The sequence below is a fragment of the Schistocerca serialis genome, chromosome 2 (assembly GCF_023864345.2).
Source record: "Schistocerca serialis cubense isolate TAMUIC-IGC-003099 chromosome 2, iqSchSeri2.2, whole genome shotgun sequence".
Lineage (NCBI taxonomy): Eukaryota > Metazoa > Arthropoda > Insecta > Orthoptera > Acrididae > Schistocerca > Schistocerca serialis.
In genome coordinates this window covers 551,620,154-551,846,876 of record NC_064639.1, presented here as the reverse complement: position 1 = coordinate 551,846,876, position 226,723 = coordinate 551,620,154, and the positions used below count along the sequence as shown (strand labels likewise).

At 40.4% G+C, this 226,723-nt stretch overlaps 2 protein-coding genes across 5 annotated transcripts; one reads left to right on the top strand and one right to left on the bottom strand.

The window, feature by feature from the left end:
• Positions 1–3,172: 3,172 nt before the first annotated feature.
• On the bottom strand, positions 3,173–149,146 carry LOC126457551 (AP-4 complex accessory subunit Tepsin-like). 4 transcript variants are annotated; one of them, XM_050093961.1, is made up of 9 exons: positions 148,833–149,146; positions 148,673–148,745; positions 123,447–123,538; positions 102,192–102,353; positions 97,102–97,270; positions 96,829–97,020; positions 76,487–76,607; positions 51,615–51,728; positions 9,182–9,807 (listed from the first exon to the last, which is right to left on the bottom strand). In XM_050093961.1, the coding sequence occupies exons 1-9, from the start codon at positions 148,872–148,874 to the stop codon at positions 9,774–9,776; spliced, it is 999 nt and encodes a 332-aa protein (XP_049949918.1). In that variant the 5' UTR covers positions 148,875–149,146; the 3' UTR covers positions 9,182–9,773. The 4 variants fall into 4 exon arrangements, with proteins under 4 accessions (XP_049949915.1, XP_049949918.1, XP_049949916.1 ...); XM_050093959.1 differs by lacking the exon at positions 9,182–9,807 and adding an exon at positions 39,954–40,324 and having other exon boundaries at positions 148,833–149,144; XM_050093960.1 differs by lacking the exons at positions 9,182–9,807; positions 123,447–123,538 and adding an exon at positions 39,954–40,324 and having other exon boundaries at positions 148,833–149,145.
• Positions 149,147–149,216: 70 nt separating this feature from the next.
• On the top strand, positions 149,217–176,510 carry LOC126457552 (ras-related protein Rab-40C). Its single transcript, XM_050093962.1, has 4 exons — positions 149,217–149,573; positions 149,663–149,856; positions 172,176–172,398; positions 174,711–176,510. The coding sequence occupies exons 1-4, from the start codon at positions 149,423–149,425 to the stop codon at positions 175,043–175,045; spliced, it is 903 nt and encodes a 300-aa protein (XP_049949919.1). The 5' UTR covers positions 149,217–149,422; the 3' UTR covers positions 175,046–176,510.
• The last annotated feature ends 50,213 nt before the right edge of the window (positions 176,511–226,723 follow it).

Genomic DNA, 226,723 nt, shown 5'->3' with positions numbered 1-226,723 from the left:
TTAATCACTTTGAACAAACAGTGTAAATAGATTATCTCATCTTTCGTTTTTTTAACCAATAGATCTGCATTTACAAATGTTTAAAAATTATCATAGGTAAATAAAAATAATTAAAATCACGTGCACGATGACTCCAAATGAAAAGAGAATGATAGCGAAGAAAAAATTTAGAGCAAATAAAAAAAGTTTACATAATGGTGCAGCAGATGACTAAAAATTTAAAAAAATGCTTTATACCAATTATTTGAATAAAAATGATAATGAAAGTCATTTCAATAAAAATTTAATATTAAAAAATTGAAAGCATCTGATGAGGTTCAAACCCACAACTTTCTATGTGCCATGAATGTATCTTAGTCACTCTGCTAAGCTACTATAGATCACATAATAATTATTATTTGCAAATGAGGGCCCACTCTGATGAATTGCTTCAGGTTTTGAGACCTGCAACTGTAACCTACACCATCTTATAGATTGTTTTACCTGTGGACCTCTCCTTGTGAGTATTAAAATTTTTTGCTGATTTGGTAACACCAAAATGAGCAGCCACCGTTGTAGTAGGTGTTGTGGCGCAACAAGCCTGCCACGCCACACTGGGAAGGGAGCCGAAAGAAAGGCACGCGTACACATACACCGACTGGCGTCAAGTCTGGAACAGGATAACTATTGAATGGTAGCAAGAAAAGTACGTAGCTGCTTTATACTTAACTTTTATTCTTTGATGAATACAGCGTTCTTCTTGAGACATTTATACGATAACTCTCAAACTAGGTAAGGCTAATGGCGCCTTGCTAGGTCGTAGCCATGGACTTAGCAGAAGGCTATTCTAACTGTCTCTCGGCAAAGGAGAGGAAGGCTTCGTCCGTATTGTCGCTAGCAATGTCGTCGTACAACTGGGGCGAGTGCAATATCGTATCTTGAGACCTGCCTTGTGGTGGCGCTAGGTCTGCGATCACACAGTGGCGACACGCGGGTCCGACATGTACTAAATGGACCGCGGCCGATTTAAGCTACCACCTAGCAAGTGTGGTGTCTGGCGGTGACACCACATTCCTCCCCCGCAAATCGGCGAACGGTTGTGTGATAAGGCTTCCGCCCGCTGTGGGGAGGACCCCATGTTGACGTATTCGATGAGGTGGGGAGCCTAACAACAGGCGAGGCTGTGCCACCCGCACCCGGCCATTCGGTCCGAGGGGATCTAGGAAACGCCTGAAAACCTAGTCCAGGGTGCACGTCAACATGCGGTGTATGCGCCCGTAATGAGACAGGAGGGGCCGAAGGGTCGACCTCCATTGCGTCGGGGTACCCGACGCGCGATGACGTCCTTTGGTCCGGAGCGGGCAAGAGTTCCATGGCGGAGGACGGCGGGTCACGGGAAGCGATCGGCGGCGCGTGACCCAGGGAGGCGCTTGGTGGCTGCAGCGAAGCGTCCACTGAGGGCGGCGCCGGCTGGAGAACAGGCGGCGGCGGCGCGTCGCCATGGGGCAAAATGGAAGGCATCGTCGGTAACACCTGGGGATGAGGCGAGCCAGTAGATGGGTCCCCAGGGCACTGACCGGACGGCACCGTCGCTGAAAGCAGACGGGGAGCAGCAGAACCCGTGCGACGACAGAGGCGCAGCTGATTGAGATGCCGACGCACCTCACCAGAGGCCCCCAAAACCAAATACATCGCGCGGCCGAGGCAGCGAAGAATGCACCCTGCGAGCCAACGCCGTGAACCTCGATAGTTGCGATAAAATACAATATCGCCTGTTACAAAAGCAGAAGTCTGCCGCTGCACAGGAACCTGATGCGGCGGATGCAGCAAAGACATCAAGGTTCGATGAGGACGACCATGGAGCAACTCAGCCGGCGAGCGACCATCTCGGGGCTGAGAGCGATACGAAGACAAAAAGAGCAACAACGCGTCCTCCCGAGAATGCAACTCTTTCAATTTCAACATCTGTGACTTGAAAGTCCGGACCAATCGTTCAGCGGCACCGTTTGACTGAGGCGAAAACGGCGCGGATGTCAGATGTTGAATACCATTGGCCTGGCAGAATGACTGAAATTCTGCGGACATGAATTGTGGGCCATTGTCGGAAACAATAGTCTGCGGAAGACCTTCAATGCAAAAGATAGCAGACAACGCTTGGATGGTGGCGGAGGACGTCGTGGAAGACATCCGGACAACAAAAGGAAAATTACTGAAGGCATCGACCAGAACCAACCACCGAGCATTCCAGAATGGACCAGCAAAATCAATGTGCAAGCGTTGCCAAGGGGAAGTGGCTTTTGGCCATGCCAAGACTTTCCGCGGCGATGCGGATTGTTGTTCGGCACACGTCATGCAAGAAGAACACATATTCGTAATCGCAGAATCGATTCCGAACCAAGTACAGTGCTGACGAGCAAGTTGTTTCGTTCGCACTATACCCCAATGTCCTTGGTGAAGAAGCCGTAAAACAGAGGACTGTAACGAACGTGGGACCACGACTCTGGACTGATCATTATCAGAACGCAACAACAAAACACCACGTCGAACAAAAAGTCTCTCCTTGTGAGCAAAAAATCGGCGAACCAACGGATCCGCAATCCGAGACTTTGACAAAGGCCATTGCGTAGCAACAAAACGCAAAACAGCAGCAAGGACAGGGTCAGCAGCTGTGGCTGTAGCTACACGACAAAAATCAATCGGAAACGATTCGACCACGTTATCGGTTTCCGAATCAATGAACATGCAAGCAAGTTCGGAAGAATCGAATGCTCTATCCTCAGCAACAGGCAAACGGGACAACGCATCGGCTTTTCCGTGCTTAGCAGTGGACCGATACAAGATATCGTAGCGGTACTGCGAGAGGAAAATAGACCAGCGAATGAACTTCTGCGCTGTACGTGGAGGTACAGGCTTGTTCGGATGAAAAAGCGATGTCAAAGGTTTGTGGTCTGTGATGATGGTAAAGTGACGACCATACAAGAAATCATGGAACTTAGTAACACCAAACACGAGAGCCAAAGCTTCTTTCTCTATCTGGGAATAATTTCTTTGCGCAGACGAGAGCAATTTTGACGCAAAGGCAATAGGGCGATCATGCGAGCCAACTTTGTGCGCAAGCACAGCACCGATCCCGAAATCCGATGCATCTACCATCAACAAAAGGGGTTTCCGGGGATCGAAAGGCGTGAGGCAAGTATTAGAAAGCAACGCCGATTTCAACTGGCGAAAGGCGCGTTCGCATTCCGTTGTCCAGAGAAACGGAACCTCTGTACGGCGTAAGCGAGGAAGCGGAGCTGAAATGGAAGAGGCATTGCGCACATTCACTTACACCTTGTGATTCTATATCCTTTAACGGTCGTGCGACCGCATCACGCAATGCGTGGGGAACATTGCGCGCTCGGAAAAATTTCGGTTGCGCGTGGACTTTCAGTTCCAATTGTGCTTCATAGTTCTTAGCGCAACCAAGGCCCGGTGCAAAAATGTCTGCAAATTCTTCACATAACCGAGCAACACTGTCTGAAGGCACAGTCTGATTCACTGATAGGACCTGATTTACAATAGACATGTTAAACAACTGAAATAAATCTAAGCCAAACAAGTTCACTGCAGTAGAAGAACGAAGAACGTAAAATGACACAAGTTTTGTTTGTCCTTTATATGTTGCAAGAAGAGTGCACTGTCCTAACACAGGGATCGGCTGTCCTGAATAACTTTTTAGCGTAACATTTGCGGCACGCAACGGAGGTTTGCCCAGTTGTTTGTACGTGTCGTGATTGAGCAATGAAACTGCAGCTCCGGTATCGAGCTGGAACGGTATGACCTTGCCATTAAAGTCCAAATCTACTAAAAGTTTATTGTCCTGCTGACGACAAGAGCGACTGTTTTGTGCAATTTGAACATACACTGGTACAGCATCACTTGCTAATTGACGTGATTTCCGGCGACGTCGACGCACACTTTTTGTGGGACGAACACAGTCACTGTTAGAGAAAGTGTCACTGGACGAAGTGGAATTAACGACATGAATGTCCATGGGCGAAGGTCCACGAGCCTGAGTGTCCTTGGTTCGATTCCGGCGCGAAGCAAAGGGCCTGGAATGATTGTGATTGTCTGATCTGAGCTTTTTCTGGCAAACACTTTGAACATGTCCTTTCTTATTACAGAAAAAGCAAATAGCTTGGCGTGATGGGCAATGTTCACGCGAATGTCTAGTAGCACACCGCGGGCATGATTTCACTGCATTTGTGTGCTGGCGCGGCACACCTGCTTTAGAGCGTGGCGGCAGCTGCGTTGGTGTGCGCGAGGGCAGTTGACCGGGCCGCGTAGCGCGAGCGCGCCCGGCGGGCCGGTTAATGTTACACACAGCTGGCGAAGTTTCAAAAGATTCCTGAGCACAGTCAAGTGTGTCTTGTCCATCCAATATGTCTATCACTTGTTGAAGGGAGGGATTAACTAGTTTCAAAATTTGTTCCCGTATGCGAACATCAGAAACGTTCTGTGCAATCGCATCACTTACCATTGTATCTGAATAAGAAAGGCCACAGTCACATTCAAAGGCACAGTCCCTAGTAAGTCCTTGCAATGTTGCTACCCACTCCCTATTAGTTTGACCGGCCGTACATTTAGTACGAAAAAACGTATACCGTTTTGCAACCACATTAACTGTTTCTTTGAAATAGGCATCTAAAGCAGACAAAATCTCATCGTAGGACAGAGTTGCTACGTCGCGTCGGGGAAACAATTTCACTATCACACGGTAGGTGGACACACCGACACAAGAAAGCAAAAATGGCTGCCGCTCATTACCTTGAATTCTGTAGGCGGCTAGGTGAAAGCCAAACTGTCGGGACCATTCTGGCCACGACTCTTGCGCTGGGTCGTAGTGCCTAAAAGGCGGTGCAACTGCGAGTTGTGGCTGCGGTAGCGGTGAAGCGGCGGCTGCCGCATCGTGTTGCAGTGCACGTTGACCCTGGACAAGCTGTCCAAGGGCATCCAATAACGCCTGCGTCTGCTGATTCTGCAAGCGATAAAATTCGGACAGTACATCTGGAGAGTGTGGCGAAGCCATGACACAAATAAATCAGAGCAAAGCAAGTAGAAAGAACACTTTTCTCGTCGCCAATCTGTTGTGGCGCAACAAGCCTGCCACGCCACACTGGGAAGGGAGCCGAAAGAAAGGCACGCGTACACACACACCGACTGGTGTCAAGTCTGGAACAGGATAACTATTGAATGGTAGCAAGAAAAGTACGTAGCTGCTTTATACTTAACTTTTATTCTTTGATGAATACAGCGTTCTTCTTGAGACATTTATACGATAACTCTCAAACTAGGTAAGGCTAATGGCGCCTTGCTAGGTCGTAGCCATGGACTTAGCAGAAGGCTATTCTAACTGTCTCTTGGCAAAGGAGAGGAAGGCTTCGTCCGTATTGTCGCTAGCAATGTCGTCGTACAACTGGGGCGAGTGCAATATCGTATCTCGAGACCTGCCTTGTGGTGGCGCTAGGTCTGCGATCACACAGTGGCGACACGCGGGTCCGACATGTACTAAATGGACCGCGGCCGATTTAAGCTACCACCTAGCAAGTGTGGTGTCTGGCGGTGACACCACAGTAGGGACTATAAAATGGCAGCACATGAAGAGATTCAAGAACTTCCCAATGCATTTTTAGTAAAGGATAACTCATGAGGCTAAGGAATGTAACCACACTTCTGACACGATTCCTTTGCACTCTGAAGAATGAGAACAACAACAGGATATTGTGGAGTGGGCCAATAGGCTGAGTGACAACTGAATCAGTCATTGCAGAATGGAGATAAGGCGAGGAAAGGAATTCAGCTTTTGAGACACTAAAAGAAAATGTGTTTATTCTTCCAATAATTAAGTAATATTTGTAGCCCCATTTCTCAGGCTAAGTTTAGTGCTCAAGAAGCTTAAGTGTGCAACAAACCATGTTTCCAGAACATAATTTTATCAAACCTTGACTTACTCAATTTGTGCAAGGAAGTGACAGATAATGTCTTAAGAATGTTTCGAAATATGTGTTTTTAGCAAGTATAATTGAAAATGAAAATGGCTAATTTAAAAAAAAAAAATAGAAAGTATACAAGTGGCATAACCTAAATTTCACACTACTTTTCAGTTTATTTTCTCCTGTAAAAAGAACATTATGGTACTGCATACGAAATAGAATCTATTTTATTGTTCTCCAATTAGTAATAATAATAAAAATAATAATAATTGGAACCAAACAATGAAAAGTCCAGGATGGAATGTAACAATATTAGAGGAGGAAAGATGCCACTCACCATCTAGTGGAGATGCTGAGTCGTAGATTCTCACAATTATAATATTCGGCCTTGCCCAAAAAAAAAAAAAAAAAAAAAAAAAAACCACACCACACACACACACACACACGTGTGTGTGTATGTGTGTCTATTGTTGACCTGCTATATGGTGAGTGGAAACTATCCTTCTCTAATATAATATAGGAACATTAGATGCAGTAGATTCTATGTTACTGTTCTTCAATTAATAATAATAATAATTGGAACATTAGATGAAGTATTTATGTAAATCAATAAACAGTTAAGAGTAGTACAAGATGAAATAGTTTAATGTTAAAGAACAAGTCAGACTTCGACTAACCATTTTTACATCTTAATAGTTATTTCAGTCTTATTTGCAAATATTTCAAAGCGAATCCACAGTTAGTTGGAATATTGGATATGTGCAGTGTTATCTTCTTGAACATAATGGTCAGTACATTTCTTACCACAAGACAGCCAATTCAATATTCTTCAGAGGAGGAACTGTGTTCTGTTGAAATGTACTGTTTCACTCTGTGATTGTCTTGGAGGTTTTTTTCTATTAATGGGAATTTTCTCAGCTAAAGCTTTAGGTGAGGGCAACGCTACCTATACAGTGCAGGTTTTCACAAAGAAAATATAGGCCAAGTAATTTCATTGCCTTTGTAAACATTAGCACTTACAAATACATGTGTACCATTTGAGTAAACAAATTCACCAAATTGTGCTGGAGAAAACATTATTTTCTCTTTATATTTTGATCCCAATTGTGACTATTGAGCAGTAGGTTCTCTTGTAAACTTCTGGCAACCAGTCTTTAAACTTATGAACATAATTAGAAGTGACTGCTTTTACATCTGATTTATTGTTTACATTTGGGTGGATGACAAAGGCTTTATACTGTTCTGGCATGTACACCCTGTCTGATCTTATCTCATGGCATTGAAGCCAAGGTTGATGGAAGAAATGAATGACCTGGTTGTGAGAAATAACAAGCAATCTTCGAAACCATCCCATGTCAAATGACTCTACGAATTTTTATTTTTACCCCCAAAGTAGTTGTAAAAAATATGCAGTTCTTTCACTGTTTAGAGGATACTACCTATTCTGAACATAATGAAGCAGAACTTAACATACCTCATTTGGAAATTTTGCGGCCAGTGCCTTATAGATGTGAACAGAAATGTGCCTTATTGTCTTTGAAATTATGATTACAAAATATGGTCCACCCATAGTTGCCTATAATAAAATTTTTCTTGCACTAGTATATTCAGCAAAGGAAGAATCTGTATGAAATTAAAATATATTCAAAGTATATCACCTCGTTCTTCACAGTTTTCCTGCAGATCTTTCATTTTTTTAATAAAATTAATTATGGCAACATTTATAAATCATAAGTTTTCCAACAGCTGCTTTCCTGGAAGATTTACACAAATTTCAACTTTTTTTAATTTTAACCCCCAGCTCACACATTCACTTATGGTCAGCCAAAGTGCACAGGAAAATGTTCACAGTATTAATTTAGATAAAACCCATAGTTCTCACCACTACCAGTATTAGAGTATTTTGCATTACAGTTTTTTTCTCCCCTATAGAGAAAAGCATCTAACACTTTACTGTTTTGATGCAATAGTGTGTATCTTTAGCTGAGAAAAACTGAATATGTTCCTGCATTTTCCTCTTGTATGGTATCCATTCTTCATTCAACCACCCTTCTGTCTTTGAAGAGTTCTGCCTGTTAGAGCAAATTACCCAGTTGCTCAATTTGCTTCCTCCTTGTACTGTATAGACTAGCAAATACTTTCTCAATCTCTGGCCTTGGTTGTCTTGATTTTATTTGTCAAAGATCTGTTAGTTTTCGAAAGTGAATATCCTGTTAATTTTAATTAGTGAACAAGTTCTTTGTTGTAACTGCATACATGGAATCTTCATCATTTAGTCTTTCAAAACATTATTTTGTATCTGAAAAGATTAAAACTTAGGTGTTAATATTATATTGAGCCTTTTAGTGTAACGAAAAGATGGCCATACCCATTCGTGAACTGTGTCCAAGTTTAGGGTGCAATCCTTTCTTAAGGCAGTTTGCTTGTACTTATCCACATGGTTCTTTCCTGTTCTATGGCTGACTGTCCGCTCCTGGTAGCTGAATGGTCAGTGCGACGGAATGTCATGCCTAACGGCCCAGGTTCGATTCACAGTTGAGTCAGAGAATTTCTCCGCTCAGGGACTGGGTGTTGTGTTGTTCTTATCATCATCATTTCATCCCCATTGACACACAAGTAAGTGGTGTCAACATGAAAGACTTGCACCAGGCAAACGGACTACCCGACGGGAGGCCCTAGCCACACTTGCACCAGGTGAACGGTCTACGTGCCGGAAAGCCCTAGCCACAAGGCATTTCCATTTCCATATGGCTGACTACAGTCTCTCTAGCCCATCTGACTTGTTGCATACTGTAATAAATGTAGCCATGTTGGAATTTCTCCTCCCAACCGAAATCTACAATACCACTTTTTTTTTGGTCATGTTTGAACTCCTTTTTATTTATAAAGTATTTAATTCATGATTCTGGACAGCTATAAAGTTTTGTATTACTTGGACGAAGCTTTATGACATACATATTTTTCATTTATATCAATAGTTACTTATGCTACAGTATTATACCATGAAAATTAGTTGGACAATAAATAATAGTAAATGCATGTAAATCAAGATATTATCACTTACTCATATTGTGCAAAGTTATTTTGATGTTGTTCAAGAAGCTTGTTGCTATTTGTATTTTCATCAGTTTAACAATTGATATCAGATCAAATTTATGAGGGTAATCCAAAAAGTAAGGTCTCCTATTTTTTTTATAAGTACATAGACCTGTTTATTTCTACAATGGTTTACATCAGTTTACAGCTTGAACATTTAGCTATTTTTCGAATCACCATTTCTGTTGGTGCATTTCTGTAGACACTGTCTGTGGCAGTTTTTGTATGCCCATGTCATACCAACTTGCCGCCATGCTGTTCAGAAAGTTATGAACTTCTTCTTTCACCTCGTCATCAGAGCTGAATCACTTTCTGGCCAAATTTCTTTTAACCTAGGGAACAGGTGATACTCACTGGGTGCCAAGTCAGGACTATAGGGTGGGTGGGTGATTATGTTCCACTGAAACTGTTGCAAGAGCAACGGTTTGCCGAGCGATGTGTGGACGAGCATTGTCATGGAGAATGTGTACGCCCTTGCTCAATGTTCCTCTTCTCCGGTTCTGAATTGCCCGTTTAAGTTTTTTCAGAGTCTCACAGTACATGTCAGCCTTAATTTTAGTCCCAGCGATTCAGCTCCGACTACGAGGTGAAAGAAGAGGTTTATAACTTTCTGAACAGCATGGCAGTGAGCTGGTATGACATATAAAAAATCATATTCTTCAAGCAAGTAGTTATTCTTCAAGCACGTCATTTATGAATCCCAGGAACTATTGAAATACCTTTATGCTATGGAATGAAGACCACCGGACACTGAAGCCATCTGCAAGTTAAATACATAATTAAAAATATGTGTGAAACCTTTATTAATAAACATTGCTACCAAAGTGATTATCCCTCATGTAATGCCATCAACTTTTAATAATTTCAAAATAAGTAATATAGGAAGGATCTTTACTTTACCTTTCTATTCTTGATTACTTTTTGTGATAAATCACTTTTATTGCACTTACGTTTACCACTAATCAAACACACTTATTTCTGTGATTGCTTGCTACATCCAGCTTATTTATCATTATGTGTATGCCATCAGTTACTTCAGTGCAGAAATGAGACAAGTCTCTGACTGATCCAAATCCTAAAAATGAGCAAGGTGCCTGTGGTAGTCTGCACTTGATTTAAAAGTTAAGAGACTTGTCCTGTTCTTGCACAGAAACTTGTACAATGTCAAAGAAACTTACAGTGCTTTTAATGCTCCCCTGCCCCCAATTTTACTTTTGCTGTGATTAACTGAATTGGAGCTATGGCCTTCTACAAAAATTTTAGATTTTAGTGCCAGTTTATCTTGTTTCTATCTGTTCAAAATGCAAATAAGAAACAACATACTGAATGTGTGTGTGTGTGTGTGTGTGTGTGTGTGTGTGTGTGTGTGTCACTGCTTCTTTCCATTCATGTACAAAGCATGGGAAGAATGATTGTGCAGATGCCTCTGTGCACACTGTAATTAATACCGTATTTACTCAAATCGAAGCCGCACCTGAAAAATGAGACTCGAAATAAAGGAAAAAAAATTTTCCGAATCTAAGCCGCACCTGAAATTTGAGACTCGAAATTAAAGGGGAGAGAAAAGTTTTAGGCCGCACCTCCAAATCGAAACAAATATGTAATATGAGACACAATTTAGGTCGAATGAAAGACGATACAGCTACAGTAGTTTGATTCGAGTCGTAAGCTTAGCAGTTACGCTTTACCAGGTAGCCATTGCTATGCGTCAGACGCTCCGTTCGTATTTATACGGGTACCCTTCCTTTTTCAAGTGCTTCGTCTGGTTTGAATCGATTGCTTATTTTTCTTTGATCTGATAAGTGCCGTTTTCTTTGTTATAGGCGTTTACGTCACTCTAAGCTAAAATGAATTACTGTACTGTGTCATGCCTTGTTTGTCACATTCTGATAGAGCGTGTTTACGGCCTGTCGCCGCTCGCGGCATGGCTTGCTTTTGTGCGTGCTACCGCCGCTTACAATAAAAAAAAAATAAAAAAAAAAGGAGGAGAGGAATCGTCTCAGTGAAACAATGGCAAGAGACTGCTATTTGTTGTTACTTACACTGCTGCTTTCTTTGATAATGATCAACAAGAACCAAATAATAGACTGCGTATGATAGAACATGTTCTGAACGAGAGTTAGGCGAAAATTTTTCTCCGTTTGAAAATCTTTGCGGCCGCTTCTTTAGTACATCAAATTCTGCACAGAAATTAGTCATCTTAGATTTAAAAATCTAGTCAGTTGCCGTGCTTCATTTCTGACTGTATCACTATTAGGCATAAGAATAATACGTATATAAACATGACACGATACGTATATTCTTCCGCGTTTGCTGTTGTCTCACTCTAGTTTCGTAGTTTATTAGGCAGACAGAGTTTAAATGAGATAGCAGCAAACACATGGCAAAATGTTTATATTCGTATTATTCTTATGGTGAAGAGAATACTGCATGTGATTGCATTTCATCAGGTTCCTATTAGCAACCATCTCTTCTCACAGGTAGAAAAAAAATTCAGAACGTAGAGTTGGCCATATTGACAAACATCCCCAACAGTCTTGCCAGTCGGATTTTCGTAGTACATAGAAATTCTGCTACATTCGAAGATGAACAATACGGAATTTGTATTTACTTCGTTGGATAATGTATGAAAATGCAGTGGTCGAAACTCGGGGCGGAGAAAAAAAAAAGCTCGTCTTCCACCCTTTTTTTTAATTTATTTACTGACGCAGAGGTTTTCGCGCCAGTATTTATCTTTGCAAAGCATGCCTGTGTAGCGGTACATATATTCGACGGCAGAAGTTACTTGTGGCGGCACCTACCAACATTTTTCAGAACTTCCGTTTGCTTTGCACTCGATTCTAAGCCGCAGGCAGTTTTTTGGATCACAAAAACCGGAAAAAAGTGCGGCTTAGATTCGAGTAAATACGCTAAATAAAATAAAAATCTTGGGCTTGCGATCCCCGTGGAAGTGGTACATAGTGGTTTATTAACCATGTAGGAAAAGATAAATTGCTACTTACTGTAAGTCAAATACACATCAAGTCGCGCGCGCGCGCGCGCGCACACACACACAAATGTCAACTCCAGCATTTGGTGGTCGTGTGTGCGTGAGGTGTGCCTCCGTGTGTGTGTGTGTGTGTGTGTGTGTGTGTGTGTGTGTGTGTCTGGTGAGTAGCTCAATCTATCTTTTCCTACATTGTTGATATTCCTACCTGGTGTTTTCATTGTTTGATTATAGTGGTTTGTATGATCACGTAAGATCAATCAACTTAAAATATTCTAGATATTTTGACAAAGCAGTTGACTAGGCTCTGGTTCATTGATAGAATGGGAAAATGCAATCACTCTGTAGAGGATTTCCATCACAAAACACTCATGGGACTCATACCATGTAGGAAAAAGGGGATATTGGCTGTATACAAAGAAGGGCAGTGCAAATGCTCACAGAGATGTTGAAAATACTAAACTGGTTTTCATCCTATATAAGTAAAAGAATGTAGTGTGCTACATTAAGAAGTTTAGTGAGTGTACACAATGAAACAGCATCTTCAGAATCAGGAATAACCATTCAGTTGTACCACACGGATCAATATTTCATCTGATTCTCGTTATACATAAATTATCTGTCAATCATATACCCAAGAAGCAGTAGAAGTTCTCTTTCCTTATTATGCAAGAATTGTAATCAAATCTAATGGAGAAAACAATAATTTTTAGAAAATTAATATCTGTTTATCTGCAGACTTTCAATAATCTTAAATAAAACACAATACTTGGAATTCTGCACTGCACAAGGCATGACCACACCATTAAAAAAATTAGGGTACATCAATAAATGAAACAGAATATGCTAAATTCTTAGACACTTTTATTAATAATAACATGATGTCAAACATTACAGATCTTAAGCCACTGAGCTCCATGACTTCTTTGGCACAGGTATCAGATTGTGGAGATGAAAATGTCAAAAATGTTGTGGACCGTCTATGGTCGAACCCGGGACTCCAGTTGACAGAGCTGAAACCAGGCCCCACCGCGCCGTTTGTCGTCAGGAGGCCGAGCACGTTCAATAGCGTCAAGGGGCAGTGCAGTGTGATACAGCGGCGTTCAGAAGTATTCCTTTATTAAGCTAGTTTACAGAAGCGTAGTCAGCGCACCGCCCACGAGTCTGGCTGCCTCAGCACTCCTGGACTGCCGACACCGCTGCTGCGGTCATCAAGGCTGCCTGGGGGTGCTCGCTCAGTTACCGCCTGCTGAGGCATAGCAACTGGCGCTGCTCTACTGCCTGTGGTTCCGGAAACTGTTACGGTCCCTGGTCCCTGTCGCGCTCCGCCCCGTTTGGCCAGCTCTGTCCAACCATGGGACATAAATTATCTGTCAATCATATAACCACTGCTGCTCCCAGGGCAGGACCGGACTCAAACCTGTGCCCTCCTGGACGCCATGCCGCAACTTGCCCCTATTGGTGCTCACTGGATGGCAACACCCGCCACCGTCCCTAACGCTGTTTCAGCACTGCTGCATCTCCTGCAGCATACGCCTCACTTGAACCCCAGTACGCTAGATGGGAAGCGAACATGGCCTGTCCTGGACCGGCTACAGACCACTGTTACTGCCCTCCTTCAGGCAGACTGTGGAATCTCAAAGTACCTGGCTGCTGTTCCATCCCACCCTGGTGTTGTGTCCACGGAGGCAGAATACAGCCCAAAAAAGTACAGAGAAACAAAGTACAGGTTTACATGGAATATTTACAAAATTGTCAGACTGGCCCCTACAAGCGTAGACCAGCACAGGTCCGACCCGACTCAGGAACACACCCTCTCAAGCTAAAAGTGCCTGACTATTTATACAGGTTTATTACAAATGATTGAAGCGGTTTCACAGCTCTACAATAACTTTATTATTTGAGATATTTTTACAATGCTTTGCACACACATACAAAAACTCAAAGTTTTTTTAGGCATTCACAAATGTTCGATATGTGCCCCTTTAGTGATTCGGCAGATGTTCAAGCCGATAATCAAGTTCCTCCCACACTCGGCGCAGCATGTCCCCATCAATGAGTTCGAAAGCATCGTTGATGCGAGCTCGCAGTTCTGGCATGTTTCTTGGTAGAGGAGGTTTAAACACTGAATCTTTCACATAACCCCACAGAAAGAAATCGCATGGGGTTAAGTCGGGAGAGCGTGGAGGCCATGACATGAATTGCTGATCTGGATCTCCACCACGACCGATCCATCGGTTTTCCAATCTCCTGTTTAAGAAATGCCGAACATCATGATGGAAGTGCGGTGGAGCACCATCCTGTTGAAAGATGAAGTCGGCGCTGTCGGTCTCCAGTTGTGGCATGAGCCAATTTTCCAGCATGTCCAGATACACGTGTCCTGTAACATTTTTTTCGCAGAAGAAAAAGGGGCCGTAAACTTTAAACTGTGAGATTGCACAAAACACGTTAACTTTTGGTGAATTGCGAATTTGCTGCATGAATGCGTGAGGATTCTCTACTGCCCAGATTCGCACATTGTGTCTGTTCACTTCACCATTAAGAAAAAATGTTGCTTCATCACTGAAAACAAGTTTCGCATTGAACGCATCCTCTTCCATGAGCTGTTGCAACCGCCGCGCCGAAAATTCAAAGCGTTTGACTTTGTCATCAGGTGTCAGGGCTTGTAGCAATTGTAAACGGTAAGGCTTCTGCTTTAGCCTTTTCCGTAAGATTTTCCAAACCGTCGGCTGTGGTACGTTTAGCTCCCTGCTTGCTTTATTCGTCGACTTCCGCGGGCTACGCGTGAAACTTGCCCGCACGCATTCAACCCTTTCTTCGCTCGCTGCAGGTCGACCCGTTGATTTCCCCTTACAGAGGCATCCAGAAGCTTTAAACTGCGCATACCATCGCTGAATGGAGTTAGCAGTTGGTGGATCATTGTTGAACTTTGTCCTGAAGTGTCGTTGCACTGTTAAGACTGACTGATGTGAGTGCATTTCAAGCACGACATACGCTTTCTCAGCTCCTGTCGCCATTTTGTCTCACTGCGCTCTCGAGCGCTCTGGCGGCAGAAACCTGAAGTGCGGCTTCAGCCGAACAAAACTTTATGAGTTTTTCTACGTATCTGTAGTGTGTCGTGACCATATGTCAATGAAAGGAGCTACAGTGAATTTATGAAATCGCTTCAATCATTTGGAATAGCCCTGTACTGTTTTTCCCCTCACTTCTGACGCAGTGTCAGAGAGAGACAGAAACTATGGCAGGTTCCTTTGAAAGGGCATGGCCGAATTTCTTCCCTGTCTTTCCCTAATCCGATGAGACCGATGACCTCACTGTTTGGTCTCTTCCCACTAGCAATCCAATCCAATCCTTAGTAACACTCAACTTTTTAATTTATATTTGTTATTCTGTAATCTTTCTCGGGGGTTGGCAATACTTTATTATTGAGGAAGATTGTGCTATAAATATGTGCATTGTTGTTGCATTGTGAAAGAGGGAAGATTAACATTCACTGATTATTCAGCGTGTTTGAAAATGTTTACCCGTGGGAAGGAAATGGTTCATTCACTGCAGAAACAGGCTGGCATTAACACAAGTAAGTGGATTTCTAAACCAGTATAGTAGCTTTCATTTTATAAGACTAAATAAACTGTAGTCATATAGGCCTCTTCATAAAAGTTGTGTCAAATTGCACTTCTTGTAAAACTACAGAGACAATAATTAAGGATACTGAATATTAAACACAATTAATTTCTACAAAACATTTTATTGTTTATTTTTAGATGAATGCAGTGATAACAATTTAATATTGTCTTCACAGCTATCCAAACAAGATAAAGTACAGGGTGTATTGGAGGGAGCCCCTGACAAACCATCAATGAACAAACTAGCATCTTCACTGTCCGATAGTTTGGATTATGATGATGACAGTGATCAAGACAAGACATATGTACCAATTCAGAAAGTGAAAGCAGCCTCGATGATGAAATAATAATGAGAAGAAAAAGTCACGTTACTAAAAAACTAAAAGTCTCTCTTGATTCAGATCAGCAGGAAGAATACATTGCGTAAAATGTTCCTGCAGACCTTATGGTGGAGAAATCTCTTTCAATAGATGGAATTGAGCAGCCTTCTACAAGCAGTGGCAATGGTGAAGGCACGGCTATTCAACATTGTTGGGCTAGAGCACTGCGCAAGGAACGAAATGTTCTTTTGCATACTGGACAGTTGTACATTAATGTTAGTGGGAAGGAAGTATGTGCTAGAAAGATGAAAGCTCTTACACAGTGCAAAAAGAAATGTTTTCTGATTCTGGATAATCATATTCACAAAACTATTTTTTCGCAGTACTGGGGTCTCGGTACACATGATGAAAGAGTTGTGTTTATAACAAAGCATGTCACTACTAAACATGTGGCAACCAGGAGACCCAGAAAGGAAACATGTTCTAGAAACAGGAGTGAAACCCATGAATACTGTTTTGAAATCAACGATCAAAGGAAACCTGTATGCAAACAGTTTCCTCAGCACACTAGACAAGGATGAGAAATTTGTTAGACACGCCATTAAAAATAAGACTAAGTACTACTGGAACACCCCCCCCCCCCCCCCCCCTCCAGTGACAGGTGTGGAAAACATACAATGAAACATAAGAAGAGTGAGAAAGAATTGAATGACGTAAGAGCTCATTTATTGTCTTTCCCCCTGTATGAAAGTCATTACACCAGGAGGAGCAATGACAAGAGGTATCTCCCTTCTCATCTGAATTTGCAAATTATGTACCAGTTATACACAGAGAACAAATCAAAACCTGTATCCAGATTTATCTAAGAAACGGAATTTCATACCTTGAAACTCTCCTTCAAAAAACCCGGAATAGATACATGCCACAAATGTGATGTCTTACGTATGAAAATACAAGTTGCAAAAGAAACTGGTAATACAGCAGATTTACTAAAGTACTCAGCCAAACAAAACCTACATCAAGAGGCAGCTGACTTTGCTTACTTATCAAAAGCAAAAGACAAAGATATGTGTAAGCAAGATGATTCTAAAAAATGTTTCAGCTTTGATCTGCAGCAATGCCTTCCTACACCACGACTTGGTTCTTCCGTAGCTTTCTGCAAACGTCAGCTGGGGACACGTAATTTGACAGTACACGTAGTAGTGCAGGACAATCCACCAACTATATGTGGCGTGAAGCTTTAGCTGGTAGGGGAGCAAACAAAATAGCTTTGTACTTATACATGCATTTGTCTAATATGCCCATAAATATTGCAGAAATAATCTTTTATTCTGACACATGTGGGGGTCAAAATAAAAAAAAATCCCATATTGCAGCAATGTTCATTGATGCTTTGAAAGACTTCCCTCACATCAGGGTCATCAATCATAAATTCCTAGTTGCTGGACACAAGCACATGGAATGTGACATCGACCATTCCATGACAGAGAAACGGAGGAAAAAATGCAAGGCACCAGTTTACTATCCTCATGATTAGTACCAGTTGGGGAGGAGCACTGGCAAAAAACAATTCAACGTTGTTAAATTAAACAAGGATCAGTTTTATGACTTCGCTGGACTGCTCAAAACTAGTTTTATTTCTAGAAGGAAAAACAGATGGAGAACATTACTCATGGCATGTTGGTCAATGGCTGCAGTATACTAACAATGAAGGAATGGTCAACTACAAGAATTCCTTGGGTGACGAATCTTTCAAGATGTTGAGTTTCAGAAGAAGGGGCAGGCCATCAATGGACCAAGTAGAAAGGACATACAAATCACTCGTGCCTATATCCAACGAAAAGGAGGAGGATTTACTTCACCTGCCACCTCTTATACCACCAGTGTTTCATGACTTTTATAGAGTCTTCCTACAGATCCTGATGCAATTGCACAATATCCAGATCTAAATGAAATTGAGTTGGAGTAGCATTCTTGTTGTATCGCATTTGATTTATTTATAACATCAGGCTGATTTCTGGAATAACTGAATCTACAATATTTTTCTTGTTCATAACATCCATAACATGTTATAGAAATTTTTACACAGTATGTACTTTCTTGTTTAATATTTAGTGCTACTCATATAATGTTGTCCGAATGTGATAATTATTTGCAAATAAAGTTGTTTCATCTCACACTCATTAAGGTCATAAAATTATTATGCAAATGGGCTGGAGCACATATCTACATTTACGGGATGAAAAGGGGGGAAAAATAAACTTAAGAGCCCAAGAAAATTTGGGCCATAAAATGGGGAATATTTACTATGTAATAATGTGTTATAGTCTAAATACATACATACACTCCTGGAAATGGAAAAAAGAACACATTGACACCGGTGTGTCAGACCCACCATACTTGCTCCGGACACTGCGAGAGGGCTGTACAAGCAATGATCACACGCACGGCACAGCGGACACACCTGGAACCGCGGTGTTGGCCGTCGAATGACGCTAGCTGCGCAGCATTTGTGCACCGCCGCCGTCAGTGTCAGCCAGTTTGCCGTGGCATACGGAGCTCCATCGCAGTCTTTAACACTGGTAGCATGCCGCGACAGCGTGGACGTGAACCATATGTGCAGTTGACGGACTTTGAGCGAGGGCGTATAGTGGGCTTGCGGGAGGCCAGGTGGACGTACCGCCGAATTGCTCAACACGTGGGGCGTGAGGTCTCCACAGTACATCGATGTTGTCGCCAGTGGTCGGCGGAAGGTGCACGTGCCCGTTGACCTGGGACCGGACCGCAGCGACGCACGGATGCATGCCAAGACCTTGGGATCCTACGCAGTGCCGTAGGGGACCGCACCGCCACTTCCCAGCAAATTAGGGACACTGTTGCTCCTGGGGCATCGGCGAGGACCATTCGCAACCGTCTCCATGAAGCTGGGCTACGGTCCCGCACACCGTTAGGCCGTCTTCCGCTCACGCCCCAACATCGTGCAGCCCGCCTCCAGTGGTGTCATGACAGGCGTGAATGGAGGGACAAATGGAGACGTGTCGTCTTCAGCGATGAGAGTCGCTTCTGCCTTGGTGCCAATGATGGTCGTATGCGTGTTTGGCGCCGTGCAGGTGAGCGCCACAATCAGGACTGCATACGACCAAGGCACACAGGTCCAACACCCGGCATCATGGTGTGGGGAGCGATCTCCTACACTGGCCGTACACCACTGGTGATCATCGAGGGGACACTGAATAGTGCACGGTACATCCAAACCGTCATCGAACCCATCGTTCTACCATTCCTAGACCGGCAAGGGAACTTGCTGTTCCAACAGGACAATGCACGTCCGCATGTATCCTGTGCCACCCAACGTACTCTAGAAGGTGTAAGTCAACTACCCTGGCCAGCAAGATCTCCGGATCTGTCCCCCATTGAGCATGTTTGGGACTGGATGAAGCGTCGTCTCACGCGGTCTGCAAGTCCAGCACGAACGCTGGTCCAACTGAGGCGCCAGGTGGAAATGGCATGGCAAGCCGTTCCACAGGACTACATCCAGCATCTCTACGATCGTCTCCATGGGAGAATAGCAGCCTGCATTGCTGCGAAAGGTGGATATACACTGTACTAGTGCCAACATTGTGCATGCTCTGTTGCCTGTGTCTATGTGCCTGTGGTTCTGTCAGTGTGATCATGTGATGTATCTGACCCCAGGAATGTGTCAATAAAGTTTCCCCTTCCTGGGACAATGAATTCACGGTGTTCTTATTTCAATTTCCAGGAGTGTATTTGGATTTAAAAGAGGATTGTGAACTTTATTGTGGCTCTCCTAAAAAAGTCATAGTTTTGACTTGAGCACCTTTGACCCTGCGCCAAAGATATGTAGAGTAGATTCTAGAACATCTTAGAGATAGTTCTTTAAACAGTTTGGCATACTGACAACAGCCCGACTGTATACTTTCTTCCTTATGAAGTTTGTTGTCAACAGTCAATCATAGTCTGAAAATGACAGTAATATTCATAAATATAATACTTGAGAGAGAAATAGGTTGCACTATCCATCACTCAGTCTTAGTTTTGCAAAGAAGAGAGGATGACGTTTTCAGCCACAAAAATCAACCACCTACCTACTGATGTACAGACTTTAATAGATAGTACAATTAAATAAATGCAAACTGAAATCATACCTGCTTCACAGCTCCTCCTACTCTATGGAAGAATTTCTGAATATGTAATAGTTGATGTGATGTGAAATTAAATAATACTCATATAAAATCAGGGAACGAAATAAATTAACAAAAATGACATATGAAGCACTGAGGAAAAAATGGGACATAGAAAACTGTGGATGACAGACATCATAATAGACTTAGTCCAGGAAAGGAATACCATAAATACTGGAAAACACATGGTAGATCAAGAAAAATTACACAATAATGCAGATAGGTTCAGGAACATTGGTTTAATGATATGTGCAGGGGATGAAATGAGTAATAAAGTCTACAGGAAGATTGAGATATTACAATTCAAGACAATGAGAAGTTTTGTGGTTTTATAAAGGAAAAAGACATCATCATGGAAGAAGGAGAAGTAGTGTTAGCAGATGAGTTCTTTTAATTATAAAAATAGAAATGAGAGCATAGAAAGCTCTAGTTCCAGATGACCTGCCAGCTCAGCTCTGACAGAATTATGGTCAAAAATGAAACAAAGTTGTAAACTATTACGGTTATCGGTCTCTTCCAGATGGCTTTGCAGGAAGTAAAGCAATATTCATTCATAAGCAAAGACTGCTCTATTTACAGAACACCAAGCCCAATTTCATATGCAGCAAAAATAAATTCAACATAAAACATAGCACAAAATGCAGAATAGAACTTGAAGAGGATCACTTTGGTTTTAGACAAAAATCAGGAACAAGAGAAGCCTTCTAACCACTCAAGAGCTGCTAAAGAAAACATTGGAATTAGTGATACTGAGATGACCTTTACTGGTATAGAATGAGCATCTGACAGAATTAGCAGGAAGACACACTTGAAGATCCTGAAAGATACACTGAAAAGATAGAACATTATCAGATATACACAAAAACCAGTGGGAGAGCAATGTAAAGTCAAAATCAGAAAAAGAGTAAAAGGACATTCAGTATCATGTTATTGTTTTAATCTTTTCATCACAAAGCTATGAGACTATACGAAGAAAAAACCACATGGAGTTAAAGTGAACTGTAATTCAAATTCACTGTATAGATTTGCAGATGATTTTACTGTAATAGATGATAGTGAAAAATATTTGCAGAATATACTTCCTAAATTTTCAGCAACCACGAAAAAGTTTGAACTTAAAACTAATAGTAAAACTCTGATAATTATGATAGTAAGCAAATAAAAATGACACCTGGCACCTAAACTAACAGAAATAAACTGGGATACTTGATAAATTTTATTATCTAGGCACTTAAATTACAAAAGACAATATACACAGTATGTAAACAAGAAAAAAAAAACACAACTACTAAATGTGCTTTCAAAGAAAGAAGACAACTACTGGTAAACAAGTTGTTAAGTACTGAAGAAAAAATCCAATTTGTTAGGGCATTCATCTGGGTTGTGCTCCTGAAAGACCATGAAAACTGGGCACTCGTTGACAGGAAACACTTAGAAGCGATGAGAATGTAACTTTGGAGAAGACTAATGAAGACTAGCTGGACAGGAAACAAACTGAATTAGATGTTTCGAAAGATATCATTGAGAAAAGAAATCTTGCAGCATATATCCTACAGAAAAAAAATAAGGCTGTGTGAACATTTATTTAGACAATAAGGTTTAAGGTTTTAACACACACACACGCACACACACGCACGCGCACACACACACACACACACACACACACACACACACACATTGGAAGGTAAAAATTTAGAAAAGAAAACCAAGAGGTGGCCAAGAAAGAAAATAGTGGAAGATCTATTAAAAGAAACAAGCTGTTGAATTTATCAAAAAATTATAAGGTCAGCACAAAATGCAGAAGAGTGACAAATCATAGCTGATTATCATGATGTTTCACCATAAGTATGGTATACATTACATTGCCATGAGCTCTGGTGTATGCAGTGTGCTGTTGTGGTTAGAGTCTCTGGCTGGCTTGCTGCAGGCTGCTGGTTCAAACCCAACCATCAGTAATTTGTTATTTTGTATTTTTTCAATTCTGGGAGGTTCTGTAAATATCTGTTGTTTGTAATGTTTGTATCTATGGAATATTGATGGTTGTATAAATGCTAACATTCTGGAACACTTGACGTTTCTTTTTATAAACAACTGCACACACTGTTCAGATCAGTTCTGTTCTGGCTGTAAGCTGATGTCAGTAATAAATATGATTTCAGTTCCAAGTGTTGTAACACACTGACAATTCTTCCTCCAGATTTGGACTTCATTGTGCTTTCGACATGGCATTGTTTGGTGGAGACATCAGGTACTTCGAAACATCTGGATCATCATGCTCCTATTAGGCAATGTAAAAATGGTCACCTACATGGACAATAGCCAGAATACAAGCAGTACATCAATAATAAGGTCCATATATGCAGGAAACAGATGGATTCCAAAAGAGCAGCAAGTCAGTTGCACAGCACGCATCCATCAGTATTTTCTGGAGTTGTTGTTTGGGACCCAGCAAAATGGCTGAAAGGATTCAACTGAGTTGACAGATACAACACGTGGGATGACATGATGTGTTTAGCAAATGTATACTTTCACTTGGATGGCACAGCCCATCAATGGTTTGAGAACAATGCAGAGCAGCTCAGTAGCTGGGACAAATAAACTTGAGCTGAAGAAAACATTTGATGACAATCAACAGCTGGTTTGTGTAGCAGAACAACAATTGAAAAACAGGGCTTGAGGCCATGGCAAAATGACACAGGCATAAGTACAGAGCGTTTTGGCCCTTTCCATTGTGGACACTCTGGATGTTGTACACTATTGTACAGAAATAAGACGAGTGTTCAACAACTATTATGCCACAAGGCATCAACTACCTTAACAGTCCTATTCACAGCAGTCAACTGCAGGCATCATAGTTGACTGTAGGCAGAAATTCATTGCCTTACTCAACATCCCATAGTCATTCCCTGTTGCCATAAACAAATACCATTCCACTTGCCAGCTGCCAAATCAAGGAAAACTAAGTGAGGCAACCATCATGGACAACAGTTGCCAAGATGACAGAAAATCTAGTCAGGGCATACAAAAGTGGTTGTGCTGAAGATCACAAATGGGAAATAATTCCAGCCAACAGGAACATGTATTGCAAGAATAATTATCAATAACAGAACACAGCGTTTCAAATTTGACATTTTAACAGAATGTAATCATGACAACATTCTCAGATGGGACTTCTTGCAGGCATCAAAGAAATCATAGTGTGTGGACAGGCTGACAAAGCTATTCCAATAAGCACACAATGAAGATTGCTCTGGGTGGTTTTTTGCCTTTGAAGGCATTGTTACCATCATTATCTGAGATGAATTCCAGTCACCAGTCAAGATGCACAGTTAAACTGTGAAGTATCTGTCAATTGCAAAAAGCTACTCAGGCTTACAAAAGAAATCTACATGCCAGCGATGGTCGTAAGAATTGTGGGTGGTTAAGGAGAACTTTGGATCATTAATTGTCATGAGGAGCCATAACTCATCCCTGCTGAACCATAACAGGAAGGGCATCTTAGTGTCACTGAAGAATTGTGCTCCTGTACCACTGCAGACTATGCATCAGAGGCAGCTAATATGTCAAACTGCCAATAGGATCTGGTCTGACCTAGGAATGATGTCAGCAAATAATAGCCATTTTGCGTCAGTTTTTAGTTGTTTTCAAAACCTGAGTAGATAAAATACAGACCAACAGCCCATGATAAAACACTGTATCAACATTAAGGATCATCCACCAATTAGCCAATGCTCTTTTAGAGTTTTGCTGGCTGAAGAATGAATAATCCACAAGGAGGTGGAGAAAATGCTGCAAGATGTCATCACTGAACCTTCAGAAAGTCCTTGGTCCTCTCCGGTAGTCCGTGTGAAGCAGCAGCACAGCATATGGGGTTTCTGTGTCGCCTGCTAATGACTCAACAAAACCACGAAGAAAGATATCTATCCATTGCCACACATTGTAACACCCTGAATAGAGCAAAGCATTTCTCAGCTGTGGACATTCAGACATGCTTCTAGTGAACCAAGGCTGACGAGGCTGTTTGGGAAACGATTGTCTTCATAACTCCCGATTGCGTCAGAATTCAAAGTTATCATGTTTGGACTATGTAATGCTCCAGCTAACTTTGAACATATAATGGACAATCTGCTTAGGCATCTTAAGTGGATGATGTGTCTTTGCTATCTGGATGATATTATCATCTTTTCAAAAACATTTGAAGAACTCAACCACCTGACAACTGTGATGAAGTGTGTGTTCCGACTGCATGTCTCTACTTGAATCTGAAAAAAGTGCCTCTTCAGTGCCCAAGAAAGAAAAATCTTGGGGCACCTGATGAATGGTAATGGAGTCTGTCCCGATCCAGAGAAAATGAGAACAGTCACAGATTTTCTGACTCCTCGGCACCTTCATGAAGTGAGATGTTTTCCCAGAATGTGCTCGTACTACCAGGATCTTCTGTACCACAGCACATCCCTTGTAAGAAGTACTGCAAGGAGACACCAAATTTTCTGGGAATGATGTGCAAGAAAGATCTTTTCTTGTCCTTAAGGGGGTGCTGACATCATCTCCATTTCTAGCACTGATGATGAGAATGCCAAGACAGAGCTTCACACTGATGCTAGGGATTTTGGAATAGGGGAAGTTCTAGCACAGATTCAGAAAGGTATAAAGAGGGTGATAACTTACAGTTCCAGAGTACTCACCAAGTCCGAGATGAACTCTACAAGCGAGTTCTGCCCATATTTTTTTGGCATACCATTCATCTCTGTGATGGACCACCATTCTCTATGTTGGCTGTCTAGTCTGAAGGATCACTCGGGTCAAGTGGCAAGATGGTCATTGAGGCTTCAGCAGTACATCACAGTGGTACAGAAAAGTGGATGCAAACATAAGGACACCAACTGCCTTTTAATGAATCCTTTGGTGGAACATGCCAATGTGGATTACTGCATTAAATGACATTGCTGCTGAACAGAAGAAAGGTATTGCCATCCTGAAGTATTCCCATGACGCTCCAGCATCTGCTCATATGAGATTCTTGAAGACTCTAGACTGAATCTGATGCAGGTATCACTGGCTATATCTTTACCAATCCGCTAAACACTACATAGGGCACTGTACGGAATGCCAATGACAGAAGCATGTACTGCAATTACTTTTGAGGCATGTGACACCAATTCCACCTGGAGCAGCACCATTCTATCAAAATGGAATTGGGGTAGTTCCTGAAGTCGACAAATGGGAATTGATGGATATGAGACACTGGTAGATGTCGAACACAGAAACTAGGATGCAATACTGCCCTTTGTCAAAATGTTCAAATGTGTGTGAATTCCTAAGTGACCAAACTGCTGAGGTCATCGGTCCCTAGACTTACTCACTACTTGAACTAACTTATACTAAGAACAACACACACACACCCAACCCAAGGGAGGACTTGAACCTCCGGTGGGAGGGGCTGTGCAATCCGTGGCATGGTGCCTCAAACTGCATGGCCACTCTGCGTGGTGCCCTTTGTGACATTCACGAACAACACAGAGAACAAGACACTGGCCTCACACAGTTCTTTCTGCTGCACTGCCCCTATTTTATCCAGACAATACTCATGAGAACTATGTGAAACATCACATTACCAAGACTGAAGAAGCACAACAGCTGGCTCTTGTACAGACCTGGACTACAGTCCAAGCACTGACCAGTGAGACACAGTCCAGGAGAACTAGCTTGGATTTTTAAACCTGTGCGGAAAGTAGGACCATCAGCAAAGTTGTCAAAGAGCCTACTCTGGGCCATATCGTATATCTTTCATCGCTTATGACATGTCTCATACAAAGTTGAGAATTATGATCCTTCATCCAAAAGACAAAAATGCAGAGATGTTGTCCATGTCCTCCAGATGAATCCCTAGTACACACCAGAGGCACAAATCAATGATGGGAGATTCAAGGAAACTGAAGACCCATTCAACAACTATGAAGCTTCGACAAGAGGGAGGCTACTTACAATACTTATCACAATGAAGAGGATGTGACAACACCACCAGAATACAAGGATCCACCAGCTCTGCCATACAGAAGACCACTGATGAAACAGCAGGTTGCCGTTGCTCAAGAGAGTGACCAACGCTGCAAGCTATGGTGCATACAGTGTGGTGTAGTGGTTAGCATAGCTGGTTGGCATCTTGCAGGTTTCCAGTTCAGACCTGGCCAGCAGCAATTATTTATTTGTTTATTCATGCAAGGGCCATATCAGAGTGATATAGGATTTGTCCAGGTAATACAATGCCATAAATGGGCCAAAATATAACATGCTTTTAGAGGATAGGACAGGTAGCCTATGGGGATAGGACAGATGGTTATATTTGTTAAACATGTTGATGTCCTTGAAATACGTTATTTTTGTATTTCTAGACGACTCTACAATTGTGTAAATACTGGCAGTCTGGAAAAATTTGATGTTTCTAGAAATATATACACTCTCTATCCAGGAGATTAGCCCTGTTCTGGCTGTAACTTAGTTGGTAATAGCCATGCTTTCAGTGCTAAGTGCTGTACTTCATTAACACCCATGTCTTCAGATTTAGACTTGATTGTGGTTTCAATGTGACTGTATTTACTTTCTTTGTAGTGGACTTTTGTAATTACTTCCTTGTTTACCTACCTCTGCTCTGTCTTCACAAAGTGTAAAATGTATTTGAGCACCTAAATATTTCTGGATTGGAGCTTGTTTAGGAAATAGTTCACTGTGTTAAGAATAAAGCGTGCCACTGATTTTAGATGATGATGTGTGTATTTTATACATGAAGTACACAAAATAATTCAAAATAAAACATTGCATAAAATAACTTTATGCAGTTGTCAACTTCAGACTAATAACAATTATTCTGATGCTAAGGTTCCTTTAACAGTTCTTGTTCAAATCCTCATGTTAAAGTAAAATGAATGTATCACAAAATTTAGAAACAATATTCTGGTGCAAAGGCAATTTGATGTTGAAGATTGAATTGCTGCAACAGTATCAACATATAAAGGAGTCTGAAAATTCAAAGCAGTGACTTTTATTTAGAAAATACACATAGCAAACAGGCAGATATCTTACATTATTCCACCATAGACAGATGTCTTGTTTCTTCTGTGTCAGTACTCTTTGGAAGTATTTATTAGTTGATTCAATCAGTTTTTATGTATCGCTGCTGACATTTTGTCCCATGCTTGTGGGCGTGGCTTCATCATACTGCTTTTCTTTGCAATATGACTGCTTTTAGTGCAGGATTCTAAGTTGTACCACAAATTTTCTACATAATTACAGTAAATCAGGAGACCGGGGGTGTCTTCAACTGTTTAGGATTTGTAGCTGTATGCTTAGTAACACCGCATGTTGGAAGATAGATTGTTTTCATCTACATCTATATGTCACAGTCTACAATACTGTGTGAGGCAAAAGGTATTCTATATACCACCGCTTTCAGTCCAAACCTAGTTTTTTTCACACTCACACATGTTTGCCTTCATCATATCAGTATGTCACATTGCACATTATTATTTAAATGAGATGCTAGTTTCTGATTCCAGGCCAACATACTATGTGCATAAAACAAGCACTAACTCACTTCCATATTTCATGGTTGGAATTATTAAACATGTTTGGGCTGCATGTCTGTATATGATAGGTGTAGAGGTAGAAATGTAAGGGAAATCACTTAACTAAATAATGTATGTGATGTAGAAAAAATGATGATATTTTCATTAAAAGCTGAAACACTTATGTTCTTATATCACTTATTTTATTGGTCTGCTTCTCTGTTGATCTTTGTGTTTATTTCACTCAAAATTTATGATTTTGAGGACAAAGTTTTAGACAAAGACAAATCCTGGGCTGATTTAATCGAAGAGCAAATATAATTTAAAAAAATATTTATCTCATTTAGTGTTCTGAATGCATCTATATCTTGTACCATCTGATCTGTGACTAATTTCCTGAAGATTTCTTTCGGTTTTAAGCATCCAATTGTTCTTAACTGTCAATGAGATTGTAAGATGTCATCTTTCATTCTAAGAATATGACCAGTAACTGTTTTTCCTTGAAAGTGTCAGATCTTTTCAGTGTGCTGATACGATTCCTGAGATTTCCTTTTCATCCACGTTCCATCTCTGCAGAATGGGCCAAACATTTGTCTTATGATTTTTCTTTTTGGCTTTTGTTTATCATGAACTAGTTATCTCCCTCTAATTATTAAGGTTTATCATGTGTATAGCACTTGCAGTTTGATTCTGCTTTCTCAGAAAATTATTTTGAAGCATTAGTACAAGATCCCACTCGAAGATAAATAATCCTGGACAAATATGGAGTGTCATGACGGTTACAGCAACCACAAGGCAGTTGCTGCTAGGCTAAATACCGTTAACATTCACAACCATCAAAAAGAAATGCAAAGTAACATCTATTTAAAAAAGCTGATAAAAATGCTCTTAATGCCTTTTTAAGAGACAGTCTCCCCTCCTTCCATTCTGTTCATGTAAGTGTAGAAAAGATGTGGAACGTTTTCAAAGAGATAGTATCGACGGCAATTGAGAGATATATACCACATTAATTAGTAAGTGTTGGTACTGATCCCCCACGGTACACAAAATGGGTCAGATTGCTATTGCAGAAGCAACGAAAAAAGCATGCCAACTTTGAAAGAACACAACATCCCCAAGATTGGCAAAGTTTTGCAGAAGTTTGAAAGATAACACATACTTCAATGTGAGATGCTTATTATAATTTCCACAATCAAACTCTGTCTTGGAATCTGGCAGAAAACCCAAAGAGAGTCTGGTCATATGTAAAGCACACCAGTGGCAAGATGCAATCAATACCTTCACTGCACAATAACAATGCTGAAGTCATTGATGACAGTGCCACAAAAGCAGAGTTATTAAACATGGTTTCCCAGAACTCCTTCACCAAAGAAGATGAAGCAAATATTCCTGAATTCCAATCAAGAACAACTGCCAAGATGAGAAACATAGAAGTGGATATCCTCGGTGTAGCAAAGCAGCTTAAATCACTTAATAAAGGCACAGCCTCCGGTGCAGACTGTATACCAGTCAGGTTCCTTTCAGAGTATGCTAATACAATAGCTCCATACTTAGTAATTATATACAACCGCTCGCTCGCTCAGAAAGATCCGCATCTAAAGACTGGAAAATTGCTGAAGTCACACGAATACCAAAAAAGGGAAGTAGAAGTAATCTGCCGAATTACAGGCCCATATCACTAACATCGATTTGCAGTAGGGTTTTGGAACATATTATGAATTACCTTGAAGAAGAAAACTTATTGACACATTGTCTGCATGGATTCACAAAATATCGTTCTTTTGAAACACAACTTGCTCTTTATACTCATGAATTAATGAGTGCTATCGACAGGAGATATCAAATTAATTCCATATTTTTAGATTTCCAGAAGGCTTTTGACACCGTTCCTCACAAGTGTCTTCCAACCAAATGCGTGCCTATGGAATATCGCCTCAGTTGTGCAACTGGATTCATGATTTCCTACCAGAAAGGTCACAGTTTGTAATAAGAGATGGAAAGTCATCAAGTAAAACAGAAGTAATATCGGGTGTTCCTCAAGGAAGTGGTATACGTAGGCCCTCTATTGTTCATGATCTATATTAATGACATAGGAGACAATCTGAGTAGCCCTCTTAGATTGTTAGTAGATGATGCTGTCATTAACCATCTTGTAAAGTCATCAGATGACCAAAATGAATTGCAAAATGATTTAGATACGATATCTGTATGGTGCGAAAAGTGGCAATTGACCCTGAGTAAAGCTTAGTGTGAAGTTATTCACATGAGTACTGACAGATATCCGCTAAATTTCGATTACATGATAACTCACACAAAACTGAAAGCTGTAAATTCAACTAAATACTTATGGATTACAATTACAAATAACCTAAACTGGAATGACCACATAGATAGTGTTGTGGGTAGAGCAAACCAAAGACTGTGATTCATTGGCAGAACACTTAAAAGGTGCAACAAGTCTACTAAAGAGACTGCTTACACCACGCTTGTCCGCCATATTCTGGAGTATTGCTGTGCGGTGTGGGATCTGCATCAGATGGGACTGACATATGACATTGAAAAAGTTCAAAGGAGGGCAGCTCATTATGTACTATCGTTAAACAGGCGAGATAGTGCCACAGACATGATATGTGAATTGGAGTGGCAATCATTAAAACAAAAGCGTTTTTTGTTGTGACGCTATCTTCTCATGAAATTTCAATCACAAGTTTTCTCCTCCACTTGCGAAAACATTCTGTTGGCACCCAACTACATAGGGAGAAATGAGCTTCATGATAAAACAAGAGAAATTAGGGCTCACACAGAAAAATTTAAGTGCCTGTTTTTCCTGTGCGCCATTCGAGAGTGGAACGGTAGAGAGACAGCTTGAAGGTGGTTCATTGAACCCTCTGTCAGGCACTTTATTGTGAATAGAAGAGTAATCACGTAGATGTAGATGTAGTATCTTAATTTTGCATTACAGGATAACATTTCGACTTTTTGTAATTCAGAGATTCTCATTTTGTTTGCTTCATGATTTAATCCTGAAAGTTAGATGATTTCACCTAGGTATCTGAGTTTAGGTGCCTGAAATATTTTGTCAAATTGAGCTACTATAGGATGTCCATCTACGTTCCGAGGTGTTTCTTCCATGGACTGAGTTTTTATGTATGAGATCTGCAGTCCAGTTTTAGCTGCTATTTCATGACATTCTTTTAGAAAGTATATCATTTCTTTTGCATTGTTGGAGAGAATTGTTAGGTTGTCTGTGGAAGCCAAACACCACAAATGAATTCTGTTTTTACTCAAGCTGCTAATAGTTATTCCTTTAACTTATATACCCAGGTCCTGATTTCTTTTTTCCAATACAAGATTGAATTATGGAATAGTTCAGACATTTAGCCTAGATTCTATCTTCTGATGTGGTGTTATTCATTGTTTTTAAATCTGCTCTGAATTTTCTGGCATGTCCACACAATAACATGACCTCGAATATATGACACACAGATGAAATAGTTGTATAAAAAAGCATAATATAGTATGTGAGGAAAAAACAACGAAAACATAGAGTTTGTAGGCAAGTACTCTGATTTGTTTAACTGTTTACGATAGCAACATGTAAATTTTACAAAAACTTTCATTCTGTTTGTGAACAGTAAAAAAATATTGCAAGAACTGTTACTTGAATCCATGTGCATGGAAGTGAATTGTTATCTGAACACAGGGATTTACTACCACTCTGCCAACATCACACCTAACAAAGACTTTACGTAAAATAAAGAAAAGGCAACCACTCACCTACAGCTGACTGATGTGTGGCACATAGAAATACACAAAAGAAGAAAGTATTTTATTCATAGCTACTATTTTTCAGCAACTGTAGTATATATTTCAGAATAAAATTTGATTGTCAGTTACACAGATATTTTCATTTCGCTTTGCCAGTGATTATATCAAGCACATAGAATATGTAGAGTTTGGAGATATCGCGGCATTAGGCTTCTGTGAAGAAGCTATTATCTGATAAACCAATACTAAGCTTCTGAAAAATCACAACTTAATCTGCTGAAACTGGTAAAGTGAAATAAAAGTATCTGTGCAGCTGATGACTGAATTTTATTCTGAAAAACATTATTCACACTAGCTTTCAAGCTTTTGCTCTTTCTGTAATAGAAATACACACATTCAGAAAATAGATATCCCACCAAATGAACAAACCCATGGCCGTGACAAGACAGACTGGTTATTATCAATAATAGTGGTTGCCTTGGCAGACGGATGGGAAGGGAGTATGGAAGAGTGCATGAGGCGGGGGAAGGGGGGTGGGGGCAGGGGGATATTCTGTAGTGTGAGGCTGATTTTTCAACAGATGACTCACTGGCTGCATGAATTCAGAGGGAAGACCATATAAGAGAGAGAGAGAGAGAGAGAGAGAGAGAGAGAATGCCTGCATGAGGGGTGGGAGGGGGGAGGGAGGAGGAGAAGGCAGTACATGATCTGGATGGAGAAGGAATAGTGTGAACAGAAGAGAGCGGAGAAAAGGTAACACAAGGCAGTGGAAAACAGGTTAGTGGAGATGTAGGCCAGAGGGAATGCCAACAGCACAGGGTGTGCTGGAGGAAAGGGTCCCATATGTGTAGGCTAGAGAAACTAGTATTAGAAGGAAGTAGCCAAACGGCTTGGGTGATGAAACAGCTGCTGAAGTCATCTGTGATGTGCTAGAAAACATGTTCGTGCAACTGGATGGTGAAATCTATGATTTGCCACAGTTTAGCGACAGTCATTCATGTGAGGAAACAGTTGATTACTTGTAATGACCGTATAAAGTACTGCACAATAATTACATTATATTGAGTATTAATAACCACTCCAGCTGTATTCATTACTGTACCACTACCAGACTCGTGGCGGTAAAAGCCATATCACCAAGTGACATAAGATTAAAACATTAGAACGGAAAAGCTTGGAATCTTTTTTCCTAACATTTGTTGTCGACCAAAACAAAATACTGTTAAAAGACGGTATGTCCTGGATTAAAAATGCCAGATTCCTATATAGTGGATAGGTCCAAAACAAATCATATCATAGTGATCGTTTCTCCGATCTATATGAACCTTATACAGGAGATGCGGTTCCATATAGATAGGAGGAACGATCACTATGATACGAGGGTTGACTGAAAAGTAATGCCTCCACCAACAGTTGGCAGCATTGGTATGCGGCAGGTACTGGCTTGTTCCGTAGCCTCTTTTCTACAGCTCCCGCTGGTGGAAAGCTTTACCATTGAACAGTTGTGTTGTTACAGTGTAAAGTACGGAACCCTGCGCAGACGGTAGGTCAATACGATTCAAGCACTGTGCAGTCATTGAATTCTTGACAGCAGAAGGTGTCACCTTAAAGGAGATTCATCAGAGAATGAAAGCAGTTTATGGTGATTGTTTTGATGTGAGTACTGTGAGTCATTGGGCGAGTAAGTTTAAAGATGTTGAGGCGGGAACATCTAACCTGTGTGACAAACAAAGAGTTGGATGTCCTGTGACAACAACCACCGAGTTTCACACGCAAAATGTTGACAGACTGATTCAGGTCGATCGTTGTATCACTCATATAGAAACTGCAAGCACAATTGGCATTTCACAAGAACATGTGGTTCACATTATTGCTTTGCTTGGCTATCGGAAGATCTGTGCATGATGGGTACCCTGGATGCTGACTCCTGAAATGAAAGCGCACAGACGTACGGCATCCTCCAAACTGTCCATATTTAGCACCGTCTGACTTCCATCTGTTCCTGGTAATGAAAAACCATCTGCAGGGACATCATTATGCTTCTGATGAAGACATTGAGAGAACTGTGAGACTGGTTGCAAAAATAGTGTGTTGACTTCTTCCGTGACGGTTTCAGAAAACTTGTTAATTGTTGGCAGAAATGTATCCAAAAGTGGATATGTATGTGGAAAAGTGGATATTGGTAATTAAAGATCACATTCTAAGGATTATTTCCGCGTTTGAAATATTAAAATATTCCCATCCAAACCCAATGAACGAAGGTGGAGGCATTACTTTTCATTCAACCCTCATACAATTTGTTTTGGACCCATCCACTATATTGGAATCTGGCAGTTTTTAATCAGTGTTTTGTTTTGACAGACAACTAATGTTGAAAAAGATTCCAAGCTTTTCCACTCTAATTTTTTAATACTACGAAACCAGTAGTAGTACAGTAATAAAGGACCAAATACAGCTCAAGTGATTATTAATACCCAAGATGAATATTCATAGCTCTCGTTGCCCCATCTATGATGTTGTCTGCAATTACATCACAGCCGGTATATAACATGGCTGCTTTCACATGGGTCCTGTCTTTATAGTGTAGGAAATACCTGCGACTGGACTTCAGTAAGAGGTGGTTAACTGATTTGGTCAATTTTGCACATTGGTTGACCCTAAGAGAGTGACCCATTGAGAGCAGGATTGGAATACGGATGGACAAAGATATTCTATAGATTGGATTGGTGCTAGATCATTATTTTGGGAAATTTGGGGAGGCTTTTCGATAGGATATCCCTCATCTCAAGGCATGACAAGAGGTAGTGGAAGCCCTGATAAGCATGTAGTTGAGCTTTTCAAGCCAGGCTGATACTAGCTGCCGGTCAGTGGCTGGTTAGCAGGTTTACTGGTGTCAGAGGAGAAGATGGCATGGAAGATCTATTTACGGATGTTATTGGTGTATTTCAACAAATCTTGTTTTACACTGCAGATGTGGCATCCATGGGTAGCGAGGCTGTAAGGAAGAGACTTTCTGACATGGAACTTGTGACAGTTGTCAAAGTGAAGGTACTATTGGTGGTTGACATGCTTGATATGAACAGACTTATTTATGAAGAGGTGGAGATCCACATCTAGGAAGGTGGCATGTTAAGTTGAGAAGGACAAGGTGAAACAGATTTGGGAGCAAGTACTGAAGTTTTGCCATGAGTCCAGAGCATGAAAATGTCATCAGTGAATGTCAATCAGACATGGTGTTTCAGGTGGTGACTGGGTAGGAAGCATGCCTCCAGATGGCCCATAAATAAATTGGTGCCATGCAAGTACCCCTGGCATTACACTGTCACTTCCTTCGCACATTTCCACAGTTCTTGTGCGATTACCACCAGACTCCTTGTTGGTCCCTGTGGATGCGACGTCCTTATACACCAACATCTCGCGTGCCCAAAGCCTTGCTGCTGTGGAAGACTATCTCATGATACCAAACCCAACATTACTTTCCTAATCCTTCTAGTCAACCACATTCTGACCCTAAATTATTTTGCTTTCGAAAGCCAAAACTATAAACAAGTCCATAGTACTGCCATGAGTACTCGCCTGGCACCATCCAATGCCAACTTATTTATGGCCCTTGTCTCATTCAGATACAATGATTACATTTTCACGATCTGGACTGATGGCAGGGACAGCCTTTGCCCTTTCCTCCATGACCTCAAAACGTACTCCCAAATAGCCTTCATCTGATTCTTCTCAACTCCACAAGCTACCTTTCTAGATGTCGATACTCACCTCTCAGATGGCTTGATAAATACGCCAGTTCATATAAAATGCACCAACCAACAACACTACCTCTATTTTGACTGCTGTCGCCATTTCCATGTCAGAAGGTCTCCTCCTTATAGCCTCGTCACCTGTAGATGCCACATCTGCAGCAAAAAGCAGTTGTCTAAATATGCCGATAATCTTACCAGAGCCTTTATTGACATGACAGTATCCTGTCCAGCTCATCCATTAACAGATCTTCCATGCCATCTCCTCCAGTTAGTATTACCCTGGCCTTGGAAAACTCAACCACATCCTTCACTAGGGCTTCAACTATTTATTATTGTGTCCGGATGTGAGGGATATCCTACCCATGTCACCCAAAGTTGTGATCCGTGGTCCATCCAACTTACAGAATACCCTTGTCCATCCTGATAGCAATCTGCTCTCAGTCCTGCACCTTATGGGGAAATTCCTTGTGGTCTGCCCAGGTGGCAAGACTGGTCTCATATATTCATCCACTGCCCCCTATCACAGTCCAGGCACAGGTATTTTTTACCTCCATGTGTGAAAACAGAGCATTCCATGTCAGTATAAGTAACCAACTGTCTACACACATGAATGGCCACTGCCAAACTGTGGAAAATTACAGACTTGAGCATCCAATTGGCGAATATGCTGTGCACCACAACACAAATGACTTCAACAGCTACTTTAAAAAGTGAGCCATATTTATAATTCCTTCCAGCACTAGTTTCGGTGAACTACATAGATGAAAACTGTCTCTACATTGTATTCTGCACTCTTGCAATTCTCTTGGCCTAAATTTCTGCTAACCTGTTTCACATTGCTTCACCTTACCTTTCCCCTTCTCTGTTCTGTAGACACCACACCTTTCCCTTTCCTGTCTAGAGTGTATACTACCTTCTCTCACCACTCCCCCCCCCCCCTCCTCCTCCCCTTACAATGTGGTCTGCCTCCCTCCTTATCTCCACCTTCCTTTCCCTTTGTGCCCTCTGCCTCTCTCTGCCTGTCACTTGCTCTTGCCTCTGAACTGCTTTCGTCTTATTGTTTAGCTGCTGAGTCATCTGTCAAAAGACCTGTCTCACACTACAAACTATCCCGATACCCCCTCCTCAACTCCATCTACCTAAGCAACTACAATTATCAATAATCAACAGTCAGCCTCACCATGGCCATGGATTTGTTCATTTGGGTGTATATGTGGTTATGTTTGTGAGTGTGTGTATTTCTGTGAGAGAAAGAGCAAGAGCTCGAAAACTAGTGTAAATAATGTTTTCTGTTGTGTGTTCTATGCACCACACATCAGTCATCTGGAGGTGAATGGCCGCTTTTCCTTCAGTTTATGTACTACTTCATCCAGGAATTTCTGTTGTTATTCAAGACTTTCCTCTTTAAGTATATCTGCAGTGGATCAAAATCACAAAGTCTTCAATTTATCAGAAAATATTAGTTTGCAATCCTAATACATACCAATAAAATTTCTTTATATTCAAAGTGGTTAATGATTCCATCTGGTACAAAATGGATCCTCAATTATAATTTTTGACCTAGATTTCTAATGGGAAATTAGTGACTTTAAACTCAACAAAATTTATTCACAAAACAGGAATTAGGGGATCACAGGGTCTAGCATCTCCATTGTAAGATTACCATCACCAAAATGCAATTGTGGCAAGAAAATTGTAGTTAATGACCAGGTAAACATTATCAATCAGCTATATCTGAAAATAGCTGCAGACATACATAAATTAGGGGAGTGACAAGAAAACGCACACAGACACAGACTCTCTGTTCGCAGTTCGACTATCCTTGCCAGACTGAGGTGCTTTGGATTATATTTTATTTTCACACAACTGAAAAGGCTTTTGAAAATATGAAGCAAAATGCTCTCTTGGAAATTAAAAGATGACATGCTACTCAAAATAAAATAGGAAGACATGTACGATGTTAAAAAGAAGTTGCAAATATCAGCTACAAAAGGCAGTTACCTCTTTTAGGATAGGTGGTACAATGTGTGTACCACTATTCGTCCTTGCTTTAATGCATGGTGGTACAAAAATTGTACCACTTAATTGTAAAGTCTTGACTCGTCCAGCATGAAGGTATGTTTTCTGAACCACCCACTGTATGTAATTTGGTAGTTCCCACTATGACAGAGAGAGGTCAGAAGTAGCATTGCTCCATGTAGTTTGTCTGTGGCAATTGTTGTTTCCTGCAGCATGCGCGGTGTTGCTGGTTTTTGCCCAGTACAATCGAGTGTGTAATTGTTTCCACCTTTATGCGATACAGTGTTGATTCAGCTGTTTATTACAGGTACGATAATGGTTGTTATACATTCAGAATCACTGTAGAAGTCACAGTTCTTATATATTCTATAGAAGATGAGTATTTTGTGAATACTTCAGAATCCAAAATATGTACCGCCATGCATCAATGTTCCTCCACTAGGTGAGTTATTGCTTTGAATATCGAGTAGTGTTAGACATTTCATGCATTGTTTGTGCAATCAAGTTGCATAGGAGTGTAAATGAAGTTCATACAAATAATTTGAGGCATTATCTTCCATTTCAGTTTATAATGAATCATTTTATGGAAGTACTGAAAGATACTCCATGCTGAAATACCTTCAGGTCAGAGTTCGTCGGACGAAGGTGCAGATTTTAGGGGTGACGACCCATATTACTGTGTACCACATTCAGGAATTCTTATTTCTGAAACAAGCTCTTCAGATGAAAGTTATTCACTTGAGAAAATACACAATCAAACAAGGGGCTTGTTCTGGTGGAACTGTATCCAGTTCAACTGCTGATCCACAGCAAGTACAGCACAGAATGCACGTGACGAAAGTGTAACTTCCACAGACGTAACATCATGTAAACAGCCTCCCCAGTGCGGGAAAACAGAAAAACCCTGACAACCTCTACCTTTTCCTCAGAAACTGGTCCTGCTGTGCACGTGAGAGACTTGGAGGATTCCACTCCCTATAATTTGTTCAAATTGTTCATATCTTATGATGTAATTCAGAGGATGCAGACTAATTTTATGCTGAACAGGAGAATCAGAAAAATGGTAAACCTTACTAACACACAACATGTGGGGAGATGGAAACTTTTCTTGGCTTGAACATTCTCATGGGCATAAAATGACAGGCAAGTTACAGGGATTACTGGAGTTGTTGATACCTACATTAGTTCAGTGATGCCTGTTAATCATTTGCATCTAACTGACAACAGCTACATGCCAAAGCAGGGCAAGGAGGGTTATAACAAGCTGAACAACTTACAACTATTTTTGCCCATGGTGGGTGACGATTTCAGAAGTGTCTATCATCCAAGTGAATATGTAGGTGTAGATGAGTCGATCATCAAATTCAAAGGCAGGTCATCTTATCTATTTTTTTTTTAAAAAAAAAAAACACCAATCAAATGAGGCTACAATGTGTGGATGTTAGCAGATAAGTCTGGTTATGCACAAAAATTTGACATTTATACAGGTAAAATAGGCAACACAATGGAAAAATGCCTTGGAGAGAGGGTAGTAAAAGAGCTGCTGACAGGTCTCGAAGGAAAAAATCACAGAGTTTTCTTTGACAGTTATTTAACCAGTGTACAACTGATGGAGGATCTCGAAAGGAAACAAATACATGCATGTGGGACTGTCAATATATCACAAAAGAATCTGCCTAAGCTGAATCAAGACAAAGAATTGAAATGTGGTGAATACAACTGGGGTGTGTATTGTAAAATGGGAGGATACAAGAACAATGTATTTGCTGTCAAGCTTTGATGACCCAAGAACAATGAAGAAGTACTGCGGAAAGAAAAGGATGGGACTGTGACAAAGCTGCCTTTCCCTCTACTGGTAATTGATTACAATGAAAATATGAACTGTGTGGATAAATTTTATCAAAGGAAATCAACATATGAAATTGATAGGAAGAGTATGAAATGATGGCCTTGTATCTTCTGATACTTTACTGATGGAAGTGTGTTGAATGCCTTTGTGCTTCACAAGGAACTGAAGTTTGAAACAATGACGATTTAGAACTTTCAGTGGGAAGTGTCTAGAAGTCTTGTGAGCAGCACCCTGGTTGCTTCAAGGAAGAGAGGCAGGCACCTGAGCAATCCAGTAGAGATTAGCAAAAAGAAACCTCAAGTGCCCAAAACTGTGAGAACAGAAAGTTCAGCACACCAGCCACAAAGAACTACATGACAAAGATGTGAAAATTGCAGCACTAAGGAAAAGCAGGTAAGAACTGAATTGATGTTTGTGTGTGCCAGGTATCTCTCTACTTAGGAAAAAACAAGTCTGGCTTCGATGACTACCAAGCTGCTTGAAGTGTTACAAGTGGCAAGTTCCTCTATTTCTGCAAAAACAGATCCTGCATCCAATACTGCAATGTTACTTCAATAGTGGTGGTACACATAATGTACCACCATTGTTTTCGAAAGACTCTTTTGAAATACATCATAATGTCTACTAATGTTTTTATTCTAATGTAATTATATAACTTTTAACCAAATTTTTATAAATTTGTTCAACAAATAAAAATCTTGTGCAAAAGGGTCAAAATTTGTCTCATACCCCTGTGCATGAAAGCGTTAAACAAAGTGAGTGAATTTATTACTAGAGAAATGAAAAGGATGCACTGCAGAATTTGTATCACATTTTCCACCACTATGCTATTTATTTCACTGACATTTCAGGTACAAAAAAATAGAACTGTCCATGCAGAATCACAAAAATATGTTCCCTTCAAACAATTTTATAGTTATATTGACTGTAACTTTTCAATAATTAGCTTTAATTTTTTTGCTTTATTTTTAATTACTGACTCAGTCTTTGGTTCTGTCTTCAATATATCACTAAGTTTCGGTGAAATCAGCTGTGTGAAGTACGATATTGGCACTATATCTGTTCTCAAAAACCATTCGACAATCAGAAGAGCAGGCAATATTTGCTTTTCACTGTAGTTATGGACAGATAATGAAGTTTCCAGGACATCTCTTGCTGCTCTTATTACGTCCACACAGTTCAATGCACAGCATCTGGAAAGAGCAGAAGTCATTTTTGTTTTCATTCAACAGTTCCACTATTTGGTAAGTTGTCTCCTTTATTCCTAAATTATTTACAGAGCATTTAAAGTTGCAGACTATTGGAATCTGGGTTGAATGTACCGGATACACAGTCACAAGACAGAGTGGGATTTCAAAATGGCTGTTAAGTAGAGCTTATGGATTACTGATATGAACAAGTGATGTTTGCCACTAATGTAACAAATCAGTCTGGACTTTTCACGTGCCATCAAAAAATACCCAACTCCTCTTTCCAGCTTTTTGGTGAAACAGAAAATACTGGAATGTCAGCAGCCCAAAAGGTGAAAAGAGTAATCTCACAGTCTGATGTCAAGCAGCCACTGAGAGTTGATGTATTTCTGATAAATCATCAGTTTTCCATCCAGCACTAACTTGCTTCATAACGTATCAAACTATGCATTAGTCCACATACATATCCTTCCCACCTCCACCTCATTTTCATTACAGTCATAATTACGTTTTCTACAACAGTCTGTTCTCTTACTCATTTTTGGTTTTCCTGTCTCTCCTAGTAATCTCCACATGCATCTCTCCATTGCTTGCTGAAAAACCCTTAGTTTTTGAATGGATTTCAGTTAAAAGCCTGTGCCTCACTGCCACAAGTCAGAAATGATAATATACATTGATTGTAAGCTTTTCTTTTCAGACTCACTAAAAGCTTAATTTGAAAAACCCTATTCAGTTTATTACAAGCATACCAGACTATCTTTCTGTACGTTCTTTTGCATATTTCTTTCGCTGTCCATCTGGTCATTGTCTTCAACTACCCTAAGTACAAAACTCATGAATTAGTTCTATGAATTCGCTATTTACATGTATAATTTACTTGTCAATGTGTTCATTGTACATTACTTTAATCTTATTATAGTTCTTTCCAGGCCTTTTTCTTTTCAAACTTGCCATTTTAATGTCTTCTATAACATGTTGGACAGTATAATGTCATAAGCAAAATGAAGGCGGTTATTTAACACATATTCCTTCTTTCGTATCTCTGTATAGAGATCCTCCATGACTGAGAATAGATGTGGTGGTATTCACCCTCCTTATCTGGCTCCTATTTAAATTCTGAATTTCTCTCAGCCCTGGGGAAGTCTAATGGAAACACTGACATATATATATTCTCCAGTATGCTACCATCTATTGAATCAATTCCCTGTTTCTCAAGGGCTGTTAGTGTATTTCATTAAAGCCACATGTATTTTCTCCAAAGCTTGAAGAATCTTCATAAACATTAAATTCAGTCTTCATTCTAAAATCCATCATTATTACAACTACTAAAAAAGAAAGAAAAAAGGGGGGAGGAGGAGGCTACTCTTCTCCTTTACATCTGGCATGAATGCACCTGCTGTGACAAGTAATCAATAAGCAGTGACACAGCACAATTCTGGACTCCTAGTCTTCATTTCATTCTAACACGAATCACCAAATGAATTTCCATACACGATATCTCCTTGGACTTCAAAAAGCAAAACAGAAATCTTCTTTCATGTTAGTGTACCAGATTCTTGAACAATTTAGCCCCAGTCACCACCATAATTTGATTTTCTTACAGCGAGGCCAAACTAAAAGATTGCCAACACAAAATTTCAACACTATAGGAGACTGGTATTTTGTCACACACTCCTTCCAGCTACTTCACCAATTGCTTATCTTTTTCTCTGTCACATCTTACTTTAGTTTGGTCCAGGACATGAAGAACTAATCTCAGTTGATTGACTTCTTAAAGTAATCACATTTCTCATATTTCAATGCTATGGCATAAGAATATGAAGTTAATTGGGTGATGCAATTAAAATCTTCAGACAGCAAAAGTTAACCATCAGAATAATGACTAATGCAAGATGAATAGACAGCTACACACACAGTTTCAGGTGTGCATGTTGTTCATTTTAGAAGAAGGCCTCCCGACCGAAAGCTTATGTGTTCGGTAGTCTTTCGGTTGTGCCTGTCTGCGACTCAATGTCTCCACTATACAGTGAGTAGCAATCAATTCGTTTCACAAAACTGTCATTACTCCATCCTGGATTTCCCATTGTTTTATTAATAAGTCCTATATTGCAACACTCATCCATTGGTACATAATGGCTAAAGGCGAAGGACGTCGGCAGCTATCAGAAACATGTGGATCTTTTCCTTTAATGCAACCACCTCTGATCTAAGTACCATTTATACAGCTTATGAAAAGGAAAGTTGCTACTCACTATACAGCAGAGATGCTGAGTTGCAGATAGGCATAACAAAAAGACTGTCACAACATAAGCTTTCACCAACAAGACCTTTGTCAAAAATAGACAACACACACACACACACACACACACACACACACACACACACACACACAACTCTCACAAATGTGACTGTAGCCTCTGACAGCTGAAGCTACACTGCGAGCAACAGCAGCAGTGCATGATGGGAGTGGCAACTGTGCAAGGGTAAGAAGGAGGCTGGCATGGGGAGGGGGAGGGATAGCGGGGTGGGGTGGGGTCAGTACCGAGGAGTGTGCAAGGATGGGGTGGAGAGACGGTAGGGCAGCTAGGCGCAGTCAGGAGGTTACACAGAAGGCAGGGGAGAGGTTGGGGGTGGGGGGGGGGGTTAGAGAAGTAAAAAGACATGGTGTGTAGGTGGAATGAGAGCTGTGTAGTGCTGGAATGGGAACAGGGAAGGGGCTGGATGGGTGAGAAAATGACTAATGACAGTTGAGGCCAGGAGGGGTTATGGGAACATAGTAGGATGCGTTGCAGGGAGAATTCCCACCTGCACAATTCAGGAAAGCTGGTGTTGGTGGGAAGGATCCATATTGCACAGCCTGTGAAGCAGTCATTGAAATGAAAGATGATGTGTTGGGCAGTGTGCTCAGCAACAGGGTGGTCCACTTGTTTCTTGGCCACAGTTTGTCAGTGGCCATTCATGTGGACAGGCAGCTTATTGGTTGTTGAGTCCACATAAGATGCAACACAGTAGTTGTCCTGCCTTTGATGGGATGGGTGATGTTTGTGACCGGACTGGAGTAGGTGGGAGGATCTTGCATCTTGGTCTGTTACAGGGATATGAGCCATGAGGTAAGGGATTGAGAGCAGGGGTTGTGTAGGGATCGACGAGTATATTGTGTAGGTTTGGTAGACAGCAGAATACCACTGTGGGAGGGGTGTGAAGGATAGTGGGCAGGATATTTCTCATTGCAGGGCATGACGAGAGGTAGTTGAAACCCTGGCGGAGAGTGTGATTCAGTTGCTTCAGTCCTGGGTGGTGCTGAGCTGTGAGGGTAATGCTCCTCTGTGGCCAGACGGTGAGACTTTGGGAGGTTGTGGGAGGCTGGAAAGATAAGGCATGGGAGATTTGTTTTTGTACAATGTTGGGAGAATAATTAAGGTCAGTGAGACCCTTGGTATATTTGGGGAGGTACTGCTTGTCACTGCAGATGCGACGACCACAGGTAGCTAGGATGTATGGAAGGGACTTCTTAGTATGGAATGTGTGGCATCTGTCGAAATGAAGGTATTGCATGTGGTTACTAGGTTTGATATGGACAGAGGTGCTGACATAGCCATTTTAAGGTAGAGGTCAACATCTAGGAAATTGGTTTGTTGGGCTGAGTTGGTCCAGGTAAAGTAAATGGAGAAGAAGCTGTTGAAGTTCTGGAGGAATGAGGACAGGATGTCCTCACCCTCGATCCAGATCGCAAAGATGTTATCAATGAATCTGAACCAGGAGAGTGGTTTAGGATACCGATGGCCCATGAATAGGTTGGCGTAGGATGGTGCCATGCGAGTGCCCATAGCCATGCCCCAGATTTGTTTGTAGGTAATGCCTCCAAAGGAGAAGTAATTGTGGGTGAGGCTATAGTTGGTCATGGCGACTAGGAAGGAGATTATTGGTTTGGAATCCATCGGGTGCTGGGAAAGATAGTGTTCAACAGTGGTAATGCCATGGGCATTAGGGATGTTAGTGTACAGGGAGGTGACATCTACAGTGACGAGCATGGCACCATATGGTAAAGCGTCATGAACTGTGGATGATCGGTGGGAGGAAATGGTTGGTATCTTTTATATAGGAGGATAGGTTCCAGGTAATAGGCTGAAGGTGTTGGTCTATGAGAGCAGAGATTCTCTTAGTGGGAACACAGTAACCAGCCACAATGGGGCGTCCTGGGTGGTCGGGTTTATGGACTTTAGGAAGCATGTAAAAGGTAGGAGTGCACGGAGTGTTAAGGGTGACAGAGAGATGGGCTCAGGGGAGAGGTTCTGGGATAGGCCTAAGGCTATGAGGAGAATCTGGAGATCCTGCTGGATTTCTGGAATGGGATCACTGAGACAAAGATTGTAGGTGGAAGTATCTGACAGCTGGTGGAGTCCTTCTACCAGGTAATTCTTGAGGCTCAAAACAACAGTAGTAGAGCCTTTTTCGTAGATAGGATCATAAGGTTGGGGTCAGTTTCTAGATGATGAACTGTGGTTCTTTTTGCGGATGTAAGGTTAGTTCGCATGTTGAGGGATTTGGGGAGTGATGGTGAGGCAAGATTCCAGGTTAAGAAATTCTGGAAAGTTAACAGGGAGTGATTTGGGGGCAATGGGAGTGGATCACAGTTGGGTGGAGAAGTAAACTGAGTCAGGTAGGGTTCAACATTGGTCTTTGGTTGAGTCTGACTGGTAGAGTTGGTGTTGAAGAGAGTTTCCACTGTGGTGACCAGGAGAAGGACAGAAGGTCTTTAACAACTCCAACATGATTAAATTTGAGAGTAGGGCAGAAGGTGAGGCCTTTGGAAAGGACCGATATTTCTGTGGGGCTAAGGCTTCTGGAGGAAAGGATCACGACTGTGTTTCGGGTCTGTTTAGGTTCTGGATTCTGTGTGGTGGTGGGAGGGAGTGTTGGAGGGTGGGGTAAACGTGGTATGTCTGCGAGACAGGGTTTGTTAGATATGAGGGGACATAGGGGAGATTTGGAGGTTGTTGTAAAGGTGGTGAACAATGGTACGCCAAAGTGGGAGTAGGAAGTGAGCAGGGTGGAGAGTTTTTTGAGGTGGCATTGCATATGTTGCTCTAGTTCCTGGAAGGCAAGATTTTCAAAGTGTGTTATGGGTTCCGGGAATTTAGGATTGCACAGCAAGAGAATTTTACGGATGGAGAGAAGGTATTTTAAGGAGGTTTGGGCTTGGTTTATATGGTTTTGCAGGACTATGTTAGTGAGGGCTAAGGATTGGTGGAATCTGAAATGTGGTATTCTCGGCACACTCTTAACACTGTGGATTGTGGAATATTGAGTAGTTCCAACTATTCCACATTCAAAGTCTGTTAATTCCCTACATGCAGCCATAATCACTTCAGAAACCTTTTCATGTGACCACCTGAGAAGAAACGACAGCTCTGCCAATGGACTACACTTTTATACCTTTCTTATGTGATACTACTGCCATCTGTATATGTGTGTATTGTGTCTCATGATTTTTACCACCCTCATGAATATTAACCACATCGTAGTGGAGGCAGGCATAGACAAAGGTGACAATAGATGCTTGCTTTTTGCAAACAGGAGATTGTTCCATGCAGAACAGGGGAAAAGTTGTTGGAAAGGTGACTATCAAACATCTAAAGAGAAAGCTCATTCAGGTTCTAGTATTACATCAGATGCAGCAGTACAAGGCAAGGCAGAAATCTTAGTACAAAATGAAAGCAAGCCAAAATACAGGGAAAAATTAGAGAAGTGAGGACCAGAAGAAATGCTGAATAATTTTTTAAAGTATGCTTCAATAATTTAACTATCAATATCTAGTCTTTTGAGAATTTAGGATATTTAAGTCTGATAATTTTCTGTTTTTTGGATCAAAGAACTGCACTTTCATTATCACAGTAAAGATTTCCTGAGATGCAGCCAACCTGTGCTCTCTCTCTTTGGAAACCAGGCCACATGCCAGGATAAAGGGTGTGTGATGGAGTACGTAACATAGCAGGTGGGACTATCCTACTTGTTGTGATATACCACTCCTGACATCAATGTAATTTTTTTCCTTTACTTGATAGTTTTGTTAACAGCACACACACAATTCACACAAAATAGCTAATTTCTTATTCACGCTTGATTTCACTGAACTTTATTATTCACTGTACAGTTTCTCAATTACTGATGATAATATTAGTCAGTTCACTTGGAAATATTCTTCCTAAAGAAATATCCAGGATTTCGATTCACACAAAATAAGTGGATGTGAAATTTTCAGCGAGCAAGTAGCTTTTTGTTTCTAAATCGAAACAGTTCATTTGAAATCTGTCATCCTACTCCTCTCCACAAACATTTTACTTTTTGCAAAAGCTTCCTATCTGAAATGTGCCAGAAAGCTCCAATCTTAAATACTGATTATTTCCAAAATTCAGTACCACAGTATTGTGGCCCACATTCTTCTGATTCCATAATTGCCAACTTTAATTAGAATATCTTATTAGTTTGTTGATTGGTTAATTTGGAAAATTTAATGTTCTAGAAACTTTTTGGTACACTCTGGGAACTGTTGAGTAAATAGAAATCATTTTCATAAAATGATGCCTATAAATTTGCCTTTTCACTAGTTATATAGCTCACAGTTAAAACAGATTTGCTGTTCTTCCTATTGTAATTGTGTGCTCCTCAATTTTATGTTAATATTTAAAATGCGACAACAAATTTTCTTTTTTAATCTCAAACATGTCTACATAAGATGTGAGTTAATGCCCAATATCTATACTATCAACACCACTGTGTTGTTATCATTTATTTGGAACTTACCATTCCTTTTTTGATAAAAGCCAAGAAGACTACTGTGCCAGTAAACTGTGCAGTTACTGTATGAGACTACATATGTAAAACATTCTGTACTGGGTCATCAATCTATATATTACAGGACTGAATAGTAACAATTATTGTGCTAATCTGCCAGAAGATAAATGTTTAACATAGTGTCCATTACAGTAACTGACAACCTGGTATGTACACTTAAAGACTATTAATTGTGACAAATCCGATCATCAGACCAAGAATATTGATTATAAGTAAAAGTGAAAAAATTTAAAATTCATTACTACATTGTGGCATATTTCATGTCACATAATTCTGTAAGATACATTCACAACAGCAAGATCATCAACACCATATGCCAGTGCAGCTACCGAAGGCTCGATATCAGGTGAACGAGGTTACTAGTAGTAACACTACCTTAAAAACTTTGTTCAGTTGACCTAGTTGGTAGTACCGGTACTTTATAACGACCTCTTGGCAGATTTACCGTGTTGACTGCAACAGAGAGGCAAATGGGCCTAGGAAATCACCAATGCAACTCAACAGAGGAAGCAGCAGCGGCACACTCTTTTGGGGCTCATATGCAGGTAAGTTTCAAGCTGAACAAAAGGAACAATTCCTCCAGTAATTACATTTGGTGGAAATCAAAGAGATTGGAATGACAATTGTGATACTACCTGCATGCATGAACAGGATACATTTAATGGCTGCATTACTGTGAACTGGTCTGTAAGTAAATCTGGAAAATTAGAAAATATACAGGTGGAAGTGGAATGGGTGTAAATAGATATTTTAGGAATCACTGATATGTGATGGACAGAAGAGAATGATTTTTGGAGTGGAGATCATAGGTTTTTCATACTGGACCAGAAAATGGTAGAGCAGGAATGGGGAATATGCAACTGAGTAAACATAAAGATGACATTTTGAGTTGCAGACAGGCACAACAAAAAGACTATAAACATTAAGTTTCTGGTCAAAGCCTTTGTCAGAAAAGAGAAAAACACACACACACACACACACACACACACACACACACACACACACACACACACTCTTTCACAGAAGCAAGCCCACTTTATGCACCACTGCTATCTTTCGCTGGACTGAGCGGCCACAGATACAGCAGTCATGTGTGTGTGAGTGAGTGTGTGTGTGTGTGTGTGTGTGTGTGTGTGTGTGTGTGTGTGTGTGTAACAGCAATCTATCCTTTCCATAACTTTTGGTATTCCAACCATTCCAACCTGGACTGTCTACTGCTCGATAGAGCAAATGAGTATCTGTGGGGAACTGAAAAAACATTGACTGTGAAACTAAATGGATATCCAGTAGATATTGCCCTTTCTTGTAAAGAGATTTTACTTTCTTGTTCAATAGTGTAAATGGTTATCTGTGAGGGAACTGAAACAACAATGACTGAAATTGAATGGACAACCAGCAGATATTGCAATTATACACATCGACCACAAATGCAGATGATACACAGCTGAATAAGTGTATGATAATATAAATGAACTTGGGAAATGTATCGACGGGGATGATGGAAATTCAATTTCTAATGTTTAGAGGTGACTAGTGGGTGTTGACTGCAGGCTCATCTCAACATTTAAACCTGAAAAAATTGTATCCATATTTTTAGTTTGCTCCTTCTCAATGATCAGTGTTAAGTGATAATGGTGAACAATCTGCACTGTTCATAAATTTGTTAAATGGCTTACAATGTTGGGCCCACACACATATTTTCTGCTATTCATGCATTTTCATCAAAGAAATGTCCTGAAAGTAAACTTACTGTAAACTATAAACACAAAATAGAGAAACTATTTCCATAAAACAAAAGTACTTCCAGTAAATCCAGCAACAAATGTGCAGGAGTTGTAAACAGTGATACAACACACAAATATTACTGACTCCTTCATAAAAAGTCATGCAAGACTGTGTATACGAACACTGTCTTCTTTACACGAAACCTCTTTAGTAACCTAATGGCTGCTGTTGACCTCTTTTAGCTCCTCTCTCACACATCTTGTAGTTAACATTCTATTTATTTTCTTTCTTTCATTAATCAGTTTACAGTTCGTGCCCCTTAGTCTTATTTCTTCTCTCCTCTGAGTTCCTGTACAAGCCATTAGCAGCCTATCTCCTTCCTTATAGATCGCTATCTGAACCATAACCATCTCCTCTTTTTTATGATACATTGTTTTCCTACCCCTCCACATTAGCTTCCTCTCTCTAATAACCACTGTATACAAAGCAGGAGGAGTTATTTAGACACTAAAGATAATAATGCCAAAATGCTGTATCAATCTTACCTTCATCACTGAGTAACAATTTATCATTCTCACAATAAGGTACTAACAGACTGGGAAGATATGGGAGAAAAGTTTTTCGATCCACTGTCATGTGACTGCCCTGCATGACAGGTGTGTTGTGCAGGTAGTCTTGGCATGCATTGCTGGGGCTACATTTGCAGGTGGGCATGACTAAGCAAAGAGAGGGGAGGAGGAGAAGATGGATAGTGAGAGAAGATTGACTGTGAGAGGGTGGATGGGGGGAAGGAGGAGGAGGAGGTGAGGAGATGGACAGAGAGAGACGAGGATGAGACAGACATAGAGACAGGGTGGATGAGATGGGCAGGAATAGGGGAATGGAGATGAGAGATGGAGAGAGAGAGAGAGAGAGAGAGAGAGAGAGAGAGAGAGAGAGAGAGAGAGAGATAGGGGGAGGAGGTGAAATGGATGGACAGAGGTTGGAGGATGAGGATGAGGATGAGGTGGAGGTGGAGGTGGAGAGAGGGACGGAGAACTGGGCAGGCAAAGAGGGTGGCAGAAGGAGATGGATAGAGAGAGAAGAGGGGGTGGAGGAGGTGAGCAGATAGAGGAGGAGGGGGGGGGGGGGAGGAGGAGGTGGACAGATAGACAGCCTACTAATGAATACAGTGTAAGGGAAGTCCTCACAGTTGGGAACACTTCAGACAGCTTTTAACTGTGAAGCACTCTCAACTATAAAATCAAAATTACAGCCACCATCATCACTGTACCAATACAACATCACTGTAACAATACAAATGTCATTCACACCTAAAGCTGTGCACATTGCACACATTTTTGTACTGCCAGGCACAGGTGACAATGTACACAAACCACTGACATGCAAAAATTTGCATCACACTGGGGTGAAGAAAAAAAGGCATTCACAGAGAAAAAAGGGCACGGGGGGGAGGGGGGGGGGAAGGGGAGGGAGAGGAGGCCAGGCCAGACAGAGAGAGGGAGGAGGATATGGACAGATATGAGAGGAAGAGGAGATAGACTGTGAGAGGGGAGATGGGCAGAGAAAGGGGGGTACAGGAGGGCAGAGAGTAGGGAGGACACAAGGACAAAGGAAGTGGGGGGAGGAGATGGTGAACTGAGAGAGGGTGGAGGAGAAACTGCATGTAATATATGTGAGATATGCATGTTTGGGCAAAGATGCAGGGAAAAGGCTAGTATTTTGAATACATACTAACCCATTTATAGCAGTCTTGAATATCAAATTAGATGTGTATAAGCATAAAACATGTTCCTGTATTGTTTGCATGTGAGAGATGCTGGCAGATGTATCAGGAGTCCCATTTCATCCCATATAAACATCTCCCACATGAGGACACCTCCACTACCTGCCTGATAATGCTCTCTTGGCTACATACTCATAGCTATCACCGGCCTGCATCTACATGTACTGCAACCAATTGTGGTGTTCCTGCACGCACACTAATCTCCATGTCCTGACACTGGCAGTGAGCACATGTGTGGGGATAGTGAGTTCTGTACCCCATTTTGAGGTGATGTGGATGGTAAGATTCTTCAACCTTCACCAGATGTTCCTGTTGTCCAGCACCAATTGTTGCACAGTAGCCCTTCTATCGATTGGTTTCACTCTGAAGTTAATTTAAAATATTCACAGTGAAAACATTATCAATTGTTTTGCACCATTTAACACAGTGGCTAGAGGCCCCATAGGCTATTATATTCACATTATGCAATGCTGAGCTGGAAACAACCACTCAGAATGTCATAGACAGCACTGATGTTCCAACACTTCAGTGGGTCATGCAGAATTGTACTATTTGTCTGCACCACATCATCGCCAATGATGGCAAGCATAACGTAAATCCAAATACCTCTAGCAACACTTACATGTTGAATAAAGTGTGTGCATGCTGTATTTTGTAACTAATTAATGTTTTTTTTTCATATAGTTCAATAATTGTCACCCTGTACATGATTTTGTATTTATTTTATGTTTCAATCAATCATTCATAACAGTGGATGACTGACAATAAATACATGCAAAACAGTCAAAAAAATGATTTAAATTTTTGTCCATATTATTGCTGCTGTTATTGTAAAACTTAAACGCATGGTGATTACACTAATACTGCTGTTATTGTAAAACTTAAACACATGGTGATTAGTCTAATAGATAAAGAAAAATGACTTACCTCTTGCATAAGTCATTGAGTTTGTGCACTGAATATAATGATCCTAATTCGTTACAATATTCTGTTACAAGCTGCTTTTCTACAGTAAATTCATTATTTTCTTGTGACTCTATCCTGTAAATAAGTAATAATTCTGTAAAAAAAAGTATTTCCATTCTAAAAAAATATTACTTCAGTGAAAAATTAATATAAATGGATAAAAGGGTGAAAGTGGAAAGATAACATTGTAACAGTTTGCAAGAGTCTTTTGAAATGGATGCTAGGAATTACTGGATGAGATGTTGTGAGGGGGCAAAACTGGAATGGAAGTTCTGCACAAAACAAATAAGAAACGCAAGTATGAGACTTGCTGTACTGGCAGTATTTGTATGTGTGGCCAGGGATGCTATTTTTTAAGCATGCATTGATTTCGTCTGCTGGTGTTGACTTGGGGATAACTGTGTTAATCAAAAATCTCCTGACAACATGAGTAGAGCTCCTCCCATCACTTCAGAGTTTCTTCGTAAGTCTTGTAATGTTCTATCAATGGCTTTGAGCAATATTTTATGTGCCATTGTGCATTCATCCCAGAAGATAATTTTAGCCTTGTTTAGAAGTTCACCCCATACAGATTCCCTAGAGCTTTTACATATTGCAAATTGTTCTTTAGCTATTTCAATGGTAATTGTCAGGTGCAGCGGGCAGTTCGTCGTCCTTCTATAAGTGTGGTTGCAATGCCGGATAATGTCAGTATTGTTTAACATGTATTTCTGCCAGCAATAGATTTATTAGAAACATTTTCCCGGTGTCACCTAGTGCATCCAAGTACATAATTCCACTAGTGTTGTTGTTGATCCGGTCCATCATAATGTCATAAATTTCCTTTTGATTGTCACTGAGGAGTGGTTTGTTGTGAGAAATGTATTGAAGCAGTTCGTTGATGATGGAGTTATTTTCCTTAGTAATTTCGAAGATTAGCACACTGACAGCATCATTTCATGGTGCTTGCATCCCAAGTTGTACTAAGGTCTGGTTGTTTATTGCTAAACATTTGTCTTCTGGGTGACTGAGTGTTTCACTGAAGATGTCGTTATTGATTTCAATAGTCAGGTCAGGATAAGCTTCTCATATTTGATACAGTATGTTGTCACTCATACACTCTTTGAAGGAGTCCCATAGCTGTGTTGGATTCGATGGGTTACATGTTGTCAGAATTACAGCGAATAAGTCTCTCATTTTTCAGCTGAGTCTGTGAGTGAGGCTTCTTGTAGTTTTAGTTCTCAGTGATTGTCATTTTCCTATACTCCTAAGCATCAGCATGCTTCTCTGTATGTCTGGCTTATGTAACAGTCAACAGTCTTGGGATCTGTGAAACTTGTTGGTGCCCATATTTCATGTGGCAACATCCGGTGATAGAAACATTCAGCATTGTTCATCTACAGTGTATAGTAAGCCTAGTGCACCAGTTTTTATGATTCCTGGGTATACTTCTACTGGAATTCCTTGCTTTCATAATTGAAAGATTTTTCTTCTTGTGTTCCATGTATAACAAGTAGGGACGCTGACATATGGTAATGTTTTGTGAACGGATCCACTTGGCACAGTTGGTAAAAAGCTGTTAATGTTGCATTCTTAGGTGGTTTGCTTGCAATTTCTCTGGCAGTGTCTTTTGCGGCATAAACTCTCTGTCCACTCTCTAAATGTACTGCTAGACAGTACGCAGCTGGTTTGTATTTCTATATGAGAAAACGAAAATGCTGATGTATCTTTCCATTTGTTACATGAGGAGCTTGTCATTTCTGTTTTGTTATTCACTGTCTTTGACTATTTGAAATACTGCCATGTCACTGCCTTTGTTCACATACTTACAGACATATTTGATGGATTTCACCAAATTGCAGTATTCTGTGTTTACATGTGCTTGGAATATTTTGGCAAGTAGTGTGTTACATGGTACTACCCATTGATTATCTATTTCCAGTTTCTCACAGCCTCATATTCATAATTTTGCTATGAAGCCACCATTTTTGGGTGATCATCTTCTGTATTTGGGATAGCTGTCAACTCCGGTTTGTGTGTCGTCCAAGTGTGGTTTTGGTTACTTTTTTGTACATTTTCCTTCACTTAAACATGGCAAATTGGGGTTTAATGGCTTTCTTGGTCGGTGACTTATGTTTATCACTACTATTTTGTCCAATTCCGGAGCTTCTTGTGGATTGGGAAATTCAACCTGGATGATTTTGTCGATATCCATGGGATGAATTCTGTCATGAAGCCATATGAAATTGTGTGAGTGAGGCACTCCTTGTTTTTGCCATTCAATTGTGTACATCCAGCACCTAATGGTTCCAAAGATGTGGTGTTTTGTGACGACTACAAAAAATCTCATTTGTTTTTGTCAGAAAACTCAGGCTATTATATACTGTTGATGCATGGCCGCTTGTCTGTATCTTAGCTGTTCTTTGATTTATGGCCATGATGAGTTGCATGTGAATGTTATGGAGAGGTCAGGTCATCCATATTTTCTTATGTAGGTCATGGCATCTTGAGTGTATTCATGCATGTGTTCAGACTTCCTATGTATGATGAGGGTAAGATTGTCATTGTTCCAGTAGCATAAATTTTTCTGTCATTTCTGATTCAGTCTTATGTAAAGCACCTGTTCCACTTATATTTTTGTATACATGTCCAACAGGAAGTGTTGGAACGAATGGTGAGTGTTAAGAATGTGATTATATGTTTCATTGTCTCTGATCATTAAGAGTTAAGCAAGAACTCCTTGGAAGTGATTTTTTTATCTTTGTTTCTATGCCAATTTCAGGTTGGATTTGTTTCACATTAAAATGATATCCATCTTCTTCATGTAGAAATATTAATGGGTATTGAAGGGCACCTGTTCTTCATTGTACAATTATGTCATGGCTTTGTTTTCATAGTCCACAATTATGATGGCAACTTCATCTATCTGAGGTGCATTAAATCGACATTCATCTTCTCTAGGCGATCTTTTGTTGGCTCGAATTATAACTTTATAGTCGTCAGAAATCATTTGGTCTAGTGCTGTTTTGAATCAGTTGATTGTATGATATTTGTGTATGATCCTCTGTACATCTAGAAACTACTACTCATCTCAATTCACTGATATATGTGCATTGTTGATCAATTTCTGTTTCTTTGTTTCCGATGAAATATGCCTGCAGAAATTTATGGTCTTCATTGAGTAGTGGTAGTAAAGATGCCATATTGTGATAGATATGTCACTGTTTGGAAAAAAAAAAAAAAAACATAATCAATTTCATGTCTATTAGCGTTTATAACAGTGACACTTAAAGAAGTCATTTGGAAGCAGGTGTTGTATGCTTTTAAATTTTGTAAAAAGTGTTTTGATTCATGGGTTTTCCTGTTCATGTAATGTAACAACTCCTGCGGAGGTGCTTCCAGTGGTGGTAATTAAAGAACAGAATCCTGATGTTTCTCTACAGAATTTTTTCCTGTTGCAAAATTGGCAGATATTATCCATTTTTCAATTACGACGTGTTTGTGTTTATTACACTCTTTCATTGGATCATAATAGAGTGCTTCAGTTGTTAGGTTCTCATGTTTACTTGTCCTCTTCAGTGCTTCTAGTAGGGCGATATTTTCATGGCTAGCTTGAGTTCACAGTCTTTTATTATAAGATTGCGTCGCAATTCTTGACTCTTCAATCCATTCATTTCATTGCTCTTTGGTTTATCTGCTTCTCACAGTGCTCATTCTTATTTGTTGGGAACTTAAATGTGCTTCGTGCTCTTCGCCTGTTTAGTTTTTTCGCTGTTCTTTTTGTTTTCGCCATTTTGCTTCAGAACTGGCAAGATCTCCTTCTCTTTTATGCTTGGGCACTGTCTAAAATGTAAATCAAATCAACTTTTTACTAACAAATACACTTTGCACACTTTATTTTCGATCCATATTCAGTAACTATATCAATTTGACTACTCACACTTCACTGTTCATTTTTATTCACTCACTGCACTAGTTTTTCGGTTACTCCTTTCGTCACTGATAAGAAACTGTGGTTTGAACCCATGGTGGGTCTTGCTTTATATACCCCAATACCAAATACCAATGGGTAGCTCCACCAGTGGTGAATTCCAGAACGTACCAAAAAGGCTTTGAATGATCCACAATATTCCAGAACATTCCACAACCTTTGAGATTGTTCTGCAATGTTCCACAACGATCTGGAATGTTCCCGAACATTCTGGATCTTCTCAAATGTTCCCTACTATTCCCGAATGTTCCAGAACATTCTGGAATATTGTGGAATACTTGCAAATGTTCTTGAATATTCTCAAATGTTCTGGAATGTTCTAGAAATTTCTAGAGGGCGAAACTTGCCTGCTCTTATGTCTTCAACAGCACGCCATTCAGGTAAAAATAGGAACCTTCTTCATGGATAGGGGATAGAGGGCTACCACACCATGTAGCTCCACTGATCATACCAGGACTCGTTTCTGAGTTTTAGTGGCATGCAAACTGTACACTTACTGTTATAATATAAAAATTATATATATTGATTACATGTTCCACAAATCATATTCACATTAAATGTTATGTAGATGATGTTGACTGAACAAAAATGTAGCAAATATATTTATTTTTAAATACAGCACATTCTGACTATTTACAAGCTTCTTTCTGGATATATGACTACTTAATTTCTAGTCACGAATTTCCATACAAGGAGTTGTTAATATCTTAAATCTACATTTGGTACACTTCTGCCATCTGGCAGACACTTTATTTCTATGGTTAGTCTGTTAATGTGATTTATAGCTGCATTTCACCCATTTCTGTGCCAAAGTTAGAATCGTTTAATAGTATGGTTCAAATGGCTCTGAGCACTATGGGACTCAACTGCTGAGGTCATTAGTCCCCTAGAACTTAGAACTAGTTAAACCTAACTAACCTAAGGACATCACAAACATCCATGCCCGAGGTAGGATTCGAACCTGCGACCGTAGCGGTCTTGCGGTTCCAGACTGCAGCGCCTTTAACCGCACGGCCACTTCGGCCGGCCCGTTTAATAGTAAACACAATTATTTTTCCTTTTGGTGTTGTACTTGAGAATGTCTCTTTTACTGTCAAACTCAAGTGGATTGCTGAAAAATGTACTGAGAGGCTGCAGTTATCATTTCCAGCTTCTTAAAGAGACAGCTGCAAGGCTTACATGTGTGAACCCCAAAAATTCCGATTACTGTCTTTTATGCAAAGAAAATTTTTTTGTCAAAATGATGAGTTACCCCAAAATATTATCCATATAACATCGGTGAATGAAAATATGCAAAATGTGTTAATTAACTGACTTCTGTATCTAAAAGTATCTATATATTGCATTTCAAATGTGATTGTATTCAGCACACTTGAAGTATGAATTACAAAATGTCTTCAGTCACAAATTTTTATGTTTTGTTAAATACACAATGCTTTTCAGAACTTGTGGTTCCATCATCAGGTGTAACTTGTCTTAATATATGATTTATTATTGCTCTTGAATGAGGTGAAATGCTTATTTCTGTCATGAAAAGGTTTGTTGTTAGGTTACGAATTTCGTAAGTCAAATGCGGAAAACACGTGTGAAATAGTGGAAATAATGAACAGTGTAAACTTGCCACATAATCCAAGAAAAGTGTTTTTAACACCGTTATACATTCTTTTCATTCATATCACTTCACTCAAAAGACATATTGCATACACATGTTAGTAAATACATCACATATGTTGCTGTACATGGTGTTATCAAAACCGAATTTATTTTTAGTGCCAGAGATCTAATTATTAAACAAATGACATATGCAGGGAATAACTTTAGAATAGGTCTTTAAAATTACTGAAGTAACTATGGCTTGTGAAATCTGGTTGTTCATTTAACACAGATTGTGGTTTTTTTATTTTATGGAGGTGTATCTCCAGTTGTTCTAACAGATTTAGGGTGTTACCATTGGCTTCATTATGTAGTACTATCAAATTGTTTTCTTGACTGTTGATGATATGTTTTGTTTCCAACATATGTTGTGCAATAACTGATTTTTTTGAAGTAGGTGAGCCTGAAAGCATTTATATGCTGTTGAAAGCGGGTTTTGAAGTTTCTGCGTGTTTTCCCTACGGAGTACACAGAACAACTGCAGCAACGTACACTCTACTGTTGTTGAATTTTTGTGTATTTGATTTTATGTTATGGACAGCTAAGTTTTGTAACTTATTAGTAGTTAAGAATGCAAATATTACATTTGTTTTTTTGAAAAGGTTAGCGATTTTTGTGAAATGGGCTCCAGGTATGAGATACTGGCAGTGTAGCCATTTGCTGTCTTACTTTTGTGTATTTGTCATTGCAGAACAAAATCAGAAAAATGGTTAACAGATGCAGTTTCCACTTCACAGAAAAACAAGCAAAAACATGCATTTTAATGAATCCCACAGCCTCAAGACTGAGAACTCAACCTAAGACCCATAAACCTCATATTCCATTGAGGCCTACTGTTAATTCTAAAAATACACTTGCCTCCAAAGTCTCTCAATTACTGAATGAAATTTTGAAGAAACACTATTGTGTGTTGCACTTGCGATCTCATTATTGCGTTCTTGGCCGCAGCGAGAATAAGATACATGTGACGTGTAATTCTGTTCAACACTTTATTTAGACGAGAAGTTTATTTTAAGATCACATAACAGCAGGAAAAACATTATCAACATTTCCAGTGCAATGAATATTACCAGTTTTTTTTTTTTTTTTTTTTTTTTAGCTAAGTGAGGAAAACAGTAACAGGAATACTAAACAGTAACAGCAGTACTAAAAAAGTCAAAGTGAATTATTAAACTCATGGAGCATGGAGAAAGCGTCTCACAACGCTCCTGGTGGTCAGTGCGAGAACTATGTTGACATGCGCCAGCCCATCAGCCGATTAACTGACATCTGTTTTGGCTGACGCCCAATGTCGCTACACCAGCCCCCTCAGGAAAGCAGAGCACTGTCCTTGGATTAAGCCAGAAGTGTGCTGGGAAGTGTACCCGTTGTCTGGAACATGTTTGCCATTCAATTGGAGCTGGTGATGTTGCTGGTGGAGGTCACTGAGTGGCATGTGGAGGTTACGCCTCATTGTGTTGCAGAGGTGAATGTGGAGAGTCTGGTAGGACGAACGCTGGTTTCACTCTATCAATAGAAACAGTATTCATCTTGCCGTTGACTATGATATCAAATGTTTTGTCACTTCTAATGATGACACAAAGCGGACCGGTATAGGGCAGTGTGAGTGGTGGTTTGACGTCCTCTACTCGCAACATTACGTGTGTACAGGATCATAACTCTCAGGGCACGAAAGTTTGCGATGTATCATTATCATGGTGCAATGCTTGTCACAGTCAGATCTGCATCAGCCTTTCTCTGAGGTGGGTGACAAATACTGGTGCATTAACATCATCCAATGAAATTGTTTGTGGGTCCACGAACTCACCAGGAGGCCGGAGGACTTTTGCAGGTGAGGCGTCTAGATCCGTTGTATACATGTTACGTAGGCTGAGCAAAACCAATGGTAAGGCAGAGGTCCATTGTGATTCATGACACACTAAGGCAGCTTTAAGTGATCGGTGCCAGCATTTAATCACACCGTTACTGGCAGTTGTTGTGTGATGTAATGCACTGCAAAATTTACTTAGTTAGTCAAATAGGTCAGATTCAAACTGCTGTCCTCTGTTCGCGGTTATATGAAGCAGACAACCAAAATGGGCGCTCCAGTGTGACACAAATGCAGTGGCTAGTGTCTCAGTAAAAATGTTATCTACCAGAATGGCCTCTGGCCAGCTCGTGAATTGGTCTATTACTGTCAGTAGGTAGCATTGCCCTTCTGAAGGGGGCAGCGGACCTACTACATCAATATGAATATGGCAAAAACGTGCTGTCGTGTCTGGAAATTTGCCGACTGGCACAGAAATCTTGGTGCACTGGCCCTGCAGCGAGCCCATGCGCAACAGTGGTTTTTTTATTCCAGGCCACACAAAACAGCCAACTATTAGTTTAATTGTTGCCTTCACACTGGGGTGACATAAATGTAGACTTTCAAAGGCTTGCTTGTATAGCGCCGTAGGACAAGTTTTCCCAGTAGAAACCTCACAATATAGCTTTGTGTTTGTAGCTGGAACACTGGCTGAAGTTGAAGGCCAGATGTGGCATCTTGCAAACAATCTCGAAGTTCCAGGTCAGACTCCCGTGCTTGGGCGAGCTGTGTGAAATCTATAGTCTTCATGATACTTCTCAGCCGTGATAGACAGTCTGCAATGACATTGTCAATTCCCAATAAATGCCATACATCAGTAGTGAATTGTGCGATGAACTCCAGTTGATTATATTGTCTCGGAGAACATTTGTCATTATTTTGCCGAAAGGCATAGGTGAGGGATCTATGGTCTGTAAAAATGACAAAAACTCTAGCCTCCAATTGTTCACAGAACTGTTTAATGGACTCATTAATTGCCGACAATTCACAGTTGTATGCGCTCCACTGTTGCTGTGCAGGAGACAGCTTTCATGAAAAGAATGCGAGAGGCTGCCAGGCTCCATCTATATACTGTTGCAAGGCAGAACTGATTGTCATCTGGCTAGTGTCTACTAGAAACGGGAGAGGCGCTTCCAAAGCCAGATGCGCAAGAAGGGCTGCATCTGCTATATTTTTCATGGCCGCTTCAAACACGTTTTTCACCCACTCTATCCACAATACTGGCGTTTTGTCTTTAAACTTAGGAGCCGCTAAAGCTGTGGTAAGAGGCTCTTGGTGTTCTGTAACATGCGTAGGTGATCTCAGTAGAAATTAAGGACTCTCGAGAATCGTTGCAGTTCTTTAGCAGTTTCTGGCTGTGGAATATTCAATATAGCCTCTACTTTCTCCGGTGGTCTAAAAACGTAACCTCTGTCTGCCCAAAAACACACACTGAGGTGTTCAACACTACTCCGTATTTGTCAAGGCATTTAAATACCTCAATCAGGTGCTGTTTGTGTTCTTCTGGGGTCACTGAAAAGATGAGTATATCATCAATATATGCAAAACAACACTGAAAGCCTTGCAAAATGGAATCTATGAGTCTTTGCCACATTTGGGCAGCATTTTTCAATCTGAAAGGCATAAACAGACAAAACGGCATTATAATGACCATTTTCGGAATATTTCTTTCAGCGACAGGAATCTGCATATATGCCTTTGCACAATCTAATACGCTCGGCTCAGTAATCACCACAAGGACGCCATGCATTGTACTTTTTTGGCACTAAATGGAGGGGTGACGACAAAGGCCCACTAGATGGATGAATGAGGCCTTCCTTCAACATTGTATTAAATTCCTCCTTGGCAACAGCCTTTAGGTCATGAGCAAGACACTTTGATCTACACGAAATTGGAGGGCCTGCGGTAGTATTGATATAATGTACAGTGTGGTGACATACCTTTTGTGGGGCCCCAGGAGGCCTTATGTTAGCCGGGAATAGGTCCAGAAGTACGGTATACTCATCACTCTTCAACTGGATCGATTTCGTGTCATATATGCCATGCTACATCGGAATCCATGGAATCCATCGTTAGATAGTCCCTTGACATTGTCTATTATGCGGGCATTGGCGACGTCCGGCAGCAGTCAATAATGCATTAAGAAATCGGCTCTGCTTGTAGGCTCGGTTATGCCTGCCACGGTGAAATTACACTTCAAGGTACAATGTAATCCCATGTCCACCTCAATGTGCTGCATTCCATACGTCGTGATAGTTGAATTATTAGATATGGGAAGGCAAAACGAGGTGGCTGGCTGATACTTGTGTAACAGGGTCCATGGCAAAATACTTAAGTCAGAACCCTTGTCCACCAAATACTTGTGCCCTGTCTTGCGATCTGTCATAAAGAGACGCAAGGATGGTGACCGACAGTCTGGAGCAATTACTTCTGCCTGTCACTTACAAATGAGAAAGGTACATGGCAAAGTGCACTTGTGTGCCTGATCTCCGAATTTCCTGTGGCACCAACACATGTCTATCTGGGTTGAACCTTCGGCTATGGCAGAGTTCGCTGAGGAACGTCATCTAGATCTTCTGTAGAATCATCCTCTAGTGTACCCGTCAGACAGTAGTTCACCCATCTGCTCACTCAGCGTGTCAACCTTGCTCACGAGACTGTGGTAATCCGCCCGCTTTACCACCGAGGTACTATTACACACCATTGTAATTTCAGGGTAGTAGGTTGGTACGATTGAAACCTGGTAGTTAAGGAAGGCAGGATTCGGTTACGATTGTGGATGGGGCCATAATCAATTACTATTTGTTACCTTTTACAGTTCCACGCATTTATTTTTAAAACAGTAATTCCAGACTTGACAATAAATAAAAAATACCACACGTTATTAAAATAACTGTGCAAATAATTGTGTTTTCAGTGCATTACAATTTAGCGAATTACCGTAAAATAAAGATATAAATAATGTTTTAAAAAAACAAGGCATTGTGATCATGGCTGAAGGCCTTACACGACAAGAATGGCAATAAATTAAGAATGTTTGAGAACTCGCTGCAATTTACAACTTACAGGTATTGAAATATTAAAAGGTAAGTTGTCACAAATACAGCAGAAAGTGTCAGAGGCCAGGAATGGCAGTAAATAAGGTTTTAAGGCTCAGTGCTAAAATACAAACACCAAATTATTATTATTTTTTAAGCAAATGACCACAATCACGGCTGAAGACCCTACACGCCAGGAACGGCAATATATAAAAAAATTTTTAAAAACCTGCTGTAAAACAGCCAATACAATAGCAAAGATTAATTTAAAAAGACAAGCAACTGTTCACCACATGCCAGGAACGGCAATAATATTAAAAAATTTAAAAATCTGTTGTAAACCAGGCAATGAAATAGCAAGGTTAATTAAAAAAAACCAAGCAACTGACCACCACAGGGAGAATAAGATAGTAAAACACAAGAACCAAGGGGCCACAGACAGTTCTCCAGGAATCGACCTCTGAGAGGATTCGGCAACAAACTTTTTCGCGAGGGATGAGATAGGCAGCCAAGAGTTGCACTCACTTCACAAGATGGAAACTCAGACCAGTGGCAGTCTACGAATGACTAATGATAATCTTACTGAGGCTACCTGATGTCCGAGAAACCAAATGAAATGATAGAACAATATGCCAAAAGCACTCCACTTGCTGCACTTCGCCTCGGCGATAGTACGATCAGCAACACGAACCCAAGTCACTGGAGAATTGCGAGACATCACAATAGTGAAGGTTTCTGTTCTTGGTTTGAAATGCACTCATCTTAAAGCTTGCTGGATCGAGTTTACCACGAGGTCATGCACCCATGTGACCACAATCATTCCATACAGCAGCCCATGAGTGCCGCCAGCGGACCTGAGTCCCCAACCAAACTGCCACACTCACATCACACAACACAGACAAACAACCACGTCGCCCCAAAGATAGGGCAACAGTTACTACATATCGATAGCCGCTGCTGCTGCCACTAGCGGACAGGCAATGCTTGTGAAACGAGTGCCACCAGTCAACAAGAGAAGAAGACAAAATAACCGCAACTATGCCAACTCAACAATACGGTCTGGCCTCCAATAGAGGGCGGAAACCTACCAACAGCACCAACATGAGCCGCAGCATGGCTCAACGATGATGCCTTGAATTCAATCCACCAGGTCTGCAACAGCATCTAGCAACATGTCCATTTGCGATGCTATAATGGCCTTCACTTGTGCTGGCAGACGGCTGCTCCACAATGTGCATAGTAATGTATCAGGTACCGTGCATGTGTCAACCTTGCTTCTTAAATGATGGAGGTACTGATATGGTTTTCTGTCACCAACATCCTCTGGTGTGATGAGAACCTGCAGCACCCATTCTCCCTGCAAAGCACACACTCTTCCTATTAATCCAGTCTTTAATTTCTTGTATAATTCTGTGTCTGGAAGTGAAGTTGTAATATGTTGAACCTCAGCTGTGTAGCTGTGGTCCAGCTGACTGACCACCAGTGCAAACTTAGTGGAGTCGGCAGTCACACTGGCACAGAGGAAACTCGCTTCCACCTGTGCAAACCATAATGCTGGGTTGTGAGGCCAAAACGGCCATAGCCACATGACCAGTCTTGAAATGGTTGATGGGCCCATCCTCGCACCAATTTCTGATTCTTGAAGTTTGCCACTAGCCATTTGTGCTGCTGATTTATTCTCTATCTAGCTGTGATCACGTCATCGGCCTTGCTGTGCTGGTACTGTGAATGGCTGAAAGCATGGGGAAACTACAGCTGTAATTTTTCCCGAGGGCATGCAGCTTTACTGTATGGTTAAATGATGATGGTGTCCTCTTGAGTAAAATATTCCAGAGGTAAAATAGTCCCCCATTTGGATCTCCAGACGGGGACTAGTCAGGACGACTTCGTTATCGGGAGAAACAAAACTGGTGTTCTATGCATTGGAGTGTGGAATGTCCCTTAGTCAGGTGAGTAGGTTAGAAAATTAAAAAGGGAAATGGATTGGTTTAATTTAGATATGGTGGGAATTAGTGAAGTTCGGTGGCAGGAGGAACAAGACTTCTGGTCAGGTGTATACAGGGTTATAAATACAGAATCAAATAGGGGTAATGCAGGAGCAGGTTTAATAATGAAAAAAAAGAGAGTGCAGGTAAGTTACTATGCATAGTGAACGCATTATTGTAGCCAAGACAGCCACAAAGCCCATACCTACCACAGTAATACAAGTTTATAGGCCAAATAGCTCCTCAGACAATGAAGAGATTGAAGAAATGTATGATGCTATGAAAGAAATTATTTGGATAGTGAAGACAGATGAAATTAAATAGTCATGGGGGACTGGAATTATATAGTAGGGAAAGGAAGAGAAGCAAAAGTAGTAGGTGAATATGGAATGGGAGGTAAGCAATGAAAGGGGAAGTCATCTGATAGAATTTTGCACTGAGCATAACTTAATCACAGCTAACACTTGGTTTAAGAATCAGGGAAGAAGGTTGTATACACGGAAGAGGCCTGGAGACACTGGAAGGTTTCAGATAGATTATATAATGGTAAGAAAGAGATTTAGGAATCAAATTTTAAATTGTAAGACATTTCCAGGGGCAGATGTGGACCCTGTCCACAATATGTTGGTTGTGAACTGTAGATTAAAACTGAAGAAACTACAAAAAGGTGGGAATTTAAGGAGATGGGATCTGGATAAACTAACAGAACCAGAGGTTGTAGAGAGTTTCAGAGAGAGCATTAGGGGATAATTGACAAGACTGGGGGAAAGAAATGCAGTAGAAGAAGAATGGGTACCTTTGAGAGATGAAATAATGAAGGCATCTGAGGATCAAGTAGGTAAAAAGATGAGGGCTGGTAGAAATCCTTGGGTAACAGAAGAGATATTGAATTTAATTGAAGAAAGGAGAGGCAGTAAATGAAGCGGACAAAAAGAATACAAATGTCTCAAAAATGAGATTGACAGGAAGTGCAAAATGGCTAAGCAAGGATGGCTAGAGGACAAATGTAAGCATGTAGAGGCATATTTCACTAAGGGTAAGATAGATGCTGCGTACAGCAAAATTAAAGAGACCTTTGGAGAAAAGAGAACCACCTGTATGAATATCAAGAGCTCAGATGGAAAACCAGTTCTAAGCAAAGAAGGAAAAACAGAAAGGTGGAAGGAGTATATAGAGGATCTACAAGGACAATGTTCTTGAGAGCAATATTATGGAAATGGTAGAGGATGTAGATAAAGATGAAATGGGAGATATGATACTGCAGGATGAATTTGACAGAGCACTGAAAGACCTAAGTTGAAACAAGGCCCGAGAGTAGACAAATTCCTGTAGAACTACTGATACCCTTGGGAGAGCCAAACATGACAAAACTCTACCATCTGGTGAGCAAGATGTATGAGACAGGTGAAATACCCTCAGACTTAAAGAAGAATATAATAATTCCAATCCCAAAGATAGCAGGTATTGACAGGTGTGAAAATCACCGACCTGTCAGTTTAATAAGCCACAGCTGCAAAATACTAACACAAATCCTTTACAGACAAATGGAAAAACTGATGGAAGCAGACCTCGGGGAAGATCAGTTTGGATTCTGTAGAAATGGTGGAACACATGAGGCTCTATTGACCCTACAACTTATCTTCAAAGATAGCTTGTTGTTGTTGTTGTGGTCTTCAGTCCTGAGACTGGTTTGATGCAACTCTCCATGCTACTCTATCCTGTGCAAGCTTTTTCATCTCCCAGTACCTACTGCAACCTACATCCTTCTGAATCTGCTTAGTGTATTCATCTCTTGGTCTCCCTCTACGATTTTTACCCTCCATGCTGCCCTCCAATACTAAACTGGTGATCCCTTGATGCCTCAGAACATGTCCTACCAACCGATCCCTTCTTCTGGTCAAGTTGTGCCACAAACTTCTCCTCTCCCCAATCCTATTCAATATTTCCTCATTAGTTATGTGATCTACCCATCTGATCTTCAGCATTCTTCTGTAGCACCACATTTCGAAAGCTTCTATTCTCTTCTTGTCCAAACTATTTATCGTCCATGTTTCACTTCCATACATGGCTACACTCCATACGAATACTTTCAGAAATGACTTCCTGACACTTAAATCAATACTGGATGTTAACAAATTTCTCTTCTTCAGAAACGCTTTCCTTGCCATTGCCAGCCTACATTTTATATCCTCTCTACTTCGACCATCATCAGTTATTTTGCTCCCCAAATAGCAAAACTCCTTTACTATTTTAAGTGCCTCATTTCCTAATCTAATTCCCGCAGCATCACCCAATTTAATACGACTACATTCTGTTATCCTTGTTTTGCTTTTGTTGATGTTCATCTTAAATCCTCCTTTCAAGACACTGTCCATTCCATTCAACTGCTCTTCCAAGTCCTTTGCTGTCTCTAACAGGATTACAATGTCATCGGCGAACCTCAAAGTTTTTATTTCTTCTCCATGAATTTTAATACCTACTCCGAATTTTTCTTTTGTTTCCTTTACTGCTTGCTCAATATACAGATTGAACAACATGGGGGAGAGGCTACAACCCTGTCTTACTCCCTTCCCAACCACTGCTTCCCTTTCATGTCCCTCGACTCTTATAACTGCCATCTGGTTTCTGTACAAATTGTAAATAGCCTTTCGCTCCCTGTATTTTACCCCTGCCACCTTTAGAATTTGAAAGAGAGGATTCCAGTCAACATTGTCAAAAGCTTTCTCTAAGTCTACAAATGCTAGAAACGTAGGCTTGCCTTTCCTTAATCTTTCTTCTAAGATAAGTCGTAAGGTCAGTATTGCCTCACGTGTTCCAGTGTTTCTACGGAATCCAAACTGATCTTCCCCGAGGTTGGCTTCTACCAGTTTTTTCATTCGTCTGTAAAGAATTCGTGTTAGTATTTTGCAGCTGTGACTTATTAAACTGATAGTTCAGTAATTTTCACATCTGTCAACACCTGCTTTCTTTGGGATTGGAATTATTATATTCTTCTTGAAGTCTGTGGGTATTTCGTCTGTTTCATACATCTTGCTCACCAGATGGTAGAGTTTTGTCATGACTGGCTCTCCCAAGGCCGTCAGTAGTTCCAACGGAATGTTGTCTACTCCGGGGGCCTTGTTTCGACTCAGGTCTTTCAGTGCTCTGTCAAAGTCTTCACGCAGTATCATATCTCCCATTTCATCTTCATCTACATCCTCTTCCATTTCCATAATATTGTCCTCAAGTACATCGCCCTTGTATAGACCCTCTATATACTCCTTCCACCTTTCTGCTTTCCCTTCTTTGCTTAGAACTGGGTTTCCATCTGAGCTCTTGATATTCATACAAGTGGTTCTCTTATCTCCAAAGGTCTCTTTAATTTTCCTGTAGGCAGTATCTATCTTACCCCTAGTGAGATAGGCCTCTACATCCTTACATTTGTCCTCTAGCCATCCCTGCTTAGCCATTTTGCACTTCCTGTCGATCTCATTTTTGAGACGTTTGTATTCCTTTTTGCCTGCTTCATTTACTGCATTTTTATATTTTCTCCTTTCATCAAATAAATTCAATATTTCTTTTGTTACCCAAGGATTTCTACTAGCCCTCGTCTTTTTACCTACTTGATCCTCTGCTGCCTTCGCTACTTCATCCCTCAGAGCTACCCATTCTTCTTCTACTGTATTTCTTTCCCCCATTCCTGTCAATTGTTCCCTTATGCTCTGCCTGACACTCTGTACAACCTCTGGTTCTTTCAGTTTATCCAGGTCCCATCTTCTTAAATTCCCACCTTTTTGCAGTTTCTTCAGTTTTAATCTACAGGTCATAACCAATAGATTGTGGTCAGAGTCCAAATCTGTCCCTGGAAATGTCTTACAATTTAAAACCTGGTTCCTAAATCTCTGTCTTACCATTATATAATCTATCTGATACCTTTTAGTATCTCCAGGGTTCTTCCACGTATACAACCTTCTTTCATGATTCTTAAACCAAGTGTTAGTTATGATTATGTTGTGCTCTGTGCAAAATTCTACCAGGCGGCTTCCTCTTTCATTTCTTAGCCCCAATCCATATTCACCTACTATGTTTCCTTCTCTCCCTTTTCCTACACTCGAATTCCAGTCACCCATGACTATTAAATTTTCGTCTCCCTTCACAATCTGAATAATTTCTTTTATTTCATCATACATTTCTTCAATTTCTTCGTCATCTGCAGAGCCAGTTGGCATATAAACTTGTACTACTGTAGTAGGTGTGGGCTTCGTATCTATCTTGGCCACAATAATGCGTTCACTATGCTGTTTGTAGTAGCTTACCCGCATTCCTATTTTCCTATTCATTATTAAACCTACTCCTGCATTACCCCTATTTGATTTTGTGTTTATAACCCTGTAGTCACCTGACCAGAAGTCTTGTTCCTCCTGCCACCGAACTTCACTAATTCCCACTATATCTAACTTCAACCTATCCATTTCCCTTTTTAAATTTTCCAACCTACCTGCCCGATTAAGGGATCTGACATTCCACGCTCCGATCCGTAGAACGCCAGTTTTCTTTCTCCTGATAACGGCATCCTCTTGAGTAGTCCCCGCCCGGAGATCCGAATGGGGGACTATTTTACCTCCGGAATATTTTACCCAAGAGGACGCCATCATCATTTAATCATACAGTAAAGCTGCATGCCCTTGGGAAAAATTACGGCTGTAGTTTCCCCTTGCTTTCAGCCGTTCGCAGTACCAGCACAGCAAGGCCGTTTTGGTTATTGTTACAAAGCCAGATCAGACAATCATCCAGACTGTTGCCCTTGCAACTACTGAAAAGGCTGCTGCCCCTCTTCAGGAGCCACACGTTTGTCTGGCCTCTCAACAGATACCCCTCCGTTGTAGTTGCACCTACGGTATGGCTATCTGTATCGCGGAGGCACGCAAGCCTCCCCACCAACGGCAAGGTCCAAGATAGCTTAAGGAAAGGAAAACCTACATTTCTAGCATTTGTAGACATAGAGAAAGCTTTTGACATTGTTGAGTGGAATACTCTCTTTCAAATTCTGAAGGTGGCCGGTGTCAAATACAGGGAGCTAAAGGCTATTTCCAATTTGTACAGAAACCAGATGGCAGTTATAATAAGAGTCGAGGGGCATGAAAGGGAAGCAGTGGTTGGGAAGGGAGTAAGACAGGGTTGTAGCCTATCCACGATGTTATTCAACCTGTCTATTGAGCAAGCAGTAAAAGAAACAAAAGAAAAATTTGGAGCAGGAATTAAAACCCATGGTCAAGAAATGAAAACTTTGAGGTGTGCCGATGACATTGTAATTCTGTCAGAGACAGCAAAGGACCTGAAACAGCAGTTGGACGGAATTGACAGTGTCCTCAAAGGAGGATATAAGATGAACATCAAACAAAGCAAAATGAGGATAGTAGAATGTGGTCGAATTAAATCAGATGATGCAGAGGGAATTACTCATAGATTAGAAAATGAGACATTTAATGTAGTAAATGATTTTTACTATTTGGGGAGCAAAATAACTGATGATGGTCGAAGTAGAGACGATATAAAATACAGACTGGCAATGGCAAGTTAAGCGTTTCAGAAAAAGAGAAATTTGTTAACCCTGGGTATAGATTTACATGTCAGGAAGTCTTTTCTGAAAGTATCTGTATACAGTGTAGCCATGTATGGAAGTGAAACATGGATGATATATAGTTTAGACAAGAAGAGAATAGAAGCTTTCAAAATGTGGTGCTACAGAAGAATGCTGAAGATTAGATGGGTTGATCACATAACTAATGTGGGGGTACTGAATAGAATTGTGGAGAAGAGAAGAGGAATTTGTCGCAGAACTTGACTAGAAGCAGGGATCGGTTAGTAGGACACATTCTGAGGCAGCAAGGGATCACCAGTTTAGTACTTGAGGGAAGCGTGGAGGGTAAAAATTGTAGAGAGAGACCAAGGGATGAATACACCAAGCAGATTCAGAAGGATGTATGTTGCAGTAGTTACTCAGAGATGAAGAAGCCTCCACAGGATAGAGTAGCATAGAGAGTTGCATCAAACCAGTCTCTGGACTGAGGACCACAACAAAACATAGCAACATCTGAAATTAAAGGTATAGAAGTTGCTTCAGGTATCAGATTTGCCTCTTTTGATGTAACTAACCTATTTACAAATGTACTGACTGAATAAACAATAGATATAATCTTTGAAAACTTAGTAAAACATAAGAAAATGTCAGATTCAGAAATATCAGGAGTCAAGGACATGTTGCAGCTAATATTCTCACACAATTACTTTACATTTAATGGGAAAGTTTACCAACAGAAGGATGTCTTGCCATAGGCAGTAGCATAACAAGTTTGCTGGCAGAGATATCTCTCAATCATCTGGACAGTAAGTTCTGTAAAGAAAACAATAGACTCAAAAGTGAAATAATATATAAGGGGCATTCAAATGAAACCTGGTCACTTTTGTAAAGTAACGGTAATGATTTTATTACCTCAAAAATTTAGTTACAGACAGTACACATACTCAAAAATACGCCAAAACTGTTGGCAAATTTATCCCATTGTGACACTAGTCGGTCGATTCCATCCTTGAAGAAGCTAGTTGGCTGCTGTTGGATCTAGGCCTGGACGCAGTCACACACTCGTCCACTGTGAATTGCTGTCTGCGAATAGCTTGTTTTAGAGATCCAAGCACATGAAAGTCACACGGTGAAAGGTCGGGACTGTACAGCGGATGTTCCAGCATTTCCACCAAAACTGCTGCAATGTTGTTTTCACCACATTTGCCTTGTGTACGCGGGCATTATCATGCAGGAGGATTACGCCATTGGACAACATGCCTCAGTGTTTCGACTTGTTGGCTCGTCTAAAGTTCTGTAAATTGGCTTGATAGCGCCGCTAGGCATTGATGGAAGTTCCCCGTTCTAGGAACTTGACAAGCAGTGCACCCTTGTGGTAAAAAAAGAAGGTTATCATGAACGTGCCAGAAATGGTGTGGATGGCCTTTGGTTTCTTTGGAGATGGTGAAGTCACACGTTGCCATTGCTTGCCCTGACACTTGCTTTCTGTTTCAAAATGGTGACACCATGTTTCATCACGTGTGACAAAACGCGACAGAAAGCCATATTCCTCCTCATGATAATGTTGCAGATGACTCAAAGACAGTGCCATTCAAGTATTGCACTGTTCGGTGGTCAGTTGGTGGGGAACCCATTCCACACAGATTTTTCTGTGCCCACACTAATACCCAGTAAACAATGGATCTTGTCCACAGTGATTCTGCTGTTGTCCAAGACTAAAGCATTCACTTCTGCAACCATTTCCGGTGTGATGACACAATGAGCCTGTCCAGTCTGAGCATTGTCTTCCAGTGACTCACACCCCTCAAGGAATTGTTTGCCCCATTCCACAACACTTGAATGACTCAGACTGTACTCACCATACACAGCCTTCATCTATTGATACATTTCACGGCCTCTAACTCCCTCTGCCGCCAAAAATTGAATCACTCCTCATTGTTCCTGCTTAGTCGCCTGCACGTTCAGTAGTGGATGATAACTTGTGTGATCACCTTCTCTTCGGCATGAAACCACACTGGTGCTATGCAACATCAAACAGTGCTCTTTAGCAATAGATGGTGCCACCATACCCGCAGTTATGTGGTGCCATCTTACGTACAAGGCAAAGGTAGACAAACTAACCATGTTTCATTTGAACTAACCTCATATTACTGGAGATATGCTGCTATTTGATGGAACAAAAGAGGAGATTCAAGAACTAATTGCAGTATTCAATTCTTTACATAAACACATAAAATTCACAACATAACATGAGGACAGCAAAAGCATAAATTTCTTGGATCTAAAAATCACTTATCACCAACAAAAACATAAGTTCAGCATACACAGAATCACACATACACAGACATAACAATGGACAACTCACCATGCCATCCCACCACACAGACACGTTGCATTTAGGTCCATGCTACACAGAGTACACTCTCTTGATTTAGAAGAAAACAGCCTCAGGAATGAGCTAGATACAATATAAAGCATTGCCATAAACAATGGTTACACAGCCAAAATAATTGACAATTTAGACAGACAAATACACAAACGTAAGACAACAAATGGCCACACTGTGAAAGAAGCGAAACATTTGCCAGTACCCCATACCTGGGGACCTTATCACAAAAAAATTGCAAACCTTTTCAAAAAAACAAATGTAATATTTGCATTCTCAACTACTAATAAGCCAGGAAACTCACTTGTCCATACCATAAAATCAAATACACAAAAATTCAACAACAGTGGAGTGTACAAAGCAATATGCTCCAGTTGTTCTGCCTACTACATGGGGAAAACGCAGAAACTTCAAAACCCGCTTTCAAGAACATATAAATGCTGTCAGGCTCAACCACTTCGAAAAATCAATTATTGTACAACATATGTTGGAAACAAAACATATCATCAACAGTCTAGAAAACAATTTGGTAGTACTACATTCTGAAGCCAATGGTAAGACCGTAAATCTGTTGGAACAACTGGAGATAAACCTCCATAAAATCAAAAAACCACAATCTATGTTAAGTGTACAACCAGATTTCGCAAGCCATAGTTACTTCAGTAATTTTAAATACCTATTCTAAAGCTATTCCCTGCATATGTAAACTGTTTACTAATTACATCTCTGTCACTAAAAATAAATTCACTTTTGATCACACTATGTACAACAACATCTGTGATGCGTTTACTAACATGTGTATGCAAATATGTCTTTTGAGTGAAGTGATATGAATGAAAAGAATGTATAATGGTGTTAAAAACGCTTTTCTTGGATTATGAGGCAAGTTTACACTGTTCATTTTTTCCACTATTTCACAAATATTTTCCGCATTCGATTTATGAGATTCATAACCTAACATCAAACGTTTTCAGGACAGGAATATGCATTTCACTTCATTCAAGGGCAAAAATAAATAATGTATTAAGACAAGTTATACCTGATGATGGAACCAAAGGGTCTGAAATGCATTGTGTACTTAATAAAACACAAAAACTTGTGACTGAAGGCTTTTTTAAATTCATGCTTCCAAACCTAAATGTTTTAGTGGTCTATTACATGGCTTTTCTGGTTTCAGTTTTCATAAAAATATACACTGAGGAAATTAGAACTTTACACCATGTTTATTATTTCTTTGTGGTACACGGAACTGTGTTACACAAATGGCTGAGGTAGATGTATGAAGTAGCCACAGCAAGCCCACTGCAACTGTCAGGGACATTCTTTTGCCAACTCTACAGTAGATTAATAGGAGGTAGGATATTTTCAACAGTACAAAACTGAATAAGCTGAGTTTTTTCAAAGTTTAAAGCTATCACATTTGTGCAAAACCAGTTAGTAACTTTCACATAAAACATAATTTACTATTTTCTCCATTGATGTTTCTTTGTCCAGCTTCACAGTAATCCTTATATCATCTGCAAGTAAGACTAATTCAACCTCCTGATTCAAATAAAATGGTAGCTCATTAACATAAAGGAAGAACAGAAGTGGGCCAATGATCAAAGCCTCTGTGACTCCCATTGTATCCCCCCCCCCCCCCCCCCCTCTTTATTTTTATATGGTGTCCCTCTTTGTATTACTCAAACAGCACAGGGCAGCTTTCTGCATTCTTTTTCTGAAATATTAACTAAACCGGGCATGTTCTCAATTACATATTGCATAAAAACTTCAATAAAGAATATTACAAGTGACACAATGAAATGCCTTCAGAAAGTCAAAGATCACAACTGGTGACATTTCATTTAAGGATTTTATTATGTGCTCAGTCAATATACACACTAAAGTGCCAAGGAAACTGGTATAGGCATGCATATTCAAATACAGAGATATGTAAACAGGCAGAATACGGTGCTGCAGTTGGCAATGCCTATATAAGACAACAAGCGTCTGGCGCAGTTGTCAGATCGGCTAGTGCTGCTACAATGGCAAGGTTATCAGATTTAAGTGAGTTTGAACATGGTGTTATAGTTGGCGCATGAGCGATAGAACACAGCATCTCCAAGGTAGCGAAGAAGTGGGGATTTTCCCTAAACACCATTTCATGAGTGTATTGCTAATATTAGGAATCCAGCAAAACATCAAATTTCTGACATCACTGCAGCTGGAAGAAGATCCTGCAAGAACGGGACCAACAACGACTGAAGAGAATCATTCAGCGTGACAGAAGTGCAACCCTTCCACAAGTTGCTGCAGATTTCAATGCTGGGCCATTGACAAGTGTCACTGTCTGAACCATTCAATGAAACATCATCAATATGGGCTTTCAGAGTCGAAGGTCCACTCATGTACCCTTGATAAATGCATGACACAAAGCTCTACGCCTCACCTGGGCCCATCAACACTGTAAATGGACTGTTGATAACTGGAAACATGTTGCCTGGTCCGACGAGTCTCATTTCAAATTGTATCGAGCAGATGGATGTGTACAGGTATGGAGACAACCTCATGAATCCATGGACCCTGCTTGTCGGCAGGGGACTGTTCAAGCTGGTGGAGGCTCTGTAATGGTGTGGGACATGTGCAGTTGGGAGTGATATGAGACCCCTGATACGTCTAGATAAGACTCTGACAGGTGACACACACATAAGCATCCTTTCTGATCACCAGCAACCAATACTGTCCATTGTGCATTCTGCAGACTTGGGCAATTCCAGCAGGACAATGTGCCAACCCACACATCTCAAATTGCTGGAGAGTGGCTCCAGGAATGCTCTTCTGAGTTTAAACACTTACACTGGCCACAAAACTCCCCAAACACGAATATTATTGAGCATATCTGTGATGCCTTGCAAAGTGCTGTTCAGAAGAGATCTCCACCACCTTGTATTTTTAGAGATTTATGGCCAGCCCTGCATGATTCATGGTGTCAGTTCTCTCCAGCACTACTTCAGACATTAGTCGAGTCCATTCCAGGTAATGTTGCGGCACTTCTGTGTGCTCGCAGGGACCCTACATGAGATTAGGCAGGTGTACCCGCTTCTTTGGCTCTTCAGTGTAAATAGTTGTATGAGTAGTGTGGCCATTTTGAAATCTAAACTGTGATTAGCTGAGTATCCCTTTTAGCACAAAAGTAGGTGACAACCCAGGAGCAAAGTTTTTTTCTTTTTTAAAAAATTCACATTTCAATGTACAAACCAGTTGCAGACTGTGATGTTTACATAGTGTTATTAATCTACAATTCTCCATACAGTCCTCCCGCTCACTCCAAAATGACATTTTCTTTTTGTTGTGAAAAAATTTGAGTCAATGTTTCTTACAGCATGAAACGCTGCATTTTGACGCTCTCTGATATGTGTTCTGCTTTACTTGCAATGATTGTGAGCTGTTTTCACTGAGTCATTATTGCAAAACTGTGTCCTCAATCATTAAAAAAACTGCCGTGAGAGGCAGGGATGATCCTGACATTTCTTTTCATAAACCCACTCAACTTGTTGGTAATTCTGGTGCTATTCTCAGACTACCGTAAGTATAATGTGCCTTCATTAGAATACATCATTACTGTACAAATAACAAAAACCCATTAACGAAAAACATAAAAAACTTTTACAGTGTTCTGCTGAAAGACTTCTGTTGGACATGACTAGACTTCTGTTGGACATGACTAACGGCACATCAGTTTCCATTTGCTTCAGTTTAACTGGTGTGGCACAATGCAAGGAAGAGTTTCTGAAGACATCATCGAATCTGACAAAAATCCAGAAGACATTTTCAAACAAAACATATTCAGTTTTCAATGGTACTAACTGTGTACTATGGTCTTATCTGAAATTTTATCGTTCTACCATTTTAAATTTAACACAGCATCAAGGCTGTAAAGGTCAACATTCAGTTCACCCTCACAGGTTTGCCTAAAATAGATTTTACTGCTGAAAAATTGATTGCAATGCTTTCAAGAAAAAGCTGGTATGGTATGTCTAAAGCAAGCACATTATATACAGTTTCATTTCATGTGTTAGGATGCAGAAACATTTGATCCAAGTAAGTAAGCCAGATGCTGTAAATTTTTTATGACATTAGTAATGACTTTCTGTTTTTATGATGTTCAGTTATGGTAGCATATTTAATGTGGCCACAGTCTACTCATTAAAACATAACAGGTTTTATTATAATGAACTGCAACATTACAATGTACTGGAAAATGAAATGCAACTGGTGGAAAGATATTTTAAAACTATAGTGGTTCACTAAATCTGGCACTGAAGGAATGTAAAATGTAGAAGACACTGTAATGTTACAGTTTCTGCAGATGGAATCAAAATGTGATGTACAAATACCAACTAAACAGCAACATACCTTTCCAAGGAGTCACTTGATAAATTACTGTCACTGTTTACAGACTGCAACTGTGGATGTGGCAATGACTTCTCATCTTCATCTGATTCCCAGCCACCTCCAGCACGTCCAGGTACATGTGCTTGCAAATGACAGAGATACATAAGGCTATACAGTAACATGTATTCAAAGTTGTAGATGAAACTAAAACAACTAACTCATTAAGCAAGGCAAAGTAAAACTGGATTTAAAATGTATGCAGAAACGGATTACTAAAGATATCAATCTGAATGTAAAATTATGAAACCAATCCTATACATCAAGTCACAAGCATGTCAATATTATACTGGGCAGACTACAAAGCTTACAAAGCTCCTGAAATGAAAGGAAAAAGAACACAGTACCAGTATTTGCTAATTATAGCAGTGTTACTGATAGGTACAAAAAGAAATATTTACACGGAAACGTACAAACTAAGGTGTGTAGCTTCACCCTGGTTAGCAGATCAGAAACATATTTACTGGGAATAAAATTAATATTATTAAAATCAGTCACAGATATTACAGCTGGAAGAACTACATAAACTGTTCAGTGCTGTAGTGGTACGGTTCAAATAAAGCTGACATCCACTTAAGCAGTTATCAGTTGCAGAATGAATAGCTATCATCAGAATGGGAATGCTGACACACACTTTCAGTGGGCTGTATGAGAAGGCTAAAATATTTAAAACTTGCTTCTGGAATTCTTTCCCTGAATGAAATCATATTAATATTCTCCTTTTGATCGCTGCATGTATTCTGAAATGACAGACACATAGATAAGTGACTGTGGGTTTGAAAATTCACCAAAAATACTCTTCAGATGTAAGGTCACTAGGACAAGATGAGATAACGATTCGATTGTTTATAGATTACCTGAAATTTATCACCTTCTAGCAGCAATATATTGTAGATTATTGAAGGAACAAAGTATTTCAATAAATTTGAAAAATGTACAGCTCAATCTATTATCAAGAAATGTCAGTGTGCCATTCTCAACAGGGAGAAACTTGCTTCATGTGTATCCCTCAGATTGCTACTGCTCATTGTTATTGATGTTGTGGTCTTCAGTCCAAAGATTGGTTTGATGCTGCTCTCCATGCTACTTTATCCTGTGCAAGCGTCTTAGTCTCCGAATAACTACTGCAATCTACATCCCTTGGGCTCCCTCTACGATTTTTACCTCCCACACTTCCCTTCAGTAGTAAATTGATGATCCCTTGATGTCTCAGAATATGTCCTATTAAACGATCCTTTCTTCTAGTCAGGTTGTGCAACACATTTCTTTTTTCCCCAATTTTGTTCAGTACTTCCTCATTAGCTACACAATCTACCCATCTAATATTCAGCATTCTTCTGTAGCACCACATTACAAAAGCTTCTATTCTCTTCTTATCTACACTACTTTGGGATTACCTACCAGTCATTATATACATCATGAGCAGTAGCATCCCCTCCCCCCCTCCTCCCATGAACCAGAAATCTTGCCATTGGTGGAGAGACTTCTGTGCCTCAGCGATTCAGATGGCCATACTGTATGTGCAACCATAATGGAGTGGTGTCTGTTGAGAGGCCTGGCAAATGTGTTGTTACTGAAGGGGGGCAGCAGCCTTTACAGTAGATGCAGGGCAACAGTCTGGGTGACTGAGTGATCTGGCCTTGTAACATCAACCTAAAAACAGCCTTGCTGTTCTGGTACTAAGAATGGGGAAGCTACCACTGTAATTTTTCCCAGTGGCGTGCAGCTCTACTGTACGGTTAAATGTTGGTGGCATCCTCTTGGATACAGTATTCTGGAGGTAAAATAGTCCCCCTTTCAGATCTCTGGGTGGCGACTACTCAGGAAGATGTTATCAGCAGAAAGAAAACTGACATTCCTTGGATCAGAGTGTGTAATGTCAGATCCCTTAATTGAGCAGGTAGGTTAGAAAATTTGAAAAGAGAAATGAATATGTTAAAGTTAGATACAGTGGGAATTAGGAACAGCACTTCTAGTAAGGTGAATAAAGAGTTATAAATACAAGTCAAACAGGGGTAATGCAGAAGCAGGTTTGATAAACAATAAGAAAATTGGAACACAGGTAAGCTACTATGAGCAGCATAGTGAGCACATTATTGTAGCCAAGATAGACATGAAGCCCATGTCCATCACAGTAGTAAAAGTTTATATGCTAACTAGCTCAACAGATGATGAAAAGACTGAAGAAATTTATGATAAGATGAAAGAAGTTATTCAGATAGTTAAGAGAAATGAAAATTTAATAGTCATGAGAGATTTGAATTCAACAGTATGACAATGAAGAGAAGGAAATATAGTGGGTGATTATGTACTGGAAGAAAGGAATGAAAGAGGCAGCCACCTGGTAGACTCATGCACAGAGCATCCTGAAGGAAAGTTGTATATGTGGAAGAGATCTGGAGACACCAGAAGGTTTCAAATTCATTGTATAACGTTAAGATGGAGATTTTGGGACCAGATTTTACATTGTAAGACATTTGCAGGGACAGATGAGGACTCTGACCACAGTTAATTGATTATAAACTGCAGAAGAAAAGTGAAGAAACGGCAAAATGGTAGGAAATTAAGATGTGACCTGAATAAACTGAAAGAACAAGAGGTTGTGGTGAGTTTCTGTGGTAGCATTAGGGAACAATTGACAAGAACAGAGGAAAGGAATACAGTAGAAGAATAATGGGTAGCTTTAAGAGATGAATTAGTGAAGGCAGCAGAGAATCAAATAGGTAAAAAAAAAAACGAGGCCTAATAGAAATCCTCAGGTAGCCCAAGAGATATTGAATTGAATTGATGAATGGAGAAAATATAAAAAAAGCAGTAAATGAAGCAGGTGAAAGGGGATACGAATGTCTACAGAACAACATTGACAGGAAGTGCAAAATGGCTATGCTGGAATGACTAGAGGACAAATGTAAGTATTTAAAAGACAATATCACTAGGGGAAAAACAGATGCCACCTACATGAAAACTGAAGCAGCCTCTGGAGAAAAGAGAACCACCTGTATGAATATCAAAAACTCAGGTGGAAAACCAGTCCTAAGCAAAGAAGGTAAAGCTGAAAGGTGGAAGGAGTAAACTGCAAGGGTTCATTTATATTTTAAGTTACCTTGTTGTGATCTTCAGCTCATAGTAGTCTGTGAACCCACCCAACTTGTTAAATACTCTTATCTGTAGAATAGCTTAATTTTTACTGAAAACCAGGATTTGGCAACTTCTATCTTTTAAGACTTTTATTGTGCCTTTAAATAGAGCACTTATAGATGGTAAGTATCTTGTTACAGGAGACCTTCTGGGCAATAAATAACAAGCAGTTTTTCAACACATGCATATATACATTATTGATATAAACTTCTGGTGATTGGTAATCCTTGATAGCATGGCTGATGCAGAAGACTCTTTGCTGGCTTTGACAACTTTACCCATCAAGACTCCAAGCACATTTTCAACTCTCTTGGAACACCACGGTGACCATGAGGAATACCTCATGCAAATAATAAGATACACAAAACAGGAATTGTCCCCTAATAATTCTTCTTACATAAACTTTATATTTTGAATGATAATTCTGGATAACAAAAAATGCACATACTTCTATCAACAAAGCTTCTTCCTTTATTTTCAAAATTAGTATGAGATTTCACTTCTACTCAACGCATTTATTTACTTCCAAACTTCAGCTGAAAAATATCTGGAAAATCTCATATCCTCAGAATATAGGGATCGATGCAAGAGGTTGTACTTGTGGGCAATATTATAGAAATGGAAGAGGATGTAGATGAAGATGAGATGGGACATATGATGCTGCGAGAAGAATTTGACAGAACACTGAAAGGTCAAAGTCAAAACAAGGCCCTGTAAGTAGATGAGATTCTGTTGCAACTACTGATAGTCTCGGGAGAACTGGCCATGACAGAACTCTTGCATCTGGTGAGCAAGTTGTATGAAACAAGTGTAATACCTTCAGCCTTCAAGAAGAATATAATAATTCCAATTCCAAAAAAAGCATTTGCTGATAGGTGTGAATATTTCCGGACTATCAGTTTAACAAATTGTGGTTGCAAAATACTAACACAAATTCTTTACAGAAGACTGGAAAAACTTGTAGAAGCCAATCTCTGGGAAGATCAGTTTGGATTCTGGAGAAATGTAGAACGTGCGAGGCAACACTGACCCTACAACTTCTCTTAGAAGACAGTTCAAGAAAAGGCAAACCTACATTTATAGCAGACTTAAAATTATAACTAATACATCAAACGAAACATCAGCTAAAACAATTTTTCTTACCAGTGCTCAATATGAGCACCGTTCATCACACAACACACATCAAGTCAACAGGCCAGTTGTTCCCAGTGGTTGGGTAAATGTCATTTAACCAATCGCGTACTGAGTGATGCCAGTGAGGTGTGCATCATATTGCTGCAAAATGAAGTTCTGTGGTTCAGCTTCTTCCAATTATGGAAAGAAGCATCATTCTAGTGCATTGAGATAAGCAAAACTAGTTACAGCTGCTTCAACAAAAAAGAAAGGCCCATAAACTTTCCACTGGGATATGGCATAAAAAACATTCAATTTAGGGGAGTCTCATTGCAACTGAATCATTGTGGGATTGGAAGGGGGGGGGGGGTTGCTGACTACCATAAAGAAAGGATATTGTGGAGTCTCACAGCCTGGGGGGACGGTTTCAGAATGAATTTTCACTCTGCAGCGTAGTGTGCGCTCATTTCAAGTTTCAAGTCCTAGTCTGACACATAGTTTCAATTTGGCAGGAATTTTAAATCAGTGCACACTAAGCTGCAGAATAAAAATTTATTCTGGATACTCTATATTGTTCGACTGAAACAAGAGATGTGTATCCATTGTCATTTCAGCCTCACGACTGTGGACTGAAAAGAATGTTGTGAAGCCTGTAGTGTCCTGCTTTTCCGTGTTGTATGTGAATGTCACGACAGGCAGTATTGTATCCCAATCTCCCTGCTCATAATGTGGGTGGTAGGCAACTGTTATCCTGCTGCAATGCGAAATAACCTCCGATACTAGTCTCTAATGGAAAACTTTTTCATGATCACAGGGCATTACTTGGGGTGCTCTATTCATTAAAATGTTGTCTTTTAAAAGAAACCTTCCAATTCCCACAGCTATGGCAGTTAGCACAGCTTTGGTGACAACAATGTGGGCAGACAGAAGACTACTATCCATCGATTCCCATTTGATGATTCCAGGAATCTGCCCAAGAGGTCAATTCCAATTCAGTGGACTGGTATGCTGCAGGTAGAATTTTGGTATCATATGCCCCAAGGGTGATTGTGCACACAATTCCGTCACTCGCTTTCCTTGCAGTGGCTGACATAGTGTCTAACGGATTGATAGAGACCTAGCCTGAGAAACTTGTATTAAGGTTCAGTCTAGAGTCTTAACAAATCCCAGGTGACCAGATGTTGGAATATCATGCAAATACTTCAGGACAGCTGGCCATAGATGAGCTGGGATGATGAGCAACCATTATATCATAGTCCCTCTCAGAAAATGTTCTGTTTTTATAACTGCAATTTTCCTTTGGTTGGTTCGACATCCTTCAAGACTTCTACAGTTTTCATCAGTGCTGGATCTTCTGTCTGTTCAGCAGCAAAGCCGTTTAACAAAGCAATGACCGAGATTTCATCCACTGGTGTGTTCTCGCAAAAATTCCTTGGAAGACAGTCAGCATCCTCGTGTATGCACCTGCTTTTCTATACCACTGTGATGTGGTACTCCTGAAGTCTTAGTGCCCATCTCAATAGTTGATCTGACGGATCCTACAGGCTAGTTAGCCAGAATAAAGAACAGTAGCCCATCACAACAGTGAACGGTTCACCAAAAAAATATAGCCACACTTTTTTGAAGCCTCAAATAAAGCATTCTTTCCAGATTGGACAATAGTTCATCTCAGACTCTGGAAGTATAAGCTATCACCTTTTCAGCACTTTCCTAAATTTGCACTAGAACTGGATCTACCGCATAACTTCTACTGTCAGTCTGAAGTTCCATCAGTGCATTCTCATCATACAATGTTAGGACTAGAGATGATTTTAGCACATCACTCACAACAAGGATAGTTCTTCCTTGCACCTCATTCCAGGAAAATTTGGCCTGTGCCTTGATGCATAAGTCCTTCATGAATTGCTAGCAGTACAAGCACATTCCACCAAAACTTCTCAAAACACAAATTTGCCAAGGAGTTGAAAATCTGTGACTTATCTTATTTTCTCTGGGTTGGGATGGAATCCATCGCTATTAGCTATGTGCCCCAAGATTTTCATCTCTTGGGCACTGAAGAGGCACTTTTTCGTTTTTTGATGGAGGCTTGCAGCCTGATGATACTTTATCCAGTTGTCAGACAATTTGGATGTTCTTCAAATACCAAAAGTGAAACTGGCAATTTGACAGTAACTTCCTACACTTACCCATAGATGTAGCAGAACATGATTCTTCATCAGTGGAATTGAGTGCATCTATCCTGAACATAACTAATGAGGAAGTATTGAATAGGATTGGGGAGAAGAGAAGTTTGTGGCACAACTTGACCAGAAGAAGGGATCGGTTGGTAGGACATGTTCTGAGGAATCAAGGGATCACCAATTTAGTATTGGAGGGCAGCGTGGAGGGTAAAAATCGTAGAGGGAGACCAAGAGATGAATACACTAAGCAGATTCAGAAGGATGTAGGTTGCAGTAGGTACTGGGAGATGAAAAAGCTTGCACAGGATAGAGTAGCATGGACAGCTGCATCAAACCAGTCTCAGGACTGAAGACCACAACAACAACAACAATCCTGAATTGGTAAGGCTGTTACTATGCACATAGCTTTTATGGCTGCTTGTGACTGTAGTAACCAAATAACATCTACATCTACATCTACATCTACATCCATACTCCGCAAGCCACCTGACAGTGTGTGGCGGAGGATACCTTGAGTACCTCTATCGGTTCTCCCTTCTATTCCAGTCTCGTATACTTCGTGGAAAGGATTGTCGGTATGCCTCTGTGTGGGCTCTAATCTCTCTGATTTTATCCTCATGGCCTCTTCATGAAATATACATAGGAGGGAGCAATATACTGCTTGACTCCTTGGTGACGGTATGTTCTCGAAACTTCAACAAAAGCCCGTACCAAGCTACTGAGCATCTCTCCTGCAGAGTCTTCCACTGGAGTTTATCTATCATCTCCGTAACACTTTCACGAGTACTAAATGATCCTGTAACGAAGTGCACTGCTCTCTGTTGGATCTTTTCTATCTCTTCTATCAAACCTATCTGGTACGGATCCCACACTGCTGAGCAGTATTCAAGCAGTGGGCGAACAAGCGTACTGTAACCTACTTCCTTTGTTTTCGGATTGCATTTCCTTAGGATTCTTCCAATGAATCTCTAATATACAAAGCTGATCCACATAGAACAAATATGGCTTTGCCCATAAATCTCTGAGCAATAATAAAAATACACCTCTTGTGACTCCACACAAAACAAGATAAAATAATCATACAGAAGGTGTGACAATAGTGATATACACAACAACTGATGTCAGTGGTACAAACTAAAAGAACATAGTGAGAGTGAGTCAGCACTGCTCCGCACGTATACAAGTGCGAGTCACGGGTAGACAATGTGATGGAGACCGTGCTGTGTACATGCTTCCTACAGGTGGCTATAGTGGCTGAGCCAGTGCCGATACAGTTGGCAGTTGATTTAAGTACATATACGTGGCACATTACATTCAGAGCACTCATATTCACATGCACTAGTAGCAGGATACAGCACACTTCTCCCTCATGAAAGGAGGGCACCCTGGTGATTGAGGAGATGCTGGTTGCCTGATGAGAGAAACATTCATCAGGTCCAGAGTGGCACCAGCCGGTGCCAATGGCGAGGGCGGGACAATGTACTGGGCAGACACCAGTGCATAGGGCCAGAATGCATGGAGACACACGCATGCTCGATGACAGTGGTACGTTGCTATGCACAACGACAGCAACAGGGAGGAGGGTGCCATTGCTATCCCTGCATCCCCATCTCGGGCAGGTCCTGTGGAAAGGAGATGGTGCTGGACCCACCGGCGATGATGGTTGAGGCGATGATGGTAAAGGGGCTGGTAGAGGTGGCTTGACTGGAACAGCAGGCTGTGGCAACAGAACGGAGACCAGAGACAGACCAGCATCTGGCACCTTGAAGCTGTAACCCCAGGGCGCCACACGTGGAGGCAGCCAATGGGATGGATGCGCCTCCACAGCAGGCGACGACGGGGTCAAGGCAGGACGGTTGGGCTGTGGCGACAGGAGCCATGAACCGGTAACTTCCAGCAGAGGGGGGTCACCTGATCAAAGTGGCATACAACCAGCCCGTCAGCTGTATGGACGTCACAAAGACAGCGTCACCAACAGTGGACAACATTGGCTGATATCCACATGGGCCGGCAACCTAACCCTTGCGTCTATACCAGTGATCCTGGCGTGAAGTGGCTGGACGAACCCAACCATGGCAGGTGCATCGGAGGCTGTTGCATAAGGTGGACAACCATGTGTGGCTGTTGGCCATGGAGCTTAGCCAAACTCTGCTCCCCCATAGGCATGAAGCAACAGGTGCTCAGAAAACAGAGAAGGGCGTCGTCCAGTAAAGAATCCACAATAAACTTTTTCATTTGGGATTTGAATGTACACACTAGCTGTTCCAACTTACCATTTGACTGAGGGTGGAATGGGGAGCCATAACATGACCAATGCTGTGGTGGGAATAAGACAATTTAAATATGTGAGAAATGAACTGGGGTCCATTATCGCAAACTAAGGTACAAGGCAACCCCTCAAAAATCCCTCAAAAGCTCATGAATGGTGAACTTAGGTAATGTCAATGCACGCTAGAGAATGTAAGAAAACTGGGAAAATGCATCCACAATCAAGAGGCAATAGGAATTCAAGAATGGACCCACAAAGTCTACATGAAAGTGTTCCCTTGGGTGGTGTGGAGGGAGTCAGGGGGACAGAGACACTGTGGGAGCTGCCAGTTGTCAGGCACACTGCTCACAAGCTGTGACAAAACAGATAATTTTGTCATCAATTCCTGGCCAAAAATTGTGCCTCCTAGCTAACAGTTTAGTGCATGAAACTCCCCAATGGCCTTGGTGGAGAAGGCATAGAATCTTGCGCATAATGCAGCAGGAGTGACTACTCTGGAAGAGGTCTTCCGAGGACAACAATGAAACCCCATCAAAAACGGAGAAGTGATATTGTAACAAAAAATAGTTGCACAGGGAGTCTGAAGCCTGACCTGGCAGTTTACTGGCCAGCCCTGTTGAACGAACCATAGCATCTGGCAGAGAATCGGATCAGTCTCAATGGCAGCTCCCTTGTGCGAGCTCATATTTGGGAAACCCTCAACTATGGTTTCTGCTTCAGTTTCAAGATGGAAGCAAAGCAATTCTTGCCAATCAAAGTCTGGATCAAGACCCACAGGAAGGTGGGACAAGGTGTTCACTTTGGCATGTTTAGACATGGGTCAAAACCAGATTTCATAATAATAACAAGACAAGAACAGAGTGCAGCATTGTAAGTGATGTCCTGCCTTGTCAAGCAAGGAAGTGTGAGGATTAAACAAGGAAACAAAGGCTTTATAGTCAGTAATAAGGTGAAACTTGGAGCCATACAAAACATGAATATTGTAAAGAGCATAGACTATGGCAAGAGCCTTTTTTTCCATCTGGAGTAATGTTGCTGAGCTGGAGTAACAGATTTAGAGGCAAAAGCAACAGGTAATTCAGAGTCATCGGCATATCAGGGCGCTAGGACCATGCCGAGGCCATACTGTGTGGTTTCAGTTGCCAAAACTATGTGCTGGTCCCGAGAGAAGGTAGCTAAACAAGGGGCCGAGAGTAGTTTGGATTTCAACATTTGAAAAGTGTGTTTGCAATTTGGGCTCCAGCAAACAAGGGATGCAATGGATGGGCCAACGTAGCCACCCCCAGCAGGAATTTAATGGTAGTAGGCTGTCTTCCTTAGGAAGGCCTGAAGCTCGTTCGTGGATGAGGAATGAGACATAATTTTAACAGTGGAGATGTAGTCCGTCAGAGGGGAACCCCCACCCCATGAGATCTCGAACCCCAAATAAACAATAGAAGGTTGAAAAAACTGAGATTTTGTGAGGTTACACCAGAAGCCTGTAGACTGTAAGACATAAAACAAAGTGTGGAAATTTTTCAAGTGCCTGACTATGGAGGAGCTCATGACAACAATATCATACAGATAATTAATGCAACCCAGATCAGACCTAGTCAATTGCTCTAAAAATCATTGGAAAATAGCAGGGGCACTAGCCACACTAAAAGAAAGGAGAGCAACAGGAGTATTCAAAACAAGAATTCACTGCGACACTTCATCTACAGGAATCTGCAGATATGCTTCAACAAATCAATTTTAGAAAAATACTGGTCACCCGATATTTTCGCCAACAGTTCCTCCTGGTGGCAGAGAGGATACGTATCCATGATCAACTGCGTGTTGACAGTAGTTGGGTTGGGTTGTTTGAGGGAAGAGACCAAACAGTGAGGTCATCGGTCTCATCGGATTAGGAAAGGATGGGGAAGGAAGTCAGCCGTGCCCTTTCAAAGGAACCATCCCAGCATTTGACTGAAGTGATTTAGGGAAACCACGGAAAACCTAAATCAGGATGGCCGGACGCGGGATTGAACTGTCGTCGTTGACAGTAGTACTGAAAGTGCCAAAGAGGTGAAGTTTCCTCGATGCCTCCCAAACTAAAACCACTGGAGATGACCATTCACTAGCCATAACAGTTTGCACCACCCCTAGACATTGAAGTATGTCTAATTCTGCTGTCACTTGATGTTTCAGTGTGACAGGAACAGGGCACGCATGACAAAAACGAGGCTGAGCCATGAATTTCAAAGGAAAAATTAGTAACACACCATATATCTGGACAAAAGGTGAACTGTGTCAGTGACAGAAAACCCAAATGCGTGAAATGCACCCATCCAAAACAAGTTCGCAACACTGGCATCAGCAACCATCAAAAATGTAACGTAACGAACCACTGACTTGTACAAGGAAGATGCCATATATTGTCCCAACAGTGCAAGGTTCTGCTTGTTACAAAGGCCAGCTTCTGGGTGACCAGCGTCAACAGTGACAAGCCTAAACTCACATGGGTTTGAGAATTCAATAATGTCACTGCAGCACCTATGTCGAACTGTAGCCAGAGCACTTGGTGCAAAAAACATAACTCGATAAACAACTAGGGAAAAGTCATAAGCATCGGAATTAACACAGTTTACATCCATGTCCATATCATCAGCAACCTTCAGTAAATGGCACACAAAGATGATGTGGACTTTCTTCTGAGAATCAATATGTGTAGCCCGCCAATTGTTCATGCTGGACAAAGCAAAAAGGACAAGACAGAAATAGAGAACAGTGATGCTGGTGCTGTAGCAGTCACGGAACTTGAGCCAGCCTTGGTCTGCTAGGCGCTGTGTCCGCATGTTTACCACTGCCAATGCCACTTCCTCATGCAAGCTATCTGTTGTCCTAGTGGGCACATCTTGTGACACGACTGCCACATCACCCCATGCTTCAAACCGAGCGAGGTGGCGCAGTGGTTAGACACTGGACTCGCATTCGGAAGGACGACGGTTCAATCCCGCGTCCGGCCATCCTGATTTAGGTTTTCCGTGATTTCCCTAAATCACTCCAGGCAAATGCCGGGATGGTTCCTCTGAAAGGGCACGGCCGACTTCCTTCCCCATCCTTCCCTAATCCGATGAGACCGATGACCAAGCTGTCTGGTCTTCCCCAAACCAACCAACCAACCAACCATGCTTCAAAAGACTGTGCCACTCGCAAAACTTCTGCTGTAGGGCACAGAGTACAGCCTTCTGGTGCAGTTCCTCATCTGGAGTTACACAGATAATTGTGTCACGCACGCAAGGTCTGCATAGAAGTCATTATGAGCATTAGTAATGAATGACACTTATGGCTAAGGCCGTGAAGTTCGACTGCCCCGGCTCTGCATGATTGGTTTGGTCATACATTCAACTCACGCTGCTACGACATGCATTCGTTTGCGATGGTAGCTGGACAATAAACAGCACATGGGATCAAAAGTAAGAGCAGCCAGATCTTGTAAAGAGGCAAGCTAACACAGTTCTTGATACACCTAAGGTGGAATAAAAAAAGAGGAAGAAGGCTTCACACAAATTCTAGTCTGTTACACTGAAAGCCAAAAAATGTTGTCTGGGTCTTTTTTGTAAGATTCCCAATCCTCATCTGAATCATCATGCAGAGGAAAAGTCGGTAGACAGACTAGTGGAACAATGCTCTGTCTGTTAGTTGAGGCCGACAAAGTGGTCACTGCCAAAGTTCAGTCAGGCCCAGTAGCATTATATCCATAATGACTAAATCTGATGAAACCGCACTTAAAGACTGGATGTGCAGAAACCGTTTCAAACTCATTGCTGATCTTGTAGTAATCAAGTAATACATGAAATTGAGCCAAGTAAAACAAATATGGTTTTACTCTAAACCTCTGACTAATGGATGAAATAAATCTCTCATGACTCCACTTGTACCAAGACAAAAGAATCATACAGAAGGTGCGACATAAGCCACGCACAGAACAGCTGATGAGAGCAGTACAAAATAAAAGGACATAGCAAGGATGAGTCAGTGCTGCTCTGCGTCTATACAGGAGTGAGTCTTTGGTAGACAGTGCAGCAGAAACCATGCCATGTGCAAGCCTCCTACAGGCAGCGTCCAGAGGCTGGCCCCCGCTGATACAGTTGGTGGTTGATTTACGTACGCAGGCACAGTGACACTACACTCAGCGCACACACACACACACACACACACACACACACACACACACACACACACACACACACACACATTCACCAGTAGCAGGATGAAGCAGTGACAATAAGTGATCCAAAATTCTCCGTGACCACTTGCAATGCTTATGATCGTTACTGGTATGCAGTTCCTTCGTGAATCTGAGTGGCTTTTTGCAATTGACAAAAGCTTCACAGTTTAACTGAGCACCCAGATTGACAAGTGGAACTCATCTTGTTGATAACAGTGGGATAACATCATATTCAATAGCAAACAACCACCCAGACAAGGGCACAGCCAGGATTTTGTCAAAAGAGGGAGTGTTTCCAATTAAATGGACCTTAAAAAGGCTCATGTTTCTCATTTATTCTGAAAACACATTTATTTATTTTTAATTTTATGTACATAATCTGTGTTCAGGAGGTCTTCCTACTGCCAAGCAAAGATTCACTATTGCAGAACAGAAGATTCTTAATGTTGCGTGAATAACTTGTAATGTTACATGGATTCAAATCTCTTTTGACAATAGCTATCTTTCCCCTACCACAATCTTGTATTTAAATTTAAAACTTATCTGAAACCAAGTTAGAATTCCTTCAGCACATCAAAGCATCCGAAGTTCCTCAATTCAATTAAAAATTTTATTAAAGTATCTCTCATCTGATTAGAATTCTTCAATTTTCTACCCGACCAAGAACACTTTTAAAAATTATTGTTTAATAGTCAACTTGAAACTATAGCTACCAAATTTATGCATAAAACAAAAAGGAATATACAAGTACTAGGAGCTGCACTTTTGGCATCTTAACAAGATTCATGCATTAATTTCAAATTGACCTCTAAAGTATAAAACCTCATAAATGAGTTTGTATTTTCTATGATAATATGGTTATACCAGCTTTGATGATGATAACACATCTATGATGTAAAACATCCTTTTTTGTTTATATGAAATTTATTTTCTTTTAGGTATGAATGAAATATAGAATGTGCTGTCATCATCCCCCCCCCCCCCCCCTCCCGCTCTCCACTGACCCCTCCCTATTGATCCTATCGGAACTGGTTTTCATAACTGAGTACTGCTCAGGTGACCAGATTGGGCAATATCTTGCCATTTGGACTACTAACAACAGAATTTTGATCAATTTTTTTTAAAGACATGAAAGCATCACTTTTCAGGTGATATTTTTGTTGATCAACACGATTTTTGGCTGATACGCGCAAATCCAAGTGTATTTTTATGCACTGATTTTACTTTAATATATTTATAATGATGTGCTGTCTTTTGAAATACTGCAATCCCTAAAGTTCTACCAGTCTCCAAAATAACACATCCAGTGCTAACATTACAAGTTATAAATAGGTAATTAGGCTATTATAGCACTGCGTACACATATTTAACTTACCATAATACTAGAGGACAAATCCAAATCAGTTTTCCTCTTCTTTCTTGTTACTGACTTATCCATAATTAGAAACTATCATAACAGTACACAACACAACACAAAATCAATAAATGGCAGCACTTACATTAAATTCAACTGCAAACAAGAACTGAAAAGATTAGCAAAACAACTGACCTCAATTAAGGCCAACATTGTACGGTAGTTGGTCTTGGCTACAGTAGAGACGGGCAAAAGCCAACAGTATTATAGATATAGTTTAAATTTAGATACAGTGTTATAGATATAGTTTCAATTTATCGATGGTCTTTTTGACTATCAACAGTGCATATTCCTTTTTTGTTGCATGTGTGAAAATCAAAATATCTTTCGATTTCACTACACGGAAGGAAGGAAGATTGTGTTTAATGTCCTGTTGACATCAAGATCATTAGAGACAGAGCACAAGCTCAGATTGTGTCAAGGATGTGGAAGGAAATTGGCCATGCCCTTTCAAAGGAACCATTTGCTTGGAGTGATTACAGAAATGATGGAAAACCTAAATCTGGATGGCCAGATGTGGGTTTGAACAGATCCTCTCAAATGTGGGTCCAGTATGCTAACGACTGTGCCACCTCAATCAGTTTCACTACATGGGAACTTGGTCATGTGTAATTTCATTTAGGTGATAGGAATGGGGTCCGGACCCCCCCCACCGGCTATGTCCCTTCGCCAGAGCAATCTTTGTTATGTACATTGGAATGGCTTCTTCAATCTGGAGCTCTGATCTTTTATAGTCTATGATGCCTGCAAGAAGTCCCATCCAAGAATAACATTATGACTACATTCTATTAAAATGACAAAATCGAAGGGCTGTGTTCTGCCTCTGGCAGTTCAATAGTAGCTTCCGTTTTCCCTGTCGGGTGAGCGCAGTATTTTCCATATGTAATCCTTAGCACAATAGCTTTTGTATTACAAACAATAGTCTTTTTTAGCTGGAGATGATAAACATTCAACACTACAGAAAAAGAAGCCTCCAAGTCAACCAACACCTGGACTGGTTGGTTGTCAATGAAATTTCCTGACATCTTGGTCACTGTCACCTATGGAGGATATTTGTCTGTGGCGACATCACTTCCGTAGATGGTTTCCCTGGTCAGTTTTTCTGTATTCAGTGGCTATGTGAGTGACTGGTATCTCTGTACAGTGATGGGGAATGGTTATGGCATGCTGGAGGACAAGCTTGTCGAGCGTAGGGGGCTTCATCCCACAAGTTGACTGTAACTGCTTTCAGTTGACTGGAATGAGTAACACTACTGTGACGTTTTTTGCCACAAAAGTCAATGAATGCTGCAGTAGCATACAAGTTGTCCAGGGTGTCTAAGAGTGGAAACATACCAATGTGTTGTCATCAGTCTTACAAATATCTGTTCTTCTGTGGGATGTAATACTCGGCGGAGTGGTTGATTGTACCTACATTGTTCACATGCAGCACCGTCATTACATCAATACACCTCTTCTTCAACATTCTCTATTACCTCCTGACAGATGGGTATTGACATTCGTGGCTACTGTCTCTTGTGTAACGTGGGTGGTTCAACATTTCTGTCTGTTATACACTGCTGTATCTTCTTTCTTATTACCTCATATATGTGACAAATGAGGTCTTGGTGGTCTTCCACAACGGTCATGGGGACAATATTTGGAAGTCAGTCATACCTCTTTCATCCGACTTTTTTGTTGCTTTTGTCAATACATTGGAACTACTTGATGAATTCCTCTGTTATTGTGGCATCCTTTACCACAAGAGCTTTTTACATGTCTTCTATGAGTTCTTTCATCAAATGTGAGATTTTTCAGCTTCTGTCCCATTCAAATTCACAGTGTGGCATAGGGCCAAAACTTTCTGTATATAAAACTGTCTCATTTCCCCATGATGCTGTGCTCTGTTCTTCAACAGTTCATCTGCTAAAAGGACCTGCTGCTGATTGTCATCAAATGTTTTCTTCAGTTTTGTTCAGAATTTGTCCAAGTTATTGAGTTTCCAATCCTTTTTCTCGAACCACCGCTGAGCTGTGCTGATCTAGTGAAAGTACACATTTGTCAAGCACATCAAGTCATCTCACCCATTGTATTTGGTGACTGGGTAGGATGCCTTCTGCCATTTTGTCAGGTCCTGATACGCATCTCCAAAAACATTGACAGGTGCCTGATTTGCAGCTGACATATTGCTGCTTTGTAATCCATTGGTCTCTTGAATATATGTACCTTAGAAACAATACAGTGGTTGTATTTTGGTTCTTGTCTGTGTAACCAATGGTTTTTATGTTGCCTAATTGGAGCCACGATGACGTAGACATTTTGAAGCACCCAGCATCTCCACAAAACAATGTCCTGTTGTAATCACAATCAAGTCCAAATCCAAATGCAAAGGTCGTCAATGAAGTACAACACTTGTCACTGAAAACAAGTTTATTACAGATGTCAATGTTCAGACAGAACAGAACTACCTCCTGGCCAGATAATGTTGCTATTTATACAAACATCAAATATTTAAGAATATCCAATAAATACAAACATACAAAATTTCTGGAACCTTTTAGAAATTATAAATACTAAATAAATATTTGCTGGTAATCAGACTTGAACTGGCAATTTGTAGCACACCAGCCAGAGACACTAAACCATGTACTGCATGCAGCATAGCTCACAGCACTATTATTTTCTCCTGCATGTGTTTCACATAATTAGTGTGATTGTTAAATCAGATATATTCAAGCTTATACATACTTACTGCATGCTGTCACTGTTCATGATTGCGTCAGGAGTGAAGGAGGGCAGAGAACAGATTGTAGCAGTGTACAACACATCCACCACCCTTTATATGATGACTGGTGAAATAAAAATGTAAATACATATATGACTCAAGCAGCACTTGCTAAAATCATAAAGTACTTTGGAGACTAAGACAGTCAGAAAGAAAATTTTCTATTAAGAAGTTTGTCAGTTGTCGGTAAACAAAGATATTGTTGATGACTGGTACAAGCTAAACATAGATATTTAAACAAACGTGAGAAACTGACATGTTTTGATACAGGAAAGCATATCTACACAATAGCTGAAACAGATACATAGGTGGCAGTCAAATCAAAAGTGAAAATAAAATTACTGCCATAATGATTGCACTAGACTACAATTAAAAACCTCTTGAGAGTTGTTTTACATTTGAAAGGTGATTCTTATGATTAATGGAAAATCTCATATAAAGATGTGAAACAAATACTAACAAAGAGATAGAGGGGCTTGCCAGTACTTACCTCAGCCCAGTACAGCAGATCTTTGGCTTCCCTCTGACAACCATGCCTCCATCCTTGCTACCCTCCCTGTTTTCCATTCCCTATTGCTTCATAACCTGGGTTGAGAGTAACTGAATCCACTTTCCCTTCTTCCCTTTTTTCCCCTCTCTCCTCCCTGATGAAGGAACAAAGTTCCGAAAGCTAGGAACGTAAATTTTCTGTTCTGTTTTTTGTATCTATCGGCTGTACTGAGCTGAGGTAAGTACTGGCCAGCCCCTCTATCTCTTTGTTAGTAAAGGTGATTCTTAATATGTCAACATCACTGAATTCATAAATGACTTTCATTTTCCTCCATTACATCAGGATTTTAGACAAACCAAGAAAGAAATATTCACATATTTTCTTCAAAAAGCATTATGATTTGTGTAAGACTTTCAAATGAACTTCAAGAGGTTTTTATTAACAAATTTCACATTCCCATTCACTTCACAAATATCACATGGATGAAGTCTTGTTCAATTGGTATCAAATGTTTCTCTTAGATTCTTCCTTGTACTTTTCCACAGCATCCAGCAGTAAGGTGCTATCACTGAAGTATTCCATCATCCTTGGTATCTCCTCTCCACTTCCGGAATATTCTGGTGGAAATTCTGTCCATGTTCCTCACTAACTGCCCCAGGCTGTCAGACAATACGCCCAAATGTGAAAACAGAAAGTTTCATTTGAAACTCATGTTGCAGTCCAATGTTTTCAACTTCTGTAGCATCTTGTTCACAATTTAGACATAATCTGGATGTTTATTGTTTCATAGAAAATTGTCCATAACTTTTTTAAATGCATTTCAAGCACTTTACTCTTTAAAAGTCATAGCAGCTTCAAATTTTCTTTCTCTAAAGAGCTCGGATTTGAGGACCCACAAAGTTTCCTTCTGTAATTTCGGATTTTCAGACAGAGCAGGAACTTTGTCACTCAGATGTTTAAAACTATCACCATCTGGATCAAGAGTTTTCGCATACTGTTTCATTACACCACGTTTTATTTGAAGAGGTGGCACAAGAATTTTCTTAGGATCCATTAGGCTACCCCATATTATGTTCTTATTACCTGGTGTTAAACTTTCTCTTTTGGGACATTATCTTTGTTTCCAATTTTAGTCTCCTGTCTAGCTACCCCACTCACAAAAATAACATGAATTTTTGTGAATCCCTGTTGTTGCCCAAATATCATACAGATTACTTTAAAATACCCACATTATGACCAATGATGTTCAACATATTTTTCTCCAAAACATACTTCAAACTTCAGGCGGTAGAGCACTTGCCTGCGAAAAGCAAAGATCCCGAGTTTGAGTCTCAGTCCAGCACACAGTTTTAATCTGACAGCAAGTTTCATACCAGCACACACTCAGCTACAGAGTGAAAATCACATTCTGGAAACATCCCCCAGCCGTGGCTAAGCCATGTCTCCACAATATCCTTACTTGCAGGAGTGCTAGTTCTGCAATGTTCGCAGAAGAGCTTCTGTGAAGTTTGGAAGGTAGGAGATGAGGTATTGGTAGAATTGAAGCTGTGAGGATGGGTTGTGAGTCATGCTTGGGTAGCTCAGTCAGTAGAGCACTTGCCCACAAAAGGCAAAGGTCCTGAGTTTGAGTCTCACTCCGGCACACAGTTTTAATCTGCCAGGATATTTCATATCAGCACACACTCCGCTGCAGAGTGAAAAACTTATTCTAGAAAAGACATCAGTTTGCTTGACGATATTGCATCTGTACTGCTACAACTTCGCAAATGGGTAATCTCTTGCAAAACAAAGACTGGGATTTAATGTTCCAACAATGAGAAGGTCATTAAAGCCAGAATACATGGTCAAAATTGAAAATGATATAGGTATAAATAGTCTGTGTCCTTATCAGGGGATGCATAACTGCATTTGCATTAAGTGATTTAAAAAAATAAATAAAAAATAAAAAACCTAACTCGGCATGATTATCCTGAATGCGAGTCTAGTGCCTTTGAAGAATCACGTTTTCTGCTACATGGGTTGGCTGGACATTAGGATAGTACAAACATAAGGCAACAGGGAACACTATTATTATCTGGGGAATGGTTTCATGGCATTCTCTGGGACCTTTAGTCCATATGGAATGTATTTTTGACCTGCTTACTATGAACATAGTAGTCACATTATTTTCATATTATGGTAGCCTCCTTCGGTGATGACAGGATCTTTTAGTATTATAATTCACCTTTTATGTGGCTGGAAATGTATGATACATGGCAGAAGAGCAAGACTAAAACTTCAAAGTCCCTAATATCGAGATCACCTGGATCTTAACTCAACTGAACATCTGTTGATCTATCTCAACACTCAACACTCATTGAATAACTATAGAAAGCACTGCAAGCATCTTGCGATCAGATATCAGTTGATCCAGATGTTTAAACTGGAAATAACATTTATTTTGAATACTAACAGACATTCACAATAATGTGATTTGGTGAAGTATGTCATTCTGTGTGCATCCCCTTTCTGGTTCAAAGAAGAAAGAAAGCTCAAAAGCCCAGTAGTAATCAATATTATTTCTGCACTTATCTGTTGCTCATAATTTACCTCTAAGGTGAGTGACAGTTCATTCTTTCAGTCATTATTTCCACTGTACATTTATTGGGGAAACAAGAAACATTAAAAAGTGAGAAATAAGTCTACTCAGACAGCCGATTACAAACTAGCTGTGTGATGAAATAATAAGTTCAGTCTCAATACTAACATTTGACTTTGAACTTCTGAACATCAGTGTTGTGTGGTGCATCTTGACTTTGTGAGCTGGACAAGGAATCAATTTTTACTGGTGTGTATTCTCCAGAACTGCTGGTCAATGCCTGTTTTATCATTTCATTTGAGTCATCAGTTGGATGTATTAGTTTTATTAAAATGTCCATAGCTTTGTCCTTCACTGTCTCTGAAACAATATATCAGAATAGATAAGCAAAATTATCGGGTGCAATACACAGCATAAGTAGTATGTGATGCTTTCATTCACCTTCTTTTTCCTTGGCAGTGTACCCAAAACCTTCATATTTTCCCTTGGAGATAACAGAAGAACCAAGTCCTGTCAACTGTTTCTTCTTTGTCGAATCGGAAGTTGAAGTCATATGTTTCTCCTCATCCTCATTTATACGGTCAGCGTCAAATAAAATCTCTAGAAGCTCCTAAAGATGAAAAGTTCAGTAACTATGTTTAAATTATAATATAACAATAATCATGTTGAGGATAGAAGAAGACAATCTTGTTACAAGTTGTCAAAACGTGAAAAAAAAAATGAAGAATATCTGGCAAATATGAAAAAGTACAGAGGGATCCTCAAAATCAAATTTAAATCTCTACTGTCAAAAAAATTACTAATTAAGGTGGAATAAATGCTTGATGCCAAACTGGCAAATTGTAAATCTGGTCCCCTCTCCAGCTGTGCCCCCGCATCCTAGCAATGGCTCTATATCTCAACCATGGGCAAGGGGAAAAAATCCAGAAAACTGTTTCATTATCATTAACATTTCATAAAAATTATACACAATAGACTTTATAAACTCTTAGTACAGAACAACATACTCAGCAGCAAACACTCACTTTCAAAAAGAACTATCAACTGAACATGTTATACTTACCTTGACATGATGTACTACACTCACAAAATCAGAAATTATGACCACTGGGAATATTTTTCAACATAATTAAGGCATTTGATTGCATGAATCACAACTTCCTCATGCAAAGATTAAGAAATTATGGCAATGGAAGGTCTTTGGTAGAACATAGATACTGGAAGGAGTAAAGGTAACAACTCGCCATACAACCGAGTAGCTGAGTTGTTGATAGGCACATGAACAAAATTTAAAACACTGCTGTGCTTTTGGGTGACATCCTTCTGGAGAGTTAACTACAGATGGTTCATATATTTACGCAGCTACACTGTCCCAGCCAAGTGAGTGAAGAGTTGTACCAGGTATCAGGTGAAATGGGTGAGGGGAGAAACAGCTGCAGGGGTAGGGAAGGCAGGCTGACAGTTGGAAAGAAAAGCAGCGTGCATGGGTACAGGAATGTAAAACCAGTTTGGTAACTCCGATACAGGCATGGGAGATGTGTGTGGTGCAAAATGACATGGAGAATTGGACAAGCAGGCAAGGGGTGGGATAAAACAAAGGAAGAGAGACAGGATGATGTAGAATGAGTGAGAAGAGGGAGGGCAAGGCATGGGGACAGAGTGAAGGTGGGTGTGGGACAGGGCCAAGAGGAGATTGAGGCCAGGAGGATTGCAGGATCGAAAGGTATTCTGTAAGCACAATTCCCATTTATGTAGTTCAGAGAAGCTAATAATGTGAATGGGGGATCCAGGTGGCAGAGATTGTGAAGCAGCCTCTGAGATAAGCATGTTGTGCTCAGCGAAGCGTTCTGTCACTGGGTGATCAACTTTACTCTTGGCAACAATTTGGCAGTGGCCATTCGTTCGGGTGGACAGTTGATTGGTGGTCACACATACATATAAAGCTGTGTAATAGCTGCAGTGGAGATAGTATAAAATATGACTGCTGTCACAGTTGGCAATGCCTCTGATGAGATAGGATACGCTTTTGCTGGGACTGGAATAGAAAGTGTTGGATGAGTGCACAGTGCCTAGCTTGGGAATATACACTATGTGGTCAAAAGTACCCCGACACCCTCAAAACATATGTTTTTCATATTAGGTGAATTGTGCTGACACCTGCTGCCAGGTACTCCATATCAGCGACCTCAGTAGTCATTAGACATCGTGAGAGAGCAGAATGGAGCACTCCACGGAACTCACAGACTTCGAACGTGGTCAGGTGATTGGGTGTCACTTGTGTCCTACATCTGTACGTGAGATTTCCACACTCTTAAACGTCCCTAGGTTCACTGTTTCCAATATGATAGTGAAGTGGAAACTTGAGGGGACTTGTACCGCACAAAAGCGTACAGATCGACCTCATCTGTTGACTGACAGAGACCACCAAAAGTTGAACAGGTTGTAATGTGTAATAGGAAGACATCTATCCAGACCATTACACAGAAATACCAAATTGCATCAAGATCCACTGCAAGTACTATGACACTTAGGCGGAGGTGAAAAAACTTGGAATTCATGGTCGAGTGGTTGCTCATAAGCCACACATCATGCTGGTAAATGCCAAACGATGCCTCGCTTGGTGTAAGGAGCATAAACATTGGATGACTGAACAGTGGACAAACGTGGTGTGCAGTGATGAATCACGGTACACAATGTGGTGATCCGATGGCAGGGTGTGGGTATGGCGAATGCCCAGTGAATGTCATCTGCCAGTGCGTGTTGTGCCAACAGTAAAATTCGGAGGCGGTGGTGTTATGGTGTGGTCATGTTTTTCATGGAGGGGGCTTGGACCCCTTGTTGTTTTGCTTGGCACTATCACAGCACATGCCTACACTGATGTTTTAAGCCGTTCTTGCTTCCCACTGTTGAAGAGCAATTCAGGGATGGCGACTGCACCTTTCAAATGATCAAGCACTTGTTCATAATGCACAGCCTGTAGCAGAGTGGTTACACAGCAATAACATCCCTGTAATGGACTGGCCTGCACAGAATCCTGACCTCCCTATATAACACCTTCGGGATTCTTTTAGAACGCTGAATTCATGCCAGACCTCACCGGCTGACATCGATACCTCTCCTCAGTGCAGCACTCCATGAGGAATGGGCTACCACTACCCAAGAAACCTTCCAGCACCTAACTGAACGTTTGCCTGCAAGAGTGGAAGCTGTCACCAAGGCTAAGGGTGGGCCAACACAATACTGAATTCCAGCATTATCGATGGAAGGCACCACAAACTTGTAAGCCATTTTCAGCCAGGTGTCCAGATACTTTTGATCACATAGTGCATGTAGTATAAGGATGGTCTAGGATATTTCCTATATTAGATGGGTGGTGGAATGCCACTTTGTAAGAGATTACAAGGATTGTGGGTAGGTTGTTCCTTATTTCTGGGCATGATGATAAGTAATCAAAGCCCTGACAAAGATTTGGTTAAGCTGTTCCACTCAGGTGTGACACGGACATAATGAGAGTGGTGCTCCTTTACATTTTGTTCATAGGCATGGCCAGAGGATTAGAGGCATGTGTGTTCATGGCACAGAAGATCTGTTTGGGGTTTATTATTATTATTATTATTATTATTAGTAGTAGTAGTAGTAGTAGTAGTAGTAGTAGTAGCAGTAGAAAAAACTCAGAGATCCTTGGTAGAAAAACAGCATCAGACAATCAGATACATCGATTATTTCAACAGAGTAAATAGAAAACCCAGAGATGAGAAGCTCAAAATATTAGCTGACAACTGCCAGAGTATTTACAGTAATGTCGCAGAGCTCATGTCTTCCACAGAAATCAGTTGCCCCCCCACATCATACTCGTGACAGAGAGTGGGCTGAAACCCGAAGCAGAGAACAGAAAAATTATCAAAAACATGTGGATCGTATATTGGATAGGTGGATTAGATTCTCCACAAGGAGGAATGTCTACAGTGATGAACAAAGTTTTAAATCTAACAAGTTTCAAAATTAATCCAACTGCAAAGTAATATTGAAAACAATAAGCAGAACTGGAGGAAGTAGATTAATTATTGGATATGTATAACAGCCACCAGATTCAAACACCTCAATTGTACTGTCATTAAAAGATATTATTTACTTAGCTTACAGCTCTAGGAATACAATAAAAAAATCAAGATGAAGAGACATAAATACAAATCATACATTAAACTAACAGCTGTTAAAAGCTAATATCCTATCTTTTAATCCAGTGTAGCCATGAGCATGTTGTTTGGATCACCTGGGTAGGCTCTCAATTTATACTACTCAACAATGTGTACAGTATGGTCTGGTTTGGTGCTCCATAATCATAGGCTCGGCTGGAATGCTCACCCCATTTGTGCAGGTTTTATGGACAAACTTCATTATGTATTGGGACAGAATTTATATCCTTCTGCTTGTGCCATATGAGTTCAAAGCCCTCAGACCCACATAGAGTGTCAATAAGATATTGTACTTTACATGGAACATTTGCAGTCCAGGTTTCAAGTTATTTCTGTCAATGATGATGCTGCTATCAGCAAGCTCTTGGGCCAGTTACAGTCTGGAATGAAGTCGATTTGTTGTCAAGCCATTAATATCTTCATAGATGAAGTTGGAGATTATTAATTATTTGTGAATATCCTTTCAACAGAGCTTTTTGTCTTAACAGAGGAGGCAGTAGTAAGGATCAAACTGAGCCAAAGGCTGAGTAGTATTGTGCATTATAATCTATGCTATGAGGACAACTGGCAGGCCGCTTGAATTTGCATGTGCAATGGCCTGATAGGCTAACTTCAATGCTAATTAATTCAGAAATGGCACAACATATTGAATTATTTTCTTAACAATTATTTCTCAGTACAACCATTCCGCAACTACCTTACAAGCTATTCAGACTGTTTCTGACCACCCTCTATACGTAAAAAATGGATTTCAAAAATGTACTTGCAATATTATCAACTCGTCAAGAATTTTTGTTTTTGATGGAGTTAATGAGATTCTTAATTTATTTGGCAAAACATGATGTAATTGCGATTTGACTGTAAATGAAGTGCTGGCATTGCTTCCTGCATTTATTCTACTGCTTTATCCCTTGAACTGCCCACACCCATCATCTGGTTATTAAATATCTTGATTTTCTGTCTGCTGTCATTTATTATTTGCCTTTGTCTTTTAATAACAAAGTATTCACATTTCTTAACTTATTTCCCACTCCATCTTTCAACTATTGCCCATACAATGTCTTTGTTCTTGGACCTGATACTCTGAGATTCATTTCGCAATCCAGACCTTTTCTGATGTCTTATTGTTTCCATAATTGATTGCTTTCTTGGAAAAGTAGCTGTAAGGCTAATGGGAATGCATCTATAAATAAACTAAATATGAAATTCACATCTATCACTTCTGTTGGAAAATTATAAGAACACCAAGAAGTGCATATTTCTAATGATATACTAGTTTTCTGACGTCTGCCATTACATTATAACTAAAACAGTAATTCAACAAAGTTTCCAAACCTGTGCATTTTTCTGCACTGCTTCATAAGGTGAAGTTCCTAATAGTGGGTGGGGTGGTCCACTATATGACGTAGCCTCCTTGATAGAAGTGTCGTGATTCCTTAGATATTTCCGGAAAGTAACATGTCCATTTCTGACTAAATGAGACATTATTTTAAGAACCTGAAATGATAAATACAAATACAACATATGACACTGTCCCCCCCCCCCCCCCTCCTCCTCCAGTGAAAGTAGGCTTCAATCATAATGATACTCAAATACTGCACAAAGTACATAAGTGCACAAGTTAGTCTAAAACGCTTTTACTTAAATTACTAAATTAAAATGAATTATAATTTAAAATTATATGCAAATTACAACAAAGAACAACAGTAAGAATGATTGTCTATGTGTCACCATACACGCTCAGGCACATCTCCACACAGTGAAAGAAAAATACTAGTAGTCTCAACATAAATTATCGTTTCTTGAAATGGAAATTAGCTACATAGTTTAGCATAGTTATCTGTATGTTTCATGGAGCACAATTACAGCATCTTTTGGTGACATGGAATGAGTCAGTCTTTTTTAAATCATAATTCACTTCTTCAGTGAAAATTATGGCATCATGTTGATCTGTTACAGGATTGTCTTAAGCTACCTCCTCGTCTTTATTCATTCAGTGATCTATACTTAACTATGTTCAGTCCCTCCCTCCCTTCCTCCCTCTCTTAACCCCCTCTGCCCTCCCCTTAAAAAACACACATCCAGAATTTTCTATGGACTAGAAGGAGACTTCAATTTCGTTACAAAACTGCAACATTATGAAACCGGTATGTAGTAAACATCAAAGTTGCATTGCATGCTCGCATATGCAAATGGTTAGTATTTCAGTGCAACTGGGCAAAGTAGGCAGGCAGAAGACCATCTACATTCTGTAACTCACAAAAGATTACGCATCTGTCAACAGCCTGAATAACTACCTTCTGGAGCGCAGATCGCTGCAAGACACCCAGGAAGAGAGTCAATGAGGTTCTGGAGGGTACAAATAGGAATATGGAGTCATGCAGACTCCAGTGACATGACCAGCTGCGCCAGTTTCCTCAGTTGATGAGACCAGCTGTGCCAGTTTCCTCAGTTGATGATCCACGGTGCAAACAGCTCAATCAAGGTGACCCCGAAGACTTTCGACAAGGTTTAACCCGGGGAGTTTGGTGTCCAGGGGAGTACAGTAAACTAATCCTGGTGCTCTTAGAACCATTCGTGACACTCTGAACTGTGTGATGCACTGTATTATTCTGCTGGTATATGCCATCATGCCGAGGAAAGAACAAACTGCATATAGGGGTAGACATGGTCCCAAGAATAAGTACATCCTTATGTTGATCCAGTGTGATTTAGAATGATGAGATCATCCAGAAAATGTTACAAAAACATTCCCCACACTACTCTCTCCTCTGGCCTGGATCCTTACAATGATTGTTGCAGAGTGTTTGCTTCCTGACAGCCATATGTCCAATGGAGTATCCAACATCATGCATGTGCAAAGAACATCTATCATCATTCAATGGACATCTAATTGCCATACTGCTGTGCAAATCCCAGCCTTTATTGTCGATGACAAGCAGTCATGGAGAAGTTTATTACTGAAATTTCGAAAGAGAAATTTCCGGCAAGAGTCGGACAACACATTACTTCATGTGATATACATCTCATGAAATGGTGATCATGTTGGAGAAATTAGAGATAATAAAGAGGCTTACCGACAATCATTCTTCCCACGCACCATTCACAAGTGGAACAAGGAAGGTGGGATCAGTTACCAGTACCAGAAAAACCCTCCCTCGCACACCATTAGCTGGCTTGCAGAGTATGATGTAGATGTCAGCATGAGTTCATGAACTAGGCTCCTGCTGTGGGGGCCCACATGCAGCAATGTTCGCTGAACAGTCATTGAGGACACACTGTTGGTAGCCCCTTGCTTCACCTGGGAGGTCAGTTGCTTAACAGCTGCACGTTTATTCACACACACACACACACACACACACACACACACACACACACAGCTGTTGTTCGCCTTGTCATCTATGACTTGCGATGTACCACCGTTGCCTTGGTGCCAGTTTGGGCTAGTGCCATTTAGCCATGCAAGGGAATACTTTAAACAGAGTGACACACAGAAAGTTTACAAATGTAGCTGTTTTGGAAAAGCTTCCACACTTGGCCCAAAAGACAATAATCATGCCCTTTTAGATGTCAGATAAGCTGCTCCATTTTTGAATTACCCCAAGGACTGCATTGTTTTCCGAGTCCTCCTCTCTGACGTGTTTTATATACCCTGCACTGCTAGCACTGCCTTCTGTGAGTGGTTACTGCATCCTCAACATATACAGCTCAAATGATAGCTGGACATGCCAAACCTGCTAACATTTTAAGCGTTAAACTCACAGAGACTCATATTAAGCAATTTTAAACAAACAAACATGACCAGCTAGCACAGAACTAGAAAGTAATGGCTTATGCCATTGTAGTGTGGGGTAGAGCGGTGTTGCACAATTTCAGCAAGACAAGAACAAAACCATTAACTTAACATAACATGAGGTTTTATTTAATCACTACTTTTCCCAACTAATGATCATTATTTTGTTTAAGAAATCTCCATCTGGGAACATGTAGCAATGTTGTCTGTCAAGCTGTGTAAATGGCACTAAGTTCATGGACAAAAATGATCATATAAAAGCAGAAAACAAGCTAAATGCAGGATAAGTAATCACAACTATACAAGAGTAATGATTTTTAGCAAATCTTCAGTGCTGCTGCATAATAATCTTATTACTAGTTGCAGATCGTCTATCGAATTTACCGTTACTGTTATTTGAGGTGGCAACACTTTTCTTTAAGCAAAATGAACAGTTTTGTCACACAATACCAAACACACACAACACTAATGTATTGTTATATATTGTATGTTGTATTGTTGTATATAAAAGTTGTTACAAAATAACTAAGCTTCATACATCAGCAGAGCAATTTTTATCACTTAAGATACTGTTTGCATAGACATAAGTTCACTATATTTAAAGATTATTCACAATCTAAGCAGAATTTATTATGTCTGAGTGGATTCTGGGCCACCAATACACAATTATTATCACAATAACGACCATCAAGATTTAAGTCTGTACAAAAATTCAATTTAAAACTGCCGCTGCAACATTCCACTAATATGGCAGCTAACGTAAGACAGTCACTTATCGATTCTCCTTCAGGTGCTGTTTTATTACTAACAAACATTGTATATTAAATCTTTTTTGTACCTTTACTATATGCATTAACATTTAAAAGTATTTCTCTTTGTTAATCACTTATTATTTATCATTTACCAATAAACCGTGCTGTAGATCAATAGCGGTAATGGCTGCGCTCCATTGTAGCTGATCAGAAAACTTAACATTTATATAGGATGAGAATCATAGTGAAATAAAAGTCCAAACAAAGTGGATTAATTTCAATGGCACTTAACAACATAATACAGTTTGTTACAGACCTCTGTGTTACGATACATCAATCAGGTCCAATCAGTAAGACAGTTCAAAAAAAGAGCAGGATTATTCTAGAAGAACCATAGATAACAAAAAGATTGAGATTTTCATTATCTTTTTCCAGGAGTATTGTTGAGATATCATTTCTTACAGAATATTAAATTATGTTGTTGTGACTGGCCGATCTTTCAAAGTGCCGCCGCGCAGTTACGCGTGTCCTCTACATGTGGCGCCACCTAAGCGACCAGTCAGCCAGCGGCCGCTACACTTGGACTCAGTTATGATTTGACTGTTAAAGTGTACACACATCTTACTCTGTTTACTTGATCTGTGACTTTCATGTATTGCGTCTTCCTTGAAATATATTTGTTCAACTTGAAGTTATTACAATTGGCGACGAGGTAGTGATTTTTCTTTTCCATCGCTGACCCACATCTTTCCATGGCTACTTTAGAGTAACTATTGCAAGGTATCATAGAACAGCAAACGCTTCTCACAAATGCGATTTGTGATTTTGTCACGGCATCAAATGCGGGGCCTCTCTCGTCGTTGTCTCAACCTACTTTTCCTCCTTACGACGAGACGGCAGAAGACTGGTCTGATTAGGAAAAATGTCTTCGACAGCACTTCTTGGCATTTCATGTCACGGACGAACAAACATGTAAGTCTCTGTTCCTTTCATGGATTTCACCTCAAATGTATCGGTTGTTGTTGCAATTGGCTCCTTTGAAAGATTCTGTATCTTTGTCCTTTGCTGAAATGTGCTCATTTCTGTCCATCTACTTTCAAAAGCAAATGCATGTGGTAGCCTCTCGTGTTGCCTTTTATCGTTGTCAAAAACAATCGAATCAATCCTATCGCGCTTGGGATGCTGAACTTCACGGCCTCAGTAGAAAGTGTCAATTTGTTACTGAAGTTCACAAAGAATCCTACGTCGATTCCATGGTACGGGATGCTATTATCCGATCGGCGCCCGACAAAGAAGTTAGGCAACGTGCCCTTCAGTTGGCAAATAAGACTCTAGATGAAGTCCTATCCATCGCTCAGTCTTTTGAAATTTCTCGCGCCGCTGGAGCGCAAATAGAGGCATGGGGCGATGTCGGGGAAATACAATCTCTGTGCGATGTTGATGAAGTGTGTGGCGTGTCCCTGCCGGCCGACGTGGCTGCAGTATGGTCCCAAGCACAGCCTCAGCCTAACCGTAAACAAACCTCTAAGAAACTGCAGCAAAACCCACGGCAACTTCCTTCATGTCCGCGGTGTTTTACGAAGCATTCAGAAGAAGATTGTCCACAACGTTGGGCCGTGTGTCACAAACGCAAAAAAAAGGGTCATGTGTTATCCGTTTGCAAATCTGACCGCATACATGATGTTCATGAACATGATGCTGATTCTGTGTTGTCTGTCAATTGTACTTCTTCCCTTTCAAGGAAGTTATTCCGCACTGTCCAAATACTTGGTCGAGATGTTCGCATGCAGGTGGATACCGGTTCTGCTGCCACTATCATCAATTCTCAGACGTATCTTCAGTTGGCTTCTCCAATCCTGTCACCTGTCACTACCCAGTTATGGACTTACAATAAACAGAAGATTTCTCTCTCGGGACAATTTGATGCTGAGGTATCTAACAAATCTGTTGTTTGCACTGTTCCCATATTTGTGGTCGACCATAGTAACGTGGAGAATCTTTTTGGTTTCGATGCCTTTCGCGTTTTTGGGTCCTCCCTATGGAGGACTCTGTCAATAACGCCTCTGATGCTATTCCTTATGCTCAACTGGATTCCTTGTCGATGACATTTTCGTCCCTTTTTTCTCCTGGGTTAGGCCGCGCAAATGACTTTGAAGCTCATATCACGCTCAAACCCACTGCTCGGCCTAAGTTTTTTCGGGCTCGGCTCACTCCTGTGGCCCTTCGTGACCAGGTCAAACGGGAGCTGGATCATCTCACTGCTTCAGGGGTCTTGCTCCTTGTCACTTCCAGTGATTGATCCTCCCCTGCCGTTGTCGTTGCTAAGCCAAATGGTGATATTCGTCTCTGTGGCGATTTCAAAGCCACTGTAAATGCTCAATGCCTTATCCACACTTACCCTATGCCTCGACCTGAAGAACTGTTCACTAAACTTGCTGGAGGCCAGTATTTTTCTAAACTTGACCTGTCAGAAGCTTATCATCAACTTCCTCTCGACGCTGCTTCCAGGCAGTTTCTGGTCCTTAACACGCCTTTCAGCCTCTATGAATACCAACGATTGCCATTCGGGGTTGCCAGCACCCCTGCTCTCTTTCGGCGATTCTTGGAACAATTATTGCTCACTGTCCCTGGGTGTATAAATTACCAGGACGACATTGTTGTCACTGGATCCACCACTGACGAACATCTTCAAACTCTCCGCACACTTTTTCATGTCTTACAGACTGCTGGTCTTAAGTGTAATCTTCAGAAATCAAAATTTTTTCAGGCATCTATCACATACTTGGGGTTTCAACTCACTCGGGATGGTATTCGTCCGCTTCAGCAAACTGTCGCTGCGATCGATGCCCTTCCTCGCCCTACATCTGTTAAGTAACTGCAGGCCTTCTTGGGGAAAATAGCATACTATCACAAGTTTTTACCGTCTGCTGCTTCGGTGGTTCAGCCGTTGCATTGCCTGTTACATAAACACGTGCCTTTTCACTGGTCCGCATCATGCGATGCGGCTTTCCAGAAATTGAAGACTATGCTGAAACAGGCCCCGTGTCTGGCTACTTATCGACCTGGCCAACATCTTGTTCTTGCCACGGACGCCTCTCAATAAGGGGTCGGTTCAGTCCTTGCACACCGTTTTTCTGACGGTTCTGAATAACCCATTGCTTATGCCTCCAAAACGCTCACGGATGCCCAACAAAAGTATTCTCAAATTGAAAAAGAAGTTTTGGCCATTATTTATGCTCTTCATAAGTTTGGTGTTTTTCTCTATGGATCCAAATTTCATCTTGTTACAGATCACAAACCACTTGTTTCCTTGTTTCACCCATCAACATCACTTCCCGACAAGGCTGCACACTGCCTCCAGCGTTGGGCTCTTTACTTGTCTCGTTTCAATTATGAGTTTCATTTCCAGCCGACGGCTCAACATGCGAATGCTGATGCACTGTCTCGCCTTCCCATGGGTCCTGATCTGGCATTCGATGGGTACGAACTTTTGTGTTTCCACCTGGATGTTGCCGAGCAGCGGGTTGTGGACGGGTTCCCCATCACCGGGGACCAGCTGGCGGCTGCTACGGGTTCTGACCCTATCCTCTCCCAGATTTTACGCAGTATTCAGAAGGGTTGGCCAGATCGTCCATCTGCTAAGACTTCTGATCTGTTGCGGAACTATTACGCTTTGCGTTACCACCTCACGGCTAGGGATGGTGTTATCCTCCTTTCCACCAACAATGCTTCGCCACGTGTTGTGGTACCTGCGTCTTTGCGTGCTTAGGTCTTGCGCGTCCTTCACCAAGGGCACTGGGGTGTCTCTCACACAAAATCTCTGGTGCGCTGTCATGTGTACTGGCCCGGCATCGGCTCTGAAATCGCACACATGGTCGCTGCCTGCGGCCCTTGTGCGTCACAGGCCGCTGCCCCGAAGTCGTCTTTGTCACCGTGGCCTTCGCCTGAGAAGCCCTGGGAGCGTATTCATGCTGACTTTGCGGGACCTTTTTTGGGTACTTATTGGCTTCTCATTATTGACGTCTACTCTAACTTTCCTTTCATTGTCTGTTGCATGTCGCCTACCACCGCGGCAACCACCAATGCTGTAGCTCGCATTTTCTTTTTGGAAGGCCTTCCCTCTACCCATGTTACTGATAATGGTCCGCAATTTGCCTCTTCCGATTTTGCGGATTTTTGTGCCCGTCATGGTGTCATAGCCCCTCCGTTCCATCCACAGTCAAGCGGTGAGGCTGAACGACTGGTCCGCACATTTAAGGCTCAGATGAGGAAACTCCTGACTTCTTCTGCTGCTGATGATGCGCTTCTCCAATTTCTGGCTTCTTACCGTTTCACCCCCATGGGTGACCACAGCCTGGCTGAGCTCTTACATAGCCAACACCCCGCACGCTACTTCATCTTCTGCGGCCTTCCACCTCACGGCCGCGGGTGCCCTCGCTTGGCCAGTTCACATCCGACGACCTTGTATGGGTACAGGGATATGGCAGGCGGCCAAAATGGAGTCCTGGCCGCATCTTATGACACCGTGGCCGACGCCTGTATGAAATCCAGATGGACACGGGTGTTGCAGTGCGTCATTCGGACCACCTTTGGCCTCGTGTGCCGGCAACGTCTGTTCCAGATGCCGCTACACCACCTTTGGCTCTACCTGACACTCGGGATACTGGAATCTCTCATTACTCACAACGCAGTCCTCTCACCATCATATCGGTGCCAGCACAAGAACTGACGCCACCAGGAGACATGCCCAATCAGGAACCAGATGACCATCATCTGTCGGAGCAACTCTACTTGCCTCCTTCTCCTACGGACGTGGACACATCGCCCATGTCTCCTGTTATAACAACTGGACTTCCCGCAACGGGCAGATTGGTGCACGGGGCCCCAGCAGATTCGACCCCCACGTCTCCTGTCATCTCGACCCGTTATCATCGGGGACACTTCCGTTCGTATGGGAAGCCTCCTCCTCAAGACTTTACAGCCAGTCAAACAACACCTATGGATGTTAGCAATCTACAGGCCACCTCCATCAAGACCTGTGCAAAAAATTCAAAAGGAGGAAAAGTATTGTGACTTGCCGATCTTTCAAAGTGCCGCCGCACAGTTACACGCATCCTATACATGCGGCGCTGTCTGCCAGCCATGCAGCAGCCACCTAAGCGACCAGCCAGCCAGCGGCTGCTAGACTTGGACTCAGTTATGATTTGACTGTTAAAGTGTACACACGTCTTACTCTGTTTACTTGATCTCTCACTTTCACTTTCATGTATTGCGTCTTCCTTGAAATATATTTGTTCAACTTGAAGTTATTACATATGTCATTGACAAAAATTATTTATTATTTTACTATCGATGAAGTCCTTTTTATCAATACACAAGAATGTTCATTTGCATTCCACACACAACGCTGTCACAAATATGATCCTGAATAAAATATAGGGGTGGATACTACACCATGTTTCTGTGTTAGTCTACCGACCTTTCCATATACTCGGCTGGCAAAAGGTAAATAAACAATTCTTGGTTTCTCTTTCTCAGTCCCAGTCTGTACCTTTTTCTTACGTGTTCTGGATTTTTATTGCCCAATTTGGCAATCTGAGTATCTATTCCTTCAAACACTATTTGTAGGTGGTTTAATTCTTTGGGAATGCTCTCTTTGTCTGAAAGCGTTCTCTATGGACCAGAGTCTTTAGCACAGAATTTCTTTGTGGCACTGCTGGTTGGTGGCTTGAGGTGTGGTGACAAAGGACAAATGCCCAAATGCCAGAGAAAACGAGAGAGAGAGAGAGAGAGAGAGAGAGAGAGAGAGAGAGAGAGAGAGAGAGAGAGAGGAACACTTCCAGTTTTTTCGTTCCATGTTGCCACACAGCAAATGTGCCATCCATATACAGACAAAAACACACTGGATTGAACACTGGGGATTCTAATTCCTTTTTTTCAACATTCCATTTATAGATTTACCACAGTATCTCTGCTGTACACCTTGAAGTACACTAATCAAAAATCATTGAAAAAACCTGAGAGGTAACAATTTTCATATAGATTTTGACTTTTTGTCTAGAGTCCTGAGAGGAGTTAAGTACTCTGGTTGAAAGATATTCAATAAGCTCCCATCCAGCACAAAGCAAGATACTGAGTATCAGAACCAGTTCAAAAGAAAAGTAAAATTACACCTCACTAACCACTCTTTCTACAAATTCTCTGAATACCTAAATTCAAGGAAAGTTCTTTAGTTCAATGAAAGTTCTTTAGTTACATGGCAAGTGGCAGTGTTTGATGTAAAGCTGCATGACAAGAAGTAAAGTACTGCAAACAGAACTCAATATTTTCTTTGGGAGATACTGATGCGATCAAGCACATTACCTACTACAGTAGCCATTAGTATAAATAAGGCAACAGCAATTATTTTCACGGTGACACTGGAAAAAAGTGCATGCGACTCCTGTATATAAGAAGGGCAAAAGAACAGACCCACAAAATTACAGAGCGATATCCGTAACTTTGGTATGGTGCAGAATCCTTGAACACATTCTCAGTTCAAATATAATACATTTCTTGAGACTGAGAATCTATGTCCATGAATCAGCATGGTTTTAGAATGCATCGCTTAAGTGAAACTCAGCTCGCCCTTTTCTCACATGATATACTGTGAACTATGGATGAAGGGCAACAGGCAAATTTCATATTTCTAGATTTCTGGAAACCATTTGATACAGTCCCCCACTGCAGGCTGTTATAGAAGGTACGAACGTATGTAATAGGTTTGGAGATAACTAAGTGGGTCAAAGACTTGTTAAGTTACAGAACCCAGTTTGTCGTCCTCGACAGCGAATGTTCATCAGAGACGAGGGTATTATCAGGAAAACCCCAAGGAAGTAAACTATGTGATCAAAAGTATCCAGATATCTGGCTGAAAATGACTTACAAGTTCTTGGCGCCCTCCATCAGTAATGCTGGAATTCAATATGGTGTTGGCCCACCCTTGATGCCAGCTTCCACTTTCGAAAGCATACAATCAGGTGCTGGAAGGTTTCTTGGGAAATGGCAGCCCATTCTTCATGGAGTGCTGCACTGAGGAGAGGTATCAATGTTGATTGCTGAAGCCTGGCACGAAGTCAGCATTCCAAAAAATCCCTAAGGTGTTCTATAGGATTCAGGTCAGGACTCTGCGCAGGCTACCCCATTATAGGGATGTTACTGTCGTGCAACCACTCTGCTACAGGCCATGCATCATGAACAGGTGCTTGATCGTGTTGAAAGATGCAATCGCCATTCCAGAATTGCTCTTCAACAGTGGAAAGCAAGAAGATGCTTAAAACATCAATGTAGGCCTGTGCTGTGATAATGCCACGCAAAACAAGGGGTGCAAGCCCCCTCCATGAAAAATATGGTCACACCATAACACCACCGCCTCTGAACTTTACTGTTGGCACTACACACGCCGGCAGATAACATTCACCAGGCATTCGCCATACTCACCCCACCATCAGATTGCCACATTGTGTACCGTGATTCGTCACTTCATACAACATTTTTCCACTGTTCAATTGTCCAATGTTTATGCTCCTTAGACCAAACGAGGCGTCGTTCGGCATTTGCCAGTGTGATGTGTGGCTTACGAGCAACCGCTCGATGACGAATTCCAAGTTTTCTCACCTCCGTCTAACTGTCATAGTACTTCCAGTGGATCCTGATGCAGTTTGGAATTCCTGTGTAATGGTGTGAATAGATGTCTGCCTATTACACAGTATGACCGTGTTCAAGTGTCGGTGGTCTCTGTCAGTGAACAGACTAGGTCGGCATATACTTTTTTTTGCTGTACGTGTCCCTTCAAGTTTCTACTTCACTATCACAGCAGACATAGTGATGTTTAGGAGTGTGGAAATCTTGCGTACAGACATATGACACAAGTGACACCCAATCGCCTGACCACGTTCAAAGTCCGTGAGATCCGTGAAGCGCCCCATTCTGCTCTCTCACAATGTCTAATGCACCTAAAAACGTATGTTTTTGGGGGTGTCCGGATACTTTTGATCACATAGTGTATGATAGGACCACTATTATTCTCTATATGCGTAAATGATTTGATGGTCACAGCGGGAAACAATCTGTGGTTGTTTGCTGATGAAGCTGTGGTGAACCGTAAAGCGTCAAATTTGAGTGACTGTAGGATGATACAAGATGACTTTGACAAAATTTCTAGTTGGTGCGATGAATGGCAGCTAGCTCTAAATGTAGGAAAATGTAAGTTAACGTGGATAAGTAGGAAAACACCTCATAATGTTCGGATAAAGTTATATTAGAAAGCATTATCAGTGTCGTGCTTGACACAGTCACGTCATTTAAGCATTGGGTGTAACATAGCAAAGCAATACGAAATGGAACAGCATGGGAGAACTGTGATAGGGAAGGCGAATGGTCGTCTCTGGGTTATTGGGAGAATTTTAGGAAAGTGCAGTTCATCTGTAAAGGAGACTGCATATAGGACACTGGTGCGAACTGTTCTGGAGTACTGCTTGAGTATTAGGGAGACACGACATCAAAGCAATTCAGAGGTGGTCTGTTGGATTTGTTACTGGTTAGTTGAAACAGCATGTAAGTGTTATGGACGTGCCTCAGGACCTCAAATGGGAATCACTGGAGGGAAGGCGACATTATTTTTGAGGGACACTAGTGAGAAAAGCTGACTACAGAATGATTCTACTGCCTCCAAAATACAATGCCTGCAAGGACTATGAAGATAAGTTATGAGAAATTAGGGATACGTGAAATTAGGGCTTATGTGCAGGCGTTTTCCCTCACTCTATTTGCAAGTGGAATAGGAAAGAAACTGACTAGCAGTGGTACGAGGTACCCTCTGCCACGCACTGTATGATGGATTGCTGAGTATCTATGTAGATGTGATGTAGATGTAATAGCTTTCTTTATAATTTACTTGACTAAACTTATGTGGCAGATGCTTGAATAGCATTAAGCAGTAATAGTTTATTGTTAATACACTACACAGTTCTAAATCACTGAATATTTTTCTTTTTAGTGGGTTCCGTGGAGCATCATCAATCAATGAATGAGAAAAATGTGTTTATGTCAAATGAATCTACCAATCCTGGATGTCAGTTTCACAACGTGGCGTGTGACATCGCATGTGTACAATGAGAGAGAGAGATGACGACACTGACAATACTTCTTTTGTATCCGTTTTATTTTTTAGAGTGTAGGTTGCAACAGACTGATCTGTAGTGTAGCCCGAGGTCTACGTTAGTTTGAAAGGTGAAAGCTTGGTTGTGAGTTGGCAAAGTGATATTGAACATTTTGAGTAATCCAAATTTTCCATAGTGAGGATCACAATTATGATCCACAGAACACACAAATAACTAAATCAAACAGTTACAATCACTATCTGTCTCTCACACTCCCTGTCATCAACATCATGAAGCCCACAGCAGCTGACCTTAACTGTGGAGGCCTCTGAATAGAAATTACATCCTTGACATGTTGATACACAAAAAGTATGTTGCCTTGTAGATGGAATGCCTCTTGTATTGAGCAGCCTCACAGCACGACTTGTCCATTCTGCATTTGACAACCAGTACAAAGACGGACAACAATCCAACCACATGAATCCTGAATTAAATTAATCACGGCAATATGAGCATATTTTCTTAGTTATTTCTTGCTGAAGATGATTGACAGGAACAACATAAGCATATGACACAGCTAAGTAAACTGCATTAGATTTCACTTACACTCTCTCTCTCTCTCTCTCTCACACACACACACACACACACACAAACAAACACAAACTCTTCTTCGTTTATGAATCATTGCCCAAGTATATATATGGTTAGGAAAATGGGAAGGCAGCATGTTCTGTGCAACACTTACCAGCAACAGTTTTTTTTATCCAATTGCCAACTGAATCAATACCCACTTTTTTGCTGTCACCAGTCTTCCAATTCATTTCACATCACATCTGTCTCAGTTGATAGTGTGCTATTGTTTTCAGCTCCACCTCCTGTCCTCAATAAACTGTTTTACATAATCATGTGTTTGTCCACTCCTGTAATTTCTCTCCTTTGCTGCTTTCCAGACAGTACCAAGTTAACAATTCCTGGATGTCTTACCATATGTCCCACTAACCTGAACCCTTTTTAAGTCAAGAGTCTTCCAGAGACTTCTTTCATTTCAATTGTTTCTAGTACTTCTTCATTTTGAACTTTATCTGTTCAGCAGGAGCCAATGAGAAGTTGCAGCCTTGAGTTCAGCATATACAATGAATACAGCATATCATGACTGAAGAAACAATACCACAGAACTGACTGTATGTCAATTTGCTGTCTAAATGCAAAACTGTGCACAGCCACAGCACACTGTTGTTGTTTATTATGTATCTCTTGTGCTAGAAAGTAGTTCTAAAGTCCAGACTTCAGTTAATGGCAATGGACAGCATTTCATAAAAAATAAATTGTTGTGCACTTGAAATAACACAAGAACACGGATTTTTCTTTTTGAGTATTATTAACATCTGCTGCCACTGCAGTTGTTGAACCTCTGCAGTTCTCCTGGGCACTTTGTTATCGACTTCCAGTGTTGCAATCTTTCCACAGACAACATCAGTGTCCTTGAACAGCTTTATGCTACTTTCAATGCTACAGTTAAGCATGAGTAAATTAAATCTTTCTTTCTACATTTTTTAACTTACGTGATATTTTTTCACTTTTACTTTCATTGTAAAGATCTGAAAATTCACCAACCCTGCTGTAACAGTACATGCTTTAAGTCAAGTTTGCCAACTGGCCAAAATCCGGAAAGTGTGTTATATGCAGCTGTTTCTTCAACGATGATGTACTGTAATGGAGTAAGAGATTTCATTCTCAGTAACTACTGAGAAGCTGTGATGTGTATAACTTCTCTATATATTGCACCCCTCAGGGATACTAGGCTCAAAGCACCATTTGAGAGCCTCTGCACGATCTTGAAGGAAAGGAAAGGAGCCCATGACGTACTGAAGCTTTGATTTGGTTCATAAGAAACATTCAGGTGGTGTAATTGGTAATGAGCTAACTGCAAAAACAGGGAACTGGGTTGGAGTACCAGTCCAGTGAACAGTTTTGACTTGTCACATACTATTACAACAGTTCTGTTACATTATTAAATTATAGTGCCATTCTCCGCTGCAGAGTGGCAAATTCATTCTTGAAACAACCTACAGGCTGCATCCAGGTCGTTCTGTCATACCTACTTTCCCAAATGTGCTAGGGATGCAAAGTATGCAGGAGAGCCACTGTTCTGACACAGACTGAATCTCTGAGTCAGGCCATCACACATGAGCAAAAATTCTGTTGCTAACAGTTTAAGGGCCTACATTCAAGTCCCAGCCTAGTACATGTTTTATTCCGTCAGGTTAGATAAATTTTGATGCACGTTGACAATCGTTCTATAATTTTATGCATGTCCCGCATTGTAATGCTATAGCTGTTAATACTTTATGGAGTATGTAGAACAACACACCACAGCTGCTGTTAAGAAACACTTTTATTTCCTCTACCATTTATGTTAAATGAACATCTCAGCTCACTTCTTAACAGTGGCTGATGTGGTGTTCCAAACCCCTTATGCAAGTTGTTAAGTGTGATGTATATGTACAGGCAAACAAATAATTACAATTTCAGAAAAATTGGATGATTTATTAAAGAGAAACAGCTTCACAAATCGAGCAAGTCAATACTGCACTGGTTCAAATGGCTCTGAGCACTATGCGACTTAACGCACTGGTTCACGTCTGGCCCTTATGCAAGCAGTTATTCAGTTCGGAATTGATTGACAGAGTTTCCTACTGAGGGATATCGTCCCAAATTCTGTCCAACTGGCATGTTAGAACTTTGAAATCCCAAGATGGTTGGGGGACCCTGCCCATAATGCTCCACAAATTCACAATTGGTCAGATATCCAATGACCTTGCTGGCCACAGTAAGGTTTGACAAGCATTCATGCTGTGTGCAGGCAGTCATAATCTTGCTGAAATTTAAGCATAGGATAGCTTGTCATGAAGGGCAACAGAATGGGGCATAGAATATTGTTGACATATTGCTGTGCTGTAAGGCTGCCATGGATGTCAGTCAAAGGGGAACCACTGTTAAAAGAAATGGCACCCAAAACCATCACTCCTGGCTGTCGGGCCATATAGCAGGTGACAGTCAGCTTGGTATCCCATCACTGTCCAAGTAGTCCCTAGACACATCTTCGGCCTGAATTTCATTGATTGGAGTTAAATGTCTTTAGTGATGAGTTCCACTTTGAACTGAGCCCCAACGAACAGTGTGAAGATGTGTCTGGTGACGTCCCAGACAACGGGGGTACCACCCTGACTATCACCCGCCAACACAAGTGATCATCTGGGGCGCTATTTCTTTTCATAGCAGGACCCCTTTGGCTGTCATCTGCAGTACTTTTACAGCACAGCAGTAAATTGATGCTATTATAAATCCTGTTTTGTTGCCCTTCTCGCACGGCAAGATTTTCTACTACTTGTCTTTGCGATTGTCGAACCCTACCTTGGCCAACATGGTCGTTGGATCTCTCCCCACTTGAGAATGTTTGGAGCACTATGGCTAGGGTCCTCAAACCAGCTCGGGGTTTCAATGATCTAACAAATCAATTGGACAGAATTTGGCGCAGTATTTCTCAAAAGAACATCCAGCAACTCTATAATCAGTGCTTGCGTAAAGGCCAACGTGTGACTGACTTCTTCATCTTGTGAAGCTCTTTCTCTTGAATAACTCATCCAATTTTTTTCTGAAATTGTAATCATTTGTTTGTCTGTACATGCACATCACATCTACCAATTTCCAACGCATTTGGATAGTTCGATCACAATGCATCAATGTTTTGAGTGTACATGAATGGAACAGGAAAGAGTGGTGATTTAGGGGGGCTGAGTAGGGCTGCGTGATATAGGAACACACATCACACCACTGGAAAAATGCTCCTGTTGGAGCACAAAAAGGCAAATATGTTCCTCTTCAAAAGATGCTGACAGAAAAGTTGGGAAGCTGCACCTCAATCCTCATTCCCCCTTCTTCACCAAGAATTTTGGCAAATGAATGTATTCAAATTCTTTTATCACAGAACATTCTAAATCCTCTTACCCAGTCTCTTTCTGTACTAAAGACTTCATACTCATAATTTCCCTCTCACTGTCACTGTCTATATACATTTCTCTCCCGCCGCCTCCTTTTTCTCCCATTGATTCACAGAATATCCCAATGCCACTGTCTCCCATCTCACTTCTTTTGTCTTTCTTTTCCACTGCCAGTGCCTCCACCACAGGTATCTGGGCAGCTCAAAAATTTTGGTTGGTTAAACTTATTTTTTCCCTATACCCATGTGCTTAAAATTTCATCCCAAAATGTGACCTCACCGAGGTCTGGGAGAGTCTAAACCCTCCAAGTCTATGGACGGTCTCCACTCATCTGTATTTTCCATTTCCAGTAACTCCTCTCTCTCTCTTTTGCTCCCACTGCTTGTATTTCCGTCCACCTCTCTTTCTCTTTGACTGCCACTTTCTCCTTCCCATCATCACTCTCCTCTCCCTTTCCTTCCCACTAGCACTGTCTCCTTTCTCTTCCACTATTGCTGTGTCTCTGCTGCTCCCTTTCAGCACAAAAAAGTGTGAATATGTTCACATGCAAAAATTTTTGGTGAGGAAGGCAGAATGAGAATTTAGGCAGCTAGTTCCCCACCTTTTTGTCGGAATCTTTCGAAGAGGGACATATTCACCTTTTTTGTGCTCTGACACGAGCATTTTTCCTCTGGTTCCCTTTCTTTTCCCTGCTACAGCTGGGTGTGCTACTCTTATAAAATGATATCTATAGATCAGTAAATTGTTGGCAGTTTACTTCAAAATGGTTCAAATGGCTCTGAGCACTATGGGACTTAACAACTGAGGTCATCAGTCTGCTAGAACTTAGAACTACTTAAACCTAACTAACCTAAGGACATCACACACATCCATGCCCGAGGCAGGATTCGAACCTGGGACCGTAGCAGTCGCGGGGTTCCTTCCAGACTGAAGCGCCTAGAACCGCACGGCCACCGCAGCCGGCGGCAGTTTACTTATATAATTCAGCACATTTACACATTTTGACACATATAAACAACAAATAAGTATGCATAATATAAGGTTAACACAAAATCATCTCCCATCCAACTCAAGTTCACTTTACACTATTTTACATAAAAATGTGCAACTTTTTAGGCTACACCTACAGTACACCAAAAAATGCAGTGGTTTGTTTTGCAGGTACAAAGAATTTCGTTCAAGAAAATAATTTTTTGTAAGGTGTTTATGCCACTAGGTGGCACCATCAGGTAGTTTCTAGGTCAAGGCAGCTTAATAGGCTTGAAGTGCCCATTACACAGGCAGCACGTCAAAGTTTTATTGGTGAAAAAAAATGGTGATAAAAAAACATAGTTTGGTGACCTCAGAACTCTTGGGATGACTCCAGAACCCTTGCCATGTGTCCATTATGTCAATTAAAACTATATTTACACCTCAGACCAGGTACTATTTACAAAAGTAGTGTAACTTTGAACGTCTGGATCTCAGTAATGGATAACGATTCCTATAAAAGTTTCAAGGTTCCCTGAGAATGTCATCTTAAGAACATGTGATAAAAATTTCTACAATTTACCATGAACTTAAATTATACAAGTGACCGTCCCCACAACTGGTACTTTTGGTGCCCAAAAATCAAGGTTTCGTGGGATTTTCTCAGAACGGCCCATGAGTGCTTTTAAGAGCTACCTAAGATCCACCCCAGACTACACCGTATGCAAAAGAACCAACCATCTGCTCAATTTGCCTGGACTGAAGGAATGTGTAATATTTAAATTCTGACTCTGTACTGCAGGATAGCTAAAGTATACCCGTTCTTCCATTAGGTATACAAATGGTCGGTAGGCCAAGGGCTATCCAAAAAGTTTGACCCCTTATCTCCATGATCAATAGAACATGAGATATTACCCCCTGAAAAAATTGCAGTTTTGCACATTCTGGTACAGCGCACCTGTTGTTCATGGACCGATAGCACTTTGCAAAATAAAAGTAATTGTATTGCTGTGCCATCCCAACTATATATGCTACAATACTTCTGTCAGAAATTAATTTCCCACAGATTGAACAAATGTGTGCAGAAATTTATCACTTTGCTGAAAATCTACCCAAGGGCAATGTTGTAAATAACTGGATCTCAACAAGCAAGGTGATGCTGAGGCAAACGGGACTGATATGTGTGAGGACGGAGGTACAAGACCCCATTTGACCAGCCAGATTTAGGTTTTCCATGGTTTCCATAAATCACTTACGACAAATGTCAATACGGTTCCTTTGAAAAGAACACAGTAATTTTCCTCCCCACTCTTCCCCAATGCGAGCATGTAATCAGCCTCAAGACCTCATCATCAGCATACCATTAAACCCTAATCTTCTTTCCTTTGAACGGGGAGTGACTGTTGTATTGCACACCTCCATTCTCTTTCCAAGAGTACTGTCAGCATGGATATGAGAACGAAACGGTTTGTGAATAGTGGAAAATGACACTTACGAGTGCTACAAGGTTACAATGATAGGTTTAGTTAATTTTTATGAGATAATAAGAAATTTTGTTAAGGACAATGACTGTTAATAAGTGTCATTTGAATAACAGTTTTGCACAAAATCTCAAACAAATGAAATACATTACTGTTTGCTGACAGTGAAGTGACTGGTGTCAAACATTTGATGGAAACACACAAAAAAATGAGTATTGTTAAAATGATAAAACTTTTTCCCTTAAAAAATATACAGCCTCTTCAGTTCAGAAACAAATTGAGATGAGGTATGTTCATGGAGTCACATCATCTTGATATCAAGACAGTTTATTACTTGATAAGTGAATTTTAATCAAAACTGTATGAGAGTACAGCTTTGACACATTCCAGACAACCAAATGAAATTTCCTTTGATGCAATTGTCAATAAAATTTATCTTGTGATGATAGAAGTCTATCTCATTAAAATTTTTCAAATAATAAACACCTTAAACGAACGAGTAAATGCACCCTCCTAACACCACCTACACTGGCTCTGGAACTGGCAAAACATATACTATCAAAGGGATAGCCACACTTTGTGAAATAACACATGTTGTGTACCAGCTGTTACGTAAACACTGTCTGGCCTTCTACATTGGTGTGACTACCACCAAATTATCAGTTAGGACGAATGGGCATGGACAGAGGGTGTATACAGGCAAACACACAATTTCCTGTTTCAGGGCATGCAATATCCTGTTTCAGGGCATGCTCTACAACATGACAGACCTGACACTGGTGCCTGCTTCACCACACATCCCATCTGGATTCTTCCATCTGACAACAGTTTCTCAGAACTCTGCTGGTGGAAACTGCCATTACAACATGTCCTTGGTTCTTGCCACCTACATGGCCTTAATTTACATTAATTTCTTCATTCTCAACATTTTTCACTCCCCCTTTTCTTTCTTGACCTCTCTATTTGCCTCCCCTCCCCCAATACCTACTATGTTTAACACACTTAGCATCCCACTTTTATTAACTCTTGCACAATACTTTGTCACTTATCCCTACCTATCTTCCACCTTTAACACCTCAGGTTGTAACATTCCAGGCTTATGGTTACCACCCCTGTATTATGTATTACTAGATCAATACTCTTATATCTCCAGCTATAATTAAATTCTATTACTTTTCGATAATGGGAAAAAGGCTTTTAGAAGAATAATAGCAATGCCAAGCAATAGTAGTTACAATACCCTTTGTACCATAAACAATCAAAATCAAATTCAAGAAATTAATATATGGAAAATGTTTAGACAAAAGAATAATATATTTTGTTCTCAACATCTGTAAATGGTAGGAAATACATCTCAATCTCAAACCTAATTAACAAAATAGCTAACTGATCATTTGGCATTGTTAGAATGCTTATTTCTGCAATTTCAATATTAATGTGATTTTTATGTGTTGAAAATGTCTTAAACTTGTTCTAGCAAAGTAGGGAATATTATAATGTGTTCGATAATGTTGTTAAACTATTTCATATTATAAATTATGTTCTGCATTATTGTAACCAGTAGTACATTGTAGAAGAGTATAAATACTCGGCCTCGAGTACTGTTAGGACACATGAGTGTTGGACCCACTAGAGGACAGATCTGTGCATACAGTTGAGGTAAGTTCTTGGTGCATTATTCAGGCTTGGATTTACAATAGAGCAACTCGTGTGCTGGACATTGTCAAAAACAGCATATTAGAACAGTGTGGTGTGTAAAACAGTTTGATTTAATATTGCAAAAGGCAGAATGATATGTCACTTTATATTTGTACTTTGTTGAGTATTAGTGTTGAACAATCAATGGATCTCACACACACATATCTACCAAATTACTGCATCTGGACTATTTAATATCGCCATTGTAGTATGTGCAACCATCAATTAGCTGTAGTAGTAACAACAAGACTAATTACAACGAAGATTGATCACGAGCTCATAAGATACAGGTTATGAAGTGAATAAATTTACATACTTACATTACTTCAGATGTGGTCTACATCACTGTAGTGAAATCCATTATGGCATCCTGTATTTATTGAACAAGCATATTTTATCTCATGTATGCAGTCGTCAGGGACACTGAAGCCAAGATATTTGCAGGTATTTAAACCATTTTTAACTACTCACTTCTCATTCAGTCTGGTGAATCTCCTCTGACCCAGGGTTCTGGGTGACTTTTCCATAACTCTCTTCATTTCCTAAACCTCACCAGTTGTTTTCCTTCACCCTTTTCCCCCTGCAAACCCTTCTGCCAGGCAAAGGAACCACTGCCTCTAAAAGCTTGCACATTTCCTTAACTTTTATGTGTTTTCTCCTCCTGCCGCTCAGTGAATAGATTTTTTATCTATCCAATTATATTTTTCAAAATTGATTTTTTTCATTGATATACACTAACCTACCAGTTACACTTACCTTAAGTTTCACACATGAAGAGGGTTTGTCTAGTTTCCTTGCCAAATACTCCCCTAACAATTCACTGTGAGGAGGTGGCTGAAAAGTGATTTCTTTGATGCTCGTTAAAGAAAACAATTTTTTGACATGTTTTTAGTATAGCACTTGTCAATGTGGTGTCATATGAATGAGTCAGCAGAAGAAAGTTTATTTTTTCCCCACCATTCTCTGGTAACAAGTAGTTAGTAGTTTCATTTATATTGCTAGAAAGTGCTGTCTATTATACAAATTGTCTCATCCTACTGTGAATGTTCTTCTCTTTGAATTTAATCAATGTGTAACTCATAATGATGTCAGCACTTTCTTCTGCCGACATCTTCATGTTGGTTGATGGTGCAAAAAGGCTACATCATTTCCACGAGGCAGTTGTTTACCGGTGACATGCAATATGATGCAGCATGGGTACCTCTGTTTATCCCGTGACACTATTGCCCTGATTGGTCACCGTCTACTATCAAAAAAGCAATATCCAACAAAGATTGAATCTGTTGCTAGGTGCCAATCCGAGGGAGGCCTGCACCACATCTCATGCACTGCTCAGCTAGTACCCCAACATGAAAGTTCCTCCAGCTTGTCGACGCATATGATAAAGTACTTTTGACAATGAGAACTTACTGGGCATGAATGGAAAACAAAGTTGACTGTGTAGCAAGAAGAAATTGTGTGCACAATGTTGTGCTTGGAGACACAGCAAATAACCCAATGCTCAACTCTCAGTCCCAGTTTCCCAACAAAGGGTAACTGACCTTTAAAATTTCCATATCTGCATGATTATTTCTGCCACAGTATATAAAGTTCTTCTCGGGTTACCTTTTGCAGATACATCACATCACAGGACAATGACTGGCAGCCTCCACAGTGAAGTATTATGCAATTTCTGCAACTGCATCTGATGCGATGCTCAGTATACTTGACAAGCCTGAATGGTTAGCTGAAGTATTGAGGTCTACATATACAAAGTAGTGATTATAGACCAAACTGACTATACCAAGCACACACCTTACATACTTTGTTCTCATCACAAAAATTGTATGTCCTTCCTCTAATCTTATCTACAGACTTCTGAATAGATCTTAGGAATGCCTCACTATTGCAAAAGTTGTTAAATATTGTGGATTAGTTCTACACAGGAACCATTTTACAGAAGAGGTTTTTGAATACAGAGTTAGTTCCCTCTATAAGCCTCCAAGAAATTCACTGTTGCTGCATTTACTATAAGTGTTTATAATATTTTTTACATCCTTGAGATTTCTAACATCTTTGGCGACCTCTTCTCTGCATTCTTCATTTCAACTGATGTCCTCTGGGTGAACTTCCATTCATTTCATTTGTCCAGTTAACAAGCAAGGACACCAAAACACCAATCAGGTGAAATCCAAGTCCCACTTCTCTCATATGACACACTACAGTGATATTAATAGCAACCTCAGAGTTTCCACAGATGGTTCATTTACGAATAATGAAATACTGCCATGAAAGAAGCTGCACAAGCATTCAGTCAACTCTCGATAAGTTTTCAAAGTGGTGCAAAGATTGGCAACTTGCTTTCAATGTTCATAACTGTAAAACTATGTGCTTCACAAAATGAAAAGACGTAGTATATGACGGCTGTAGTATCAATTAATCACAGTTAGAATCAATTAATTTATACAAATATGTGAGTGTAACCATCTGGAAGGATATGAAATGGAACGATGAAACAGTCTCAGTTGTTGGGAAATCAGGTGGCAAACACAGGGAAATGCAGTCAGTCTACAAATGACAGTCCTAGAATATTACTCTAATATGTGGGACCCATATCAAATTGGACTAACAAGGGATACTGAACAGATACAAAGGAGGGCAAAATAAATAGTCACAGGTTTGTTTGATGCATGGGAGAGAGTCATAAAGATGTTGAAAGAACTTAACTGTGGGATACTATGAAAACCTATGTATAAAGTTTACAGAGCCAACTTCAAGTGATGAATCTAGGAATGTATTACAACCTCGTACTTATCTCCCAAGAGGATTGCGAAGACAGGATTAGGCTAATTTACAGCAAGCACAGAGGCACTTAAACTATCATTCTTCCTGCACTCCATACACAAATGGTATAGGAAAAAGTCTTTATAACATGTACAAATGGACGTACCAGTATCAATTGAAAAATACTTCTTTTTAACACATCCACCTCTAAGCATTATCATACATGTTACGTTACAGCTATTGTACAGTTCGAAATAACTGTTCAAATATTCCATCATCAACTTCGATGCTTTTGCAAACTCCTGGGAGAACAAGTGTTGCTTGTGCAAATGATTCTGCACATTCCTTAATGAGGGCAGCAGCATCCACTATGCAACCAAGCAGTTCATCTAGTGTACTCACCTTTCCTATGTACACCTCAGATTCATCCAATCTCACAAACAAAAATCTAATGGCCTAAGGTCTGGTGATTTTGGTGGCCAGTTAATTGTAGTATACCATGACCAATCCAACAACTAGGATAATGGAGCTGAGATGGTCCATCACATATCTTGTAAAATGTGGAGGGGCTGCATCATACTGGAAGTGCAATGCAGCCCGCTCGGTGACTGGAACATCCTCATGGTGTTTATAAAAGAAAAAAAGGCCAGTAATTCTGCCCTAGCATCTGCCCTTCTGAAACAACTGCACCTGTGAATATACACTCCTGGAAATGGAAAAAAGAACACATTGACACCGGTGTGTCAGACCCACCATACTTGCTCCGGACACTGCGAGAGGGCTGTACAAGCAATGATCACACGCACGGCACAGCGGACACACCAGGAACCGCGGTGTTAGCCGTCGAATGGCGCTAGCTGCGCAGCATTTGTGCACCGCCGCCGTCAGTGTCAGCCAGTTTGCCGTGGCATACGGAGCTCCATCGCAGTCTTTAACACTGGTAGCATGCCGCGACAGCGTGGACGTGAACCGTATGTGCAGCTGACGGACTTTGAGCGAGGGCATATAGTGGGCATGCGGGAGGCCGGGTGGACGTACCGCCGAATTGCTCAACACGTGGGGCGTGAGGTCTCCACAGTACATCGATGTTGTCGCCAGTGGTCGGCGGAAGGTGCACGTGCCCGTCGACCTGGGACCGGACCGCAGCGACGCACGGATGCACGCCAAGACCGTAGGATCCTACGCAGTGCCGTAGGGGACCGCACCGCCACTTCCCAGCAAATTAGGGACACTGTTGTTCCTGGGATATCGGCGAGGACCATTCGCAACCGTCTCCATGAAGCTGGGCTACGGTCCCGCACACCGTTAGGCCGTCTTCCGCTCATGCCCCAACATCGTGCAGCCCGCCTCCAGTGGTGTCACGACAGGCGTGAATGGAGGGACGAATGGAGACGTGTCGTCTTCAGCGATTAGAGTCGCTTCTGCCTTGGTGCCAATGATGGTCGTATGTGTGTTTGGCGCTGTGCAGGTGAGCGCCACAATCAGGACTGCATACGACCGAGGCTCACAGGGCCAACACCCGGCATCATGGTGTGGGGAGCGATCTCCTACACTGGCCGTACACCACTGGTGATCGTCGAGGGGACACTGAATAGTGCACGGTACATCCAAACCGTCATAGAACCCATCGTTCTACCATTCCTAGACCGGCAAGGGAACTTGCTGTTCCAACAGGACAATGCACGTCCGCATGTATCCCGTGCCACCCAACGTGCTCTAGAAGGTGTAAGTCAACTACCCTGGCCAGCAAGATCTCCGGATCTGTCCTCCATTGAGCATGTTTGGGACTGGATGAAGCGTCGTCTCACGCGGTCTGCACGTCCAGCACGAACGTTGGTCCAACTGAGGCGACAGGTGGAAATGGCATGGCAAGTCGTTCCACAGGACTACATCCAGCATCTCTACGATCGTCTCCATGGGAGAATAGCAGCCTGCATTGCTGCGAAAGGTGGATATACACTGTACTAGTGCCGACATTGTGCATGCTCTGTTGCCTGTGTCTATGTACCTGTGGTTCTGTCAGTGTGATCATGTGATGTATCTGACCCCAGGAATGTGTCAATAAAGTTTCCCCTTCCTGGGACAATGAATTCACGGTGTTCTTATTTCAATTTCCAGGAGTGTATTACCGATTAAGATGAGACAGGTTGGGCTACAATAAAATGTCGCAGAGGTTGGGTGGGTAAGACACATATGTGCGTACCACTACCCCAAAAACAAATGTGCATTAACATTGTTCTAACTTGAAAACCATTTGGAACAGGGCATATGCCCATATGAAGAGTTTTGCTTGAAATGAGCATTCCCATCATATGCCTGAATATTGACATTTCCCTCTGGGACACCCTGCAGATATAGAAGTTTATCTAGAAGTACTTGTGTTTACACTATCCTATGTAGTTGTGGATGTCATCTATTGGTCAGGCCATCAGGACCATGGAGGAACAGTGTATAGATCGTAAGTGTCACAATGCTTACACCAGCTGTGCAAATCCACTATTGCAGAACATTGCAATGGTATCAGTCATCATATGGAATTTAACAACACAAGCATTTTGGACTGCACTTCTAGCTACTGGGATAGTGTTATTAAGGAAGCAGTTGAGATTAAATTAGCAAGTGACCTTATGAACCGATATGGAAGAGTTTGCTTAAATCCTGCACTCACCTTGGACATATGCCAGAGGAGCTGAATTAATGCTACCTCACCTTTTGGTAATTAATATTCACTACTGATAACACCTGACATTCGTCATCTTGGATTGTGCATTAATGCTAGTTATTTTCACTGTGTGTGTTGTCTTTATGCATATGCCATATTATGGTTCTTAGTGGTGTAGCCCAGCTGAACAAGGGTTTAGATTGCCTTTCACAGTGTTGTCTCATTGCATTTTTGCCTTGAAAATGATGGAGTGTTCATCAGCTGAAATATCAGCTGTTGTCAGAGACATCAGCTTGCTATATTCTCATAAGTTGCTTGAACAATCGATACACCAGGAGATACTCTAGATAGTTTCATGTGATGACTGTTGGTCTCAATTTTGTTCCTAAAACTAAGGCCTAGTGACCTAAACCTTGTATGGACACACTTAGAGAGACTAAAAACTGCTTTTCAAGGTCACATTATGAGATATGGAACATCATACTGGAGTAACTTATCACAATGGATGTTATTATTGCATTTGGCGGTGCATTATGTCAGTCATCGCAACACTTGTTCTTTAATAGCCAATGACACTACACGATTTAAGATGGTACCTGAATCACCTTGCTTTGAGTGTTGAAAGTTTATTCACTAGCTATGGCTCATCATCAACAGGCTACTCATGACAGCATTACTCCTTTTGTGGATGAAGGGAATTTAATGGCGTTGGAGGCTGGGGTGCAGTACATGATTCCTGAGGACTAAAAATTGGCCTATTATGATAACAACTCCACCAATTAATGTTTATTGTGGAACGCACCATGAACCCTTAATGACCACAATGGCACTCTAGCTCCCTGGGGGGAGGTGGCTACTCTGGCTTCCTTGTCGGATGTAGATTATCACTGAAGTACAAGGCATTTGGATGAGTTATTAAGTGGTAAAGAAACTACAGGCTGAGTCCTTTCGAGTGCTGAGAATGTTCGTTCTATTAATTATGTGTTTTCCACAAATCAAAAAACTAACATAGTAAAACAAAAAATATATCACACGTCATATTCAGTTTTATTCCTGCTCTTCAGTCTGCCAACTATGCCACCAAACTACGGTGTCAACATACTAACTGATGCAATATTCACACTTTTCTTAATGTTTATTTTTTCCCCATCACTGACGTCACCTCATGACTCTGTTGTCTTTTCCACCACGACTCATTCACCAGTAACAGGATAGAAAAAGACATCATAAAGAAAACACCACACAAATGCACACAGAATTAGCAATTCATCATCAGAATGCATAAGATTGAAAATAAAGTACAACAACCTGAAGTTGTATTACAGTCTTTGAACAGTGCAGTGGTAAGCATAATACAGCACTGATGTAGAGAGAGTGAAATACAGCATGTGGTGCTTTTGCCATGTGAAAGGAAAAGCTGCTGTTGGAGAAGTACTGCAACAGGTGAGTCTCGTCAGTTATATGAGAAATTGGGCACATTTTAAAGCTAGAGGAGATCTGATAACAGATAGTGTAGACAGACATTTTGAAATGTCAGCCACTGAACCAACAAAGCTAAATATCTATAAAAAAAATTAAACACTTATTTAGCATTTATCTTAAAACACAGCTACAGATATGATAATCCCTGCAAGTATCCACACAGCCACAAACATGTAGATTTCCATCTGATGGTGCATCACCTCATATTTGTTCCACTATCTGAATCAATCTTTCAAACATAACTACGGACCATCCAACGTATTTCTTTCAGCAATGGCTATAGCTCTTCCCTGATCAATAATATATTATGGGAAAAAAATAAAAAAAATAAAAAATAAAAAAATCAGCCAGTACTTACAAAGCCTGGTGTAAAATACCATATACTGGCAACATTTCAGACAACCTTGCAAAAAAGTTAGGCTCACAATTATTTTTATTTAACAATAAGGACAAACTGCAACTCTTGACACAGAGTGGCGTGTATAAAATCAATGCAAGCAGTGTGAAAAAGTATAAACAGGTTAGCCAGGCAGATTTGTGACAACTAGTCTATCTGAACTTGAGAAAGATGGAGATCAAGGATAAAAGATTCATCCTTTGCTGGTTATCTTTTAACAGAAAATCACCACTAAGATGTAGAATGTGAATTTTTACATTATGTTAAGAAATGCAGAAAGGTGGCCTTACTGGAAATAAAATATTCTAGGCTATTATGCTGTGGTCTAAGGAATTTCACTTCAAATCCCAACATTTCGTCCCCATCTGCGGAGGACATTATCAAGGGGGATCATAGCTTTGATGAACATCTGGTTCCCAACCTGGTTTGCAACTCGCTATTTTATTAATTGTGACAATTCTGGCCATGAAAATTCACATTTTACAATACGACCTTACTGGAAACCAACAAACATTGCACAGAAAGCCATCTTAATATTAAATGATCACACTCCGTGTCGTTTTCCCCCTTCATTAAATTAAGTTTTCGTTACAAATACCAGATTGAAACTGAAAACGAATCCTATTACACGTTGTTAAATATATCTCCACATAAAAACTTCATTCCCCCTCTTTAGTTAATGTAATTATCTCTACATGACAAAAAATGTAACGTTCCTTTGTAAACACCCTTTTTCATTTTTGTATCTTCTGCACACATAATATCTGTGTAAGTTGCACATCATATTTACCTGTGTTTGCGAGATTCAGTTATCACCTGAATATTATCTAAGAAGCTGATAGTTGCTTCATGACCAGATAAATATAATTTTGCAGAACATTAGTAAGATTCTTTTTTTCCTTTTTAATATAAACCCAAGTGTTAAGGATAAAATTCATAAACATTCTGAATTATTTTGGCACCGTGAAACTAGTAAACACTGCTGCAAGGGTAATCAAAAATTCAGCATCGGTCTTAGACAATGTTCTTACAGATATCGACAAAAGTTGTGTAGTGAATCCCCTATAGCATTTGTTGTAATTTATGTATGAAATATGCACTCAATATTCATCAGAATACTTCTTGAAGCCTTGTCCATTATCAAATATAGGCCGCCTAAATTTACTTGGCAGTTTCAGTTTTTATAAGTGCATTAAATATGGCATGAATGTAGACTCAGGCTATGCTATAAATCAACCTGCTGCCACAATCTTTATTTCACACTGATATTTACCAGCTTCACCAACTCTGTAGCCAAATTATCACTATCGGCCCTAAGCTAGACCTTGAGTTAATTTACAGATCTGTCTATTACAACAGCCATGACTTTGGGAGGAGGAGGAGGAGGAGGAGCAGGAGGAGTCCACTACCATCACATATCAGCAATGTTGCCTGCAACATATATGTAAAAGATCTTGGCCTCTCAGACCATTACTGTCATACAACAAAGCTAATGTTAGGTTTAGAAAACCCCACAAAATTATAAAATAATCTTCTCAAAAACTGCTTTGGAAACTTCTGGCAGTATATAAACAGTTAGAAGTGCGAATTTAACAACTCACTGAGCAGTTAAAGTGATGAGTTGTCCAGAAGCATACAAAAAAGAATAAACCCATTTTTTACCATTCAGTGAAATGTTGCTTTCATGTTTCTCCAAATGTAAAATACATACTTTTTCAGGGGTACTGAAAACAAAACCTGGGATGAAATGCATGCAGAAAAAAAATCCTGGGCATAGTTCAAAGTCATTTTCAGGAAGTCTTTCCAAAAGTGGCCACTTTATTAGTAGTAGCTACAGAAAACAAATGAAAATTGTGGGTAACAGAAACATCACTGCTCTTTATAAAAAACACTGTGTTAGTACAGTATTCCTAACTAATTATCCCAGTTACAAAAAGAGCCACAGGAAGCTAAATTAATCTTCTCATCCTCTTTGTCTTTTTCCATTGCTCGACAGGGTCAGCACTGTTGTATTGGTTGTGGCACTGTTAATGGTAGATGGTGACCAGATGCCCTTCCTGACGCCACCATTGCCCCTGAGGTGGAATTCACGCACCCTCTCTCTCTGCATCTAGAGTAAATCCAGCTCACCAGCCCTCCTCTCTCATTTGCGAGGTGGATTTCAACTGAAGCAGGCTCCTCTTCCTGTATGACGGAAGTGGCATGTTTACACGCTCTAGCTATCCAAATGGGTTAGGAAGGTAATTTAATGACAAAATAATATATAATACAAAGCATAAAAGCAAAGTAGTATGAGAAGTCATAAAAAAAAAGAGCAGCTGCACCAAAATTTCCTTAAAACAGGTGTACTGCCCCAATAAATTATGCAGCCAGCACTATTTTGTATACCACAATAGAGCGAGAAGTCATGGATAGCACACAAACTCCGTTAACAAAAACAATGAACAAGTATTTTAGTTCAGACATTTTTCTAGAGTTGCTAGTTGTGCTACCACTAAAGAAACATGATGCAGAAAATACTGAAAACAACAGGCCAGTATTCCTATGATGAAGCACAGCCTCATGCATAAACTGAATAAATATAACCAATCTCAAGACGCACTGTTTACATTTTGAGGTAGCAGACATAGAGTATCATCCATAAAGAGTTCAGAAAAGTAGTAATTAAAGTTCTCAACAGGGAAGAGCATGTTACATGTATAGATCCAGACCTGTCCATGGCTTTTGACACTGTTGGCTATAAAATACTACAATACTAAGCAAACTAGAAGCACCAGGCACAAAAGGAACTGTTAATGAGTGGTTCCAATCATACCTGAAAATCAGAGTGTAAATGGTAGAGATGCCCACACTTCAGATTATGTTAAATTTATAGTGAAACAATTATCAAATCCAAAACTAACTTACGTAGGAGTTCTGCAGGGGGTATATTAGGACTAATTCTGTTCTTAAATTACATGCTCTACATCTGCGTGATTACTCTGCTATTCACAATAAAGTGCCTGGCAGAGGGTTCAATGAACCACCTTCATGCTGTCTCTCTACCATTCCACTCTCGAGCGGCACGCGGGAAAAACGAGCACTCAAATTTTTCTGTGCGGGCCCTGATTTCTCTTATTTTATCGTGATGCTCATTTCTCCATATGTAGCCGGGTGCCAACAGAATGTTTTCACGATCGGAGGAGAAAACTGGTAATTGAAATTTCATGAGAAGATGCCGTCGCAACAAAAAACGCCTTTGTTTCAATGATTGCCACTCCAGTTCATGTATCATGTCTGTTACACTATCTCCCCTACTTCGCGATAATACAAAACGAGCTGCCCTTCTTTGTACTTCTTCGATGTCATCCGTCAGTCCCACCTGAAGCGGATCCCACACCACACAGCAGTACTCCAGAATAGGGGGGACAAGCGTAGTGTAAGCAGTCTCTTTGGTAGACCTGTTGCACCTTCTAAGTGTTCTGCCAATGAATTACAGTCTTTGGTTTGCTGATTACCCACAATATTGTCTATGTGATCGTCCCAATTTAGGTTATTTGTAATTGTAATCCCTAAGTATTTAGTTGAATTTACAGCCCTCAGATTTGTGTGAATTATCGCGTAATCGAAATTTAGCCCATCTCTTTTAGTGCTCATGTGAATAACTTTGCACTTTTCTTTATTCAGGGTCTATTGCCACTTTTCGCACCATACAGATATCTTATCTAAATCATTTTGCAAGTCGTTTTGATCATCTGATGACTTTACAAGACGGTAAATGACAGCATCATCTGCAAACAATATAAGACAGCTACTCAGATTGTCTCCTATGTCATTAATATAGATCAGGAACAATAGAGGGCCTATACCACTTCCTTGGGGAATGCCGGATATTACTTCTGTTTTACTCAATGACTTTCCATCTATTACCATGAACTGAGACCTTTCTGATAGGAAATCACGAATCCAGTCAGTCGCACAACTGAGGCGATACTCCGTAGGCACACATTTTGGTTACAAGACGCTTGTGAGGAACGGTGTCAAAAGCCTTCTGGAAATCTAAAAATATGGAATCAATTTGACATTTCCTGTCGATAGCACTTAATACTTCATGAGTATAAGGAGCTAGTTGTGTTTCACAAAAACGATATTTTCTGAATCCATGCTTACTATATGTCAATAAATCGTTTTCTTTGAGGTACTTCATAATGTTCAAATACAGTATATGTTCTAAAACCCTACTGCAAACCGACGTTAGTGATATAGGCCTGTAATTCAGAGGATTACTCCTACTTCCCTTTTTGGGTATTGGTGTGACTTGAGCAATTTTCCAGTTTTTAGGTACAGATCTTTCTGTGAGCGAGTGGTTGTATACAGGGTGATTCAAAAATGCATGTAAATATTTCAAGGGTGTATTTGTGAGGTAAATATAAGACAAAAATGTTCTATACAATTTTTTCCATACTTGGCTTATTACAGAGTTATGAACAAAACAGGATAATACATTCAATACAACGTAAGGTATTTAATTCCCAGAGTTCACAGTTTAATTACAGTGCATTTGGACTAACAACGCAAACTGATAAATAAACGTGACGTAACAAACTGAAACAATTCCTCGCGAACACTGTATTAATTTAGGTCCTGTTGATTGAACTACAGCAATGCACAATAACTAAGGTAAATTGAAGCATTTTACAGACTGTACTGTACTGTACTGTATTTGCACAAATCTTAATGCAATGCATGTTCAAAATGCTGTCCCTGAACTTGCAGACAGACCCGTGCTCGTCGCACCAATGATCTCTGCACATTACACAGTCCGTTCAACTCTCCACGAATAATTTCACAACCACCTTCAATTCTTTGTTGTAGCACTTCTCTGTTCGGTACTGCAGAAGAATACACCAATGTCTTTAGTCGGCCCCATAAATAAAAGTCTAAAGGGTTCAGGTCAGGTGATCTGGCTGGCCAAGCAATTGGTCCTCCGCGACCTATCCATCGATGTGGATACGCAGAATTGAGGTACGCCCTTACGTTGCGGCTGTAATGGGCGGGAGCACCATCGTGCATAAACCACATGGTGGCTCGTGTTGCAAGAGGGACATCCTGTAACAATCCAGGCAATTCTCCCTCCAAAAATTCGCAGTACGCGTGCCCATTCAGCCTTGGAGGCAGAACATGAGGTTCGAGTAAGTAATTCCCCACAATACCACACCAAATGTTTATGGAGAATTGATGTTGATATCCACGCACAATTCTCGCGCCAGGATTCTCGACAGCCCACTGGTGCATATTATGCGAATTGATTACACCCGCACGAGTAAACATGGCCTCATCTGTGAATAATATCCGCCGAATGAACATTGGATCATTCAAATGACGCTCTTGTAACCACTGGCAGAATTGCTGACGGCGAGGATAGTCTTCAGGTGTCAATTCGTGCACTTTTTGCAGGTGAAATGGATGCAACTGTTGTCTCCGAAGCAGCCGCCATACAGTAGATTGTGGAAGTCGTACAGCTGCACTAATTTGTCTCGTACTGATAGATGGATCTTGGTCTACCAGGTCCAAAACATGTTCCTCGACGTTCACTGCATGCTCAAGTGGTCGACCTGAATGTGGCCCAGGACGAATGCCATACTCCCGCAAACGTCTGTCCACAGATACAAACGTCTGATGACTTGGTAACCGTCTTCCTGGAAACAGCTCACTGTACCTTCGTCTTGCTGCAAGTGCATTTCCATCTGCTGCACCATACACAAGGTGCATATCAGCATACTCACTGTTTGAGTACATCATGTGCACGAAACCTTTAGCCTTCCGACGATGAATGAACAACAGGACGTACTTTTCCGTTACCAACAACATCAGCGCCATCTTCCGTACAGTAGGAGTAAACATCACGTGCAAACAAAAACAAACACTATTCATGCAGTTTCGAATCAACTGTTGGGAGATACGTATGTGAATTACGTACCAGAATATGGCATCCTGCTGCTTGCACTGCCGTCGTTTTGATACGGACATGACTTTCGTATTTAACGATAACTCTGGAATTAAACGTTTATGGAAAAACATTTATAGAACATTTTTGTCTTATATTTACCTCACAAATACACCCTTAAAATATTTACATGCATTTTTGAATCACCCTGTATAATTGCTAAATATGGAGCTATTTTATCAGCATACTACGAGAGGAACCTGATTGGTATACAATCTGGATCGGAGACCTTGCCTTTATTAAGTGATTTAAGCTGCTTTGTTACACCGAGGATATCTACTTCTATGTTTCTCATCTTGGCAGTTGTTCTTGACTGGAAGTCAGAAATATTTACTTTGTCTTCTTTGTTGAAGGAGTTTCGGAAAACCATGTTTAATAACTCTGCTTTAGTGGCACTGTCATCAGTGACTTCACTGTTGTTAACGCGCAGTGAAGGTATTGATTGTGTCTTGCCACTGGTGTGCTTTATGTATGACCAGAATCTCTTTGGGTTTTCTGCCAGATTTCGAGACAGAATTTCGTTGTGGAAATTATTAAAGGCATCTCGCATTGAAGTATGTGCCATATTTCGAACTTCTGTAAAACTTTGCCAATCTTGGGGCTTTTGCGTTCTTTTAAATTTGGCATGCTTTTTTTCGTTGCTTCAGTACCATCACTTATTAATTTATGTTGTATATATCTCTCAAGTGCTGTTGATACTATCTCTTTGAAAACATTCCAAAACTTTTCTACACTTACATGATCAGATCGGAAGGAGTGAAGACTGTCTCTTAAAAAGGCGTTAAGAGCATTTTTATCAGCTTTTTTTAAATAGATATACTTTGCGTTTCTTTTTGATGGTTGTAGGTGTTACAGTATTCAGCCTAGCAACATCTGTCTTGTGGTCGCTAATCCCTGTATTCGTCACAACACTCACTACTTGTCCAGGATTATTTGTTGCTAAATGTCAAGTATGCTTTCGCAACCATTACGCTTCGATTGGGCTCATGAACTAATTGTTCAAAATAATTTTCTGAGAAAGCATTCAGTACAATTTCGGATGATGTTTTATGCCTGCCGCCAGCTTTAAATGTATAATTTTTCCAGCATATCGAGGGTAGATTGAAGTCACCACTGACTATAATTGTATGAGCGGGGTACTTATTTGAAATGAGACTCAAGTTTCCTTTGAACTGTTCAGCAACTATGTCTTCTGAGTTGGGGGGGTCGGTAAAACGATCCAATTAATAGTTTAGTCCGGTTGTCAGGTATAACCTCTACCCATACTATTTCACATGAACTATCTACTTCAATTTCGCTACAAGACAAACTACTTCTGACAGCAATAAATACTCCACCACCAACTGTATTTAATCTATCCTTTTTGAACACTGTTAGATGGTTTGAAAACATTTCGGCTGAACTTATTTCTGGCTTTAGCCAGCTCTCTGTACCTACAACTATTTGAGCTTCAGAGCTTTCTATTAGGGCTTGGAGCTCTGTTTCTTTCCCAACACAGCTACGGCAATTTACAACTACAATGCCAATCGTTTCTACAACTACCATACTGTGTTTTACCTGCCCACTTTCTGACAGAAAGCCCCTTCTGTGGTTCCCTGAGACCCTCTAACCTTAAAAACCGCCCAGTCCCTTCCACACAGCCCCTGCTACCTGTGTAGCCATGTCCTGTTTGTAGTGGACTCCTGAATTATTAAGCAGAACCCGGAAACCCACCACCCAATGGTGCAAGTCAAGGAATCTGCAGCCTACACAGTCACAGAACCGCCTGAGCCTCTGATTCAGACCCTCCACTCAGCTCTGCACCAAAGGAGCACAGTCAGTTCTATCGACGATGCTGCACATGGTGAGCTCCCCCTTAATCTCGGAAGCAAGACTGGCAGACTTTACCATTTCCGCTAGCTGCCCGAAACCAGACAGAATCTGCTCCAATCCAAAGCGACACATGTCATTGGTATCGACATGAGCCACCACCTGCAGTTGGCTGCACCCTTTACTCTTCATAGCATCTGGAAGCACCCTTTCAACATCCAGAATGACTCCCCCTGGAACGCACACAGAGTACACACTGGCTTCCTTCTCCTCCTTGGCAGCCATGTTCCTAAGGACCCCCATTATGCTCCTAACGTTGGAGCTCCCAACTACCAGCAAACCCACCCTCTGTGAATGCTCAGGCCCTGCGGGCCCAGAAGCTTCCTCTGGAATGGGGTGGACAACTGCGTCTGGCTCAGAAACATTGTTAGCCACAGATAATGCCCGAAATCTGTTTGTCAAACAAACCGGGGAGGCCCTACGATCGGCCCCACGGAAAGTTTTTTGCTGCCTGCCAGACTTTGGAATGATCTCCCACTCAACCACGGGTGAGGGGTCAATCTCAATGCAGGCAGTACCCGGGCAGGTCACAGCAGTGGACCGATCGGAGGACACGTGGGACGTGCTCGACGTCCCTCGCATCCCCGCGTCTGATACCCCACAGTGGACACCCCTTGGCAGCACCCTCAAGCTGTGTGATGGAAGCCAACGCAGCCTGAAGCTGTGAGCGAAGGGTTGCCAGCTCAGCTCGTATCCGTACCCAACAATCACAGTTCCTATCCATTACTGCACTAGTCCTGCTTGAAGCTTGTAAAAATATGTAATAAGCACAACGGTGTACTCGCCTTAGTAGTAGCAGGAACTAGTGGTGTGCTCTTGCTGACGGTCTAACTGACATCAATGACTTTCCAGGCAATGTTAGACATGGAGGAAAAATTCTCTTTGCAAAAGACAGCAAAATTATAGTCACTCATAAAACACTAGAACTGCTAGTTGAGAAGGCAAATGAAACCCACAAACTGTGTACAACTGGATTGTATTTAATAAATTAACAATGACCTCAAAGAGAACATATTCCATTAATTTCAGGAGGGAAAAACAACCCCATTGCACAAACATAAATGATAAACCCATTGCTTTATTTGTTACAGTATGTACCAATTTTTTAACAGTACAAATGTTGTATTCACACTTTTACAAGCATTAAAATTATGTATTTAGAAGTCTAAATTTCAATAACAGCCCCCCCCTCCCCCCTCCCCAGAAGGTAACAGTACTGGAACCTCTGATTTTACAAATCAAGCACTGGGTAAATCTACAGAGCTTGTAATTTTATAATAAATACTGACAATTGACATGAAATAAACACATGAAGACACTAGCAAAAAGAATGTCATTACCCTGTTGCACCCTCAGGGTCCTGCCATCAGTAAGTAAGTAAGTAACTAAATTGGTCAATGCCTTGTTGTGACATACTATTCATCTCAATTCTTACCTATAAGATACTTCTCTTGCATCAAATGCACAAACTTGGACATAATTTTCAAATGTCAGAAAAGGTCCATAAAAATATAAAAAATTTTTAGATTGGCTCATTATGAGGAAATATTTCCAAAATTGGATATCCTTACTTCCCAAATTAATTCATCCCTAATCTGTTGTGCACAGCAGGAAAAAACGTTAGCAAGTATGTCACCAACAGTTCTTTATATAATGATGAAACAAGAGATAGTTTGAACATACATTTACCAAGGAAAAACATACAAAAAACTCTAAATGTCGCTTTCTGCCACAGATTAAAATTATAGAGTAATGTGGCAAAGGGTATGAAAGAGGCAACTAAAACAAACATTGGAAAGCCCAGGATGGAATATCAACAATATTATGAAAAAGAGAGGCTACTACTCATCATACAGAAGAGATGTTGAGTTGCAGACACGCACAACAAAAAGACTGCTACATATTTTAGCTTTTGACCAAAAGGCCATCTTCTGAAGAAGAAAACACACACACATTCACAGGAGAACAACTCTCACACATAGCCATTATCCTGGCCACAGGATTCTGTTTGGTCAGCTACTAATATCACTTAATAAGGAACAGTCAAATGAAAACACCGACATGTTGCCAAGCTTCAAGTGTGTGCAGAAGTTTCACTGGAAGCCCTTAAACATCCTCTATTACATCCCCATGCAATTTCCATACTTTTGGAGACCTGAAGAAATCCATTCATGGCTGATGATATGCTTTGGGTGAAGGTGCGCACGTCTGCAAACATTTTTCCATGAAGAGACTGGCTGTCTTCATATCAGCGCACACTCCGCTGCAGAGTGAAAATCTCATTCTTGACTGGCTGTCTTGTCTCACAGTAGGGTCAATGTTTTCACAGCTATGATGATTACTTCTGAAATAATGAACAATTTACTTACTTTTTTCCATGTGTCTTGTTTTCATTCAACTATTGTTTGTATGTTGATGACACGTTAATTTTCACAAGACAAAGAAACCTAAAAAAACTCAAAGAGCAATTTAAATTAAGAGAGTCAGGAGAAGTGTCAAATTTCTTGGGCATCAGAATCACAAGAGGTTGTAAAAGGGGACTGTTACAGATGGATGTACCTCACTACATAGAACAAATCTTAAATAAATACAACATGAAAAATTGCAATCCAGTGTCAACACATCTGAACAACTATCAAATATTTCCACTTGGTTTGAGCCCCAGGACAGGCAAAAAGAGAAAAGCCATGTGAAACATTCCCTACAGAAAATCTATATGGAATGTGATACATGCACCGTTGGGAAGGACACCTGACTTCATACACACAATCACAGTTGCAAGTTGCTTCAACAATAATCCAGGCATGCCTCACTGGCAGGCAGTTACAAAAGGGACTAAGGACTTCAGGTTGCAATTGTACAGGAAAGAGAACCAAAACATGACATAATATAGTAATGCCGACTGAACAGGAGAAACAGAGGACAGGAAGTCAGTCGCTGGTTTTCTGTTTAAATCTCAAGAGGCTGTAATTGCCTGGAGCAGCAAGAATTGACCCACAGTAGCTTTATCATCTACTGAAGCTGAATACATGGCCTTGCCCTCAACCTGACAAGAGACACTCTGGCTAAAGAGATTAAAATGGGAAGTATCTCCATGCCCCAATATTGAGATAAGGCCGGTATTACACTATCAAATTTCTTTGTCGAAGATTTGATCAAAGATGTGATCCAATATTCCGTCCAATATATTTGACAAAGATCTTTGACGTAGCGCTAGAAGGGGTATTACACTGTCATCAAATTTTTCGTCAAAGTTCAAGATGGCTGACAACAACTTGTTATTTAACCGCAGCAGTTCTACGTACTCCAATTGCATTGTGTGCACATGCGGAAAAGAAGTGGGGGGGAAAAATGGAACCATACATACGAGGTTGACAGTCTTAAAAGTCCTGGGATTACAACTTGATAATAAATTCAGTTGGGAGGAGCACACCACAGAACTGCAGAAAGGCCTTAACAAATCTGTATTTGCAATTCGAGTGTTAGCAGACATAGGCAACATAAAAATGAAAAAGCTTGCATACTTTCATTCCACAATGTCATATGGGATAATATTTTGGGGGTAAATCTTGAAGTCAAACAAAAGTTTTCAAGGTCCAAAACCGTGTAATACGTATTATTTGTGGAGTAAATTCACGGACCTCCTGCAGAAACCTCTTCAAAGAACTGGGTATACTAACTACTGCCTCTCAGTATATTTACTTCTTAATGAAATTTGTCGTAAATAATACATCTCTTTTTCCAACAAACAACTCAGTTCATACATACAATACCAGGAACAAAAATGATCTGCACAAGGACTTAAAAGCACTTACTTTAGTACAAAAAGGGGTCCACTACTCAGGAACACTCATCTTCAATAATTTGCCAGCAAACACAAAAATTTAGTTAGAAATAAAGATCAGTTTAAAAGGAGCCTGAAAGACTTACTACTGGCCAACTCCTTCTACTCCATTGGCGAAATTTTTAATAGAAACAAATGATGTATTGTATTTATTCATACTATTAGTATTGCTATTTCAGCTTAAAAAAATCGACATGTTCCACATCCACGAGGATCTCCTCAGCATGGATCTATGGAACGAAAAAACTAATCTAATCTGGGTGAAGCCGTGGGTTTTACGACGACACGATAAAAGCATTCAACAAAACTTGTTACGTGAGCTTACAGTGGAAAACGTCAAGTCGTACATCAATTACTTGAGAATGGATGAGCATACATTTCTGTATGTGCTCAATGAAGTGTATCCTCATATCACAAAGCACAACATTCACTTAAGAACTGCTACATCTTCAGAAGACAGGCTCACTATAACACTCCGATTCCTTGCTACAGGAGAGGGTTATGTTAGATTAGGTTAGGTCAGGTCAGGTCAGGTTAGGTCTCCAATCTTCTTAATCTATTTTTGTATTCAGGGTGCCTCACGTTGTAAAGTGCCTCATCAGCTTCAGACATCTCTATTAATTTTGTAGTTGTTGGCACACACCAATTGTATTTACCGGCAATGGTTATAAAAACACTACAGACGACAGAACGCTGCAGCGATGCTAGCACTCCATGTGGTAACATGTCACATTGCAGTGAACAGAAGACAAGCGGTTTCTTTGATCAAATATACAGCGAGGCCGTAGATTTGATCAAATATTGGACGACATTTGACAAAGTCCCTATTACACTATCAAATATCTTTGACAAAGATTTTGGACAAAGATATTGGACAAAGAAATTTGATAGTGTAATACCGGCCTAATGAAGGTGTGGTTGACTTAAGCAAAACAAGTGGCCACAGTGGAAGAACAAAAAATATTGCTATCAGACTCGTTTTAATGGAGAAAAGACAGACTCAGCTCAAGTTATAGTGGAACAAATCTAGATGGATCAGACACTCGCTGATATGTTAACTGGCACTACGGACTGATACCACGAAGTTTCTTTTAATTAGGCACTGATTCTAGAGTTATAAATGAAAATCTATGTCTATATGGATACATATGTTCTTTGGCATTCATTTCCATGTTTGTTCTTTATTCTTGTTCATATTTGTGTGTTTTGAAAATTATGTGCATGCACTAGTAAAATAAAATGTTTCTTGTGATTACTTCGAACTGTGACCACTTTACTTCACTGTTTAAGGCAAAAGCAACTACAAAGAAACAAAAATGTAATGATCCTCATGACATTACAGATACTACTCCAATTAATGAAGATGAATTTTGGAGATAAATCGCACATCTTTGTTCTGTGCTGAATAGCACAATACAGTAACAAAGAAAGTTGGCTTCTCAGTTCTTATTCTACACAGTCTATATGGCTTTATGTGATATTTTTAATTCATTTGTACATAAGTAGGGCTAAACTTAAGAGCATGTCTAGATGAAGGGAAGTTGGCAATATTTTTGGTTCAAGAATCATGAAAGAAGGTTGTATACATGGAAGAACCCTGGAGATACTAGAAGGTTTCAGATAGATTATAAAATGGTAAGACAGAGTTTCAGGAACCAGATTTTAAATTGTAAGACAATTCCAGGGGCAGATGTGGACTCTGACCACAATCTATTGGTTATGTACTGTAGATTAAAACTGAAGAAACTGCAAAAAGGTGGGAATTTAAGGAGATGGGAACGAGTAGACTGAAAGAACCATTGGTTGTACAGAGTTTCAGGGAGAGCATAAGGGAACAATTGACAGGAATGAGAGAAAGAAATACAGTAGAAGAAGAATGGGTAGCTTTGAGGAATGAAATAGTGAAGGCAGCAGAGGATCAAGTAGGTAAAATGACAAGGGCTGGTAGAAATCCTTGGGTAACAGAGGAGATACTGAATTTAGTTGATGACAGGAGAAAATACAAAAATGCAACAAGTGAATTAGGCAAAAAGGAATACAAACGTCTCAAAAATGAGATCGACAGGAAGTGCAAAATGGCAAAGCAGGGATGGCTAGAGGACAAATGTAAGGATGTAGAGGCTTATCTCATGAGTAGTAAGATAGGTACTGACTACAGGAAAATTAAAGAGACCTTTGGAGAAAAGAGAACCACTTGCATGAATATCAAGAGCTCAGTTGGAAGCCCAGTCTAAGCGAAGAAGGGAAAGCAGAAAGGTGGAAGGAGTATATAGAGGGTCTATACAAGGGCGATGTTCTTGAGGACAATATTATGGAAATGGAAGAGGAGGCAGATGAAGATGAAATGGGAGATATGATACTGCGTGAAGAGTTTGACAGAGCATTGAAAGACCTAAGTCAAAACAAGGCCCCGGGAGTAGACAACATTCCATTAGAACTACTGACAGCCTTGGGAGAGCCAGTCCCGACAAAACTCTACCATCTGGTGAGCAAGATGTATGAGATAGGCAAAATTCCCTCAGACTTCAAGAATAATATAATAATCCCAATCCCAAAGAAAGCAGGTGTTGACAGATGTGAAAATTACCGAACTATCAATTTAATAAGTCACAGCTGCAAAATACTAACGCGAATTCTTTACAGACGAGTGGAAAAACTGGTAGAAGCCAACCTCGGGGAAGATCAGTTTGGATTCCTTAGAAATGTTGGAACACGTGAAGCACTACTGACCCTACATCTTATCATAGAAAATAGATAAAGGAAAGGCAAATCTATGTTTCTAGCATTTGTAGACTTAGAGAAAGCTTTTGACAATGTTGACTGGAATACTCTCTTTCAAATTCTGAAGGTGGCAGGGGTAAAATACAGGGAGCGAAAGGCTATTAACAATTTTTACAGGAACCAGATGGCAGTTATAAGAGTCGAGGGGCATGAAAGGGAAACAGTGGTTGTGAAGGGAGTGAGATAGGGTTGTAGCCTCTCCCCAATGTTACTCAATCTGTATATTGAGCAAGCAGTAAAAGAAACAAAAGAAAAATTCGGAGTAGGTATTAAAATCCATGGAGAAGAAATAAAAACTTTGAGGTTCGCCGATGACATTGTAATTCTGTCAGAGACAGCAAAGGACTTGGAAGAGCAGTTGAATGGAATGGACAGTGTCTTGAAAGGAGGATATAAGATGAACATCAACAAAAGCAAAACGAGGATAATGGAATGTAGTCAAATTAAATCGGGTGATGCTGAGGGGATTAGATTAGAAAATGAGACACTTAAAGTAGTAAAGGAGTTTTGCTATTTAGGGAGTAAAATAACTGATGATGGTCGAAGTAGAGAGAATATAAAATGTAGATTGGCAATGGCAAGGAAATCGTTTCTGAAGAAGAGAAATTTGTTAACATCGAGTATAGATTTAAGTGTCAGGAAGTCGTTTCTGAAAGTATTTGTATGGAGTGTAGCCATGTATGGAAGTGAAACATGGACGATAACCAGTTTGGACAAGAAGAGAATAGAAGCTTTCGAAATGTGGTGCTACAGAAGAATGCTGAAGATAAGGTGGGTAGATCACGTAACTAATGAGGAGGTATTGAATAGGATTGGGGAGAAGAGAAGTTTGTGGCACAACTTGACTAGAAGAAGGGATAGGTTGGTGGGGCATATTTTGAGGCATCAAGGCATCACCAATTTAGTATTGGAGGGCAGCATGGAGGGTAAAAATCGTAAAGGGAGACCAAGAGATGTATGAGATGTACGCACTAAACAGATTCAGAAGGATGTAGGTTGCAGTAGGTCCCGGGGTATGATGAAGCTTGCACAGGATAGAGTAACATGGAGAGCTGCATCAAACCAGTCTCTGGACTGAAGACCACAACAACAACAAAAACAACAACAACAACAAAATTCTGCTAAGCAGGCTTGCACCATATGCAGACAAAATTGTGGGGGGTTACCAATCTGGCTTTCAGAGGAAAAGATCAACTATAGACCAAATATTCACCCTGTGTAAAATTTTTGAAAAGAAATGGGAATACAATAAACCAGTTCATAATATTTTCACAGATTTTCCAAAAGTATATGATTCAGTATTTGAATCAAAATTGTACAGAATTCTTCTGGAACTTGGTATACCAAAGAAGTATGTTAGACTTATAGAAGCGAGTTCAAAAAACACAAAAGGTAGAGTACGCATGGGGAAATCGGAGTCAGAAGAATTTGTAATAAAGGACTGACTTAAGCATGGAGATGCCCTGTTCCCGCTACTTTTTAATTTAGTCCTAGAATATATTGTACGAATGGCAGCAGATAATTCAGAGGGTGTGGAGTTAAATCGAAATATTAAGGTATTAGGGTATGCAGATGATCTATACATCATTAGCGATAGGAAAGGATCTGTAACAGCAGATGCAAATGCATTAATCAAGGCTAGTGAAGATGTAGGTCTAAGGATAAGTGAAGACAAAACTAAATACCTGGTTACTACTAGAATGCCAACAGCAGTAGATCAGGAAATGTTAAGAGTTGGAGACATGCAGTTTGAAAAAACGAACACATTTAAGTATCTAGGCGTGGACATCACTTCGAGAAATGAGATTGAATCCGAACTGAAGAAGAGATTACGGGTGGGAAATGCGTGCAACTTCTCACTGAATAGATTACTTTCATCACGGATATGGTCTAGGAATTTAAAGATTAGAATACACAAAACTATTATTCTACCAGTTATGCTGTATGGGTGAGAGGCTTCGTCTCTCACTGTGCAAAATGAAAAGCCGTTTCGAGTATATGAAAACAAAATTTTGAGGAAAATTTTTGGAGCAAAAAGGGATGACATTAGCGGAGAGATGCGAAAACTGCACAACGAAGAGGTTCACAAACTCTATTCAAGCCCTGACATAATCAGTATTATTAAATCACGTAGGCTGCGATGGGCGGGTAACCCCTAGCTCAAATGGATGAGGGCAGGGCAGCGCGCAGAATACTGGTGGGGCACTTAGAGGGAAAACGTCCTGCGGAGAGACCGAGGCGTAGATGGGAGGACAATGTAAAGGCTGATTTGAGGAGCCTAGGTATTGAAGGTGAATGGAAGGAAATAGCCCAAGACAGGGCCAGATGGTGAAAATACGTAGCTGTGGTAATGGACTCTCGAGTCCGGTACGACCAGCGAGTTAATGAGTTTTATTACCTGCTTTACAATTTGACAACCCAGATGATGACTAGGAGGGGGGAAAAAAAGGAAATATGACAGTTAATAGCAATTTCACAAAGCTTTCTATTTTTCATTGAAAATAGTTAGTAGTGCATTGATTAAATACTTGTACCTTTCTGTGGAAGGTGTGGGTTTAGATTGTATAACGAGCAAACTGGCAACAGATGGCTTGAAAATTCAGTGCTTGATTGATACATGTACATATTACCTACATAAAGTGTAAATTTATCTTGGAAAAGGTATTGATGGTTGCAGCCTTTCAGCTCATGAGAAAGGTTATGGTACTGCCACACAAGCTCTTCTTCAGTAACCTGTTGAAAATGTGGAGAAATGTCACATGTGACAAGAGGTACTTATCAGTAGAACTGATCAATGAAGTTTCTTCCCTTTTTTTTTTTTTTTAGAGAAAAAAAAAAAAAGAAAAGAAAAGAAAAAGAAGGCCTCACATACATCAGTACACTGAAAGGAAACAATAATTTCTATTCAATCAAAATTGATTAGTGAAGACAACTGTTTACACTTTTACTGAAAACATTACACTTCTTTTCTTTTTGCTTAAAATGTCTAAAGGTACTAGTCTCATCTGTGGAACATTCAGCAAGTAATGATCCTGGATGAGAAAACCCCAAGATGAACATGTTTCGTAACACAACAAAAGATGGCATGGAATGTCTTGACCAAAACTGTGCAATTTATTTATGAAGTCACCAAACTAGAAGATGGCCTTTTGCCATTTTCTAAACATTAGTGGATGTTGCTTGTGCTGTGAATTGTTATGTGTTATATCGAGCTTATCCTACGGCAGAAGTACTGACAAGACTGATCTTAACGAAGACTCTAGTAACGGACCTTGCTTAGCCTCTTATGTGCCATGAGAGTTGAGTGACAGCATCAGAAGAATGCTACACATACACAAGATGAGCCCCAAACACAGAAAGAACTGTTTTAAAATGAAAAGCCCTCTTTGTTTGCTGAGGAAAAATATTCATGTAAACAATGTGGTGTTCTGATTGTTCGAGTTGTTTGAGGAAGGTCTACATGGGGCACACGCAGTAAGAATATATAATCGTTGCCTACTTCATCTTTTAAAATGTGGCATAGTTTCTCCCTTAATAGTAAAATTGAGTGGCACTCTCAAAGCTGCTTTCATATACAATTATTGGTCATTAACTGAAATGTGTTTTTCCGCACAGTTATGTTGTGAATATGTAATTTTACATCTATGATGATAATCTGTGAGTGTGTAGAGTGTTATTTTAGTTATACACATAATAAAAATATATTGTAAAAATCGCTGTTTTAAATACTGTGTTAAAGTTACGTATTGGGCCCCTCTGAAATCTTGGTTATGGTGACAGACCAATCTGTTGTGTACACAGTCAGGGGTCTAGGTTAGGTTGGAAGGTCACAATTTTGTTGGGAGTTGGCGATGCTAACTAATGTGAAAACAGAAAATCTGGTAGTAGTAACGAATTGACGCGTAGAGAAGCCAAATGTTTACGAGTTTCCATAAAGTCTACTTTCAGGAGGTGTAATGAACAGGAATGTATGAAAGTTTACATTCGCCAAAACAATGGTTTTATACATGGAAAAAAATGTGATGGGAAGTCTGAGAGAAACCTCTATAATAACTGCAGTCCTGCCTACGTCCACAGTACAACCGGGTCAATTTCCTTTAATTGGTCCGGACCTAGTCTTCAGTCTTACCATTAAGTAGTTGAAGTGATGCGATTGTTTATGCTGGTAGTAAAAAAAAAATCTCTCTTTAAAGGATACCTTCAATCTGTGCGAACATATATCCTGGCGTTTGTTCATCACTGTCCGATGTTGCTCTCGTCAAAAGAGGCAGCTGTAAATAAAATACAAAACATTTGAAGAATATCTTACATGTAGATTTGGTACACAATTCTGTTGCGAGGTAAAACTGAACTCTCACATTAACAGAAAATGACATTTTCTCCACAATTTCTGAAGTCATTGTAAACGCAAGAAGTTCAAACTGTTTATTCCTACGTATCTCGTGGTTGGAAATCCCAATACTATGCAAATTTGTTCTCTCTTGCAGAGTGGCAATTCGATGGCTCTGTTCAAGATGCCCTAATGTCACAACAATAATTGCATGTGTCTGACGCTCCGTTTTTCGCCTCGTAGCATTTAAGTTGATGGCAACGCTCCAGATTCAGCACCCAAAAGCTAATTCTTTGTTTACATTCTCATGCATCAGTGAACTGAGTGAAGCGAAACATTTCTTCAGTTCTTTGTTTGTCACCCAGTGCTGCTCTCTGGATTGCGTTGTGATTGACGAAAGTGAGAAACGCATAAGAAGATGGAGATAGGAGTAATGTGCTGTGATGTGAGGATGAAATAGGGAGAAAGAGACAAGATGCAGTCTTATTTTTGCGCCATGGACAACGAATTATAAGTGAAGTGTGTTTTGTAGTGCAAACGGAAATAACAGTAGCAGATTTAGTAAGCGGACGCTGAAAGATATATTTATTATGCGCGAGAAAAACAAGGGATTGTGTTATGGCAGTGGAGCCAAGACCAGCTACTCAACAAAAGCAGTATGATTATTTGTTAAAATTTTTATTAGTAGGTGACAGTGACGTAGGTAAACAAGAAATACTGAGTGGTCTAGAGGATGGATCCTCGGAATCGCCGTTCTGTAGTGGAAGTGGTAATACTTTGTAACTTCATTACGACTAATAACTTAAATAACGCGAAGACATCGCTGAATGTCTGTTAATAAATATGTATAACTTTCAGCATATAAGACCACCACTATACTCCTTGATGGAAAAAGAGTTAAACTACAGCTATGGGACACTTCAGGACAGGGCCGATTTTGTACTATCATCAGGTCGTATTCCAGAGGTGCCCAGGGTATACTCCTAGTCTATGACATCACGAACAAGTGGTCATTTGATGGAATTGACAGATGGTTGAAGGAAGTAGAGGAGGTAAGTTATCATATAGCTTTAAGATAGTTTCATGCATCCAGCCCTTTTTATTGTGAAAATGAGTTACACAGCGGTTTTAAAATTTTACCACCTTTAATTGAGAAATCGAAATAAAATCATATTGACAACCCCATTGACAAATCTTCGAGCTGTAATAAGGAATGCATTTTGCTATGTTTATACTTACAGTTAAATTGAACAACTCGTGCATCCTGTGCCATTACTTGCCACTTGCATAAGTGGTTGTTGAAAGCTAACGAATTCCACATTTGTGATAAGTGTACAAGACTTTCATAGTGTTGCTATATACCTAAGTAGGCCTAGTTACCAAGTGACATATCAAATTAGAATAGCACTAGATTCCGCAGTATGGACGCTGCCTGCCATGTCATGCTGGTATGTTGCCAAAATATCCAGAGATTTCTGCAGTTTCTAGTGTATTTTGCAAATACTAGGTGTTTGAAGAGAAATGGTTAATATTCATGGATATGACAAAAACAGTCATTCAAAGCAAGAAAGTCTAGTAAGCATGGGATCTAAAATGCGTCCCTTAAGAACTATGAGCACTTCATCATCTGAGATACTGTGAAACAAATCTCTTAAACTGCAGGATCCTGCCTTCCCAGACTTTGGAGGATGTGGTATGCACCAAAACAAACAAACAAAAAAAAGGTCCAGTAAAACATGGTCTCTAAAAGGCATACCTTAAAGAGGTATGAGCACTTGTTCAATAGAAGAGATGTGTTTCCCAGTAGTGAAGATGTAGTGCTCATAGCTCTTAAGGTATGCATTTAGAGCCCATCTTTACTAGACTTTTTTGCTTTGAATGATCGATCTGTCATATCCCTTAATAGTTACCATTCCTCCTGAGACACGCTGTTAGTCGTAAGTTGTACACCAACTATGAAAAATGCAAGGAGGGGGGTGTTTACACTATGTATGTAATTCTTCCTCCCAATTCCTGCCTGAGCAACTTTGGAAACAGTAATTAAGCATTGTTTGATGGACATATAACCCATAAAATGTATTATGTGAGTCACTTCCGGGGACTAGTGCAGCAGGGGATACAACCCGTCGGCTTTGGACAATGACGTCACAAGTGGCCAATCGAGAAGCGATTCTTCTTAGTGTTGTAGCTCCCTTCAGTGGCTGATAAGTGTTTTTTGGGTTTTTAAAAAAAAAAAATCTCACGAGATAGAATAAACAGATCCACTTTATTAAGCAATCAGTAAAAAAACGAAACTGAAACATAACAGCAAAAGCGAAAATGGTAAACTGCTCTCTGGCGGCTTGTGACGTCCTTGTCCAAAGCCGACGGGTTGTATCCCCTGCTGCACTAGACCCCACTTCTGGAAGTTTTCTTCTTTTTCTTGCTAGTCTTCTTCTCATTCTTCTTTTGTTTGTACATAAGGTGTAGCCAGACTAATTGAAATCAAATGCTCTGGTAGACAGCAGTCACACTGCAGTTTTGTCCACACACGCAGATTTGACTCAGTTACAAATCGTGTAAGTGGTTACACTGTGAACAGGAAGGACACATGATCAAACAACATGGTGGATAATAACTTACTTCCCAATTCTACATGTTTTAGCATGTTACCATGATGTCCTAGTCATAACCACTCATAGTTCGGATGAAGAATTTGTAATTGATTCAAAACCAGTTGACGGTAAAACTAAAGTATAATTGGCAACTGGAGTATTTGTTTGCAATAAATGTCCAATCAATAGTTACAGAAGAGCTCTGGTGGTGTGGGGAGTAGCAGCTTGGTTACTTTCTCATAACAACCATAAGTGAAATGTATAATTGGAAGCTCAACATCTTATTTTGGAAATACTTTACATAAAATATTCCCAGGGCTGCTTCTTGAGTACTATTAACCCTGGCAATGTTTCACAGTTGCTAAATATATATGGAAGTACTCTCATCACCTCTGGCACTGCCTCTCTATTTCCTTCTGCCTCCGTCTCACTACATCTCTTTCCACCTCTAACCCTTCTCCTTCTTCTTCTTCTTCTTCTTCTTCTTCTTGTTTGTAATCCCATTCATGGGAGATTAATATATACTATTATACACAAAGTGAAAACTGAAACACTCCATTTGTTGTTCATGACCAATTTCCTATATGCTCTGCCCATACCAAGATTAGGGTCAACGGAAGCGTCCGATTCCACCTGTCTGCTTTGACCCAAGGCTTAGAATAGCCATTTCCACCATATTGATGACGTTATGAGTGAAAGCAGATAGATGGAATTGGACACTTTTGTAATCCCCAAGATTACACGCCACTTAACTGAGCTCTGTATGTATGTATGTATCATTGGATATAGGGTCAATCCATATGAAGTGGTCGAGTGATGGTTGCTTGACCATTTTTAAATATTTTAATTTTTTTATATGTGATTGTCCTATATTTGAGAAGTTCAAAACAGTTTTTTAAAATAATTTATCTTGCACATTTACTGGATGGTGGCCATTTTTATTTGTAGGCGCATGACGATTTTTCAGTTTAGAGACGTTAGCAAAATATGAATATCTCTGCACTGGGTTAACTTTCAACATTACAATTGACATGATCGTTTTTAGAAAAGTGTCCTCCACAACGTTGTCTATTACACAAAATACCCTAAATTCAAAAATAACCAGTCAAAATGACCTCCAAAATTTGGTATCCAAATTTTCATAAATCCACTTTTTAGGCCCAAAAATAACAAACCAGGAGTGATTTATGAGTGTCTATTTCTTTCCTATAGTTAAATATCATACATTACTAGCCTCATATAGAGGAAGAACACTTACAAATGCTTCCTTAATTTTTCATGAATTTTTGAAATTTGTAAAGTTTCATTTTTTGTAAAGTTTGGGGTTAGTTTATCTCAGGTGGAACTGAATATAAAAATGTGATTTTTGCACAGTTTGTACACCTATACGATAGAAATGTACTGTAAAAATTTCAACATTGATATCATACTGTGAACTAAGGTATGAAAATGAGGAAATAATTCGCATTACTCTACAACTGGTCTTATGGCTGTTGCCTATTTAAATGGTTTATTGTTTCATTGTAATAAAATTTAATTGTGACATATATTTAGTTAACACTATCACTCAGTATTCATTTAGTTTATTTATTTTTAATAATGCAATATTAAACAATAGGTGCTTTCCCTTTTGTTCTGTGGTAATAAAAATGCCCATTTACGTTTTGGTTTATTGTCAATAAAGAAGTACATTATTGCTGGGTGTGTCATTGTTGTAGTCAGTCTGTCCTGAAACCTGTTAGAGTGGATGTACATACTTCATCGAGAGTGTAGAATGTGTTATGTGCTTCATTCTGTGTGTAATTTGTAATTAATTTTGAGAGATTAACTGGAATGCAATAACATGGATGAACAGTGCTCTGTTGGACAAATAGCAAGTGAAGTGTGTCACAAAACAGTTTACAGTTTAGTTTAAAAAAACTTGAAAAATGTCAATGGCTTTGATGAAGGTAGACAAACTTTGTTTAAATTTCGAGTATGTTCTTCTGTAACATCAATGTGTGTGTATCATAAGAGGAAATATATTCTGAAGTACAACCGCATTTTTGGAAGAAAGTGCTGTGAGCCACTTAAAAGTTCGTAAAAGGCCTATTACTAAAGGTTCGAGGGAAATGAAACTTGAACATTTGTCCTTGTTATGTGAGAGTGAAACAGCTTCCCAAGTGAAACGTAATGTGACTCCTGGAAATTCCCTTTGCCCAAATTGTTACTCAAAAATATTTGTTGTGAATCCAGAACCAGAATCATGTAACCTTGTTAATGACATTCATATTCATAATGAGGAAGCTGTTAGCATTTTGTAGTTTGCTCCCTGACTCATGGTCGGGGGAGGGGAGAAGGAGAATGCAAAATTGGAGGGCCAAAATTTTGTGATCTCTGCCCTGAGTGGTGTATTTTGGCTGGATCCTCAGGGACACACTCCGTATGTGTTTGTTTATATCATCAAAATGTCAAACTGATGATGCAGGTGATCTTAACTACAAAGAGTTACTAGATTTAATGGTCTGTGACACTAACGGTTATGACTGCATCATGAGTTTGTGTAATAAATGCCCTGGTAAGGAAACCATTATTGAATTGTTTCACAAATATGATGAGGAAATGCCAAACAGTATTACCTTCAAACAGTGGGTCACAACTGACAGGACAGAAATGATTACAGTGGTTAAATCTCAGGAAGAGTACTTCGAATCGTTAATTGATAACTTACAAAAACTCAAGTCACCACTATGTTTCTAAAATCCAAACTTAAGTTTTTGAAAGACAAAAAGGCACAACTGCATGAAACAGAATGCATAGTGCTAGCTGATTTTGCAGAAAATTTTACATTTGTGGTTCAGGACCGAGCGAGGTGGCGCAGTGGTTAGCACACTGGACTCGCATTCGGGAGGGCGACGGTTCAATCCCGCATCCGGCCATCCTGATTTAGGTTTTCCGTGATTTCCCTAAATCGCTTCAGGTAAATGCCGGGATGGTTCCTTTGAAAGGGCACGGCCGACTTCCTTCCTCATCCTTCCCTAATCCGATGAGACCGATGACCTCGCTGTTTGGTCTCTTCCTCCAAATCAACTCAACTCAACTCAACTCAATGTGATTCAGGATGCAATACAAGGACACCACTGGGTCAATGACCAGGCAACAGTGCATCCATTTATTTTCTACTTTAAAAATGGGAAAGATGTAGTTTGTAGTTTTTCAATTTGCGTTCTAAGTGACTACTTGCAGCACAACACTTTGGCTGTACACGTGTTTCAAAAGTATGTAATAAATTACATTAAAAAAATTTTCCCAAGGTTGAGAAGATGATACACTTTTCAGTTGGAAGTGGTGGTCAGTATAAGAACAAAAAGAATTTTTCAAATCTGTGCAACCACAAAGTAGACTTTGGGTTGGAGGCTGAATGGCACTTTTTTGCATCTTGCCATGGTAAAAATGCATGTGATGGAGTAGGAGGTACAACAAAACATGAAGTAAGTAAAGCCAGCCTACAAAGACCAACCACAGACCAAATTCTCACACTGCAGGACATGTATATCTTTTGCAAGGATTATATTAAAGGCATTACCTATTTTCTGATCAAGAAAGAAGTCGTTCTACATATGAAAATGGCACTTCAAACCAGATTTGATAAATGTATAGCAATAAAAGGAACAAGGCATAATTCAGTATCTTGCTTTAATAACAATTGATTATATCCCGCCAGTATCACACAGGAATAGGCAACAGCCATAAGATCAGTTGTAGAATAATGTGAATTATTTCCTCATTTTCAAAAATTCAAATCTTTGTTCACAGTCAGATATCAATATTGAAATTTTTACAGTACATTGCTATCATATAGGTGTACAAACTGTGCAAAAATCGTATTTTTATATTCAGTCCCACCTGAGATAATTAATCTCAATCCTAACAAAAAATGAAAATTTTCAAATTTCAAAAATTAATAAAAGAATTAAGGAAACATTTGTAAGTGTTCTTGCTGTATATGAGGCTAGTAGTGTATGATATCTAACTATAGGAAAGAAATAGACTCTCATAAATAACTCCTTGTTTGTTATTTTTGTGCCTAAAATGTGGATTTTTGAAAATTTGGATACCAAACTTTGGAGGTCATTTTGACTGGTTATTTTTGAATTTAGGTTATTTTGTGTAATAGACAATGTTGTAGAGGACACTTTTCTAAAAATGATCATATCAATTGCAACATTGTAAGTTAACCTAGTGCAGGGATATTCATGTTTTTGCTAACGTCTCTAAACTGAAACATGGTCATGTGCTTACAAATAAAAATGTCCACCATTCAGTAAAGGTGAAATGTAAAATTTTTTAAAAAGTTGTTTTAAACTTCTCAATTATGGGGTAATCACATATAAAAAAATTAAAATATTTAAAAATGGTCAAGCAACCAACTTAATTTTTATTGAACCACTTCATTTGGATTGACCCTATATGTAGCTAACATACACTCAAAGACTGTTCTGGAAAAGTTGGACAATTCAGGTACATTATTAGCAGAATTAATTATAGACATGGGATGGGATTGTATCGGTTGTCATGTAACCTCTTTGTAGGTGGAAGCTAGGAACCAAAATCCTATGCACTGTGTAAATTTTGGGTTGTTGAAAGGCTTGACTTGAGTGCTGTGTTGAGATTAAAAAAGTTTACACATCATATAACAATAATGGAAATTCGTGGATGGAGCAATATGTAAAATAAGGGAAATGCAACCACTGGCCCTGTAACAGACCAATGCATGGAGCGCAGTAACATGTAACAGAGAACAGCTTCACACTAGCTTTCAAGCAACAGCTCTTTTTGTAGCAGTGCACCCATTCATACACACAACCAAATGTGTGACTGTGTGTACTATGGCTGGAAAAAAGGGGACAATGCTCAAAAGCTAGAATGAATGCTGTTTTCTGTTATATGCTACTGTACTCTACGTGTCAATCTGCTATAGACGAGTGGTTGCTTTATAGGTTGCAGTGGTATACCAATCTTTAGCGTAGCCTGAGGAATAGGTTAGATTGAAAGTTGCCAGTTAGATTTCAGAATTGGTAGAGTCCATGAATGTGATTCCACGAGATTTGATGTAATTCCTCATGTCACTTAAGTTTCACATATATTGGATTTTGATTACTGGTTCATGTTCGCCGTTTTTATGACATCCGTGTTAATCAGACAGATGGTATCTGTAGGTGCAATATATCTGTGGTAGTGCATAATCCATGAAATGTTGACCTACTATAGAATACTCACTTATCTAAGAAATCTCCAGAACTAAACTCAAACTTACCTGTTTGGACACTGATGTGCACAGGCCTGAAAAGCTTTGATGTAAAATTTGAATACTGTTCCTAAATAAGCTACTCAGATATTAAGTGTAACAGACTGTTAATGACAAAAACAGTAATTTGATTAGTTTCCTATAGAAACTGTTTCTAAATAGTAGCAAACCAGAATGCCTTCACATGGAGTAAGGAGAGGTGAATGAATAAATGAAAGGAAGAACAGCAGTAGACAATATACATATTGTAAGTAATTATTGATATTCAAATGTATATGAGACACCAACTGAGCATACATATTTGAGTGATCCCCAAACATGTTGACAAGAAACATAGATAATAATATGGCTGTAGAAAAAGCATTATTAATGAAAAGTCATACAGGAAAAGAAAGACAATGGGAGAGATCCTATAAAATAATTTGGTGCCGAGTGTAATATGGGATGGAACTAAAAGGAAGTGGCCATGACAAATAATCCCGCATTGTCTTCCTGGGCATGGTAATGGTGCAGATGTGGGATTTGCTGTTGCCTTCCGTAAATCTGTTACGAAGTATGTAACTGCAGTTTCAGTAGTTCACAGAAGTCATGGTCGATGAAGTTGTGAAAGCTGTACAGAATTTTAATGATGCAACTGCTCATCATCTTCACATGCTTACTGGTATATTACTGTTGTGACTCACCAGTGTAAACTCTTTCTTGCTTGAAAAGTGCAGGTTCAAAGGGGTGGCGCTGTAAGTCGTCATACTTGTTGGATTCATTTGTCTGTGGTCATTGATGCTTTAGTACCACAAATGCTAGTTTGCATGCTTTGGCAAGTTGAAATCCCCCATCTCTGTTAATCAGGTCATTAGTTATACATTTTTCGACTGCTTCTTTAAGCAAGGCGAACTATGGGATCTTTGTCCCTCTGTACTTCACGCTGTGTTCCGTGTCAAGATTGTTCGGCAACAGCAGATTTTTCTGGCTGATCTTGTGTGACATCTATCTCCATTGCATATGTTTCTTTAACAGTGCGACACAGCTCACAATTGTATAATTTCCCACACTGGCACTGGAGTTTATATATTCCTGGTCTCCTTAGACCTAGGTTGTCTTTATAGAATGCAAGGCAGAAGACAAACCTTATTTGATATTTCTTGAATAATCTGCCAGTATTTCTTGAAGGTATCTGCATCTTGTGGGTGATAATGTATTTCAGTGTAGCATTGTTACAGATGAAAAGAAATCCAGTGTCCATTGTGGCATTTTGTGGATACAAAGTCTTCAGCCAGGGCACTTTTCCTGTAATTGCTATAAGGTTGGCAAAGTGTCACTTGCAGACAGCCACTGGGAGGATAGTTTTATGTCAGTAATTTGAGGTGTGCAGACTGAGCTCTGAAATTTAAACCACTAGATATTCTCCACAGGCTGTTAACAGTTTCTCTGATTTTTCAACTGCTTCACCATTATTATCTTTTTTTACTGTTGCTTTGGAGTGAATGTTGTGGGGACAGGTTGGTTTATAGCAAAGCTTGAGTCTAAATTAGATTGAAAGATGACAGTTTGATGGGGAGTTGATAAAATCAGGGAATGTGGTGTAACAAGAATCTTGGTTACATTTATCAATCTACGCAGGTGGTTACCCAGAAGACAGTGATCATGGGATGTATCTCATTACTTTGCATTGGCATTTTGGCTATGTATCGTGTTCCACAGCTATATTTTTTATGGTGTTGCTTATCCTGATAGCTCTTGTGATTATGATTGTTGTCCAGTCCTCTTCTCAAAATTCCAAATACAATGTGCATTTTGTCTTAGTGATGGTGTGTGGATTTTCTCCAAGTGCTTCCATCCATTGCTGGGAAACATGTTGTCTAACCACTGCTCTCTTGTGGGATACTTACAACCTGCTGCTGATGTACATTCTGTGTTCCCACCAAATGTCATAGCAAGCACTGCAATCATTACTACGTTACACATAATGGCACTGCACCCCGTATAGACATTTACCATCTGCTGCTCTGCTTTTAATAAGCATAGTCTTTTTTACTGCTTTTGTTCCACTTCAGTGAGCTGCCTCGTTTTCGAATTTTTTCCAGATAATATAATTTTCACAAATAGCGTGCACTTGAAAAGTTCACTCTGACTTGGATGTCCCTAGGGTACTCAGATATTTCTTATTTTTTGTGTTTATTGATGAGATGTATACAGATGCTTAAATAAGACCCCTCCCTTCACTCACCACTTTTACTCCATTTACCAGTTCTTTTTCTCATTGTGACTGCTCTCAGCCTCTGGGATTCTTTTTAAAAGGAAGTTGTCATACATAATTGCATATCCTGTTATATCTGTAATACATCATCTCCGTCATTGAAAGCTTTCGTTTCTCAGACAGTCTATGCATTACTAGACATGGTCCTACTGGGGAAGTGCCAAAACATAGCTGCAGCTGCTGAGTGAAAGATCAATACTGATTTACTGTCACCAGAGTAAATTTGTGTCCTAGCAGATGATGTGGGAACAGTGCCCAGGAGTACACTACCAATGAAACATCCAAGTCTCATATTGTAAACTGCTGTTTTCTGTCTCTCAGTGTCTGCGTCCTGTTCTGTTAAAGAAATTTCCATTAGCTGTGGCCATTTTTCCACATTGATTTGTTCATTACAGATGTATTCATCACTAGAGCACCTGTTTACTTTCTCTCTCTCACCCATCCTTTGCCACATTATATTTAAACTGCTCTGCAAAACTTAGACATTTGTGTTAACTGCCAGGTGGAAATAAATTAAAGTGCGAGAGCATGTTGCTGGAGCTCTCCCAGTCATGCACAGGAAGTGCACGTGGCATGAGGTCAGCATGACTGTAGCACCAAATGAGGCTGGCTCCACACCACAAGGCAGTGGGAGAAACGGAAAAGACAGTATGTGTCAATCAGTGAGCCGTTACACACTGTGATGTTGTTCTTCATTACAACATGGCCAGGAGATAACATCTGGATGACTTAACACAGGGGAGAATCATCAGGAAACAGAGGATGTATGAGCATGGCAAGTTTGATGGTATAGCTCATAGCATTGTTTCACGTACATGGTTAGCATCTTGAACCACAGGCACTGCTGCCCAAAGGAGAGGAGGTAATGGACCATGGTCAATTACAGTAACAGATGACTGCTAATTTATGCAGTGGGCAAGAAGGAGCTCATGTCAAACAGCAGGTGCAATTGCAACCACATTTAACAGGACTGCAATCTCTCACTCTACAGTGGCATGGTAACTTGCATGGGGTGGTCTCTGTGACCACTGACCAGTACATTTTGTTCTGTTGGGCCCCGCACATCAGCGGCACCATCAACAGTGGCTCCACGTGTGCTTGTGCCAAGAGCATAGGATTTGGGCCACTGAGGAGTAGGGTCACATGCTCTTCTCAGATGAGAGCAGTCTCAGTCTGATTAGTGATTCTGAACATACCCCCCTGTGATGGGAAGTGGGAACACTTGATGCACTCAGGAATACTTTCGAACATGGTGTTTCTGATGCCCCATATTTTATGGTGTGGGGAGGTGTAGTATTGCATGGGTGTACTGAACTCTAAAGTTTTGAACACTATACACTCACTTGTCACCATTATTGTGATACTGTAGTCCTTCCACATGTGCACCTTTTCATGGGTGCATTCAGCACTTAGTCCATTTTTATGAACGACAGTGTGTGACTGCAGCTAACAACACAGGTGGATGAGCTCTTGGAATGAGAGAATATTTGGCAAATGGACTGGCCTGCCCGTTACCCCAACTTAACATCGAGCACATTTGGATGCAGTGGAGAGATGTATTGCTGCATGTCCACATGCACCAAAACACTCTACAACAAGAACTCCTTACCAACCTTGTGCCCAATGTGGGAGCATATAAAATTAAGCAACAAGTTCAGCCTCTTGGGGATTGAAGTTTACACAGACATAAATTAAAAAACGGTTACTATTTTAGCAGAATAATTTACAAGCACTATATGATTCAAATGAATATGTCCATTACCCACACATTAATAAAATAAAACTGTTACATGTGCTCCTATTAAACAAAGTAAAAAATAATCGGAGTTACCTAATTTACATTGTAGAAACATAATAGATGCTTTAACAAATGAGGTGTGAATTCTGAATTCTCACAGTTTGACCGATGTGCTTATAAAAGAGTAAAGTAAGGTGTGGGTATGAACACAGCAGAAGAAAACAAATCTAAAATGTACTTAGTCATGTAGTGATACAAAATAGTTGATAGTTTCAAGTAAATAGTAACAGGAAAGTAATTAAACAAAACTACACAGAAGTGCCTTAGAGAGGATATGAATGCGGGAGGAATGTTGAAAACACTAAGAGAATGAAAAAGGCAAAACAGAAACACAATATTTCAGCACTTAGGTGGCAGATGGCACATTAAATAATCGAAGAAGTTATGAGAAAGTTTCAACAAATCTGTACTTAGTTATTTGCATGTTCCATGGGTCTGGAATACGGAAAAAGTCTTTTTTGCAGTTATAGTACATCTGCTCAGCCAAAAATACAGCAACACTCGTTACACTTAATGCATGTGGTGGTCTATGCTGAACTCCATTCATTTATTCTCTCTCTCTCTCTCTCTCTCTCTCTCTCTCTCTCTCTCTCTCTCTCTCTCTCTCTCTCTCCCCCCCCCCCCCCCCCCCTCCCTCCCTGACGGGCGGGTGCGCGCGTGCGGATGCGCATGCGCGCGCGCGCACACACACACACACACACACACACACACACACACACACACACACACACACACACACACACACACACACACTCCCTTGTGGCGTAAGAGGAGTTGTGAAGCAGACATGATTTCAGTTTGCATTTGAAGTTAATATTATTATTCATTAAATTCATTACATTCCTAGCTACATTGCTAAAGACACTAAGGCTGAGTTGTCGGTGTAAATCATTTCTCCTTCTAGTATTATATTTATGAATTTACTGTTGTTATCAGACTGTAATTGGTTGTTGACAACGAGAGTTAAAAGGGAGTAAATGCACTGTGTGGCTTTTGTCATTACGCCCAACTGTTTAAAAAGTGATCTACAAGAGGATCTAAAGTGGATGCCACACATAATCCTAATGATACATTTCTGTGCAACAAATATCCCCCCTCCCAATGATGAGTTACCCCAGGATATGATGCCACAATACATTAGGGAATAAAATTAACTATTTTTCGACATTATCATCTCCAAAGTCTGGTGTAATCTGTAACACGAAAGTGGAACAGCTAAATGTTTAAAGTCTTTAACACATGACTTCCGGTTCAAGATCATATTGAATAAATACCTTAGTATTTAATATATTGTTTCATTTACTGATTTACTCTTGTTTCTAATGGTGTCATCAACCCCTGTGCATTACAGTATTGCATATATTGTAAAATTTTTATTTATTGCGGATGTGGACCACAGGAATTGTGACAAATAAAGTTATTGCAGAAAACCTTTGCATGAGTGACAGTCAGTTTGCGGAGAACCAGATATTAATTTTCTAGAAAATATTATTTATATTTTCGTATGAGGAAGGTTCTCTATTAGAGTTGATTTAGTACTTGCACCATTAACTAAGAGAACTAATTCTTTTTTTTTGAATGTCTAATGGAAGATCATTTATTTACAACATGAACACTGCAAACACACTGTTAATTCCTGTCGTTCACCTGTTGTGATTATTTACCATTCTAAAATTATTAATTTTTGTTTAATTCTTTTTTAATAACATATGTGCACATTACTTTCTTAATGCATCATCCAGCATCCTTTTAGTTAGATAGGTAGAAAACTGGTTACAAGTGATATTTGAGGTTCCCTAGTAGAATATTGTGAACTGCATAATCAGACACTTTTGATAAGTCACAGAAGATACTAGTTTCATATTTTGTCATTCAAATTTTGTGTTAGATGTTTTGCGAATTGAAAACTACTATATTCTGTAAAGAGACCCTTTTCAAATCCAAACTGAGACTACAGATCTGATTTTAAGGGAGATGTATTATGGTTTTTGCTTACTTAATTTCTTCCAGCTCCTTTGGTGAGGAGATAAATAGTGAGACTGGTTAGTAATTAACAATATCTGTCTTACTACCTGTATTGCAAAGTGGTCTGACAATAATATTCATGTTTATCTGAAAGTATCCTGTGTAATAGTGGTTTGTTGCAAATGTGACTGAAATCATTGCATACATTTAAAAAAAAAAAAAAAAGAATTTTAGTGCTTGAAATATTATTAATTCCACAGGAGTTTTTGTTTTTGAGGGATTAATTGTTTTTAATTTCTTTGGCAGAGCAAGGGGCAGTTGCGATTTGCTTTTATGTGTGAAGCATGGCTTTTTGCATATGTTCTGTTATTGTATCCCTTGAACTGCCCATGCCAATCTTCTTTAAACCTACTACAAGGAAGTAAATTATTTGTGTTGGCTGTCTCACTGTCATTTACTATTTGAGTGTTTCCTTTTAATAAGAAAGTATACCCATTCTTTTAACTGATTTCTTAGTATGTCTTATAATTATTGACTGTAAGATTTAAATTTACCATCTGAATTATTTATTTCAGACATTACACAATTTTTTTGTAATCACTTACAGACATCGAGAAACAAGACATTTAATTCATGCTACAGCTTACATTAAACTTGAGTAGGATAGTGGGAAATTCAGTATTGGAAAGGCGGTCAAGAAAAAGAAAAAAAAGCCATAACACTTATTCTCTGCAATCCAGATTGTTAATGTGAGGAAAAGAGGAAGAAGTGTGTTAATGAAACACATCTGAAACACCTTTGTATGTAGGGCGTTGAAAGAAAGTGTTCCCTATTTTCAGAGATTGTAGTGGGTACCAAAACAAGGAAAAACTGTCCAGTAAACATGGAATCTTTAATGCTTACTGTAAGAACTACAAGCAAGTGTTCACCTTCATGTTGTGAAACACATATCTCAAGCTCATTGCTATTATGAACAATTTACAGAAGGCAGTAAACAAATGAGAGCCCATTATTCTGTTACTGTGAAGCAGCAGAGTGTTTAATGTAATGTGCGTGCTATTACATATGACCTGCACTGATGAAGCATCGTTAAAGGAGATGCTCAATATAGTGTCCATTCATAGCAAAGCGTGCTCCTCTCAGGCATCGTAGGGAATTGTGCACTCGCTGGAAAACACCAGGTTTGTTACAGATGCCCTGGGAGGCATTGAGATGTGCTCCTGTAGTGTTTATACCTCTTCAGTGGGCCTTGCATACACCAGAAACTGCAAGCTTCACCACAACCAAAAATCTGAGGGACTAAGATTAGGGAAATGAGGTGGTCAGTGTACTGGATCTGTCTGACCAATCCATTGCCTATTAATTGCATGTGTGAGGTGTTCTTGGACATTTCAGGAGAATGAGCTGGTGCTCCAGCATGCATGAACAACGGTACCTCCTCTAGCAGGACAGGCAAGTCATTTGATGGGAACTAATATGTAACAGCATTTCCCAGACTTATCAAACACAAACTGGTTTCATTAGAACTACTGCATGCACTATACGCACCCAGAACTGCGAGTAAGATTTACAGTAACAGCACTAACAGATGTTTACTGCATGCCATATCCAACAACAGTAATAGAGGAATGTGCCCTCATTTGTTTACTACATTCTGTACCTCATTCATAATATCAAAGAGCTCTCAATCGGAGAGATGTGTGTCACAGTAGTGACGATGATCAAGAGCTCATAGCTCTTATGGCATGCATTCTAAAGCCCATTTTTACTGAACTTTTTTGTCTTGTTTTGGTCCATACTACCGCCATTGCCGGTTCCAAGCCCTGGGGCCCCATCTCACAAGTCATGGGGTAGGAGGAGGGGGAGGAGTAACAACCTTGTAAAAAAAAAAATAAAAAATAAAAAAAAAAAAAAATAACAACCTGGGTCCATCTGGCTCCGGATGGTAGCACCCGGTTATGGCCCCTACCTAGCGTTATAGGCGAAGCCCGGCCAACGGTCTCAAAGGCGGAAGAGGAACGTCGCTTCCTAACGGCAGAGAGAGGGGAAGAGCCACTGAAACATATCAGGTAGCGGCGGTACTCCATGTTATGGGCTGCTACCAAAGGCGTCTGTGTCCCCATGTCAGGGGCAGCCTGAACACATCTTCTGGGGCTAACAACTTCAGTTGTATAACTGGACGGACATGAGCTGTCCCATCAAAAATTTTTTAGCTCATGGAATGGATCGCACTACGGAATCGAGATTACCCCAGGGGGACAATCCCCTGTTGACCAAGGTCGACGCAAGCAGGCATTCGGATTCTGGGGGACCTGCCAAAAAGTGCATAAGGGAAGAGTCGGAGCTCCCAAGAACCTCAAAGAAGATTAAAACTAAAAAGACTTTCATAATTGGAACCATAAATGTACAGACAATGATTAAGACTGGTAAACTTCAACAGGTAATAGATGAGATGAAAGAGAGAAGCATTGGAATATTAGCAATGCAAGAAACAAGATACACTGACGAAGACACAGTGGAGTCAGAAGGCTTCATAATACTGAAGGGAAACCAGGAGTTAAAGTGGGAAACGAAGACATGCACCTAGATGCTTTGGTACAGGGTTCATAGTAGACAAGAGATACGAGGATGGCATAACTGAAATAAGAGCAGGTCAGAAAGGATATAAACACTGACTTTTCAAGCAGGGAACAAAAAGTATACAGTAATAAATGGACATGCACCTACAAATGACAAGAACAGGAAAGACAAGAAAGTTGCTGATAGTTTTTGGGAAGAGCTAGATGATACACCGAAAAACATACCATATAGACATGTAAATATACTAGTAGGAGAGTATAATGCACAGATTGGAAGAGAGAAGCAACATAAAGGAGTAATGGGCGAGTACCCTGCACACCAGTGGACAAACAAAAATGGAGAAAGGCTAACTGAACTGTGTCGAGAACACAAAATGAGATTGATGACAACACACTTCAAGGCCAAATCGTGTAAGAAAAAGACATGGGCAAACCCATGCACCCGCCTTGGGGAATTCCAAATTGACCACATAGCAATCAGCTGGACAAATGCTAAAGAGATCATGAACACAAAGGTCAGGAAGAACACAAGAATGGAATCGGATCACTATCTTATAGAAGTTAAGTGCCTTTGGATTCCAAACAGGGACAGACTGCCACAGAAGAACAGAAAACATAAAGGTAGACAGAGACAAATTAAGACACAATCGATCCAGATATGAGGAAGGAATTGAATCATTCAATGAATGGGACGATATGAAGCGAAATATAGCGAAACAGGCTGAACTATGGGGAAAGGAAGAAAAGAAACGGAAGCACTGGTGGTGGAACAAGAAATGTGAGGAAGCGGTAGAGACTCGCAGGAAAGCCTGGAGAGACTGGAGCAGCAAGAAGGACCCAGAAAAATGGGAAGTTTTCTTAGAAGCAAGAAAGGAAGCAGCCCGAACGATAAGATGGAGCAGAAGACAGAAGATGAAGCAGGAACTGGACGAGATTGAGACCAACTTCAGGAAAAACAACAGCAGACAATTTTTCGGGAAAATCAAAAAGAGTCTGATTGGATACAAGGGTAGAGAACTGTTCATAAGAGATAAGAAAGGGGAGCTGGCTGTCAGTGCGAAGGAGAAATGTCAGATTTTTGCAGAGCACTTTCACGACCTGCCGAACTGTGAACCACCTGAAGAAGAGCTGGAACTGGGGACTGACACAAAAGAGAGAGAGCCACACCCTCCAACCAGGGATGAAGTCGCACATGCCATAAGCGATCTGAAGAATAATAAGGCAACTGGAGAAGATGGTATAGCAGCCGAGATGATAAAGTGGGGAGGCAACAAAGCAATAGACAACATGACCAACATAATTCACCAGATCTGGAGAACAAAGAAGTTGCCAGAAGGATGGAAGAATGCAATTGTAGTACTAATACACAAGAAGGGGGACAAGAGAGATGCAAACAACTACAGAGGAATATCGCTACTAGAGATCGGGTGCAAGGTGCTGTCAAAACTGTTGCTCAACAGAGTAGAAGAACAGGTAGAAAGTACAATTGGTGACTAGCAAGTGGGATTCAGGAAGGGAAGAGGTTGTGTAGAACAGATATTTATCCTGAAGCAACTGATAGAACATAGGGCCTTAAAAAACAAAGAGACAGTAATAACCTTAGTGGACTTCACAAAGGCATATGACTCCATCGACAGACAGACTCTTGTTAGGATCCTGAAGAAGAGAGGACGTGATGGAACTACACAAGAACTCATAAAAGAAATTCTGACAGACACAAAAGCAAGGGTGAGATTCAGAGGAGCACTGTAAGAAGAATTTGAGATCAAGATTGGTGTTAAACAGGGAGATGGATTGTCACCATTGTTGTTCAATATAGCTCTGGACAAGGAAGTAAATTATTTGTGTTGGCTATCTCACTGTCATTTATTATTTGAGTGTTTCCTTTTAATAAGAAAGTATACCCATTCTTTTAACTGATTTCTTAGTATGTCTTATAATTATTGACTGTAAGATTTAAATTTACCATCTGAATTATTTATTTCAGACATTACACAATTTTTTGTAATCACTTACAGACTTCGAGAAATAAGACATTTAATTCATGCTACAGCTTACATTAAACTTGAGTAGGATAGTGGGAAATTCAGTATTGGAAAGGTGGTCAAGAAAAAGAAAAAAAAAGCCATAACACTTATTCTCGGCAATCCAGATTGTTAATGTGAGGAAAAGAGGAAGAAGTGTGTTAATGAAACACATCTGAAACACCTTTGTATATAGGGCGTTAAAAAAAAGTGTTCCCTATTTTCAGAGATTGTAGTGGGTACCAAAACAAGGAAAAACTGTCCAGTAAACATGGAATCTTTAATGCTTACTGTAAGAACTACAAGCAAGTGTTCACCTTCATGTTGTGAAACACATATCTCAAGCTCATTGCTATTATGAACAATTTACAGAAGGCAGTAAACAAATGAGAGCCCATTATTCTGTTACTGTGAAGCAGCAGAGTGTTTAATGTAATGTGCGTGCTATTACATATGACCTGCACTGATGAAGCATCGTTAAAGGAGATGCTCAATATAGTGTCCATTCATAGCAAAGCGTGCTCCTCTCAGGCATCGTAGGGAATTGTGCACTCGCTGGAAAACACCAGGTTTGTTACAGATGCCCTGGGAGGCATTGAGATGTGCTCCTGTAGTGTTTATACCTCTTCAGTGGGCCTTGCATACACCAGAAACTGCAAGCTTCACCACAACCAAAAATCTGAGGGACTAAGATTAGGGAAATGAGGTGGTCAGTGTACTGGATCTGTCTGACCAATCCATTGCCTATTAATTGCATGTGTGAGGTGTTCTTGGACATTTCAGGAGAATGAGCTGGTGCTCCAGCATGCATGAACAACGGTACCTCCTCTAGCAGGACAGGCAAGTCATTTGATGGGAACTAATATGTAACAGCATTTCCCAGACTTATCAAACACAAACTGGTTTCATTAGAACTACTGCATGCACTATACGCACCCAGAACTGCGAGTAAGATTTACAGTAACAGCACTAACAGATGTTTACTGCATGCCATATCCAACAACAGTAATAGAGGAATGTGCCCTCATTTGTTTACTACATTCTGTACCTCATTCATAATATCAAAGAGCTTGCAATCGGAGAGATGTGTGTCACAGTAGTGACGATGATCAAGAGCTCGTAGCTCTTATGGCATGCATTCTAGAGCCCATTTTTACTGAACTTTTTTGTCTTGTTTTGCTCCATACTACCACCTCTTAAAATATGGAATATTTTTTTAAACTCTTTGTAAGTTTTAGGTGTGAGTGGCTTGAAGACTTTTTAAGTAAGAGAACCCATTACGTTATCATGGATGGCGAGTGTTCATTGGAGACAGAGGTGTTAACTGTAGTTCCCCAGGGTAGGGCTGCTCGTGTTCTCTATATACATAAACAATCTGATGGATAGGGTGGGCAGCAGTCTGTAACTGCTGGTGGTGCTGTAGTCTGTGGGGAAAGTGTTGTCTTTAAGTGAGTTAGGATGATACAGGATGACTTGAATAGAATTTCTTTTTGGTGTGGTGAATGGCAGCTTGTTGTAATCAAGAAATATAAGTTACTGCAGGTGAATCATAAAAATAATCCTTTAGTGTTGTGATACAGTACTAGTGGTGAGTTGCTTGACACAGTCTTGTTGTTGCAAAGTAGCACGAGATGGAATGAGCTCATAGGGTCTATTGTAGAGAAGGTGAATGGTTGACTTTGGTTTATTGGGAGAATTCTAGGAAATTGTAGCCAAGTTATACACTGAGGTGACAAAAGTCATGGGATACCTCCTAATATCGTGTTGGACCTCCTTTGTCTGGCATAGTGCACCATCTCAACTATGGACTCAACAAGTTGGTGGAAGTTCCCTGCAGAAATATTGAGCCATGCTGCCTCTATAGCCATCCATAATTGCGAAAGTGTCACGGATGCAGGTGTTCATGCATGAACTGACCTGTTGATTATGTCCCATAAGTGTTTGATGGGATTCACGACTTGCGATCTGGGTAGCCAGTTCCTTCGCTGAAATTGTTCAGAATGTTTTCAAACAATGGTGACCCATTGACAAGGCACATTATCATGTATAAAAATTCCATCATTGCTTCAGAACATGAAGTCCATAAATGTCTGCAAATAACCATTTCCAGTCAATGACCAGTTTAGTTGGACCAGAGGACCCAGTCCATTCCGTGTAAACACGGCCCATGCCATTGCACCACCAGCTTGCACATTGCCTTGTTGACAATTTGGCCTCATGGGGTCTGTGCCACACTCGAACCCCCCATCAGCTCTTACCAACTGAAATTGGATCTCATATGACCAAGCCATGATTTCCAGTTGACTAAGGTCCAACCAATTAGGTCACAAACCCAGGAGAGGCATTGCAGGCGATGTCATGCTGTTAGTAAAGGCTGTCGATTCAGTCATCTGCTGCCAAAGACCATTAATGCCGGATTTCACCACACTGCCCAAACAGATATGTTTGTCATACATCGCACATTAATTTCTTTATTTATTTCACACATTGTTTGTTGTCTGTTAGCATTGCCAACTCTATGCAAACACTACTCTCACAGTCGTTAAGTGAAGGTCATTGGCAACTGTATTGTCCACGGTGAGAGGTAATGCCTGAAGTTTGGTATTCTCGGCACACTCTTGACACTGTGGATCGTGGAATATTGAATTCTCTAACAAATTCCGAAATGGAATGTCCCATGGTGTAGCTCCATCAAAGTCTGTTATTCCCATTGTGCAGCCATAATCATATCAGAAAACTTTTCACATGTATCATCTGAGTACAAATAACAGCTCTGCCAATGCACAGGCCATTTATACCTTGTGTATGCGATACTACCACCATATGTATATGTGCATATAGCTATCCCATGACTTTTACCAAGTCAGTGTAAAGGAGACAGCATACTGAACACTTGTGCGACTCATTCGTGACTACTGCTCCATTGTTTGAGATCCCCACCAGGATGGATTAGAGGAAGACTTAGAACCAATTCAGAGACATGTTTTTAGTTTTGCTTCTGGTAGGGGCATTCAACATGCGAGTACTACAGGCATGCTTCAGAAACTCAAATGGGAATTCCTGGAGTTAAGGAGTCACTATTTTTGTGAAATACTATTGAAAACATTTAGAAAACTGGCATTTAAAACAGACTGGAGAGCAATCCTAGTGCCACCAGTGTACATCTTGCGAAAGGATTGTGAAGATAGTCTAAGAGAAATCAGAGTTCATAGAGAAATATATAGACAGCATTTTTCCCTCACTCCATTTATGAGTGAAACAGGAAAGGGAATGATTAGTAGTGGCACAAGGTACCCACCACCTTGCACCATATGGTTCCTTGTGGGGTATATAGGTAGATGATTGCCTCTAGTGCAAATAAACTACAACTGTGAGTAAAAGAACTTAACAGAGAAGGTTTGAAAATAGACCTTAAAATCATTTATAAGAGTAAAATATTTATTCTACCAGATCAGATTAGGGCCTTCTGTTAGATTGGACCATAGTTTCACACATACTGTACGTTTTTTCACCTCAGATTTCCGCAAAAAATAACAGTAATTTTAATATGAAAATAGTGTTAATCTGTAGTTGATGATATAATTTTGACTGTCATGAAAATTAAATGTACATGGGTGGGACGTGAAGCCAGGCTCATAGTATTTGGACAACAGATGTTTTATGCAGGAATCCCAGCATTTTTTTTTTTTTTTTTTTTTTTAAAGGGGTGACCACAACTAGTTTGAAAGTGGGTGGATGACATTAGAAAACATGTGGGAGGAGCATGGATGTGTTTAGCTGAAGACCACAACTGTAGAAAAAGTGTAGATCAAGCTTGTATCCATAAGTGAATGTAAAATGACTAATTATTATGAAGGAAAAAAAAAAAAAAAAACTTTTCATACACCGCACACGAGAGAGAGGGGGGGGGGGGGGGATATTGTTCTCTCCCAATGCTGTGCCTTAACCACTTTGTGTAGTGATCATCCAGTGGAATGGGTAGTGCAACACAATGCAGAAGAGGTGTGAGACATCCATGTTAAGATCGTGGCACAGGATATCTGGAGTTAGGGGGAACACCACAAAGAAAACAAAATAAGGGAATAATTCCAGAGACAATAGCCAGTAAGCTGACAGCGATGTTCACTGGTTAACAAACAATCCTAATGACGTTTTATGCTCTGATCCACAATTTTATAACATATAAGGGACATTTTAATTTATTGTGTCACTAATTTGAGGTGTCTCTCTCAGATATGAATGGTATTGTAACTACCTCTCTTGTGCCCATTAATCTCTTATAATCATTACTTGTGTTATACACATGAAATGGTGCATCTTTATTCAATAGTGAGAATTGACTCAGGTTTGAGTGCTACTCTTAAAATTCGTGACCCCTATATTCAGGTGTATTGATTATAACTCATTTGAGTTTCCAGGATTGTTGTGAGCATAAAAAATATGTGACATACCGTTCTGTGGAAGATTAAAATACATAATAGAACTGTAGAACATGTAGCACATGCTTTTTACAAAAGTGAATTGTTTTTAAGAAACTTCAGAGTACCTTCGTAGCTGTATTCGAACCAAGCTAAGCGGAATATATTCAAAATTATTAAAGTTTATGAAATCGGTATTAGGTTGTAGATGGACACAATGCAACAAATGCTACTTGATAACAACAGCATTAAAAGACTGTACAGCATACTGTCACATGTAATTAGATTGAACGCTCTATAGGTAATCCCTTACAATGTTCCCATTTGTCACCCAACTTATTGATATTTAATATCCATCAGTGGCCCTTACTTTTGTTTTGTTTATTTTTTGTTATCTTGTTGCAGAAATATTTCATACCAGTCCATATTCATTAATTTATTTTTGTTGATAGCATGCTCCAGGTGTTCCAAAAGTACTTGTTGGCAACAGGCTTCACCTGGAATTTAAAAGACAAGTGGATGCAAGGGATGCAGAAGCTTATGCAGCAAAAAACCGAATGGCATTTTTTGAAGTTAGTCCACTTTGTGATTTCAACATTCGTGAAAGTTTCAGTGAGCTTTCTCGAATGGCTTTGCACCGTAATGGGATGGAGAGACTGTGGCGATCAAATAAAGGTATAGTTTTAATTTGTATAATTTTATCATTTTCCAGTCAATAAGTTTTGTTTAATGAGTTGTATACTATGTAGGTGCAGATGAATTGAATTCTGTGAAAATTATTTAAATTGCATATGTAATATATACACTTGAGTGAATATTGGAATTGGAAAACAATTTCGAGCTACTGCTTTGGTAATCAATTAAAAATGGATTATAGTAATTTAGTTGTTTCATTGTGTTTTCTGCTATAGAATTTGGCTTCAGTATTTGGCTGTACAACCTGAATACAAAGTTTTGGACTTTTTACTTGTTTGCTGCTAAATAATGTTACTGTGAGATCACTACCATTTCTTTTTCTTCTTTCCTTGCCCTCACCCCTTCTCTTCCTGGTTTGTTGTTTGTTCTCATTTTACTTTATTTATTTTCCCACTGTAATGGCAGGTAAAAAGGATAGAAAGGTGAAAAGACTTGCTATTCTCAAACACGAAAATAACCACAAGAAATAAAAGTTTCAAAACTGGGGTCTTATTTCCTACAAAATCTGAGAACAGTAATTACATGAAAATGTTGAGAGGGAGAGAGATAGAGAGAGAGAATTGCATCTGTCATCAATAAACAAATGCAAGTAAAATGAGGAGGAGGGGAAAATTTCATTAATGACAATGCAAAGGCTCACACCCCCTCCTCCCCTCAAAAGAGTATCATAAAAAATAAATAATGGAAGCTAAAGCTGACAAGTGTTAAAACATTCATACCTTCTTCAGAGAAGAGGTAAAGAATGCAGTGGCACTGAAGCATTTGTCACCCTTTAGAATATATTTTTTTTATTTCTGCCAGTAGTTTTGACTGACTCATCAATTCTATCACTTATTGCAATTTGCTTTCACCAGTCAGCCCAACGGCATCACCATTAAAATTGTTGCCATTTAACTGAAGTGATAGAGGAGATGGTTAAGAGAGAGACCAGTTTTGTGGGGGGTACAGATTGGAACTCTCATCTGATCATTTTGATTTAAATTTCCTGTGATTTCTTGGGACCACTTACGGGGAATGATCAGACACGCCTGAAAGGACAGGACTATATACTCCCACCATATTTATATTTGACGAAACACTTAGCAACATCATATGGGATTTTTCCAGTGAAGTTAGTTTATCTGTAGCCCTTTAACCCTTTCCACTCTAAATATGAGTGGTGCTCGACATTGCGAATTTTGTTTTCCACTCTGACTGTGAGCCTCATTCGACATGATTTTTCATAGCACTCACATGCTCCATTGTCGAACCTGACTGTAAAAGGCATCAATGGTGCATAATACTGCCCTCTAAGGAAGCCTTTGTTAAATCGGTGACAAAATGTAGTAGCTGTATGACAAGAAAGGTTGTAATGATGTTCAAGTTAGCTGGCACAAAATGGCTAGTTCCTCACCCACACCGCATTTCTGAGGGAGAGATTGTAGAGCTTTTAGAGGAATGTCTAAATGGTAACAAGAGTGACAAAGATTTTGATGACAGTGATTCACTTGTAAACAGTTCAAGTGAAACAACTATGGAAAAAGTCAAGCCAGAACAGTTTCATAAAATATCACACAATGAAGAGTTTTGTACTGTAATGCTTTTGTTAGTAGATTTTAATTAAAGTGCACTTTTTGTTTTAATGTATACTGTAACTGTTAGTCAGTTGCCTCATTTGTTCCACAAAGAGACTCAAGCAATTCTGTGTGGTGTGCTAACTGCCCAGGAGGTGGTGATTTAAATAAGATGCCCTGTGTCTGAGTTATCGAGTGCAAAGGGTTGATACCCTTTCCATTTTTTCTCTTTTATTTATTTATGTTGAACTTTTTTCTTGCTCCCTTCCATCTATCTTTTGCATAGAACAATTTTTGATTCACATTTCTTTAATTTGAACTTTAATGTATTATACATTCACCACAGGCTTTTCCTGCATGTTTAACTCTCATCTTTGATTTATGAAGTACATACAACTCATGATTACTTGCACACTTTAATTTTAATCTTGGCTGTTACTTCCTCTTCATTTCCTGAACCCTGTTCTGCCTGATGCATTGTTTGAAGAGATTTTACCTTTCCACTGGAGTAGGTGCACATATCCTGTCCCTTTCGTGTTCCTCGTAATTATCCTGCCAAAAGAGAAAATTCTGAAATTGAAAGACTTAACAGCATTTTCAAACTTGTGCTCATAAGAGCCAAGGTCCAATCATTTTTACTTTGTTATTTGGTAAGTAGACTTTCCATTTTCTGTACTAATATTACGACTTTCAATTGTAATACATTCATATGCTAAGAATGAAATATTTGTCTTTCAGTTCTAAGCTTACAGGAGCTGTGCTGCCGTGCTATAGTGGCTCGAACGACTGTCTACAGCATTGATCAGCTCCCACTTCCAACATCTGTCAAATCACATCTGAAGTCTTATGCTATGACAACTTACACAACAACATCAATGCAACATCGATACTTGTTAAATCACAGAAGCTTAGGAGGCAGCAAGGGTGTTATTTCATCCCATCACAAAAAACTAAAGTTTGTGGTTGGCACTTCTCCAGGAATAGCTTCTCCTTCCTCATCAATGGGCTCTCCACCAGGAGTTGACTCAACACGAACAAGTTGTACAGGGCGCAACTCTTGTATAATTTCATAAAATGCTCCCAGTCTGTGAACATTGTATGTGGAAGTGTGCTACAACTTGTAAATAGTCCTTTTATACTGTGTATGTGATTGTGTTGAATGTGGAGTAGTAATTTCAGTGTACCCACTATTTTATAATGTATACATTCAGAATATTGAAAGATTTTGATAGATTTTACCGTCTGCCTTATTGATTTATTATTTTTGAATGTAAACATGTTTTAGTAAGTGGTAACTGTCTCCATTAAATGAAATGTGACTACTGAAAAGAAAAATCTGTAAGATATGTTTTGGAAATTTTATCCTTTGAACTGATTTTTACGTCTCCACTGATAGTATCATCTCTTATGGTTATTTCATCAAGTAAGAAATTCTGCAAATGCCCTTCTTGGACCAAGTAAAAGTTGATTATTAATATTGATATGGCATTCTTTTTAACAAAAATGTGACATGAGGGCGTATGTTTTGTAACTACTACTTTTCCAGAGACATCTTGCTTATAAGGAACTATTTAACTGAAAGTATAGTATTGAATGTAAGTGCAGTTTTGAGTGATCATTTTGTGATGAGACTGTGAAAGTTTCTTAGAATTTCCTCTTTTAAAATCCATCCATGTAACAGTTTTTGCATTTGTATATTTGAGCACTACCGTCCATTGCTGTGTTAACTACCATATTAGTTGTAGAAATTGCTTTTCACATCATCAGGGTATTTTTGTTTTATTGTAATGACTTACTGAAAGTTTATTTGTATATGGATACATTTACTGATCTGTGTCTTATAAATGTGTCTACTGCAAAAATATTGATATTATAATTGAATATTCTGTGCTGTTTTCTGGGTCACAAAATTTCACTGCATAACTTTGGACTTCTCCTGTTCTTTGATTTTTGAAGTCAGGAGAGACTGAGGGGGGGGGGGGGGGGGGGGGGAGAACAGACCTTAAGGGCATGTATAAAACACATTAGACATGAACTGTCACACATTGACTTCTTTTTTTCCAATGTTACCTTGTTTGAGTGACACTCTTTTTATGAATGCAGGAGAAGTTTTTCCATAATTAGAAGTGCTTTTTAAAAAGCTGTTTTTAGTTTGTATAAAAATCTGTGAAATATTTCACTTTCACATTGTGTAAATAACCCTTCCAGCCCAGCTGTTATATTATGTAATATTCTTGTTTTTTATTATTTTTTCTAATGTACAGTTTTGTTGTTTATTTATGAAAATGGAGAACAATATTTTTAACTTATTAAACATGTTTTATTATTTATTACATCCAGAATCTTGGTGCATACTTTGATAAACAATGTCTAAACTGTAAGGAAGAATTATTTTGTGTTGTGACTTTAATACTTCCTTGTAGATATGACTGCCAAATGTGGCAATTCTCCATTCATTTGTTAATAACAATGTTTTGTTTTACTTGTACATAACAAACGATATTTTATGAAAATACAGTTTTTATTAAAGTACTCATATTTTGGCGTAAACTGCTTAGCAAAAAAAAAAAAAAAAAAAGGCCCTTTATAGATAATGGGTTTATGGGTTTCTGACCAAATGGTTAATCTCCTTTTCCATACTGTCTGTAGCTGTGCAGAATTAATTCATTAATTACACTCACTATCTTGATTCTGCCCGTTGTCCTGTTTCCTTTGATCCCTCCGTAATTTTGTGAGGAGTCTGTGGTTCAAATGCCTGTCCTTCATCCAAATTTAGGCTTTCAAAACCTTAAAGGAGTAAATATAACACAGCTGGGCTGTAGCATCAGCGCAATGTAGCTGTATGCATATACATTTGTTTTTGTTAGTCTCATAGTTCCTATGGGCACTGGAATTCTAGCTTTTAATTTACAGCATGTGCTTTTCCACAGTTCAGTGCCTTGATTATATTGTTAGTTGTTACCTTTACTCCTTTCATTTTTGGTGTTCCACTTAGCAATTTACAGTTTTTCATTGAGTCAGGTTTCCCATTCTTTCCTTTAATGACATCAGGTATAATGAAGATGTTCCTTGTGAAAACTATGACCAGTTTCCTCTCCATTTTTATTATATGCAAGCTTGCAGATTCAACCTAATGCTGTCTTTCTCAGTGGGTCATTAAACTCTCTATCTTTCTTGCTTCTATTTTGCCACTTCATTGAACATTAGAATCACAAAGCTAGCGATCTTTTACTGTTGGTTGGTTAGTAGATATTTTTGCATTTATTATTTTGTTGCAGTTCCCTCTCTATCTGAGTAGATTTAATCATTCAGGTTGTGGCAGTTCAACGGGTCACTAATTATGAAATTTCCATCAAATTCATTACTTTTCCTTGTATCTGGGTAATGTGAAGCATCCTTTTCTTTACTTGTGGTAGTATAAAATATTTATTTTGAGCTATGCATATTACTTTGGAAGTTAGTGAGAATCGTTAAGAGTATGGAAGATCCAGGATAAAAGATGAAGAATCTGTAGGATAAATGACTATCCCCCAAAATAAGCATTGAACTGTAGATACCTGCACAAAAATGTGGTAATTACAATTAGCTGTGTTATACATCAGAGTTTACATCTGCACACTCCCTGTTATAAACCTGAGACACATCTCACGTGGTGTTTAATAGTTTTCACGATACTTCACCTTTATTGTCAATGCTGCATCATTTACTAGTCTTGGTTAGACGTAGTTTTAAAACAGTTCTACAATGGGAAAAAAAATTTGGGAAAGTAAAGGAATATAATTTTTACTATGCCCTTTTGAATACTTACAGTTGTGTGTGTGTGTGGTGGGGGGGGTCTTTCACTGTATAACTTAAATAACAGTGTGCATATTCTTCAGCAGGTAGCTGTACAAAGTTATATCTACATTAGACACTTCACTTTATCTAAACTGACATTGTGAAGATTATGTATTATAATACAAAATTTGTGAGAGCTTACAAGAATACTGTCATACATTCTGTACTTATAAATAACAAATGTCCCTCTACATCACCTTAATTATAATCATAAAACTTATTTTGTGGTGCTGTTAAACACATCCAAGTTTTCAGAGAAGTAGTTGGTGTCATCCTTTTAACAGCAATTGTAGCTCTGTTATCGAGGCAGTATACCTCCCTCACAAAATCTACATATGAGGGTTGGAACTTTAATAGTGACAACTATTTATTAACAGCTCATACAAAATAGATACGTATTTCGAAGTTTTACTGACCTTCAAAGTAGTCACCAGGATTGTGTATAACCGTATAACCCATTGCCAGCAATGTGGAAGTCATAGGATACTCTTAGCAGTGACAGTTCGAGCGGCGCAGTCTATTGCCCGATGAATTTGTAACAGTTCTGAAGCGAATACTGTGAAGTGTTCCCTTCAATTTAGAAATCGAGTTGAACTCATGATGGCTTAATTCAGGGCAGTGCAGTAGATGGTATAGCACTTAGCAGCCCCATCAGTCAAACAAATCAGTAACAGCTTGCACCGTACATGCTTGAGTATTGTCCCGCAAAATGATGGTCAGGACTTTCAGAAAGTGTCATCACTTCTGTCTCTAAGCTGGTCGTAGGTTGTGTTCCAAAAATGAACAGCATAGAGACAGAAGTGATGACACTTTCTGAAGGACCTGACCATCATTTTGCGGGGCAGTGCTCAAGCACGTAAGGTGCAAGCTGTTACTGATTTGTTTGACTGATGGGGCTGCTAAGTGCTATACCACCTACTGCACTCCCCTGACTTAAGCCCTCATGACTTCAACACGATTTCTAAATTGAAAGAAACGCTTCACGGTATTCGTTTCAGAACTGCTACAAATTCATCGGGCAATAGACTGCGCCACTTGAACTGTCAACACAACTGGCACTGCTAAGAGTATCCTACGACTTCCACATCGCTGGCAATGGGTTATACTCAGTGCTGATGACTACTTTGAAGGTCAGTAAAACTTTGACACACGTATCTATTTTGTATGAGCTGTAAATAAATAGTTGCCACTGTTAAAAGTTCCAACCCTCGTATTAGCTGGAACAAAATTTAAATTTCTGATGCATTGAGTAGTTGATACACACATAAACTAGATTGAAAATTTTGCTCATATTTTTTGCACTGTCATCCTTCAGAATTAACTAATACAAAACACATGCTCATATCTTCACTGCTCTGTCTCCTGATTGCCTGGGGTGAGAGGTCGTGTCAAGTGGAGTGGGTGAAGTGAGAAAGGGTGTGAGGTTGGGGAGGGCAGAGTAAAAAGAAGAACGGCTGTGGGCTAGCATGTGAGTCATTAACAGATGCCGCCTTCTGCCTCTGGATGTGGTGGAATGCTAGAATACGTAGGTCCTCTCGCAATCGCACCCAGAATGGCAGGTTGAGCAGCCTACTGTTCATCTGTGGTCAGGTGGAAGCTTAGCTGTTTGTGCAGCAATCTTCATGAGCATGTTGACGAGACTGCCAATGTCACCCCTCCCCAGTGCATCAACATAGCTCTTGTTGGGTGCTGAGTTGTTGTGGCCAGTGGCTGCTAGTGCCACCTTCTGCAAAGCTGACATCCTGCCTAGTTTTCTTCTGGCTGGTGGCACTGGAAATGGTCTTTTTCAGATGTACTACAGCTCATAGTCCACACCACAGTCCCAGCTCATGCGGGCTGCCTGCCTGCTCATGCAGTGTGTGCTTTCAGAAGTGCATGCATTCTATTGGGAATTATTTTGGTCATGGTTACTGCATCAGAGGCAGGCAATTGCAGCAGCTGTATGTCCTTGAAATTGCCCAACCAGCCAGCACTAGGTGGTGTGTCAGTTAAAGAGTGCTCCTCCAGGTAGTTGACATAATGCAAAGGCTGCACACGGACAGTGCTGAAAGCAGACAGTCTCCTTGTTCTTTGATGCTCTATAGGGTAGCACACATTGGCAAGCTAATGCAGCTTTGAATTTCGTGCAGCTGCAATAACTTCCCATGCGTTCACTGCCACAGTTAATGCATGTTGGCTTGTCTCCTCTTCGAAGAGGGCTTGGATGGCCACCATCACACAGACATCAGGCATCAAGCTGTGGCATGCTACGTACCCATAGAACTGATATCAGAAACATTGAGGCTACCCTAGCCTTGACTGCAGATTATCCACAGTGACAGTTGTCTCTTGCCCATCTTCACCTGTATTCAGGTATGCACCATGCACTCTCCAAACATGAAGTCATCAGTTTTTTTTCTTTAAGGTGATCAGGCTGCATGGACCATGGGAAGCTGTGATAAACAGAATTGATTACATTGTTTGGATGTGGGGTGCGATTGTAAAACAGTCACCAGTGTGCTGCCATTTTTCTCGTGCTTCTACAATCATCACAGATACGCAGGTTGACTCCCAGTAGGTCCTTCCTTTACTGATTTCTCAGTGAAGTCAGACTTGAGCTACTGTGTGATGACATGCAGGAATCTTTGTTAGTCATCTTTCACTTGTATAACAACAGGTGGAGGTCACGGCTACTTCTGCTTGGCAGGTTGTGGGGGAAAGGTGTTGGAGCCAAGATTATCATCTGCTGTGGCTGCTGGTGTGGTAGCAGCTTCTTCTTCATCCAGGACTTTGAAGACACTGCTGCACTGAAACTAAGTTCGGCTCTCCACGATGTGCATGCCGGGTCAACTCATTTGGCTGGCTGCAAGTGTAGACCAACCTCTGTTTTGCACCCCTTGTTGGAGTGTGGAACACTGGTAGCAGGTCTTTTCTTCTGCTCACCATCTTCTGGTGGCACTCTTGAGGCGGAACTCCTTGGTCTACCTTTCCCTGTGTTCTTGCGGACTCTCAACTTCTAGCCTCTAAGCAGTTCCCCCGATGTCTGCCACTCCATTTTTCATGCTCCTTGCCAAAGAAGAGCTTGCCAGTCTGCCTCTCCTTGGAGTTCTTCGCCAAACTCCATCATAGTAGCTGCAGTTGACCAGCGTCTGTATATGTATTCTCCAAGTTACTATTTAGTGAGTGGTGGAGGTTGCCTTGTACCACTACTAGTCATTTCCTTTCCTATTTCACTCACAAATAGAGCATGGGAAAAACGACTGTCTATATGCCTCCATATAAGTCCTAGTTTCTCTTATCGTCATAGTCCTCATTCAAAATGTACAATGGTGGCAGTAGAATTGTTCTACAGCCGGCTTCCAAATGCCAGTTCTTCTAAATTTTCTTAATAATTCTCTACAAAAAGAACATTGTCTTCCCTCCAGAGATTCCCGTTTGAGTTCACAAAGCATCTCTGTAATACTTGTATGTTGATCAGACCTACTGATAACAAATTCAGCAGCTCATCTCTGAATTGTCGTGATGTCTTGCTTAACCCTTCCCTCACGCATTGCTCAAGAATGGGTCACACAAGTTTTCTATATGTGGTCTCCTGTATAGATGGAAGTTGACCATTTGTCATATCCACTACTGTCCTTCAAGTTCATCCATTTGGTATTGCTTTCCAGCATTATGCCTGGATATTTAATTGATGTGTGTCAAACAGCACACTATTAATACTGTATTCTTTTTCCAACTCACCTGCATTAACTTACAATTTTCTACACGTAGAGCAAGCTGCCATTCATCATACCAAGTAGAAATTTTCTCTAAGTCATCTTGTAGCTTCCTACAGTCAATGGTGACTGCTTCCCTTACATCATAGCCTCATCAGCAAACAGCTACAGATTGCTGCTCACTCTGTCTGTCTGATCATTTACGTATATAGAGAATAAGAGCAGTCCTATCACGCTTCCCTGGAGAACTTCTTACAATACGCTAGTCTTTGATGAACACTTGCCAAGGACAACACACTGGCTGCTATAACTTAAGAAATCTTTGAGCCACTCACATATCTGGAACCTATTCTGTATGCTCGTACCTTCATTAATAATCTGCAGTGGAGCATTGTTTCAAATATTTTCTGGCCCTATAGGAATATGTAATCTGCCTGTTGCCCCTCATCCATGGTTTGCAGGGATATTGTGTGAGAAAACAGGGTATCCTGCATTCTGGAAAACTTGGGGAAGGTTAGTATATTTTTGTTCTAAAAACCCTGGAAAAGGAACGGTACCCAATGTGGTTTCGGGCAGAGGCATTTGCTTGCCTTCCACTTGGTTGCATACAGTGCCGCTTTTGCCATTCAGTCGTAGCTCGGTGCTGTGCAGCATCCCACTGCCATTATTTTCGGCATTCTCAACCCCCTCCATCAGTCAGTCCAGCACAATGGCTCCTTAGCCTGTCCTTGGCACATACTGTCACTTTATTTACTAACAGAAAGTGATAACAAAGGCATATCTTTTAGGTGATTTTGTGGTCTATTTGAATACATTTAGTTTAAGCATGGAATATTAGGGCACAATAGATTTGCTTGTGGATATTCAATGCCAAATGGTCTAGAGGATCCATCGTGGATTTTGATGAAATTTTTTGGGAACATTCACATGTTCCCAGTACACGTTGGTAAAGTTTTACAAACACCAATTCAATCTTGCAGAGATTTCTTTGACTCGATAGTACAGGATCAACAGTGCACCTCTAAAGAACCTCCTAATCGTTCAGTAATATTGCACAACAATATTGTGCAGTGTTGAAATTCTCACTATATTACTCAGTAATATTGTAGTTCAGACCATTGGACGATAAAGACGCTGCTGTTGTGATAGTTGCTGTATTTTGTTGCAAGCAGGTAAGAAAAGGGTGAATGAAAAATTGGTTCAAGGAGTGTCAAAGTTCACTCATGAAAACTTATTCAGAGAATTGAGATTGAACATTCATAACTTTTTACCTGTTGATGGTCCAAAATTTGATACATCACTGGAACTGGCTGTCCCCATACATAAACACTTCTCCCTTCCCCCTGGAAAACCAGCTGAAAAAATATCTGCTTGAAAAAAATTTGAACTTCAGCTTTTGATAACTCCTGAGTAAGTACATGATATGCCTGAAACTGTGTATGTAATAATTTACCAACACAAGGTCTCGGAAAATTTCATTCTCCTTTTGCTTTCCAGTAGTTCACAAATTGAGGGCAAAGCTAACAGATTTTATATATAAAAAAGATGTTTTAGCCCACTTTTACAAAAAGTATTTTCCAAGCACCTTTTAACCATTTTCATTAGAAAGACCAAGTTCTTAAACACCTAACAAGTTTGTTGGGTTTTGCAAAATGAACATACGGGGGGGGGGGGGGGGGGGGGGGGGAAACAGAATTTTTTTTTAAAAGCTATATATTTTTCAAATTGTTTACAAAACAGCCTTATCCCCTTCAAAATAACTCTCAATTACAACTAATACATTTGTCCCACTAATGCTTCTACTGTTTGAAACGTTTTTGTAGTCATCTTTAGAAATGGCTGACCAATCTTCCCTCATTTTTTTCTTGATTCTTCAGTGTTGTGGAATGAGTGTCCTTTCATGCACCTTTTCACACGTGGAAATAAGAAAAAGTCGCACAGAGCCGGGTTGGGAGAGTAAGGTGCATGGGGAAGCAGGATCATTACCATTTTTAGCCAAAAACTGTCTAATAGAGATGGCTGTGTGTGCAGGTGCATTGTTGTGGTGGAAGAACCAGTATCCTGTCTGCCGCAAATCGAATCTTTGTTGCACAATCTTAAAACTTCCAAAAAAAGGCTTGATTGATGGTCTGACTTGGGGAAACAAACTCTGAATGAACTAAGTCCTTGGCATCAAAGAAGCAAATTAGCATTGTTTTGACGTTGACTCCATTGTTGCTTTGTTTCCGAGTCATAAGTCAGTCAGAATTTGAGGGACAAACTCGGCAGCAACCCTTCTCATACCCATATCTTCCAGTAAAATTCACTGAACCGAGCTCCAAGATAACCCACTAATCTCTAACAGTTCATCAATGGTCTGCGAGCACAAGCTCTCGAATTTTTTCAATATTTTTGTTGATTTGGGCAGTTGATGGACATCCAGAATGTTTGTCATCGATCGACATGTTGCCATTTTTAAATCAAGCAAACTACTTGTACACTTGAGGTTTTCCCATAGCACCATCTTCGTAAGCTGTTTTAAACATTAAAAGAGTTTCGGCTTTATATTGAATAGAAAAAAAATTCACAGCTGCATGTTGTTCACTTATACTTGCCATCATAAAAAACAGCGATAGCAAATAAGTCACTGCATATAAACAGAACAAGCCAGGTCAACAAGATAGGCAGCACTGTACTGACAGTAGGTTGCGCTGTACACGCCTAATGGCAGAAAAGTGTACTACACAAGCTCCGTCCACGCCAGTGTTATTTCAGTTCTTTTTGGGTACCCCTTTGTATAATACCCTAGAAAGCAGCAATGAACTGAAGGAATAGTGAAAATGTGCCCATGTTGTGTGTGTTGGTACTCAACTGAATTCTCTTATCTTTTATTATGTTTTACAATTGTTTAGAAGTCTACAGAGAGGGTAATATCATAAGTCTTGATTAGCTGCAAGTGATGTAGATTCAGAACAACCTGAAAATCTGTGGAAAAGGGGTGTCATATGTCATCACGACATATTTTAAACAGTGGGAACTCCAGACTGCAATGTCAACAATATGTGTTGTTGTTGTTGTTGTCTTCAGTCCTGTGACTGGTTTGATGCGGCTCTCCATGCTACTCTATCCTGTGCAAGCTTCTTCATATCCCAGTACCTACTGCAACCTACATCCTTCTGTATCTGTTTAGTGTATTCATCTCTTGGTCTCCCTCTACGATTTTTACCCTCCACGCTGCCCTCCAATACCAAATTGGTGATCCCTTGATGCCTCAGAACATGTCCTACCAACCGATCCCTTCTTCCAGTCAAGCTGTGCCACAAACTGCTCTTCTCCCCAATCCTATTCAGTACTTCCTCATTAATTATGTGATCTACCCATCTAATCTTCAGCATTCTTCTGTAGCACCACACTTCGAAAGCTTCTATTCTCTTCTTGTCCAAACTATTTATCGTCCATGTTTCACTTCCATACATGGCTACACTCCATACAAATACTTTCAGAAACGACTTCCTGACACTTAAATCTATACTCGATGTTAAAAAATTTCTCTTCAGAACTGATTTCCTTGCCATTGCCAGTCTACATTTTATATCATCTCTACTTCGATCATCATCAGTTTTTTTGCTCCCCAAATAGCAAAACTCCTTTACTACTTTAAGTGTCTCATTTCCTAATCTAATTCCCTCAGCATCACCCAACTTAATTCGACTACATTCCATTATCCTCGTTTTGCTTTTGTTGATGTTCATCTTATATCCTCCTTTCAAGACATTATCCATTCTGTTCAACTGCTCTTCCAAGTCTTTTGCTGTCTCTGACAGAATTACAATGTCATCGGCGAGCCTCAAAAGTTTTTATTTCTTCTCCATGGATTTTAATACCTACTCCGAATTTTTCTTTTGATTCCTTCACTGCTTGCTCAATATACAGATTGAATAACATAAGAGATAGGCTACAACCCTGTCTCACTCTCTTCCCAACCACTGCTTCCCTCTGATGTCCCTCGACTCTTATAACTGCCATCTGGTTTCTGTACAAATTGTAAATAGCCTTTCGCTCCCTGTATTTTACCCCTGCCACCTTCAGAATTTGAAAGAGAGTATTCCAGTCAAGATTGTCAAAAGCTTTCTCTAAGTCTACAAATGCTAGAAACGTAGGTTTGCCTTTCCTTAATCTAGCTTCTAAGATAAGTCGTAGGGTCAGTATTGCCTCACGTGTACCGATATTTCTATGGAATCCAAACTGATCTTCCCCGAGGTTGGCTTCTACTAGTTTTTCCATTTGTCTGTAAAGAATTCGCGTTAGTATTTTGCAGGCATAACTTATTAAACCGATAGTAATTTTCACATCTGTATGCACCTGCTTTCTTTGGGATTGGAATTATTATATTCTTCTTGAAGTCTGAGGGTATTTCGCCTGTCTCATACATCTTGCTCACCAGATGGCAGAGTTTTGTCAGGACTGGCTCTCCCAAGGCTGTCAGTAGTTCTAAAGGAATGTTGTCTACTCCCGTGGCCTTGTTCCGACTCAGGTCTTTCAGTGCTCTGTCAAACTCTTCACGCAGTATCATATCTCCCATTTCATCTTCATCTACATCCTCTTCCATTTCCATAATATTGTCATCAAGTACATCGCCCTTGTATAGACCCTCTATATACTCCTTCCACCTTTCTGTTTTCCCTTCTTTGCTTAGAACTGGGTTTCGATGTGAGCTCTTGATATTCGTGCAAGTGGTGCTCTTTTCTCCAAAGGTCTAAATAATTTTACTGTAAGCAGTATCTATTTTACTCCTAGTGAGATAAGCCTCTACATCCTTACATTTCTCCTCTAGCCATTTTGCACTTCCTGTCTATCTCATTTTTGAGACGTTTGTATTCCTTTTTGCCTGCTTCATTTACTGCATTTTTATATTTTCTCCTTTCATCGATTAAATTCAATATTTCTTCTGTTACCCAAGGATTGCTACTAGTCCTCGTCTTTTTACGTACTTGATCCTCTGCTGCCTTCACTACTTCATCCCTCAGAGCTACCCATTCTTCTTCTACTGTACTTCTTTCCCCCATTCCTGTCAATTGTTCCCTTATGCTCTACCTGAAACTCTGTACAACCTCTGGTTCTTTCAGTTTATCCAGGTCCCATGTCCTTAAATTCTCACCTTTTTGCAGTTTCTTCAGTTTTAATCTACAGTTCATAACCAACAGATTGTGGTCAGAGTCCACATCTGCCCCTGGAAATGTCGTACAATTTAAAACCTGGTTCCTAAATCTCTGTCTTACCATTATATAATGTATCTGAAGCCGGTCGGTATCTCCTGGCTTCTTCCATGTGTACAACCTTCGTTTATGACTCTTGAACCAAGTTTTAGCTATGATTAAGTTGTGCTCTGTGCAAAATTCTACTAGGTGGCTTCCTCTTTCATTTCTTAGCCCCAATCCATAATCACCTACAATGTTTCCTTCTCTCCCTTTTCCTACTGACGAATTCCAGTCACCCATGACTATTAAATTTTCGTCTCCCTTCACTATCTGAATAATCTCTTTTATTTCATCATACGTTTCTTCAATTTCTTCGTCATCTTCAGAGCTAGTCGGCATATAAACTTGTACTACTGTGGTAGGCGTGGGCTTCGTATCTATCTTGGCCACAATAATGCATTCACTATGCTGTTTGTAGTAGCTTACCCGCATTCCTATTTTCCTATTCATTATTAAACCTACTCCTGCATTACCCCTATTTGATTTTGTGTTTATAACCCTATATTCACCTGACCAGAAGTCTTGTTCCTTCTGCCACCAAACTTCACTAATTCCCACTATATCTAACTTTAACCTATCCACTTCCCTTTTTAAATTTTCTAACCTACCTGCCCGATTAAGGTATCTGACATTCCATGCTCCGATCCGTAGAACGCCAGTTTTCTTTCTCCTGATAAAGACATCCTCTTGAGTAGTCCCCACCCGGGGATCCGAATGGGGGACTATTTTACCTCTGGAATATTTTACCCAAGAGGACGCCATCGTCATTTAACCATACAGTAAAGCTGCATGTGCTCGGGAAAAATTACGGCTGTAGTTTCCCCTTGCTTTCAGCCGTTCGCAGTACCAGCACAGCAAGGCCGTTTTGGTTATTGTTACAAGGCCAGATCAGTCAATCATCGAGACTGTTGGCCCTGCAACTACTGAAAAGGCTGCTGCCCCTCTTCAGGAACCACATGTTTGTCTGGCCTCTCAACAGATACCCCTCCGTTGTGGTTGCACCTACGGTACGGCTATCTGTATCGCTGAGACACGCAAGCCTCCCCACCAACGGCAAGGTCCATGGTTTGGGGGGGGGGGGTCAACAATATAACGAAAAGGATACATTGCTGCTCATCGTAAAGATGACATTAGATTCAGTAGAACTCGAAAAACTACGAAAAAGTGGTGTCACGTGTCAGTATATCATCATGACGTATCCTAAACAATGGGAACTCCAGGTTGGAACATCAGCAGTATAACGAAAAGAATACATTGCTATTCACCGTAAAGATGACACATTGAGATGTATACAGACGCAAGAAATACATGTACACAAGCAAGCACACCTCACGCACATGATACCATCCAAGCTGCCGGAGATTGTGGTCGTGTGTTCGTGAGATGTGCTTGCTTGTGTAAATGAATGAATGAATGAATGGTGTGTGTGGGGGAGGGGGGGGGAGGTCGACGAAGGCCTGAATGGCCAAACGATTTAATTGTGTGATTCTTTTTGTTGTGCCTACCTGCGACTCAGCATCTCCGTTATGTGATGAGTAGCAACTTTCCTTCTCACAATATTGGTACATTCCATCTCGGATTTTCCATTGTTCGCCAAGGAAAACTATACTATATTTTTGACAACAAAATCCATTACAATAGTGTCCGTATCTGCATCTATGCCTGTACTCTGCAAACCAATGTGAGTTGCACAGCAGAGGGTACATCTCATTGTACCAGCTATTGGGGTTTCTTCCCATTCAATTTGTGTACGGTGAGTGGGAAGAATGATTGGTTGAATGCCTCTGTATTTGCTGTAGTTATTCTTATCTTGTCGTCATCCCAATGTGAGCGGTATGTTGGGTGTTGCACTATATGCCTAGAGTCATCATTTAAATCTGATTCTTGAAAGTTTGTTTGTAGACTCTCTCAGGAAAGTTTATGTTGATCTTAAAGAGACTGCCCGTTTAGATCCTTCAGCATCTCTGTGACACTCTCCCATGGGTCAAAAAAATTTGTAACCATAAGTTCTGCCTTTCTCTGTGTACCTTTGGTATAGGCCTCCACCACTTAAGCACATTTCTAGAATGGGTTGCATGAGTGATTGCTAAGCAATCACCTTTGTAGACCGATCGCACTTCCCCAGTATTCTACCAATAAACTGAAGTCTGCCAGCTGGGCCAATGTCATCATTCCATTTCACATCCCTAGAAAGTGTTACACCCAGGTATGGGTATGAGTTGGCTGATTCCAACTTTGACTTTATGATATTATAATCACAGGAAACTTTTTTGTGTGTGTGTGTGTGTGTGTTAGAGTGCTGCAGCGCTCAATGTTTGACCAGTCACGTACTTGCCCCATGTCTGTTGTCCGGATTCCGGACACGCGGATAACCGAGCATGACCAGTCACCGCTGACGTCTCACCTTGGCTCGCTGCACTATACTGTACAAATCTAACGCCTCTCTCTCTCTCTCTCTCTCTCTCTCTCTCTCTCTCTCTCTCTCACACACACACACACACACACACACACACACACACACACACACACACACACGCACGCGCAAACAATGTATTTATCTCTGTATCCTCTCTTTTAATACAAAAGTAACGTTTCCAAGAACGGGTACGTGACACAGCTAAATTTATAAAGCACTTCGAAAGTAAAATGATATTTCATGATATTTCAATACAATCGCGGATAGAAGACGAGTCTCATTTCCAAACGGAAGGCATATTTTTCCCTTCATTAACAGGAAACATTAAATAAGTGCTGTCCCTGTCATCTAGAAGACAACCATCTTCATAAAGAAAGCATACAAAGAACAAACATTTACAGACGTAGCTTGTACTTTTCACTTGTTTGGAAGAGAAACAAAATTTTAGTTATTGTTGAACGGCAGTAAATCACTAACGTGTTCCGGATTTAATTGGCTGCGGCGATTTGTTAGTAACATGCCGGCTTTACTAAAGCATCTTCCACTAGGTGCACTTGTTGCTGGGATACATAAAATACGTCTTGCAACTGCAGACAGGCCTGGCAGGTCTGTTTCATGTCTGCTCCACCACTTTAAGATGTCATCATCATCATCTCTGGGGTGCATTAAAATGTAGAGCTCTACTTCATCTGCTGCGTATGATCTGTTGTTCCTCCATTCCTTGAAATGATATCTCTTTCTGGCTCGTGATGACAAAGTACTTGAAGGATCTATGATCATAAACAAAAGAAACAAGTAATACAGAACTGATGTGGAAATCATCAAAACGTTCCCGTAAAAGCGAGGTGTTTTACGTTAATGAAATATTATACGAATAAAAACATTCTCGTTTCTCTATAGTACAATATCCACTAACTATGCAAAAACGATTATGTTAATCCATCTGTGGCCTCTTTAAATGGTCTCAGAAAATCCGTAGTTTTTCCTGCAAGCTTATTATCATATCCTTTCAATCTGTAAGCAGAGTCCTTTTCCGTCAGAAAGTAGCAACTTCGTTATACTGAGTGTGTGAGGATTCCAGCATAGTGTACAAGCTGTTCCAGCGTGTGAAGACCTCTTGTTTCAACGATGATTTCAAAGACGAGCAGACGCCACTCTTCTTAACGCACTTTACAATCATTTTACAGTATTTATTGTTCATGCGATGTTCGTGGTATGATTTAACAAGAAGTTATCTTCATCGAAAGTATGGGTAAGTGCTGTGTTTATGCAATGAGCAGCACAAGGAATCCTTTCGTGATTTTCCAAAGCGTTTACTACATTGGCACCCTGGTCGGAGACAAAAACAAAACTGTGCAACATGTCCTGCGAAATGTCCCAATCAGCCATCCGCTCTTCAATTTATTTCATAATATTTACTTCCGTCTTCTTAACGTCCGGGAATTTTGTTATAAATAAAATATTGTTCACTAGAGACCAATCTGTGTTAATGTAATGTGTTGTAAGCATCCAATAGAGCACCTGATTAAGCGAATCAGTCCACATATCAACTGTCGCAGCATATGTTTTATTAATAACTTCCGCAAAAACAGAAGGTATTATGCTGCTTCGTATTGCATCAGCTTGTTCTTTGACATGTCTCCTTATAGTAGAGGGATGTAGCATGACATCTGCCACGTTAACTTCTCCATAATGCACACCTAGATGTATTAATTCTTGGCCTAGTTCTCTGAAACCTTCGCCTGAAACAGCATTAAAAGGTCTCATATCTTTAGCACACATTGCAACACACCTTGCTGTAATTCTATTTTTTATTACTGCTGGTAACTTTGTGGGGTTCCTTGCAACTGTGTTTCTTTAAATGAGTGGTTTCCGACTGGAAACACAATAATGTGGAACAGTTTATGCTTCGATACGTACCCAGTAGACGCACTGATTTCGTCTACAACTAACAGAAATGTACTCCATACTTGGCTTTTTAGACCTTCGCATTTCTTCAATGTGTAACCATTGGTTTCAATCTTACGTCTTACTGCACTGGTTTCTTCGCGCTGCATGATTACAGACACACCGCAAATGAGAAGCCCGTAGTGGCTGTAGTCTCACACGGATAATGACACGTGTAATGTGATTGAAGTTGCGTGCTACGTGTTCGGTCACGGCTTGTATGCTCGGTCACTAGAACTAGTGCGGGCAGCCTATCCAGTTAGGGTGTGCTCGCCCCATCTCGTATTTTGTGCTCGCTTACTCGGTCATGCAGGACTCTAGTGTGTGTGTGTGTGTGTGTGTGTGTGTGTGTGTGTGTGTGAAGTGCACAGTTTCACAGTCCTGATCATTTACCAATGTTGAAATCTTATCAAGACCTGACTTAATTTTTATGCAGCTCCTTTTAGACAGTACTTCATTATAGATAACTGCATCAGTTCCAAAAAGTCTGAGTTTACTATTAATATTGCCCACAAGGACATTAGTATATAACATGAACAGAAAGGGTCCCAACACATTTCCCTTGGGCACAGCCAAAGTTATTTCTACATCCGACGATGACTCTCCTTCCAAGATAAAATGCTGGGCTCTCCTTACCAAAAAGTCCACAATCTAATCACAAATATCACTTTATACCCCACTGGGTCTTACTTTTGACAACAAGCGAAGATATGGTGCTGAGTCAACTGCTTTTTGGAAATCAAAAAATACTGCATCTACCTGACTGCCTTGATCCAAAGTTTTCAGTATGTCGGCAGAAAAATTATTGGGCTACCAGTTTTGGCGATATGTTATACCACCTTCAGCCCTCCTGATTGACTTGAAGGAAGACTCCAACCTTGGTTCTGATGAAAATAGGGGCCAGCATTCAAAGACTGGTATCTGTAGATTTTTGAGACAGCAATCACTTCCAACATGATTGATGTTTTCAGAATCCATGGTGTAGGAGGTCATTCCATGTGACATACCTCGTTATGTTTGAGTTCAGATTATGTTCTAAGATGCTACAACAATTTGATGTCAAGAATGTTGGGTGGTTCTTCTGTGGATCACTTCTACTATCCTTCTTGTAGATGGGTTTGACGTGTTCTTTCTTCTAACTACTGGGCTCTGTTTTTTGTTTGAGAGGTCTGCAATAGACTGTAGTTATGAGAGGGGTTAACTCAGTTGCAAGTTTAGTATGGACACAGGTACGGATTGCATCAGGCCCAGGAACTTTGTTAAATGTTAATCAGCTGTTTCTCAACACCATTGACACTAATTCTTATTTCTTTCATCTTTTCAACGGTACAAGATTAAATTGGGGCAATTCTCCTGGGTTTTTGTTTGTAAAGGAACATTTGAAAGCAAGAGTTAAGCATTTCAGCTTTTGCTTTGCTACACACTGTTTCAGTTCCTGTCTCACTCAGTAGGAACTGGACACTAACTCTGGTGCCACTAATAGCTTCAACATATGACGAGAATTTCTGTGGTTTTGTGAAAAACCATTTGACAATATTCCGCTATAGAATGTCAAATCAAACATCTTTCAGCTGCCTTAAGTTTCAAACTGTTATTGGGCTACCAGTTTTGGCGATATATTATACCACCTTCAACCCTCCTGATCAACATGTAGGAAGACTCCAACCTCAGCTCTGGTCAAATTAGAGGCCAGCATTCAAAGACTGTTATCTGTAGATTTTTGAGACAGCAATCACTCATACATCATTTACATTGTCATTGATCACAAAATGGAAAGCGCAAGTGATATATGCAATGTGTTGAATCAAATGTGGGGATCACTCACATGAGTTATCAACACTGAAAATGCTTCACAAATAGAAGAAGTGAAACGTGTATGGAAATAAACAAACTACCTTCAATTAGTTGCAGAGATGGAACATACGTCAACGAACATCACATACGTGTTGATCAGAGGGCCACAAGACAGTATAACATATCGCCGAAACTGGTAGCCCAATGAAATAATTTGGAAATTTAGACAGCTGAAATGTGTTTGATTTGACATTCTGTACTGAACAGCTGTGATCCTAAAACTATCTCTGAGAAGATGGACATACAGAGACATATTCTGCTGTGGTAGTCATTGAAAGCTTCACTCATTGCTCTTGACAGCCAAATGTGTTTCATTTAGCATCTCTCTTGTATAATCCTGTGCTGTTTTTTACATCTATTTCTATATTCTGAAAACCACTGTTGAGTGCGTGGCAAAGGGTATGTCCCATTGCACCAGCTATTAGGACTTCTTCCCATTCCATTCATGTACAGAGTGCAGGAAAAATGACTGTAAAAATGCCTCTGTGGGTGTTGTAACAAATCTAATCTTGTCCTCAATACTTACCGGACTGATACCATGTGATTGCTCTATATTCACAGAATTGTCATTTAAGCTGGTTTTTGAAACTCTGTAAGTAGGCTTTCTTAGTAAGTTTGTACCCATCTTCATTTGTCTCCCAATTCAGTTTCTTCAGCATCTCTGTGACACTTCTCTGCATGTTAAACAAGCCTCTGAACATTCGTGCTGTCCTTTGCATCCATTCAGTATCCCCTATTAGTCTTATTTGGTATGGATTCCACACACTTGAGCAATATTCTAGGATGGGTCACGTGTGATTTGTAAGTAATCTCCTTTGTAGACTGATTGCACTTTCTGAGTATTCCACCAATAAACTGGAGTCTGCCACCTGCTTTACCTATAAGTTAACTGATGTGAGCATTCCATTTCATACTCCTACAAAGGGTTAGTGCCAGGTATTTGTATGAGTCTACCAATTCCAACTTTGATTCGTTGATATTTAGGTCATAGAACACTGCATTTTCTTGTTTTGTAAAATGCACAGTTTTACATTTCTGAACATATAAAGCAAGTAGCCAGTATCTTTGCACCACTTTGAAATCTTATCAAGGTCTGAATGATTATTTGTGCAGCTTCTTTCAGACAGTACTTTATTATAGTCAACTGCACACATCTATTAAAAGTCTGAGGTTGCTTTTAATATTGTCTGTCATATCATTAATATGCAGGAAGTGGCTGCAGGGGTAGCGAGGGCTGTTTTGAGGGGACTGGGTGAGTTTTAGGTTAGAGGGTTTTGGGAACAAGCAGAAAGGGCATGCATTTCAAAGAGTGCAGGATGAACACAGGAAGAGGGTGGACATAGGAACAATCATTAATGTAGTTGTAAACTGTTGTAGCTGTGTTGGAAAAGAGCCAGAGCTCCAAGCACTAACAGGAAGCACTGAATCTCTAATTGCAATAGGTACAGAAATCTGGAAAAAAATTCAGCCGAAATCTTTATGAAGGATCTAACCATATTCAGAAAGGATAGCTTAAATACAGTTGGTGGTGGAGTGTTTATTGCTATCAGAAGTAGTTAACCTTGTAGTGAAACTGAAGTAGATAATTCCTGTGAGTTAGTATGAGTTGAGGTTATACTTGACAACCAGAATAAATTATTAATTGGCTAATTTTACTGACCACCAGACTCAGATGATACAGTCACTGAACAGTTCAAAGAAAACTTGAGTGTCATTTTAGATAGATACCCCACTCATACAATTACAGTTGGTGGTGACTTCAACTTATCCTTGAGATGTCAGTGAAAATACATGTTTAAGGTTGATGGTAGGCGTAAACATCTTGCAAAATGATACTGAATGCCTTTTCAGAAACTAATTCAGTACCCACTCGCAGCATAAATGGTTGCGAAAACATATACTTGACATCTTAGCAACAAATAATTCTGACCAAATAAGGAGCATCATGACAGGTACAGGGATTAGTGACCACAATGTGGTTGTAGCTAGACTGAATACTATAACATCCAAATCCATCTAGTTAAAAAATCAAATAAAAATTTGCTTGGCGCCTTCCTCAGATACTGTCTCCCATTCTTCCACTCTTGTCTATGTACACGTAGACCTGACATTTACGTTCAAAGAAATAGTATCAATGGGAACTGAGAGATATGTACCAAATACATTAATAAAAGATGGTACTGATCCCCCATGGTGCTCAAAACAGGTCAGAACACTATTGAAGAAGCAACGAAAAAAGCATGCTAAATTTAAAAGAACATGAAATCCCCAAGATTGAGGTTTTACAGAAGCTAGAAATTTAGCACAAACTTCAGTGCAAGGTACTTTTAATAGATTCCACAACAAAACTCTGTATCAAAATTTGGCAGAAAAGCCAAAGAGATTCTCACCATATGTTAAGTACATCAGTGGCAGGACATTTACATCTACATGATCACGCTGCTATTCACAATAAAGTGGCTGGTGGGGGGGTTCAATGAACCACCTTCATGCTATCTCTCTACTGTTCCACTCTCGAACGGCACGCGGGAAAAACGAGCACTTACATTTTTCTGTGTGAGCCCTAATTTCTTTTATTTTATAGTGATGGTCATTTCTCCCTATGTAGGTGGGTGCCAACAGAATGTTTTCGCGCGACCGGAGGAGAAAACTGGTGACTGAAATTTCATGAGAACATCCCGTCGCAACGAAAAATGCCTTTGTTTTAATGATTGCCACTCCAATTCACGTATCATGTCTGTTACACTATCTCCCCTATTTTGCAATAATACCAGGTTGTATATGCCCCGGGAGATCCGGGAAAAACCCGGGAATTTTTTCATCCGGGAGAAAACGGAAAAACCCAGGAATTTTTTAGTATTCTGGGTATTTTTCATTGTTTTAGTTTTCAGTTGCCCTTAGGATGATTTAGGTTAAGTAGTGTGTAAGCTTAGGGACTGATGACCTTAGCAGTTAAGTCCCATTACATTTCGCACACATTTGAACATTTTATATGAGCTGAGTGGAATAAAGCCAAATTGGTGAATGGCAACTGCTGCTTGTTTATGTGGTTGATTCGGTTTGCAAATGTACAGCGCTATTATAATTACTAGCAACATCCGTAGCTTCAGACTACCAGAGTGGAAATAAACGACTAACAGCATACAGTGATAAAATAGATGTAAACAGATCGAGAAACCACACCAGTCTTGGATGCTATTTGTACTAACAGCTTTTTCAGTATTAAATGACAACATTTTGATTTTTCATGTAGCAAAAAGTTTGACGAACTTTGATGAGGTAATAGATTCTTTCGCAGAAAGCAAAGCATGCCATGTAAAACTGCAGCAAGATTAGAGAGAAAAATCACTAGGCCCTAAGGATTGAAGAAATGTGTACTGTCTTGCCTGTCTTTTTCTGTACTGATTTTATGTATCCTATATTTAATTTTGTCACACAGAAGAGCAAGTTATTAGCTAATAGGCAATAAAGAGTCCAGATTTTGTGAAGAGTTCTTGTTCTCCCAGTTACAAATAATCCCATCAAGTATTAATTGCGATTTTTATTTTTTAGAAGGGCAGGATGTCAAACCGGCCGACTGGGAGCAGGAGAGGCACTACAGGACATTTTAATTTCCACTGTTCTGAAATAGCTTGATGGCATCCATTACAAAATATACACGTTTGAGTTCCACAGAGCGAAATACAGTGACGAGCGGTATAAGAATGTTGTTGAAGAGGCGTGGCACTGCACTTCGGCACACTAAAGACAAAATAACATGTCTTACATTTCCTTGAGGATATATGTTTTACGTATTAGACTCTTCAGAAAGATGTGCGCTACAAAATGAACTTATTTTTGAAAAGTCTTTTTTTTTAATTTTTGACGTTCTGGTGATCAGAGCAGTGGCATTAATCACCTTGCTGAACAATAAAGATATTTTTGTCGGTTTGCTAAAGAAATTTGGCTTTTATTAAGCTTTCCTGCTGAATTAGTAAATTTATTTGAAACGAAGTGTTTAATTCCACACTATTGGCTAGTTTAAACTGTTCGCTACATTTCAAGCGCATGTTTTCATCTTCTAGCACATATGGCAATATGCCATAATAAAGAATGAAACATGAGATAATACAGTACGATACTGGTACTCCAAGAAAATTTATGTCCCAAAAACCATACCGAAAAGCTTAATATCAGGTCGAGGCATATGTCATTGGGAATCTGAACATACGAATGTGTGCTTTAAGGCGAACTATGCAGTTTAGTATGGTTCACGAAATTCCGATGCTCTTGGAGTATCCTCTGATGTCTTGTTTCTTTTATGACATAATGTAAGTAAGATCTTTTAATGTTTCACACTTACGAACATATGGGCTTCCTAAGGCACCGTAGCTGCGCAAGCGCGGTGATGCCTCTTATCTGGCACCCTCTGGCAACTGCTGAAATGAATCTCTTTCTAACAGGTTGTGGGAAAATATTGCGAATGGTGGTTTGAAAAGCGTTATTTTCAAAGTAAATTTCCTTTTACGCAAGATGAACTATGTGAGAGAATGTACAACAAATTTCTTAAATCACAGAGCGTTTGCTCGCATTTAAAAATCAACTCTTTGATGATGAGCCATTTAGAAGAATTTCGAGCCCAGAAGATCAGAGATTTATGTTGGTATTAAAAATTTTACTGGCGTGTTTGTGAGACGTATCTTAAAGTGTAACATCCGCTAAATAGATCAACATTCTATGTGAAAGCTGCTTCTCTTGTAACTTATTAATCTTTAAGACAAATATTATATACGAAAGCTTTTCTTTTCTGTTGGTGGAACTAGAATTTATACTTTTGTAATACGGAAATATGCAGCGCACATGTTGCTGCATATCAAAGATCTTTCCAAAACATGTTTTTTCCCCCTGAGTTTCGTTTTCTAAAGTGTCGAGAAATTCTACGCCGCTGTATAAAACTACACCCATTCAAAGGATTGATAAGTTTTACAGTTCAGACGGAAAGTATACTGTCACTTAACACGGAAAAAGTGTATTTTCATCCGGAAGAAAATGTATTGTTAACCGGGAGATTCGGGAAAATACCGGGAATTTTTTTTCCTTGTCCGCATATACACCCTGAATACAAAACGAGCTGCCCATCTTTGTACTTTTTCAATGTCATGCATCAGTCCCACCTGATGCAGATCCCACACCGCACAGCAGTACTCGAGAATAGGGTGGACAAGTGTAGTGTAAGCAGTCTCTTTGGTAGACCTGTTGCACCTTCTAAGTGTTCTGCCAATGAATCGCAGTCTTTGGTTTGCTCTACCCACAGTATTATCTATGTGATTGTTCCAATTTAGGTTATTTGTAATTGTAATCCCTAAGTATTTAGTTAAATTTACAGCCCTCAGATTTGTGTGACTTATCCCGTAATCGAAACTTAGCTGATTTCTTTTAGTACTCATGTGAATAACTTTGCACTTTTATTTATTCAGGGTCTATTGCCACTTTTCACACCATACAGATATCTTATCTAAATCATTTTGCAAGTCGTTTTGATCATCTGATGACTTTACAAGATGGTAAATGACAGCATCATCTGCAAACAATCTAAGACGGCTACTCAGATTGTCTCCTTTGTCATTAATATAGATCAGGAACAATAGAGGGCCTAAAACACTTCCTTGGGGAACACCGGATATTACTTCTGTTTTACTCGATGACTTTCCATCTATTACTACAAACTGTGACCTTTCTGACAGGAAATCATGAATCCAGTCACACAACTGAGACAATACTCCTTAGGCACGCAGTTTGGTTACAAGCCTTCTGGAAATCTAAAAATATGGAATCAATTTGACATCCTCTGTCCATAGCACTTATGACTTCATGAGGATAAAGAGCTACTTGTGTTTCATGAGAACAATATTTTCTGAATCCGTGCTGACTATGTGTCAATAAATCGTTTCCTTCAAGGTACTTCATAATGTTCGAATACAGTATATGTTCTAAAACCCTACTGCAAATCGATGTTAGTGATATAGGCCTGTAAATCAGCGGATTACTCCTACTTCTCATTTTGGGTATTGGTGTGACTTGAGCAATTTTGCAGTCTTTAGGTAAAGATCTTTCTGTGAGCGAGTGGTTGTATATAATTGCTAAATATGGAGCTATTTTATCAGCATACTCTGAGAGGAACCTGACTGGTATACAATCTGGACCGGAGGCCTTGCCTTTATTAAGTGATTGAAGCTGCTTTGTTACACCGAGGATATCTACTTCTATGTTTCTCATCTTGGCAGTTGTTCTTGATTGGAATTCATTGCATTAACAATGGTGACGTTATTGAGGACAGTGCCACTAAAATAGAGTTACTAAGACCTACCTTCTGATATTCGTTAACAAAAGAAAACAAAGAACATACACCAAAATTCAAATCAAGAACTAGAATAACATAAAGAAGTCAGTCATCACTGCTCCGAGCATATATATATATGTGCAAGTCACTGGCAGATGGCACGACGGAGACAGCTCTGGATGTGTACCTCACACAGGTGGCATCCACTAGCTGGCCTGTGCTGATAGAGTTGGTGGCTGATTCAAACAAATGTGCATGGTGACACCACACCTGGCACACTCAAACTCACATGCACTAGTAGCATGATACAGTACACCACACCTGCATGCAAAGTGGGTGCCCAGGTGATAGAGAAGACGCCAGCTGCCTGACAAGAGACACATCCATCAGCTCCAGAGCAGTGTTAGCTGGTACCGAAGTAGGGGTAGGGTGCTGTGCCTGGCGGGCCCAGCAGCATAGGGCCAGAACACATGGCGACACGGGCACACCAAAGGGTGGTGGGCCTGCAGCACCTGACAACGGCATCAAACTCATTGAGACTCTTCATCCACAGGAACCTGCAGGTACGCTTCAGACAAATCAATTTTAGAAGACTACTGGCCACCCAATATTTTCACCAAAAATTCATCCTAGCGTGGGAGAGGATATGTATCCACAATTGACTCTGCATTGACAGTAGTACTGAAGTCGCCACAGAGGCTAAGTATGCTTGACAGGTTGTGAACTACAACAGTGGAGATGACCATTCACTAGCCATAACAGGTTGCACCACACCTAGAGATTGAAATCTGTCCAGTTCTGCTTTCACTTTATCTATCAGGGTGACAGAAAAGGGACATTCATAACAAAAATGAGGCTGAATGGCAGATTACAAAGAAATATGAGCAGAAAAATTTGTATCACATCCTATACCTCCTGAAAACAAGTCCGAAAACTACTCACACAGTGTTTTCAATTGAGAATACGGTATTTGATCAGACAAAAGGTGAACTGCATGGGTGATAGAAAATCCAAATGCCTGAAAAGTGCCCATTCCAAACAAGTTCTCAACACTGGCATGAGCAACCACCAAATACATTATGGAATTAACTGCTGAATTGTAAGAGGTAGATGCTGTAAATTGTCCCACCAATGCAATGTTCCATTTGTTATATGCGACCAGGTTCCACGAGACCAATATCAACGGTGGCGAGCATAAACTCACATAGGTTTGAGAATTCAATAATGTCACTACAGCGCCTGTGTCAATCTGTAGCCAGAGCACTTGGTGAAAAACAGTTAACTCAATAAATAACTTGGGAGAAGTCGAAAGCATTGGAGTCACACAGCTTACATCCATGTTCATATCCTGAGAAACCTTCAACAAATAACACACGGAGGCAATGCAGCCTTTCTCATAGGAAGCTGTACAAGTAGCCCAACACTTAGGGCATGCCGAATGCGTGTGCTGGACAAAACAGAAAGGACCAGACAAAACAGAGAATGCAGACAATGGCGCTCACGGCTGTTTGTCCTGGCCTTGGTCTGCTCAGTGTTGGGCCTGCATGTTTACCGTTGCCCTTTCCTCATCTAAGCTGTCTGGCAGCTTAATGGGCATATCATGTGACACTATTGCCACAGTACCCCATTGCCCCATGCTTCAATTTGGTCATCTGCCGAGGAACTTCAAAAGATTGTGCTATTTGCAACAAAACTTCTGCCAACGGGGTGGGGGTTTACAGAGTAAAGCCTGCTGGCACACTTCATTGTCCAGAGCTAAACAGGTAATTGCATCATGCACCATAGAGTTTGCAAAAGAGTCATTATGGGCATCAGTAATGAACTGACACTTTCGTCTAAGGCTTGAAGTTCAGTTGCCGAGGCTCTGTATGACTGGTTTGGTTTCTTGTAGCATTGGCAGAATTCAACTTGCACTGCTATGACATGTATTCATTTGTGATAGTAGTTGGACAATAAACTGCATATGATGAAAAGTAAGAGCTGCCAGTTCTTGTGAAGAGGCAAGCTGACACAGTAATTGGCACACTTTAGGTGGAATCCACAAGAAGAACATGGCTTTGCACAAATTCTAGTCTGTCACACCGGAAGCCAAAGAATGCTGAGGGTTTTTTTAAATTTTTTTCTTTGTGAACTTCCTAATCCTCAGCTGAATCATTATATGGAGGAAAAGTGGGTAGATGGACCCATGGAACGATATCCCACCTGTTAATGGAAGCCGACAAAGTGATCACAGCCAAAGAAAGCTGTTCACTCAGGGCCAGTAGCATGGCGTCCATACTGAATAAACTTCATGAAGTCACATTTAAAGATTGTGCATGTGGAAACCATTCCAAACTTGTTGCCAATTATGTAGTAACCAAGTAATACACAAAACCAATCCAAGTCACACAAGTAGGGCTTTATTCATAACCTCTGACCAATAGTGGTAAAGCCTCTTGGGACTCAACAAGACACAGAACAACTGATGTGTGGGATACAAACTAGAATAACATGGAGAGGTCAGTCAGTGCAAGTCACTGGCAGACAGCATAGTGGAGACCATGCTGCCCCGAAGCCTCCCACAGGCACCTCTAGCAACTGGCCCAAGCTGATGCAGTTAGCGGCTGATTCAAATACGCACACAGTGACACTACACTTGGTGCACTCACACTCCAACACACTAGTAGCAGATTACAGCAGTTCCTCATAAGGAAAAAAAAATAGTGCATTCAGGTGTTTTTCTTTCAAGAAAATGATTGAGAAGTCAGTATTATGTAGGTATTTAACAGGGCAGAACTGGACTTTTTCAGTGGCTACTCGTAAATTATCAGTGATCTTCCAAAATATCTGGTTTGCTGTCAACTCTTTTTTGCCCTTTAACAGAACCACAAAAAAGCATCGTCATAGGTAGAGGATGTAACAGCATCAACTAAACCACCTGCAGCTGAAAGAATAAATTTTAAATCAAAACTGATTACAACAAAAATAAATATTTTCACTACTCCATTGTAAAAAAAAAAAAAAGGAAAATGTAGTATCTTGGTGGAATACTCCTGACAAACTTCACCACTAAGATTTAGCAGATGAGACAGTGTCAGAAAGTTCTCATCAGTGTTCATTAATTTGTATAAGAAATGATTCCTATACAGACATTTATTTTCACAGCATATGGGGGTTAAGATTGAGCCAAATGAAACAGAAGCTTTGACAAACAGTGATGGTGAACAAGCAGATGAACAAATGTTATATATCTCTGTGCATCTACTGTGTCTGATGCATTTCAACTTGGTACATCACTTTTCAAGAAAAAGTATCAAGTGTGAAGGAATCTGCATAATTACAAAAGATAATATTATAATTGTAGTCCTAGGGACACACAGCTGACATAGCACTGGAAAAGATACAGCCTAGAGCTGTTCAATTTCTAAGCCAAAGACAGCAAGAATTTTGTAATGCCAGTTAACAGACCTTTGTCTGATAACATTAACTCCCTTTAAATGAATTTGGCTTTAATAGTACAAACACTGGCAACAAATAAAATCTATAATTTTTGTCTCTGAGGACTGCAACATAAATTTACTCTCAGAACACAGTGATATTTACACTTTAAAGTGTTACAAATTGTTACAACTTTGATTTGATGATTAAATCCCCAAATGGGCTAACAAACTACATTCAACTGTCTTGATTGAGTAACTTCTAATATGGGTTGCACCATATGTTCAGTGAATTTAACATTCTTCGACAATAATGCATTAATTATATACACTCCTGGAAATTGAAATAAGAACACCGTGAATTCATTGTCCCAGGAGGGGAAACTTTATTGATACATCACATGATCACACTGACAGAACCACAGGCACATAGACACAGGCAACAGAGCATGCACAATGTCGGCACTAGTACAGTGTATATCCACCTTTCGCAGCAATGCAGGCTGCTATTCTCCCATGGAGACGATCGTAGAGATGCTGGATGTAGTCCTGTGGAACGGCTTGCCATGCCATTTCCACCTGGCGCCTCAGTTGGACCAGCGTTCGTGCTGGACGTGCAGACCGCGTGAGACGACGCTTCATCCAGTCCCAAACATGCTCAATGGGGGACAGATCCGGAGATCTTGCTGGCCAGGGTAGTTGACTTACACCTTCTAGAGCACGTTGGGTGGCACGGGATACATGCGGACGTGCATTGTCCTGTTGGAACAGCAAGTTCCCTTGCCGGTCTAGGAATGGTAGAACGATGGGTTCGATGACGGTTTGGATGTACCGTGCACTATTCAGTGTCCCCTCGACAATCACCAGTGGTGTGCGGCCAGTGTAGGAGATCGCTCCCCACACCATGATGCCGGGTGTTGGCCCTGTGTGCCTCGGTCGTATGCAGTCCTGATTGTGGCGCTCACCTGCATGGCGCCAAACACGCATACGACCATCATTGGCACCAAGGCAGAAGCGACTCTCATCGCTGAAGACGACACGTCTCCATTCGTCCCTCCATTCACGCCTGTCGCGACACCACTGGAGGCGGGCTGCACGATGTTGGTGCGTGAGCGGAAGACGGCCTAACGGTGTGCAGGACCGTAGCCCAGCTTCATGGAGATGGTTGCGAATGGTCCTTGCCGATACCCCAGGAGCAACAGTGTCCCTAATTTGCTGGGAAGTGGCGGTGCGGTCCCCTACGGCACTGCGTAGGATCCTACGGTCTTGGCGTGCATCCGTGTGTCGCTGCGGTCCGGTCCCAGGTCGATGGGCACGCGCACCTTCCGCCGACCACTGGCGACAACATCGATGTACTGTGGAGACCTCATGCCCCACGTGTTGAGCAATTCGGCGGTACATCCACCCGGCCTCCCGCATGCCCACTATACGCCCTCGCTCAAAGTCCGTCAACTGCACATACGGTTCACGTCCATGCTGTCGCGGCATGCTACCAGTGTTAAAGACTGCGATGGAGCTCCGTATGCCACGGCAAACTGGCTGACACTGACGGCGGCGGTGCACAAATGCTGCGCAGCTAGCGCCATTCGACGGCCAACACCGCGGTTCCTGGTGTGTCCGCTGTGCCGTGCGTGTGATCATTGCTTGTACAGCCCTCTCGCAGTGTCCGGAGCAAGTATGGTGGGTCTGACACACCGGTGTCAATGTGTTCTTTTTTCCATTTCCAGGAGTGTATATTAGTTTAATGAGGAGGCAATATTAAAGGAAAAAATAAAATACAAAGTAGAAACTTATATGAAAGCAATTAGCCCCACACTGCTTTCTACACCGTATGCAGAATGCATACAAGTTTCCTACTATGGATTGCAAATATGAAGCTTTCTTTAACATTTTCTGCTACTGGAATTTCCAACTATCATTTTCCTTTACAAACTAAAGTAACATGTGTCACCAGGAGAATCTACAAACAGATCACCACAGGTGCCATCATGTCAGCAAAAATACCATACACAACCTTAAAATGAATCCAGACATAATCATCCTACCTGCAGACAAAGGTTCCACCACTGTTGTTATGAATTGCAGTGACTGCCTGGCGGAAGGCCTCTGCCAATTATCTGACTCCTCCACCTACAAATTCTGCCATAGTGACCCCATCCTAGAAGTATGAGATAAACTCCAGTCCTTGCTTAAAGCCTTAGGCCCTTCCCAGAATTTCTCCCCTGAATCCATTTCTCTCCTAACCTCTATGACACCCCGACACTCACCTTCTTTGTGCTCCCCCAAAATCCATAAACCCAACAATCCTTGATGCTTCATTATGGTACCCCCCGTTGAAGGAATTTTGGCCCTCAATGACCAACACCTCTAACCAACTGCCTGTAATCTAGCCCCCTCCCCCCTGCCCCCGCATCAAAGACATCAACCACTTCCTTCACCGACTCTCCACGTCCCCACCCCTTTACCTCTTGGATCTGTACTTGTCACTGTTTATGCCACCTCCCCATACACCAACATACATCATGCCCATGGTCTTACTGCTACTGAACACTACCTGACCCAACATTCTTCAGACTCCAAATTCACAACCTCATTCTTTATACACCTTACCAACTTGATTCTAACTCACAAGTACTTCTCCTTGGAAGGGAAGGTACAAATCTGCAGCACAGTCATGGTCATCTGTATGGCACCCTTCTACACCTACCTGTGTACAAGCCATCTAGAGGTGACCTCCCTAGCCTCCAAAAAAGCCAAACCCCTAGTCAGGTTCAGTTTCATTGATGGTATCTTCATGATCTGGACTTGTGGTCAAGACATGCTATCTTCATTCTTTCATAACCTCAACAGATTCTCTCCAATCCACTTCACCTGGTCTTCCTCAACTCTGTGTGCCACCTTCCTAGACATTGACTTCCTCCTCTCAGATGGCTCCATCCACACCTCTGTCCACAATAAACCCACCAACCGCCAACACTAACTGCACTTCAACAACTGTCATCAATAACTCCCTTGCCCAGTGTGCTGAGGGTCTCATCTAAGCCTTAACAGACAGGCTCTATCTCCCAGACCTAGTCCGCAAATAGATCACTCATGCCATTTCCCCACACACCCCCAATCCTCCCACAATCCACAAGAACCAGCTACAGAGGATTGTCCCTTCATCACCCAATGCCACCCTGGACTGGAACAACTGAACCTGATCCTTCCTCAGAGCTTTGATTATCTATCACCATGCCCTGAAATGAAGAACATCCTACCCAAGGTCCTTCCCTCCCTTTGTAAAGTGATGTTCAATCACCCACCCAACCTCCACAACATTCTAGACCATCTCTATACCACTCCCAATCCCAACCCCTTGCCACAAGGATCATATTCCTGTGGAAGACCCAGGTGCAAGATCTGCCAAATTCAGCCACCCAGCACTTCTATTCCAGTCCTGTCACAGGTTTATCCTACCCCTTCAGACTGGGTCACCTGTGAAAACAGCCATGTCATATACCAGCTCTCCTGCAGTCGTTGCACAGTGTTTTGTATTGGTATGACCACCAACAGCAGTCCACCAGGATGAATGGGAACCTCCAGACTGTGGCCAAGAGCAAAGTAGATCTCCCTGTGGCACACCATGCAGCTGAACGTAACATGCTTGATTTCAGTGCACTGCCTCACTGCCCGAGTCGTCTGGATCGTCTCCTCCACCATTAGCTTTTCTGAACAGTGCAGATAGTAACGGTCCTTATAACACATTCTCCACTGCTGAAATTATCCTGGTCTGAACCTATAGTAATCCTACTGTCCCCACACCCTCCATTCAACCACCTCCCTACTCTCATCTCCAAACCTCTTTGTGTGCTGCCTTCTGCCAACACACCTACCCAACTTTCCCCACTCCACTCCTTTTTCTCTCCCTGTTTTCCCCTTTCCCACAGTCCCCCAACACTGTGCCTGTTGACAATCTAGTCCCTGAAACTTCGTCAGACAGTGCTCTACTCTCTCCCCACCCACACACTGCTATCCCATCCCCTTCCTCACTTCCTCCAGATTGCTGCTTCCATTCTACAGACAGTTGCATTCTGGTCCGAGCTGCCAGAGGGGGTGGTAATGTGTACATGAGATGTGCTTGCCTGTGTGAATGGATGTGTGGTTCCTTTCCTATTTCCTTTTCTGCTGAAGGCTGTGGCTGGAAGGTTGTAAGTGTTTTTTAGTCATTCTTGTCTGCAACTTATCATGTCATCTGTACAGTAAGTAGCAATCTATCTTTTATTTACATTGTTGTCCATATGGGAGCCTGTTTGATGGTCAAACAATGTTATGTTTGTATTATTCTCCTACATGAATGATTTCTTGAACATGAAATGTAGAACTTTGGCTTCCATTTTGCTATCTTCACTGCCACACCAAAGTGGACAACAAGTGACTGGATGGAAGCCTTACATCCACTTAACGATTTTACATAGGACCAGTCATACCCAGTTTATACTCAGTAGTTTATGATCGCATTCAACTAGTGTTGCATGATCTGGGTATGCATGCGCTACTGACCATAGATTTTCTTTGAATGACTCTAGAACTGTCACAGTGGATTTGGGTGGGTGGTAAAAACATCCAACAATTAACCTGGTTTCACCTACACCTATCATACGCAACCATGTAACTTGTCTGTCAGACTAACTGATCTCAATAGAGACAATATTTTTGTCAACTGCAATGAACACTCCCTCTCCTATGCTCCTATAGCCTCTGATCTGTCTTTCCAATATATATTCCATGCCTTACTAAATATCTCAGAGCTTTTCACTTTGGGTTCAGCCAGCTCTTGGTCCCAAGAATAATTTGAGCTTGAGAACTTTCCTACAGTGCAGTAAGTTCAAGATCTTCATTACAAGTACTTTGAAATTTAAAGATAAAATTTTGATGGTCAAAGGGTCTTTACTCTGAACATGGTCTGACATCCCCTGCTGTGTAACAACTGGCAAGTGTACATCAGAGTACCTAAAACTACCACATAGCCTAAAAAACCTAATGTGCACTCCACAAGTACTCTGCTTCTCAAGTAGCTGCTTCCTTTGTGTAGTTCACCCCTTACCTGTCAAGAGGAGTCCTACATATCCCCACCTGGCCCAAAAATCTGCATCCAAGTCCATCACAGAGTCAATGAAGCCTTTGGTTGAGAGCCTCCACTTGGCTCCAAACCAAATGACCCTGATCAACTCTGGGAACAATTCTGCAAATTGTGAGCTCTGCTTGCACCTCACACACAAGGCCAGGAGCCTTTGCCATCTCCACTAGTCACCTGTATGAACTGAGGATGACCTCAGAATCTGTGCGACAGATGTTGGTACTGACATGAGCCACAACTTGCAGGTTTGCAGGTGATTGCACCCAGCATGCTTGATAACTGCAGGCAGGTCCGTCTCCACAGCTCAGATGATGTCCCTGTCCCCTGTGTACTGAGTACACATTGGCTTTCTTTCCAGCCTTGAATGCTATCTGTCCAAGCGAATCAACATACATAACATTGGAGCTCCCAATGACTAGTAAACCCCTTCCCCAATGTGTCTGCTCGGACCCTGCTGAATCAGCGGCCACATGTCCACTCACAAGATGAATGGGCAAGACCAGATGGCCAGTCTCCACCTCGGCTCTGGGCCTTGAGCAATGCAAACACATTACCACTCGCCACTCACATTGCTGTGAGGGCAGATCCACCACATTGGGTACACTAGGAGGCAGCAGAGCCCTTAGGCAAAACAAGTAACTCCTGAAGTGTCCCATGCAATGCGCCAGTTTTAGAGTCTCTGTCACTGCTACACCCTGAGGCAGCAGTCTGAAGGTGACTGACCATAGTCAAAAGTGCATTCAGCTGTTCATGAACTGTAGCCAGCTCCTTCTGCATTCACACACAGCATGCACACTTTCTACCCATTATAGCAAGTCTAACTGAAGAAGTAAATTGTAAAAGACGACAGAATCACAGATATACACCTTGCTACCCTACCCTCCTGATGTGTCACCAATGGATGCGGATGAGCTATGTAGCTGGCAGTTCAGAAGAAATGAAAACTGTGCTACAGACTGAATGAATTTCCACTTACAAAATGTGAGATTAAACTTGCTAAACAGAAAAACATGCATGAACTTTAAGAAATATACTATGAGGAAAACACAGGAAAAGATAAACACTGAACTTTCTGCTCTGAAGATGTATGTCAACTGAGAGCTGGGCCCAACTGACTGGCTTACTAAATGAATAGACATTTATCTTCAAAACAAAACAAATGAGCAACTACTGCACTAGCAACTGAATGAATTTACAATTAAAAAACGTGAAATTAAACCTCTTAAACAGAAAAACATGCACAAAATTTAAGAAATATACTAAAAGGGAAACACAGGAAAAGATTAAACACTTAACTTGTCACTCTGTAGATGTGTATCAGCAGAGAGCTGGGGCCTGAGCAAAACAATATCACAAACTGAAACCATTTTATTGAAATAAATGAGATTACTGTTGGTTTTGCTATATATAAATGATCTTCCTTTGAATTTACTCACAGGCAAAACATTTCTCTTTGATGACAATACCACAACTTTTATGTCTGATACAGTAGAACTTCTTCAGGCTATGGTAAATGGTGGTATAGCCAAATGAAATTAATGGTCTGAATGAAAAAGACTGATCTTAGCATAAGGCACATTGCCCAGAATAAAATTTATTTGATCCAAATAATATCACAGGCTGATGATATAGTTTCTGATTCTGATGTTGAATTTGTTAATGGAATTCTTGGGAATTTCCATCACACACACACACACACACACACACACACACACACACATAGAGTAGATCACCATATTATTAGGGACAGTCTCAGGTTTTTTTATTTTCTAGTTTAACTGGATTTGTCTAACAAATGATTGGTTGTAGGTCTCTTATGTATTTTTTATTTGTATCTGTATCCTATTGGGATCACAAAAACAACAAAACATGTAGACAAAATTATTTTTTATCTTTTGTAGAAGTAATATTAGCATTGACCAAGATCTAATAAAATAATTTCAATGTTTAGTGATGCCACCCTTTGCTGCTATAAGAACATCTTTGCATTGGGGAATGCTTTCTGTACATGCCTTTGCAATTTTCTGTCATTCAAAGTTGTGATGCCATTCTCTGATGAGAGTTTCAAGCAACTGGTTCTTGGTGGTGTTCAGTTCCTTCACAATTGACTGTTTAGTTAGCTCCCACATTTTCTATGAGGTTCCTGTCAGGCAAATTCCCTAGCCAAGGCAAATGAGCAGTAACATTTCTGGCTTTGTGACATGGTGCCAAGTCATGCATAAAAATGTAGGTGTCGTCATCAGGAAACCATTCATTGAGCTGTGGAAGTAACCAGGTTTCTAGTACTCGCTTGTACTGATCTCATTTTATTGTCCATTCTACGGTGCCTCTGGCTGAGATGACAGACCACACCATGGCACTAACCAGGTGTTTAACCCTCTTCACTTGGCAATCTGGATGGAATAGATCTCGAGAGCATTGTCTGACAAAAGAACTTTTGTCAACCAAAATTTGGGATGTTCATTCTTCAGAGAAACTTGTCTGTAAAATATTAGAATTAGCAGTAGGAAATTGTTAATGATAAACTGCTCTATTCAAAAAGTTATACTTACTTGACTCCATTCTACAACAGTCATAGTTCATTGTTGTCTAGCCCATTGCAGTTGCTTCTTCTTCATAGTGTCAGTGAGGCAGGGTTGTTTGGTAGACTGACAACCCATCAAATTCTCTTCAACCAATGATCTCCAGACTGCCCTTTCTAAAACTTTGATACCCTCATCATTCATCTTTGTGGTCAAATGGGCAACACTCATTTTACGATTTTTAAGGCAGATATCCTGATTTCCTGACCGGTATGAGGAGTGGTGATCCTTTTCCTGCCACATTTTCCTGAACAATCTTTTTTGAGAGGTCTTTTATTTTAAATTTTAATTTTAATTCAGTTATGATAGACTTTGAAACCACTCCAATAGTTGCTATAGCTCTCTGAGAATTTGTGGAATGCAGGAAGGATGTTTCTGTTTCTCTACAATTTCTTGGAAAAGTGTCCAAAGCATTGCCCATTCTAAAGGGATCAAATTTGTGGCTATCAAAAATATAAAACCATAGGTAAAACATAGAAAAAGTATTGTAATAAGTATCAGTACTTACGTTTTGATTACTTTGTGTACAAATACTAGGAAAGCAAATAGACTATATTAAACCAACAATACAGTGAACCACAACTTTAATGAACAATAATCAGTTGAGAAGAAACACCACATAATTGACAAATGATGCATCTTTCCAGTGTTGCAGCTTCTCAAAAACAATAATAACGATACCAGTAGCAATATCAAAGTAAAACAATCCATTGAAAATCACTTTGTTTGTTGAAACTATTGTTTTAAGGTATAAGTCACATAAATATGAGCACTTGGCCACCTACTGTACTAGGGAAATCCACATAGACTTAACTGGCCCTTAACTAAGTAATATGTTTTATGACTGGACCAGTTGAAAATTTGCAAGGAGACAAAATGGCTGGCCATGACTTACCTTCAGGAGGTGAAATTCTAAGTACTGTTGAGCAAAATATATGAAAGCACAAAAAGTACCTTAGTTTTTGGAACTATTAGTTCCTTTCTCATGGAGAAAAGGAGGATAAGTAGTAAAAAGTTAGAAAGGAGAGGCAGGTAATTCCGACCTTAAGATGAGAAGGACTCATCTGATATGAGGACTAGGAACATTCAGTAAGTAATGCGACACATATTTTCTTGGCCAGTTTTGTTTGAAAAATTGTGGAATGTTATGGAATATTCCTCCTTCAGCCTCTATAATTTCATGAGGTTCCAATAGGTGGCAGTGCTATAAGCAACCTTTAAAATGGCACCTGTAATGGAGGTCTATTCCAAGCAGAGAGCTGTTGAGTTTGTGTTGGCTGAAAACCAGAACATCACAAATATTTCTAGGCACTTGCAGAATGTCTACATAGACTTGGCAGTGAACAAATGCATGGTGAGTCATTGGGCAAGGCATGTCATCATCACAACACAGTTATGCAGACCTGTACAATCTCCAGCCTGGCAGATGGATGCACACAGCTGTGACTCCTGCAGTGTCGAGACACGCAGACACTCTCATTTGAGGTGATCAGTAGATCACAATCAAACATCTCACTATTCAGCTGCATATCTCTTATGGTAGTGCTCCCAAAACTTCATTGAACTGCTCTTACAGCCTCACACCTTGAGACTTCCATCTGTTTGCCCCAATGATGGATGCACTCTGCAGGAAGCAGTACATGGATGATGGGAAGGTTACAGATGTAGAAAGGTGTTGGCTCTGATGTCGACCAATAGCATGGTACAATGTGGGCATACATGCCCTTCCAGTAAGGTGATGTAAGGTTACTGCATTGAATACAGATAATGTTGAAAAACAGGGTTTTGTAGCCAAAAGAGTGGGGAATAATATGATGTATTGGAATCCTGAGAAAAACCAAACTGCTTAAAAAAAAAAAAAAAAAAAAAAAAAAAAAAAAAAAAAAAAAAAAAAAAGAAGATCCAATAGCAAGGATAGCGGTTTCTTCTTTTCTATGTACCTACCAGTGATACTTAGAATTTCACCTTCTGGAGGTAAGTACAGCACTGCCATTCTGTTTCCTTGTAATTTTATATTTGTGTCTAACTCTCTTCTATTTGATTCTCAGTTATGGCTTTATTCTTTGGGATTAAATGCAATAGGTCAGTGAAGTTGTTTAAAACACAAACAATACTAGTCAGAACAGCACTGTTCGAGTGACCAAAAAAAAAAAAAAAAAAATCCAAGCTAACATAATGCCCCTTCCATTCTAATACATGATAAGATTACTATATTTCATAGAGAAAAAACATTTCCAGAAATGAAAATTTTCTGATAAACTAGTGTCAGACCAAAAGTTGAACACAGATTTCTTATTTTTCTCAAGCAATTGCTTTAACCATTAAGCTAGCTGAGCCCACTTCCAGGTATGTATCAGTTTTCATTGTCATTGATGTTTCCTCCTTGTTTCTGAGGCCTATAGACAATGTACAAGGAAAACTGACAAAGATACGGCATATGGAAAAAATACACCATTACAATAATCAACAGAATTTTAATTACTGTTACATCCACATAGCTACAGAGACATACACTATGTCAAGCAATAGACACTGTTAACAGTTACATCTGACCACAATATTTTGGAGATTCAGAAGTTCCCTAAGGGGAACAAGTACCAGAGAAATCGAGTACATCATACACATCCATTATATATAAAAGGGGTGACAGCAAAAATACTCAAACTATAGGATAGTAAATGTGACAAATTCAGTCTCTAGATTATTTGGGAAATTATAAAGGCAAGAACTGAATTATAGATTGAGTTAAAAGAAGAACATAATGTATTCCATGCCAGAAGATCATGCACAGACAATATCTTTGGCCTAAAACAGCTCGTGGAAAGAAGGCTTTTAAGAAAGTCTGTGATGGCATTTCCATCCGTAAACTGTAAACTGCAGTGTTAGAGAAAGCGTGAGTAATTTATATATTCAAGCTATTAGAGCTTTACATCATGGCGAAACTTGTAGAAATAAAGTAGGCACAAAAATATTTGGAGAGATTCCAGTGATCAAATGATTATGGCAAAGATGTACGATAGCACTGACATTATTTAATATATTCTTCATTTCTATCTTAAGATTATGGATCAGGTCTGAACACACATTATTTAACTAAAATGCCTTCTTGGCATGCGCTACTTTCCAAATGCAAGAACAACAAGAAACTCAACAATTCTTGTGGTGGCAAAAGCCAGACAAGAGTACAAGACACTGAAAAGAAATAATAACCAAAAAACTACGCTACACAATTACAAAGTGACATTACACGCAACAAGCTACAACTTTCTACTGAGGGCTACGATGAGTGTCTACTAGGCTAGAGCCAACACAGGTATTGGCCAGAACTGTCCTAACTGTAGGTACATACTGCCGGTCTGATTCTGGTGGCATGCTTATAACACTGACTTGGCAGAGTGCTACACGTAGTCACATTAGTTGCAACTTGTGGATCTCTGTCACATGGCTTTTTGTGAAGTAGTGCTGTATTTATGTGGAAAGTCTTTTGATGTTTACATCCACTGGTGAGCTCTTGAAGGAAATTCGACAGCCCACCTTGCTTGTCTGTTGTGCAGGCCCTCTAACTGATAAGGGGCCACTACAACATTTCTCCCCCTGGAAAAAAAGAGTGCATAGTATACAAACATCCATAGGAATAGGGGCATTTTGATAGATGTCCATAGGTTCATGGCCAGCAGGGGCTTGAGGTGGTGACGCAGTAGGGACAGCTGGCAGTGGCTGAGGTGGAGTTGGGTGCAGAGATTCTGTCACAGTGCAGCCGGTGACAGGCACTGGCAGCTCCCTCAGGGCGTTGTGGTCCATCAGACATGTGTGGAGCTAGTTGATGTGCTGGCGGGTGACACTGGCGAGACACCATTGCCCGGCCGCAGAGCTTGGTGATGACAGCAGGTGCGCAGCTCGCCTGTGGGTAAAACAAGATCCGTGCTCAGACCTCCTGCCCGATGTGGAAGGAGTGTGCCAGAGTGCAGGCGAGAAGGTGAGAAGTCTCGGGAACAAGGACAGATAAGGGAGAGCAGAATGGTTTGCCGTGAAGTATTTCCACTGGACTTTTACTGACGGGGAGGGGGGGGGGGGGTGCAGTATGTAGCCAAAAAAAGAAGCACGACTTCCTCCAGCAGGTGATGGCTCAGCAGCTTATCAAGCTGGATCTTGAACGTCCACACAAAATGTTCTGTGCCTGGCCATTTGATGCAGGGTGAAATGGGGCAGTGTGGACAAGGGAAATCCCATTGGCAGCACAGAATTGCTTAAACTTGATCAAAGTAAACTGTGGACTGTTATCCATAATGATCGTTTTGGGAAGTCCCTCAACAGCAAAGAGGTGCCAGAGAATTTTGATACTCTTAGCAGAAGTGGTGTTCATCATGCAAGATATGTAAGGGTATTCCAACCTGGTGTCAATCAGGATGAGCCACTGGGAACCATGAAACGGCCCTGCAAAATCGAAGTGGAGACATTCTCACAGAGCAGCTGCATCTGGCCACGAACAATGGTGGTGTTGGGGTGCTGCCTGACGTGTCTGGCACGTGGTGCAGGCTGACTCAAGGGAGGCAATGTCTTTATCCAATCCACACCAATAAAGATGTCAGTGGTCCAGGCCAGCATGGAGGAGGTTGAGGACACAGCAGCACAATGCATGCAGTATGAGCACCCAGGGAATGTCCAAATCACTATGCAAAAGGATGAATCCACTGTGGAAAAAGAGACTGTGCTGATGATCCAAAAATGCTGGACTTCTGCATCGTGGATGCTATGATGGATCATCAGCCAACCTGCAGCGATTTGGCAGTGGAGAGCTGATCCTGGGTGCTGGCCTGCCAGACCGCATCAGCACCCAATGGAAGCACATCCAGAGCTGCATCCACGTTTGGTTCCACATGGAAACAAACCAAGAGGGGGGCATCAAACTCGTGGACCACTCTGACAGGCAGCCGGCAAAGGAAATCAGTGTTTGCATGCCGTTCAGAGGTGGGATACATAATATCAAAGTCAAACATCGCCAGGAAGAGTGGCCAATGCTGGAGACAGCATGCTGTCTGGGTAGGCACTGTGGCACCTGGATGAAACAAAGAAACCAAAGATTTGTGGTCAGTCTGCAGAGTGAAATGATGGCCATACACGAAATCGTAGAATTTCACCAGGGCAAAAACCAGCACCAAAGCTTCCTTTTCAATTTGACTGTATTTGATTTGAGCGTTGGTCAATTTTTTAGAATGTGAAAGCCACTGGCCTCTCAAAGACATAGACCACATGCGAGAGGACTGCAGGCCATCGTTTAATGCATCGATGGTGAGGATGGGGGGCAGGGAAGGGTCATAAGTGGCCAGACAAGGAGGGCAGGAAAGAGCCAACTTGAGACTTGTGAAAGGCTGCTCACACGCCACGTCCCAAATCCATTGCACACCCTTGAGCAACAACCTGGTCAGGGGCGCCAAAATCTCTGCAGAACGGTGTATAAAATGCCAATAATAGTTAATTTCACCAAGGACAGTTTGCAGTTGCTTCATATTGGTGGGAGGAGAGAGGTTTTGAATCACATCCGTGGGCATCAATCATGAAAATGAGATAACTGACCTTGCGTGCAAAAAATCACACTTTTCTTTCCAGCAACGCAGGTTAGCCTTGGAAAAAACCTGAAATAGCCTATCCAGCTTGTCTGCAAGGTCTGCCATGGACGAGCCACCAATGATGATGTTGTCCGGATAATTTACCGCACCGGGCACCTGACTTGTGAGGTGCTCCAAATAACACTGGAAAATGGCGGGGGTGCTGGCAATGCCAAACGGGAGGTGGTTGTACTGGAAAAGGCCACACGGGGTAGTGATGATTAGAATCTGCTGTGATTCCTCATCCAACGGCAGCTGCAAATAAGCATCGTGCAAATCAATTTTGGCGAAAACGGTTGAGCCCACAAGACGTGTGAGTACGTTATCCACCCATGGGACAGGATATGCATTGTTGACAGACTGAGAATTGAACGTGACCTTAAAATCGTCACAGAGGCGTAAAGCACTGTTCTGCTTCTTGACTAACATGATAGGCGTCACCCAGCAACTGTGAGTGATGGGAGAAAGGATGCCTTCATCTTGTAAGCGGCGAAGTTCCACCTGGAGCCTGTCTCAGAGAGCAAAGGGGACTGGGTGGCCATCTTAAAAAAATGAGGAACAACAGAGGGAGGAAACTGAACATGTTCTGTGAAACCCTTCACTCCTGGTGTGGAGGATGAAAACAACAATTCGTATTTGCTGAGCAATGGGGCAAGGAGGGTATCTGAGGAGCAGATCAAAACTGCCTGTACCTTGTCCTGCACTGACAGATCCAGACAACCCAAAATGCCAGGTGGATCGACCACCAATAACTGAGTGGTGAAGAAATGACCATTGTAGGTGATTTGTGTTGAAAAAACACCATCGACTGATACATGGTAACTACTGAAACTACAAAAGGCGCGAGTGTATGGAGACAAAGCTGGTGAGCCTAAGCATTGGTATGTGGCACCATCCACAATAGAAATGGAAGATGTCTTGTCAATTTGGAAGACCACAGGAATATGCATGATCTCCAAGGTAAGAAGGAAATGAACTGTCGACTGGGGAATGATGGAGAATACTTGTCCATGAATGGATGATGATGATGTTTGGTTTGTGGGACACTCAACTGCGAGGTTATCAGTGCTCGTACAATTTCCCAACCTTTACTCAGTCCAATCTGGCCTCTTTCATAAATGGTGATGAAATGATGAGGACAGCACAAACACCCAGTCATCTCGAGGTAGGTGAAAATCCCTGACCCCGCCGAAAATCGAACCCAGGACCCTGTGCTCGGGAAGTGAGGATGTGACCGTGAGACCACGAGCTGTGGACACCATGAATGGAATGCAAGGCTTCCAGGTGCTGCGGTGACGATTTGTGATGAGCCTGTGCATCCAAAGGAAGTGTGGCATCTATGTGATGTCTCTGCAATGCCTGACACACAATGGTGATATGGCCCATTCAGCTGCAAGCCATGCACTTTGCTTGATGATGGGGGCACTCTGACCGTTGGTGAGTCCAGAAACAATTTGGACATGATGGAAAATGGGCAAAAGACTTTCTATCATTGGATGTTCCCATTGGACCGATGAGACTCCTGCTTGGAACTAGGCAACTAGCGAGCTGGGAAAACAGCTGGATCAAGATACAGTAGTTGTAGCTGGTGAGACTGTTCAAGCACATGAATGATCAGCAGCCAGGTGTTGAGAGACAGGTTCTGTAACTTCAAAATATCAACCTGAAGATCCTCATCTGGTGTGTGAAACATCACCATATCGCGAATCAATGAAGAGGCATAAGACTGCTTGCAGGCAATGTCGGCGCACCGGAACTTGCAATTGTGGGAGAGGCCCTAGAGCATCGTAATCTGTTCCTGATATGTCTGACTTAGGGACTTTCAACAAGAAAAGAAAGTCTGATGGGTGGAGGTGTCATGTATTTGTGCATCACAGTACTCAAACAGGCAGCTCTTAATATGGGTAAATCAGAGTACTCAAGGGGACTGCTCAGGGTTCAATTGTTGAATTAAATGATACACCTGTGGACTGACTGTTGCTTTAAAAAAAACATGACTTCAATTTTCATTGTAGATCTCAGGTGCCAGTAAATGTTGTTCCAACTGTTTGACATAATTTGTCCGTGGTTCGACAGACATGTCGAAAGCCAGAAAAGTCAGTGGAGCCACATGCAAAGTGTTCAATTTACCCAATGGAATCAACTCTATGAGCTACCTCTTGCAACACTGGGGAGTGAGGGCGATGTTCTGACCTTGTGAACACTGCCTGAATCTGCTGTAGAGTTTCCATCAAGGACTGAAGAAATTCCTCTAAGGAGGCCATATCGTTTGAAAATAAAAGTTTTATCCTCGTCGTCAATAACTGTTGTGTCCTGTGGTTAGCAGGAAAGAACTAATGATCATGTTTGAACACACTTTATTTAACTAAAATGCCTTCTTGGTGTGTACTAATTTCCAAATGCAAGACCAACAAGAAACCCAACAATTCTTGTGGTAGCAAAAGCCAGATAAGAGTATAAGACAATGAAAAGAAATAATAACCAAAGTACTATGCTACACAATTATGAAGTGGCATTACATCTAACAAGACACAACTTTCTACTGAAGGCTACAGTGAGTCCTACTATGCTAGAGCCAGTGTTGGTATTGGCCGGAGCTATTCTAACTTTAGGTACACACTGCTGGTCTGACTCTGCTGGCATGTTTATAACACCGATTCGGCAGAGTGCTATATGTAGTCACATTAGTTCCAATTGGGGGATCTCAGTCACAAGGCTTTTGTGAAGTAGTGCTATGTTTATGTGGAAAGTCTGTTGATGTTTACATCCACTGGCAAGCTCTTGAAGGGAGGTTGGCAGCCCACCTTGCTTGTCTGTTGTGCGGGCCCTCTAATTGATAAGGGGCCACTACGACAGTGATGACAAAGACAGTTTTGCTGAGGATGAGAATGAAACAAATTACGTGGTTAGGAAGCTGTACAGAGAACATGAGATGTGGGAATTTAACCATCACTTGGAGAAAACAGAATATTTATTTACTGGAGGAGTGAGTCAACACCTGACATTAGATTTTGAGTCAGGTTTATGGGCTCATATAAATGTCTGGGAGTCATTATTAACAAGTACAAGCGAAATTAGAACTGCATTGACCAAGGTAGACAAGAAACAAAACAATGAAATGGAGTTTTATGGAGCATACATATTAAATCAGAAACAAAGATAAGGATATTCAAAACTACTGTAGAAAGCATAGCAATGTATGGAGCAGAAACATGAGAAATATATGAAAGAATTAAGAGGAACATACTGTCAATGGAGATGGGATATTGGAGGTATTGCAATAGGCTGACTCTATGGAATAAAATTAAAAATTAAGACATATGTAAGATAATGAATCTGGGCAGCCCTGTAACGGATACAACTGAAGCAAAATGATAGAGATGGTATGCACATGTATCCTGTTAGGGAGAGGACAGATGGCCTAAGTAAATGATGGAATGGATTCCAAAGAGCAAAAGAAGAGGACACCTGAAAACAACATAGGGAGAGGCAGAAGAACTACTTCAGAAAGGAATTTGCAATTAGGAGATTGGACAGATATGAGACTTTGGAAGCTAGGATCTATATTTACATCCACATCTGCACACCATGAAGTGTGTGGTGGATGGTACATTCCATTATACCAGTTATTAGGTTTCTGCCTATTCCATTCATGTATGGAGTGTGGGATGAAAGGTTCTTTGAATGCCTCTGTGCATGCTGTAATTATTCTAATCTTGTCCTCATGATCTCTATAGGGGGTTGTAGTATATTCCTGGTTATCATGTAAAGCAAGTTCTTGAAACTTTGTTAGTAGACTTAGTAGTCTACATCTATCTTCAAGAGTCTGCCAGTTCAGTTGCTTCAGCATCACTGTAACACTCTTCCATGGCTCAAACAAACCTGTGACCATTTGTGCTGCCTTTCTCTGTCTATATTCAATATCTCCTGTTAGTCCCATTTGGTACAGGTCCCACACACTTGAGCAATATTCTAGTTGGGTCAAATGAGTAATATGTAAGCAATCTCCTTTGTAGACTGATTGCTCTTCCCCAGAATGCACCAATAAACTGAAGCCTACTGCTGTAACTACCAGTGTTGTGTGTGTACTACTTCATAGTTCATGCTTGAAGTTTATACTTTCATTTGGCCACTAGAGGCCACAAAGGCTGCTGATACTTGTATAACAGCAGTTGCTTGTGCAGACTGCCAGTTGTGTTCCCTGTTAGAACTGTTTACTATATAGGGCAGAGCACAAGGCTCCACTACCCACTTGAGTATTGCTAATGGTATTAAACCTTGTCTTCCATGTGTGTGTATACTGTTCAACAATAAATTTCCTGGTTCTTGGGTTAGAACACTTTTTGATGACGAGTAAGGTTTTTGACTCCAAGTGTTCCACTTCAGTCATTGGTTCTTTGAGTTTAATTTCCAAGGACACAGTGCTTAAATCTCTTCTCAAGCAGAAGCAGGTGCTGACAGTTGCTGTTTCCAATTTAATGAATACACTGGCACAACCTGTGCCCCGCCAACAACATATCCACCACTGTTCCCTGCATATTATGATGCAGCAGAAAACTGAGATGTTTACAAAAAATGCCTGCTGCAACATTTCCAGGTATTTGAGGTAACAGACATAAACTTGTGCAAGGTCCCTTTTTTTGTCATGGAGCTCACGTTGCATCTATCAGTTGTTGTGTTAGTCCACCCTCTTACAAAAATCTTCAAGTTTTTCTTTCAATCAGATGTGTGAGTTGCTTTCTACCTGTCACTGTAAACTTACTCATGTTATCCCAGCTTGTGTGGAGTTTACAAGTGTTGAAAGCAGCCAAAATAGGCATAGAGGGCATGGGCAGCAGTACTACATTGACTTACCCAGCATTGTAGTTTTTCGACTAATGTTTATAAGGAATCTATAATATTGTGCCCTGCCCATGATATAATAACATACAATTTTCTTTTTCTATCAAAAAATTAAGATTTAATGATATAATTTAAGCACTAAGTCAATGCAATGCGCTGGAAGTCAGTGAATGTGTACGCTCAGAATAATGTGAGCGGCGTATCATTATTAATTGTTTTTTGTTCTATGTAAGAATGTGCATCCGTCATTTCTTTCTGTTCTTCTTCTTTAATTGCGCGCCTTTCCAACAGCATCTTACACATTCAGGCTCCTATTTTCTTCCATTTTATTCAAATGAACTAAACTTGTATTCCTGCTAGAAATTTATTTAATCATTCCTTTATTATTGCCAACTGTGACTACTGATAGGATCTTATTATGAATACTTTATTCTTTCACTCCAGAGTTGAGCTAAGATTATTGTAATTTCCAAGTATTTTGCCGAAATACGGCACTATTCTTTGTTATGTTCAAAACTGTGAGACTTATTCACAAAATGTTAGATTTCAGTACAAAAAACTTATTTTGTTCAATAATAATTGTTTAATTTAACATTTCTATTTTCATTTCATAGTAGCAATCACAAATTCCCAATTTATAAATGTTATCGATTTGTTTACTACATTTTTTTCTTACGATGTCAACGCAATACTCACAAGATTAAATTAAATCATTCTGAATCTCTAATGAGGTGAGAAGCTAGTTAGAAATTTCCTTGAGTTTACAAAAACACAAATTAAATGCTTCTGATAAAATAATTTTTGTTCTAAAAACTGAAGAGTGGCATGTGTGAAATACTTAATTCATTTACTTTAGGTAATTATAAGAAGTGATACCTCTAATTAATCCACATACTAATAGTTGTGTGTGAATTTAAGTGATAAAAATAACCAACCTCACGCTCATATTAAAAAAAATCAAGAATAATTTGGATACATTAAGTTGAAGAAATTCTGCTTCCTAATCACAAAATGCTAATTTGTCCGAATTATGATAAGAACTTGAGATTTCGTCAATCTGATATTTAGAGGCATAATTAGTTTGAAATATTTATTCAATTACTGGATTATTTCAAATATATGAATATACTTAAGCTTATTTTACATCCATTACAATTTATGCTAGTTGAAGCATAAATTTTCATAATTCCATAATCATACCCACCCATACTTATAAAATACAATAGTTAAAGCGTTAGTATAAATCCTATGCAAATCAAATGGTTCATGATATCATACTTTTTGCCCTTGATAGGGAAGTTTTAGAGTGAGCTCTACAGTGTGAAAATCCCAAGCTTACAGCAGTATTAAATATAGTTCAGTCATCTGAAGTTTCATGGGCTGCAAGTTGTCAGATAGAAGCCGGATCCAAAATTTCAGAGATTAGTTCCTCTCACCTGTCCCAGTGTTCATTAAGTTTGCAAGGAAAGTAGACACTAATACAGTACCTACCATCTGCTTTGCCAACAACTAAGATTATGTGATCATTCCATTTCATATCATTACACAGTGTTACACAGAGGTATTTGTATGAACTGGCTGATTCCAACTGTAACTTGTTGATACTATAGTCATAGGATTCTATGTTTTTTTTTTAAATTTTGTGAAGTGCACAGTTTCACTTTTCTGAACATTTAGACCAAGTTGCCAACCTTTTCGCCATGTTGAAATCTTATCGAGATCTGACTGAATATTGATGTCTTCTATTATATTCCTTTCCCTGTTTCAGTCAATCATAACCAAATGCTCCATTTGAAACTCTCAACAACCTCTGGTTCCTTCAGCTTCTGGAGAGCCTATCTCCTTAAGTTTGTGTCTTTATACAGTACTTCAGTATGAGGTTACTATTAATATTGTCCACAAGGTCATTAATAAACAGCATGGGCAGCAAGGGTCCCAATGTGCTTCCCTGGGGCACACCTGAAATTATTACGTCTACATCTGACAATCAGTCTCCATCCAAGATAAGATGCTGTGTCATCACTATCACAAAGTCCTCAGTCCAGTCACAAATTTACATGATACCTCATATCATCAAAATTTTGATAATAATTGAAGGTGGGGTACTGAATCAAATACTTTTTCGAAATCAGAGAATACTGCCTCTACCTTACTGTCTTAATCCAAAACTTACAGAATCTCATGTGAGAAAAGTGCAAGCTGGCTTCCAAATGTTCGAAGATTTTGGAATCTGAGCTGGTTGGCAATCAGGGTTATTTTGTTTAAGGTACTTCCTTATGTTTGAGCTTAGAATATGTTCTAAGATTCTACAACAAATTGATGTCAAGGATATTCGATCACTTCTACTAGCCTTTTTGTAGATGAGTGTGACCAGTGCTTTCTTCCAACTGCTGGGCACAGTTTTTTGTTCGAGGGATCTATGATAGGTTATAGTTAGAAAAGGGGCTAACAGCTGCAAATTCAGTGTAGAATCTGTCAGGGATTTCATTGGGCCCTGGAGTTTTGTTCAATTTTAATGATTTCAGCTGTTCCTCAACATATTGTATGGTAGTTTTACGGATCACTTCTACTACCCTTCTTGTAGACAAGTGTGACCAGTGCTTTCTTCCAGCTACTGGGCATGGTTTTTTATTTGAAGGATCTACAATAGATTATAGTTAGAAAAGGGGCTAACTCAGCCACAAATTCAGTATAGAATCTGACAGGGATTTCATGGGACCCTGGAATTTTGTCCAGTTTTAATGATTTTAGCTGTTCCTCAACACCAATGACACTAATACTGATTTCAGCCATCATTTCAGTTGGTATGAGGGTTAAATTGGGACAATTCTCCTGGGTTTTTGTTTATAAAGGAACATTTTGAAACAAAAGTTAGGCATTTCAGTTTTTGCATTGCTACACTCAGTTTCAGTTTGTGTCTCATTCACTAGGGACATATGACCAGAATTTTTTTGGGTTTTGTGAAAGATTGTTTGACAATACTGTGCTATGGTTGTAGCTGAAGGCTTCCTGCATTGCTCTCTTGACATCAAAATGTGTTTCATTCAGCATCTTTCTATCTATAGTCCTATTCTTTGCTTTGCACCTATTATCCAGTTGTCTCTGTTTCTTTAGAAGTTTCTTTACAGTGACTATATACTATGGAGAATCCGTCCCATTATGAACTGTTCTACTAGTTACATATCTATCCAGTGCATTGTCAACTATTCATTTAAACTTGAACCATAGTTCCTCTGCATGCTCCTGCCCTCTGCTGAAAGTATCGAGCTCCTCATTGAGATATGACACTACTGGTTTTTTTAAATCTATTTTACTGAACATATACATCTTTCTGCTTGTCTTAGTTGTACTTTGTACTTTGGTAATTGTTGTTGCCACCACCACATCAAAATCACTGATACCAGTTTCGATGTGGACTTCCTCAAAGAGGTCAGATCTGTTTGTTGCCATGTGAGAAACAACTATAATGTTCTATTAAAATGCAATTGTTGTTGTTGTTGTTATTGTGGTCTTCAGTCCTGAAACTGGTTTGATGCAGCTCTCCATTCTACCCTATCCAGTGCAAGCTTCTTCATCTCCCAGTACTTACTGCAACCCACATCCTTCTGAATCTGCTTAATGTAGTCATCTCTTGTTCTCCCTCTACAATTTTTACCCTCCATGCTGCCCTACAATGCTAAATTTGTGATCCCTTGATGCCTCAGAACATGTCCTACTAACCGGTCCCTTCTTCTAGTCAAGTTGTGCCACATACTCCTCTTCTCCCCAATTCTATTCAATACTTCATCATTAGTTATGTGATCTACCCATCTAATCTTCAGCATTCTTCTGTAGCACCACATTTCACAAGCTTCTATTCTCTTCTTGTCCAAACTATTTATTGTCCATGTTTCACTTCCATACATGGCTACACTCCATACAAATACTTTCAGAAACGACTTCCTGCCACTTAAATCTATACTCAATGTTAACAAATTTCTCTTCTTCAGAAACGCTTTCCTTGCCATTGCCAGTCTACATTTTATATCTTCTCTACTTTGACCATCATCAGTTATTTTGCTCCCCAAATAGCAAAACTCCTTTACTCCTTTAAGTGCCTCATTTCCCAATTTAATTCCCTCAGTATCACCCAACTTCATTCGACTACATTCCATTATCCTCGTTTTGCTTTTGTTGATGTTAATCTTATATCCCCCTTTCAAGACACTGTCCATTCCGTTCAACTGCTCTTCCAAGTCCTTTGCAGTCTCTGATACAATTACAATGTCATCGGTGAACCTCAAAGGTTTTATTTCTTCACAATGGATTTTAATGCCTACTCCAAATTTTTCTTTTGTTTCCTTTACTGCTTGCTCAATATACAGATTGAATAACATCAGGGAGAGGCTACAGCCCTGTCTCACTCCCTTCCCAACCACTGCTTCCCTTTCATGCCCTTCGACTCTTATAACTGTCATCTGGTTTCTGTATGAATTGTAAATAGCCTTTTGTTCCCTGTATTTTACCCCTGCCACCTTTAGAATTTGAAAGAGAGTATTCCAGTCAAGATTGTCAAAAGCTGTCTCTAAGTCTACAAATGCTAGAAACGTACGTTTGCCTTTCCTTAATCTTTCTTCTAAGATAAGTCGTAAGGTCAGTATTGCCTCAGGTGTTCTAATATTTCTATGGAATCCAAACTGATCTTCCCCGAGGTCGGCTTCTACTAGTTTTTCCATTTGTCTGTAAAGAATTCACATTAGTATTTTGCAGCTGTGACTTATTAAACTGATAGTTTGGTAATTTTCGCATCTGTCAACACCTGCTTTCTTTGGGATTGGAATTATTATATTCTTCTTGAAGTCTGAGGGTATTTCGCCTGTCTCATACATCTTGCTCACCAGATGGTAGAGTTTTGTCGGGACTGGCTCTCCCAAGGCCATCAGTAGTTCTAATGGAATGTTGTCTACTCCCGGGGTGTTGTTTCAACTCAGGTCTTTCAGTGCTCTGTCAAACTCTTCTCGCAGTATCGTACCTCCCATTTCATCTTCATCTACATCCTCTTCCATTTCCATAATATTGTCCTCAAGTACATCGCCCTTGTATAGACCCTCTATATACTCCTTCCACCTTTCTGCTTTCCCTTCTTTGCCTAGAACTGGGTTTCCATCTGAGCTCTTGATATTCATACAAGTGGTTCTCTTTTCTCCAAAGGTCTATTTAATTTTCCTGTAGGCAGTATCTATCTTACCCCTAGTGAGATAAGCCTCTACATCCTTACATTTGTCCTCTAGCCATCCTGCTTAGCCATTTTGCAGTTCCTGTCGATCTCATTTTTGAGACGTCTGTATTCCTTTTTGCCTGCTTCATTTACTGCATCCTTATATTTTCTCCTTTCGTCAATTAAGTTCAATATTTCTTCTGTTACCCAAGGAGTTCTACTAGCCCTCGTCTTTTTATCTACTTGATCCTCTGCTGCCTTCACTACTTCATCCTTCAGAGCTACCCATTCTTCTTCTACTGTACTTCTTTCCCCCATTCCTGTCAATTGTTCCCTTATGCTCTCCCTGAAACTCTGTACAACCTCTGGTTCTTTCAGTTTACCCAGGTCCCATCTCCTAAAAGTCTCACCTTTTTGCAGTTTCTTCAGTTTTAATCTATAGTTCATAACCAATAGATTGTGGTCAGAGTCCACATCTGCCCCTGGAAATGTCTTACAATTTAAAACCTGGTTCCTAAATCTCTGTCTTACCATTATATAATCTATCTAATACCTTCTAGTATCTCCAGGATTCTTCCATGTATACAACCTTCTTTTATAATTCTTGAACCAAGTGTTAGCTATGATTAAGTTATGCGCTGTGCAAAACTGTACCAGGCAGCTTCCTCTTTCATTTCTTAGCCC

What these genes read in the sequence shown, in the direction of transcription:
- LOC126457551 (XM_050093958.1), bottom strand. An exon ending in CTTCATTCCATAGCATAAAG is followed by an intron (nt 4,997 to 9,766) that starts GTATTTCAATAG and finishes TATCGCTTGCAG; the next exon opens with AATCAGCAGACGCAGGCGTT.
- LOC126457552 (XM_050093962.1), top strand. Translation starts at nt 149,423, where the DNA reads ATGGCAGTGGAGCCAAGACCAGCTACTCAACAAAAGCAGTATGATTAT. An exon ending in GCCGTTCTGTAGTGGAAGTG is followed by an intron (nt 149,574 to 149,662) that starts GTAATACTTTGT and finishes TATAACTTTCAG; the next exon opens with CATATAAGACCACCACTATA. An exon ending in GGTTGAAGGAAGTAGAGGAG is followed by an intron (nt 149,857 to 172,175) that starts GTAAGTTATCAT and finishes TTTTGTTGATAG; the next exon opens with CATGCTCCAGGTGTTCCAAA.